This window comes from Solea solea, chromosome 13 (genome assembly GCF_958295425.1).
Source record: "Solea solea chromosome 13, fSolSol10.1, whole genome shotgun sequence".
NCBI classification, from domain to species: Eukaryota; Metazoa; Chordata; class Actinopteri; order Pleuronectiformes; family Soleidae; genus Solea; species Solea solea.
This window is the reverse complement of record NC_081146.1, coordinates 2,214,078-2,500,910: the sequence shown is the minus strand read 5'-3', so window position 1 is coordinate 2,500,910 and position 286,833 is coordinate 2,214,078. Positions and strand designations below refer to the sequence as shown.

Genomic DNA, 286,833 nt, shown 5'->3' with positions numbered 1-286,833 from the left:
TTCCTCTCTTTGTCTCTTCACTGTGTCTCTTTTGTGGTCACCTCTCGTTTCCGACTTTTTTTCCTTTCTCGTCATCGCCACTTGCCGGGGTGGTGGGGTGGGGTGGGGGGGTGCTGTGTGTAGGATTGTGTATAACCTTAGCCTCTCGTGTGCGTTTGCACTTGCAGTGTGTGTGTGTGTGTGTGTGTGTGTTTGTTGCTTTGCTATGCTGTGGGACTGAGAAACTCTCTTTCTTTCAAAGTGCTGCTTTCTGGAATCCCTGTGCTTAAGTCAGGTCTGTATCGCTAACCTTACTGACATGTATATGGTGTACGTCCACAACGTTTAAGTCAGTGTTCGTGTAGTGACTCCTGTGTGCTCACACACACACACATACACACACACACACACAGGGTATTTGTGTGTACCACAGCTGATGTGTTTCTGTTTGTGAACTTGTATTACTGCCCTTGTGAGGACTGTAGGGATATGATCTAAAGCAGAACGTTTTCACTGGTTCACTGTGACATATTCATTTCTGAAAACTGAAAGTAATTTAGACGGAGGGAGTGGTTTCACTGTTTCCTTGAACTGTGTCCAACCCCGAGGGACAATTTTAAAGCAATAATCAGACATTTTCCTGTGGTTTTATTGTTAAGAACCAGAGCTTTTACAGTTAGAGCAGAGAATCATCTAAAACAGAAAACACAGTGGGTCCAGGACCAGGATTGAGAAACCCTACATTATAGCGTTTTAATAATTCAATTAAAGCGGCTGGTACGGGTACGTTAGCATCTTTCTGCTAAGCTAATTTAAGCTAGCCATCTCCTGGCTTCACCTCAGGGTCTCAGACTCTGAGACCCTGATCAGTCTTGGTATTGACGTCCGTCCTGAGTGATCTGATCACATGCTGACAGCTGCAAGCTCAGGCCTGAACGCATCTAATCCATCCTGGATACGCCCCACAACCCGCCCTCAGGACATGTTAAAGACTGACGTCCTCCCGCGTCAGTTTCACCGTGAACTGAAGATTTTCCCACTTCTCAGAGCTCATACATTAATGTACGTGTAGACCATGACGTCATATATGTTATTTAATCGTTAAAATCCTTGTAACAGCCGCGTAAGCAGAGCTTTGAGTCACTGTTTTTCTCTTCATACCTGTCACATGCATCACTGCACAAACACAGATGTTCCTCATGGTTGACCATGAGGAGCATGAGGAGACGTCATTTATGATCAGATCACCCAGGACAAACCCAGTTAATACCACAGTTATCCATATCTAACTTAACCTGTTCACGTTCCAACTTTCAACTGTATTGATTTTCACTTTGAGTCATTTTTTCTTTCACAATAAAAGCAGATTTTCTGATTTTAGCTTCTTAAATTTCAATATTGTCATATTTGTCTTTGGTTTGTAAATAAAACATTTTAAACATTTAAGGAAAATATAGTTTAGAGGTTGGGGAATGGACATGATTAATCAAGAAAATAGCAGACAAGTTAGTCCTAGTCTCTCACAGCCCGAGACTGAATGAATGAGTGTATTTTCAGGAGATCAGTCATCCTGTCAGAAACACTGTCAGTATTCTTCATGGCCATAGAGTTAATCATCAGTATCTATGGCCTTGACGATGGTTGTTTAAAGTTCTGGATTATGTAGAAAACACTGTAGAATGGTCCTCACAAGTGTAGTAATACAAGACTATGTGGACGGGTGAGTATGTGCCGTGTGGTTTCTGGCTGTCTAGTATCATGTGTGAGTGTACAGGCCCCGTTCAGGGTCCCATCACATGTCAATCACTGCATTCAAAAGTTAAACTAACTCCCATCCCGCTCCCCTCCCCTGCCTCTTTTCCTCTCCCCCATCATCCCCTCACCCGTTGCCTTTACCTGTCCTCCCATGGTCCCCCAACTGAAATCAAATCCCTCCCTGTCCTTCCTTCTCTTCCACCCCACGAATCAAACTCTCCATCTGTCTAAACCCCGAACATGATTCCCCTCTCCCCACCACTGCCCCTTCAAAAATCAACAAAATTCTCCTTTTTCCCTCCCTCCACCTCCTTCGTTCTGATCGATCCACCTCCCCCCCCCCCTTGTCCTCCCTCAACTCTCCCACCAACCCTCCATCCCACCATCTGCCCCTCCATCCCTCCCTCCCTCCCTCCCTCCACGTGTCCGTTGTGACACTGTAGCTGAGAAGCAGCAGGGAGGCTCCAGCGGTGTGGTGATAGCTGTGGTGGTGTGTGTTCTGCTGCTGCTGCTGCTGGTGGCCCTGCTCTACTTCCTCAACAAGAAGAACAAGCTGCCCTGCAGCAAGAAGGACAAGAAGGAAGTGTGAGTACAGACAAAGACGACGTATGTTTAACCCCCCGTTTCCAACAAGTGGTACAGTGTGACTTCATACCAGTGTGGAGACCTCCATTAAAGTCCTCATAGAAGACAAACACAACACAATAAACACAAGCACTCAGAGACCACAGATCTCCTGTTAAGATGTCGCTGAGATATTCACATCTGAACTTAAATGTAATCTTTAATCTGACGTCGCGAGTGAGTGGATTCTTACCAATATCTAATAGGAACATACTTTGTTGATCACCTACTCAGCACTGAACAAATCACAATGATCCGTCAAATACTATAGACAGGAAGTTGTTGCAATGGTCCAGACAAATGTACAGATTAAGAGTAACGATGAGGACGTCCATGATTGTGTGATCTTTCATCATGACATGTAGCTATTTATAACTGGAGGAACACAAGCTGGCATTTGGGTGTTTTTCTCTGCTGATCAGTGGACTGTAGTGTGTCTATCACTGTTTGGTCAAAACCAGGAGCAACAGTCAGTTAATGCCTGAAATCCTGGACCACTTGATGGAAATGGGGCTCACTGTATGTGTGCAGCAATGATTTAAAGTGAAGTGTGCTGTGGTGAAGTGTGAGAACAGAGATTGTACTGAAGTGCACTCCTGCAGGAATACAGTTAAGACTGAAAGCTTATTAAGTTTGCTCCGTTCACACAGAGCATATACTCTATGTGATCTGGAAAATGAATTCACAAACAAAAGAAGAAGAGTGCACTTAGATGTCAGAGTTACTTCCTCAGAAATGAAAATACTCTTGGAAGATTAAGATTGGAACTTATTCCCTGACTCACTGTAATGTAGACTTTATTTAACGGTGTGCCAACAGTGGAGTTCTCTCCAGTGTTTCAGCGTTAAAGCATTTTACTGACAAGCATTTGTTCAGTTTTTGAGCAACATTTAGATGCTTAACTTAGTTTGACACTGTAAATTGCTGATGATGAAATAAACATATCTTCCATTCCCTGAGTTCAGTATAAACAACATTTGAAATGCTCAATTAGATAATAGTCCTCCAAAATTAGAATCTCGCCTACACATCTATTTTAAACTGATTTATTTGAAAAAAAAAAAAAATATATATATATATATATATATATTTATATATATATATATATATATATACACATATATGTATATATGTGTATATATATATGTATATATATATACATATATAAACACACACATATAATATAAATAATATAAGTATATGTATATGTATATGTTTATATGTATATATATACATATATGTGTATGTACATACATGTATATATACATATATGTATATATATACATATATACACACATATAAATATATGTATATATATATATACATATATGTATATATATGTATATATATATATATAAATGTATCGTCATTTCACTGCTGTTGTACTTGTAAACTCTACCATGTGACAAATACATCTTTCATCTTAAATATGAGGCAGTTACCTGCATGTGTGTGGCAGTAAAATTGATGATATACTTGATACATTTGGGGAAATGTAGACAAAATATTGTAGGTGCTGTCTTAAAGTAGCTGATTATGATTTATGTCACTTACGAAGAGTAAAGGTCACGTCTAGATCCATTCGTTCCAAGCTCAGTCTCACACCCCCCACCCTCTCTCTCTCTCTCACTCTCTCACTCTCTCTCTCTCTCTCTCTCTCTCTCTCTCTCTCTCCCCCTCTCTCTCTCCCTCTGCAGATCCAGCGGGGACGTGAACAACGACATTGTCGTGGAGATGAAGACAGACAAGGGCAATGAAGAGGCGGGTCTCCTGAACAAGAGAGCGGCCACAGAACAGGTCAGGACAGTGGACACATGTGTGAGACGTTAGTGATGGTGACTGTGATGATCATGATCGTCAAAGTTGGACCCACGATGCTTCAGTGTTTTGCTTTGCAGAGACAGGTCAAGGACGTCTCAGCTGTCAGGGACAACGTGGTCGATGAAAACAAAGCCAGCGCTTCATTCAATGGGATTAAGTCCCTTTTTTAAATGTAATAACTAAATGAAGAGTTTTATTAGAGGAGATAAAAAGTGAGTAGTGAGTTTTTTTAAATGAGTAATTTGGTTTGGAATGAGGTCAACATTGGAACGTTAATGCAGATTCAGAGTGTAAGGCTAAATAAAGCGGCTCTGGAAACATGAACACAAGCTTTATCTCAAGGCGCTTCAGTCACGCTCAGAGACAGCAGCTTTGTGAGAGCTGTTCCTGTCGCTCAGGTGACGGAGGGTGACAGCTGCTCACAGTCGTCTGAAAATGTCAACACAAATGTAATTCATTTCATCAGGAAATTTACAGCGCTGGTATATTTCATGTGAACCTGAAAGCCTTAGTTTATGTGATTTATGTGAGAGCGGCTGACAGGCTGATGCTTTACAATAGCTCCAAGTTTACGGACACATTTTGCTTTGCATTTGAAACTGACGTGAGACTATTCAAGTGAAGTTTCTCTCCAAAGACACAATGAAAGAAAATCACCCGCAAACTGTCCCTTAAAAGCAAAGACAAGGACAGATTTCTCTTCTCTACTCTCCTCTCCTTGATTAGCTCTTGATAAGTTGTTCCATAAGCAGAACTTTTTGCCTTTTTCTCCCTCTTCGCTCGTCGTTTCCTCTTCTTTACTTCCTTCGACATCAGTTTTCTTCTAAAACATCTATTAGGGGGCAGTGGAGCCAGCTCCCAATCTCCCCACGACATTTAAAGGAATACATTGATTTGCATTTAGCTTTGTGTTACTAGAATAGAGGTAGTATTTTTTTTAAATGGTGCTTCCCAAACTCAGTCGAGAAGTGTCTTCATTCTTTTTTTTGTTGCACAGTTCCACTATGATATAAGGACAGTTACAAAGTAGATGAATATTCTTCATTAAGGTTCTTTTGTCATTTTCGTTGTTCTTTATTCATATTTGAATAATCGATACAAAAATGAAAGTTGATGTTAATGATGTTGCCATTTGTTGTGTTTTTTTCTCTGACAGTGATGAACTGAGCTGAGGAAATCAACCGACAGAGGGAGGAAAGGAGAAAGGACGGGGGACAGCGGTTATTGAGACGCAACAGGGCTGATTTTTGTTATTTACTGAAGGGGGAACAACACGTGGTGGAACATGGAAGTGGGTTTTGGGAACTTTGGGAGAAACTGCATGTTTCTAACCTGGGGTAGAACAGTCGGGTGAAGTTACTCTCCTTACTCTCCTGTTCTGTTTTTATTAAGACTTTCTTCCACTCCATCCCTCTGCACTACTACAGGTTAAAAAGAAAAAGAAATCATAATGTTACTCATAATCACTGGATTGTCTTTTAATTTAAACTCATTATTCACCAATCACATCTTTGACTCCACGGCAGAGTAGAGCTGAGCAGTGACACAGTCCAAAGACATGAAGCCAGTGGCAGGATGGTTCTTTATCTAGCCCACAATCAACCACTGTGTTCTTTCAGGAGTGTGTGTTTCAAGCACTACTCTGCACTGGAGTCTGCACTTAAATCATCTGCCAGCTCAATCGTCACAGAGCTGGTCTTTCTTTCTTTATCTCTTTTTGTGTGTCTGTCATCTGAGTAACAAGTGATGATTTATGCTCACGTGTGTAAACCCTCAGCACTGTGTGAGGGCGCTAACCGCTTCCACTCTCAGAAGCTCTGTGTTTGCTTTAGTGCCATTTGTTTCATTGCATTTTCTATTTTTGACTCTTCATACATTTCCCTTTTCCAATCTCCGCTAATTATCTTTCAGTAGAAGCAGCTCTGGCATTTGATCACACTGATTCTGTCTCAGCTGAACTGACACTGAACAAACAAGCTGTTAGGTTGTACAAATTTGTTCTTGCTATTTCCAGCATACTTGTATATTATGTTAGTACACACACACACACACCACTTGTTCACATGTGTTACTTTGCTCTGCTGTGTTTATTATCCTGTGATAGCTGTCATTTCTCTTCTGCTCTGTGACTGACATCAATCTCATGGGCTTTGAAAGCGAGCAGCGGTTCCACTCGCCCTCTGTAGATAAACCTGCCTTTAGTGTCGGAGATTGTCCGGATTGTGTTCTGCGTCATTGTATGAGTGGATTTTTCAACTCAAGTGAATGACACAAAATGCAAATCACTCGTGTGTAAACCTGCACCTGGTGTGGACCACAGCGTCAGAGACCCTTCACTATCATCACTGTACAATCGTTGGACATGTTTGCTTTTTGGGAGAAACCATAAGTTCCATCTACTTTGTTATACGTCGGGATGGTGTGTGTGTGTGTGTGTGTCGGGGGTGGGGCGGGGGTGTTGTGGGGGTGGGGGTTGTTGGTCGGGTCGTCGCTGGAGTATGTGGTGTACTTGTTTCTTTTTTCTTGAGTGTCACACAGCACGAGTGTTTGCAGTACTGGCATTTCCTGTTCCTCCTCCACACTGTTAGCAGGCGTGAGGTTTGATAGCGGGTTGTTGTGGCCTTTTACTTTGTTGTACACTGGAACCAATGGCCTTGATTTTTGTTTTTGATAAAAAGAAAAAAACAAAAAGGTCTCTTCAAACCACTATCTGTGCCCACAAGACTCTTTCTCCCCAGTTACTGTCACCTGGTCTTGTCATATTGACTTTTAGCAAACTTATTATGACAAGCAAAGATGGAAACAGAGCTCAGAGCACCATTTTTTTATTTGAATATTTTATATAAAAATATTGTGATATGCAATTTGTTTTTTTAGAAAGGGGTATTCTTTGATTTGTAACTACTGAGTTTTAATTTTCCCAAGTTTTTCCTCCCCCTGTGAGAAGAAAGGAATGTTTTTTTGTGTTTTTATTTTCTGGATTCTTTTTATGAAATATCTCAGTGCTTTACTACTCTCTGTACTGTATGCTGTATATTTTGTGGTACACTGCTGTGACCTCTGTGGTGTGTTGATGAATCTTTTTCTTTTCCCTCGTTGTTGTTTTTGTTCCAGCTGTGTAGAATTTATAATGAAAAAAAAACTCAAGAAAACCAATCACACCCCTTTATCTTGTGTGTTTTTTTATTCACATCTTCAAAAAAAAAGGCAATTTCCAAAATGTTGTTGTCTGAATGATAAGGCACAACATAGGAGCATCATCTCAAATCATCTCATCACACATCAGATTGCGTTTGATGTAATTCCTCTGTCTATTTTTGACACTTCCTAGAAGACAACATCTAAATTGATTCGCTGTTTGCACAAAGCTTAATCTCTTTGATATGATATGTTATGTAAATTCCTCCTCACATTGATTGGGCCCATGATTTGTTGTGACAGAACAGAAAAGTGGAGGAAGCTCATGTTTTGCATCGATAACTGCGAGAAGGATGGGCTCTCAGTGCTCTCTCTCTCTCTCTCTCCCTCTTTCTCCCTCTCTCTCCACTTCCATGTTGAGAAATGAAGCCATCAGTCATCATTTAATGACTGTGCAGCTTTGTGCATAGATCAGCAGCCGTTAGCGGCATGGCTTTTATCAACAGCAGCCATAATCATTATTGGCGTCATATTTCAAAATCAAATAACAATGAAAAAATGCATGAAAAGAAAAGAAACTTATGTTTAAACTCTCACTGACATTATCTTACACAACAGTGTCCTTGTACCGCTTCATGTGAGACACCATGTGTGGACATCCACACACAGTCAAACCCAAACCTTTAATTATGACTCTGATGAACACACAAGACTACAATCAATAATTCTCATGTACACTGATCAAGTGAATAACACTGATTATGTCCTCATCAGAGAATCGATGAGGCAGCAGAAAAACATTTGATCCTCAAAGTTGATGTTTTATATTTGAGCGAGTTTGACAAGGGACAAACTGTGATGGTCAAACAAGCATCTGTATTTCCATGTGAACATGGAATACAAAGTGTGTAAATATATATATATATATATATATATATATATATATATATATATAAAATTGTGGGATTTGTTAAGATGTGTAAGATATGTAAATATCAGTGTAAGTGTTACTAGTGAAGAGTAAATGAAGATGGCACACAAAAAAATGAAAATAATTCAGGTTCGCCTGGAAAAAAAAAGCAGTTTCAGGATGAATATCTCTTTGGAATGATGGAGAATAATCTCTAAACTCACTCAAATCAAAGTACAATCAAAGTTTAACTTTGATCAAGTGAAGCAGAACAAAATTAAAATAATAAAAAATAAAAAACAGGCGAGGACTCATTTGGCACTTTTTGAAACATCTGTGCCATTTGTATTTAAACCATGTAATAAACTACTTTCTTCACTTTTATATAACTATTAGTGTTCAATAAAACAATTGATGTCCTTGTTTCAAAGTTCCTGCAGACCTTTATATATTTTCCATTCCAAAGCGAACACCAGATGGCTCCATTGAGCCTTGTCTCTCTTTGCTGGCCTGTATCTCAGCGAGGGAATGGTCTATATGAATGCACGACATCTCATTGGCTCCCTTACAGCCAGTAAAAGGACGCTGTCATCTCCGAATTTTGATTGACAGCTTTGTTGGTTAATAAGAAGCAACAGAATGCGTGGACGTGACGCGCCTGGCTGCTCTTTTGAATGTAACACAGGAAGTCTGTCTAACCAGAGAGCACTTTGTTTGCGCTGACAAATCAATTTTTCATGGATAAACATCAAAGGTAAGAGCAATTTTACATTTGTCATTCGGGTGAAATGATTCCGTACACTGTTGGAATCAGCGGAGTCTCAGCTTTCATTTGAGCTGTATGGAGTGTGTTTTGGACAAAATGCCAGTGCGGCGAAATGTCAGGGTCCCCAAATTGGGGGACCCTGACAGAGTCTACGCAGCCTATATATATATATATATATATATATATATGTATATATATATATATACATATATATATGTATATATATATACATATATATTATTTTCAGTATATTCAGGTAGTCAGCTGACCTCATTCTTTGGGCACATAATATTGCTGAACCTGACCAACTGCCAAGTCTACCAACAATAAACAGCTACTGTAAAAAGGTGGTGACTTTTGGTTGTGTATATTACCTGTTACCATGTGCTGCTTTAAAGGTAACTAAACCCCTAATGCCCTAATGATTTTGACAAGTGCTGTGAAGTGGGCTGAGACCTGAGCGGCGAGAGTGGGGAGCGAGGTGGTCTCATCGAGTAAAGACAACAGCCAGTTTTCCCTCAAACACGTTCCAACTATTGTAACTTGTGTTCTGGTTGGCTGACACTTGTGTTACCACTCGGCAATGCTTGACGCCGCTGAGCATTTCAGCTGGGCGTAGGTCAGGGTTTCTCAGTCCTGGTCCTGGACCCACTGCCCTGCAGGGTTTAGATGTTTCCTTGCTCCAACACACCTGATTGAAATGATTGGGTCGTTGTCAGGCTTCAGCAGTGCTGGCTGGTGAGCTGATTATGTAAAAAATATATTTTATTATATATATAAAATATGTGGGATATCCAGGATTGAGAAACTCTGGTGAGTCCAGATTCATGTTGAGACCGAGGGGCCGAGTGAAGAGGGAAGACTAACTCAACCTCCAGATGAAGGTTTTTCAGTTGTTTTCTTCAAACAGACACAAGCTTTCTATTTATGAGCCTATTGTGATCCTTTGTCCTCAGACACACACACACACACACACACACACACACATACACACACTGAGCTGCTGTTTTTCCATTAGGAAATTAGAAGTCTCTCATCAATGTGACCTGGAGAAATCGATCTGTGCTCAGAATACAAAGAGGCAAAGAGAGCCGTGTAAGAGCTTGTGGGTATATGGAGGGAATTTACCAGAGGACATAAATAACAGTGTCAGTGTCGTCCTCCCACTGACGTGATGGACGAGAGGAAACATGTCAGCATCTTTAAACACCTGCAATAAAACCCTGCACACAGGACCAAAGAAAGAAAATCACTTGGATTCACTGAATTCTGATGAGAGGGATTAAAGAAGGTCTTTATCATTAACATTAAGTGATAAAAAATAACTTTGCATTGGTGTTTTGTTGGTTTGAATCTCGGGTGTTGGTCCTGCCCAGGCCTGCCTTTCACCCCATGTCAGAATCAGCCAGCAGTATCAAACCCTGGAACATAGTTATGAATAAACAGGGAGCTCATGTGGTCACTATGAACATGACAGTATTCAATAATCCTTGATTTAAAAAGGGTTTTCGGAAGAGTTACTTTTATAGACCCACCTGTGACCTGCCACAAACACAACATACTTTATTTCATCTCTATAGATGTATTGGTTTTATTAAACAGGGACAGTGTACATTAATAAACAAACATATATATATATATATATATACTCCATGGGCAGATGTATTGATGTCACTGTAAAAACAACAAAGGTCTCATCAAGCATGCAGAGTAATAACAGAATAGACAGATGATTGATGTTAAAAGAAAGATAATTCAGGGCACTCTATATAACATTAACGTCCTGCAGTTATTGAAAACACAAGACACAACAAACTGCTGCATTGTTAAACACTAATTGGAGAAATTCAAATGAGAAGCACGAGAGAGAGAGAGAGAGAGAGAGAGAGAGAGAGAGAGAGAGAGAGAGAGAGCATGCCCAGAATCTAAATGACATGATAAAACAGTGACACGACAGAGCACAAAGGAACCATTGGTTCTGTTTATGTTGACGATAAAAAGTATTTAGTTCTCATTGTCGGTATTATGTGTAGAAACAGAATGGAGACAGAGTTTTAGAAGCAGCAGAGGCAACAGTGTTGAAAGTTCCTTCACATTCTCACGTATACAGTGAGCTTGCTGTCCAATATTATCTTTCTTTTTAGAAATAAACCCAAAACAAGGCTTCTTGAAAAATGATTTTTGCAGTGTGTGTGGGTGTTTTTCTGCCGAGGTGAGAGTATCAGTGTCGATGTTACTGGATCAGAGCAGATAAACAGTAACTGACCTGGCATCCCGTGGGAGTGGAAGAGATTTGTGTAACAATGTAACAAAGATAGATGTGGAAAATGTTTCAGTAAAAGAGTAGAAGTGAAACGTGTAAACCAGTGTATATGTGTATGTTGTTAATGTCATGTGCTGATCCAGTAGCAAATCGTCATAGTTTAGTGTAAAGTATTGCATTTTTGTGTATCTGTATCTAGTGCCTCTTCCTTAGTCCGTGATTGTGTAACTGGTAGAAACTTTTGTTGTCCTCTTGTTGTCCCAGACCCCGCCCCCTTTTTATATATGCCAGATGTGTCGCTTTTTTCACCATTCTCTCTCTCCAACACCATTGAACCCCCCCCCCTCACATTTGCAACAGACCACGCCCCTTTGCCTGCTTCAGCTCTCAGCCCACTTCTTGGCATTTTTTTTCTAAATCAAGCATTGGGTGGAGTTAGCCTCAGCAGAGAGGCTTTAGTTACCATTTAAAATACAGGTAAAAATGATTTGTACTTGCTTATATTTCATCAATGGTTCACTGTGATGGTGAAATATAAACGTGAACACACTTTTCCATTACAGTTCTAGCACTAATCAGAGAGTGTCGTCGCTGGAAGATTCATCAGCACGACGTCCGACACAATATTCAACCCAAACAATGTTGAACAGTGTGTAGATCAGATAAAAAGACTTAAAAATCCTGAAAACATGCGTTAATCTCCAACATTTAACAAAATCTCAAAATTTAGCAGAGGAGTCTGGTGTATGTAGTGACAGCGCTGCTGAAAGCGATTATGTGAACAGATCTTTTTAATGAACTGATTCTAATGATTCAGTTACACAGAAAACAACTGCTTTGCCTGTCACTACTGTACTATGAACGAAAATGACAAGCCTGATACCAAACCCAGTAGAGTCGAGTAGTGCTAGACGTGTATAATGGAAAAGTCGATCTTGTGTGTCTGTGTGAGAGAGAATGAAAGACTGCATCAGTGTGTTTCAGTCTTCCTAACAATGCCAAGGATTCAAATCATTCCTCCCAGTGTCCTTCCCCCCTTATCTCCCTCCTCCACTGTGACTTCCCCCTACTGCTGCCACCACTGGGTTTAGTTACAGTAGCTTTAAACTGATTTAGCCATTTAGTGTCAGCCTAATGAGGGATGACAGTGGCGGCCTGTCCCCCTCTGCCTTCCTCCATCCTCATCTGATGGTTTCTCAGTAGCACTTGGCTCAGGTTCAGTTGTACACACACACACACACACACAGAGAGAAATAGGCTCAGACAGGTTCAGGTGTATCCAGGTTGAACAAGACTCTGGTGACAGCCTTGTTTGACACGCTGTGCTTTGTCATCCTGCATAATCAGCAGTGTTTGTACATGTGACCCCAAGCACAATGAGGCAAGACGAGGATCAGCATCTGCATCAGTGATTAATGTCCCTCCATCGGTCCTAACGGAACAATGGAGAGAGAAAAACTAGACCAAGTGAAGTGAGAATGGTTTTAAAGGCAGGATGTTGAGGGAGGAGATGTCGTAGGAGTGGGAAGACTCGGCAGCCATGATTAGTGATGAGGAGAGAAAGATGCTTTGTTCAGGTGCCATAAATCTGCATTGGTATACACACACAAGAAATGTTCAGGAGATAATGGGAGGGAGGAAGGGAAGAAGGAGGAGGAAGTGAGGGAAGCAGTGAAGGTGTGTTGCAGAGAAGTGGACGGAGATAAAGCATGAAAGAGCGCCTGTGTGATAAATGTGTTTATCTCTTTCAGCTCTGAGCTTTAATATCCTGTGTGGCCTGAATGTGTTTAGTGTTTGGGAGTGATGATGACAGACAGAACACACTGATGTGTTCTCAGTGTGTGTGTGTGTGTGTGTGTGTGTGTGAGTGAGTGTGTGTGTTTGTGTGTGTGAGAGAGAGCCGACATTTAATTTGTGTATTTATGATATCAATCTATAGTGTTTTTCACTGTCTGATGATCCGCCACATTTAAACCAAGCACTTCAGTTCAGGGCACACATGGTGGTGTAGTGGCTAGCAGTGTTGCCTCGCTGCAAGAAAGTCACTGGTTTGAATCCTGGTTTGACTGAGAGTGTATGTTACAGTTATTTACATTTCAATTGTCAACATTTGTCAAGGTACCAAAATAACCACTCCATACCATCTGGATTTGTGTCATCCTTATAGAATAGTGATTACCACTTTAAGTATCTACAAATACCAATATCAGTCTGATATGTAGACTGTATATAAAAAACTCCTGTCCATTCATCAGGTATAGAATTGAGGTCACGTTCTGTTGAAGAAGAGCTGAAACTGGTGATGTTGGTCCTCAGGAAAATGTTAAATGACAGGGTCGCAATGCCAGCAATGCTGTACTTTGATACGGGAATATCCCACAACATAGTCCCTGCTGTTTCTTTTGAATGAAAATGTTCACAAACCTTGTATTACACAGCTGACATGGTGGCAAACACATGTATGACACCAGGGGTGGAAGTGAAGCATTTATATGAGATTTAGAGATTACGGATCACCCATTTTCTATCGCTTTGTCCTCCACAGGAGGGTCGCTGACATAGGGTGATAGGCAGGGTCGCACCCTGGACAGTTTGCCAGTCCATCGCAGGGCCACATATAGAGACACATTCACACCTATGGTCAATTTAGACCTAATCCCCATATTGTATGTTTTTGGACTGTGGGAGGAAGCCGGAGAAAACCCACGCACACACAGGGACAACATGCAAACTCCATGCAGAAAGCACCCTGTTCCAACCGGGGCTCAAACCTGAGCGCTAACCACTACACACACCGTGTGGCCCAGTTACAGATCTTATCACAAGTACATTATGTGTCCTTCAGAGGTCAAAGTCATTTTGACTAGTATCGAATTGAGCACAATGTGTGTCCCTCCCTGTGCTGACACCCTGTAGTCTGTTGATCGGTCGACACGTCTGAGCAGAAATGGGAAAAACACTTTGTTTGTGTTTCTTTTTTGCAGCGTGCACATGTGTTTACCTTATGTAATGTTTTCCTTGTTGAACACTGTGCTGTGTATCTGGAATGATGTCATGCTATTCATAGCTGATGGAGCTATCACCACCGGGCCTACACTCCTATGATGGAAACCCAGATCCGGGTTCAGCATTACAAAGCAACACTGTACTGCTGACTGGAAATACAGCTTTAATGTACTATGATGGCGGGTGACAGTCCTGAGCGTGTGTGTGTGTGTGTGTGTCACTCAGGAGAGTCAGGCCACCTGTGGGATGTTGGTTATTCAGGACCAGCTGGACGTGTTTTAATTTTAATTGCTTTGCCCATTTTGTGTTGTGTCTTTGGGGATTAGAGGAAACTACTATAAAGGGAGATTTTCCAGCATTTTATTAGCTAATGATTTTTAAAAAAGAAAAAAGAATTAATAAAAAAAAAAAACTGTATTTGGAGTCAGATTTATTTGTGCTTTACTCCCTCTGCAAATACTTCAGCTGACAGAATGATGTGGTGTGAATCAGTTTGCAACGGTCAAAGGTCACTTAGATTTTCCATGACAGGCTGAGGTCAACATCAACATTTACTTAAAAACCTAAATCAAAAGGTCACAGCTCTTTTACCGTCCCCCCCAAAAAAGCTATTTTTAGTCTCCACTCGAACACCTTGGCTGATCCTGCCACACTGTGTTAGCTCAATCAGAGAGACAACGTTTGACAGTGGAGCAAATGTTTTGTTGTCATGCACAAGCAGAGAAGTATGTGACATTTAAGTGCGTCTGGCTTTCAGATATCGATGAGATCACAGATCATGTTTGGATGTGCAGAGACTTGGAAACCACACACGGTCTAGACTCTGGCGGTGGTTTGAGAACAAAAACAAACTTCACCGGAATAAAGGTCAAGATGATATTAATGACACACCCAGCAGTTCACACATGAGCAGACATTTGCACTGCATTGATTTCCAAGAAAGTAAAAGAAGACTTGTTTATTGGGAAATTCTTATTTTTTTTGCCTTAAAATTTGTTTACACCAGATGACTAATCTCTAAAACAATGGTTTGCATAAAACTGCGCCTGGTTTGTGTGTTCAATACAGAAGTAACATTCAGTGTCACTGATTAGTGTGTGTGTACATTTAAGACATACTAAGGTATAAATAAAGTCAGATTGGAAGACTTCTGAGGGTTACATTCCATTTAGGTTTAAAAGAGACATGATCCTGCTACTGTTCAACTCTAAGATGGAGGCTGCACTAAATACTTTGAAAGAGACCTTAACTGTTTTTTCTCCTGATAATTTCTGGTTATTTTAATACTGCATTCATGTATCTTGTGCTTTTGAAATACTTTAAATTACTTTAAACGTTGACTTTAGCGCTGCACAGTACTATATCATATAAACTGAATAAATGCAAATGATCTGCTAAGATGTAGGCAGAACACCCAAAGGTGTTATTAAAGGTGTATGATAGAGGGATTTTGACAAAGAGCACAACACTCACCCTGTCACTTACATCTGCTTGTGAACACGTTAACCATCACACAGGATTATGATAGAATACTGTTTGCTCCCATACTTGTGCATTTGTCTTTGCAGACATCACACACCATGAAGCGCTGATGTTAAGGTAGTGCTTAGGGCAAAGAAGGTCCTGAGAGACCGAGAGAGAGAGAGAGAGAGAGGGAGAAAGAGAGAAAAAGAGGGGGTGGGGGGAGCGGGAGGTTGATAGAAAAGTGACTGATAAAAGGAGAGGAAAGAAGGAGAAGGGCCCAGAGGAGCTGAAGAGCAGCTGTTGAGTGTTGCTCCTCTGAGGACGTCTGTACGTTCTACAGGCTCCTCCCACTGGCTAACATTACAGCGCTGCAGCTGTCACACACACACACAATGATTTACACTCAAAAATGCAGCGTCTCACATCATCACACACTCCACATAAGTAAAGTTGCTCTCTTATTCCTCCTGTTTTTTTGAGATGAGGTGGTTTAAGAGACAAATAGTCAGAGAGTGACAGCGCAACAGCGCCCCCTGTGCCAAAAACCACCCAGAAAAGTCAGCGTTCTCTAAAAATATGAATCCACTTAACAACCTGAAAACTGAAGTTGTATAGCACTCACTCCTCACACCAAAGTCCACACAGAAAATCAATCAAGCATGCAGGAGCTGTTGATACACCACACAATTCAAGTGTGTTATGTTATGACTTCAGTCTTTAAATTCCTTTGCTCGGATTCACCTCAGTGACACATACTTACACAATAAGGCAGCAGTAGACCAGCAGCTCCTGTGTCGCTGCTGATTTTCTCTATGGACTTTGGTGCAGAGGAGTGAGTCGTTTAAATACTTCAGGCTGTCTAAGGGTGAGATAAAGTGGCAACCATATTGTGAAGGTAGTGGAGGTAGAAACATGGCATGTCAAGCTGTCTCACTTCACTTCAAAAAAAACAGACTGTATACCTTAAACAAAGGCTCATGTTGAGTTGTGTAGTGTAATGAAAGGGTAGCACATTCTTCACACTTAACCTGGTTGTTCAACTCTCACTATAATAAAAAACTCACTCACACACACACACACACACACACCTGCCTGCCTGAGGCCAAACACACACAGTAAAGAGAAGCAGCTGTGGCATCATCTAACACTAACGCGGCTTATATCTCGTCCTTCTCTGCTGCTCCTGTAGAATTCCATTACATATCGTACATATGCACAAACATGCTGAGAAGCACTGGTGTCCCATGTGTGTTGTAACAGCCAGAGCAGTGACAGTGAGAACAACTTAGGGCATCCCAGGAGTATCACATAATTACTCTCATGTGCGCCATTGGCTTACTAATGGAGCTTTGCCATTGTATCCCATTTTCTCCTCTTTTTTCCCTCACGCTCGCTTCTCTCCTTCCGCCGGAGTAAACAGAATCTGGTGTGTGTCGCGTGTTTGTTTAAGTGTTTGGAGCATTTTCCATTTTCAATCTCCCCCTTTTCACCTCAGCTTCTATTTTGTGGCACGCATTCACTCCCGTGACCTTCACTACTTCCTTTCCCTTAATGGAAAAAAGAACTACTAGCTATCTGGTGATGATGAGAGAGCGTAGTTTATTAACGGAGCAAGACGGGGCCTTATCAAGCTGCTGTGTGTGTGTGTGTGGGGTAATAGAAAACACGACACAGCGTTCAGCCGCTGACAGCTGCTGTGTGTGTGTGTGTGTGTCTACCTGTGTCAGGGTTTCTCCTGCATCACCTCTTTTGTATGTGGAAGTGAAGGAGCCCTGCTGTTTAGTCTCAGCTGCGTTCATATCAGCTTATCAGACCCGTCCACTAAATTTGATGCAGCATCAGGAGGATATAGCTCTGCACAACATCTCACACACAGGTTCAAAAAAGTCACTGTGTGTGTGTGTGTGAGTGTTTATTGAAGTGTATGTAATCTTCCAGGGGCTCCTCTCTCCAGCTTGCACTGCCTGGTTGTGCCTGTCTCTCACCAAACTGCTATTTACATGGAGCACTCTATAGAGCGCACTATAGAGCACACTATAGAGCGCACTATAGAGCACACTATAGAGCGCACTATAGAGCGCACTATAGAGCGCACTATAGAGCGCACTATAGAGCGCACTATAGAGCGCACTATAGAGCGCACTATAGAGCACACTATAGAGCGCACTATAGAGCACACTATAGAGCGCACTATAGAGCACACTATAGAGCGCACTATAGAGCAACATAGCAGTGCAAGTAAGTTTGAATAAAACATAGTATCTTCATCAGGCAAAAACCTTATTTTCTCTACTAAACTTTCTTTTCTTCTACTCTAAACGATCCAATATTGTACTCAAAGTCTCATTTTAGACAGAAACAGTGGCCTGATTATAAAGTGGGCGTTGTCTTTAATCACCAACTTGTAACAGACACAGATGTCTGTGAGAATGTGGAGGATAAAATGCCAAAAATGATTTTTACAAGTTATATTTTCCAGTTTTTCTACTGTTAATAATAATTATTCTGCATCATTTCACTTCTTCTTTGGGCCTAACATATGCTAATAGTTATTTTACGGATATTTACTCTACGAACTTGGCAATTCATTCCAACAGCAGTGTTCTAGTTTTACTTTACATATGTCAGTTACTTGTTAATACTAGCAACACAATCTCTTAATTGTTTTAATAATAAAGGCTCTGTGTTTAGAGTATAAGCAAATCATTTAAAAAACATTTAACAAAAAACCTGATGCTGCCAGTTACTGACCACTGGTGAACATCATGTCACACATGTCACACATGACCCAAAATCCAAGTAAAAGCCTCCTTATGTGGATGAACTGTGGAGGAAATGTCACATGGCTCAAGACTGATGTCTGTTTGCTGTGGTTCTGGTTTCAACTTCAGACATGATCCCAGACTTTGATGGTCTTTCAAAAACAGGTGACCACCACAACTGTTTCCTCGAGGTCAGGGGTCAGAAACCTCAGGCACACATGCTGCCGCTGGCATGCAGCAGCTTCACCAGCTTCCATAGGTCGCTTATTGATGCAGCGTTCCATGTACATCGGAATGTGGAAACATGGAGTGACTTCACCCCTGAGTTCCCTAACAACCCTCTACATCAGGGGTCTCAAACCCAAATGACCTAGGGGCCACGGAGTGTCTAGTTTGGTCAGCAGGGGGCCAGTGGAAAAAAAACTTTTTGTGAAAAAGACATCGAGATAGTAATATTCATGATGATATTTCGCATCATTTTAAAATAAAAGTCTCTGTTTTGATATGGAACGATAAATAGTTCACAATATAAACGTATTTATGATACAAAATTAATCTATCAATTAAAAAAAACATACAGAAATATCTCTCTATAAAGTGGTGGGCCACAAAAAATTGGTTGGGGGGCCACATGTGGCCTGCGGGCCACAAGTTTGAGACCTCTGCTCTACATGGTGTTTTGTGCACGGCTGATACCGATATCATTGCTGATATTATCATACATAACAAGTTATAAACACTCCTTCAGTCCCGCACCACTAAAATCTAATCATTTCACCGACGTGTCCATAAGATTTACCACAGTCCATCACAGTTATGCTGCTCACAGTGGGACAGAGGAACAGACACACATGGAGGAGGTACGTTCACCGTCCACCATCATGTAACTACAGGTTATAGTTAATTACAGTGGTTAAAACACAAGTGCTGTTATAACGACGGCTCAAACTAGAATCAAAGACCAGCTGGAGATTACAAACTCCATGTGTTGTTGTCATTTAATATTTCTTATTTCTGTCAGTAGATGGATGGTCCGTGTTGCCCACCCGTGCTGTGGAGAAACACACTCTGCACTGGAGGACGCTGCCATAACCTAAACATGTTCAGAGAAGCCAATGATCGATATGATCCTGGGGTCACGACCTCTGCTGGATGAAACATTTCTTTTCTGAGCTACACGCTGCAGGGTGAGGGGCGACATGAGGCGGAGTTAGAGGGACTAACATTCCTTACTAATTGTATGCCCCCCCTCCCTGTGTGTGTGTGTGTGTGTGTGTGTGTTTGGTTATGCTTCATGGTGCAGAATAGTTTGGAAAATTGTTGCTGAGACGTGCGTTTGTGTCGTCGACCTTTGCCACAGAGGTCACGTCCAGGGTTAGGGTTTCTGTTTCAAAGGTTTGCTGTCATTCTACTGTAAGTGTCAGGGTCAGAGGTTATTTAGAAGTTCTTCAAATGTATATTTGTAAATACTAAATCAATATGAATCTTCATTTGCTCTGTTAGCAGTGGATGAAGAGTGGAGTTGTTTCCATCTTTGAAGATGATACATGATCTGATTCATTCCTCGAGGGATCTGCTCTTTCCAAGTTGAAATCTGTTTACTCTGGAGGCAACAGCAGTGACTTCAGTCTTATTTACACTAAATAGACGACAGGGACAGTTCTGTCGTCGCAGCAACACATTTGCATCTACAGAAAACTGTAAATTATCAGACTTAGATAATAAAAAGAAAATGGGGTTTTTGTTGCTCTAATGCTTGTTTTCTCTCTATTTATATAGAAAACTTAACATTATAGCATTTTATTTGCCTCTTTCAGCTGTGGATAGGTATGAATATTCAAATCTTAATGTGGCTAATCCCTACGATACATTATTAAGAGACTGACGATTCAATGTGTTTATCCTCCTGGATAAAGAGCTTTGTTTTGAGTCATGGTCTGAACATGACTTTTTAGTCTGTGGTGTGTAGTAGAGTCAAGAGGAGGATTTCATCCCCACGACCGCTCTTACCTGGTCCTTTGTCTTACATTAATTATTCAGGGCAGGCTGTACACTGAGCGATGTGATGCTGCCCTCCACACACCACACATCCACCTGAAGAAGACTCAGATGCAGAGCTTCACTGTCACAAACATAGTTCCAGGTCATTTCCTGCCGGATCTCTTGGTTATTGAACTCTCCTGCACCTCTGCACCCTCCTGTTACTGCACTCTTGTTGCATTCTTACATTTTATTTGTTATACTGAGTACAGCGTTGTATTATGGTCCTATATTTCAGTTACTACACTAGCAGAAAGTGGGTCAGCACTCACAAACAGGTCATGGAAGAATATTTCGGGTCACCAAACAACTTTTCTTTTCCAGCCTCTTCTGTGTTTGTGTTTGAAAAAGAAAGAACAACATGGTGTAATTCATTTCTCACACATTTGTTACAGAAATGTCTACCAAGTGTCCTCACTAACGATGCTATACAAGAATGTGTGTGTGTGTTCTTGTATGTGTATCTTTGTGAGGACCAAAAAACATATATAATATATATCATGTTGCATTCCTTATGCGTTGTATAGCTGTGTTTTATAGTCGTGTATTTCAGTTCTTCCTATGCAGAAACTGGGTCAGCCCTCACTGATGGGTCATGGGAGAATATTTTGGGTCACCAAACTAATTTGTTGGACATTTTTTTTCCAGCCTCTTACTGTCTGTGTTTATGTTTGAAAAAATAAAAACATGCACGACATGTTGTAATTGAACATATAAATGTGTAAGGTGTGTCCTGAGTAAGGACGTTGTACGGGATTGTGTGTGTGTGTGTGTGTGTGTGTATATTTGTGAGGACCAACAAACATGTAAACCACAGTGAGTCTGGTCCTCACTTTCTGAGGGTTAAGACTTAGTTATAAGATTAGGTTTAGGTTAATGATTAGTTAGGCATTTAACTGTGATGGTTAAGGTTAGGGTAATGGGTAATCTGTCTGTGTGTTTGAATCAGTGGCATTTCTGTCTCCAGTTTAAACATAATAAAGCTCTGGTGGTGCCTCACCTCTCTGTGAAAGGTGCCAGTGATTTATTATTGATGGCTCTCAGGCCTGGAGCAGGAGAACTCGGCTACGACATAAGCGGCGAGATGAAATGAAGTGATCGTCCAGCGCGCGGCGCTCACCTTTTTGTTACCTCTCAGGAGAGTATCACTGTCTGAGGCTCTGTCAGTATTCTGTGGCTGATGTTTCTCTGCAGGCCGGGGGTTTCCACCAGCGCAGTGATATATGAGTCCAGTCCTCTCCTCGCTGTGACAGACCTATCTGTGATTCCCGGCTTAGCTCAGGGGAGTCAGGCTTACCTGGTGCTAGGGATGCTGTGTGTGTGTGTGATTGTATTTATATCTTTGTGAGGTCCAAAGATACCATACAAGCCTCTCTTTGTGAGGACATTTCGACCTTGTGGGGACATTTTGTCTGGGCCCCACAACTTTAAAGGCTTTTTCAGGGTTAAGACCAGGTTTAGGTGGTTTATGGTAATAACTAGCATTCTCTCTGTACGAGAATGTGTGTGTTCTTGTATGTGTTCCCTTATGAGGACCCAAAAAACACATCACCCATATAGGGAGTGAGGACATTTTGTTTGGTCCTCACAACTGTAAAGGGCTTTTTGGGGGGTTAAGACTTGGTTTTAGGGTTAGGGTTAGAATTGGGTTTCGGTTAATGGTCGGGCATTCAGCTGTGATGGTTAACGTTAGGGTAAAGAGCTCGGGAGTGTCCTCAGTAAGAATGTGTGTGTCAGTGTGTGTGTGAGCTCCAGCAAATTCACCATAAAACCGAGAAAACATAAACATTTAAGAAATCTTTCAAAAAGTTGTTTAAAACTAAATAACTATTGTTATTTATTTGTGAGCAGGTTCACTGGGCTTCTTCTCTGAGAAGTCAGAAATGAATCAAGCATAACATTCAACCACTAAAACTCATTTTCTCCTCAGGAATGTAAGTAAATAACTATCATTTTACATCTTAATCAAGAAATAATCATGTGTAAAACAGCACATTTGAAAATTCATGAAACATATAATTTCTGTTATAGAGCTTCTAGAGAGTGCTGTATTAACCATTACAGAAACATAACAGATTATTTTGATAATTACTAATGCTGTTCATTTAGAGCAACTGTGGCTTTGGGCGGTGGTCTAATACATTTGTTATTCACATGGTAAATTTTACATTTTAAGATGAAGAGGATGAGGAAGAGGTTAGGGTTAGGCCAGTAGTAGTTATGGCTAAGGTTAGAAAATCTCCAGGAAATGAATGTAAGTCAATGTAATGTCCTCTGATGTCATGGAAACCAGACTGTGTGTGTATTTTTTACCTCTTTAAGGACCTTTTCTGGCATAAACACTGACCTGGTCAGGGACAGTAGTCTCCACACACACGTGCACACGCGCACACACACACACACACACACACACAGTTAATGAGACAGAGAGAAAGAGATGTTTGCTTGCAGGAAACAACATGTCATGGTATGCAGCAGGGATTACAGGTCTTTTCTGGAAAAAAGAAAGACGCATTGGAAAAATGACAGAGAAAGAGGCCGGGAGGAAGCAGCGTGTATCCATGGCAACGAAACCAGTCCATGATGTTTTTAGAAGTGTGTGATAATTGCAAGGGAAGGAAAATGGATTCCCTGTGGGGTTTTACCTCTCTGTGGCTCTGCCACAAACATTACTGGAAATGGACATGCTTTTGTTCATGTGTGTGTGTGTGTGTGTGAGATCGCATCAATACTAATGCATTATCAGAGCGCACACACACGTGTGATCCCCTCTCTCCACCTTTGATGCAGCCAAACATTTCAAGATCAGGTGATGCGGTTCCATTACTGAGTGTGTGTGTGTGTGTGTGTGTGTGTGTGTGTGTACTCACACACACAAGCACAACAAAATGGCTGCTCATCGCTCACGCTGTTCCCGCTGTAACTGTGTTACTTTGTTGTCTTTCTCTTTGTTCTTCACTTCAAAGGTCAGAAGCAGGAAGTGCACTTAAAATCACGGGAAACGGAGTAAAGAGTGAATCAGGTTTTCCTCCAGCATCATTTTTTAACTGTCTTCCTTTGTTTAATCCTATAAAGGACAAAAATGGCTCCCTGGGCAGTTTCATTCTCTCTTTCATGTTGGATGTGTTGTTGGCTTGTGTTCTCTTAAAGCTCGGCTCTGTCATTTCTGTCAACGTTCATCTCATTCGTTGAAATTGACTGAATGATGTAATAAGCCCTAATTATATTTTAATAAACATATCATTCAGGCAGGTATACATGTCACAGACTGACCTGCCCACCAGTGGAGGTTCTAGCATGCATGTGCCCAAGGCACGTGAGCCCTTTAGGTTTTCTTATTTGATTGAAGGTGACATAGACCGGAAGCTCCAATTAACGCTGTGTTTGTGTGTTTATCTGCGTCATTACCTCGTTTATGAAACCCTAAAGTTCCAGAACAAACAGTTCAGCCACTGCTGAGAAAATAGTGTTGTATTGTTTTCCTGGGCTCTGCGAAGTTAGTAGTTTGATGTCGTCATCAGAAATCCTCACCACTCCTCTCACCACTGTAGCGCCTCCTAGTGCAGACACTAGTCCGGGCACATCCGGTTGCGTACATTCAACCGCAGAAGAAGAAGAACTACTCTCGTTGTAGCTGCTGAGATGCAGAGCATCCACCGTGCCAGAGGGGGAGCTGTGTATCTGAGAGCTGGCCTATCTATTACGTCACTTCCAGGTACCTGGCCAATCACAGGACAGTAGGAAAGCTCTCATTGGCTGGCCGATCACAACACAGTCCATGTTCTGGGGGGGTGGTTTTGGTCTGAAACAGCGTGGCTGACGAGAGCGTCGGTGAGGAGATATTTTGATCGGCTCGTTTGCAGCGATTAGGAGGTTTTTAACCATGAAAACAAGTTAATATATGAAAGTAGACCTCCATAACTAACATATATGTGTGATACAAGCATTCTATGTCGCCTTTAAATTAAATTAAAATGTAGCCAAAAGGGTAATTAGTACTTAATAAATGCATGTTGTGCAATCACCAGCAGACCGTTCATGTGTAAAAGGAATTTATTGACATTCAAAAATGATTCAAAATCTGCGATATCTGGACAAATTTAGATTTAGTTTAGATCTCGATCTGACTCCTTAGCTACCATAATGTGACAGTGAATAACAGCACATTTTTGATATGAATGAATAAATAGGAAGTTTAATTTGCAGACCCAGTACCTTCTCATGGTGAGACTGCAGAAGACCCCACGGGGACTACAGTGGTCTTTGCACACCATGAAGGCTCCTGTTTTTAATAACATAACAGTGCAAGATGGTGAACTTAATTTAAGCACAACTCTTTTCTACAGTACAATCTATACTTTAAACTAACAATAAAAATCATGTAAAAAAGTATATTAAAGCAATTAAACTCTTACACAAACACAAACACATGAGATGAGTGGTATTTTCCATTTCTGCCTGCTAATGATACACACTGGAGCTTTTGTTGCTTTGGCTTTACCATGAACAGGAATGAGCTCATACACGGTCCACAGTGTCTGCGTGTGCGTCATGTGCCCTGCAGTCCACTTTATAGCAGCATTTACTAAACAGCTTGTTCACCAAAGTGCATTGGCTCATTTAAATTCATAGCAATTTCAAACATGAATGCATAATTCAGCCCCCGCCACTATCCCTATCTCTCTCTCTCTCTCCCACACTTACACACACACACACACGCACACGCACACACACACACACACGCACACACACACATGCACACGCACGCACACACACACACACACACACACACACACTCAGAGAGAGAGAGGAGTCTCAAGGATTTGTGTGCCAGGAATGGATTGTGCAGCAGATGAGGGTGAACTCACTGCTCTACCTTAATGTAAACAAAGATATAGGGAGTGATGGAAGGGAAGTAATGTAAGCGGTGCCGGCCCAAACCTTGATGGGGCCCTAAGCCTAAGCCCCCCCACACCACCTCAGAGTAGCCTTAGAGGGTTGTCAAATCACAAACGTGGCCCAGTATTCATTTGCACTTTCATGATAAATAAATAAATAAATACAACAGCAGACATTGCATTTGCTGTGAACAAGGAAACCAGTTTAATGGCTTTAGTTTTTAAACCTTAGAACAGTACAAAACCAAACCAAATCATTTAAGATAAACACTATTCCAATATCTGAATTTATCTAAAGATATCTGGATTTATTTAAAATGTTGTTCAGATGTTTTTCCACATGTCTGAGTGCATGGGTGTGGGTGTGGGTGTGGCCTGGACATCCATGGTATTCATTATCCCATCAGCTGCCACATTACAACCACACACTCTCACACTCTCACAGTCTGCTAAACACAAAACATTAACAAAACATAATTGTAATCACTTATTCGCTTACTCCCCAACTCTCAGACACCTCCCACACACACACACACACAGCTGCCTCTCAGTGTGCTCTTGTAGCTATTAGCTCGTATCATTACAGCTCTTCAGAGTAATTATCTCCCCTGATGAGCCACAGGTCTCAATGGGATGACGGGATCCACCATGATTGACTTAGCCTGCGCCAGGGAGAGCTTACTCTCTCACACACACACACACAGGCGTGTGCTAATGCAAGTCAGCTTCCCATATTCATTTACATCACTGTGAAAAGACCTGTCAGTTATCAGGAGAGAAGAAGCGTATGATGGAGGGATGAGTGTGAGCGTGTGCACGTTTGTCACTCTTCCTCCGTCATGAGCGTGCAGGTGCCACAGGGGAATGCTGAGAATGTGAGACCGCGCTGAGTGATGGCAACACTTTGCTGCAGAAAGTCAGCGCTGGAGTGAGATAGAGAGATGTGTGTGTGTGGGGGGGGGGGGGGGTCTAGAGTTTACTCTACATATATTCCAAGTAAACATTAATAAACACTGTCACGCCCCAGGAGAAAGATTCCCTCTTGTGGACCATCACTCATCTTAATTCCCTCATTAATCAGTTTATGCCATGGTGTTTGGGCAATTGAGGATGATACTTGTTTTCACTGTGGGCTGAACATGCATGCCTGAGTTATGAAAGCCATCGAGAGGCACGGGGGAGTTGAGGGGGGGGGGGACGCTTAGAAATTGGGAAATGATTTAGTCAGTATCTTTAAAAACCTGGGAGTGAGGTAGGAAGCGAAGGAGCCATGGGTAACCATTAACAAACGTAAGCATGCTTTTGCTGGTGGTGCTTAGTGGACGCCTGCCAGTCGCAGATATTCATATGTGTGCGTGTTTGTCTGAAGGGGAAAAACAACAGCGATGGGAGTAGAAAGTGGACTTTAATTCATGCTAATAACTCTCACCACCAAGGTTATCTTCACATCTTTACAGCTTCTATTTAAATCTTAGCAGGGGTCAGGATGGTTCATCTGCACCAACAACAAGGTGCTAGTTTGAATGCAGACTGTGTTTTCACAGACAGGAAGCACACACGGAACTCAGGTGTGTCTTTGTTGTTTTATTTTATGAATAAACGTCCAGTGTGTAAGAAGTAGTGACATCTAACCAAAGGAAAGAATCTTCCACTCACTGTCAACAGCATGTCGGGGAACCACAGTGGCCTTGACATACCAGTGAGCATGTGAACTCTCTGTCCACTCTTTCACTGCTTCCTCTCCTGTTTCTCTTGTTGTTTGAATCAATGGTTTATGTTGGTGCAGCCATTCTTCTTCACTGTGTAGTAACTCTTCCACTCTTCAACCGTGAGTGGTTTGTCCCTCGGGGCTGTCGATGGAGCAAGATACAGTAGCTGCATGGCTGAGTACATATAAAATGCTTTTTCAAGATTGAGGCCCTATCCACATGGAAACAGACCTTATTCTCGACTCCTAGTACTGGTCCCAAGCCTGTATAAAAAGGAGTGTTGCACCAGAAAGGTATCCGGCTCAAAAAAAAACCCAAAACTGTCAGGACTCTGTTTTCTGTTATTAATGAACATCCTGTTTTATTTTGAAAGCAGTATTCATTCCTGTGCAAAATCATAATTTCCAGCTCCAGTGTGCATTGCTCTCTGGCAGTTTTCTTGTTGTGTTTTCTAGTGTGGTGTACTTGGTGTTCTGGCTCATGTCGTGCTCCCTGGTTTGTGGATGTTTACCTTGCCTGTCTGTATTTGTCGCCTGAGTGAGTTTTGAACTGTCGTCCTCTCGGCGCCTGAGCATCGCCTGTGTTTCTTGTCGGTTCCATACTGGACCTTCAAATGTTGCGCTAAGGGTGATTGTAATTTCTCCTGGAGTTGCAAATTACGATATATATATATATATATATATATATATATATATAGTGTTGCTCTTTTAAGTCCAGACTGAAACATCTTACAGTTATTGGATGTATTTCCATGAAATGTCTTGAGTATGGCTCAGTGACATCCAAATGTTGATACTGTGAAACCTCTACATTCTTTCTGGGCTATTTGGTTTTATCGCAAATAACAAAAAATTACTCCATAGGCTGAAATTGAAATAATTTAACGTGTTAAAAATTATTAAATTAAATGATTAATTATTAAATTATTAAAAAGTAACAGAGTTAACGTTGTTTGTTTACTTCTGGTGACGACTGACCCATAACCTGTGGTCACGTGTGGACAGTCTACGGCGCAGTGATGGATAAGGACAGACTTTTAGGCGGAAAGTTTTGTTTTAAAAAGTTACCCAACAAAACTAAAGTGTATGTGTGTGTGTGTGTGTGTGCACGCGCTGTTTCTCTCTCTCCATGTGTGTGTGTGTGTGTGCTCTCTTTCAGTGTCCACCAGTGTTTTCTCTGTGTAAAGATTTACTAACATGTTTAAAACATCAAGATGCCTTTTTTGTGCCTAATTTGTACTTCACAGGAGAGAAACTGTGTTTAAAGTGTAAGAAAGCAATTAATACAGTCTTTTTGTGTTGATCTACATCTCATTCCATGATTTTATAGAAATAAATATCCGTTATAAGCTTCAGGTTTATTTTCACGATTAATTAATTAGTTGTTTTGGTTGTTTTTTTTATCAAATGACGGAATTTTAACAGTCCCCCTCTGTCTGATGTCTGAGTTGCTAACAGCTCTCCCTCTTCTCTCAGCTTGTTCCACAAGGTGACTTTTCCTCTTTCTTTCCCTCTCTTCTTCTCTCCTCTCCTCTCTTCTCCTCTCCTCTCCTCTCCTCTCCTCTCCTCTCCTCTCCTCTCTTCTCCTCTCCTCTCCTCTCCTCTCCTCTCCTCTCTTCTCCTCTCCTCTCTTCTCCTCTCCTCTCCTCTCCTCTCCTCTCCTCTCCTCTCTTCTCCTCTCCTGGGGACATATGGTCCATAAACTTTATTAAATGTCATCTCCCCAATTCAACAGTCAAGAAAAAAACGCCGATAGTAAAGTGAAAACTCACTCACACAAGGTATATTAGATGTTATACAAGGCCTACAATGAATGCATGTTGCTCAGCAGATTTATTTATGATGTAATGAAAGTGATAGTGTGGCTTTTTTTAGGTACTCCAGGATACTGTGTCATCATCACCCAACCCTACAGTTCTCAAAGACTGAAGCACAATGAGTGCGATGGAAGTGTCAGACCTCTGTGATATCACTCACTGCTTTATGACTTTTGTAGATGACAACAGCGCCATCTTGGTTTCAGGAGAATGCAGGTGTCAGTCACTTCTGCACAGGCTTCCATACCCAGACACAGTCGGTGGTACTGAGGTCCATTCACTTCATCATCAGGTTAAGATTAAATGTGCGCAGTGTTTTGATTTATGCAAAACAGATGAAAATCACATCCACAGTTGACCTTTTGCCCTGTGTCAGCCTGGACTGGCTCCAGCTCCCTGCAGCCCTCATGTGGAGGATAAAGTGGTAGACAATGAATGAATGAATGGCATAGACTGATTTTATTTGCATGGGATTTAAAGCAGCTTTACATTAACAAAAAAAAAAAAAGTAGGACTGTAATCACAGCAATAGACACACGTTTTATTTCAACCCTCGGAGCTCAGGTAGGGAATATAAAGGCAAGATTACATGTCAACAAAGCAGGCTGGTAAAGCAGGAAAGATGCCACACAGGGAGGTAAGACCACATGCTACACATGCTACAGCAAACTGCAGATTATTTGGGATTAGGCACACAAAGGGAGTGAAAAGTACCCAGGGAGAAATCCCACAGGATTTCAGCCTTGTTGTGTTGGGAGTCTTCACTTGTATGTATCTATTGTGTTTTACGACTGAAGCTAACAATTACCGACACAATAGCTATTACATTAAAGTGATTTTGAGCCAAATGAGAATTATAAACAACGGCTATCAACAAACACAAACAGAAGCTGCGTAAAGCCCGCAGCGATTACTATCACACTGTGGCATCGCAGTTACCAAAAGTCAGCTTCCTCCGCTTGTCGTCAGTCTCCCGCTGAGGTGCGAGAACAGGGGGTGAGGAGTGGGAGAGAAGTGCTGGGAACAGATGGCGGCGTGGCCCCTGTTCTCAACTGCCTGCATGATTATGGACACAGCTGCCAGTCACTTTCAATGTGTGTGTGTACTTGTTTTTGTTACCTCTGTAGGACCGAGCTTTTCTGGCATAAACACTGACCATATCAGGACCAGTAGTCCTCATGGAGACCAAAACCTGGTCCTATTGAGGCAGAACCCTATTTCTGAGGAACTGGTTAAGTGTAGGTTCAGGCATTAGATGGTGACAGTTTAAGGTTGTCCAGACAAAGTCAATGCAGAGTCCTTGAAAGGATACCTTTACAAACCTGTGTGTGTGTGTGTGTGTGTGTGTGTGAGTGACTCCAGCATGTGTGCCGCAGGTCTCTATGTCACATTTAATCCATCTGTTTACTGCTGCGGCATATTTTTGTAAAAAATGTTGATTACTTCCTTGAAAAGGCTCATATTATCACCTGTCCACACACAAAGCTTCTGTCTGTGTCTCCTTCTTTCACTCACTGGGACTTTGGGAAGTGTGTCTCTTTTTAATTGGGCTTTACTGCCATCTAGTGGTGCTTCACGTCACTGCTGCTCCTCTTTTATCGTGACAGAATGACCAAAACTCTCATTGAGTTGTCAGTGTAGTAAACAGAGAATGAATTGTTCATTATATATACTGTACATTAAAGGTACAGTATGTAAAATGTAGGTTCTTTTTTTAATTTGGCAGAAATTGAAGATACAATATTTTTTTTTTTTTACAATCCCCTGATTGAAATGATTGCCTCATACTTTTTTTTTATTTATATCAAGAGTTGGGTCAGCAGAGGTCTCCATGTTTTTAAACATGGGGTGACGGTAGCTCAGTGGTAAAGCGACTCGTCTTTCAACTCGAAGGTTGTGGATCCGATTCCTCGCTCTGCTCGTCTTACATGTCGACTTAACCTCATGTTGCTCCTGACGCTTGTGCCGGCAGCGTGTGCGTGGGTATGACAGATGTGTGATGTTAAAAATGAAAGTGAATGAAAGTGAATGGCTGAGTGTAAAGCAGCAGATTATTAAAGCACAATATCAATACAAAGCATTTAAATACATTTGACACATTTCGGAGTACATATGTATGTTCTCCAACACACTTAGAAGGGAAGTGGACTGGACTAATTGATCTTTTTGGGCATTTGGTCATGAATGAATGAATGAATGAATGAATGAATGAATGAATGAACGAACATGACGGTAGCTAATGTACAACAACATTAACATTAGCCTTCTTTTTTTTGCTCAGTGTGTGCTGCATCCTCCCCTACACACATGAATGAATGAATTAATGAATGCATGAATGAATGAATGAATGATAAACATGACAGCTGCTTCTGTAAGTGCTAAACACTCGACTCGCCTGCTTCAGTGTTGGACGTTTTTCCGGGATTTCTTCTTTTCCTCACCTTTCTTTTTCACTTTCTTTCAGCTTCCAACGTGATTCACACATCATTTTCACTCACCCGTACACTTCTGGCATAATAATATTAATAATAATAATACAGACATAATAATAATAATAATATTAATAATAATAATACAGACATAAAATTTTTTGTTTATATTGCACCAATCCTAACACTGTACAAAGTGCTTAACGCTGCAAAAACAAACTCCAAAACAGAAAAGAAAAAATGATTCAAATCCAACAATTAATAAAACAAACAAATTGAGTTAAGTACAACTGAGAAATTAAACACGAAATCCAGTAAAATACTGATTAAATAAAGCTGTTGCAAGAAAGCAGGCAGCTAAAAATCAGTGGAGCAGGTCTGATTACTCTACTACTTTCATACACACCTTATTCTTTACTCATTTTTATTATTGTTATTATTATTATTATTATTGTTGTTATTACTGTTATTATTATTGTTATTATTATTACTATTGTTATTATTATTATTGTTGTTGTTATTACTGTTATTATTATTGTTATTATTATTACTATTGTTATTATTATTATTATTGGTGTTATTACTGTTATTATTATTGTTATTATTATTACTATTGTTATTATTATTATTATTGTTGTTGTTATTACTGTTATTATTATTACTATTGTTATTATTATTATTGTTGTTGTTGTTATTGCTGTTATTATTATTGTTATTATTATTACTATTGTTATTATTACTATTCATTCAGGTAAAATAAAAGGATTTAATCTGTGTGTGGCCTCACTTTTTATTTACAGCCTTGAGCCTGATTATGGGTTCTTCATGTTAAACAACCCTGGTCATATTAAACATAAACATTTAGCATGTCTAAAAAGATTGATGAGAGCAGCTGTGCAGCCACAAGATTTAGCCATTTCAGTGTTCGTCACATGGAACAAACAGAATATTTCACGTCACACGCGCAGCAGCGAGTGGAGTTATGAGGTCGTGTGAAACAAAAATAAATAAATTAATAAAATTCACTGTCAATTAGCAGCAGCTATTAGCCAGCTGTGGGGAAGGTTTGCTGAGGCAAGTGAGGACAAGAGGGGGATTTACAGAGTAAAGGGGGCACTTAAATCAATGAGTGAAATGAAAACGTTTCATTTTATTAGCCGTTTTCTTTATCTGGAGGTTAACTTTTACTAAGTGTGCAATTTGTGTTTTACTTAATTGTCTGTGAGGCTGGCCATTAAAATATGGGTTCACGCATTAATCCTGTCCTGCAAAGTGGTCAGGATTTATCTTTAGAATAATGTTTACGTTTCATTTATGAATGAATGTGTTAAAGACGCCGTTCAGACATGGTCTTAACATTCCTCCTGAGTGATTCAGTCACATGCACACCACGCTAATCTAAGGTCGGCTAGCTCTGGATTTAAAAAGAAAACAAAAAACAACACATTCAGAGGTGGTTTGAGGACACGTGACCACATTACTTTGGCCTTGTTTAGACTGCAGCCCACATCAGATTTGTAAGCATATCCGATCAGGATCTGATCTTCCTGACCAAACTGTTCACATTATATGTTGCAAGTGATCAGATCCATTCCGCATGTGTCCATACTGACATAGTCTAGTCTTCCACATGGATTTAGTTACAGGCCACGCCCCGGAAAATGTGGGGCCGCAGCTCAAACTTTCTTCAGATTTTAAATACGTTTATTTATAGTACCTTTTACAGATAAAAAAATCAAGGTGTGTTACAATAAAATAAATACAATAAATAATAAAAGAGACCTAAATACACAATGGTCAAAGCCATAAAAACCCTCGTAAAGAAAGAAAGAAACAGTCTTTAGCTGTTTTTCTGTTGTCCTTCACTGTGTTGACCGTTTAACGCTTCTCCAATTACGATGACGTTGGAGTCGCGCAGCGCGGGACACAGAAGACACTTTGGAATCCTATTTAAGCGACTGAGACGTTCATATTGAAACAGATCTGTAAAAATCTGATCAGAAACCACCTCTGGATGAGATGAGATTCAACTTTTTTGTCATTACTCAAATACAAGTTTCGGGTAACGAAATGAGGTTTGCATCTCAACAGAAGTGCAACAAGCAGAAAGTGCAAGAATATGAATATATATGTACAGAAGTAGATTTGTTCTATGGATAAGTATAAATATAAAGAACAAATATGAATATAAATGAGCGCTATAAATACAATTATATTGTGCAGATTATTATATACAGATAAGGTGCAGTGAATACGCTATATTAAGAGACATATGGATAAATGCTAATTTACAGAATATTTTACAGATTATGGACATATTTTACAGGTTGATAGCTTATTGAGGTGGTATGAACATTCTACATAATAAATAAACAACAAGAGAAGACATTCTTCGGTGGGCAGAATTAAAAAGGGGGGGGGTAACTGGTGTAAGGTGTTGTGCAGGGGGGTCAGTGGGGGGCAGAGATCGGAAGGGAGGCAGAGTACAGAGATCAGGGGGCAGAGTTGAGAAGGCAGACATGGGGTTGTTTGTGTTTCTTCTTTCTCTCCTGAAGTCCACGATGAGCTCCTTTGTTTTGCTGATGTTAAGGAGCAGGTTGTTGTCAGCGCATCAAGCGGCCAGATGTTTCACTTCCTCCCTGTAGGCTGTCTCATCGTTGTTACTGATGAGGCCAATCACCGTTGTATCATCCGCAAACTTGACGATGTTGTTGGATCCATGTACAGGCCCGCAGTCGTGGGTGAAGAGGGAGTAGAGGAATGGGCTCAGCACACAGCCCTGTGGTACGCCTGCGTTGAGTATGATGGTGCTGGAGCAGGAGTGTCCTGACCTAACAAATTGAGGTCTGTTGGCCAGAAAGTCCGTAATCAAGTGGAGGAGGGAAGTGTTGAAGCCCAGGTCTCCAAGTTTGGTGTTTAACTTGGAGGGGATGACAGTATTGAAAGCTGAGCTTAAATCAACAAACAGCATTCTTGCGTAGGTGTTATTGTTGTCCAGATGTGTGAGCACAGAGTGCAGCACGGTGGAGACTGCATCTTCTGTGCTCCTATTGCTGTGGTAGGCAAACTGGTAAGGGTCCAGTGTGGGTGGGAGGCAGTTCTTCATGTGTGCCAGGACCAGTCGCTCAAAGCACTTCATAATAATGGGTGTGAGTGCTACAGAGCGATAGTCATTCAGGCACGTTGGGCTGGAGTGTTTCGGCACTGGGACGATGGAGGTAGCTTTGAGGCCTGCTGGCACAGCTGCTTGGGCGAGGGACAGGTTAAATATGTCCGTAAAAACCCCTGTAAGCTGCTCCGCACATGCCCTAAGCACACGCCCGGCGGTGCCATCTGGACCAGCAGCCTTTCGGGTGTTGATGCGGCTCAGTGCAGCATGGACGTCTGTGGGGGTGAGTGAGAGAGGCCGGTCATCTGCAGGGGGTCCTGTCATGGTCTCCCTGTTGTCTCTATTGAAACAAGCATAAAAGTGATTTAGCTCGTTCAGGAAGGAGACATCTGTTGTTATTGGGGTGGAGTTGCTGGGTTTGTAGTCACTGATGGCCTGGATGCCCTGCCACATGCGTCTAGGGTCGGAGTCGGAGAAGTGTTCCTCTACCTTCTGCTTGTAGCAGTTCTTTAAAGTTGTGAAGACCAGACAAAATGTCCCTATGGCTTATTTTTGGTTTTATTTGGTATTTGTTACTCGTACAAGAACACACACACACATGCTGACTTTCTCTTTGTCCCACTTATGAGTAATTGATTGATTAGCAGGTTTAAATCTGATATATTTAAAGTTATTTTTTTATGTCAAAATAATTTAAAAAAATTGTTACATGAATGGAATAATTTACCCGTAAATATCCATTGTGTCATAATTTAGTTTTTCCTATGTCCTAATTTTATGAAAAAAAAGTTTCCATTGCATTCACTAATATATCTTAACATGACACATTTAATTTCAAATGTAATCACTGATTTGTTTCCTCATTTAATCTATATACTTGCTCTGTTCTGAATTGAATCTTCTCTGACCTTGTGTGGCCCTCAACGTGGACACAGTATTTAATTTCGACCCTCTCAGTAATTGAGTTTGGCATCTGTAGGTTGTGGGTTCGCTGTGTCGCTGCAGCCATTTCAGAACCATTATTCTGAAGAGACGGGGTTAAAACAAGCTGCTCTTTTGTGGTTGTTTCTGGAAAGAAGCGTGCAAATGTGTGACTGCAAGTGAAATGAAAATCGAATGACTCATGGAGGAGGGATGAGGAAAGAGAGACGCAACATATTAAAATGTGTGACAGGTGAAAAATACCAATCTGCACTTCCTGTGGGCTGTGTGTGTAAACTCACCGTGCAGTGTAACAGAGCCACAGGTAATATATTCACACAAGTCTGATCATCATAAACAAGCACAGTGATACACTTCAGACATTCCTCTGATTCTTTCCCCCACTGAATTTATAATATAAATACAATTTAGTCCATGTGATATATTCAAAACATCACGCTTCACGCTGACACTCTCTGACAAAGGCTTCCTTCCTTCCCGCTTTCCATTTTCATGCATTTCATGCATCACATCCACCACTTGCACTGGTGAAGCATAAGCTTTCAACCTTAAATAAATGCTATTTTCAAGGTCTCCCACATTTAATTAGTCTAAATCACTGACTTGGCAGTTTGACAGGCAATTAGACACTCCACTGATTAAAGAAAGACATTTTTAGCTCTTGTTAAAATAGTTCAACACTGTTTTTGCCTTGTTGGAGCTGCAGGAAGCGGAATATTGATGAGCATTTTTTTGCGCACCTGCTGTTCAGAATCACACATTAACCAGAACTGTGACTCAAATCTTAAAAGAAGATGGTGGTGCACGCTTCTTGTTCCAAGCCAATGTTATTTCCAAGCCAACATGTAAGATAATATGTGCAGCTGATAAAGAAAGGAAATCTTCAATCAAGAAAGGCTTCAGACTTTTAGTAATAAAGGTTATTGTGTGTAGAAACACTGTAAAAATACAGTTTTTTTTAAACTTTGCTTTATAAATTAGATAAACACGATATACAGTAGCATGCTATTAGTGAGATTTTTTCTATTCCACCTTTAAACTTCATATCACTATGGGGTTGAAACTGATCATACACCATAATGGTGATACCAATTGTGTTTATATTGATCCATTATTAGCATTTTAGGCAAATTGCACTTTTTCTGACGGCGATTGTGATTTGGTTTGCGATGTCATTTTTCCTTCAGTTCAGTATTGATTGTGATTTGAAATGTGACTGACAGAAGGTAGAGGCTGTGTGTGTGTGTGTCTTAAGAATATAACTATCATTTTATTCCACTGCTATACACAGAAGCTAAGATTCTACGTCAGAGCACACAGCAGTTTTTGAGCCACTGTATCCACAAGTAAGTGAAAATGTATCAGTGTATTCAGATTCACCTCAGTGACAACTAAATAACTAAAAGAGGCAGCAGTAAACCCTCAGCTCTCGTGTCCCTGTGAGTTAAAAACATAGATTTTCACTGTGGACTTTGGTACAAGAAAGTGGGGGAATTTATAAAGCAACACAAACTTCAGTTTTCTGCATTAAAGAAGACACGACTGTGTTGCTTGATGCTCTCCACCACAGTCACATCATGCCCTTGAAGGAGTGCAGGATTACATTACATTACATTACATGTCATTCAGCAGACGCTTTTATCCAAAGCGACTTACAAGGGAATTGAGTAATTGAGTTGAACTTGCGACCATGAAGTCTTTGCACACAGGGCATCGGTCTTAACCACTGAGCCACTCCACCCCCTGTGCAAGGACGTGCAAGGAAGAGCGGCTCAGTCAGACGAGAAGAGCTGCCTCATCAATGTTCTTTAATAAGCAGAAACACAAATGAACTGTAAACTGTATCCAGTTCATCTGACACCTAAATACCACCAACACCAAGACTCACAATGTTAATGTGTTCATTGGGCTGATTTAAACATCTTGTTTAATCCCATTAATCGTGTGTTGTATAATGAATTCATCATTTTGTGACTATGAGTCTCACAGATAAGGATGAGACAGTGGGTGTCACCCTTTGATCAAACAGCTAATGATTGTTGTGTATGCTACTAAAGATGCAATGTAACTTGTAAAAATAGTTTGTTCATTGTAAAATAAATGAAAAAAAATGCTGCTTCTCTGTGTCACTATCTGACTAAGTTATTGCACCTTCATGTTCCAGCAGAGCACTGAGGTCTGCAGCTCGGCAGCTTCTGGAATATTCCTAACTCCAGGGGACACAGTCTGTTTCTGTGTCAGGTCACCAACTGTGGAGCAGTCTGCCTGACTGTGTTCCAGCTGCCCAGACCATCAAAGGTTCAAGTATTTTGCTGAAAACCTCCTTATTTGCTCTGGCTTTTAATACCAGTCTTTTTTTAATTCTTATTTATTTACTTTCTATTATTCTTATTGGAATGGGTTCTTATTGTTCCTCCTCTCTTTCGATGTGTTGCTTCCATTGCTGTGTTTTGACCTTGACCATTAAAATTTCTGACGTAGACACTGAGTTATCTCAGGTTTATGGCACTGCTTCAGATATGAAATAATCAAATCAATGTAAAAGTCGAGCTCATAAAGTAACTGTCTCTGCACCCATTTACTTCCCTATCAAGATGCACTGGCCAGAGTCACTTGACTTTGTTAGTATGGACTTTATAAATGCAAAATAATAGAATTTTAAACATGTGATATATGAAATATTGAGGGCAATTTATCGAAATTAAGAACAAATAAATAGTTAGGCAGCCCTGGTTCCCTGACTGACTCCACTGCTGACCCACAGCATATTATTCTGGTTTACATTCCCCCATTGTTGTTCATTAAAATGTATTACAGCGTGTGTGGAGAGCTTTATAAATCACCTGTGAGAGGGAAAATCCTTTTCTTCAATACAATTGTGTGAGACAGCGGAGTAGCTGCAGGCTGAAGGTCACGCTGCAGCCGATGAATTAGTGGTTTAAAAAAAAGAAAGAGAGCTTAAATAATACAGATAAAGAACACAAGCTGATATTTACATTCACAAGTTATTTGAAATTACTCTTAAAACTGTAACTTTCATACAAAAACAAATTATTTTATTTAATTAATTTGACATTTTCATTCTCTACTATGTCCCGCTTGGGTGCACACTGCAATGAGGCTCCACACTGTATACTCCACTGTGCACAGACAAGTATCTTTTTAGTATCTTCATGTCAAGTCAATTTTATTTATATAGCCCAACATCACAATTTGCCTCAAAGGGTTTTACAGTCTGTTCAACAAGTGACACCTTCTGTCCTTAGACCTTCTGTTCTTAGACCTTCTGTCCTTAGACCTTCTGTCCTTAGACCCTCACATCACAAGTTCAGCAGACTACAAACAAAACATCACATTTACATGCCATGGTGATGTCATCCAGGGAGACGAAGTGTTCAAGTAGAGCTTCCCTCAGATGTTGAGGGCCGAGGACCATAACTTCAGTTCCCTCAGCGTTAAGAAGTCAAAAGTTCTGTGTCGTCCTGGTCTTAATGTCTGTGAGACATTCCTGGAGCTTTACAACTCCATTACTGTCATAAGACTTCAGTGGAAATGTATAACTGTGTGTCATCTGTATAACAATGAAAATGTAGGTCGTGCTTTTTGATGTTGAAGGTGAAAAGATCCAAGAACCGAACTTTGTGGAACTCCATGTTTTACTCCAGTGGGTAAAGAAAATCATTAACATGAACAAACTAAGTAAGATTTATGTCCCACCTGCAATGCCCTGCAATGCCAATACCTTAAATCACATGTAAACAGTCACACACCCAAATAATGCAGTTGGAGGTTGAGTAATTATTATTACCGGACCCAAACTGACCAAGGTGCTCTGCACATGTTCCTCAGTTCCAGCCCCTGGCCTTTGACCAAAAAATAATATAAGAAAACGGGATATTTTGAAGTTGGTAGAAGACACTGAATGAATCCCATCATTAAAGTTGTTTTGGTCAATCAGAAACAACAATGAAAACAAACCGACTAAAAGGCCAATCACAGGGATATATAGTATATAATACAGGATGTAAGAATGATGAGACCGGTGTTATATATTTTTAAATCCATAGAAATCCATATTTCTTCCAACATATTTCTCCCTGTAAAGTGCAAATGCCCAGCGAAGCCAAACAAGACAACAATTCCCATGATCCCACGCTGCTCCCCGTCTTTTTTACTGTTTGATTGAGAGACTCCCTCTGCAGAAAGTATGCACTTTTTTGTAAATATCTACCTGTGAAATTCAAAGTAAGCAGAACACTTCCTTTTCCCCTCAGAGAGGAACAATTTTATCCCTGTAACTTTAACTTTTTTAACTTTTTTGCATTTCTAGTGATGCATATGTTGTTTTTATATTGTGAAGATTAACAGACCTGCTGTGCACAGTCTGTTCAGGCTGATAGAGGATTATATTAAAACTGTTTTATGGTTATAAAGTGTGAATCCCTAACAACAATGGACCATATTATAAAAGCCTCTGTATCACTATAGACACAGGAGACTAACAATAAAAGAGATAAGGCTGGAAATATGACTCTCGCTGCTGGAAAGTTAATATTAGGTCAGTATGTTACCACAGTGTTAGGATTTTGCAGTCTGCACTCAAGTCTTCTTCCTCCTCAAGTCTTCATAGAATTACACGAAATCAGGATCTGGGACAAGATTCATCAGAACTGTAACATTGTAGATGAAGTAGATGAAACAAATCAATGGCAACATAAACTGTATTTACCAGCAATAATGATATGTCTCATATCAAGAAATGCAAAGAACACAAGCACAACCGTTCACTCCCTGCACCAAAGTCCATCAGGGAACACAGGGCCACTGCTGCCTCCATCTTACTTACTTACTTAATCCTCCGGGAGCAAGTGTCTCCACTGCTTCGGGCTGCCTCCATCAGAAAGTTTAAATGTTTAATTTTATGGTTCAGGTTTAATTAAGTTGCACAAACTTAACAAAAGGCACAGCAGAAGAGTTTATGAGCGAGGAAACTGGAGAACCTGGAGAAAACCCATGCACACACTGAGCGAACATGCAAACTCCATGCACTTTACTTACAATGACCAAATTCATCAAAATCTATTTTAAATTTAAAAAAAATGTAAGATATTATTTATGTCAAATCAAATATGATGTTTAATTTTGTTGTAGTTGGAAAGGAAACTTGGTCTCCAGCAGATATAAAGACAAAATAAAAGGTCACAAGAATCTGCAAAACATTTTCTAGTGTATTGATTTTTTGTTTTTGTATTGATGTTTGTAAACTGGTCACTCTCCAATAAATCAGGGCTCTGTAACTCAAATCTAGATTGGCCAGTAAAAATAAAATTGTATTGTATTGTATTGTATTGAGTGAATGGTTGTTTGTCCCTGTGTGGCCCTGTGATGGACTGACAGCTGGGTTTGACACCAGCGGCCCGGTGACCCTCATGTGGAGGACGATGAATGAATGAATGTAGGTTGTGTCCTAATCTACAATCCCTGCGAGGGGACACACTCTGTGTAGATGATTTTCCTGTGGCTCAGTCTTTGGTGCAAACAACAGCACACGATGAGACTTGAAAGCAAATGTATCGCTGTTGTTTGTGAGGAGAGTCACATTTTGTCGACTCATGCAACGACTCAGCTGCTCTTCTTGGACCTCTGCCTGTCAGGATCCACAAAACTAACTTCACAGTCTTGGTCTGTCTGTTTATCTATTATTCACTGTACTGCAGGCCTGTGTTTGGTTGCTGACGCTTCATTGCAGATTCATACAGATGTAAACACGAGAGCCTTTGTACCAGTGGGATAAAAGCAAAAACACACAAACACAGGAGAAATTTAAAAAAAATGATAAAAACAAGTGCAATTCATCAACCACACACTGTTTTATTTTGTATAAATATTTTATTTCAAGATACAAATAGTTTAATTTACTCAGAAGTGAGATGACCATGAAGCATGGAACAGAAACACCAGTAGGTGGCGGCACATCATTACATTTCTCTGTCTGACTCACACAGAGACGTTTGTAAAAGTCCCTTGTTTACCAGCAGTTCAGGGTCAAGGGTCACTGCATCATATGGGATGATGCTGTTTGAGGTGTTGATGTTTGTGTGAGGTGACGTGAGGTCAGAGCAAGTCTTCTCTCTGTGAGTCACTGCAGCTAACTCTAACTATCGTGTTTAATGCTGTGAATAAAAGATGTGGTAAATCTGATCTTGCACTATGCCAGCGTAGGTGGTCACAACTGTGGTGGTGTCATCGTACAGATTCCTGTCACAGAAAGAGAAGAGTTAAAAACAAATGTAAAGACCACACTGATGAATTGAACAGATTTCAAATCTCTTACTTTGCCTTCTCCTCTAGCTTCAGGCCCTTGATGTTGTCCAGGTAGTCACTGGCCGTGTCGACAGTGCCTTGATACCAGGTCTTGATTTGATCTGTGATCTTGGTCAGAGTTCCCTGATCCTCCTCCGCGGCCTGTCTCGGCACACGGAAGCTTTCAGCACCTGTGCAGGAAAATCAAAGCATTCATTAAAAAGCTAAGTCGTGTTTATCAGGAAAACATTTCTGAATTTCTTACCGAGAGCGAGGAGTGCAACGAGCAAGGACACGACCAACAGCTTCTTCATCGTGACAAATCTGTGAGGAGAGACGATGAAGAGACTTTTAATATTCACCTCGTCATAGTTTTCAATCTGCTCTCCTTCCATGAAATAAAACATTCCAGTGCTAACGATACAATTCTTGACATCTGAAGGGTTTTCACTCTCCCTGTAAATGAAATGAAAAGTGTCAGTACTCACTGTATCCCTCTCCACAAATGACTGTGATGAAGAAAACAAAGAAGCCCTGTTTGCGGGGCCTATTTATACAATGTGCAGAGTAAATGTGTTGACTTGTCGCTCCTGGAGCCAAAGTGCACTCAGTGGGAGATAAACCCACACTGTTGTCCGCTGAGTGTTTGTGGGATTAAGTGTCACATTGTGTCTTGATGAAAACACACACTGTCGGCCGATAAACACCAGCGTAGTCAATGAAACTTCAAAGTGGGATTTAAACACCCTCACGAGCACATTAGTGGTTTAATCATCAATATTTATTTTATAAAGCGCGTAGGCTGAATGTTTATGGAGTGGGTGGCTGACGACGCCATGTTGGTACATTTCCTACGAATTCTACGATTTTTCCAAGGTTTTCCGATTCCACTGATTCACATACACTCACACATACACCGGTTCACAACCTCCACAGGGAGATTCTTCCTCCTTGCGTAACAGAGGTGATGCTTTCATGTCACACTTCAATAGTCCTAAGTCCTTATAAGATGAAGATTAAGAAGTCTAGAGTGTGACGAACACGTCATCCGGGCTAATTCAGGTTATGAAATATATAGGACAACTAGATTACAGTTAAACAGCAGCTTCCCCCCCGATCTTCCTGTGTAGATATTTGAGTCGAAGCTGAGTTAGAGAAACAGCAGATTTTTTTTGCAAAGATATTTGCATGTCAGATTAAATCCAGAGCACAAACATTATTGACTATTTATTTTCTTTCAGCTTCTCCCGCTCTCGGGAGATGATCTGAATATTTTATTTGGCAGAGATTTTTACGACGGACGCTCTTCCTGATGCAACCATCACATTCATCCAGACTTGGGATCGGCACTAGGGATTGGATATCTTGCACAGGGGCACCCCAGCCCTTGACCTGCCGGGGACTCAAACTGACAACCCTCTAGTTACAACCCAGTTTCCCTTTCAGCTTGGCCGTTTATTGCCCTGTAAGAATTATGAATTATAATAATATTATAATATAGTATAATAATAATAATAATATTTAATATAATAATATTAAATTCTAACCAAAGATATTTTGCTGTGTCAGTCACATTAACGATATCAATATAACAACAACTCTAATTAACCCTTTTACTACCACGGGGATCACCGGTGACACCGTGGCGCATGTGTATTTCAAAGGGCATTTTTTTTTACACAATTATTGACAAAAATAGACAAAAAAGACCAGGCGTTTTAATAAATATATCTATTATTATGGTGCTAAAAGGGTTAAGACCAAATACAGGAACTGAGGTCAGTTAAACAGTTTAAGTGTCAAAGTAAGTGTGGAAGAGTCCAGTTTGAGTCAGGACCAATTACAGAATAAAATCAATCCAATTTCATTTGTGTAGCGCCAAATCACAGCGTACATTATCTCTGATCTCAGAGATGTGCATCGACCGGTTGGGGTGAAAGGAAAAGATGGGGGACAGAGGAGAGGTCGGGGACAGAAAGCGGGAGAGAAAGGACAATGAGGTGGAGACAGAAGAAAGACACAATCCATACGATTGTGTCTTATATGTTATATATGTTATATGTTTAAACAAGTCATTTCTAAACAATCATTTGTTCCATTTTCATAGTCCTGCAATGGTTTTTATGCTAAAAACTGTAATTGATACCAATTTTAATCATAGGATAATAATTAAGGAAATACTTTCACTGCTAATGATAATAATAATAATAGCCTTGAAACTGGATCTGTATCCTGCAGCCAGCGAGATGAGGACACAGAGACAGAGAGAAATGGAACAAAGTCATATTCATACGTGCGTTTCCATGCAGAAACCGCCCCCATTCGATTGTACTACTATCCTTTCCCCACTATATCTGACTCAAGTGTCACACGGTGGAGCATGTGGCTCGCACTGTTGCCGTGCAGCAAAAAAAAAAAAAAGGTTTCTCCAGTTTCCTCCCACAGTCCAAAAATGTGCAGAAGTTTAGTGCACACTCTAAAGAGTGAGCATGGGCATGAATGAGAGAGCGAGGGGCGGTTTGTATCAGCCGGGATCATGTGAAGGATGAAGCAGGAGACGATGAATGAATGAATGAATGAATTAGAGCTGCAACTGACGATTATTTATTAAAAAATGTCGATCAGTGTTTGTCAAAGCTTGAAATGATGATGTTCTTGAACATCTAGTTTGGTCCACAAACCAAAATGATTCAGTGATTTTTGTCATGTGGAGCAAAGAATTGAAGAAAATATTCACATTTAAAAGCTGAAACAATCAGAAATCTTCCTTTAATCGTGAAAATAGCTTCAAACCGATTAATCGATTATCAAAATAGTTGACCATTAATTTAGTAATCGATTAATAATCGATTAGTTGAGTCATTGTGTCAGCTCTAGAATGAATGTCTGACTCAAGTGGGAAGTCAGGATGTCCGTCACAAATTGCCCGACTGTTTTTAACTGCTGCTATTCTGAGTTTTTTGTCCATCTTTGATTTTTGCCATTTTAAGTAATGTGTGTTTGCCTGGGTGTGTGTGTGTGTGTGTGTGTCACAGACTCACACACACTTCTGTTTAAAACAGTGTTTGATAAGATAAGATAGCTTTATTTATCTCACAGTGGAGAGAAAACGGCGTTACAGCAGCTCAACAATAGATAAAAAACAAACAAACAATATACAAGTAAGTAAAAGTAGGAAATTATTTACATATATATATAAATATAAGTATAAATGTAAGTTTAAATATACATATGTAAATATACATATGTAATAAGGTGCAGTAAGAATGTACAATGATTTTAAACATGTTGTTATGGCAGACCAAAAATGAAATGTGGTAACAACAGGGACATAAACATCGTTATAATATCTATACACTGTTGTTGTAGAGTCGTTTGTGGTCAAACACTGAAACTTTCTTGCTACACTTTATCTCTAAACTGTTATTTGCATGTTGACAATAAATATTTGCCTCTAGTTAATAATTTCAAACGTTTCCGTGGTAGAGCATTTCACTAAACCACATTTTGTTATTGCTTTATTTAACCAAACTTGAAACGGCATGTGAATAATATACATGTATTTTGCAGAGAAATCACAGAGAATGTACACAATAACATACATATTGTGACATACTGTGAAACATTCTTTTTTATGTGGGTGTTTAAGTAAGTAAATATAAAGTAGCTACAGAGCAGTGGTCAGCAACTGGTGACCTGTCGGCCAAAAGTGGTGTTCCGACATCACTATTCTAGTATTTAGATTTTAAAAATCAGATTTAAAAAAAAAAAAAAAAAACATTTTTGCTGAACTTTGCTTAAAAACTACAACTTAATCCAGAAGTCCAGAAAAATGTGACCTGACAGAAAACTCTAATTGATTCTGTTGCATTAACTGACATGTGTTAGGTTTGAGAAATATAAAAAAACACTGCTGTTCATCATGGATAGTTCAGGGAGTAAATGTCTATAAAATAACTATCAGATTCAGTAGCAGGAATTCTCGAAATTCAAATGATGCACAATAACTTTTAACTGTATGAAAATATTTTTTATTTAAAATGGTATTATCTGAATCTCACACACATTTGTGTCTTTCTTACAAGTTGATGGTAAAGACAACGTCCACTTTATCACCAGGCCACTCACACATGAGCACGTATGTCTCTGACTGGCAACACAGTCGGTGGTAACTTTTAGTTTAGTTTTTAAACGATACATTTAGTAGACTTTTTTGTACAAGATTGGATGGTTTAGAAGAGTTTGCTTTGTAATGATATGATAATCTGGCCCAAGTCCAAAAGCTTCTTGCCGACCCCTGCCTTAGAGTCCTGAGCAAACAGCTGAGCCGGGTCATGTGATCCAGGTTCACGTGTCATGTTGCTCAGGTCAGTCTGACGACAGCTGTGTGCAGCGGCGGCGAACAAACACACAGAGAGCTTGTGGTTCCGATCAAATCCAGATGATTTTGCACGGTCGTCAACGAGCCTTACAGGCGCTATTATTACACCGAGGAATCATATTTGTGTTTTTAATCAAAATGACAAGAGTGTGTAAAATTAGTGAAAGCTGTTCTGAAGAATCAGAACTGGCTTACTGGGAAAAATGTATCAACATGGGATGAAAGAAATGCCCCAGTGCCCTGTGTTTCATTGAGATAGATAACTGTGACAACAATTTTCAGTCCCTTCATCAAAGAAGAAAATTAGACATCTGGAGGACTTATCTATCTATCTATCTATCTATATATATACATATATATATATATATATATATATATATGTATATGTATATGTATATGTATATATATACATATACATATATAAAATAAGGGTAGACAGTGAGTTTGTAATCCAAAACATGATGAAAATGGACTTTCAAATCTATGACTCACGTCTTATCATCAGTGTGTGATTGACTGGTTCCATCATGTTTGATGCAGTTATGTGACAAGGAGCCAGTGTGCAGCATTGCCACTGAATTAAAAGTATAATTATATTACACAGTAAATCATTTGGCCGTGAATTGTGGGAATAAGCCTTCAGTGTCTTGACGACAAAGCACATTTCAAATAGTTTCCACTTGTCTTTATTGAACACATTCACACGCACACACATTCTGTACATACACAGTCACACACAGACTTTAATGGTTAGTGTACGAAACACAAAATACTGTACATGCACAACTTGCATAGGTGGTGCCATGATGCCCTGCTTTGATTTGGCAAAGATATTGAATAAAAGGAGGCTAAAAAACCAATCCCCCCCCCACCACCACCACACAAAAACTGTATTTCAAATTGTGCATCGCTCTTCTCAGCCCTAAACTGCTGTAGTTTCTATATGAGCTATCATCTATAGCAGGTTGCAGCTGAGTTGAGGCCTGATCCGGATGGTCTCCTTTACTCGGCAGGCATGAGGACGTCCAGGTATCCCTTGATGTAGTCGATGATGTCGTTCAGGTACGGGCCAACATGGGGACGCAGATTTTGCTCGTATGCACCGAGAGCTGAGGCACGGGCAGTATCCACCAGTGGGACGGCCTCCTGACCCAGAGCTCTGCACAGAACAAGGAAGGACAGATTATTTAAAGATATTATCTTCATAAAAATAGACCTTTTTGCCTTTGTATGTTATATTTTCTGAAATAATAATGAAATGGACACCCCTGTAGAGGATAAAGTGGCAGAAAATGGATGGATGGACATTAAAATTTGCAGCTGAGATGATGAACGACCTTCTCGGGGATTGAACACTCACTTGGCAATCTTGACAAAGGCCTGAACCCTCGGGCTGGCATGCAGATCCTCGATGTAGGTCTTGGCGGCCTGTCCGTGCTGGTTACCTTCAACCTTCTCCACCAGAGGGGCGGCAGCTTCCTGCACCTTGTTGTAAGCGTTGATAAACCTACTAAAGAACTTAGATTTCAGTTCTTGGTACTTGTTGGCGAGCTCGTCCGACGGTGTAGGAGCCTCACACAGGCTCATGGAGACTGGAATGGAATAAGAATGGTACAATTATTACGCTAAAAATCAATGTCATTTTAACAAAAACATTTAGGAAAAGTTTTTAACAGCTGGCTTTGTGGAATGAAGTCTTGTATAGCTTACAGGTTTAGTGTGTGTGTGTGTGTGTGTGTGAGTGAATTTCAGGCCAAAAGTAGCAGTTTTGATTAGTATTATTATAATAATAATAATATTGTGGATGTCAAAACATTGCAGATGAGTTAAATGTTAATTTGTCAAGCTTCAGTTAAAAGTGTCATTTATACATTTGTACTAATGTTGTCTTACCCTGCAGGGCGAGGACCAGAGCCAACATGTATTTTGCATTCATCTCTGCAAAAAACAAAAAAAACAACAACAAGCACAAACGTTTAAGCTGAACTCTCAAATATTACTCTCAGGATAAAATTGCAAAATTCAAATATAAATAAATGCAACAAGTGAAAAGTAGCTTCAGGAGAGGAGAGTGCAGTGGCTACCTGCTGTGGTGTTGGACGTACAGATCCAAGAAGTGACAGTCCTCTCTGAAAGCGAGTTGTCTGTAACTCAGACCTCACATCTGGACAGGATGATATAGGGAGGGACGGCAAACATACGTCATCTGATGAGCTGACACCCGCGCACACACACACACCCACACATGTCCACCTAAACAAAGTCCATTGTACACGATATTCGTTTAAAATACTGTATGTGGAAGTGACTTATGCAACACACCTTCAAATGTGGGTTTTATCTGTATCCATGTGCTTCGCGACCTCCTGATACTCTGCACAAGTCCAGTATTTGCACAGCCGTGATTGACACCTCTCTCTGGGCAAATGACTACACAGATAAATGCATTCATTCAAAGTAGCGTGTGTGTGTGTGTGTGTGTGTGTGTGTGTGTGTTATCATCTGCTGTAACAAAAGACACTCTTGATTAGATCAACTAATGAGTGGGCTGTGAAAGCCAGTCAGAGTCGGATGGTCAGCAGGTCAATCAACCAAGCACCTGTCTAGACACACACACACACACACTGTGCTGACCCCAGAGCAATGCATGCTGGGGGTTTTTTTCTGCCTTCACCTTTCACCCGTACTCCCTGACACAGACAGTGATTGATAATCAGACATTTCTTGTTTCTCTTTTTTGCTGAAAATGTCTCCTTCTCCCTTAGTTGTAGATTTTAACCACCAGAAGCTACAAAAACCAAATAAATAAATCACGTCCGGCGTTATACAGCATGTTTGCGTCCGTGATTGTCTGACTTTGCAACTGGAACTGGGGTTGAGTGACATCACTCCCAGTTCCAACGTAAATGGAATGCAGCATTGTTTTCCTTCGTAGACTTAAGCAGGCGTAGATTTTATTAGGTCAGCCGTTTGTGAAGTGTGTCTCTTTTAGCAGCCGTATTCGTTCGTTTCCATGCACAGTTCAGTTGAGCCAAGAACTGAGGAGTCATTGTATTGACTGAAGTGTGTGCCCAGGCTATACTAGGTGAGGGTTAGTACAAGGCGGTTTCCTAATTGTTAGCATGTTGAGTGCCATTCCGTGTCTTTCCACCACCCAATAACTTACGTATTAACTTACTTATGCAGCTTGACTCCAACTCTGATCCAACTTAAGTCATGCAGTACAGTGCATTATCTGGTTGTGTCAGTGTGACTCTAGGAAACTCAATGACTTGAGGTAAACTTTCGGTCACCAAGCAGGAAAAACATTTGGACAACAGAAGACGTAGTCGCCAAGGAAAGTCATCCGAGCCTTGTAGCAGCTGACACCCCGACTCCCCTGCCCGACGACCAGACGTGTCCGAGGGAGCTGTAGCATCGTTCTCTTCTTCGTTGGTAGGAATGCGTCCAGACTTAGTACTGCCACGCGCAGGTGACGTCAGATACTACAGGACGCTGACGCGTGAGTATACCATGCGATGTGGCTTGTGTGTGGAAGTATACCAGGGCCTTAACTGACTAACATGTTTCCATGGATTTTAAAACTCCAAAGTCAGTCAAACTCACACAATAATTCTTTATTATTTTGTGTTAGCATGTGTCTCTGTCTCAGGTTGTTCTGTGAAAGTAGTGTCAGTGTTGACCTCATGCGAGCAAAAACAGCCCAGCTATCAAATCTTTGACTCTGATGGTAAGAACTGCAAATGAGACGTGTGAGAAGACTTTTAGTTTATTGTCAGCTTTCCCTTTAAAAAGACGTTGCCAGGTTTTTGTCATTGTGGTCTAATTCGTCTGTGTTTATAATATCCAGGTATTAATTACCCTGGGGCTGAAACTGTGCAGATTGAGTCTGACTCTGTTCCGACCTAAGTTACACATGCAGTCGCAGCTCGACACCCAATCACAATTAACAAAGAGGGATTCGTCTTTCAACTGGAAGGTTGTGGGTTTGATTCCCTGCTCTGCTTGTCTACATGATGTCTGCGCTGGCAGCGTGTGAATGGGTCAGAATTATGTGTGATAGAAAATGCACTGAACGTGGATGCACTGTATGAGTGTGTGAGTGTGAAGCAGCTTTGAGTGCTCTTCAACGCTCAGTGGTAAGAATTACAAATGAGATGTGTGTCAAGAACATTGGTTTATTGTTAGCTTTTCCAACTATGGCATCTTTTAAGATGCCATAGTTGCGTTGGTTGGTCCAGTTCCCCACATGCTCTCCCACATGGAGTTTCTGATGTCAGAGGCCCACTCAGCATAGCTGTCCTTCACTGGCTGGATGTGATCTTCATAGTAGGCACCAACAAACTCTAGAGCTACAGCCTTGGCCTGCTGGACTTTAGCATTGGCTTCCCTATGAAATGCCACAAGTACACAAATGAACAACAAGATACATAAAACACATCGGTGAGTACACAAGCAAAAACAATTTTTTCAAATAACTAGAGCGACCCTTGCCCCCGAGGTCCGCCACGTTTTCATGAAATACCTGGCCCTGTCCATCAGACTCTGCAGAAGTCCTGAAGAGTACACTTCTGGTTCTGGAGTTGCTGTTTCAGCCCATAGTGTCCCACACACTGAAGAGGAAGACGATCAGTGTCAGTGACGAAGCAAATGGAAGAAAGTAAGGAACACAGAGTGAAGAGGAATCTTACCTTGCATCAATAAGATGACACCAAATACAAAAGCTTTGTCACGCATCTGCCACAGACACAGTCAACGATAATATCATCATACAAATAAACCAAATGTGCGACATGTTTTATAACAGCGGATTCATAAACCACAAATATGCAAAGCGATATTCTACCTTTTCCGTTCCACTCTGGCCACCTGAGATTTTAGAGGGGAAAAACGTGTTATTGAGGCTTTTTATTTGTATTAGGTGACCTCAACAGGGTAAACATTGGTCCTGATCTCGTGACCATAACTTTTTTCTGTTTCTCTCTCCCCCTCTCTGTATCAGCACGCCATTTTATTGATAAAATCTGAACTCTTCCTGATTTCCATGTGATTCTGGTGGCAAAAATCTGTGTTGTGTAATTCGATCGGAATCACATAAGAGCTGCAGGTCACTGGTTTCAACGGTTACATACAGTGTGTGATCACTTTATTTCCCCCTCTTGCTGATTTGCTGTGCCACCTCAATAAAATCTCAGCAAAGACATGTCCTGGAATTTTGATATTGTTTTAAAAATCTACTTAAGCTGAGTTCAAATAATGTCCAACACCCATTGGTCCAGATATCTCAGGCCATTTGGCAGATGCTGATAGGTGTACAAGACAGTCAAAGTCTCTGTTCCAGCAGCAGAGATATGGGATGAGAGGAGACTGGAGAGGAGGAGGAGGAGGGGGAGGAGGGTGACTTAGATAAACATTTTCAGTCAAGCAAAGCACTTCTGTGGGCAGAGTCCACCTCAAGATCAATTTGATCAGTTTACTGCTCAGACTCTGCACTCGCAGCCTGTGCTGAATGAGAACAGATCTGTGCTGGATGCTGATGGGATTAGAGTTCAAAACTGCACTGTGCTCACAAATCTGATCTCACAGCTGTCTAAACAGACTGGGCTGACATTGTTTTCATTGTTTTTAAATTGCGTGTTTAGGATTACGTGTGTGTGTGTGTGTGTGTGTGTGTGTGTGTGTGGGTATGTGTGTGCAAGCATCGCTTCATTAGGTACATGTATTAAAACCTTCTGCAGTCTAAAGCAATAAATGTAACATCAAAGTGTTAAAGGTGTTTTTTTTGGAAGTGTGGCCGTATAATGCTGTGTTTCCATTATGGTATGATTTGGTTTGGCACAGTACAGTACAGTATGGTACAGCTTGGAATGGGTATAGTCCTGGGTCAGGCTTGCATTTGGACTGAGAACAGTACTTTTATTTTATAGGTCGGGTGTGCATTGTGCCCGGTGCGGCGACAACAAACGGACTGCAATGCTCCAGCAGCTCTTTTGTTTCTGCTGTTTGTGGCTGTTTGTCTCAACAAGACGTCAAACTTTGTATGAGAAGAGACTGTGGACGATGAAGAGAGAATGACCTGACTATCAGCTCCATCTTCAATCCAATCCAACTTTATTTGTTAAGCACTTTAAACAAACCACAGTGGACCAAAGTGCTGTACAGAGTAAATAAAAGACAAAATAAGTAAAAGGCTCAAAATGAGATAATACAGCTTCAAATAAATTAAAATTCATAAAAAACACAATAAGAAATAGCAATAAAATCAATAAGGGAAGGATACCAAGGTATGGAACAGTTGGAGCTGGTTATTTTGGTACAATTCCTAATGAAAATACAAATAAAATACATACCATACAGTTCCCCTTGGTGGAAACATGACTTAAAGTACAGGTACTGACAGTGCTGACTAAACAGCCTGCGACAAAGACACTCAAGATCACTGAAAACTAAACCGTGGCTAAAAATGAAACTTTATAAAAAGCTCACCCAATAAGGACTACACTATAGAGACAAACATTGGGACGCCTGACCATTACACAGGGGCGGTAATGACATGTTCAAATACATATACATAACTTTAATATGGAGAGCTTCTACACTTCTTTGAATACTTTGCTCAAGATTTTAAAGGGTTTCTATTCATTCTTTAGAGCAGTTATGAGGTCAGACACTGATGTTGGATGAGAAGGTCTGGCTCACAATCTCTGTTCCAGTTCATCTCTAAGGTGCTGGATGAGTTGAGGGCTCTGTGCGGGCCAGGCAGGTTCTTCCACACCAAACTCGTCAAACCTTGTCTTTGCTTTGTGCACTAGGGCAGAAAACATGTTGGAAGAGAAAAGGCTCTTCCTCAAACTGTTGCCACAAAGTTGGAGGCATCGCATTGTCCAAAATATTTTGGTATGCTCAAGTGTTGAGATTGTCCTTCACTGGAGATAAAGGGCCAAGCCCAAAGCCTGATTGAAACACCTGAATTGAGTAGTTAACAGGTGTGGCCAAATACTTTTGTCCATATAAGTGTATTCTTGTTTGGGTCTATTGTAAAAATATTCCCCCTTTTCTGATTGGAAAATGCAGTTTGTATCATTTTTGTACACCACTCACGCTCTCGCATCAAAGTCGATATAACGATTCGATGTTTCCATCATGACACACAAGAAACACACAAGAGTTTTTGCTCCACTGCTGCCTCTAAATTCAAATGTGTTTTTTGTGACTTCAGTCAGTGCGTTTACGTGCATTTTAAAGATGTTTTTCAGACTTCTGCGCATGCACCATCATTTCCTCCCCGTTCTTTGACCTGGAAGTAGAAGGAGACGACTTATGTTGGCGGAAAAGAACGGACAACACCATGTGCATCAGTGAGAGTGAAAGCTACGGGGAAGAACCACTTCTGGACTGACCATGTCCGGCAGGTACGAAACATACAGAACCACAACACCATCCATCTAACCTCCTCTGTTTGTTTGTCTGTGACGTAAAAGGTCAACAGGAAACAGGAAACTGACTCAATATGCACTAGCTTATAGAGAGATACAGCGCCACCTATGGAGGCGAAGTCAGATGCACATGGTCAATAAATGAAATTGCTATGTTTGTGTTAGGTTTTACCATTGTTTGTTACCATATTATTATTTTTACCATTTTACTATTATTGCTTGCTACTATTTTTACTATTTGTTTTACATTATTACTTATTTTCTTTTTAATGCTAAAATATAATATTATTGTTATCCAATTTATTATTGTTTTCAAAATTACGATCAAATTCTAGTTATTTACTCCTCTCAATTCATATTTTGAAAGATTCCTGATATATTTATGTTTTCTCGATTTTATGACTGATGGTCTGCTAAATTTGTACAGCACTGTATATTCAAAATAAATAAATAGAAATACAAATCTCAGGATGATGTTGTTTTCACTTCACTTCAGCAGTACATACACAATGACGTCTGTTTTTAATTAAAGTGAAGGTGATTTCTGCTGCATTGGGGCCATAACTGGTGCAGTCTGTGACCTTTTGTGAACAGCTGTTGACCTCTACCATCCTGTTCTCTTCACAGGAGCAGATTTCTGTGAATTGGGACACTGCATGGATCATTAACTCAGCATAAACAGTGACTTTAGCCCAGAGGGTTGTGAAATGCCAGAAAAGCAAAGTAGACATGTTGGCACTTGCCCTTTGGTACCAGCTAAAAGATAAAGTATTTGTTCAATGCTGCTGGCATTTCTTCAATTAGGTGATCGGGTTTAGTCCCTGTTTGTTTAATAACTTTCATCAGTGGTGATTTGTGACTTGTGCACATCTTGTGCAATTGTTGCAAACTTATTACTCAAATACCTAAGCTCACCTGGACCTCGAGTCCTGGTCCTCAAGTGGATTTATTTTCTTATAGTCTCAAAATAAATGTATTAATATGGAAAATATTGACAACCTGATTACATACAAGATGCATTCTGATAAGGGATGTCATTAATACTGTAACAGTCACATGTACGTATATGGTTTAATTCTGAAAGAGCAAGAGAAATAATGAATCTCTTTTTTTGGCTTTCAGTGTAGTTTAAAAAAGATTTCTTTTTTATTAAAGGGAAAATGTAAAGTGATGACAAAAAAGAAGCCGTTTTCCATGTGCCATAAAGAGATTGTAGGTCAAAACTATAAACCAACATGTGCAGATTATGTGTCTTGTAAATATTGATCTTTATTACTTACTACAAAAATATGTGTGCAGTGTAAGAACGTCTGCTTTCATGTTACAATAGGTTTCATTCAGTTTTAAATCAGTCATGGTCTGACGAGGGCGGAGGTTTGCCTATGGACGGTGGAGACATGTCACCTGAATTCACTTACTATTATAAAATATTATGTCAACTAGTGTCAAATTATGAGTTGAATTTATTCATAAAGGTGCTATTATTAATTCATTCATTCATTTGTATGCAGAAAACACTGCAGCAGCCGTGCAGCAACAGCTGATGAAGATTGTTTTCATTTTATTTTTTTTAGTTTGCATGATTTATGGTAGATAGATAGATAGATAGATAGATAGATAGATAGATAGATAGATAACACATGGTGGTGACACAGTTTAAGACCAGCAATGTTCATTTATTTCTTGTCAAACATTAAACAGCCTTGTACACAACACGTCTTATTATCTTCACATGATAAATATTCAGTGTAACACAGAATTACAACACAAGAAAATAAAAAAATAATTATTTGTTGTGTGTTTTTATGGCATTTCACTTCACAGAGTCAGTTCATGTGCGCAGAAATGAAACATCTGAGTTCTTTAGTTAAAGCTGTTCTTCACAGCCTCGAACTGCTCAGTGAACCAGTTCCTTAGCAGGGAGAGAAAAATGAAATGAAAATGGAAAAGTTAGTCAAAATCTGCATATCAAGTTTAATAGTTATGTGGATGATTTTGCGTTTTGCGCGCATACTTGGTTTTGGTTGCAAATTCGCTGTTCTGGAACTCCTGCACGTTTGCCTTGGCCTTCTCGGCCAGATTTCTGCTCATTTCAGCCACCTGAGCGGTGAATGCGCTGAACCTATCCTCCAATGGCTCATCCTGAGCCTCTGCCGGGGGAATCATGAAAACATGAGTATTTAAAATATGCCACACGTTTTATTTGTAATGGAATATGACACATCAGACATCAGACGCGCCTCATACCTGTGTATGCGACAAAAGCCAGCATCAGCACGGCAACTGCGAGGTACAGTCTCATCTTGGCTGCAGAGAGAAAGAGAGGGAGGGAGAGAGGGGGAGAGATAGGGAGGGGGTATTTTTGTTTAATTTCATTTTTATGGTTCAGAAATTCAATGTTTTCCTCCCGTGCGTCAGCACCACAGGGAGTGGACAGCTCCATAAAAACACAAGTGTCGTCATTTGAAACCATCGGCTGATTAAATGATTCACCTACATTGATTTAAAAAAAGAAAGAAAAAAAAGTCACATCCAACTTTTTAAACAGCGCCGTGGAGCGCCATCTATTTAGTTGCCTGCGTCTGAATCGCACAGCAACAAACAGCCGTTTTTAGTTCCAGCAATCATGTCATTAGTGTGAATAAAATGCAAAAACATACCTGTTTCTTTTTTCTTTTATCAGGAGGAGAGAAACGAATCGAGTTTCGTGCTAATGTGTGCGGGCGTCTCTGTGTATGCGTGTGTTCCCTCTTTATAAGCCCGGTTCAAATGAAGCGGGGTGACGCAAAACTACTGGGTCTCAAGTCAACACGTAGCACGTGGTAACTCTGCAGCCGACACTGCCCCCTTCATTGATCAGCACTATCATAGCCTGGTACATTGGATCATAATAACAGACATCGTCTTAAAAGAAAACAAGATAACAGAGGTTAACAGCTCTTACCTACAAAGCATCTGGTTTATTACAAAAGTTTTCTAAACTGTGTACAAAAAAGACACTTGTAGGTAAATCATACAGAGAATTAAATGATTTTAAACACATTCATCTGATATAATTGGTTGTGTCTTTTTGTTTTGTTTCTAATTGTTTCTCTTTCTATCATGTTGATTTAAATGTTCCTCTAGAGAGAAAGAAAGAACGAGAAATAAGAATAAAACTGGAAAAGTTTCTCACTTTATCCTACAAACCTTGATTTAATTAACCACGGCAGAGGTTTTTCAGAAAACTTCCAACACCCATATTTGACAAAAAAGAAATAATTTAATCTTCAATCAAATAACTGCATATTTACAGTAAAAACATGTCCAAAATATTGTACTTTAAAAGAGCTAATTCAGACTGAAGTTGGGTGTAATACATTACACTGGAATAGAGTAGAGTAAACAGAGTAGAGTAAAACAGGGACGAGTAGGCTAGAGTAGAGTAAAACATTTTCAAAATATTGTACTTTAAAAGTACACTACAGTAACTCCACATGCCACATATAGCTGTGATTTAGCAATACTGTGAATAGAATAAAATAGAATAGAATAAAATAGAAGATAGCTGACTATAATACAGCAGAACAGTGTAATAGATCACACTAGAGTAGAGTTAAACAAAGTGGAGTAGAGTAGACTAGGTTTTGGGTAAATAAAATCCTTTTATTTCAGTGTCTGAGGCCCAACTGCAATACCCCCAATGCCCACCAGTGGGCCAGTCGACAAGCACTGGCAATAATATCACAAACGTGTCTTCAGTGCACATTTAGAGCTGAGTAATAATAATAAATGATGTCGAACTGAAACTGCTTTCCTCCAGGATCAGAGTCTCAGAAACAGTGGTGACGATAGATAAAGGTGAGATGTGATGTAGAAGGAGCAGAGTTCACACTTTGATCCTGATGTGTTGTCACACACATACAACAGGTTATTATCATGCTTTCCGTCGAATGAAGTGATGAGTCAAACAATTCATGTTTGTCCTCAGCCTCACTGTAATTAATATTCAGGTTTATTATTCTTATTCTTATTCTTATTATTATTATTATTATACAGAATTAGTCAGAATGAGAGAAATAATTGAATGAATTTATTTCACCAGAATGGAATGAAATGAGCAGAAGCTCTTGGAAAACCACACATTTATTGATTTTATTTTAATAATATCAATCATTTTCATTTGAATTAGCTACTGGGGTCAGAGAGTTGGAAAGATAGCCATATGCCTTAGTCTTACAGCAATATTGGACGAATATCAATCAAATGTTTTCACTGTACATTCCTGTTACATTTTCATTAATGAATGAATATTCATCCCTCTCAACAAACCGAAACAAAACAATTAAATAGCTTGTTTCTCTTTTTCTCATTATTATTAGAATCTTGATTTGCTCTTAATGTATAGATTGTTGAATTGCATGTAGAACAGTTACCTTTATTTATGTATTCATTATTCCTTTCTATGTTGTTGTGTTGATAAACCTAAAGAGACAAATATTCAGTTTGTTTGCTCTTTTGTACATATTTATACAAATCATTTATAATATTTGTTTTATTGTAACTGTGGCGTCAGAGTTAAAGTCCTTTATTTAAATACAAAAAAACAATATGACACTGTATTTACTTTTATATTTGACTGAAATAAAATGTATCTAAAGTTTGAAAATGAAAGCGAGTGTTGGTGTCAGTACATGACTAAATGAAATCATTGTTACAGATAAAGTGAAATGTCAGCGTTGGAGCAAATCTCAAATGCTTTTGTGTGATTCCTTTCCTAAAGCAAATATTAAGATGATCATATTATTGATTATAAACTTATAAAAGAAGAAGTGACCTTTAAGAGAAATAAAGAGTGCAACCACATGGGTTAAAATACATCCAAATGTTTTAAAATATAAAATGCTTTTTACAACAAATCTCGTATGCATGAAGTGGAAGGGCTTACGCAGACTGAAACAGGCGGCTTTACTGCAACTTCTCAATTCTTTTTTAATTACTGCTGAATTTAGAATTGGCCGATTTCCTTTGTTTCAACAAAAGTGGAGATTGCGACAGATGTGATCAATCTTGCAACTGAAAGCAATAAAGTGAGTGAACTGCAGTAAACCCTCTTTACAATGTGACCTGAGTAAGAGCCGGGGTGTCTGTCTCTGACAGTTCACACCAGTCTGTCTGTAAAGTAGCTTTGTTGCTGATGAAGTGAGGGACTATTGCTATGTATGAATGACCCACAATTGCCTGAGCTGCTCCCACACTTTCTCTCTGAAAGGCTAATCCTCTTTCACCTTTGTCATGAGGTGGCCAGTGGGTTTATGTATGAGCTTGTGCTTGCGTGCATTTAAGATCCTCTTGAATAGTTGTAGGAGGCACTTGGGCATGAAAGTGCATGTCTTGCATGTTCCCAATTTGCAATAACAAGCTTGTAATAAACGGGCTGTTTTAGTGTTTGGCCATAGGCTCCTGCAGTGACTGGTGCTGTGTGCCAGTTCTGAACAGCAGGGAGAGGATGGAGACAAGAGAAAGGTTGTGATAGAGGCTAAAATCTCTGCAGGAGTTTGTGCGGAGGGGTTATTAGCAGTCATGGGCTAGCCAGCACCTGATCATTTGCTGGAACTCATGTCTCTGTTGCTGGGCAGTGCTCAGACTTCAGACAACGTACAAGAACAGACGGAGCAGAAGTGCTGAACCAGCAGGATGTCTGTGGTTTTCCTGTTTTTACCGGTCGTGTCTGATCCTTGCAACAGTGAACAGTTTAACGTCGGAGTTTCACTTGTCTGGGTTCCAAGTAACCACCAGTTCAGTTTGGGAAATACATTCTGTCATGGAGTTAGTCATTCTTTCACTTTGCATGCACTGCCCTTTCACACAGATACAAGAGGAAAACATGTTTTTATATCACAGTGAAAATCTGAAGACATGCAGCAGTCACCTTCTTCATGACAAGTTTTGCCTGCAAACCAAATAGAGATCAGACACCCCATCTCCTTGGAGATCCATCCACACCAATCATCATCATCATCAACATTACAGTGTAGACAATCACAGAAACATGGATATAATAGACCAAGACTGAGTGACTAAGGAAATAAAAGTGAATAAACTAAGCACTCTCCAAACACAAGAGGAGGAGGATGACAAAGTCTGGGACCCATTTTCCTAAAATAACATTTCAGTTTTCCCAAAACTAAATCTTATAATAAATTAAAGTGTGTAAATCATAATTTTAGTAGTTCATAATGGAAAACAATGTTTTTAGAGGGAGGAGCAGTCGCTGGTTTACTGCTGCCTTTGGTAAATGTGTGTGAAGTAGTTAATGCTGCATTCCATTTACATTGGAACACTGGAGTTGGAACGCGGAGTGACGGCTGAGAAGTCGGCAAACGTATCGTTGAAGTACTAATCCCTAACAACTCACTACATGGTCTTTTGTGCACACATGTGTATGACTGTAGCCGTGTGTGTAAGGTGGCATCTTGAAATCCTGACCTTGATGCATGTGAGGTTTCTCCAAAGTCAATATCATAAATTCCATCAACACACAAAGTCACAAACTACTTTGCATTTAGTGGTTGAGGCAGCAGGGGAGCACTCAACTCAACTCAACTGTTGTGTGAGTGGATTACAAAGTGTTATTTTTTAGACCCAAGCAAGCATAGATTTTATTTGGTGAGCTTTTGGTAAAGATCTGTTTTGCCGTGTGTCCCCATTGACAGCCATGTTGTCAGTTCCCTGTGTTTCTGTCTACAGTGGTTCCTGGAACCAGTTGGTGGGCAGTCAGAGCTGACTATGTGTCAGTAACTCATATAACCACACTTCAAAACGCCTGAACTATCCCTTTAATCCTCCAAAAAAAAGAAAACACAGCTGTACCTTCTACAGCACAGATTCAAGTGAAGGGGGTCATCGGCGAGGAGAGGATGACAACAAGGGACAAATGGTGTCCTCTACTGGTCTCTGCCTCACACTTCAAAGACAAAATCCTGCTGAGAGTGACTTATCTGAGTTTAGGACAATCATGCTCATACGTCTGCTCCAGATGTGTCGCAAACAAACAAACTCACTAACCAAAACATAAATAAATAGAATAAAATAAATGACACTCTTTGTTGGACCTGCTTTACATTTCCTTATGTAAGAGTGTTTCTGCTGGGGCAGATACAGTTAACGTGGGAAAAATGGGAAATTCAAAACTATTATTGTGATAATTCGGGTTTAATAAAAAAAAAAGTGTATGTTCAGCCTGGAAACGTCGTCTGTAAACCGAGAGTTTTACATCACAGCACAGAGGAGCTGTTCAACCATTGCAGCATCTATCCAAAAGTGCTCATTTGGAATTTCAGGGCCTGATTTTCACTCTTTGTTTTATCCTTCATTCAAATTAGTGGCAGCAGAAGAACAGCAGGCCCTGTGTCTCTGCTTGCTAAAAACACACATTGTCTCCATGGCGTTTGGTGTGGTTCCCAGATGAGTCCACGGTAAATAGCAGAAGCCGATGTCAGTGTTGAAAAGGTGGCAATACCTCATACAACTACACTTCATAAAACCTAAATAAGGAGATATTACATACAGGGTATTACATGCATGAAATGGTTCAAACCTTGCATTCAAATGATCTGATAGATACTAGCAGACATGCAGGGACATGTTCATGTCAACACACTTGCCCCAAAACTGTATTTGTGTGCTACTATGTTTGTGAAAATGCATCAACACAAAAATAAAGGTATAAAAGCTAAAGCTGTCACATTAAAGTTGCAGTGTGTAACTTTTACTCTGTTTGGTCTTTGTTCACAGAAACAATGTGACATTATTCACATGCTGCATCCTTCATCTGAAATCAAGCAATACCAGTAGACCTGACTGAGGGAGTAATTGTGTGTATACAGCAGCAGCAGCACACAGACAGCTGGGGCCAAGAAGCTTGTATTTTGTCAAACTGCTGATTGACAAGATTTTTTGAGCAGATTTGAGATTGAGTAGAATTCACTTCAGAAATTCTTCATGGCCACGTCTTTGTGTTTTCTGAGTGTTCCCTGAACTTGGACTTCTTCATGAACAGCACTGTGCTGTGTGGGAATACATGACTGCAGGTGAAACGTCTGAAGGGGTACAGGAGTGTGAAAAGTCTGGGAACCACGGGTCTGCAAAGAGAATTAAAGAATGTCTTCAAAGTTTCAACTGTGAAAGACTTTGGTTGCAGATTTTGATCATAAACGTGGATGATGCACAAAGAGGCTGTTTACATATGAAATATTATAGGACAATGGTAGGATAACTCTAAATGTATACTGTAGGAGACGGTAGTACTTTATAATGTCACGTATTAATACCTGTAATTTTCTTGTGTGGTTCTTTATAATCCTGTGTGGTATGGACCAGAGGGCATAGAAATTAGTCATTAAAAAAACGAATACCCATATTTTTGTGTCAAATTACAAGACAGTTTGATCATCTTTGTTCAGAAAAACAAAACAGTGGCAACAGAGCATCTTTTTCCCAGGTTCTTTATTCACTCAGTACTGTTCAGAGCACCACAGCCACAGGCAGGTTGCTGATCGTGAGCAGCAGGTGGACGTGTGACATGTGACACTGTGTGTTCACACAGAAGAACAGAAGGCAGGCAGCATTACACTTTTTCTCACTAGTTTTTACACTTTCACACTTTTTCTGTGAGCCACAAAAAGAAACACAGTCGCTTCAGTGGTTCAGCATCGACTGAAAATGTATAAAAATGACACAGTACAGTACGGCATGTGCCCTTAACTTTTGATCATCACATATTCAGTGCATTTTTGAAATGTTAGCGACACCTGTGTGTTTGGATCGTTGAGAGGATGATACAGGCTGGAGAACCTGCCTGTGTGGCTCAAACACAGCAGTTATATTTACAACCAGACAAAACGTATAAAGAAACACGATGCTAACTTTTAAGGGAGGCGTGGTCGTCTGACAGCTGAAGCAGTTTAGTAAACAAGCAAAGAATATTTCAAATAGTTGTCTCCTGTTTGTGCTATTAACTGTGGTGCTTGTGTTCAATGAGAAAGGAAATTGATTAGGAACAAACTAGGAGAAAGGCTGTCGCTGTGAAACAAAGCATCCATGCTTCCTCCTTTCACTAATAAAACCCCTTTAGCTTGAACACAAGATGCTTAAATGAAGATATCAGTAACTCTTAACCCCCTCTTAAAAACCCTCAGTCTGTGTTTAGGCAGCAGTTTCCTTGACCTTTTCAACCACAGCGTCAAGCTGTTCGCGGATCTTGGTGGCGTATGGGGACAGCAGATCGGTCAGATCGCCAATCTTGCCCTCCAGGTAGGCGCTCAGCTCCTCAGCAGTGGCCTCCAGCTGGGTCTTGAAGCCCTCGGCTTGGGTCTCCAGCTGCTTGCTCAGAACCTCAGCCTGGCTCTGCAGCATGGTAGAGAGGTCGCTGAGCTTCTTGGAGGCGGTGTCACTGGTCTGCTGGACATAGGGCTCAACATGATCCCTCACGGTGGCGAGGTTCTGGAAAGTGCGGGACTGGAGCTCGTCCATGTAAGTGGCCACGGTGCTGGTGGTGGAGAAGAAGGAGACATTCAGGTTTCAGGAGACACAGATTTGAAGAGAGTTTAGGTCTGAAGCCACCACTCTACTCACTTGCGAATCTCCTCGGTGTCCTTGTCCAGGCGCTTCCTCAGCTTGCTGGTGTAGGCACCGACACGGCCACGGACGTCATCACTGTTCAGCTCCATCATGCTCTTGAGCTCACCCAGATAGTCGGTGGTGCGATCCTTGGCATCCAGCATGTCCTTCTGCAGTTTGTTGGCCAGATGCCGCAGGTTCCAAGCCACCTGACCAGTGGAGATGCTGGTCAAGGGGGTCAGCTTGGTCTGGACGTCATCTCTGTAGGTTTTCAGCTCTGTCATGGTGTCGGTGATCAGGGTGCTGGAAACAGAAGAGCAGGGAATAGTTAGGAATATAGATAAAGGTAAAAGGCCAAATGCATCAAGTTTGAATGGGAGGAAAAAGATCTGGAAAACACACACACAGGTGAAGGTAAGGTAAGGCTTAGAAGGAAGCAAACTTACTCTAGCTCCCTGCTGAGCTGAGAGCTCTTGACGTTTTGCAGGACTCCATCAGCTTGCTTGTTCAGCTCAGAGATGTACTGCCAGAACCGGTCCACAGTGTCCTCCCAGCGACTTACAGAGACATCAGCCTGGGGCAACACATGGGCATTGCAGCCTGGGGTGGACACATATGGAATGGATGGTTGTATAACACACATCTTGTGAAAAATATGCTTATTGTAAAAAACAATTACCAAAAACACTTACCGGTGATGACTGCCAGAGCAAGGACCAGAGCTACAGACTTCATGGTTGTTTTGAGTGATAGACCTGTGAAAGAATGCAGCAATACCATGAAAACACATCCAAGTAGACTTATACAATCATATAACTATGACTACAACAGCACTAACCACAATATAAGCTGTTAAATGCAATAATATAGTTAGAAAGTTTGCTGTAAAAGTGAGACATGTGGTGTCTCTGCATGCTGTGCTGTCCCAACACTCACCTGAGAGTGGGCTTCCTCCGTGCTCCCTGACCGGTGACTTAGGGTTTTTATAATAGTCCTGGGAGGAGACTCCTGCTGCTTCTGCTGGGGGGAGGGCGTGTGTGTGTGAGTAGGATTGGCAGTATGTGAAAGTGACTGCGTGTTTGTGCGATGGTGATTCGTGCACACAGAAATCCAGTTTGCCTGCACACAATGGGTCACCAATGGTTTCACAGGTTTGCAACATGTGAGGAGGTTTGATGGAGTAACCACTTATATAAAAAAAGGTCAACTTCGGCCTTGACAGTTGTTTTTTTATTGTTATGTGCAGATTCCCCACTTGAAATTTGGAAACTGTTGTAGCTGCTCACTTAAAAGCTTGAGGTAGACTTGCCCAAAAACCATTAGCAGGTGACAAAAAGGTAAAAGAACCTGGCTACCTCTACAGTGTCGTGCAGGGACTCCATATGTTTGTGCCAAAAAATGTCAAAGTGTTATCTGATCATTGAACGATTTGTTATAATATTCAGCACGCATCATCTACCATGTGTTTTGAGTGTTTCTACCAATTTTGTCCTAGAGCTTTTGTGCGATCACCTTTAAACTTGGTGAGGTCACTGTGAACAAGTTGAGGAGCTTAAGTTATCAAACGTTTTTTCAAAATGTCGCATGGTGTACAAGATAGGGGGCGCCAAAGTTGGCATCATTCATTTTGCACCAATGGTATGTGAACAAACTTGTCCTAGAGCTTTCATGGGATAACCTTCAAACTTGGTGAGGTCACTGTGGACAAGTTGAGGATCTAAAGTTGTCAAAAACTTTTCAATTAGTATCACAGCGTACTTTTTACAAACTATGGTCAAAGCTTCACCTACTGGTGACACATTGTAAGTGATTTACTGTACATTGAATGTGACGCACTTTCAAACTGATAGATTTGTATGACATGACTTATTCTGCACAACCTATGTAATATATCATATTTTTCTTGGTGACATTGAAGAAAGACTTTGTAACCAATTTAAATTGAATGTGATTTATGACATCAAAGACAAAAACAATGTCCCATACTCTAACAACATAACAAACACATACATAACACACATTTGCACAAAACCACCAACAACACCAATAACTACTCCAAATCACAATATAATGTGACACACTAATTGATGGAGACAAACTATTACAAATACACACATAACTTAGATCACAATGTACCACAAACATTTACATATATAATTAGATCACAACACATTTCTAATAGTACACAGAATACACAATTGATGAAGACAACTACGTTGCTGAAAAAAGTACACTTTGAAAACAACACCCTCTGATGGAGGCAGTAGATACTAAAAACAAAACTGTAACAACTTTGACAATCCAGGAAGTGCCCTCTAACTTTGCACAAAGACGCTGCTGACTCGTGCAGGGGGTCTCCGGGTCTGTGTGGATCTGCGACAGGTCAATAAAGCCATCATTCCGGATAAATATCCTCTACCCACAGCAGAAGAGCTCACCTCTCTGTTCCATGGATCTACAGTTTTCTCAAAGCTGGATTTACGCCAGGGCTACCTGCAGGTTCCCCATCCCACATCCCGGAGGAGTTGAAGGCTTTTGCTCGAGTAAAAGACGAGCTCTCCTGCTGGGCAGAGACGTGTGTTTCGAGGGGGCTCTGCACCGTCATCCCAAGCACTTTGCGTGCACGTGTCCTGTCAATGGCACATGAGGGTCGTCTGGGAATTGTGAAACGAAAAAAGATATAGAGCATCTGGTCCAGGACTGCTCAGCGTGCCTCCTCAGTGGGAAAACTGGATCCCTGTCGACCCCTCCCCTACAACCACTCCCCTGGCCTTCCCGCTCCTGGGAACATGTACAGCTGGACATCTGTGGGGAAATCCATGGCCGTGGTGTTCCCCACCACCAGCGCTTCCTTGACCTTCTCTCCAATTGGCCAGTGGTTGTGCCAGTGGGGACTGTTACGTCGCGCGTCGTGATCCGGGTACTGGATGGCCTCTTATCTCGCTGGGGCGTGCCTCGGGCCATAACAACAGATAATGGCCCTCAGATGACGTCTGCCGAGTTTTCTGACTTTCTCTCCACCAGGGGTGTCAATCTTGCTATCTTGTTATCTTGCGTGACTATGTCACGAGTTAACCATGCTTAGTTAAGCAGTTTTGTGATGGACTCTTGCATAGTACATTTTGCATTCCGACTCTGTCCTGTAATGTTGTTTTGCCATCTTGGTTGTACATTTGGGTGTTTTTTGATGGGGGGGGAGAAATGTAATGTTCTCATAACATGGGTCACACTGTGATACATGGCGTTTTGCTGTATGTTGCTGGATAGTGGGGAATGTACCTTTAAGGGACTGGGTTAATATTATGGGATGGATACAGGTTGAATCTTTGACAATAACGGAAGTAAAGGCAGTGTTGGTTCAGACATCGAAACGTGTGTGCGTGTGAGTTTTGTACACAACAAGTATCGACGTAGAAGCTCAGAGAGGTAGGGCGGGGCAAGACCATTCAGGGATTTAAAAACAAATAAAATCATTTTAAAATTGATCCTGAAGTGTATGTGCAGCCAGTGGAGTGAGGCTAAAATGGGGGAAATGTGCTCAAATTAACGTGTGCCAGTTAAAAGACGTGCGGCAGCGTTTTGTACCATCTGAAGACGGGCAATTGAGGACGCACTAACCCCCACATAAAGTGAATTACAGTAATCCAGCCGAGTGGTGACAAAGGCGGAATTACCATTTCAAAATGTTGCCTCGAGAGAATTGTCTTTATTTTGGCCAGCTGCCTCAATTGAAAAAAGCTTGATTTAAAGGGGACATATTATACCTTATTTCCCCCATTAAAATAGTTCCCTGGTGTCCTAATGAACATGTCAGTGACATGCCTTGGTCAAAATACCATAAGGATGAAGCATCATAGCAGTTCAATAACCCTGCTAAACCCGCCCCTTTCAGAACGCTCGGTTTTCGTGCATGGTCCCTTTATATGCAAATGGGACACAGGCAAACACACACCCACTTCTTCCAGGGTGTTTCTGATTTGTCCTCTTTACAGCGCTCACTCGCTCAGCTGCTACTCGTCTCCCCCTCCCTCCACTAGTTCTCTGACAATATCAACATGGCAGCATGCGCAGAAAACAGCGAGAGTGCCGTCACAGGAAGAGACGTCCTACATAAGGATCGAGCCGAACAGTGCCGAACTGTAAATCAGTTAAAAACACTTAGGGACAGCACCGCTGATCGCCCCAACTGATCGCCAGCTCCGGAGCATACAGTCACCGGTCTGATACAGCCACATACAGCGCCAGTTTATTCAGCTCGCCGCTCGGCGATCAGCTGTGCTGTCCCTAAGTATCCATGTGTCGGAGGTCTGTTCCTGTGACGGCACTCACACATACAGTGCCAGTTTAGGCAGCTCACCGCTCGCGATCAGCGGTGCTGTCTTTTTAACTGATTTTCACAGAGAGTGCAGCACCGCTGCACAGAGAGTGTCTTCACCAGTGGCGAGCGGCATAAACGGCCGCTGTATGTGACTGTATCAGACTGAGTCTGTGCTCCGGTCATGGATGACGTACTGAACAAATATTTTTAATTAGGACGTGTCAGAATGGTCAGTTATGAGCTCTATGTGACCTTTTCTACAAAATGTGTGTGTTTGTACGTCGGTGAAATACGTTCGCTGACTAAATACGGCGACCGTTGGCCGCAGTCTGATGTGAAGTGGTGCGAACACACGAACACACGTTTGCTGACTTTATCCTTCATATATAAAATCCTCTGAGGCTGGAAGTTTGTGCTCCACTGTGCAGCCACCAACAGCACACTCGCGTTGACATTATACCGCTCTTCCTCCCTCGCCTGCACTCTCGCAGGGTGGAGCTAAGGTGGAGCTTTTGAAGTAAACTTACTGGTGGGGCGGTAACATTCGCGGTGAAATGCGCATGCTGCCGTCATAAGCGCAGGGAATTCAACATCGAGTGTTTTATCACCTATACTTACACTAAGGGGAACCCCGAAAACATGACTGAGTATTCTTTTTCCACACTTTGGCGACTGGTAGGGCCTCCAGAGTCCCAAATATAAGTATTCAAATGGTTAAAAAGTTGATTTTGCATAATATGTCCCCTTTAACAACAGACCTGATCTGGTTGTCAATCTTCAGATCAGAGTTGATTTTAACCTCCAGGTTTGTGATAGTTGGTTTTTAAAGCGGTGCCAAGCAGCCCAGATCTACTTGAGGGGTCCCAGTGGTGCCACCAAACACCATCACTTCTGTCTTTTTGTCATTGAAATTTAAAAAGTTCAGAGCCATCCAGGCCTTTATGTTATCAAGACACTCAAGTAGAATTTTAAAAGAGTATGCATCGTTCTTTTTAATAGGCATGTAGATTTGACTGTCATCTGCATAGCAATGGAATGTGATGCCATACTTTCTAAGAATGGAGCCAAGTGGGAGCAGATATAGAGAGAAAAGAAGAGGGCCCAGAACTGAGCCCTGTGGGACCCCGCAGGTGAGAGGAGCCGAGGAGGATGTCGAGTCACCGAGGCTGACACAGAAAGTTCGATCAGCCAAGTATGACCTGAACCACTCCAAAGCTGTGCCGCTGATGCCCACCTGCTCCTCCAGACGCGAGATCAGGATCTTGTGGTCCACTGTATCAAATGCAGCAGTTAAGTCTAAAAGCACAAGAACTACACAGTCACTGGAGTCAGTAGCTAAAAAGATATCATTAAAAACTCTTAAAAGTGCTGATTCGGTGCTGTGCAGTGATTTAAAACCGAACTGGAAAACCTCAAGGATATTATTTTCCTCTAAAAAGGCCATTATAGACCGTGGACTAGCTTCTCAAGGATTTTTGAGATAAACGGCAGTTTGGAGATGGGCCTGAAATTTGCAGGTTTTTTTGATAAGAGGTTGCACTACTGCTACCAGAATAATAGATGGCCCTATAGTGTGGAAAACCTCTTTAAATAGTCGAGGAGGGACAGCATCATTTGGAGAACCTGAGGGCTTCAGCCGACCAACAACCTCCTGTAAAAAAGACAATGTCACAGGTTCAAACTGGTTAAAAACAGCAGTGCAGGGAACAGAGACAGAGGGGTCATATGCAGGAGGTGAGATAAGAGTCCTAACAGGAGAGACTAGTCAATAAAAAACTGCATAAATTCCTCACAAACAGTGGTGGAGGCCTCCGTACAGGCAGTCTGTGGGGCATTAAGAACCAGGTTAATGGTGTCAAACAAAACACGGGGCTTGTGACTGTTTGGCAGGATAATGTCAGACAGTCACTATTCCTCCTCCTCGGCCCGACATCCGTGGGGAGTTAAAATAGCCGCAATCGTTGGGTAAAAGAGCTGCGAAAGCACTGGACTCACCAACACTCAGCCCCATCTCAGTCACACAGAGAAAATCCAAACTTCGGGATGAGAAGAAATCCTTTAAGATAAAAGCCTTGTTCGCTAGCGATCTAGCAATTGCCAGGCCAATCCTGGTGAGACGGGCGGGTCAACGACGTCAGCTGTCCGGGGAGCCGATACAGAGGCCGCAGGTTGTGGAGATTCACCCCGCGCCAGCAGGGACGAGGAGTGCAGCGACCATGGAGCTGAGACACCCGGATCGGTCCAATGACAGGAATCACACTGGCGTCCGTAGGCAAGTGGAGCCGGGGAGAGCGCCGGGAAAAGTTGATCCTACAATCTGACGAAAGACGCAGACAGGCCTTCAGCCTTACCAGCCGACCGCTGCGTTTTCCCCGGCGGCGAGTGCGCTTACACCGCAGAGGTGAAGCCGGTGCGCGGCAGAGGTAAGTTGGGATCCCCGATAGGAGCGGAGGCAAGGTTTTATGACCATGATGATCGAAATTGACTAAATCTTTCGTTTGTGCTCTCACCGTTCCTCTTCTCCCTCTACACCTCAGACTACACCTACACTCCAGCAGCTGTCACCTCCAGAAGTTCTCTGCTGGAGTACAGGTCGGTCATCAAGGACTTCGTGGACTGGTGTGAGAGCAACTTCTTGTGCTTGAACACCGGAAAGATGAGGGAGATGGTGATCGACTTCCGGAAAAAGACCCCACCACACCCACCGGTGAGCATCCAGGGCTCGGACATTGAGCTGGTGGATAACTTTAAGTACCTGGGTGTTCACCTCAATAATAAACTGAACTGGACCACTCATATCGACGCCCTCTACAAAAAGGGTCAAAGTCGCCTCCACCTCCTGAGGAGACTGAGGTCCTTCGGAGTGTGCAGACCTCTACTCCAGACTTTCTATGACTCTGTGGTGGCCTCTGCCATCCACTATGCTGTGGTTTGCTGGGGAGCGGGCAGCATGGACCGGGACAGAAAGAAACTGAACAGGCTGGTCAGGAGGGCCGGCTCTGTCCTGGGCTGCTCGCTGGAATCGGAGGGGGAGGTGGGACAGAGGAGGACGTTATCCAGACTGTCCTCCATCATGGAGAACACACTCCACCCACTGCACCTGACTGTGTAGGGGCTTGGCAGCTCCTTCAGCGGCAGGCTCCGGCACCCTCAGTGTAAGACGGAGCGCTACCGAAAGTCCTTCATCCCCACTGCGGTTCGGATATTTAACTCCTCGTAAATGTCCACTCACTTTCCTACTTACCCCTGATACTACTCTATATTAGAGTGTAATTTTATCTTTTTTACTTTTTATTTTTTGTAATTTTTCTTACTATTGTATTGTATTGTATTGTATTGTATTTTTATTTAATTTTATTTTATTTTATTTTTATTTTTATTTTTATTCTCATTTTCTTAACTGAGCCCCCCCTGGGGGAGGAATAAAGTCATTCAATTCAATTCAATTCAATTCAAAATATTTAGTAGAGTTTGGCGATCGTACACCAGCAGAGAGTTGACATTCAGAGCTAAAAGTGACACAAACAGCACAAACACACACAGCATTGGGAGCGACAGACGGCAGGCCACACACACAGGCGCCATCTTCACCCAGGTTGAACCATTGAATATGAATATGAATATGTACCAGCTTCTTGTATTATTTCCGGCTATTAGCCAGTAGTGGACACTGGTGCTTTGTAGTACTTTTTTACACCACAGTGACACTGTACACAGGACCAAGAGTCGTTTGTGAAGTTTTTATGCAGCAGTAGCTCGGCTCCCAGTCACATTATCTGGGTGTTACTTTGAGGAATTCAATTATGCAGTTATTTAAACTGTGTTAACTTGTTTGTCTGTGGTTTGAAACTGTCTAACAGACATTTATTTCTTTTATACGTTCAGCTCTACAGTTTTAAGATTAATTTAATCTGGAGCGCAGAGTGTTCCCAAATGCCTGCTGGGAACAAAGGGGAATCAGATTTGTTCTAACATGCCCGCTCTAGGAAACCACAAAGCTGAGGATGGGGGAGAAAGAGAGATCTTTGGAAGGAAAAAGACGGTAAATAAACTGTGGTTTTACTTTACTCGGATGTGCTTGGCAAAAACATGAAGGTGTGTTCAGACCTGTGTCAGGGAGTTGGTGATTAAAGGTGCACAAAAGCTTCAGATAAGTCCTCTTATATAATTGCTGCCAGCAGGGACATGTGCTAAAATCATTGGACAAATTTGTAGCTTTGCACAGACACACGTTTGTGTGGGAATACATGGCTGGAGGTGAAACGTCTAAAGGGGTACAGGAGTGTGAAAAGTCTGGGAACCACGGGTCTGCAAAGAGAATTAAAGAATGTCTTCAAAGTTTCAACTGTGAAAGACTTTTGATTTTGATCATAAACGTGGATGATGCACAAAGAGGCTGTTTACATATGAAATATTATAGGACAATGGTAGGATAACTCTAAATGTATACTGTAGAAGATGGTAGTACTTTATAATGTCACGTATTAATACCTGTAATTTTATTGTGTGTTTCTTTATAATCCTGTGTGACCAGAGGGCATATAAATAGTCATTAAAAAATTATTAACCATATTTGTGTCAAATTTCAAGACAGTTTGATCATCTTTGTTCAGAAAAACAAAACAGTGGCAACATCTTTTTCCCAGGTTCTTTATTCACTCAGTACTGTTCTGATAGTGAGCAGCAGGTGGACATGTGACATGTGACAATGTGTTCACACAGAAGAACAGAAGGCAGGCAGCATTACACTTTTTCTCACTAGTTTTTACACTTTCACACTTTTTCTGTGAGCCACAAAAAGAAACACAGTCGCTTCAGTGGTTCAGCATCGACTGAAAATGTATAAAAATGACACAGTACAGTACGGCATGTGCCCTTAACTTTTGATCATCATATATTCAGTGCATTTTGGAAATTTTAGTGACACCTGTGTGTTTGGATCGTTGAGAGGATGATACAGGCTGGAGAACCTGCCTGTGTGGCTCAAACACAGCAGTTATATTTACAACCAGACAAAACGTATAAAGAAACGCGATGCTAACTTTTAAGGGAGGCGTGGTCGTCGGACAGCTGAAGCAGTTTAGTAAACAAGCAAAGCATATTACAAATAGTTGTTACCTGTATGTGCTATTAACTGTGGTGCTTGTGTTCAATGAGAAAGGAAATTGATTAGGAACAAACGAGGAGAAAGGCTGTCGCTGTAAAACAAAGCATCCATGCTTCCTCCTTTCACTAATAAAACCCCTTTAGCTTGAACACAAGACGCTTAAATGAAGATATCAGTAACTCTTAACCCCCTCTTGAAAACCCTCAGTCTGTGTTTAGGCAGCAGTTTCCTTGACCTTTTCAACCACAGCGTCAAGCTGTTCGCGGATCCTGGTGGCGTATGGGGCCAGCAGATCGGTCAGATCGCCAATCTTGCCCTCCAGGGAGGCGCGCAGCTCCTCAGCAGTGGCCTCCAGCTGGGTCTTGAGAGACTCAGCCTGGGTCTTCAGATCATCGGCCTGGGTCTTGAAGCCCTCGGCTTGGGTCTCCAGCTGCTTGCTCAGAACCTCAGCCTGGCTCTGCAGCATGGTAGAGAGGTCGCTGAGCTTCTTGGAGGCGGTGTCACTGGTCTGCTGGACATAGGGCTCAACATGATCCCTCACGGTGCCGAGGTTCTGGGAAGTGCGGGACTGGACCTCGTCCATGTAAGTGGCCACGGTGCTGGTGGTGGAGAAAAAGGAGACCTTCAGGTTTCAGAAGACACAGATTTGAAGAGAGTTTAGGTCTGAAAGCCACCGCTCTACTCACTTGCGAATCTCCTCGGTGTCCTTGTCCAAGCGCTTCCTTAGCTTGCTGGTGTAGGCACCAACACGGCCACGGACGTCATCACTGTTCAGCTCCACCATGCTCTTGAGCTCACCCAGATAGTCGGTGGTGCGATCCTTGGCATCCAGCATGTCCTTCTGCAGTTTGTTGGCCAGAAGCTGCAGGTCCTGAGTCAGCTGACCGGTGGAGGTTTCGGTCAAGGGGGTCAGCTTGGTCTGGACGTCATCTCTATAGGTTTTCAGCTCTGCCATGGTGTCGGTGATCAGGGTGCTGGAAACAGAAGAGCAGGGAAAATAGTTAGGAATATAGATAAAGGTAAAAGGCCAAATGCATCAAGTTTGAATGGGAGGAAAAAGATCTGGAAAACACACACACAGGTGAAGGTAAGGTAAGGCTTAGAAGGAAGCAAACTTACTCTAGCTCCCTGCTGAGCTGAGAGCTCTTGACGTTTTGCAGGACTCCATCGGCTTGCTTGTTCAGCTCAGAGACGTACTGCCAGAACCGGTCCACGGTGTCCTCCCAGCGACTTACAGAGACATCAGCCTGGGGCAGCACACGGGCATTGCAGCCTGGGGTGGACACATATGGAATGGATGGTTGAATAACACACATCTTGTGAAAAATATGCTTATTGTAAAAAAAATTACCAGAAACACTTACCGGTGATGACTGCCAGAGCAAGGACCAAAGCTACAGACTTCATGGTTGTTTTGAGTGATAGACCTGTGAAAGAATGCAGCAATACCATGAAAACACATCCAAGTAGACTTATACAAGCATATAACTATGACTACAACAGCACTAACCACATTATAAGCTGCTAAATGCAATATTATAGTTTGAAAGTTAGCTGTAAAAGTGAGACATGTGGTGTCTCTGCATGCTATGCTGTCCCAACACTCACCTGAGAGAGTGAGCTTCCTCTGTACTCCCTGACTGGTGACTGAGGGTTTTTATATTAGTCCTGGGAGGAGACTCCTGCTGCTTCTGCTGGGGGGAGGGCGTGTGTGTGTAAGTGGGATTGGCAGTATGTGAAAGTGACTGCGTGTTTGTGCGATGGTGATTCGTGCACACAGAAATCCAGTTTGCCTGCACGCAATGTGTCACCAATGGTTTCACCGGTTTGCAACATGTGAGGAGGTTTGATTGAGCAACCACATTATATAAAAAAAGGTCAACGTCGGCCTTGACAGTTGTTTTTTTTTTTTTTGTTATGTGCAGATTCCCCAAATTTGGAAACCGTTGTAGCTGCTCACTTAAAAGCTTGAGGTAGACTTGCCCAAAAAGCATTAGCAGGTGACAAAAAGGTAAAAGAACCTGGCTACCTCTACAGTGTCGTGCAGGGACTCCATATGTTTGTGCCAAAAAATGTCAAACTGTTATCTGATCATTTTAACATTATATATGTTTATACCATACACATTACTATTTATTATTACAGCAATGAGCCATAACTAAGAAGCCAATAAAGAGATTACATAAAGAAAATCAAAAGGCAAAAAAGACAACACAGAAATAAAATGATTCAATAATTCCAATAATAATTATAACCGACATTATATTGTAATACGTTGTAATCAGTGAAGTCGATTAAGCACAGAATTTTGCATTTATCAATAATTCACATTTGTGTTTCTAATGTGTAATTGTCTCTCACATTTCCTCTTGGTGCTGTAAAACATTTTTAGCACGAACATGGCCTGGCTTGTATACTAGAGCATTTAGAGTCATTTTGGGGGTGGGTGAGGGTTAAGCCTTATCACATATGCATTAGCTCTGCCACTGCTGGCCTTTAACACCAATGGTGCCAATGGCCGTCTACTTAACCCAGACAGACACACAACCCCCAATCGTTTTACATGACAATCCCACTCTGATACACTCTGACCAACTGGTGAATGCAGCAAGTGTGAGTTTACTGCATTTGCTCAGATAGTATATAATAATGTGGCATCAGTGACCTTTATGTATTTATTTATTTATTTATTTATATACATGATGTAATTGCATACATGACATACTGTAAATGTATGCACTGAGGCACATGAGGTGTAAGAAAAAAAGAAGTAAAATACCTCCCTCACAAACACAAAACATACACCACATGTGCTTCAGTGTTGTGTCAGCAAAGTTATTCCCAAGGGATTTCCAGGATTTTGAAACATACTTTGGAAAGAGAGTGTTTTTTTCCCAGCCTATTGAACAGCAAATATTTGTTTAATGTCAATATACACTGTTGCCATGTGCACCGGTGCATGCCTCTATTACATAAAACAGACAGTGAAAAAAGATGGTTGACAAACTGAAAAAAATGTCTTACACCTAAAGGAATTAAGTTCATTCAAACCAAAGCAAGTGTCTACAAATGACTTGGTCAGATTTTCATAAATCAACAAAAGATTCAGCATTGAATACAGTAACAAGGAGTAGATTAGAGGAACTTTGGGTGGGTGTTGCATGATTCTCATTAAGAAAGTAGAAGCAAATATCATCATTATGACCTTTATGTTCAGTGAAGGATCCTCATTACATTATGTTCATTTAAAGCAAGAGCCCTGGCCTGGAAGACTCTGCATAAATCATATACTGTTGTTTCTACCACTGACCACGTGGAACGACCAATGCCCTTTAGAATTTGGCCTCTTTGTTGTCAACACACTAGATTCCAATGTGCTGTAGTTTTTCACAGAAACCTGACACAGGAACAAAGTTTGAATAGTCGGGTAATTAGTGTGAGGACACGATAACACTGCTGTGTGATAACTAACACTGTTCAAGTCAGTGATTATAGAGCAGAACGGTGAGGTGTTTTTGTAAAGACTGTAAATGCCTTTTGCCGTCTTCAAAAGATAAAAACACTGAGGTGAGAAAGGGCGTTACTTTTGAAGCGTGGCTGTACTGGGACGCCCCGCGGTGCTGAGAACCAGATTGTGATGCAGATCGTCACTCTCACTACAAACTGGCTGCCAGCAGGGACACAAAACAATGAATGAACCTAACAAAATCTACACCAACTGAAGTCTGCATTATCTTAAGAGCATGTTTGCTACTTTATTCAAATAAGTTTCTCTGCACAAAATAGAGATAATAGAGAAAATCAACTGCTGTCTCCATCAGTAGTTCCATGTCTTTTGTGTACATATTGTGTGACTTTGTGTTTGAAATACTCAGTTTTCACCGGTAATAAAAACAGTGAGTTAAAAATGCTGATAGTTCCTGTGGTTTTTGGTGCAGGAGAGTAGAAAATGATGTGTGATAAAGCAGCAAATACACTCTTAAGATTAATTAGATGAGTATTTTGTTCAATGGCTAAAATCAGTTCTTTGTGCACCCAGTGGCAGCCATGTTTGGACGGAGAACGTGCATCAGTGTCTCCAGGTTGACGAGGGTGAAGTCAGTCAGCGGGGGTGTCAGTACCTCATACAATCAAACATCAAAAACAATAAAACTTGAAGAAGAAAAGACCTTTGACCGTTTGTGCCACTCACAGAGACCGTCTGTATCTTCAGGTTGATAACAACACGCAGTCCAGGTCACACACACAATCAAATCAAATTGAATTCTCTCTGAGTAAAATGATCTCCTGCAGCGACTTCTTTCTCTTCTCTTCTTTCATTTCACGGGATGGTTTGCTTACACTACACATTTTAAGGATCCTAAATGAAGATAACAGACCACATAAACCTGCAATACAGCGAGGACAAAGAGACAGGAGGTGTATGGGGGGGGAGTAAAACTTGAGTCAATCAAGAACTGTGACGTCACACAGGAAAATATCTTACGCGTTCATCTACACTATGCTGCTTCTCCAACACAGGCAATGTCCAATGTTTATCAGGACAGTGTGTGAAAGGGCATCTTTAAACGCTTTGACCCAAAGTAACCCGAGCCTTTGGAAGAGTTGTGTTTTTAGTTGAATCTGAATGATCTCACCCGTCTGAATGTTAAAATATCTGTTTGGATGAGTCAGCAAGGTTACTGCAGTTAACATCTGCGGGTGAGGAGCTGCTGAACTGCATATTTGAGGTCAGAAGACTTGTTGTTTTTCTTGGTGACTTCTCCTCCATCTGAGTCAGACTGGTATCAGCTGATGGAGATTTGTGCTGAAGGGCTGCTGAGGTTATCGCTCCATCTGTCTGTAATGATGGGGTTACAGGGCTGATCAAGGCGAGATGGTAGAAGCTAATGGCTATGGCAACACGGTGTCTGCTGTTGTTAGCTGCACTCTCTCCGACAGAGACACCATCAGAGTTTTACCAGTGCGCCATGTGATTTGAGTCTAAGGGAGTGTCCACACGAAGGGAGTGTCTGTAATGAATGAATCTAGGTGAAAAGCTTTGTATTGTATCAGGGATATATGCATGGAAACAGCATTTCGGGAGCACTGAAATGCTAATTTCAGAAAAGGGGTCCCAGAGTGGTTAAATCTCAAAACGCCACCCTTGCATTTTCATGTAGAAAACCAATATGCTACTTTGAGAAAAAGATGATGTCATAATCCCGCCTCTCTCTTGCTCCGGAACATCACTGTCGCTGATCTTTGTTGTTGTCATTTTCTTCTTGTGTTTGGAGATTGTTTGGCCTGTTCAATGTATCATAACCTTTCTTTTCTTTCCTTAGTCCCCCTCGCTTTCTTCATCCTGTCTCTGTTTCTGTGATTGTATACATTGTAATGTATACTTACTCAAGTAAAGCTTTATTTCAGTCTTTCTTTTTTTTTTAAAGTTTGTTCACAGTGCACATGCCCAAAGTGACCTCTCCTCTGGTTTTGGTGTATTTCTTGAGCAGCTCTACAGTACAGTGCCACGTACAGGCCTGGCATTTCGTGTGGATGAAGACATTTCCTGAAATGGAAAACTTTTTCAAAAAGACAAAGAAAAAGATTGCTAACGTTTTGTTTTCAGTTCACATTTAAAGAAATGTTTGTTCCTATTTTTGGATAGGGCCAAACATTTCTCCACTTCTGCCACACGCAGCTCAAGCAAGGCATAGCAACAGATCCACAAAGCTGATTAGCGCCCTAAGTTGTCAAAAGTAAGGTTTTCTACAAACATTTGCAGCCATTTACGTGCTAACAGCCACAAGCTAACTGCTTGTTTTAACATTACAGTGGAAACCAAAAATAAAGATTTGTATGTCATTTCAAGTTGATAAAGACTCCAGCTTGTTTGGTACTGTAGGTGGAGGTAGAGTTTATTCATTTGGTTCCAATATACAACTTCCTTGAAAGTCACTAAATCAATAGATTATGACTATGTTAAAAAGCAGCCATCCAACTGTTGTATAATAGTGCACTGTGTGGGAAACGTAGCTGATGTGTGTAAGAAAACAACGTTTGATTTATGTATTCAGAAGACAACTTGAAGCCTTCACACAATCAGACAAAAAGACAAACAAATCATGTCAGAGCTGTGTGTTGGGAGGGTTAATGGTAATGTGCTCTGCCGGGAAACAGCTGGGGGGGCGAACACAGGAATGTTGTTTGCCACTGGATAAGGCAGCGTGGGAGCAATCTGACAGCAGGGATGAAGGCATCGAAGAAAAACAAAAAAACAAGGTGGAAGCACAATGTGTTTATGAACTCCCAGACTTGCAGAGACAGACCAGGACACGTCCTTTCTGACATCCGCAACTGAAACCTAATATGGCGTGGTTTTGTCAGTCGACACTGGGGAAAGAAAAAAAGTTTTATTCCTCCATGATATTTTTGTTGTGGAGTTTATATTAAACATCTGTTCTTGTTGTTGATATAAACACGTGGATGTAACTGAGTGACTGTTCACTAGATGGCACTCGTTCTTTTAACAGAATGGTTTTATCTGGTGTTGTATCACAGCGAAGTCCAACATGATGTATTTTCTTTGTGCTTGTTGACCACTGACCACATGTAGGGGTCAACATTACTGCCTGTTGTACCCTCAGTCAACCAAAAGTCATATTACATGGAAAAAATCTATCTCATTTGTTTGACAATAAACAATGTATTTTAATCTTAGGTAGATTAGATTTTCTCCTGAAATATAATATGATATAATGTAATGTAATGTAATGTAATGTAATATAATATAATATAATATAATATAATATAATATGATGTAATGTAATAATATGATATGATATGATATGATATGATATGATATAATATAATATAATATAATATGATGTAATGTAAGTTAATGTAATATAATATAATATTATATAATATAATATAATATGATCTGATATGATATGATATGATATGATATAATGTAATGTAATGGAATGGAATTGGAATCTCCATACCCCAAAATTAAATATTTTTAAATAATTTCTGTGATTAAATTCTAACTACTGATTTATTATTTTTCTTACTTATTCTCACAACAGGATTTCATTCATGGATTTTGTTTTCATTGACAAGGAAACTTCATGATTTGTCTGGTTATTGTCATATTAGTCCTTGAAAATCTAACTTCTGATCAAATATTGTGGTCTATGTCACTTTTTTGTTCAGTTCCCTGTTGTTCTACAGTGTATTCACCTTATGTTCCTTATGGTTTGCATGTTTGAATATTGTTTAAATAAATTAAAAAGGGAAAAGCAACCAATACATCTTATCACCAGAGAATAACAATAATAATCATTTCAACACCACTTAATAAATGATAAAGCAGACGCTGGCACTTAAGTTTGGCTTTCACTTTATTTCCATATTATGGGGAGAGAACACTGTGTGGTCATAGACCGACACTTAATATTTATAATGTATGTGTTTTTAATACGGTGAAAATATCTGTGGACTCTAAATAAGTGAGCTTGTTTTTTCAATGCAGTTCCTTCTGGTGAAACATGGCGTGGAGATGGACTTAGTTGCCGTTGACAATGGTTTCGTAGAGGCTGCTGAGGTGTGCCTGCACCTCCTGGATGTACGGGGACAGCTTTTCCCTCAGGTCATCAACATGAGGGGTGGCCATTTCTTTCACCTGCTGGACTCCCTCGGTCAGCTGACTCTGGACTCTCTCGGTCATGGGGGCCACATGCTCCTTGAAGTCCTGCAGGTGTTGGTCCACCTTCAGCCTGAGGTCCTCGGTGTAGGGACCCAGATGTTCCTGCATGTCGCTCACACTCTGCTCCAGGCTGGCCTTCAGCTCCTCAGTCTTCTGCATCAGTGTGGTCCTCAAGCCTTCAGAGTCCAGGGAGTCTGCGTAAGGGCCCAGCTCGTGCTTGAACTCCTCCACTTTCTGCTGGATCTTGGCCTTCAGGTCCTCAGTGAAGGGCTCCAGCTTTCCCCTGACGGTGCTCAGCTCCTGGGCCATGCGCTCTCTCAGCACGTCGGCCTCAGCAGTGACTTGGATGATCAGGTCCTTGGCTGCAGGGGGAAGCTGCTCCTTGGCGTTGGTTGCGTATGTGGTGGCCATGTTGGCACTTTCCATCAGACGGGCACTGGATAAAAAAGTGAGCAATTATTTGCATTTGTAAGAGAAATGCAAAGTAAAGGTGGTACCATAGACTGTATATCTAAAAAGTGGATCATATAGTCATCCAGTTTGCAGAGTGAATCTAAACCATCAAACTTCCTAAAGAGCCACCAGGGGGTGACTCTACTGGTGACAAAAAGAACTCTGTTTGAAGTCTATGGAGAAATAGTCGTCCCATAGATCCGTCCCATAGATCTGTCCCCCAGAAAAGTCTTTGGGAAACTTAGCTTCTACGTCTCATTTGATTTATAACGTATCCTTCAATGATGGAGCATGATGTTGAATGTGTAGATTTTCCACATTCAGAGGAAATTAGACAACAAAGCATGGCACTTCAGTGGACACGAGTGTGTAATCGAATGTTAGTATCTGCCAATAGGAGCCTGGTTGTGTTAGTCTGACAGAAAATGGACTTTTAAAATACACGTTAACATGTTTGTCTGTCTGGAATTACAACTCCCTGTAATCTGTAATCCTTATCTCGTTATGTAAGATATGGGTGCCAATGTGGCCATTTTCAATTTGGGCTTTGCAACAGTTAAGTATCTACTTTACAGAGGCAATAAAAGCCCCCTATCATGGGCAATTTCAGATATTTCAACAGCATTTTGCCCCATAACCCCACTAATTTCCTACCCTGCGTATCGTTTATCAGCGCTATTCAATCCTGGAATGGACACCCTAAATTTTCAGGTTTCAGGTCCTGAGGACCAGGATTGAGAAACCCTGCTGTATATCACCTCATACGTCATACACCCCTTCTTCACATAACCTAAACTATATCCTTCAATCATGGTGACACATTTTGTAAAAACCTACCTGAGTTCCTGTCCAAAGTCTGATTTCCTGATCATTGCCAGGGTGTCGTCAGCTGTCTTTGTGGATTTGGCAACATAGTCCCAGAAAGTGTCAACCATCGTGTCCATCACTGGCTTGGGTGCATCAGCGAGGAAGAGGTTGGCCTGACAGCCTGTTCAGGGGGAACAAGATTAGTTTTGAGTGAATGTTTTTCAACCACACGTCAAGAAACCCGGCTGATCGTTAAAGAATTTCTCACTATACTCACCGCTGAAAACAGCAAGGACGAGCACAACGAGGACCTTCATGGCTCTGGATCTTGTGAGGAAAAAGAAGAAAAAGTTAGACACGCTAGACACGCAAAACACGGCAAAGCAGCAAATGGCAAGGTCTTCCCTATGAGTTCTCCAGCTTACCTGAGTCTGCGAGTGTACTAGCAAGTCCATTTGGCAGAGCTTATATAGCGAGGAATGATCCCAAAGTCCAGGTGCTGGCTGCCTTGCTGTCATCCTGCCTCACCCTGTTGTCATGAACACTCTGTTCCTGACAGAGTTAATGCATGCACAAGCCCATGCTATGAGACCACTGCACTTACATGCTGTACATACATAACTGGTAGTTAGCTTCATACTGTATGTCATGTGATTGTATGGATACTAGTTATTAAATGTGACACTAAACCTCCCACACTTCATACACTGTCTTTCACGTTGGTGTGAATCATCAGTGCGAAGACAAAATCCATACATTTAACCTCAAACAAACAGACCTGTGGCTGCAATGATCATGATCAGTGGTTACAGAGATATAATCACTGTTTCTCAGTCCCATGATAATGCTTCAGTGTAACACACATGATGTCTGTCTTTCATTTATTTGATGCTTCATGCATTCATTTTCTACTGCTTTATCCTCTCCTGATCTACGGTATCGTCTGTGATTTGTGACTGGTTGGTGAATGTCACAATATTAAATCTGAATTTCCATATGATGGGGCTGCAATTGTTCATTATTTTTTATTATCATTATGTTTGGGGGTTCTTAATCAACAGTGGTGAAATATTTCCTGAAGCAGTGGATGGCATCTCATCTAAAATCTAGAAATGTGGTAATTAGGGCTACTAACTTTTGATCATGATCGACTAATAGATTGGTTGTTATATTCATGTCAGAAAATGGTGAAAAATGTCAGCCCGTTGACACAAAATCATGACTTCCTCAAATCAAGTGTCAAAGGGGAGCAAAGAAACTTAGAACATATCACACTTAAGAAAAACACTTAATCAAAATACTCAAATTTAAATTTAGTAAATTAAGTATTCTATCAATTAATTCCTGCTTTCACAGTCAGTTAATTAAAAAGTGTCAACTCAGTATATACAGAAGTTTGAATTAGGAAATGCGTGTTATTTTTCTTTCTTTTCTTTTTTTTTTAAAGAAAAATGACGATTCAGGCTCATTTGGGCTGTGACTGTTCCCCTGAGTTAATTCTTTATCTCCATATCTCAGCAGCCCAGAGGCAGGAATGCCAGAGGAGGGATCATCTGAGCTGACATAGGGCCATAGGCGGGGTCGCACCCTGGACAGTTCGCCAGTCTATCACAGGGCCACTCTCACCTATGGTCAAATTAGAGTGACCAATTTACCTAATCCCCATATTGCATGTTTTTGGATTATGGAAGGAAACCCGGAGAAAACACACGTGCACACGGGGAGAACATGCAAACTCCTTGTTCTGACCGGGTCACGAACCGGGGTCTTCTTGCTAACCACTACACCAGCCGTGTTGTTTTGATTAAATATATTTTCAGTTACTTTTTAAACGACATCTTACTTGATTGTAGTTACTCATGACCCTACTTTGTGTGTCACGTACTGTATATCAGTCTGGCCAAAGGTTAGCAGACTCAGACACCGTCAGCTCTAGAAGGACAAAGTAGCTGCTGGTTCACATCAGTTCCCTGAAACCACTTTCACATTCAGCAGCAGCAGCAGCAGCAGCATTTTACTGCCCTCCGTCTTTTCATACGTGCAGTGTCTGACATTTGAAAGTTGAACATACTCTGATAGTTCAAAAGCTTGTTACATTAAAAATAATGTCACATCAGTTCATGTAACACTGCACCACTCAGTATTTGACAGGATAGTCGTGTTTAGTTCTTAGAACATTCTGAGCACCAGATTATTATTATTATTTTTTATTATTATTATTATTATTATTATTATTATTATTATTATTATTATTATCTTAAAACTTTAGTGCTTAAAAATACTTTACTGATGTCTCACCATCTGTCAGCTCTATTAGAAAAGCTTGGGGACGGGATATTGAGGATGTGCATCCATAGCTGTTTCATTAAGAGTAGACGCAGGTTAATTCAGGTTAAAGTCCAGAATGCCTTGTCTTTTTGGCATTCGCAGTGTCATAGCCAACCTGATTGGATCTGTTTCTGGATTCTTGATGGCCATTTATTGAATTAGTTTGCCTTGTTAGACTGACTACCTTTTTTGATCCAGTAAACTGGACTCTCTGCTTTTCTATCTCTGCCAGTGTACTTCACATGTAGTGCCTGACTTAAATATGAGCAAATGTTAAGTTAGATTCAAACCATTTTTCTCTTTAGACTTCACACATAAAGCCTATGTGCTACAGTTGCCATACCCACCTAATACCCGTGCATAATAGAAGAAGACAGCAACAAAGACGTGGGAAAATTGAAGCTGTACATTTTCTTATATTCTGCCAGCTGATATAATTTCATATCGTTAATCGATGGTAGGAAGATTCAAAATGGTGCTGGACATGCTACCAACTAGCCACACTCAGACGCAGCAAAACGCAGAAATCAACGGTAAAAACAACGATAGATTATAGATCCGAAATGATCACTCAGAACTCACTCACGAACCTCTGCCACGACTGCTCTGGTTTAGAGTCACATATTGATCATGTGTGGTGTCTAATTCTAAATAAGGCATACAGTAGAAAAGACTGTATCAGACTCATATTGCTATCAGAAGATACTTAAGGCTGTGATTTTGGTATCAGTAAGAATGTATTTACTGATTAAATAATAATTGACCGATCCCAATTATAGCCCTGTTAATAAACCAACTGACTAATATGACTAACTAGTTACTAATTAAGTAAAAAAAAAAAGACACATTTATGTATTACAATCTGGAGCTGACGGCCATGAACCTGAACATTAAATCTATTTTTGTTGCCCCTGTTTTCATGGAGACTGGACCTTTTATTTTCTAAAGGTGGCAAATAGTGGCAAAACAAATTGTGGCAAATTGTGGCAAACAAAAAAAATTGTGGGGAAGATTTTATAAATGAAATATTATGTAGCAATAATTCATATTTTTTTCTTATAGCTCTTCATATTCTCATTCTTTATGCTAGGAGAGAGTGTGCCGTGAGCTTCTAAATGATCCATCTTTTTGTTCCATGAAAAGTAAGGAAAATACAGAGCGACCTTTACAAGCAGCAAGAAAATATTGTACAAAAGGTTAGTCAAAAGTAACTCATTGTACCTGCCGAAGACCCAGAGAATTAACTAGGTTAATCTCATGTTTAGTTGTATTTTTAATGCAATGACAATAAAGGCATTCTATTCTATTCAATAGAAAAATAAAGATGCCATTCAAGGGCCTTGTGCCAATTTATCCGCATCGCCTGACCCTAATACAAAGTCCACTTGTGTGTGGATGCCAAAGTTATCTGGAGTTATCTGAGGACTGTTAGTCCTGAGCTAATTGGTTCGTTTATCGATACTTCCTGTAGCGAGGTCAGAGGAGAACTGCTGCTCGCACATAACGTCTGCCCTCAGATTGTGTCAGCGTGGCTGCATCATAGCCATGGAGGTCATGTGATAGGAGCCCAGAGAAGGCGCAGAAACAGGAGGGAGAGCCTCAGTGACAACATGGCAGGGACTCCTGGACTTTGGGCTCTTGACGACAACAGTCACCATGCTTCAGTATATATACGCGGAAACACTCACTCACAACACACACTCGCAAAAACACTCGCTAATCCCTGAGCAAGCCAGTGACAGGAGGTAAGAGTTACACGACATTACAACAGGAACATCCTTAGAGCAAATAAATAATAGTTACATTTAACTAACTCCATCATTGTTTTTCAGCAAGAAGCAAGACAACAACCATGAGGCTGTTTGTGGTACTGGCCATTGTACTGCTGTCTGGTAGGTTTTTGTTTTAATAGCTAATGCAAAGCTAACATAAACCTAAGCTGATGCTGGATTTATTGTTGTTCAATGAGAATAAAATCTATTATGTTCATTTTCTCTACAGGCTGCCATGCCAACCTTCTCTATGCGGATGCACCAAAGCCGCAGATGGAAGTGCTGATTGACTCTTTCTGGGACTACGTTGCCAAGGCCACACAGACAGCTGACGACACCCTGCAGATGATCAGGAAGTCTCAGTTTGGTCAGGAAGTCAAGTAAGTGACATGATTGATTGATTTGTTGGTATTATACAGCCTTCATCCTGGTCTAACCCTTACTTTTTATTTTCCTCCAGTGCTCGTCTGGAAGATAGTGTTTACTTGGGCAGCACGTACGCAATCTCTCTGAAAGAGCAGCTTCCCCCTGCCGCTCAGGACCTGATGGCTAAGATCCACAAAGAGGCTGACACACTGAGAAAGGTGCTTACCAACGAGCTGGTCGTCGTCAAGGACAGCCTGGAGCCCTATGCTGAGGACATGAAGGCCCAGATCCAGCAGAAAGTGGACCAGTTCAAGCAGGAGCTGGCTCCCTACGCAGACTCCCTGGACTCCGAGGTCCTGAGGACCACGCTGGTGCAGAGGAGCGAGGAGCTGAAGACCAGCTTGCAACAGAGTGTGAGGGACATGCAGGCTCAGCTGGGTCCTTACACCGGTGACCTGAAGGAGAAGGTGGACCAGCACCTGCAGGACTTCCAGGATAGGGTATCCCCCATGACCGAGAAGGTGGAGGTTGAGCTGAGACACAGAGCAAACCTGGTGAAACAAATGGTGGCTCCCTATGCTGAGGACCTGAGAGAAAGGCTGGACCCGTACACCCAGGACATCCAAGCCCAGCTTATGTCCTTCTATGAGTCCTTTGTCAATACTAACTAGTCCTTCATCCTCCTCCATCACCAGCCTTGTTTACCTCTGTTTCAACCATGACATAATTTAAATATATGAATTGTACTGTATCCAAAATGACAACACATATTTATTTCTAAATACAACATGTATATATATACGTTTTATTATATGTTATGAACTGAGTATTTTGTGTAATTTCTATTGGATGTTTAACTAATAAATTCATGAATCTGGAACATATAGTTTGTCATATTTTAATCTTCTTTGTGCTATATTTATACAGAATGTGTCTCACATTAAATCTGAAATGATGGTGTGTGTATTAACACAGTACACAACATACAGTATATTTGAGGATCACTGTGGTCCTGAGTCACAGTTAAAAGGCAACTGGTGTTTTGATATGATCTAAACTGTGTGTAAACGTGCCTCGGCTTGTGTCACTGCTTACTTTATTTCCAGAGCGATGCACTATTGTTCTTATTCTCTGACTTGTCGTTACTTGCAATGAAACTGCACTTTACTGGTGGCACCACTCGAATGGAAAACATGTGTGAGGCCCAGGATTACAGAAAATAACAGAGTTGCATATAAAGATGTCTTCGTTTGCCTCCCTTCAAAGTGATTTGAGCCACGCATAATTATTCTGTAATAAGTAACAAAAATTGTGTAACCTCCTATTATTCCACAGCATGACACAGAGCCTTATCTGTCTCACTCTTTTGACTGTGCCAGCATCCAACATGGAGGGTCAGAGTCTAATGACAATTATAGACACACAATCACACACTTACACACACACACACACACACACACACACACAAACACTAGATCAGCCGAGATTTATGAACATTTTATTTAAGATAAGAGAAGATAATCCTTTACTGGACCCATGGGGACATTTACAGTCACAACAGCAAAGACGATAAAGGTAATACATAGTAAATGCATTTCCACATCTATGAATGTAGACTATAGAGAGATATAGTGTGGGCTTAATATTTACAGTTTATGTTGTTGTTTATGTTTTTGTTTTTTTTCTAATTTACTGGATAAATAAATATAAGTTTGTTCTCCTCAGAACTCAAGGATCGTTACAGCATTTTAAAGTGTTAAATCCTCTGAGATGCAAACTGCTCCAACTCCCGCTGACTTCTCCGAGACTTTACAAATGCAGATGTTGAGCTCACATTTTCACGTGTCAGCCCGCTTTATACCTGATTAGCACTTGTGTGGGTGCCCAGCAAGATGCATTATCAGTCAAAACAGCCAAAAGGCACCGTTAAGGTGGTAATCCTAGTGGCTGCATTCTAAACCGAGGGCCTGCTGCATTCAGACTTTAACAGCACAGACTACTGGGGGGAGGGGTGTTTGAACGAGACACATCTTCAAACATTTCAGTGTTGTTGTGATGTAGATAAGATGCTGATCAGTGGCTATGTGAAGTCTCACATCACACTATCTCACTGATGCCCTCAGGTTTGTTGCCCCCTATGAATGGGGCTGGTTTCAGGGCACAATCACTGTCACGAGATGTACTGCAGTGTTAAGTTATATGCTTTACAATGATTTTATATTTCACTCATTCCCCTAAAAAGTTAAATGATGTTAAAATGAACAGAAGACAACACATTTTACAACATAACCTGAATTGGAGGGCAAAGATGACTTATTTATAGGCTGAAGAACATCCATTTACTGACTTTAGTTCAGTACAGCTGATTGTTTACTTGAGTTCTTGGATTTACTGACCCTCTTATTCCAGAGAGAAGTGCACCATACATTCATTTTATAAAAATGTATCTGAACTGTACGGATTATGTGAATTTTAATTGACATAATTTAAAAAAAAACAAAATTAAAAGAATTTGCCAAAATTCTGAGACAACAGGCAGAATTTAAAAACAACAAAAAACTTTCACACAGATATTCAATTTCCTCTCAAAGCTATAATTTTATGTTTACATATAATATATGTATATTGTGCAAAAATAAAATAAACTACGCTAAACTCTGATGAATAAACTCAAAATTCAGACTTTTCTGAGAATTCTGACTTGAATGTCAGGATTCTGTCTGAGGTGTTCTATTTATTTTTCTATTTAGTGAGAGAAATGTCCTCTTCCATAGTGAGATAAGTAAGGTTTATTACAGCCCAGGAGTTCTCAAACATTCTGGGGCCCAGAGCATTTTCGGGGGCATGAAATTGACCAAAAATCACCAATAAAGCACAGAACCATTGCTACTCCTAGATGTTGAAAAAAACTCTGAATAAAAGTCGACTTTTAAAAATACATGTTAACACAGATATAATGTGTTCTGGAGTCAAATTACTATAATTACTATTGCATGTGTACATTCAGTGGGACACAAACTGGCCTGGGCAGTCGTTGTAACTTAACTTAAGCTAGACATAGTAGTTTGACTGAAATGCATACACTATACTGCAAAAATTAAAGGTGCAGTGTGTATTTTTTGAGAGGATTTGTTGACCGCCATTTTGTGCCATCATGTTCATCATCTGCGACAGGCCAAACAGACATAAAAAAGCTAGAATGCACGTTTTGAAGCTGATGTTTTCTACACAAATGATGAACGTCTCTGGCCACACAAACACAATGGATAAACCATTGAAGAAAGAAGGGTGAGTTTTACTTTCACTCTGCAGATTTACCATGAGCTGTCAGCTTATATGTCACGTGGGCATACAAGGGCATTTGTCTCTTTATCCTGTGTTCTTAATTTATTCTGTTCTGTGTTTGTCTGTCTCTTTTTTAAACTCTGGTTTCTTTTCTTTATCAATTTATTTTGTTTCATATGTTTTTATAGTGAGAGCTTGCATCCGCTTTCCAATGTGGTGTTCTTGTAAACATGACAAATAAACTGCCTCTGCCTGCCTGTAATTAGTAGTAGTACTAGTAGCAGTGGGAGTTGCTGTAGTAGTTGTTGTTGTGGGGCATTGCTGCTTACTTGTGTAAAAGGACACTTGATCAAATGGGATGCAAGTGTTTTCCCAACAGACGGTGCTACACTGCCACCCAGTGGCAGAACTGTATAAATAATGAATCACATGGAGAATTACAGTACTATGTGTAGTATAGGTAGAAGTATTATAGGAGCAGGTGTAAAGGTTTGTTGCCCTTGTCTAAGCACGTCAACAAGTCACGTTATTTTAATTTTTACTAACTTTGTGGTGTTCTGTATCTGACCAATGAACATTCATACTCACTGGAACTGTATTTTGGACACTGCCCATCGCGGATAGCATGTATTTGAATGACAATTAGTTTTTTGTTTTCATTTTCATAATGTCTCAGTGTCTTCAATGAAAGCTTGAATATGATTGAATGTCATTTGTAATACAAATATTGTTTATGAGAAGGAAAGTAAATACAAAAATGAATGAGTTTAAGGAGGGAATCAACAAATGACTGAAATGTTTGAAATGGTAAGAAGAATCTGACAAAACTGGACTGAGGGGTTTCGAGAGAAAAAAACAAAGCGTGTGTGAGAAAGGACTACTTGTGTAACTTGAATTTTAGCACAGTCATTCTTGTGACAACAAGAATGACTGTGCTAAAATTGTGGCATTGTTGATGGCATTGTTGAAGATAAGAAAGAGGAAGGAGAGGTTTTCTGCAGCTGCTTTCAGCGCAGCACAAGTTTCTGTGTTTTGTCTGTTTTGAGTTCAGTTTAAGATCAAGTCTTGCAATAGTCCAGTCTAGAGATGCATGACACCATTTTGTCAGCATCCTTTGAGAGGTGTCGTGCTTGTTATGGTCATGTTTTAGCTAAAGCAGCCATTCTTAAACTTGAAACTTGAAAAATTGCGAGTTGAGTTCAACCAAAACCATAAACCCCAACACTGATCAACACACACGATCAAGCTTTTATTGATACATATTACATATGACTATAACTTTACCATATTGACCATATTACTTCATCCACATGAACCGTTTGTAGATCAGCTTTTAAACATTGATGAGTAACAGTTTATCAGTTTTCTGGGCAGCCCGTAGCTGGGCGGAAAATAATTAGACTTGTAACCAGAGGGTTGCTGATTCGAACCCCCATCAGGTCAAGGGCTGAGCAAGGTACCTAATCTCTACGACTGACCGTAGGCACGGGGGTCCTTTGCCCGAATAAATGTGAGGCTTACATCAGGAATGGCATTAAAGGGGCGTTAAATCTCTGCCAAATGAAATATGCTGATGATTTTCCGTGACAGATAGTACTGTTCCAGTACTGACAGGAACTCGAAACTGGCTCAGGTGAATCTGAACTATAGGCCTATAGGCTGGGGAAACTCCCATACTGAGAGCTTCCTTTTTTCACTCCCCTTTGTTCCTCTCTCTGCAGGTACCTGTAGCTCCGTGCTGCAGGTACACCCTGGACAGGTCGTACATATAGAGATGAATAACCTTTTTCTCTCACAGTCATACTTGTCCACTTAACCTAATCCCGTGGAAGTCATACTACCCTGTAAGTAGTAGTAGTATTGTCATAATATCAATATATATAGTAATCTAATTAAGTTGCCTATTGTATGAAACACATTATAATATGATCAAGACATTAAGACCATCTTTAGTACTTGGACAGTACCCAATACAACCATGATTTTCGCACTTCATCATCATCATCATCATGTACCGCTTTATCCTCCACCAGAGGGTCGCTGTGCCAATCTCAGCTACACCCTGGACAGTTGGCCAGTCCATCGCAGGGCCACACACAGATAGAGACAAACCACCATTCACTCTCACACTCACTCCTATGGTCCAATTTACCTAATCCCCACATTGCATGTTTTTGGACTGTGGGAGGAAGCCGGAGAACCCGGAGAGAACCCACGCACACACAGGGAGAACATGCAAACTCCACGTAGAAAGGCCTTTGTTCCAACCGGTCTTCTCGCTGTAAGGCGAGAGTGCTAACCACTACACCACGATCTGGCCCTGATTTCGCACTTGACAAAAAAAATATGGTTTGATTTGAAATACTGACACAAATTCATATGCATCTCTTTGAGTTAGACATGTTAAAGACTGTAGTTAGATACACTGAAGTGTAGATGTATGGGAGACAAAAGACAGTGTGTTTCATTTAAATAAACACACTGTAGCTGCTGAGTCTTTTGGATAAATCTGTCAGCTGTAAGATCAGGATTCTGTTGCAGGTCCAATGTCCTTGTTTTTACATTTTGCTTTAGAAACTAGTGATCCTGTCTCACAGGTTAGGGTCATTTGCATTTTCAGTTGAACTTCATGTTCATGTGCTGTCAGTTGTCATTGTCTCTTGGTATGATGTGAAGTCTTACATATCTTACCCCAGGCTACAAAGGACATGCCTTTGCCTGGTGAAACTGTCTTGAATGTCTCTTTCTTCCTTTGTTCTTTTTTCCCCAGGTATACATGGTGCACACAATCGTCTACTTTAGTGTGATGAGTGTATTTCACCTGCTCTTACAGTAACATAGATAAAATAAATTAATGATGCACTGCAACATAGGACCATGAAATAATTCATTAAATAGTGAAATAATTATCTATGGGTTTTTTTTCACATTAAATAAATTGGTCAGTCAGTCAGTCATCATCTACCGCTTTATCCTCTGCCAGAGGGTCGCAGGGGGTGCTGTGCCAATCTCAGCTACATCGGGCGATAGGCGGGGTACACCCTGGACAGTTCGCCAGTCCATCGCAGGGCCACACACAGATAGAGACAAACAACCATTCACTCTCACACTCACTCCTATGGTCAATTTAGAGTGTCCAATTACCTAATCCCTAAATAAATTGGTATTTTAATTAATTAATTAATGACACATTTAAGTAATTATTTAATTATTGTATTTATTTATTTAATTTTGGCACTTTCCGTCCTCCACGAATCACAGGTAACGTGGTGAAATGTGAGCTACACCCTGGACAGGTCACCAGTCCATCACAGGACCAACTTATAGAGACGAACAACCATTTACCAATGTACCATATGTAGTGTACCTCCAGAGGTGGTACACTGCGTTACTGTAATTGAGTAGGTTTTTAGTGTACTAGAGTCAAGCCAAATCAATCAAAATTTCCATGAGCTTTTAGTGTTAGTTTTTACAGCACATGTCGACCTTTGTAACTGTTCCCTTTGTTTGCGGCTTGTTAGCATTCATCCTGCCAGTCATGCTTCCAACATCACATGATGAATCGCTCATCTCCTGATTGTTTGCACGTGTCCATAGCCCATTTCATCTCTAAATGAGGCACTGATGGTGATCTGGAATAGACTTAAACAACAGCTTTGTAACTCGTCATAACTGGTACTGTTACTTTTATATGTAAAGTAACTGATTTTGAATTTAGTGCACCACAGTTAATGCAGCTACGAATTCATGTAGTGAATCGTGTCTGAACAGGTAACGTGATATAACAAAAAGATAAACATGTGAAGAAAAAAAAACACAATGTACAAACGAAGGTGCCTGAAAGATTAGCCTTTTCTGAGTCATGGGTGACTGTGACAAAGATTGTGGAAATACCTGTGTTTCAAAACCTGCATGTCCAACAGCACCTCCTCATCTGACAAAGACGTGACATGTGACATCATTTCTTTCATTTTTGAAGTCAGGTGCTTTATTTGTTTGTTTTTTCTTTGCTCCAAAGGTGACTCCTGTATCAATGAGTATTTATTATTTGAATACTTTCACCCTATTTTAACATTGACAGATAAATGTGAAAATGAGATAAAAAAAAATCACAATTTTAATGAGAAGCATGTCTACCGTGCTATAAAGTAAAAGGATTTTATGTTTCAAAATCAGGTGAGACAGATATAAATTATACAGACTGTGCAACGCATCTGCTCTGTCTGACAGAAACACGTGGACCACCTGTTGCGTAACAATAACTCATTCCGTACTTTGCACAAACTCTGTACTTATTGGTTTTACCCACTGGTTCTATGCTAATTTAATGTCATTTTTTTGCACACGTTTGCACAGAATTTCTCATTTGAACTGATTATTTATTGTCGTACATCTGGATATATACAGTATATACATTTTTTAATTCCTTACTTGTACAGCTGAGGCCTTTTTGCCTGAGGCCCCCCAGAATCTAGGATCCTCTCCTGGTGGGTAAAATGGATTGGTTCAATGCAGAGGTTAAATTCATCATCACCTTTTGGTGTGTGTGCAAATAAAAGAAACAATTGTCATTCTTATTCTAGAAGAGGCAGCATACTTGAGTGCCATAAATCTATCTTTTGTTTTGCTACAAAAGATGTACCAAAAAAAATCTGAAAAGCCTGACTAGCCGGTAGGTTACGTGACAGATTTTTGTGTTGACAGCAGCAATGCTTTCAAATGTTGCAAACCTGTTTCTGTTATTAAAATGTGTTGTCGTCACTGCGAATAACTCACCCAGTAACAGACAAACGCGCTCATTTTTGCTCAGAAACCGGACAGCCTCTGTGACAGACGGTAAGCATCAATGTCATTTTCATATCTTCTTCGACATGAAATACAATTCACAATTGAGTGAAAAATCTGTATATAGTATATAAATTGTATATGGTACATTTATTCCATTTTACTTTTAATATTTAGAATCACTTCAATTGTTTGTGATAATATCTCTTGTTTTAAGGTTGGACCACGAGGATGAAAGGCTTCATTTTCCTTGTGATGAACTTGGCAGTTTCATCTACATTCAGCCAAATACAAGTAATGTTTTTTTTTTTCTTTTTTAACTCCAATCTTTCGTCATGTCTTTCAAAACACATTTAGAGTGGACTACAGATCCGTTATAAATAAAAGATTCATTGTTAATGCAAACTTTAAAATGTGGAGTATCTTGCAGAACTATGACCACTTAAATGTTCTAAATTCAAATGTTTAATTTGAGGTTTTTACATGTAAACTAGTGTAGTCACAGTCGTTGTAATGTTCCCCACTGATGACATTTTACAACAATGTGATGTGTCCTGTTTTTCTTTTCTTTTTTTTCCAGAATACACCAACATTCCAGAGTAATATTATTACTGGTTTTCAAAGATTATTTTCACTTGATTAGTTTCAGTTTAACAGGAATCATCTCATCTCACCTCTTTTTCTTTTTTGCAGAATGGACAACCGACGACATTTTAGAAATAAACCATGGTAACATCTAAAAATATCAATCCATGAAATCTGTCAGCTTTATATTTGACATAGCAACTTTTCCACGGCTTCATAGAAATATATTGCCAATATCCATAATTATGCTATTACTGTATGACCACTAATTATTGTTCTGCTTATCTTGTGCTCAGGAAAAGATGATATTATGGTGCCAAAGTTTCAAAGGAGTTCTGTTAGTGATGTCAACAGACTGTGGACCTCCCCTATCGCCTATGTGTTGGATGAAAGCCTTGGTAAATGCTTTTTTTTCTATGTGATCAAATACCTGAGCATGTAGAGAGAATCAGTGAGTGTGAGTGAGCAATATACTGACATTGTCATCTTCTTGTTTTTTTTAATAAAACTATTTAAGAAATCAATGCTAAAGCAGTCATCCTGAAGGCCTTTGAGCAGTTCCGGTTGAAGTCATGCATTGACTTCAAACTCAGAGACTCTGAAGAGGATTACATCATTGTCAAAAAGTTAGATGGGTATGTATTGTTTATGTTTGTGTCTTTTACCCTTACAATTTTTGATTAAAAAAATGTTTTGCTACTCGTAGTCTGTCTGCTCTTCTGGTTTTTGGGTCGTTGAAAACTGAAGTGCGAAAGATAGAAAAGGTTTGATGTTGAAGTTTTTGTTCACTCTTAATCACGATGGGTCTTTGTTACATTTAGACTCTTTCCATCCTGGTCAGTCTCCCATTCTGAGCATGACTGGCCTTGCTTAGGTGTTAAAATGGGTTGTGGTTGTGGACGTCGTTGAGGACAATGAGTGTCAATGGAAAAGTATTTTCCGTATTATTTTAAGCATTTTCAAGACACTATGTGCCAGCCAGGGTCCAACTTGGTTAGCTAATGCACAAAGGGGAAAAAAAGCAGAAGAGAGAAGTACCTCTGCACAGAAGTGTTTTTTTTTTCTCTATAAAGGCTCCCAGCATAATACCAGTCAGCCTCAATGCTGCTCTACAAAATCGGAGAGAGTTCTGATTGATTTATTGAATGTTTTGTACAACGCAGTACAACCCTTAAAACTGTGTGTGGATCTACCTGAAACCTTACATTTTCCAAAATATGAAAGCATCTTCTTTTTCTGTTTTAGATGTTTCTCATACGTTGGGAAGGTGAGTGGTGAGCAGGTGCTCTCCATTGGCCGATTCTGTGATGGGATTTCCACTGTTGAACACGAGTTTCTCCATGCTCTCGGCTTCGATCATGAACACAACCGATTTGACAGAGACAACTTTGTGACCATTGACTTTGACAACATCATAACAGGTTTAATTATTTGCACTATTTTATTATTCCCATAATATAACATACGTATATATATAATTATATAATTTCTTTACCTGGAAAAAGGTGTCATGATCCAAGATTGTCAACCAGTCAAAATGCAACCATGACCCAGGGCTTTACCATTCCAAACCGTAGCCTACCGCACTGTACCAAACCAAACCATACTATGATGGAAACACAGCACATCAGTTCAACTGTTCATATGAACCCCAATTTGAGTGACGATCGGCATATGCCAGCCCTGTCGTTTGGAATGATTTTTTTCCCCAAATGGGCTGGATCGGACCAGAGTTTTTGGATTGGCATGTTTATATGACATATTTTTATTCCAATCAGGCTTTTAAAGTATTTTGATTACTTGAGTCCATGTAAACATAGCTACTATCTAAACTTGCAGGAATACTTTTATAAATGCGATATTTCCCGTCCGAGACCTCGATTATGCAAAAGGTCTACCACAGAAACAGTGCAGCAATAAAAGTATTCTTGCAAGTTCAACTTGTTTCATTTAATATAGCAGATACAATAGCTATAAAATTAGGAATGATGAAAATTTGTCAGTCAAATATGTGATCATTGTGAAAGGTTTGGGTCCAAATAATAGTAATAATAATTAGTGAATGATGTTGATCTCTTGTTTTTTTCACAACAGCATAATTTAATTAATGGTTTGATTTGATGTAATTTACATCACATAGGTTTGGATTTCAACTTTGAAAAAGTGAACAGTGAAGATTATTCTGATATGGGAGTCCCTTACGACTATTGGTCAGTGATGCATTATGGCAAATCTGCATTCAGCAATGGTAATGGGAATACAATTAACAGCAACGACCCAAAGTTCGAGGATGTGATTGGTCAAAGACAGGACATGAGTCCCAGTGATACTCTGGAGCTGAACCGCCGCTACAAATGCAGTAAGTGCTTGGACATAAGTAGTATAATTCCTTTTTAATGAATATTTATTGTTTGATTGAATGAATAATTAATTGGTTTAATACACAAAACACAACATGTTGTTATACACTGAAAATAAATTGTTGGCAATGTTTCACTTACAAGAAACAGGTTTTCTAGACAATATTGTAAAGAAAAAACTGTTATAAAAATGATTCACATGAGACCATTATCAACTGTATGGTTAAACTTTTAAAACTTGGAAAACTTTTATCCATGGTGATGTGTAAAATGTGTACAGCAGCTAATTTAAGCATTTAAAAAGGTCACCACAATCCCAGTTCAAATCGGTGCAACAGACCAAAACACCAAACAGAAATAGAAACAGTTTGCGGCCTGGAAATTATCATTTATTTTATATACTGGCTGCGCCAATATTTCCAGTGAAGCAATTGAACATGTTTCCTTGATTCTGGTTTTTATTTTATGTTTTAATATAATACATTTCTTAGAGATTTCACCTTTAAATTAAAGTTTTTATTTTTTTCAATTATTGAATAAGACTGAGCTCATTAGCAAACCAAATCAAACCAACCATTACATTCATTCATTCAGGTGATTAAACAATTGAACAGAAATGTCTTGATAGGGAAAATAATATAATGCACATCACAAATAAACCACTACCTGCAAAACAGATGTCTGAATTATAGTTACAGCACGCAACTTGTTTACCGTTGATTGACTGAAAATGCACTGATACATGCAATCGTCCTAAATCCCTTCTTCACTCACCTCTACAGAATCATCCCTTGCATTTAAGATGTACTGTGGCTTCTCCAAGATGAATATGTGTCAAATGAAACACTGTTCAAATTCTGAAGTTGAATGGGAATTGGTAACAAATGCAGAGGGCGGTCCATACTCTGACCACACTAGTCTACCCACAGGCCTTGGTCATCATGGTGGTGAGAAACTTCAACTTTTCTGTCATCTACATGTTTAATTTAATAAATACATTTAGATATCTGTGGGGGGATCATTACCCTGTATCAGTTGAGGGACCATAAAAATGGGCCTTTTGTATCAGTTATTGGCTATCAAAGATTAATAACATTAGCAATGAAAATATTAATTTTATAATCATGATTTTACTTAATAAAGGTCATTGGGGCACCACCCTTCGAAAGAAGGGAAAATATAGTTAATTCACTGATTCAGTCTCATGAATTTAGGTGATTAACAATTTAGGTTATGATTAACAATTAACTTCATAGTGCCACAACAATTGTTAGCTTGAAATGAAGGATTGGAGTTCAGTATATCACAAAAGTGAGTACACCCCTCACATTTTTATACATTTTTGAAGAAATGACACTTTGCTACAATGTTAAGTAGTCAGTGTACAACTTGTACAACAGTGAAAATTTGCCGTCCATTCAAAATAACTCGACACACAGCCAATAACGTCTAAACTGCTGGCAACAAAAGTGAGTACACCCCTAAGTGAAAGTGTCCAAATTGGGTTTAGGTCTGGAGACATGCTCGGCCAGTCCATCACCTTTACCCTCAGCTTCTTTAGCAAGGCAGTGGTCGTCTTGGAGGTGTGCTTGGGGTCATTATCATGCTGGAATACTGCCCTGCGGCCCAGTTTCCGAAGAGAGAGGATCATGCTCTGCTTGAGTATTTCACAGTACATGTTAGCATTCATAGTTCCCTCGATGAACTGTAGCTCCCCAGTGCCAGCAGCACTCATGCAGCCCCAGACCATGACACTCCCACCACTATGCTTGACTGTAGGCAAGAGACACTTGTCTTTGTACTCCTCACCTGGTTGCCGCCACACACGCGTGACACCATCTGAACCAAATAAGTTGATCTTGGTCTCATCAGACCACAGGACATGGTTCCAGTAACCCATGTCCTTAGTCTGCTTGTTTTCTGCAAACTGTTTGCGGGCTTTCTTGTGCATCAACTTTAGAAGAGGCTTCTTTCTGGGACGACAGCCATACAGATCAATATGATGCAGTGTGCGACGTATGGTCTGAGCACTGACAAACTGACCCCCCACCCTTTCAACCTCTGCAGCAATGCTGACAGCACTTCTACGTCTATTTTCCGTACACAACCTCTGGATATAACGCTCAGCGCGTACACTCAACTTCTTTGGTCGACCATGGCGAGCCCTGTTCTGAGTGGAACCTCTCCTCTTAAGAAAAGTTAAGTCTTCCCAACTCCCTCAAGTGAGGCACCTGGGCATGAGTGTTTCTGAGAGACTGCACTTTATATTCACAATATCAAAAACGTTTGTTCCTATATTAGACCATGGGTTTTCTGTCCATGTCTGTCCAAGTAATAGCCACAATTACCAGTGGGTAAATCATCATCTCATTTCTTTAGATCTGTCATAAAATAGATTCTGGTCTTTTCTGAAATATCTACTAAAGGTGCACAGTAAGATTTTTATAGATTTGGCTTATTGTAGTTTGTAGAAGAATTGAGTTGTATTGAATTTAATTACATTGAACCAAACAAATCTAATCCCTCCATAGGTAATAGGGCTATTGTGAATTTAATCCAAGCCCATATATGTGGATGCATATAGAGTCATCCTATAAGTGAGAGATGCACACCCCTAAGCATTAGACAAATTAATTTTGGACACCCTCTTAGGTCGAGATGACGGTTACTTCATGCATGCTAGCACAGTAAGTGGAAGAATGGGAGACTCTGCCCTGCTGGAGACCCACAGGATGACCACCACCAGGAAGTGTAATGTCAAGTGTCTCCAGTTCTACTATTACCACAGTGGACATGAGTCTGACGACCTCAACATTTGGATCAGAGAGTTTCAAAGTAAAAGGGACTCAGAAGGAAGTCGCCGCCTCATGGGACAGATCACCGGTAATGTTAGACTCCATGTTGATAAGTATCATCTTCCATAATTGGCATTAAAGACTCAGGTAAATCATGAAAATGTGATATTTCCTTCCTCCAGGTTCACAAACATGTCACTGGCGGCTCCACTATGTTACATTAACTGCCACCAAGGACTTCCAGGTGGAATTTGAGATTGTTAAAGGCGCAGGGATTTCCTCAGGTGGCTTCTCAATCGATGACATCAATCTGTCTGAAACAGAGTGTCCACATGGAGTCATGCAAGTGAATGATGTTGTGAAAACTTTCAACACAACTGATGTACAATTCGTATTCGGCCCAAGGCAATACACCCAAGTGGGCTATGCTTACAGGACAGTAGTAGCAGGATATGACGAGTTTGTGGGAATGGGTATACAACTTGTGTCGGGTAAATATGATGACCAGCTGGAGTGGCCTTGCCCATATAGGCAGGTGGTTCTTCAAATAGTGGATCAGACACCTGATCTCCAGCTGCACATGTCCAAGGTTTTAACCTTCACTACTGACCCAAACGTGAACACTTCTGCAGGTAAATTTAAAAGAACAATTAGCAATTAATTCAAATATACAGTCAGTGTACTTCATGATATGCCACTGTATTTTCTCTGGACAGTGACTGTCTGGTATGATGATCCTCGCAAGACTGGAGATAACATCACCACTGAGAACAATGAGACTTTGTATGTCGGACCAGTGAATGGCTTTTTCATGCTCAGCTTTGAAAACCTGATATCCAGAGACTTCATTAAGGGAGGAAATGCCATGTTTGCCTATCGCTTCCAAGGCAAGCTGATTGAAAATTATTTTCTTTGTTGACCTACTTGTAAAATGTTACGTCACAAAACACTTTAATGTCCAGCATGGTAAGACTGCAACTGTAACAATGGATTCCTACACACATCCCTCCTTTTCCCAAACACATTGGCAAACTCAAGAGGCCTTTGTCTACCAGAGAGAATGTTGTCCATGTGTTTGGAAAGCTTCCTTCATAAATCATGAAGTGTATGCTCTGGCTAGCTTTTCCATTTGGAATGCAAGATGGTGGTGCAAGATCACAGCATCTATAATGTAATGTCCTTGCATAGAATAAATATAAAAGGCTCATTTTATGGCAATGTTTCTCAATCCTGGTCTTCAAGACCCACTGTCCTGCATGTTTTAGATCTTTCTCTACTCCCGCACACCTGATTCAAATGGTCAGCTCATCAACAAGTTCTGCAAAACTCTGGTAACGTCCCATTCATTTCAGTCAGGTTTGTTGGAGCAGGGAAACATGCAGGGCAATGGGTCCCGAGGATCAAGATTTAGAAACACTGTTCTATGGCACACTTACACAAAAATATGCCACCCTCAATGTTACACACTGGACAATTAAAGCACTTTTACTGTGGGTGTAATGGCGCTTTTCCATTATACAGTAGAGCTTGAATTGACTCTATTGACTTTTTTTTTTTGCAGAACCTGGTACCTGGTGCTTTGTTGGTACCTGTTTTGGCGAGGTTCCAAACAATACTAAAATGTGAAGTCAACAGACTGCCAGCCACAGATTGGAAGAGAGTGTCGGAGCGGGAAGAATCATGCGCGTCACACTCATGGATCTTCCAGTTCCGACACAATGACCAAATCAAATGATGCTTAAAAATCCCAAAAAAATGCTTTAATCTCCAACCTTTAGTTATAATGATATTGATATAATGATGATACAATGTGCCTGATACCAAACCATGTAGAGTTGAGTAGAGCCAAGTAGTGCTAGAAATGTATGATGGAAAAGCACCATGAGTTTAGTTGCACAATTATATTGAAACTTTCTTTGTTGTAGATATCACTCCTCTAGTCAATGGAAGCGATCTACCTTGTAATCCTTGGACACCAATGAAAATTACTTATCCTCCTAGGGGTGTGGATTATGGCTCATGCTCATCACGGTAAAACATTATGTCAATTTTACTTAATAGTACTCAGACAACTTCTCATTTTGAAGCAGTTGAAGTTGAAAGACAAATGTCGAATTGTTATATAATGAAATGTCTTTCACAGGATTTTACCCACCAAACAACCAACAACTGATGACAGGTATTTGGATTTACTCGCACATTTTACACTTGTGAAATTGGTTAGAACAGCAGCCTAGTAGTAAAGCTTGAATCTAGCTAGCAATGGCTAAAGTTTGACTAAATGCAACTGATATGTCACAACCTTTCCTGTCAAAGTGTTATCTGTCAATCATCCAGTCCAGGAAATGTCTTCATCCACATGAAGATTTGTGTAAGATTTTCTCACTCTGTGACCCATTAGCGTTTCAGTGCTCCCACAATGTTGTTTCCATGTGGATAAAACACAGATATGCTAACCCGTGTGTCAATTTTTATAAAATGTGTCAATTTTCATAAAATGTCATAAGATGTCACAAGCACTGTAAAAAGTAAGGTTTCCCTACAAACATTTGTAGGTAAAAGCCTATACATACTCCACAAGAACAGAGAAATGAGTTCTCCCTCCCACGGCTGTGAGAAATTAATGATGCCATTATGTTCTTGCAGCCCTTGTTTGGGAGTTCTTGCAGCTTGTTCTTGACACATCATCTGGGCAGAACTCAGATGATGTACTCATTCCCTATGAGGATTGAAGTATGACATTTCCTGGCCAGAACTACTTTGTTCTTGTTCTTGCCACTGTCGTGTTGGTATTTTGAGATATGAGAGGAAACTTCTATATCGTTAAAAGGTTTATTGTTGAAGCCCCTAAGTGAAACTAAAGCCAAGTTAGTTTAAAGCCAAGTTATTTGACCTCATTGGAGTAATTTGTGTGCCAGTTACAGACATTCACACTGGTCAGAAAAAGAAAGCCTTGTCCTATTGAGGCAGAACCTTATTTCTGAGGATCTGGTTAAGTTTAAGGCTGAGATTCCTAGGTTAAATCCTAGGTAAATCCTAGGTTGAGTTTAAAGTTAGGCATTAACTGGTCAGGATAATGCTTTGTTTAGGCTATTCAAATGAATGGAAGTCAATGCAAGTGTTCTTAGAGGAATTTTTTTTATGAATGTCTGTGGTCAAAAGCTCACAAAATAACAATTCAATTGACCAATTGTTTTCCTTTTTGTTGTAGCATTTTTGGCTTTTCTCCCACTGTGGTGGCCTCTCCTGTCCTCACCATCCTGCTAGCACTGATGCTTATGATGAGATGATGTGCTTCACCTCCTATACACGACAGAGGAAAGATACTGGTCTCAGGGATATGTATATGTATATTCATGAAAATGTGTGTATGGTGCAATAATAAGTGGTTGGATCATACTTCTATTATTAATTATGCTAAATAAGACTTTTGGGGGAAATGCTGACATGATATAGGATTTAATGCAATATGGTTATTGTTTTTCTTTTAATTAATAGTAATTGTACACTCTGTATGTGTTATGTTCATATGGAAACTATAATACAATTACATACATTTAAACATTCTGGCCTGGTTATTCATATATACATTATATTTTTTTTAAATTGTATATATATATATATATATAGTGTGTGTGTTTGGGTGTGTTTGAATGGTCACGCTTTTTTTTTTTTTCTTTTTTTTCACCTGTCCTGTCCAGTACCCAGGACATGTAATATGATTGACTGCATGCCTTGTGGTGTCGGACAGATTTGATATGTGCAGGACGAGTCTGGGATACTCGGAACTGCAGTATTTTTATTTATTTGTTTTATGATTATGTAATCGGGCCGCCGGACCGGACAGGGGGACAGGGAGTGGACTGACAAGGGGATGGGGAGTGAGCGGGGAGGAGGAAGGCTGGGGGGGTGGGAGAGAGAGAGAGAGAGAGGGAGAAAAAAGAAGAGAGAAAGAGAGCGAGAGGGAGAGAGAGCGAGAGAGAGAGAGAGCAAGGTGGACAACAGTAAAATGCATGGGTTAGTACCATTGAATTGAAATTATATAAAGTAGACAGAACATACCTGATAAGACAGAACATTGACAACTTTAGGATGACATTAGTGTGTTAGTAACAGGTTAATAACATTAAACAGTTGAAATTATTTAGCGTATACAGAACATACTTTCAGATACAGTTTCTATAGTAATTGTTAACGACCACATCAAGAGAGTATGTCCGGGCTTACAACAGTTATATCAGTTAAATTTAATTTATCTTAGCGTGTTAGTGTGTGTGTGCGTGTGTGTGTGTGTGTGTGTGTGATCGCGCATATCAGTGTATATGTGCAAGGGTTGTCATTAGGTGTGATTGGAATCTGGGTGGGGGACTGTGCCAATGTCCGGCCAGTCCCCAGCGACGGGCCGAAAATCATCCAGGCACCTAGGGCGCCCAGTAGCCGTACAGGGCAGGAGAGGCCCACAGCCACCACCCCCAGGATAGCAATGCATCCATCCCGCAGGGGGCCAGTCGGAGGAATGCGGGGGGGAAGCCCCCCCCACCCAGGGCCGACCCGAGGGAGCCGACGGCGACAAGACCACGGACAGAGGCCAAGCCACCCCACACCCAGGCAGGCCGCAGAGGCCCAGGGTCCCCGCACCCAGAGCCCGAGCAGAGCCCCCCCCAGACCGCCCACCGGGGAGGCACGGCCAGATACCCACCACAGCCACCCCCACTGCCCCCCAGAAGCCAACCACATGCCCCCCAGCCCAGGGAGGGACAGGCGGAGGCCCACATAGGGCCACCAGCCAAGGGGGCCACCAGAGACGGAAGAGAGGCAGACTCCCGAGCCGGTCCAGACCCCCCAGGTAGAGGCGGGGCCAGTGGTCCAAGGACCCGCCGCGCCCAACCCCGTGGTGCCCCGGAGAGGGGTCCCCCAACATCCAGGAGCGTAAGCAGACTGCCGCCCACCACAGCACCTTCAGGGAGGTGCGTCATGATGGGCCACAACCATGCCTCCCGGACACCCCCCAGACCGAGCGCAGGGGACCTGCCCTAGGAAATATAATCAATTAGAGGTGTCCAGGTCAAATCAAATATAGGTAATTGTTTCTTTATGGAAGCAGACATTCTCTCCATAGAGATGTGATCTAAAATGGAGAATGGTCACTCTTACTATTGTGCCATATGAGAGGGGTTGGAAGCGACACTTTTAGTGATATATCTGTTGCATTTCTACCGATATCTTCTCTGTCAAAGCAACCTGTTAGACAGTGATGCGATTTACAGTCAAACAGATTTTACTTTACTTTTTTGTTTTTGTTTCCGTCACTTAAAATAAAAATATATAGTATATTAGATTACAAGACAGTGAACTGTGTAAAGTGACCTCTACCCATATGCGGGTCTCTGTAAAGTCAATCAGCCTGCAGTATTTTGGGAGTGTTGGGTAAAAGCGAGTACTTGCAGCCTCAGACTGCAGACACTCAGGTTTGACTGCCTATATTTGTCACTTTCCACTGGGTGTCACTTTCCCTTTTCGGTGCCATTGTTAACCTTTTAATTGTGATTTACAGTAAAACACAACTATGAGATAGTAACTCATAATTATAAGATTCAAATAGCGTATTTCCACCAGCTCTACTCGCCACGGCACGGCTTAAGTAGCATTTCCACTAGCATAGTACTTGGTACCAAGTAATCCGCCGAGGTTCCAAAAGCGTGCTGAGTAGGTATTATGCGATCATTGGTCAGACTGCCGGCCACTGACTGGCTAGAGTGCCGTCACAGGAAGAGACGTCCGACACAGAAATCAAGCCGAACAGCGCCGAATTGTAGATCAGTTAAAACTACTTAACAATCCTAAAAGCGTGGGTTAATCTCCAGCAATGAACAGGGAAATGTCTATATTTAACAGAGAATTCTGGTGTATTTAGGGACAGCACCGCCAATCGAGAGCGGCATCACAGACCCTGCCGCTGTAGCCTGTGGAGTAGGAGTCTGTGCTCCAGAGACGTCTGACACAGAAATCAAACAAACAGTGCCAAGCTGTAGATCAGTTAAAACTACTTAACAATCCTAAAACCGTGTGTTAATCCCTGACAATTACCGGGGAAATGTCTAAAATCTCAAATTAGTGCAGATGCAACCTAAACCGTGCCACGTAGTGTCGTATCGTGCCGTGCTGAGGCGAGGCGAGTAGAGCCGTTGGAAATATGCCAAAAGTTGCAATTATGAATCATTGAACTAATTATATCTGAAATATAATTTCTATCTTTATTATCTAAAATAACAATACATTTAAAATGTTTGGTTGGTCATTTTGTACCTATCCCTAACCCTCAAACTGTTGGTTTGAGCTTCCAAGATGGTCCACTTCATCCCCATCACGGTTCTGGCAGGAATTCTGCACCCTGCTGGGAGCCTCTGTCAGTCTCTCCTCTGGCTACCACCCCCAATCCCATGGCCAGACGGAGAGGCTGAACCAAAAATTTAAAACCTGCCTGTGCTACCTTGTCACCCAGAACCCAGCAACCTGGAGCGAGCACCTCACCTGGGTAGAGTATGTGCATGCCCACCGGTCTGTCTACTTTTCAAGCAGCCTACGGGTACCAACCTCCGCTGTTCCCAGAGTCTGAGAAGGAGGTGGTAGTGCCGCCACTCATGTTACATGTTAAGTGTCTTTAAGTGTCTGTGTCAATTTGTTTAGTTTATGTGTACTCCTGGTTTTATTTTGGTGAAGGGTTTTTCTGTCTTCCTGTCTGCACGTCATGTCTTTTCTGGTCTTGTTGATTCCCTGATTGTCTGCACCTGGTGTTAATCAGTTTGTGCTCCTTTAAATACGCTCTCCTCTCTTTGTCTTGTGCCAGTGCATGTTGTGCGTATCCTCGTCCTGCACCTCACGATTGCCATGGCAGCATCATTGTGTTACCTGTTCCTGGCTCACTCTCGTCTGACCCTGTCTTGGAATTATAACCTGACCTAGAGTAAGACTTTGATTTGTTTAAATAGGGTTTTGATTGAACAGAGATCTCTATCTCAAGCTTGTGCATTTGGGCCACACAGTGTTTGAGTGCGTTATGGCCTTGTGGTGAAAAAAAAAATCTTCTTTTAACAGGAAGGAAACTGACAGAACCAGACTCAATGAGGACAGAGGATAGGTGAAGGATAGAAGAGTAGCGGTGGTGGTGTGTGTGAGTGAATGGTTGTTCATCTCTGTATGTTGGCCCTGTGATGGACTGACGACCTGTCCAGGGTGTTCTCCACCTTTCGCCTTATGTCAGCTGAGATTGGCACCAGCAGTCTACTGTGGAGGATAAAGTGTTAGACGATGAATGTATATTTTTGCACTCTAATCTTGATAGATCAGCCAACAAGCCTAATGTCACCACTGCCTGTCTTTTTTTATTTGGGGCAATAAAAGTCACTTTTACCAGAATCATCAGTCTCTGCTTTGAGGTCCACACAATATGATGCTGGCAATGTTGTGAACAGAGGAAGAAGTTTTATGAATCCTTTGAGATTTTTTTTTATATTCTGGTCTTGATCGAAGATTTAGTATCCATCCTCACTAACTCGAACACACCAACCAACAAAAATAAAATAATAAAATTTAATAAAAATCAGGCATAGAAGGAGTGACCAACCCTCATGTTGACATTACAAGAAAAAGGTTTAAAGAAGGGTAAGACTATTAGGGCTGCATCTGTTGTCAATTATTTAATTAATTGCAAACTATTTCCATAATCAGTTAATCACTTTGAGAATTGTTTTCTAAATTTATAATTTTTTTTAAATGGGAATATATTCTGGTTTATTTGCTCCTGTATGAAAATTAACTAAATCTATTTGGTTTGGACAAACACGCTACTGAAATGCCCCTCACGCCCACTACTGAAACACAATAACATCGAGTATTAGATTGTACAAAATATGTCTGAAGCTGTCTACAAAGAAACAGATGTAAATGGCGCTTACGATTCCTTTTGCAAATATTTAAAACGCTGTATAATAGACACTGTCCTGTAAAGAAAAGACCATGGGAAACCATGGCTAACAAAAACATTGATAAATGCCTGCAAGAAGAAAAACACCCTGTATAGACAATACATGAGATTGAGGACGGAACAGTCAGAAAAGAGATACAAACGATATAGGAACAAACTAAATAGCATCCTAAATGATTGCAAGAAAGAATACTACAGTAATCTGCTAGCAGAAAACATGAACTATACTAAAAAACTATGGGATATTCTAAACAATGTGATCAAAACCTAGCTATCCTCTCTACTTCAAGGACAATAACACGAAGGAAGATAACAAGGAAATCATAGCAGAAAGATTGAATGAATTCTTAGTCAATGTGGGGCTGAATCTGGCGAAGAACATTCCTGACTCACTCCTTCACTGGGACCACACTGATAAGGACAGAGACAGAAACCCCAGCACAATGTTTCTCACCCCAGTGAAGGACAGAGAGATTAGACACCTGGTCAACAAATGCGTAGCAAAAACATCCACCGATGTAGATGACCTCGACATGAAGCCAAATTAGAAAGTAATAGATGACAGGGACATTTCCCACCAAAATGAAAGTGGCAAAAGTAGTGCCATTGTTCAAGAAAGGGGACATACACAAATTTGAGACTGGTCTGTAATTAGTAAATTTGTGTATGTCCCCTTTCTTGACAACTGTCAAAACTTCTGGAGAAACTATTTAACGATAGGCTAGACAACTTCATTAACAAACACAATCTGCTATATATTGATTGGATCATTTTATGACTCCGAGTGCCACCTGATGCTGAAACATGTTTATGTCAAAATGTCATACGAAAAAGAAAAGAAAAAAAAAAATTTAGTATGATGAAATTATGTATTGTACGATGAATATATGTATTCTGTGGGTAATGGGGGCGGGACTAGATAAGCTTTTGCTTCTCCCGCTTTCCGTTTCGGTTATGTGTATTGTGTGGACGACACTAAGATGATGGGTGATGATGAGTGATCTGACATGACCGAAATAAATAAACATACATACACATACATACTCTCATAATATTGAGGGGAAACAGGAGGAGTCAATTCTATTGTTTTAGTGTAGATGGGGCAGCATACAAATGCACAATAAAATAAATTAATGGTTCTAGTTTTCTTTTGCATTAGGCAATTCAGAGTCAGAGTTGAAAACTAAGGTAAATTCAAAGTGCTTAGCTAAAAGTAAAAAGTAAGAAAACAAATAAATAAAAAATAAAAATAAGCAGCTGACTAAACAGACACGGATACTATAAACTTTAACTACAAAAATGAATGGAAATAAGTTAAAAAAGAGAGTATAAAGTAAACATTTAAAGAATCAAAGAATATTAAAACACATTTGTTGGACACTTATATTAGTTGGTTATAATGGTGTTATTTTGTTTTCTTGAGCCTTTTTCTGCCCACACATTTATTTTGGATTGTCTTTCATGTTTTATATGCGTATACATTATATTTACTGTGTCTTATTAAAAGTAAATACAGACATTACAGGTTTGGTGTACCCTTGGAATGTCATTCAGTTGTAGACTGAACGAAACGAATGTTGAGCCCAATGAAAAACGCGCTACGTCACCAGAAGTGGGTCGTCCCACTTGCATTTCACCCAATAGCAGTCGACCTGACATACACATGAGCCAATCGCAACGCAAAACACTGGAAATGGGCAGGAACTTGTCAACTACGGTCACGGACGCTGTCGTGAACTTTACCGGTGTTCAACGAGACCCCACATCGTTAGCGTGAGTATTTCAACCGTACAATTACTCGAGGGCTTTAATGAAAAGATGATAATTGATGGAAATGACTTGCAAACCACTGGGTTCCCAAAATACCTTGTCTTTCATGTGTTGCTTAAAAGATCTCGTGGTCGACTCCACATGGCTACCTAGCAGTCAGCTAGCTAGCTCACCAGGCAACCAACCATGCTAGCTCGCATTAGCCTTCTCGGGATAAATACCGTTAGCGCTGAAGACTAATCTCTGTATGTGGACTCTGTCGCAGACGCGAAGTTACACTTTCATATTTAGTTACTACCACATGTTTTGCTGTGACATTTATTGACTCACCAGTCAGCACAGTTCGGGCCTTAGCTTTAAGCAGTCAGTGTGCTGTATGTGTTTATGTCTGCTGCCATGTACAGGAGGTCAGGTGATTGACGTTAGCTCAGCAGGTGTCAGGTGTGCCCAGGTGTGAGAACCGAGTCATGTTTCTTCAATTGCACAGTCAGTAGCCTTTAGCTGTGATTTACAGTGCATTTATATAATAAAGACAGTATTAGTGCATTATATGTTTGTAGTGTTTACTCCGAAAAAAACTTGATACTATATTTTGACTGATGTGGGGGTTTTTATGGCAGAGAAAAAAAGAAATCAGGGTATCTCAGTTCAGCTCAGCTCATTATTGTCCCTCAAGGTGAACATTGATTTGCAGTAGGCCAGCAAGACAGCATCAAAGGAATAAATGGAATTTAAAAAAAAAAAAACAGTATTTGTTTAGTCACTGTTCAAGTTGAGACTTAAGTCCATTTATTGCACCAGGGTCAAAGGAGAATTTAAACCTGTTGCTTTTAACCCTGGGGTCCTGATACAAATATAAATGCTCCACTACGCTAGTATTATTCAAGACATGCTTGGGTTATACATACACATGTTGTATAAGCTTGCTTATGTATAAGACTATATTATAATAATATAATAACTAATATTCAGCCACATAATTCCAATGCAATTACAATGATCACAGAACCATGTAGTCCGTGTGCACACTGCTCTGGCAGAATTGATGTTTCTGGACTGTAGTGCACTTGTACTGTAAGAAAAAATAATGCATGGACTAAATATTAAACACATTGATTAGGTAATAACAAAGAAATTAACTTATTAACTAACAGTAATGAGTAAGGTTGATCTTTTTTCAGTTGCATTACTGCCTTGTGCAATTTATTGGTAATTGGATAATTCATTTAATAATAATCGGCCATCACTGATTATTAAAAGTAAGGAAAAACTAAATTTGGTATGAAATAGAAAAAAAAATAGCTAAACTGTTATAATTTCAAAAGGTGAAGGGCTGCAGAATCACTGATTAAAAGCCCATTTAAGATGGTGATTTTTAATGAGGGGGGATTTCATAACTGTATGCAATGGATATGATCAATTAATCTATATTCGGGTAATTATTTGATTAATCAAGAAACAAGCTTTCTGAATTTGTTCAGCTTTTTTAGGCTTCTTTTTCGCTATTTAACAAAGAAATGATTAAAACTGTGTAAAAAACAAGACATTAGCGGGCTTGGTTTATAAGGCACTCTCTATCAAACTCTTTCAAAATCCTTTGATGACTTTCAAAAGGTAGTAGTGAAACATTACAGAATATTCACCCCCTTATGACTTTCTACAAAGCAAAGGTAGTAGCGAAACATGACTGATTTACTACGCCAGTGTGTGTTTGTATGCGTGTAAAATTGCTTTAAAACTTAAATTGCTAGCTTTTGTATGTACCTCGCCATCTTGCCCTGCCATTTTCTACTGCAGCACAGACGTCAAACCAGCCAAATCATATGTTTCTAGTTTTTCCGTTTGCTTGCGGGCTTCAAACATGGCGGTTGGGCACAGTGCCATTATTGACATTGTATAAGAAATACAAAGATGTCAGTAGAATGTGACAGGTGCATCACTTAACTGGCCGCTCCCACATGCCTAAAGACAGTTGTGCTAATGTTAGGAGAGGATACGCAAGGCAATGTGCCATGCACATGATGCATTACTTGAACTAGTTAAATAAATGTATTAATCTTCTATTTTGTTCTTATTGTGTTATTATATCAGAGTATGGGGAGTGTGTTGGCAGCCGCCTCCCCCAGTCCAGCCCCAGCTGCAGCTGGAGGTAGTCCAGGGGTCCCAGGACTGGTGTCGGTCCCTCCAGGGTTCACCATGCCCTCCGTGTCTTCCGTCCCTCCAAAACCTGGATCGGACCAGCAAAAATCAGATGCAGATTCCTCGCTTCCGAACCCAGGAACATATGAGGAGTGCCACCGCAAATGTAAAGGTTAGAAAATCTGCTTTTTTTTATTGTGACATAATAAGTCATTAAAGTATGTATGATTCTTGCTGATATCGTATCAGATCAATATTGGTATCGGCCAATACTCAAGGCTGCAATATCGATATCGTATTGGAAGTGAAAAATTTGTATCGGGACATCCCTAATTTTTTTTCCTCCTGATACAGATTCCGATACTGGTGTGTTATATAAAAAATATATATCATACTCAGAGGTTGCGCTAGACTTTTTCGTTGTCTGTCATTTTGACTGACAGGGTCATAAAAACCCCGTCATAATCAATTTTTACCGGTCACTTTAAATGATAATAATGACATATTCAATTGCATTGTTCATATTGCAGTGGAATATGAACAGTTCACCTGTGGCCTAAACGCACAGTCTCACACCTTCCTCCTGCTCCACATGGACTTGATTCGCGTGCCTGCTTGCGCGTAGTTGCGCGTGGTAGGAAATCCCGCAACATGCGCTCCTTCTGCACCAGTGGATCAGCTGCACCGGTCACAGACGCGCTCCAAAGCCTCCTGTCCATAGCTCTTTAACACGCTGTCAGCACTACAAGGATAGCGAGATGCATTGAGTACGGTGTCCAGGTCAGAAATTATGCTCAGATTCTCCGATGGGAATCTTTATTTTGTCGCACAACATTTTTCTATCCGCCCTCCTCAGCCAGGAGAACTCCCGCTCCCACTGAACTCGCCTAACCTCCTTACTGCCGCTGAGGCCAAGGGCTGAGTTTGTCCTTCATCTGCATCTATCCCTCTTTTTTCACCTCTTTTATCAACATAGTTTTTAGGGGTGTGAATTGCAATCTGTCAAAATGATGGATGGCTCTCAGATTTTTCCGTCACCGTTTTAAATAAACGGTCAATGACGGAAAATATTCGGTTAACGCGACCCCTGATCATACTACACCTGCATGACTGTGATATGATTATCATTGTGGTAAGGCCTGGCTCAGGTTAAAACATGAATGAATACAGCAAATGGAAACCATTTATTTTTACCAGTGATATGTTGTTCTGTTTTTCAGCTTGTACGTTTGTTTTCACTCTGGTGAAGGCACTGGCAAAACTTCATGTTTCCATGACGACTCACCAGGAAAGGATGTGCGTGACATGTTTACACGACTCCAGATTGTTAAAATGAGTCTCTGAAGTAACGCTAAACTTTCAAAACAGAGTCAAACATACGCAGGACACAGGTACGCTGGTTATTTGTAGCGCTGCCTTTTTCGTTTAATAAACGGACCGCTCCAGTTTGACTGTACATGCACTAATGGTGCTAACGCAGCTAGCAACGCCAACAGAGCTAACTGGTAAAAACTGCCAAACCACCAACATGATGAGCTAATGTTAGCTCCTTGTCTACAGGTGTCAGGTGATCGATTCTTCTTCACGCCAGCACATCGCAACTGTTTTAAGAGTATCAAAAAAGAACTGTGTCAGAGTTAGCATAGTTCTAATAAATTACGTGGATCAGTGCCTGGACTCCAGTACTCGCCGATACCGATGCCAACATTTTCGGCAGTATCGGAGGCATTTCCGATACTGGTATCGGAATCAGAACAACTCTACTGTTGAGTAACATGGCTGTTTTTTTTCCTGCTTTAGAGGTGTTCCCTCTGCAGATGGAGGGGGTGAGGCTATTGGTCAACAAGGGCCTCAGTAACCACTTCCAAGTCAGCCATACCATCACCCTCAGTACCCAGGGTGAATCTGGTTATCGATTTGGTTCCACATACGTTGGCAGCAAACAGACTGGACCAGCAGAGGTAATAAATAGTTTTCCAACAACCCCATCCCCAAATACGTCGATATATTTGTATTAAGGTTCATTTTCATCACACATGCCTGTAATCTGAAAAAATAAGCATTGACCACAATAGCACAATAGGAACATAAGTGCAGCTTATATTAAACAAGGAGCTGCACTTTGAGTTGCCCTGTGTATGAATAGTGCTATACAAATAAACTTGCCTTGCAGTGATTACTCAATTAATTGATTACTAAATGAATCGTCAATTGTTTTGATGATCCATTCTTTGGCTTGAAGTTTGGGATTCTTTTGATAATGAAAAGCTTTTTATATGTGAATATTTGCTGCTCCATAAAACAAAGCAAGCATAAAATATTATTTATTTGATTTGTGGACAAATTAAGACATTTGAGAACATCATCATTTCCAGGTTTCGGATTTTTTGACCAAACAATTAATTAAAAAAAATGATCAACAGATGAATCAATTATCAAATTAATCATCAACTATTTTGATGATCAATTAGACAGTTTGTGTGCTTTTAAAACATGTTTTCAGATTATTTTTGTGAATATTTTCTGGTTTCTTTGCTCCATATAACAAAGAAATTTAAAACGGAATAATGTTGGTCTGTGGACTAAACAGGACATTTGAGAACACCATCATTTCAAGCTTGAAGCAATCAATATTTTATGGACTAAAAAACAGCTGCTATCACAGTGGTAATAAAAAAAAACAACCTTGTACATGGTACATTCTAATAGAGCTGCAACTAACGATTATTTTCATAATAGATTAATCAGTCTATTATTTTCTCGATGAATCGTTTGGTCCATAAAATATCAGAAAACCTTAAAAAATGTTGAGCGATGTTCGTCAAACCGTCGTTTTGTCCACAAACCAAAATGATTCACTTTCAATGATTTCTTTGTTATCCAGAGCAAAGAAATGAAGAAAATACTCACATTTAAGAAACTGAAACAATCGGAAATCTTGTTTTACTCATGAAAAAAGCTTTGAACTGATTAATCGATTATCAAAATAGTTGTCGATAATGGTTTCAGCTCTACATTCTAATGCCAGTAATGATGAAATTGTGTCTTTAATTGTGGAAAACCCTGAAGCATACACAATATTTACACTGACACAAAACATGCTATAATCAAACTAAGCCTCAGTACTCTTACAGAGATTTAAATGTAATCCTTCACCTTCAAACTCACAGTGGTGTACTTTCTTCCCTCTAGTCTTTCCCAGTCATGGTCGGAGACATGGACAACACTGGCAGTCTCAATGCCCAGGTCATCCACCAGCTCACCAGTGCTGTGCGCTCCAAAATAGCAATCCAGGTACCACATTTTGTTTTTGAATAGTTGGATGCCTTTGGCAGGGGCGTCAAACTCACATGACCTGGGGGGCCAATGAGCATCATATTCTGGTCAAGAGGGAGCCGATGTAGAGAGAAAAAAAAGGTTCAATGGTGGGCGTTATGAGCTTAGAATTATAACACAATATTCCATCATGATACCGCAATAAAGATATTCATTTTGATATTTTACAAAACTTCTCTGTAAAAGTACAGAGCCCTGAAGGTGACATAGATACATGTTTTGACCCTTTCTATCACCCCATGTCAGCTGAGATTGGCACAGCACCCCCCGCGAAAATGGATTCTATCTATCTATCTATGCCTACATATATATTAATGTATATTGTATATGTATATGGGCCATTTTGCCAACATGATATTAAGTGGTGGGTCACATGCAATCGATTGGGTGGCTGCATGTGGCCCATGGGCCACCTGTTTGACACCTGCCTCCAACTGTTGTTAAATGTTAAAAGCAGGTCAGAGGTCAGATTTAAGCCCCTTTCAAGGTTATTTTAATGCCTTGGGTTAGGGTATTAATATGTATACTGTATATGCAGTACATGCTCAAAAAGATGACTTCACTCTTTTTATCACAATGAATGTAATGGTGGTATGCTATAAACAACCACAATTCTGTATTATAACACACACACACACACACACGTGAGGTCCAGGCCCAGTTTGTATTTGACTTATTTTATTCCTCTATCTAATAATAAGCCAATGAGCTGTTTTTGTTGGGGCGGAAAATGCAGTCGGTATTTCAAACACCTTAAAACACAACATTATAATTCAGGCATTTTCAATGATTTCAAGAACCCGTATGAAACCTGTTAATTAGAGAGATTAGATTTCCAATTTATGAGGATTGTTTTCTTAGCAATGTCAAGGGCAGTGGGGACTATACGTGATTTCTTTCTCTCCTTATTTAGTAAGTGAGGTCACCCAGGTCACAGAACAGGGATGAGATACCTGAAAAAGATGCTGAGACGTCTTCACAAACATACATAGCATGTTGCACATTTTTTTGAATTTAATGAGTTGTAGGTTTAGATGTTTTGCTCATTCAGAATTTAAAAGAAGAACATGTGAATATGTTGGTGGAAGAAAGTTGTAGATGAGATCATCCTCAGACCATTTTCACTAATATTGTAATTTTGATATCTGACGTTTGACTTGTGTTTGTTTTAGACTCAGCAGCACAAGTTTGTTAACTGGCAGTGTGACATGGAATATCGTGGTGCGGACTTCACCTCCACTGTGACGCTGGGAAATCCAGACGTACTGGTTGGATCTGGTATGATGAGTTGAAAAAAGGGGTGGACGATATGGGCATTTTTTTAATTTTTAAGTTTGACGATAATTCGCCAATATCCTTTAAAGGCGACATAGAATGCTTGTATCACACCATACAATGTACATACAATGTTAGTTATGGAGGTCTACTTACATATATTAACTTGTTTTCATGATTAAAAACCTCCTAATCGCTGCAAACGAGCCGATCAAAATATCTCCTCGCTGACGCTCTCGTCAGCCGCGCTGTTTCAGACCAAACAGTTGCTGTGATTGGCCAGCCAACGAGAGCTTTCCCACTGTCCTGTGATTGGCCAGGTACCTGGAAGTGACGTAATAGATAGGCCAGCTCTCAGATACACAGCTCCCCCTCTGGCACGGTGGATGCTCTGCATCTCAGCAGCTACAACGAGAGTAGTTCTTCTTCTTCTTCTGCGGTTGAATGTACGCAACCGGATGTGCCCGGACTAGTGCCCGCACCGGGAGGCGCTACGGTGGTGAGGATTTCTGATGACGACATCAAATTAAGGAAGTGTCGATCCGCTTCGCAGAGCCCAGGAAAACAATACAACACTATTTTCTCAGCAGTGGCTGAACTGTTTGTTCTGAAACTTTAGGGTTTCATAAACGAGGTAATGACGCAGATACACACACAAACGCAGCGTTAATTGGAGCTTCCGGTCTATGTGGCCTTTAACATTCAAGTATAAATGTAAAGACTTATAGCTGAAATACACTGTGGGAAACATTGAACTCTGGGTAAAGCGTTGGGTTAATTGTGCAGCAAACGAGAGCAAATAACTATTTCAAAGATTTAGTTGTGGGGGCTGGTGTCTCCATGTTTTCTTCCTATTTGATCAACCACGCGTGGCTTACCAGTGTGATACGCTAAATCCTGCTCACTGCTGCAGTAAGGAGGGCTTGTTTTCAAAAACAATATTATATTAGATAGCCTTTAATATATACAGTGTATAAATATGCATTTTGTAGTGATAATATATGACAGTTTCATATACCACAAGACTGCTGAAGCTGAAACGATTAATCGATTATTATTATAACTATTTTGATAATCGATTAATCGGTTTGAAGCTTTTTTCATGATTGAAACAAGATTTCCGATTGTTTCAGCTTCTTAAATGTGAATATTTCCTTCATTTCTTTGCTCTGGATAACAAAGAAATCCTTTTTAAAGGTTTCACAACTTTTCCTCCATCAGGCATTCTGGTGACCCACTTTCTCCAGTCTATCACACCAGCGCTGGCTCTGGGCGGTGAACTCGTCTATCACAGGAGACCAGGGGAAGAAGGAACTGTCACCTCCCTTCTAGGCAGATACACGGGTAAAAAAAGCTTATTGAACTGCAAAACTTGATGATGCTTCAGTACATATGTTGCTGTCTGGTGTATTGACTCCTCAAATAATCATCCAAAAAGTCAAATGAGCTTTCTTCTCATTATTTTCTTTTCAGGTGACAACTTTGTTGCAACATTGACATTAGGAGGTGCAGGAGCTCACGCGACATACTATCACAAAGCCAGCGATCAGGTAACAATAATGGGAAACGTGTGCATGGTGTTGCTGTGAAACAACGATGGCATAAACTCTAAAATCAGTGTTGTTTTGGGCAGCCATTCTAGATTTACTTTTAGTTTTAGTCTTTTGGACTAAAACGCTTATTAGTTTTAGTCACACTTCCGTCATTTCTATATGTGATAGTTTTAGTCACACTTCCGTCATTTCTATATGTGATAGTTTTAGTCACACTTCCGTCATTTCTATATGTGATAGTTTTAGTCACACTTCCGTCATTTCTATGTGATAGTTTTAGTCACACTTCCGTCATTTCTATATGTGATAGTTTTAGTCACACTTCCGTCATTTCTATGTGATAGTTTTAGTCACACTTCCGTCATTTCTATATGTGATAGTTTTAGTCACACTTCCGTCATTTCTATATGTGATAGTTTTAGTCACACTTCCGTCATTTCTATGTGATAGTTTTAGTCACACTTCAGTCAATCGTCTTGAAACAAGGACCAAGTCATTTTTAGGTTTTGATTGACAGATTACGCGCACAATAAGCAGAAATGTTGTGCACTCTGAACGTCTGACGAACCACATACTGACGTATACGTCCATTCTCGTCTCGTCAACGAAAACTCACACACGTCTCGTCATGTTTCCTTCGTCAAACATGAGGTGTTCATCTCGTCACTGTCTCGTTATCGTCATGAAAAAAAGGGGCATCAACAAAATTCTTACATTTGCCTACCTTTCTCCTCATACAGCTGCAGGTAGGAGTTGAATTTGAAGCCAACACAAGGATGCAAGACACCACGACATCCTTCGGCTATCAGCTGGACCTTCCAAAAGCTAACCTGCTCTTTAAAGGTACTGAAGGCTACATAGATTCTCCAACACACTTGGAAAGGAAGGGAGAGCAGAAGGATATTCAGCTGCAAAATGAAACTTCACCAATACGTCCTGCGAACACACTTTTACACACTGTACCTTAAGGGTGGTTGTAAATGGTACCGACTCATTGGGGCTTTTCCATTGTGCAGCTCGAGCACTGCTAGAACTGTACTAGGGCTCCATGTCCTATATTATTTGTGACGTGTTTGAAATGATGTCGTGGCAGTTCCGCTCACTTACTATGAAGTCATGGAAAACGATGTCCCTGATACCAAACTGAGATAGAAATGACAAACTTGAACTATCCTTTTGACAAGTGATTTGGACATTATGAAATAATAATTTCCTTAACCTTCGTCTCTCCACAGGTACGGTTGACAGTAATTGGGTGGTAGGTGCTACCCTTGAAAAGAAACTGTTGCCATTGCCACTCACACTGGCCCTCGGCGCGTTCCTTAACCACCGCAAGAACAAGTTCCAGTGTGGTTTTGGTGTCACCATCGGCTAGAGGCGCAGGGGTCTGCGTGGAGTGCATCACTGGCCACAGCTTGGACCGGCACAGAAAATCCCCGGACTGCGTTTTACAAATTGGATTCACAGACTCTCTTTCTTTGAGGCAGACGAGAGAGACAAAGACAAACTTCCAGAGGAGCCAGAACTGGCCAAAGCCATGTCTACATACTGTAGCACAAATGTCTTTTCCTTCATGGCGTATTGGATTTTACCCAGAAGCTAGAGAGATGTACGTCCGTGGACATCAGGTGATGCATGAGAAACATGTGATGTGGAAATCAAAAGTGGTTAGTTATAATATATGGTGATCATGTATGATGATTGAAATAAATGTGATGACTTTTTGTAAAATTGGATGTTGTAATTACTTCGAAGAACAGGCAACTTCACCAATACATTTAACACAATGTACCTCTTAAAACAAGATAGCCTAGTGAAACATATCGGTAAGACCGTTGTGAGTCATCTCCACCCACAACAACAACATATTAAGTCCATCAGTGTTTAGCACTGTGGCATTCCCATGCTGCACACAGGAAGTGATTTGTTTTATGTCAAGACAGATGGAGGCAACAGCAACGTTGTGCTAGTAAAGTGAGATGACTGCAAACAGGTCAGAGTTTGACTGAAAACAAGCTGTGTCCCAATTAATGGTCTGGATCTGAAGTGTGGATTTGATTCCATGGGCGGTCCCAATTGCCACACAAATCCCCGACTCCTTTTCATGCAGTTGACAAATTGAGCTGACATTTGCCCTTTTTTGAAGGATACATTTGTGTGTCCTTCACAATGGAGGCTATCCTAGACATCCTTGCGCACCAGCTGCAGAAGCTGTCCACGTGGCAGTAATGAAGGTTTGCCAACAGCCCAAAAAACCCAAAGAAGAGCAAGCAGAAGAGGCAACTGCATCATCATCATCATCATTGTCACAAATACTATTTCATGTCACAGCATAACCACATTTCTTTTATCTGTTCATGGTTGTCTCTCAACCCCAGATTTGTCACACGCTGGAGTCTGTGTTGATCCGTCTTAATTTATAACATTAAATGTACTAGAAAACTAAACTATGACATTTTTGTCAAATTTTGGACGACATCTAAACTATGACATTTTAGTGACTTTTTGGACGACATACTAAACTATGACATTTTTGTCAAATTTTGGACGACATCTAAACTATGACATTTTAGTGACTTTTTGGTACGACGTACTAAACTGACATTTTTGTCAAATTTTGGACGACATACTTAACTGTGGCTTTTTGGACGACAATAAATTATGACATTTTTGTCAAATTTTGGACGACATCTAAACTACGAAATTTTAGTGACTTTTTGGACGATATACTAAACTATGACATTTTTGTCAAATTTTGGACGACATACTAAACTATGACATTTTTGTCTCATTTTGGACGACATACTAAACTATGACATTTTGGTCAAATTTCGGACGACATACTAAACTATGACATTTTTGTCAAATTTTGGACGACATACTAAACTGTGGCAGGCCACACGGTGGTATAGTGGTTAGCACTCTCGCCTTGCAGCGAGAAGACCCGGGTTCGAGCCCCGGTTGGAACAAGGGCCTTTCTGCATGGAGTTTGCATGTTCTCCCCGTGTGTACGTGGGTTCTCTCCGGGTTCTCCGGCTTCCTCCCACAGTCCAAAAACATGCAATGTGGGGATAGGTAAATTGGACACTCTAAATTGACCATAGGAGTGTGTGTGAGAGTGAATGGTTGTTTGTCTCTATCTGTGTGTGGCCCTGCAATGGACTGGCGAACCGTCCAAGGTGTACCCCGCCTATCGCCCGATGTAGCTGAGATTGGCACAGCACACCCCCGCGACTCTCTGGTGGAGGATAAAGCGGTAGATGATGACTGACTGACTGACTAAACTGTGGCTTTTTGGACGACAATAAAGTATGAACATTTTGTCTCATTTTGGACGATATCTAAACTATGACATTTTGGTGACTTTTTGGACGACAAACTAAACTATGACATCTCATGTCGACAAAAATGTCGACATGCTAAACTATGAAATTTTAGTGACTTTTTGGTACGACATACTAAACTATGACATTTTGGTGTCATTCAGGACATTCGACTGTAAGGCCTGAATAGTGTGGTGGAGTAGTGGTTTGTTGATCTTAACTATGTTACTGTTGCAAGAATGCGCTGGGTTCAATCCCAGATAGTTTAGTATGTCGTCCAAAAATTCACCAAAATGTCACAGTTTAGTATGTCGTCCAAAATGAGACAAAAATGTCATAGTTTAGTATGTCGTCCAAAGTCACTAAAATGTCATAGTTAAATGACATAATAAACTATGACATTTTTGTCAAAGTTTGCATGGGCAACGCAACACACACTTGAGTTTGGTGAGAAATGTCCCAAGTCTTGTGACCCGTTGAAAGTTTCAATCATGTCTCTATGTTAAAGTATGATGACACTGTGAGGCTCCAAAGTGGGCTTGGTTTATCTTCGTCTTTCGACCGTTTCCCATTCATGTGTATGTGGAAATTATTCGCAGTTTTTTTGTCGCCATGGTTACTCGCAATGCTTATAGAAGTCATAGCCACACGTTTTAGCAGGCACTAATAAGAACAAGAAAATGTGGCGGGTCAAACACTAAAGCTAACTGAAAACCCACTAACTAAAGAATACTATTAATTAAATTTTTCTTAAATACCAGCAGCAAATGTGATTATCCGACAAACAATTTACCAGCAGAAGGCAGCCAAGTAAACAAGACAAGCAAGCAAAAACAACCTTGCGTAATAGCTGCTCAAAGGTCAAAGGCCATCCAGCTACTAATTAAAGAGCTTTTAGCCGTACATATTTTCTTAGTGGTGTCCAAAACCAGTGTAAAAACAGTTTAATTTCTAGAAAACAATTATTTTCAGGGTTTATACGTCCGGGCTTTTCAGTATACATAAGACCCTACCTTGTGTACGAAAGACATCATGGTCGCAAGTTCGATTCCACCCCTGGCTAATTGTACTTGATTCCATTGTAAGTCGCTATGGATAAAAAGCGTCTGCTAAATGACATGTAATGTAATCAGACAAATCAAGTGGTACAAGATTTGAATTGACAATGTTGCTGCACTGCAAAAACAGGCCTACTAGGAATAAGCCAAATATCCTTTAATTGATTCAGATTTTCTTGTTCTAAGGGGAAAAAAAGTACTCTTGTAAATCTGCAGCCACTAAAAGACTGTTGTGTTGTGCCTTAAAACTAAAAAAAAGAAGGGACAATAACTAGCCAAAACTGGCCAAATGTTGCACTTATCACAAGCAAAGAAATTCTGTAATGTAAGAAACGTTTACTTTTCTACAAAAGACAAACTAAGAATGAGTACAGTTATCAACACACATGGTTCTCAGACTGTGGTATGTGTACCACCAGTTGTACAGAGGAAAATCATTAATACTGCTCTAATTTTGATTCCAGGGTATGTGATCAGACTATATGAAGTATACAGTATGTGAGGAAGAGGACGATGACGAGGAATAAATCTGCCTCCTGTGAAAAGTCTGCAGCTGACTTTTCTCTGGTGGAACTTGGTATAAAAAGTTTGAGAACCTCTGGTCTAAAGGCTTCGCGTTTTAGCAGCATAACAGTAAACAGTTTCTTTGGCATCATTTGGTTGGGGTTTCCTGTGATTATAACTCTCAAAAAGGTAACTAGCCAGATCACCTTTAATGTTCTACCATCATAAATACTCTGATTGGTTTCACAACACAACAGCTGTCTGTTCAAGAACATATTCCTCCAACTACTGGACTAACTAACCAACAATGGCTCTGTGTTTATAATAAATAATATTTCATAATGCTACAAACCAAGAACAATGAATTTCCCTCACTCTACTACACATTAGACAGAATAAGCACAACAGCATCAAACTACTACAAATACAGCAAGAAACAGAGTCGTGTAACTGATGGTCCGGCTCTGTCTGGGATTACAGAAGGAGACAGAAGACACTGAGACTTTCATGAACTGCTCGGAACAAACTGTCCAATCATTGGAAAAACTAAATTGATAATTAAATAATAAATAAAATCCATAATGGTATACATAATATAAATTCAGTTTTAGTGCCAAAAATAACAGAGGAAGGAAACAGGAAGTGTCAGTCAGTCAGACTTTATTTCATTGAAGGAGCTGGCATTGACATACATTCAAAACAGTCTTGGTTGTCTGTGTTTAACAAAAGAATGATCTGCTCAGTGAGTCGTGAAGGAATTCATTTCTCCAAAAAGTAAAGCCACCATGAAAACGGTCTCAATTGTTTCCCATGTAACAATACATGTGTTGATTCAAGTTCTGCCTGCACATTCAATTATTAATGTCGTTTAAGATCCACTGTGTAACATTTAGGAGGGAACATTGTCAGAAAATTGAAAGGTGTCTGGATAAGTATGAAAGCGATAATGCGGACAGTGTGGATAAGCGTTAACGTCCACCTGCTTTGGCCCCCACTAAAGCGTGTCCATGTCCACTCACAGCAAAACAGACAGACTTGTTCGCTCTGGTGGGGGCGACAAAAGTCCACGGGCTTTGTTGTTCAACAGTGTTTGTACAGGATATTAATGTAAACGTGTCAGTATCAGAACACAACTAACACACATAGAAGCAACACAAAGCTGCTCTCTGTCTCCCTCCTTCTAGATCAGTGGTACTGCAGCCTCACAGCAGGAGTCTGCTCTTCTTTCTGTACTTCTCTACTTCACTTCCTCATCTTATGTAATTTTAAGCAACATGGCAGAGCATTTCAGCACATTTATGCATCAAGGTAAGACGCAGCTAACTACAGGGTTCCCACACCTTGGTTGACAACAAATTCAAAGACTTTCCAGGACCAATTCCCTCAAACTCAAGGACTGAACGTGCTGATGATGGGAGGGGCAACTTTCAAGAGCTGCTTTGCTCATGGCGTCCACTTTTAGCGATTTGCACACTCGAGTTCTTTGTCCTTAATGTTATATGATCATTGTTCCGCAAGAAATCTCACGTCATCGGCGGAGAGAGACAGTGGACAGTGTCCACAACACCGCTAGTAATTACGACTCCAACGGGAGACGTTTACCTGTCAACTTTCAATGACCCATGTCTATTTAGACGATTTTCAAAAACTTTTAAGGTACTTGAGAATCTTTTTTTTTTAATCAAATTCACAAACTTTCAAGGATTTCAAGGACCCGTGGGAACCCTGGGTTGAATTAACCGTTTGACCTACATTACATCATGGGGGCAAAGTAGACGCCTGACACTGGACTAAGGCACTTTGTGGGGAAGCGGGAAACACAAATAATGTTAAGTCCAATTAATACTTCCTCACTCTACTCTTTCAATAAATGTCATTCAACAAAACCTTAACAGTTGTGCCCATAGAATGTATATAATGGAAGTCGTCCACCAGTTTGAAAAGTGAAGCCCAGGAAGTGTTGGTTAGCGACTCCACTGGCTGCAAAAATAACTATTTGAAGGGAAGTCTGTGGGAAAATGAGCTTCTACTTTTCACTTGATTTGTGACATCAGTGCACACATTTTGGTCTCAATTATTAGTTTCAGCTCTTCTTGCCACTGTGTGCCTCAGCTTGTTTCTTTGCATCCATACCCATGCTATTTTTGTTTTGATCATAAATGGATTTGTTTAAGTCGTTGATGAGAAAGATTTTGAATTAATTTGAGGTCAGGTAAGGAGATCACAGAGAACAGGGAAAGTGTTTTGGTCCAATAAAGAGTTAAAGATTAAATGTCTACATGATGGTGTCGACGACACAAGAAAATCCCACAGGGAGCATAAGAGGAAGTGTTGAGCGACAGTTTTTCTACCCACTTTTTGTCGTTGGACAGATTTAAAACTGTTTCGTGACGAAGTATAAATCAAGTTTAACGCAGATCCTCCTGTTTATTACTAATGACCTCAAGACTAAAAAAATATGCTGCCTTGTACTGTGGATTTAAAAGAATCCATGATATTTTTCACAGTTGAATACTGAACACAGTGTCTTTTTACACAACACAATACAGTGTCACTGACATTACACGTATCAATGCCAATGCATAAAAACCTGTACCAGAGTCTTTGAAAGTCTTTTTTTTCATACTAAAGTTGTTCCGCTGATGCCTCTTTAGTGTTGTTCAAAAATATTATTATAAGGTTATTTCTGTCCTCTTCAATCTTTGGTTTCTGTGTAAAGGTTTGTAATCTTAGACATTTTGGTTCAACAAAGGACTTGTGTTCAGCATCTTTAAAGGTGAAATTTGAAAAAATGTTTTTCATTAGCTACAGGAATGAGGATGAGGATTCGATTAAAGATCTAAATGAGAAATATCAAATTTGAAATGACGTTACACACAAAATCCAGAGTGTGTCCATTCAAGCTGATGCAACTGTGTGATACTATCATGTCACCATGAGGTAGAAGCTATTAGGAATGTGTCCAGCACTTTGTTAAAACCACATAAAGAGAGTTGTCGCGTTGCTGACTGATCGAATAAAGTGGCCACTGGGTGTTTACTGTAAGTGCACTTTTCCCTCAAACTATGTCCTAAAGGCGCATTTTAGCCACATGCAGATCTGTACAGCAGGGACGTCACTCGAGGTCGTGCCTTTAAAAGGGATAGTTTGGGTGTTCTGAAATGTGACTACAGTCTGCTGAGACACGGGCACTCACTCTTACAAAAACATCATGGTTGCCAGCAGGGACACAAGCCACTTAACATTATTCTTATTTATACGGCACCTTTGAAAAACAGCTCTGCTAAACAAAGCAATAAACAGGATACTTGGGGATGAGAAGAGAAGATTATTTTCACCGCTTCATCTATTCTGACAAAGTGAAATGTGTCTTGCTTTGTCAACTGCTCTCTCCCTCTCTCTCTCTCTCTCTGCACCAAAGTCCATAGAAAATCAGTGTTTTTATATCAAAGCACACAGGAGTTGATGATCCACATCTGCCTCCATCAGTTTAGTTTAAATGTGTTCAATTGTGACTTCTGCATTTAAACTCTTTTGTCAATTCCCTCAAGTGACGTCACTTTACCAAATGAGGCATCAGTGGACCAGGAGCTCTCCTGTCCTTGTGGGATAAAAACACTGATTTTCTCTATGGACTTTGGTGTGAGAGTGAGGATTTCATAAACTTCAGTTTCCAGTCAGGAAATGCAGCAAACATATTGTTAAGACAGATTTAATTAAGTGTAGATTATTTATATTTGAGCCTTTCGTTAATTGGCTAAAATCCGTTTTACCTTGTGTCCCTGCTGGCAGCCATGTTTTCAGTAGGAGCGAGTAGGAACATGCCGGTACCTCATGCCTAAAAAAAAACGTACTTTCCCTTTAAATCCAGCTTTAGTTTCACATTCTCATTATAAATGTAAGCGGTTTTGTTTGTTTTTGATTTTTAAACAGCACCCATGTATTGTAAGAGTGGCTGTTCAGTCATATGTGCCATGACAATCTTTGGCAGAAAGTTGCAGTGGCAGTTTTCAGAGGGAGACGACTTCACTAACATAAGCACAGACCAAACTAGAGTTCAAACAGGAAATACAAACGAGACTGTTGTGATCAGAGAGTGGAGAATACTGATCTTCACATGGAGTCTTGATGTATGGACGGTGTTGTGCGCCAAATGCCAGGTATCATGTTTCTTCTGAAAGAAAAAAAAAACAAAACAGAGTAAGAATATCTGATAGTAACAATGTCAACGATTCACTGCCTCAGTAAACTTGCACAAGTGACAGCTGCTGCTGAGCAGCTTAAGGACAACGTGAGGCCACTTCACCTTTAAATCCAGTAAAACCTCAGTTAATCCTGTTTAATGGGAGGATTTAATTTATTAGCAAGGCTGCTAGTATTTACTTCTCTTTAATAGTGGACATCTGAAGTGTTTCCTGTCAATAATATGTGGGCTGTGGCCCCCTGGTGGGTCCTGAAGGCACTGCCCTGGTGGGCAGTCAAAGGTGAGTAAAGTAAAACAATTATTATTATTATTAGCAGGGTTGCAACTAAATCATTAACATAATCAAATAATCTGTTGATAATTTCCTTAATTACTAGTATACTTGTCCACAAACCAAAAGCATGAGTTTCAATGATTTCTTTGATATATGGAGCAAAGAATCCAGAAAATTGTGGATTGTGCATTTATGAAGCTGAAAACTCAGAAAACTTGAGGGCGAGCTTTTAGTTAGGTGGCAAAATATTGTTTTTGTTTTAAGCTGGTTTTTGGTGTAGGGAGAAACTGAATATATCACCCATACGCATGTTCTGCCTTGTTTGACAGCAGCCTGAATGTACAAACCAGAGTGTGCGTTTTTCACATTAACAACTGAAAATACAGCTGTAATTTGACCTGTGTCGACAAGTCATTATAAAACGTTAATAAGTGATCAGTGACCAACAAAAAAACAGATTTTTACCAACTAACGATTTATTCAAGGTGCTCCCAGATCCTTGATTTTGGCTTCTGTGTCTCCTCCATCATCGTCCGGATCAACGGAGTGAAACTCTGCCACATACAGGCTCTTATCGATGCTGCCTGGGATGGGTTTTATGTCAGTGATCAGTTGATCCTCGATTGTTTTTAGGTTGAAGCGGTCCTCTGATGTTATCAAGTTGATGGCCAGGCCCAGGTGACCAAAACGCCCTGAGAGAGAAGAGACATTGTACATACAGTGTTAGCACTGGTTTCTTTCAAGTTAAAGATTTTTTTTTTTTTTGTGGAGCGTGTGAGAATTTAGAAATATTTTTATCTTTACCTGATCGGCCAATGCGGTGCAGGTAAGTCTCGGCACTTTTGGGAAAGTCGAAGTTGATGACCACGTTCACTGCCTGGATGTCAATTCCCCGAGTGAAGAGGTCTACAGTGGAAATTTATTTAGTGATTTTAGTCTTCTGTTAACCAACACGTCATTTGAAATGCAGATTTCACTTCACATACCTGTGCAGACCAGGTTTCTGCACATTCCATTCCTGAAGTCGTGGAAGACGCGGTTCCTGTACTCCTGCATCATCTTTGCATGTATGTAGAAGCACGAGTAGCCCAGCTGTGTGATTTTCTTAGCCAGAAGCTCCACTCTTTGGGTGGAGTTACAGAAGATGATGGACTGGTTGATCTGAAGCTGAAAGTCAAACATACAGATGTACAGTTTTGTTAATGAAGGAACAAACTCCTGGATTTACTTAGGCTTTACACTTTCTCAATCTTGTGGCCCTACTAAATCAACAGTTTATGAAAAAAAAAATAATAGGCACAAAACATATTTGATTTGCATGGCTCCAAATGACAACATACCTTATCTCTCACTATCTTTAAATAGTAAAGCAGAGACTTTACAATATTACACAACAAGGGAGAGTAGAAACCCAAGAGCTCGCACAGAGAGGAGAGAAAAGAAAAAGCACCCCGACAGACACAGACTCAAAGATGTGTGCAGCATCTGCCACAGTGGACTGGGGTGAAAGCTCTTGGCTTCCATGTACTGTACGTGGCTCTATTTATAACATTTTCCCCATTTAATTTAGTTATGAATCTAATTCAAATCATGGACAAACTGCTGCTTTTGAATCTAAAAATATATTGCACAACTCATGCATCATTGCCAATCCCAGCTGCCACAGGGTGAAAGGCGGGGTCAGAGGTCACACCCCAGACAGGTCACCCGTCCATCACACAACCATTCCACCTCACACCTATGGTCAATTTAAAGCGTCCAATTAACTATGGCATGTTTTTGGACTGTGGGGGAAAATTGGAGAAAACCCAGACACAGAGGGAGAACATGCAAAATCCACACCCTTGTAGTGTCAAAAAGTATACTATATTTAAGATAAAAATAAAATAAACTAATGGGTAAAATGAGCTTGAAACAGCTAATGCATTTAGCAATGTTCTACAGCCTTTGAGTGGAATAACGACACTACTTTTAATCCAAGTAAGCCATAGTTAATGAAAACAAGTGGCCACTTCTCTCTTCTGGTAAAGTGCTGAAGACTTACCCTGGAAAACAGTGTGTTGAGACAGTGGACCTTTTGTCTCTCAGACACATAGGCGTAGTACTGGGTGATGCCCTTCAAGGTCAGTTCCTCCATCAGGTTGATCTCATACGGCTTCTGCAGGTGTTTACTCTGGACATGGAATGCCAAGGGTATTATGAAGTGTAGACAAACACTTTTTTAACAAGACATTTGTTAAAAAAAAGTTCTCACCATGAATTTTTGCACACTGATGGGGAATGTGGCAGAGTAAAGCAGGATCTGACGATTCTTTGGCAGGAAGCTGATGATATCTTCAATCAGGACAACGAAGTCCTGGGACAGCAGCTTATCTGCCTGAATACAGCGATATATAAATGGTAAGGATTCAATAGCTGTCAGCAACAGGCCAAAATTAAGAACAGTTAATCAGATACAAAAAACAGGTAAACCCACCTCATCCATCACCATCATTTGGGTCCTGTCCACCTTTGCGATACCCTTCTTTATCAGGTCCAGAATCCTGCCTGGTGTAGCAATCACTACATGCACTAATGTGATCGGAGGAGACAAAGAGAACATCACAACAGGTTCAGACAGCAGGTACACAAGGAAAAAACATACCATAAGAATGTGTTTATCTTGCCATTAGACAACCTTTTTCTACTGGAAATGTAAGGTTGTAAATTGTTCAGACTGTACAGAAAGAAAGAAAATCTGCATTTTTAACACAGGAGCTGCTGGTCTACCGCTGTCTCATCTAGTAAGTCTGTGACACTTGTGTATAATTTCTTGACTTGGGGGTTTGAAATCCTTTGTCCGGCTTTACCTATGAATTTACTGATAGAAGCAACAGTAGATCAACAACTCCTGTAGGCTGTAAAATCAATTATTTTTTGTTATCAGTGAGTGGCCGTGTCTCAAGCTGTTACAAGCACAGTGCAATAGTGTCTACCATGCCAGAACCCCATAAAAGCCACACAGCAAAACCAACTGACACTATAAAGATCAATGGCATGATAATTACCTATCTCATCAAGACGCATGATGTCATCTCTCAGGTTGGTGCCACCAGTGGTGGCCATGACCTTGACTCCAAGGTGCTTGCTGATTTGAATGCTGATTTGGCTCACTTGCAGGGCCAACTCTCTGGTCGGAACCATTACCATGGCTGGATTGAGACAGAAATGGCAAGGACTGATGAAATGCAAGGGTTCATGAGATGCACAGAGGATGTTAAAATAAACACTTGATGCTCAAAACATAAATTCACTTTATAAAGGCAGAGTCTTAACATTAAGGGTGCCATGTTTGGATTTTTTCCTCCGCTTTCATATACAGTAATTTGCACATTACATTTGTCTCAAAGCACATGCTGTAATTTTGAAATAATTGTAATTACCATGTGCCCAAGTACTCTGGTTCACTTTTTGCCAGCAAGGATTTTATTGTGAAATATTTACAGTGGTGAGCAGCAAAATTACAAAAAATGTTCATGGACCTTCTGGTCATATCGGTTTCCGATAAAACTGGTTTACTGTATAAATGACTTACCCTGGATGTGATCCTTTTTCAGATCGATCCTCTCCAGCAGAGGAATGAGGTAGGCTCCACTTTTTCCTGTGCCATTCTTTGCTCGAGCCAAAATATCCCTGCCTGATAGTGCAATGGGGATGCTTTCCTCCTTTTTTATGCAAACAGAAAAACCCAACCATTACAATAAGCAAAGGTCATTGGCTAATGAAAAGTAGTAGTAGTAAGAAATGTGCCAATCTCACACCAAGATATTGCATATGGTAATAAAATAGCATCTTTTACAGCTTAAAATAACTGTATTGGGGAAAAAACCAAAAATCACACCTATCTTGGCTATTTTTCAAACACAATTTTAATTAAGTCACAACTGAGTTAGAAATTTGCAGTGTGAAAGATGACAAGTAAAGAATATCATCAAAACATTAACTACACTATTCTATTGAGGATACAAATGTAAAGATAGGATGTTTCATATTATGTGATTAACACTGAAGAATTAAACAATACTATTTTGAAATTGCATTGTTCATAAATCCAGTTACCAATGAGTTTTGCCTTATCAGCACAAAATTAACTGTGAGCCAAATATTCAAAGACGAGGCCTGCAGCGATCTGCCAAAGCCTCAGAGGAATGTCGAAAAGCTGGATATTTTATCAGCATGATTCATGAAAGCATGAAAGCCTCTCAATCACAAGTCAGCTCGTCTTGTAGCGTGCGATGCACAGCGATAACACAACAACTAAAGTCATGAAGTGTGAACTTGGCTTGAGACGAAAAGACTTCATTTACCTGGATAGGGGACGGTTTCTCCCATCCCATCTCAAAGATTCCCATTAGAAGCTCCCGCTTTAGGCAGTAGTCTTCAAACTCATTTCCTTTAGTTGATGTCACATCCTGGGAGAAATGGAGTAAAAAATACCCTCAGTGAAAACACAACAAATCTGACATAATATGAATATTGGCTAACTTCAAGCTTTTAATAATGAACTTACCGAAGTCCTCATCCTGGTGTCTTTTGGAGGAAGCTCCAGGCACTTCTTCCAGTCATCCCCAAACCTAATTGTAAGCATATGTACAATCGTGTCTGCTTTTTGCCCAATTCAAACAATAGCCATGAAGAGAGTTCATAAAACTGAAGTCACAAAAATAACACATTTGAACTTAGTGGAGGAGACAGCAAGGGATTAGGAAGCTGTGAGGTAAAGTTCCTGATTTCCTCTGATTTTTGGTGTTGGAGAGAGTGGTCTACTAAAAAACACTAACTTTGGGTCTCAAGCTCTTCCCCAACACTAAGAGGCAAGCTAGGGGCATGATTACTACAGTAAGTGGGAGATAATATCTGTAGATACTAACTATGACCAAAAATATTTAAGAGTGAAGCTATCAATTCTAATACAGAAGATCTACCTAAAGGATAAGCTGAGACAGAAGTCACAGAATTTGACCATATTTATAGGCAATGACTTTGTTTCTAACAGGCATATATAACCTTAACATAACATTAAAAATCCAAAGAAATGAACAAGGTATTAACAGGGATATAGAATAATAACTGCATTTTAAGCATTAACACAGATCATAAAGAGTAGATATTTTATTTTAGAGTCTATTTACAGTGTATTGTCACTTCCTTTGAGAGGAAAAACATCTCAAAAGAAAACTATTCACACATCGACAGAAACAATTTGTGTGCAGCTTTATATCCTGATCTCCTAAATCAAGATATAAACTAAAAATATTGAGATAGTATTTATAAGCCACGTCACCCAGCCTTATAAGGCGGTACTACAGTCATCTCGATATCCAGTAAACTTTATTTATTTCAACGCATAAGGGACAGCATGTAAAAATGAGTATCTTACTTGATGCCCCCACTGTTCTGAGGAATGCTGCTCATTTTCTGTGGGGCACCGAAGTGTTGGGCAGTTGTAAGGAATCCTGGTTGTCCTGCAGCCTTGCTCTGCCCTCTGAGCTGTCCATTTGCTGCTTTGTTCAATCCAATCATTGGTGCTGGGTTTGCTGTTCTTGCTGTAGCCATGGTTTCACCTCATTAGCAATTTTTCCTTTACAGTGTGTAAAATTTATAATTGCTTCTATTTAACTTGTGTTTTGCACCCGTGTATAAAAAAGTAAAAATGGAGAAAAATAAAAAATACTTTCTCCTAGCTTTTCTTTTCAAAGAGTGTACTGTGTATACAATCCCACAATCAGAACTCTTAAAAAGAAGTCTGCATCTGAATGTCTATTTACAAGACGTCTCCAAAAAGGAGAAGAGAACATTCATGTGAATAAATAAATCAAAGGTTGTGTGACCAAAAAAATTAAACTGCGTACTCTTATCCTTGCTGTGATGAGAATCCCAAGTTTACTTTGTGTATTATTCGTGTGTCTTGGCTTTTCAAGTCCAAATGCTACATTTATACATTCACGATGGCCAATGCGAACATGACCTCAGGGCTGGTGCAATTTTGCTTCTGTGATCAATGAGTCTTGAAAAGCATTTGCTGGAGCTTGAAACTGGCTCAAATGTCACTCCAGGAATCCTTTCTTTAACATGAACAGTCCACTGAGGTTATATTCTTCTCATTCCCTTTTGCTTCTGCAGCAGAACCTGAGAGGGCAGTCTGCAAAGTGCTTTGGGTCTTGCTGATCAATATGTATATCCAGGTTACCTGTCAAAAAACAATAATAAGATGTTAATGATGCACATTAAAAAAATAACAGTGAGCAACATGTATTAATATTATCCCAGAGACTGTGTCCCATGATGGTTTTTGGTCATCAAATAACTTCATTTGCAGTACAAATGTGAGCCATTTCCACCAATTTCATGGTTTCTCCAACAAGAACCCACAATTCAACAGTCAGCAGTCGTCTTACAATTGGAAGATGTAAGAAGTAACACAGGGGATTACGAACAAAACCAGCCTTGATTTAGGGCTGTTGTATTAAAGCCATCGTCACCTAGAGCCGAATCACAACATACATTATCTCAAGGCACTGTACATAGAGATAGCAAGAGCTGAGAAACCCAACAATTCACACAACGGGCAAGCACAATAGCCATCGGTGGAGAGATAAAAAAAAAACAGGAAGAAATCTGTTTCTATAATATGGATAAAATAAAGTTGCGATTTATTTCTCAAATTATTATCATGACAAACAATTACCTATTCAGGTCTGGTAAACAACATTTCTCAACATATTTCGACAATTTACAGAGCAAACAAGTACTTAATTAACCGAGAAAATAATCCACAGATTAATCGATTATTAAAATGTTAGTTGCAACCCTAAACGACTGTGCCCGTCACAATTTATGCTGTGCTGGTTATGAAGATTGGTCATCTTTAAAAAGTGAGTCGTATAAAAGGATTAGCAAACGCGACAGACCAATGTCACACAATGGTATTATTTACAGTCGCTATCTTTAAAGTTTGACTAAATATCAGCAAAAATACTTGCACTATAAAACATTTGTTAGTGTCTTGTTATCTACCCAGGAGTTGTAAGCTGGAACACAAGCTATATGGTGAAATGTGGCAAATAAACTGCTACTACTAGCTTCGATGCTGTGGCTGTATTGTTGTGATGCTAAGGCTATAAGCTAACATCAAGCTAAAGCAATAGTGACGAGCTCTAAATCTAACCGACACGTGAAGTTAAGTTGAAGTTAGTTAACCACTCGATATTTTTTATTCATGTTGCGCACACGCATAAGTAGGGCATCGGGGATTTTGTCCCGACGATCCCACATTCTACAAAAATGTCACTGCTGACACTTGACGAAGCCTGTAAAGAGTTTGCTAGTAGCATTAAAACTTTACGCATTCCAACGTGGCTTTAACCAGCCAGCTAACTAGCTAAACTCGAGCCCCCCCCACATACAAAAGCGCCTGCTTTTTAAACGTCTTCAAAGAAAACCCGTCTGTCCACACGAACTATTTGCTTCGCCTCGGTCCGCACTTGTTGCTTCAAAAGTTAAAAACTAAAACTGGCTAACTAAGTTAGCAGGGTGTTAGCTTAGCATTCACGATGCTGTTATAATAGATATGGTGGAGAAGTACCTCTTTACCCAGTCGGTAAACGATGTTGTCCCAAATTTACCACACAAACCCGAAGTTCTTCGGGCTCCGTCGATGCTCAGCGTTATATCGGCTGTTTAATGAAGTTTATTTAACATCCGCTGCTTCTTCAAATCCACTCTTTTGTCTCTTCTTTCAGAATGTTGACAATTCAACATGGCCGCGCTCGTTATGTGGGCTGGTTGTGTGCGCCACAGGAAACTGCCACTGACCAATCACAGCCCTGCTTTCAAACTGAAGGGCCAGAAAAACTATTATCCTTTTGCACAATATCCACATTTCATCCAGTTTGGTTTTGTATGGAAGCCCATTTCTGCCCGTGAAAAAAAGAAGAACGTTTAGCCTTAAAAAAAACATAATCACGAGATGAAAAATCATAATTATTAGATAAAAAGACGAAATTATGAGATAAAACGTCATAATTGTGTGATAAAAAAAAACCAAAACTCACAATTCTCAATTCTAACTATGCATCCCTTAATTTCTACTAATTATCTCATGTTGTATCTTTATTTGATAAGTTGTCTTCTTTTTTCCACTGGCAGAAATGGGCTTCCATAGTATTGAGAATAGTATTTGTTAATTTCCCCGAGGGAACCTCCCAAAGGGATTAATAAAGTCGTCTGTCTGTCTGAGAGTCTGCAAAAAAGCATGTGAGATGTTGTTTTTTTTCCCCCAAATCCAATTCAACACACATTAAGGGGTTTGCAGGGCTATTTAAATGTGATTTCCACAGAAGTGACTCAGTCTGAATACACTAACTTCTTATCATCATCATCATATTTCAGATTAACAGTATTTTTAGTCACTCTAAACTTTGGACACACTGCCACGACTGTCGCCCAACAGCAGAGAGTGACATGTAACCACAGGTGGCAGGTACACACTGCAGTGTTTGATCATCTTGCTACTCAGTCATCACATAGACAGATAGCTCACTTCAGATGCTACCACGTCTGGGAAAATCTTCAAATTAATTATGGAAGGTAAGGAAGAAGGTGCACAATCAGGGTTGTAGACAGTCATTGACAAATCAAAATCTCGTTTTTTGAGGGCGACCCAATGTACCAATACTAGTCTTTTCACTGATTTTTCTTGTGAGTTAAAGGAGTTCAACACACCTACATTTTCATGCTTGAAAACTGTGCCACAAATTTAGATTTTATCACTTGTAATTGACAGTCTGGATGAAAAGATCTGCTTTCAGGGAAAAACTTGATTTGCCTGCAGTCTGAACATATGCAAAAATCACAAAAACAAAACCACTGATGCCAATGGACAACTTTTATATAAAAAAATATTCACATGTCATTTTCAGTGATAGAACAATGCACACAGATACATAGTGGACAGAGGTTATTTAACATGTCAGTGAACATTGTTAGAAGCTCAGTATACAGGATGTTTTTGGTACTATTGATGCAAAATACCACAATAACCTTTCAGCATAATGTCGGTCAAGTGATCTGCAGTGGCATGCACAGACATTTGGAAGGGCAGGGGTGAAAGTTAAGAGGGCACCTACTGCACACTGGTGGGACAGGCACGCTAGAATATCATTTCCCACATTCTCACACCTGTGTATACCAATAGAGGGACATCTTTTACAGCACAGCATCACTTTCCATCATTGAGATGGACATTTTCTATACAGCACTGAATATCAATTCCTCTAAGGACACCCTTTGGAACACTTTCATGTAGGGGCAGTAGGGAACTTCATTACATTTTTGATTGGAAGGACACCCATAGGAAACAAAGTTGCAAGGGCATCTTATAGAGCACTGCATTCAGATGCCACAAAAGAATGGTGACCAGAGGATACTTTAGCATACATCTTGTGACTTTTTTTTGTCTTTAAGGGCACCAGGGGCAACTGTCCCCTGCCCCCTACCTGGTGATCTGAGAGAGACACTTCTGCTCCTCTGTTTACAGCCTCACAAGTAAATCTGTAGCGTCACAGGCCGATTTGACTAAAAAAACACATTAGAAAAAGAGCGCTCTCATTGGCTGATCCACTACACCTACTCTGCATACAGGGTTAGGGTATGTCCCCACAGTGGATCGCTACTCCAGCAGCGGAAAGTTGGACATTAAACACAATAAAACACATGTCAGTATCAGCAGAAAGTACTGGCGATGAAGAGATTGTCTCAGGTAATTTGTCACATATGAGACAAGTGCTCATCTGATGAGAGGAGCTCAGCATAAACATGAGCACTCATAATCAGTGCATGAAACTATATTTATTCCAGCGTGATATTCCAGCGATCGTTCCTACTGCAGCTTTAAGCCTTACAGTGAAAAGAGTGAAAGAGAATGTCACATAAAAGAAGAACTGAAGCAGCTTGTGGGTGACCAATTTTGCTCATAGTCATGTGGAAAAAGAGCAGCTGGATAAGTGGGATCACTGTCCATCCATCAACGCCAAAGAAGAGCAAAGACTCATAATTGTCTTCTGTCATGAAGTCCAGGAAAATAAGTTTCCCCAGTCTGTAGGGACAGCATCGTTTACTGCTGCTCTGTCACGTCCCTCTGCATCCATCCAAGTCTGAAAGAGACACTGCAGGTGGTACATTTAGATGGTCAGAGCAGCTGCCCTGAGTGTCCATCCACACTTTAATGTCATCATGTCGGGGCTAAGTAGTCACCGATGAGAAACATATATAGTCTTTTTTTTCTATACTCTACTAGTGTGAACACGGACATGAAGCGTAATTTGGATATTTATCCTAATTTCTAACCTCAGTCCCTATCTTGGCCCTAACACTAATTTCAATCCCTATCTTGGCCCTAACGCTAATCTCAATCCCTATCTTGGCCCTAACGCTAATCTCAATCCCTATCTTGGCCCTAACACTAATTTCAGTCCCTATCTTGGCCCTAACACTAATTTCAGTCCCTATCTTGGCCCTAACGTTAATCTCAGTCTCTATCTTGGCCCTAACAATAATTTCAGTCCCTATCTTGGCCCTAACACTAATTTCAGTCCCTATCTTGGCCCTAACACTAATTTCAATCCCTATCTTGGCCCTAACACTAATTTCAGTCCCTATCTTGGTCCTAACACTAATTTCAGTCCCTATCTTGGCCCTAACATTAATCTCAGTCTCTATCTTGGCCCTAACACTAATTTCAGTCCCTATCTTGGCCCTAACGTTAATTTCAGTCCCTATCTTGGTCCTAACGTTAATCTCAGTCTTTATCTTGGCCCTAACGTTAATCTCAGTCTCTATCTTGGCCCTAACACTAATTTCAGTCCCTATCTTGGCCCTAACGTTAATCTCAGTCTCTATCTTGGCCCTAACACTAATTTCAGTCCCTATCTTGGCCCTAACGTTAATCTCAGTCTCTATCTTGGCCCTAACGGTAACCTCAGTCCTTTTCTTGGGCCTAATGCTAACCTCATACTCACACCTTTACTTTACTGCTGCTCTGCTCTCTGCATCTAAATACCCTCCCAGTGGGTTTACATTAGAGTCAATTGAAAGCCTGGTGAATCTGTTTCAGACGCTGAAGTATACCTTCTGTAAGGCGACGCTGAGAGACGTGGCGAGCGTCAGGATATGACGCTGTCGGGATGAGAACAGGTTGGTAGGGAAGTCTGAAATGTGCTGCTGGTCTGTTCTGAACGTTCTTTAGAGCGCTCTCTGAAGGCAGTGGAGTCTTGACTGTCTCTCTGCTGTTTGGCTGTGTCGAGGTAGTTGCTTTGGTGACCTAACCTTAAGCTAGTAAGATGGAAATACAGGCACAGATGGAGTCTTTGGAGAGTGGGATGTGCTACGGTGAGGAGTGTGCGGTGTAGTCAAAGGCGAACATCCGCGACTCTGGCTGGGAGATGAGGACCCTAAAGTAGAGGCAAAGAATACAGATTACATGCTGCAATGTCATCGTCGTCCATGTGTTGGCGCAATTGTATGCATGCCCCCACCATTTTCTGATAAGTTGCTTCCATGTGGTGAGACTGAAACACAGTGTTGATCTTGAAGCCTAATGTATTTGGAGCCTCTCCCTCGCAACACATCCGCGATCTGGAAAATATTGAAGTGTGTTACAAGCTTGTGTGCACTCATTCATTCATTGTCTACCACAGAGGTCGGCAAGTGAGTTTGGCCTTGGATCAATTTTGGTCGAAGCTTTTGAATATCGAGCCAAAGCATTGTATCTTAGTCAACTATCAACTCTTGTACAAAAAAAGACTGATTTAGTAAATGCATCATTTAAAATATGTATCTAAAATTTGCCATCAACTGTTGGTAGTGTCTGTTGTATTTGGACTGTGGGAGGAAACTGGAGCTTGTGTGCCAAGTGGCTCTTAGTAAGGCTGGTGGAATCAGACTGATAACGCTGCACCATTCAGATTTGGCCACTAGAGGGAAGAATACACACATTAACTTCTAGACTACTGGAGATTTTGGATACAACTTTTTTTTTTTCCATCATCTCAAACAGGGCTGAGGCAAGTTGTGGGTTACAGTTGTTGTTGTTGTTTTTGGGGGCTTTCCATTATAAAGTTGCAGTAAGTTTTCAAAGTTTGGAAATTTACAAGGAAGTTGATCATAGTTCATTTGGTAACCTCAGTCTTGACTGAATTGTCCTGATGCACTGATAACTAAAACAAATCCCAACGCCTGCATTGTTACCGCTGCCATACTGAACTGCTCGTGTCTTGGATTTTGATGAAATAAAAATGATCCCCCATGTGATCTATATCCGCATCACCTTTTGAATGTATATACAATGAATATTTTGCAGCGGTTTGCAGTCTCATGGTGTATTATTTTTTCCTTTTAACACAAATGTACATAATTACACAAGAGGAGGTCTTTGCATTTACGTACATAATGACTGGTCAAACAATAGCAAAATCATAGATAAACACTGTTCCCCGGACATAGAATACATGTCAGTTAAATGCAGACCACATTATTTACCCAGAGAGCTAACAGTAGTGATAGTTACAGCTGTATACATACCTCCGGATGCTAACGTTAGCATAGCTCTCGCTAGCCTGCTAAAAACAATAAACACACAGCTGCGCGCGCACCCACACGGAGTTCACATTATAGCTGGGGATTTTAATCAGGCGAACCTTAAGACGGTTCTTCCGAAATTTTTTCAGCACGTTAAGTGTCCAACCAGGGGTGCAAACACACTGGATCATGTCTATTCTAACATCAAGCATGCATACAGAGCCATACCACAACCTCATCTAGGCCAGTCAGATCACCTCTCTCTGCTCCTTACCCCGGCATACACCCCTCTCAGGAGGAGAACTACACCTCTCAAAAAGACTGTTACAACCTGGCCGGACGATGCACTCTCTCAGCTACAGGACTGTTATGCGAACACTCAGTGGGAGGTATTTGAACACCAGGACCTGGCAGAGCACACAGAAGCAGTACTGTCATACATCAGGTACTGCATTGGGAACGTCACTGTGGAAAAGAGCATCAGGGTTTTTCCCAACCAGAAACCCTGGATGACCAGCCAGGTCCGAATGCTGCTCAGGAAGCGTGACGCTGCCTTCAAGTCAGGTGACAGGGAACTGTACAGTGCCTCCAGAGCAGACCTGAAGAGAGGAATCAAGGATGCTAAGTCGGCCTACAAGAAGAGGATAGAGGACCACCTCTCTGATAACAACCCGCGACAGGTGTGGCAAGGCATACAGCATATCACAAACTTCAGGGGCTGTAACATCACACCTGGGAACCCAGACGCCTCGCTGGCAGAGGAGCTGAACTGCTTCTTCGCAAGATTTGAGAAAACTGAGCCCCATACAGCCTCACCACCTCCGCAGCCACCAGCACCCAGCACCGTCACACTGACTGTACAGGATTTTGAAGTGAGACGGGGGCTAAGAGCAGTAAACCCAAGGAAGGCAGCTGGCCCGGACGGGATACCAGGGAAGGTGCTCAAAGCCTGTGCAGACCAGCTCTCACAAGTTTTCACCTGCATCTTCAACCGTTCCCTGTCTCAAGCCACCATCCCATCCTGCCTGAAGACAGCTACAATCATCCCCGTGCCCAAGAAATCATCCACAGACAGCCTCAACGACTACCGCCCAGTCGCCCTAACACCGGTCATCATGAAGTGCTTTGAGAGGCTGGTTCTTCACCACATCAAAGACAGCCTTCCTCAGACCTTCGATCCACATCAGTTTGCTTATAGAGCAAACAGATCCACGGAGGATGCCATAGCCATAGCTCTCCACACTGCGCTGAGCCACCTGGAACACCAGGGGAGCTATGTGAGGCTACTCTTCATCGATTACAGCTCAGCCTTCAACACAATCATCCCGGACATTCTGGTCAGTAAACTTGTGGATTTAGGCCTCCACCCACACACCTGTTCATGGATAAAAGACTTCCTCACGAACCGTCCACAGACTGTTAAACTTGGTAACCACATCTCCTCCACCCGCACACTCAGCACCGGCTCTCCACAGGGGTGTGTGCTGAGCCCACTACTGTACTCCCTCTACACCCATGACTGTAGCCCAACCCACCTTGGTAACACCATCGTCAAGTTTGCAGACGACACCACTGTGGTTGGACTAATCTCAGGAGGAGATGAGTCTGCTTACAGGGATGAGATCCTAAAGTTGACAACGTGGTGTTCAGCGAACAACCTGGCACTGAATGCCACAAAGACAAAGGAAATCGTCATCGACTTCAGGAGGCACCGCGCAGACCCAGCTCCCCTCTACATCAACGGTGTCTGTGTAGAGAGGGTCCAGACCTTCAAGTTCCTGGGCACCGTCATCTCGGCTGACCTCTCCTGGACCCCGAACATCACGGAGATCACCAAGAAGGCCCAACAACGCCTGCACTTCCTGAGAGTGCTCAGGAAAAACAACCTGGATGAGAAGCTGCTGGTGAACTTCTACCGCTCTTCCATAGAGAGCCTGCTGCTGTACTGCATCACAGTGTGGTACGCCAGCTGCACTGAAGCAGACAGGAAGGGTCTTCAGAGAGTCATCAACGCAGCACAGAGGATCATCGGCTGCACTCTCCCCTCCCTAAAGGACATTTACCACTCTCGCTGCCTGAACAGAGCGAGGAACATTGTTAAGGACAGTTCCCACCCCGGCTTTCATCTGTTCGACATGCTGCCCTCTGGCAGACGCTACAGGTGTGTCCGAGCTCGGACAAATAGACTTAAGGACAGCTTCTTCCCCAGAGCCATAACCACACTGAACATGGACATGCACTGACCATCCTACCTCTACCACATACTCTCACACATTCTGGCATGTGCAATACTCTACATTTCATGCTGAAATGCTTATTTATTTAATAATTTACTCCACACTATGCAATACTTATATACTGTGCACTACTTATATTGTATATACAGATTTTTATCCTGCTTAAATTACATTCCAACTGTGCAATATCTGTATTTTTAAATGGTACCCTGCTAAAATCACTTTCATACTGTGTAAATGTTTATATTTCTATTTTTATATACTGCAAAATTACATTTCACTCTGTGATATTTATATTCTATATGCTGCTAAAATCATATCTCACACTGTGATATTTATATTTCTATATTTCATATACTGTTAAAAAAAAAAAAAAAAAAATACACTTCATACTGTGGAAATAGTCTTATTTATTATTTTTATACCCTGCTATGGGTCACGTCTCATAGAAATGCACTTTTTATATTTAAACCCTGCTACAGACCTGCTATTTCATATTGTGCAATAAGAATTTGATGGCTGTATATCCTTTTAATGTAGTACGCTGCAACTGAAAACCCACCTCACGTTAACTAGGGTCACTTTTTCTTTTTAATGTCCTTGACCCATACACTGGTTGTTGTTGTTGTTGTTGTTATTGTTCTTCGTTGTTAGCTGTATGCACTTTCAAGGTGAAGTCAAGTAAATCTCGTTGTACAACTTGTATAATGACAATAAAGGCATTCTATTCTATTCTATTCTAAGACGAATAATGGGAAAAGAAAAAAGCAAGATGATAAACAACAACAATAATAATAATTATTATAAAATACAATACAAATAAAATAAAACAAGACAAAGAAGATATGTTCTAAGCAGTAACTGGTGGGCTGTGGGCAAATCTGTTGTTGTTTTTAAATTATTTGCTGATCATGCTAAAAAATATGAACTAATCTAAACTAGAGATTTGACAATTAACTGACATATGTTCAGTTCTGCATGGAGTTTACATGTTCTCCCCGTGTGTACCTGGGTTTTCTCCGGGTTCTCTGGTTTGCTTCCACAGTCCAAAACATGCAGATTTGGGGATTAGGTAAATTGGACACTCTAAATTCACCGTATGTGTGAGAGTGGATAATTGTTTGTCTCTATATGTGGCCCTGTGATGGACTGGCGATCTGTTCAGGGTGTACCCCGCCTTTCGCCCTATGTCAGCTGGGATTGCGACACTCGTGTGGAGGATAAAGTGGTAGAAGATGGATGGATGTTTGGTTTGAAAAATAAAAATAAATGATGAAATGATGCACAATAAATATCGACTGTTGAGAGCAATTTTTGACATTTTATTCTCCACATCTCACACACCTTGTAGAGTCCTTGTAAAAAGTTAGGGATCAAAGACAACATCCACATTATCACCAGGTGACTATTGTTGGCTTAAGGCAGCTCACGAATGTGTATTTTTGGCTCTGACTGAAGACGTTTTAAGACACTAGCAACAAAATTTAACTTATTTAAAAAAACAATATATTTACTAAATTAGTCTTTTTTGAACAGGATTGGATAGTTTACATTAGAAGAAAAAATCTGTTTTTGCCTGATTTAGATAAAATATTTTGTCCCAATATTCAATTGCATAGAAAAAAGTAGTCCCTGGACCAAACTTTTCTCCTGACCCCTGACCTAGAGGGAGCCTTTGCAATAGGTTTATCTTCAGGGTCCATTAAGATACGATAAAAAAAACTTTCCCAATTTTGAGCCCTGAGATGACACATAAACACATAAAACCTGCACACTTGGAGACCGAGCCTTCTGCTCCTCTGCTCCTCGACTGTGGAACACCCTCCCAGAACATCTGAGGGCCCCACAGACAACTGACAGGGTCTAAAAAACTACCTTTTAAAAAAAAAATCCTTTAATCTGTAATTGCTTTTGATTACTTCTGTAGCACTTTGGGATTTTTTAGAATATAGTGTCTTTCAGGTTGGATGGGTCTCCCTACAAAAGTAAGCCGATACAGAAAAGTCTCACTCACTTTCCTGCTCTTGGCCACCATCACAGGAGTGTCATTGTGGTAGTTCTTGAGGCTGCTGTCTGCTCCACTCTTCAGCAGCAGCCGCACCGTGTCCGCCTGATCTCGGCCACACGCACCATGCAGGGCCGTATTCCCACTGTAGGACTGGCTGTTGACATCAGAGCCATTCTGCCACAGCAAAAAAAAAAAAAGGAGAAGATTGTGGCACAGATGTGATTCATACAGAAAGCAAGCAGCGAAATGAAAGCAAAAGTCTTTAGGGACTAAAGTTACTTTAGGGTTCCCAGGCAAATGTCAGGAGGCACTATATCTTTTTTGACACCTTGAAGCTTTTTTTCGCACTTCATGTTTCATACATATGGAAGACCCAATTTGTTATTCTATATATAGATATGCCGTATTCCATTTATATTGAAAGTCAGAACTGGGAGTGACGTCACCTCTGAGTTCATCACATTCAGGTTGAGAAGTCGGAAAAAAACATGGACGCAAACATATATCGGGCTAGACATTGTTAGCAGTATCAGTCAATAACAACACATGTTTCACAAACAAATCTTGAAATCCCATGTCGTTCAGAAAATTTGGAAATTTCTTAGACTTGTCTTGGAAATTTCTAACACTTTCGAAAAATGGATTTACAAAAGCAACATAACAAGTTTCGTAAGTACGTAAATAAATTATGAAATTTGAAAAATAGCAGTGTTGGTGTTTTTCAGCTGCTCTCAGTGGCTTCCCCTTCACAGCTTGGTGTCCTGGGCAACACCCTGCTTTGCCTGCCTTGTTGCAACGCCCCTGAACAAGAGAACTCCAAGATGGAGAAGAAATTGAAACTAATTGGAATTCTAAAGATATTTCAGGTATTTCATCAGAGAGGCAAATGGAAAAACAGTACTTGCAGCAGATGAGCAGTAAAGAGAAAACCCAACTTGTTAAATAGAGCTGAGTCACAACCCACACCCTGATTACCTCAATGAGGAAGTGGACCATGTCTGCGTTATTGCTCTCAACCGCATGCATGAGAGGACTCTGGCCACTTTTGATGTCCTGATTAAGAAAAACAAATACCATGTGAAAAATCAACCAATGCAAAGACGGTAGATACAATTTGTGATGTTGTGAAACTTAGTCATTCCTGACTCGTGTGGCACAGGAGCTAACCATTGCATTGATGTCAGCTCCTGCATCCAGCAGCATTCTGGCTAAATCCTTATGACCACGCAGCACAGCCAGGTGGAGAGGACTCAGACCTAAGGGTAAAGCAGATTCTGAGTGTCAAACCCTCTGACCATGAAAGCTGGATATGAATCATCAGTTTTTCATGCCATGAAATCAGTGCTTGAAGTTGAAAAAAGAAATAACTGCTAGTACTATCCTTATTTCCAGTGGCTTGTGTATCAGCCAGTGTTAAAAAATAACAATTACTTAAAGGAATACTTCACCAAATTGCATTTAGCTTTGTATTACTAGAATAGGGGTAGTATTTTTGAAAAATTGTGCTTCCCAACCTCAGTTTCCCCTGAGTTGAGAAATATCTTCCTTCTTTTCTTTGTTACGTGCCCACCAGTGACACTTGGTCCAGTTATCGTAACTGTTTGCAAAGATGGAGGACACTGTTTACATTCTGGGAATGAGGTCCCGTCCCCCTACGAGTGGGTCTAGATAAGTGTCACTAGTGGGCACATAACAAAAAGAAGAATGAAGATGTTTCTCAACTCAGGGAAAACTGAGGTTGGGAAGCACAATTTAAAAAAAATACTACCTCTATTCTAGTAATGCAAAGCTAAATGCAAATCGGTGAAGTATTCCTTTAAGAATTTCAACAGTGAATAAAACATTACAGGACATATTAGTTGCGTTAACATGCAATAAAATGAAATGACTATGAGGACACAAGGGAGAGGGCAAGATGGAGGCAGATAATCTGCTGTGAAAGGGAGAAGACCAAAAGAAAAAGAAGAAGAACATCTAAAAATGTCAAGACTATATTTCACATTTTGTTGATTTATGAACACTGAATAGCTCAAATGTATGCAGACTAAAAATAATCTGTGTTCAAAACCCAGTTAAAGAACAGCCTGCAGAAGTGTGAAGTGAGATTTTCTGAAAGCAAGCAGGTGTGAGTAAAATTAATTTGCACAATAAACGATCAGATATCCTATTAACTAACACCTAAATTCATTTATTTGTTAAGTATTTTAACACGTGCATGTTTTTAATAAATCATGCAGTTTTTTCCCAAACGCTATATAACGGGACCCACTTTTTAAAGATGGGAAACTTATTATGACCCAAATCACAATATCAGTCATGACAAGAGTCAATAGAGATCCAGTAGCTGACGTCAAACAACCACGGTAACGCCCTGTGGCAGGAAACAGCGCTGTTCACCTCTGTATATACTAGACTACACATATATCAGGCAATATGTCAGACAGCTCGTCTCTTTGCTGGCTGAAGATGGTGGCTGGACAAATGGGAGAACATTTTACCGGATCCCCACTCATCCAGAGAGATAGCACAGGTGAATTACTGCTATGAAACATGCTCACAGTGAGCAGAATAACACGGAGTGATGGGAACAAACACAGGCAACACATTTTGTGGTTAACTCTGGGTAAATCATGGACTCAGACTAGATTTACCAAGTGCTAGTCTGCACAGCAACTTTATTTACATTACACTGCCTGTCGCTAATGCTAACACTATATTTAGAAGGTAGAATCCAGAGTTGAGTGTTTGTCACAAAGCCAGATTGTATCCATTTGTTTCCCTCCAGGATCTAAACTTTCAGTGACTCTCAGGAGTTAATCAGGACGTTGAAGCTGTTTCCAAAACTCCTTATAACGCTGGAGGCATTATAAGGAGCAGATATATTCAGTTTATCAAGGTATATGCAATATATCTGTTAATCTCTGTGGATTTGAAGTGCGCAGTGAAATCTGACAGGTTGAATCCAGCACCGGTCCCGTTCTTTTATGCTGCCACCATGGCTGTTCATAGAAACCAAATCAAGTGACATCTATTTGTGCACATGTAACTGTTTACAAACTATGTTAAGTGAATTTGTTATAACATCGTTTTATGGATGTTAATTAAAACACGTACACATAAATCTTAAATAAAATCACTGAGTTATTAGACATCTCTTGGTAATTATTTGTCTCGCCATTCAAAAATAATAATGGCAGTCAATTTGAACTTGCCGTGATTTATATTAGAAATTGCCTCATGATGGTTTGTCAAATTAAAAAAGTGGGTCTCCATATAAATAAAAGTAACACTGACTTTAAGAACTTTCAACTTTCAACCACAACCTTGCTGTGCTGAGACAGAATGTACTGTGTTGACTTGGCACTAACAACAAACCACAAGAGAGGGAAATGTCCTCTTTTTTTCCTGCAAACTCATCCAAAGCAAACAACCTGACACTGACCAGAATAAGGGTTTACATTGTGTGTGTGTGTGTGACACAAGGTTGGTTTCTGTTATTCTGTCAGAAAAGAGACGTGTTATGTCACAGTGTTCTAATTATTACATTTATTTGGCCATTTAACTACTGTGAGTCACTCAGTTTGTCTCAAGAAAAAGAGGAAAATCAACAGATATAAACAGGCATATGATGAAAAAGTCACCTGTTTCTGTTTATTATTCTGTCTACTATTATTATTATTAGTAGTAGTAGTAGTAATAATAATAATAATACATTTATCATTACATTACTTACAACTTGAAGAGGAAGTGATGGCAATCACAAGGCTTAATCAGATTACATAATTTAGTGAGAAGAGCTTGTGATTTTATGTACAATACATGCCAAGGAGCTTCTTTAGTAAAAACACAACTTACCCTCATAGTTTCTGATCTCCAAGCATGTGGGGGACGAGGAGCGAGAGAGCACCACAGAAAGACATTCACGCTGGTGGTATTCACAGCAGAGGTGAAGCGCTGTTTGGCCGTGACGGTCCAAGGCAGTAGGGTCGGCTCCTGCTCTCAACAAAACACCCACCATGTCTGGCTGCTGGGTTATTACTGCCAAGTGAAGGGGAGTCTGGGATGACAGCAGAGATAACAGTTTAGATAAAACCAGTGTATTCAGGTCCATAACCATAAAAAGGTAATATGACAGGGTTTCCACTATCACGGAATTCCTGGAAAACGTATTGGAATGCTTTGAATGTTTGGGAAAGATTTCAAATAAGCTGTCAGTATGTTAGGATGACATAAGAAAATTTTTTTTTTTTTAAAGATGGACAGTTAAAATACATGTAAATGTGTTTGTGTGACAGAAATTGTACTGAATGTTGGATTAAAACACAGCCAAATAATGCGATTTGGATACTAGTTATTACTACATGTATACATACTACATATTCCCCACACTCATATCAATTCCCCACTAGATGTATATCCAATATTTAATTTAACTTGATAACTGCACCAAAGGGTGTTTCTTTGTGTAGAGTAGAAATCCCATGCTACATTTTGGCTACGCAGTCTGTCATAGGGCTATTACATAATGTTAGCTCCATATTGCTGCACCTTGTGATTGCTATGCTATGATTGCTACTGATATTAAACTACTTTAGTTAAGTCATGGGAACATGGTAAGATAAACTATTATGAGAAGGTTATGAAAAAGTTTTAAATATTCATTATTAAAATGTGTGCAAACCACAAATATATAAATTCTGGACAATGATCGCACTCTCTGGTATCCTCACAGAAATCACTCCTGTCTCTCTCAATCTAAGATAAAGTGATTTTGTTCCATTACATATGCCACTATTTTGAATAACCTATCACAGCAACTAAAGGTTCTCATAATGGAAATTCCAGCTCAAGGCCTTTTGCTGATCGTGTACAACATACAGTACCAGTCAAAAGTTTTGACACCTTCTCATTCAATGGTTTCTATTTTTAGTGGAGACATCCAAACTATGAAAGAACACATGGCATTATGGCGTAAACAAAAGGGGGGGGGGACTTTTTTTCACTATCTGTAGCAAGGTCATCCAAGAGCTGCAACACTGATGGTAGAAGTATGTAGACCTCAGGGGAAACTATGATGAAAAATCCACTACATGTGGTAAAATTCCACCATTGCATCATCGTCAGCCTATGAGCTTTTCAGCCAACCCTTGTCCATTATGAATGGACAAATGATATGAATCATTACGTGCAATATACACTCACAGCAAATTTTCCATCACACATCTTTCATACCCATTCACACACTGCCGGCACATCCGCCAGGAGCCATGTGGGGTATGTAGACTAGCTGAGCCAGGAAACAAACCCGCAACCTGCGAGTTGAAAGGCGACTCGCTCTACCTCTGAGCTACTGTCACCCCGATAAGTAAAGTAATCCATCCAAACAATCCATGTTTTTATGTGACTGTATATGACTAGCTTGCTAACAGAACCTTTCGAGTGTGTAATTTGATATTACAGAGCAGATACTTGTATTAAAAAGCAGTGTTTTCGTCAACGATGGCGATAACGAAATTATTTTGTTGATGCCCCTTTTTTTCATGACGATAACGAGACGAACATCTCATGTTTGACGACGGAAACATGACGAGACGTGTGTGAGTTCTCGTTGACGAGACGAGAATGGACGTAAATGTCAGTGTGTGGTTTGTCAGACATTCAGAGTGCACGACATTTCTGCTTATTGTGCGCGGATTCTGTCAATCAAAACCTAAAAATGACGTGGTCCGTGTTTCAAGACGATTTACGCTCCTTGCCCTGGTGACGTGGCGCTGTCAGGGCGCACTGAGGATGGCGGGAGAAGCCGCAGCGAGTGCACATGTCCGGGAACATGTGCACCCCGGGAAGCAGCGAGGTCCGGATGGGGGTTAGCTGTAAACCACCTTCGCCCCGAGCCCTTCCAAGCCTTCCGAGTCAGTACAACACTGTTGTATGATGAAGTCAGCATCAATTCATGAAAAAACTGTTGAAAATATGGAGATTAAAGGTTTCTTCCCAACAGTAATCTCCAATACTTATTGACCTAAATGGATTTGTTAAAAGACTATACTTCTTTTTTTTTAAAAAAACTAAAACTAACTTTTTTGAGTTTTCGTCGACTAAAACTATCACATATAGAAATGACTAAAACGTGACTAAAACTATCACATATAGAAACGACTAACGTGACTAAAACTATCACATATAGAAATGACTAAAATGTGACTAAAACTATCACATATAGAAAAGACTAAAAAATGACTAAAACTATCACATATAGAAATGACTAAAACGTGACTAAAACTATCACATATAGAAATGACTAAAACGTGACTAAAACTATCACATATAGAAATGACTAAGAGTGACTAAAACTATCACATATAGAAATGACTAAAACGTGACTAAAATTATCACATATAGAAAAGACTAAAACGTGACTAAAACTATCACATATAGAAAAGACTAAAACGTGACTAAAACTATCACATATAGAAAAGACTAAAACGTGACTAAAACTATCACATATAGAAAAGACTAAAACGTGACTAAAATGATCACATATAGAAAAGACTAAAACGTGACTAAAACTATCACATATAGAAAAGACTAAAACGTGACTAAAACTATCACATATAGAAATGTCTAAAACGTGACTAAAACTATCACATATAGAAACGACTAACGTGACTTAAACAATCACATATAGAAATGACTAAAATGTGACTAAGACTATCACATATAGAAAAGACTAAAACGTGACTAAAACTATCACATATAGAAATGACTAAAATGTGACTAAAACTATCACATATAGAAATGACTAAAACGTGACTAAAACTATCACATATAGAAACGACTAACGTGACTAAAACTATCACATATAGAAACGACTAAAACGTGACTAAAACTATCACATATAGAAATTACTAAAACGTGACTAAAACTATCACATATAGAAAAGACTAAAACGTGACTTAAACTATCACATATAGAAAAGACTAAAACGTGACTTAAACTATCACATATAGAAACGACTAACGTGACTAAAACTATCACATATAGAAAAGACTAAAACGTCACTAAAATTATCACATATAGAAATGACTAAAACGTCACTAAAATTATCACATATAGAAATGACTAAAACATGACTAAAACTATCACATATAGAAAAGACTAAAACGTGACTAAAACAATCACATATAGAAATGACTAAAACGTGACTAAAACTATCACATATAGAAAAGACTAAAATGTGACTACAACTAATAAGCGTTTTAGTCTTAAAAATACCATATTATTTTACGTGAGGGAGGAGGAGGAGTGTTGTTTTAATTTCTGGTAACGAACTTCATCTCAAACCTGTTGTACCAGGTCGAGGTAACAGACTCGATAAAACCCTGCCTGCAAGGACAGACAGTCCCTAAAACAAATAAATAAGGAAACATATCCTGTGATTTTCACACATCAGAAGGTAATGAGATACAGGAATACGAAGTACTTGCCTTTGCCTGCATAAACACACCCAACCCATTCACACACACACATTCATGCCATAGCTGTCAACAATGCATGTCATCGTTCAGCCTTTCACTTTTTCACCACCAGCATGACTTCTTTACTCAACCACACCACAAAACTGGAATGAAACAACACAACACTGTTGCACCATATATCACAGAGCAACAGCAGCCACTGCAAATACTGCAGTGACAGAAATGAATGGATGAATGATGAAGCTCTGGACAAAATCCCTTGAGCAATCTGGGATATTCCTTGACGTGGGGTCAACATGTATCATCCTGGTGATAATTATATCAGCTCTGGTCAGGGACGGAAGCTGACAACTTGAGAAAGACATTGAGTCATAAAGGAAGTTTTATTATAACCTGGACATTTTTTAGCCGAGTTATATATTAACTTGGCCTATGTTTCGTTTTTGCTCTGTGTGTGCATATGTGTGTGTGTGTGTGTGTGTGTGTGTGCATGTGCTGGAGGTTTGTTCCAGTAAAGACAAAAAAAAAAGTTGTCTAGCTGTGGAATTCCTTCTGTGTGTCAGTACTCGTGTTCCTCCCTTCAACTCCCGTTTCCCTGAATTCTGTGAGTCACACACACACACACTCACATGTACATTCTTCGCTGTGAAACAATCATTGTGAAATCAGCCATGATACAACAAAACTCATACGATAGCACCCTCTTGAATCGTTTCCAGGGGCCTTTTTACAGCCTTCCAAAATAGACTTCTGAGAGCTGGCAGTCGTGGCTTCCTGTAAGGAAATTCAAAGTGACGAAAAAAAAAAAGTTCCAGCATAGATAAGAGGAAGGCCGGGAAGAGAGCAAAGGCTGGGTGGCTGGCTGGGTGGAGAAACACAGGAATGAGGAAGAAAACGGAAGCGGCAGAGGGGAGTCCGGGGGAAAAGACAGGATAACAAGGGAAAATCCCTTCGCTTTCCCTCATGCCCGTCCTCGCACACTCACATTCCTGCAAAATGAGCAGACCAATGTGAACGAGGCGAGCAGAGGAGAGGAGAGGAGAGGAGAGGAGAGGAGAGGAAGACTCTAGGTATCAACAGCTGCAGGCAGTGTCAAACACAATGGAAGGTGGAAGGTGATGCTCAGAGACGGAGACCTTTCTTCTTTAGTGAAGCCTCGGGGGTGAAGACACTCCTGTTGCACAAATAAACATCGCGCTCTTACGTCAGCACTGTTGACAGTTAAGCGAATAACACAAGTCAGTTGATCGGTTTACGATTTAAAAAAAACCTAAAATGATCTACAGATATGTGCAGCAACAGCTTTTTATTTTTTTGGAGGGGGGTGGGTGAGAGACTTCAGTGAGCGAGCAAGACAGAGCGCGGACACACAGGATAGAGAGAGAGAGAGAGAGAGAGAGAGAGAGAGAGAGAGAGAGAGAGAGAGAGAGACAAGCAGAAGGGAAAGTCCCGAGAAACTACCCTGTGAACCTCAGCTCAAGGTAGAGCGGGGGGGGGGGGGGGTCATGTGACTTCTCAGAACGAGGATACTAAAGCGTGCACAAACACACACACACACACAGATGTCTCACGCATGCACATCAAACACTAAAAAAAAACAAATTTGCCTGTCACCAGCATGCACACAAACACGTGTCTATATAAATGATCAACAGTACAACAACAATGGCTGACCATTTATAAATATAACAAACAATCTTTTATTGATTCATCACCTTCACAGTGCGCTGCAGTCACATAAAACTGCCTTTAATCTCTACGACTTGACTCTGCGTGCATGTCTAAATGTGGGTGGCCCCTGGGGATTCGGTTCCCACTGCACCATCAGCTGTGGCAACAAAAAAGCACACTGCTACAACTACTGTATGTGTGTGTGTGTGTGTGTGTTCCTGAACTGCTCGGCATGACCAGTGTGGGAGTATCAAACAGCTGTCTCTATCATCATCATCGTAATTCAGGGAGAGGGAGGCAAGTTCAAGCACTGCACCATTTGCTCAGTCACGGTTCTGATACTAACACTCAGAACCACCGAAACTCAGGATTTGTCATCAGCGTTGGCAAAGGTGGTGTTTTTCATTTTAATTTGTGCTTGGGAAGCTGATCGGTCCATGCCAGAAATTGTTTTTCAGATTGAATTTATATATGCTTTGTTTAGAATTTTCAACAAAAAAAAAAAAGAGCAACAACAAAAGTTCCCTGGCCTCATTTAGATAAATGCATGTTTATGCCTGGTAATCACTCAAAAACCACATGATCTGGTAGGCAAATGACTTTGACAGGACCCGTGCCTGAAAATCTCCCTTTTTGGTTACAACTGCGTTACAGCAATTGTGTGAAAAAAGTGTCTGTGAGTGTGTGTGTGTGTGTGTGTGCGTGTGTGTGTGCATACACAGGGCACAGACACAGGATATCACAAAACCCTATGCTGTCAAAGGCTCATGCTATGAGGAAAGACAACAACGGATGATATAACCAGCGATATTTCTGGTAAGTGCACCCATGGCGTCCTGAGTGGTGTGAAACCCCGGCTTTGAGAAACAAAGAACTGCACAGGTCAGGTGTTTTCTCTGTTGGAGGATGAAAGAGAGAAAAGCTGGCAGGCAGGCGACAGAGAGGGGAGGAGGTGAAGGCGACAACAAAGAGGAAAGTGAATGTGGAAGTGTTGGCTTAAGACCAGTGGCCGGGACACAGGCGTTGGAATGGAAAACACTCAAGCTAAACTATAGTGTATAGCTTTTTCACATTAGAGTGAAGGTTCAGGTATTTTAAGTGTGGCTGTATGAGGTACTGACACACGATGCTGACTTCACACAAGACAAAAGCCACTCTTCTGGTCTACTGTTGCCTTTTTTTATGCCACTTAACGTAAATCAAAATACAGGATTTCAATTACTGAAGTCACAAAAACGTGATTTGAATTTACAGATGGAGGCAGCAGTGGATCACCAACTCCTGTGTACCACAATGTAAAATCTTGGTGAAGAGGAGTGAGGGGTTTACAAAACAACACAAAGTTAGGGTTCCAGTTGGAAAAAGGGGCACAGATTTTATTCGGTAAGTTCTGTCACGTGATTAAAATGAGTTCTTCTTAGTGTCCTCACTGGTAGCCATGTTTTAATTCAGAGCAAACAATCTGGTTCTCAGTGCAGGGGGTGCACAATGGAGTCAGGGCTGACTATGTGACAGTATCTCATGAGACCACATTTGAGAAAACTGTCATAAATATAATTATAATATAAACACAAGAAAATGGTTGTTTGCAGGAAAAGAAAGAAAGAAAGAAAGTGTGGGACACTGGGTGTGCAGGTGACATGATCAAAAGTCACTCTTTGCCATCCTTTATCTGACTTTCCGATCACAAACCCTGAAAAATCCCTTCCCATTGTGAAAATGCTCAACAGAGACTCATGTTGATCATAAAACAGCAGACAAAAGAGAACACTGGAAATCACATGAAGTCCTTCCCAGCATTTGAACAGCTCTGGCTTGCGGCAGGTGGAGAAACCAGGAAGGGTGAATTCCACTGCATAACCATAAGCCGCCATGACTGTAAGAGTACACGACAACACGGTGCAAGGCGAGGAGGAAACCAAGGCACTTCCTCTTTCATTCTTTTCCCTGTTACGGTTATCAGAGTGAGGCAGGAGACTGTGCAGCACATGGTGTCAGAGCAGAAGTCCCTCAAATACACTTGCATCATGTTATGGTGACTGTGCAGAGACTTGAATGACAGAGATCTGGTACTTGTATTTGCCTAACCTGACGGAGGTTGTTGTAGACATCAACGCTTTTGGGAGCCAACAGCAGGAGATGGATCAGTGTACAGACCACGGCCAGCTCCCCCTGCACCACAGCTATATGGAGAGCTCTGTAATGAACACAAAAAAACAACACAATCTTTAGGCAAAGGTTGAAACAAAAATGCAGATATTTTAATGCTGCAGATTAAAAAAGGGTCACGGGTGTTTATGTTTGACATTGTGACCCACGGACACACTGTGTTCTGGAGGTAACGTTTAAAGAATGGAATAGAATCTCAATATTCTTTGGGTCGTGCACGTCATGAATGAAATTCCATTGCATTTCTCGCCATCAGACTTATATAAAAAAAGAAAATACGTGTAAAAATATAAAAACAGTATGACATAGCAATGAATAAATAAATAGATAAGCAAAGTAAAGTAGTAAAAAAACAAAACAGCCATAACAGACATAAAGGGGCTTTATGTACAGTGTAGTATATCAAGGTCATCAGGTATTAAGGAAATGTGTTCAACTGACTACAGTGATAACAACATGTCAGGTAGATTATTCACAATCTGTGGGCTGCAAAGGCTGCTGCTCTACCCACGGGTATATTCTATACTGCATGTGCGTTGCATAGCACGATGGCTCTGTTCTGTCCCCACCCCCCAGACATGGCTACTGTCACAATCGCCATTTTCCTGTCAAAATGTTGTGTGTGCTCCTATGGCCTGGTACTAAGGGCTATCTTCAATACTAACTTGTATCATGGCCTACATTTCTAAAGATGTCATTAACGTACGTGATCTCATGCATGCACACACAGTCATTTGTAATGGGATGTTATAATATAACTGTCTGCAGGGTTCAATGAGACCACCCTTAGATTCAATGATCGGATTTGTTACAGGAGCCTGATACAAAATCCCCCACCCATGGCCCCACGCCTCGAGCTGTCTGCCCAGAGCAAAAAATATATTTCACAGCAGCAACTTATCAACCATGAAGTGCTCTTCAAAGAGTCAAGAACAGAAGGATATAAAAAATGGGAACAGTGGTTAGACTTAGTTGAGTAAATTAGTTTTGCCAAGGGGGGAAATAAAAGAATCATTTGAAGATTGGAATGATGTGGTTTGTATCATGTGTTTCTTGGGGGCCGTGAGGGTTTAGTTTGATGTGGGGTCCCCCCGGTCCCTTTTGCCTGGGGTCCCCTTTATTTCTTGAAACATACCCTGCCAACCAATACCTTCAGTGTCCATGTTTGCCTGTATCTTCATGACAAATGGGTTCTAAACAGAGGTTGTGTGCTGAAGTATTATGATTGTGGGCGGGGCCGCAGTCACTTTTTCTTTGAGCTTTTTTTTAATAACCAGTCTAATGTTCCCCCTTCATGTTCTGACCATGATGAAACCGGACCAGGTCACCTCAGTCAATGCGGTCAATGAAAACACCAACAACATGGAGGAAGTTAAGAAATGAACTACGATATATTAATAATGTGTATTTAAATGCTGGACATTTAATGAAGAGCAATTTGCTGTTGTGGAGATCGATCAGCTGAAATAAAAAGTACTGACGTCCGAGCAGGGTAACAACATTTTACCTCATAAAATCTGCACCATATGTTTGTGATTCTTTGTAAACCACTCACTAAAGACCATTGAGTGGTTGATCCACTGCTGCAGTATCAGTAAATTCCAGCTTTATTTTGTGATTTTGGTGTTTGGTTTTAATTAATGAAGCTTTCCCATTATATCGTTCCAGTGCTACTTGGCTCGGTTCGACTCTACTACTCTACTGACTGTGTCTGGTACCTGGTGCTTTCTTTGGTACCTGCGGTGGCGAGTTTCCATGCGAGTTGAGCCACGTCATACACAAGAATCAAACCAAACGATGCCAAACTGTAGAACAGTTAAAAAGACTTACATTTCTATAATTACCAGAGGAGTCTGGTGTATTTACTGACAGCGCTGCTGAAAGTCGACGATCATGAGCCCGATCACAACCTGCTCAGTGGTATTTCAGTCCGTGCTCCGGTCATGCAGGAAGTGCTGAGCGATTCTGTGAACGCATCTTTTTAATCAACTGATTCTATTGATTCAGTTACACTGGTTTCTGTGTACTATAGTAATGGAAAATGACATGCCTGATACCAAAGAGTAGATTAGAGCCGAGTTGTGCCAGAACTGTTCAGTGGAAAAGTGCCATAAGTAACACAAACTCAAACCAGCAGCTCCCATGTCTACGTAACACAGATTTTATCTATGGACTTTGGTACAAGAGAGTGAGTGCCCTAACAATGACGATAACAACATAGTAAGATGTTAAGAAGACCACAATTTCATTAGAAGAGCCTTTTTTTAGGTGGTACCACGTCAAAAAATGCTGAATAGTTGTTATCACATCATGTAAACAGAATTAACCTGTGAAGCACTGAAGTTTGTTTCATACTCAGCAAATGAATCAAAATGATCATTATGACATCTGTACCAAGAAACTCCAAAGATGTCAGGCCTGACTCACAGAGGTTTTATCACAGCCTTATCAGGACTAAAGGGGAAACCACTATCTGCGGTCTGTTCATGAAGTGAAAGAACAAATGCAGGCCAAGGTTTAGGACAGGGAAGAGCAGAAAGCTGGGTAGGGAGAGGACGTGTGATGTAGAAAACAGCAGATCAGGTTTTTTTTCTTTTTCATGCTGTCAGAAGAAGCAGCTTCCAGTAAGAGCCAGACAGCTTTTAAGTCACTTCCTGTTGTCAATAACAATGGCAGCACTCCTTCTCCTCTATCTTTCTTCTATGTGAAATAAAGCCCTTAAACCGCATATGGTTTTTGACAGGGGTTTTTCGACAGGTTTTCTGAATCAGCCTCATCCAGTGATCAGATAAACAGTGCGTTTGTGCAACAGGAAGCAGGGACGTTTCTTGAGAATGAATTAAAAGTACCCTTGTATTTAGAGTTTGAGATTCTCACAATGACAAAAGCACTTGCAGCACTTCCCCTCGGCTCGAGTATGTGCTCCACTGACATGGATTCATTAACAGTCGTGGATTCCAGTCAGAAAACAAATATTACATAAAGACCTAACACTGACGTATGTAACAATTACATGAAAACTGCTGTGTGGTTTTAAGTGCATATGCATTCCTTTAGTTTGTCCGTCTAAACCCAGAAAAACAAGTTGGCTGGTTGGCACGGGAAAAGAAAACGTACATTTTATTGCAGTGTCATATTACTCTAATTGTCTCTCGTAGCCACATAAAAGCATCTTACATAATCTACGTATGCAAATTCTCGAGGAAGGCGTGTGTGAACAGAACTTAACTGGAGGACAAGCTCATGCCAGGGGGAAAAAAAACAAAGGCTAATGATTGTAATTAAACGGCAATAAAAACTGACAATGAAACCAAAAGCAATATGAAAACTGATAACTCTATGTGCAGGTGTACAGCATGTGTAGATAGCTCATATTGCAGTGAAGTGTTAAACTGCCAGACCATTTGCTTTTGACTGAAAAGCAGAACTTAGTGTGTTTTAACGGGGGTTAGTGAGGCGGATAGTACTTGTTCCTGTAACTGAGCTCAACACATTCAAAAAAAAAGGTGCATCAATCAGGATCTTTAGTCATGTTTACTGTACATGCCAACGTCAGTAGATCCTCAAATATAGTTGCAGATATGACTTGACCAGAGTTTTTGTCATTGTGAGACTTGAGGAAAGTGTTGTGAAACATGATATTTACATGCTCTGATGAAACGAGAGTCAAATACCTGCTGTAGTTTGACGATAACTCATAAATTACCAAAGCGTTAAAGCCGTTACGATCAATGTCTATTTCTTCTGTGTTATCTTTTTTCTTTTTTTGAGTCTTTCATCCATCTCTCTCTTTTTCTCTTCAGATGAAACTGTGCTGTTTCTGGTTCCAGGAAGTTGGGCAGACCACAGCCCCAGATAACCCCAGGCACAGCGCACTGACGCAGACATGGAGTCCCGAGCTCGCCACATTAATTCACTCAGCCCTGTTTGTGTGTGAAAGAAAAAGAAACGCTACGGCAAAGACAGAAGGCAGCATGCGTGTGGTATCCTGTTCGGTAGAGCGGTGAAGGCGCAGACAAACTGAATGACAAAGGTTTGTCTAAAACCTGAAACATCCTGTGGTCTGCGACCAGCTGAGCAGTGGAATGACGAGTCCAAGTGTGTGAAAAGTAAACAAAAGATAAGCAAAGCAGTCCTGGTAAAATGAAATGACCACTCGTGCTGTAATGACAAATCATTTGCTGAAGTGGTGGTTTTTGTTGGAGAACGCTGTCCAGATAGGCAAGTATTTATTTTTACACTGCCTTTTTACATTACAAGGGTCTCTATAATTATACAGCTATGTATATGTATATGTATATATATATATATATATGTATATGTATATATATATATATGTATATGTATGTATATACTGTATGTATACATATATGCATATATACAGTACATATTCATATGTTTTACAGTAACACTTGATGTATTCAGTCCATTTAAAGCTCTTGCATGACAGCATGTTTTCATACAGCTGGTGAATTCACTCCTTCACAGGAAAAATAAAAAAATAGGTGTCACACTCGATCCACATTACAGCCTCAAACATCTGCGCACTGTCAGTTTGGACCTGGAAGTGCAGCAATTAAAAGGCTCCCCTGGGAACAAGGTAGACTAAGGGGAACTCATTTGGGGAAAGTTTCCTTTTTTTAAAAATCCATAAAAAAAATCAAACATGAATAAAGAAATATCAACGTAAAAAAACAAAAAACAAATTCAGCTTCAAAAGTAACTATTTGAGTAGCATTTGAGAGACATGCTGCTTCCTTGTCACTGACAAAACAACACAAGGCCTTGCCTTGCCTATTTGCCAGGCATATGATATATAGACATGTTTAAATAAGCGATATCTGCACCTTCATCGCGCCTGGAAACCTTTGTTAAATGGCTAAAGTCTGTTTTTCTTGTGTCGCTGCTGGCAGCCATGTTATCAGTGAGAGTGATAGGCACTTTAGAGAGGAGGAGGAGCATAAGAGATGGTTTTGGTCTTCAAATGAGTTATGATAATGTGTTTGTATGAGAGCACAAACTCTCTCTTTCCCTGTTTGTCCTTTTTCCTTTAGCCTGAGTATGAGTGATGAGGACAGAGACCCCAAACTCAAAATAATTCTGCTGCAATAAACATTTCAAACATCATTTGTCTGACTGGACTGGTCATGTGACTGTTGTGTTTAATGTTTAAAATCTGGTCAAGGGGGAACTTTGTAAGTGTGGTCGCCAGCGTAAACATTAGAGGCAGATCAAAATATGGATTAGGTAATATATCGTCTGCCTTCCTTGTGCAATACGATAATCGATACCACAGAGCAAATATTACAATTTTAATTAATAAATTAAGTCAACAGACCCTGACGTCACTATTTGATGTCTCCTTGCGGTGGCACTGCTCAAATAAATGATGGAAACTTGGGTGGAAGTTACTTGACTGAAGAAGAGGGAGTTTACAGCGGGATAATGGTGGACAAAGCTAGAGATGCTCCATCCACGTTCAATACATAGACTTTATGCAATTGATTCTCTTTGTTGTGAATAAAGAAGAGAAATTTCACATATGTTGTGTTTTCTTCAGTTAGACAGACACCGTGACTTCACCGTGACTTGCAAAATATTGATTATCACAGAATCCTAACTATTTCTGGCTCCTTCAAAGACAGAAATATGACAGGGTGTCATGACCGATGACCAGTTGACCTTTACAGATCATGTTGCTGTCGCCCGGTCATGTCGCTTTGCACTATTCAATATAAGAAAAATCAGACTGTACCTAACTCGACAGGCTCCAGCTCCTAGTACAGGCTCTGGTCATCTCTCGCCTTGACTACTGCAGCGTCCTGCTAACAGGCCTCCCGACCTGTGCTGTGAAACCACTACAGATGGTCCAGAACGTGGCGTCTTCCATCTGCTCCCACCTAAAGGCTTATGTTACCCCTCAACTACTCCGTTCATCCAAGGATTGTCGTCTCACGAGACGATCCAGACTCTTTTCATGGTGAAATGACCTACCGAGCGCTACCAGAACAGGGGCGTCCCAGTCTATCTTCAAGAAGCTCTTGAAAACTCAACTCTTCTAAGAGCATCTTCTGTCCTAGCACTTACTCTACCCCTGCATTGTCTCCTTCTGCACTTGCATCCACCTCGGCACTCTCCCCCTCCTATTGAGTGGAGTTCTTTCCAAGACTTCTTCTATGTAGCTTATTCCTCTCTTGTAAGTCGCTTTGGATAAAAGCATCTGCTAAATGCTTAAATGAAATGAATGAATGAAGGAATGAATGAATGAATGACAGCCCCCCAATCTCTGTGCAACAAGACATTTAACCTTCACAATGATTCTGAAGCTGTGACATTAGGGTCAGAAATCCTGCATAGTCCTGCTTTAAGTGCATGTAAGTATTCCCAAACTGTTTATTGTGGGAGCCGTTAAAAAAAAAACCCACATATGCAGTGATAAACATGGGATATAAGGGAGAGGTGAGTGACACAACTCAGAAAAAGAAAGAGCGAGAGAGAGATGAAAGATAGCAAGAAAGCGGTAAATGAGGAAGTAAGGAGCGGATGTTTGGGTTTTTTGAGCCCATTCATTTAAAAAAAAAAAAAAAAAACACACACGCAGAGGGACTGCGAGAGAGAGAGAGAGAGACAGAGAGAGAGAGAGACACCTGAGAAAAACCACAAGCATTTTTTTTAACTGAGCATTCAATGGTTTTCCCGAAACAAAGCTACTCAGAGGCGCTGAGGACAGACATTGACGTACGAGGTCTCATCACATCACTTGCATTATGCATACGCACACACATGCACACACGCACACACACACTGGTGTATAGATACAGTGAGAAAGGGGACGGGGGACGGGGGGGGGGGCTGAGAATGTTTCTTTCTGTAGAAGAAAAGATTAAGACAACCACAAAATAAGTACCATAGGTGCAACACATACCAACCAAAGCTCTCAGCGTCATGACACACGGGCTGCATCTTTTTGTGAAAGTCGCTCCCCCACTGTGATCTTTTAATGGCAGTTTCTCAGTTTGTTTTTGTGTCTGCAGTGAAAAGTGCGATGCAACTGCAGGTGAAGATGACAGATATACACCAAGCACTCACGCAGCCTGTGTGTCACAGCGATGATGTGACTCTAAAGTACAATTATGTGACAATAAGCTGCCGTGACATGTCACATGACTATCAGAGCCGCTTTACATCGGTCATCACGAGTTTGCTTGTGAATAGATGAAAAGGAGGCAGATTTTTTAGTCACATGATGCCTGTGTGTGTGTGTGTGTGTGTGTGTTCAGTTTGGTGTTTCAGTTAGCGCGTGGGTGGGTGTTGAACCTTTAGACAAAGTAAAGTAACCATGCGTTAAAGTTTAACATTTGCATTCATATGGTCTTAAGAACCTTGGAGAACTCTTGTCCTGTTCTGTGCAGTAATGCAACAACAACATACTGTGTATTGCAATATTAAAAAATAAAAAATGTCCAACATACATGTTTATGCTCATTATATCTATGTGAAATGTGTGTTGTTTTCTGTACATGAAGAATTTGAAAAAACACAAATGAACTGGTTTCTTTGCCTTTAACTTTTTATTATCTGACATTTTACTGCAGTACTAATGGAAATCGCCTGTATTGCAATAGCGTTTTAGGCCGTATAGCACAGCCCTGCATGCGATACCAATTTCATCTAACGACACAAGGTGTGACTCCTCCAGGTTAAAACATACAGTGTGTTTCACCAGAGCATGAATAATCCCACTCTCTTTAGTAAGAAGAGAAAGAATGGTGAATAACTTATAGACGGGGGCGTTGCAACAGGACGGACAAACTGACTTGGGCCCCCTGACATGCACTGAAGAGCAGATATTTTCCTGAAATAGTTTGGAGGGTCTGTGTCCTGGGGACTCGATTTTCTGCAAAAGTTCTTTTAGACTTTTTCATAACTTCTGCTAGTAAAGTGTCTGGTTTTCACACAATCTCCTGCTGCTGTGCACTTGAACTCTAACCCACACAATCTCCTGCTGTCTGTGCTTTTACAGCACGTACTGCAGAAAATGCCCAGACCTAACCATTTTAAAGACATTTTTAGTCCACATAATTGTCATTAAGACCAAATGTATGGCCCCAGGCCTCTGTATGCATATCTGGGTGATTCAGTGAGGTTGTGACAGATAAAGTGAGGTGATAGATACCTCACTATATTATGCATACTATTATTATATATATATATATATATATATATATATATATAGATATTGATACATACTGATATTATATTTTATATTGTCTTGGCGTTGGACACTGGATTTCCTAGATATCTGCTGTGCAGTGGTATTGGTTCATGCAAAGATGAATTAGGGAACATGGAGAGAGACTTTTCCTGTTGGTCTCTGCAGCTGAAGACGGGACCTGTGATTTCAGACCTCTGAATTGTGCGGGGAAGGTTTCAACCAATTTCCCTCCATGTGATGTGATGAGTGTGAAGATACATCAGGCTCCATTCACATTACCAACCACATCGGTTCAATTCTGATTCAATCCAGTCCCCTGAAACAGCATGTGTGTGCACATGCATGGAGGCGAAAAGCTGCGTGAATTGTGAAATGTCACCTACGTCACAGGGATGTACAGATCGACCATATAGGAAACGTTCATATTACCAGCCTGACGTGAGGCTCGATTCGTATCAATAAACATACATTTTCTATGACTTGAGAATGTTCTCCAAAATAAGACATACATCCAATATGTGGCACGTGGCTTTTTGTCAATCGGCATGAACTGAGCGTTGGTGTCAAACAAGAGCACTGAGAGAGTCTGTGTTTTTACACACCTGCACCAGACATTATACATTTAGATCCACAGTATAATACTTACGGTTGTAAGAGACATAGGAATTCCCTGAAAATTTAATAATTATTTGTGACATCATCAGCTTAACCATACAGTGATCACCGACTCATCACAAACGATTCAGATGAATCCATCAAAAACTGTAAACAGGAAGTTGCTAACTGTGAAATTCACTGTGATAGCTTCAGTTTCTGAATCAATAAAAACACTTCCTATCTCACCTTGTCTTATCGCTCCTATACTGCACTGCTGCATCTAGAGCTGAAATGATTAATCGATGAATCGATTATTAATCGATTACTAAATTAATCGACAACTATTTTGATAATCGATTAATCGGTTTGAAGCTTTTTTCATGATTAAAACAAGATTTCTGATTGTTTAAGCTTCTTAAATAGGAATATTTTCTTAATTTCTTTGCTCTGGAGAACAAATTAATCATTAAAAGTCAATCATTTTGGTTTGTGGACAAAACAAGACATTTGAGAACATCATCATTTCCAGGTTTGACGAACACCTGGTTTTCTGATATTTTATGGACCAAACGATTCATCGATTAATCGAGAAAATAATCGACAGATTAATCGATTATGAAAATAATCGTTAGTTGCAGCTCTAGCTGCATCCCTCTGTGCTCAGCCTCCGCTAAATTCTATCATTTGTCGCTAAACACCCTTGGAGTCCAGCTCGTTAATTCATCAGAATGAACTGGAATTAAGAAATGTGGCTGGTCACCTGAACACGGCCATGTTCTTGTATCCATATATCAAAAATAAAAACCAAAAGTCCCTTCAGTCTACAGTAATAATCTATTAAATTGACTGTGTGTGTCAGTGAGTTGTGATATGAGATGAGACAAATATACGTGTTAACATACGTGTCTCCATCCTCATCCTGATGTGTGGCCAGAGCGATACCAGCCAGCAGGTTATCCGTTTGCTGAATCAGAGGGTGATTCATATCTCCCACTGTGGGCAAATAGTACACAGGGTAATGGCCTAAGGGCAGGAAGAAACAAAGTATTAGACGCAGTGAAAAGGGGGGAAAAAAATGTAGTTATTTTTACAATAAGGAAGTGAGCAAATATACTGTATGTGAATGAATGTACAGTACAAGTCAACAACCATTGGTTTTTCTATGGCTGATAACGATTTTTAGAAATCAGGGCAGCCTCATCTGGTATAACCCTAACCCTAATCCCTTACCCTATTAATTAATTAATTCATTCATTAATTAATTTAAGAAGATATTATTATTGAACAAAAGTTAAGGTCTGTCTTTCCAGTCTGGCTTCTGTGGCACTGCAGTGTACTTTATCTGTACATTTATGTCTAAACTAATTATTGAATATAATTAATGGGTTATCAAAAGCTAAACATTCTTATAAACAGCTTGAAGTTTGAACAATATTTAATCAAGATTCCAATAACAAAACGTTTAATCTTGCAGAAATTATTTAATTTCTGCTTTTAATTATAAAATAAATAAATACTGCATCAACTCTCCAACCGCCAACAAACTATGACCACAAATAGCATTGCTTATGAAACAGAGGAGAATCACAACACACATGATGCCACATTCAGTGTTTGAACCCTGAAGGTTTTTCTTGACTTGACTTCGTCACACTCCTCTCAGGTCTCACTTTGGCCATGGCTAACAATTTCCCTTCGAGAAAAATGAAACTAAATGTATGCTGGGGTGCAGCAACGTCATTAAGAATTAGAACAAAATGAATGGATATTATGTTGAGAATGAATGTAGAAGTGTTTACCGTAATTAACTGGGTGCAGGCGGCGTAAGAGGCGTCTGTCTGCGCTCAGCTCCGTCTCCTCAGTCCGCCTGGGAGTCAGCGTTGCTGCACTGAGTCTGTTTTCATCCACCGGTCTTTCCAAACTGTCCCGATGTGTCAAATCCGTGTGTCCCACAATCACAGGAGAGACGCGGTGTCCACTCTCAGATGGAGGCGATGGCTGTGTTTCTGTCTGAGTCTGTGTCCGTGTCTGTGTCTGTGACTGTGTCCGTGTCTCCGGCTCCACGGGGATCCACGGTCGTTTCCTAAAAGGAAGCTTGAGGGAAGAAGTGTCCGCCGGCCGCTTGCGAGCAGCAGCGCCGTGTTCCGAGCCCGGGGCGCTTCTCCTGACGGTGGCGCCGTGTGTTTCCAAACTTTGAGTCCCCGTCGTGTGCGCAGGTGAGCGCTCCTGCTGACGTGACCCCTGCGACCCGCTGCACTCCGGACTCCTACGCTCTCTGTTGGTGGTGCGCAAATCCAGCGGCGCTGTGGCGACCGAGTGCTGCTGCTGGTCACCGTTCATGGTCATGATCCTCGGCATCAACCGGAGAAGTAGAAGGAAGAAGCTTCAGGTCGGTGTGCATTCGCGAGTGGAGACGACAAGTTCTCCACGCGCAGTGGCAGTTATTGGATCAGCTCATCCAAGGAGGCAGAACAGCGCGCGCTCCCCAGCTCCATGAAACCAAACTGTTCAAATCCAGTCACTGCTTCAGTTTCCTTTCACACACATGCTTCGGCATATTGATCGACTGCAGTCAGTGGAAGTTTGGATGCTGCTGCTAGTTTGTGTGTGTGTGATAATCCTGCAGGTACAGAGTGTAGAGCAGCTGCGCAGTCAGTGACGACAGCGCTCTGCGTCTGAACCGAAACAAAGTAGCTCTTTAAGGGCAAAGTGAGGTGAGGGAAGAGAAAGCAGCTCACCGAATTCACAACCTCGCTCTTATCTGTCTGTTTTGATCTGCTGAATTTCTCGAGAATCACGAGGCCAGAGAGAGAAAACAAGTGCAGGTATGTTTTTGCTTCATGTAGATACTCGAGCAGCTGATTTCTAACTTTCTTTCTGCATCTGCATCCTGACACTGATGAAGCACATTATTATACACCTTTATTCGACTTTTTGTCTCACAGTATACATTTCACATTTACACCAATTATTCAGTAACATCAATTATTATTTCGATAGCACATTTCAGGCATCACAATACACTACACCCAAAATACAAATACAATAAGCAATGCAAATTTAAGAATGTATATATATCACAAAATGAATTATGTATGGAAGCGTATTAATGCCACATCAGCAATAAAAAACAATATAGGCTAATAATAACAATATATTTTTCATAAATGCAAAGTCGCTTTACATTAAAAGCATGATACACTGATCACTTTATAACATGATACTGATCTGTTTGTAGTTTGTGGGCATGGCAGTAATATGCTTCCGTACTAATGCGCTAACACACACAACATTAAAATACAAATAGGAGTATAAATGTAGTACATCACCATCATCATAGAGTGAGTTGCCTTTCAACTGGAAGGGTGTGGGTTTGAATCCCGGCTCTGCTAGTCTACATACCGATGTGTCCATGTTGAGTGTGAATGTGTGATAGAAAATGTGCTGCACTATGTGAACGTGTGAGTGAATGGGTGAATGCAAAACTGCAGTGTAAAGCAGCTTTGAGTGGCCAAGACGAGAAAAGTGCTCCATAAATACAGAGCATTTACAGGCAGATGACGTGAGTTAATCATAAATCTGACAGAACAGGTCTATTTTTAACTTGCTTTTAAATGTCAAGTAAAGTCAGCTTTATGTATATGGCACATTTCAAACTACAGTACATGTGTTTCACAATGACCATGAACAGGGGATCTTCATGTGTTTGCTGATATCTGATAATACGCTTTAAAGCCAGAATGGGCCGATTGAAAGATTTAAGTTCACTTTAAAAATGCATGTGTTTTCTGAGATTGAGAGCGCTTCACCACATGCATTTACACCTGTCTCTCTCCTTCCACAAAGATTTCCAGCAGCAGACCACAGCCTCACATCCCATGTGTCACCATATCAACAACAATGTTAGCTGCATGTGAAGTCACGCTGTTGTTTGGACTCTTCTTTCCTTTTTCGAAGCAGGGGAAGAAGTCGTCGTCTTTGACACGTGGAAAACCAAGAAAATACAGAAAATACGGAGCGTTCCTCCACTGCAATTCTCTGTCTCACCTCTAGATGTCACTAGAAATCATAGACTTTACCTTGAACATAACCCATCCATCCGTTTTCTACCGCTTTACCATCCACACGAGGGTCACGGGGGGCTGACACGTGTCACACCCTGGACAGTTTGTCAGTCCATCGCAGGGCCACAGACAAACAGCCATTCACGCCTACGGTCAATTTAGAGTGACCATATATATGGTCACCTAAATTGACCGTAAGAGTGAATGGGAGTATATATGTACATGTATATAAATGTGTGTAAACTGTATATATACAGTATATATATATATATATGTATATGATGCTGCAACTGTGTAATGGATATTCTGCTCCACAGAGAAGAAATAAACCTGAACCTAAACCTTTAAATTTTTACATTTTGTGAAGTAGTTCTGTGAATGTGATTTACAAAAATATATATTCCTTATATTCCAAATCTGATCTGGTTATTGTGACCAGATCACTAACACGACAGTACAATACGTTTTTAAAAATGTGACTAAATGGATAACTGTTTTTAATACATGCCCAATTATGGTTGTGTTCCAGCCGTGCACCTTTCTCACATTTCTTTGCTTTATATGGTACAGTAATGTTAAAACTACAGATAAAAAAACTACAAGATCTGTTATTCTAAGCATAAATTAATTCACACTCTCTCTGTATTTCTCAGTGTAGCTGTGTTTAAATCTTGGGTCATCGTCTCTGTCCATGAAGAGCAAACGGAGGCAGAACAATATCAACATCACGCACCACAGCTCTGTGTCAAACCTGACTTTGTGCTTTGTTATTCTCACACACATGAAGAGCAGTGACAGATAATAGTTTCCAAAGGTGAACGTTTCAGATGACAGTACATTACACATTAATGTGACACGTTACTCTTTGGTTTTCCACTCACAATATGCTGTTTAAATTTAACTTGCCAAGCAAACTCACACGTCCAGATAGCAGTTTCAATTTAAGTCAAGTGGCCTTGACATTATTTCCTTATGTCCTGTAAATTCACTTGTTTGTGCGTCAGGTATTTTTCCACTTGGTCTCCCTCTCTTTTTTTTATATTTTTCTTTAACTTTAAAGGGGACATATTATGCAAAATCTACTTTTTAACCATTTCAATACTTATATTTGGGACTCTGGAGGCCCTACCAGTCGCCAAAGTGTGGAAAAAGAATACTCAGTCCTTTTTTCGTGGTCCCCCTTAGTGTATGTATAGGCGATAAAACACGCCATGTTGAATTCCCTGCGCTTATGACGGCAGCATGCGCATTTCACCGCGAATGTTACCGCCCACCAGTAAGTTTACTTCGAGAGCTCCACCTTAGCTCCACCTTGTCCCTGTGAGAGTGCAGGCGAGGGAGGAAGAGCGGTATTATGTCAACGCGGAGGGACAAGTGTGCTGTTGGTGGCTGCACAGTGGAGCACAGTGTTTTACACAAACTTCCAGCCTCAGAGGATTTTATATATGAAGCTAATGTGCTGGATAAAGTCAGCAAACGTGTGTTCGTGTGTTCGCACCACTTCACATCAGACTGCGGCCAGCGGTCGCCGTATTTAGTCAGTGACCGTATTTCACTGACGTACAAACACACACATTGTTAAGAAAAGGTCAAATAGAGCTCATAACTGACCATTCTGACACGTCCTAATTAAACATATTTGTTCAGTACGTCCTCCATGATCTGCCTAAACTGCTGCTGTATGTGGCGATCAGCGGTGGCGAGGTCTCCGGAGCACAGTCACCGGTCTGATACAGACACATACAGCGGCAGTATTCAGCTCGCCGCGCCTTGCTGGCGATCAGCGGTGGCGATCAGCGGTGCTGTTCCTAAGTGTTTTTAACTGATTAACAGTTCGGCAGTGTTCGGCTCGATCGTTATGTAGGACGTCTCTTCCTGTGACGGCACTCTCGCTGTTTTCTGCGCACGCTGCCATGTTGATATTGTCAGAGAACTAGTTGAGGGAGGGGGAGAGGAATAGAGCTGTAAAGCGCTGTAACGAGGACAAATCAGAAACCCCCTGGAAGAAGTGGGTGTGTGTTTGCCTGTGTCTCATTTGCATATAAAGGGACCATGCACGAAAACCGAGCGTTCTGAAAGGGGCGGGTTTAGCAGGATTATTGAACTGCTATGATGCTTCATCCTTATGGTATTTTGACCAAAGCATGTCACTGACATGTTCATTAGGACACCAGGGAACTATTTTTAATGGGGGAAACAGGGTATAATATGTCCACTTTAAATCTTACAAATCAGACAATTTAGTCGAGTTTCACTTATGAAAACTCAATCATTTCTCAATAAGTGATTTTAAAGATATTCAATTATTTCAAATAACTTAATTGGGGTATCACATTTTATACTGTACACATTTTTGTTTTGGATAATAGCACTCATTAAGTTACAAAATATCTGAAATTATACAATATTGTTTAAAGAATACTGATTTTTACTCCCCTCTTTTCCTAAATCAATCAGTGTTAAACAAGTAGACCAGATGTGTTTGGCAGGTTATTATTATGAATTATGAAGTATAACATAGTCATTGATATGGAAATCTTCCAGATTTATGCCTGATGAGCTGATGACAAAGTCACTGGTGCCCTGCATGCTTTACACCAATACAAAGAGAGGTAGAGAGATGCAGTCTCATAACTCACACCCAATGTTATCCTACTCCACCCTCAGATCAGGTTCTGATTACAAGGGTCAATTTGGGACTTTCCTCTTTCCACTGAAGTGTGGAGCTGGCAACGGAAAGTCAAGCTTGTTGTCTAAAGTCCCCCAAACACCCAGAGTCTACAACACAAAAATGCTCAGACGTGTCAAAGCTGATCAACCATTTTGGTCTAAGGTATCACTTGTGTAGGAAAAACACACACACAACAGCCACTCCCCCTCTGTTATTTGCTGAATGGCTGAGACGTTGGCTGAGGTTCAGTGAACTCTACCAGCCTGTGAACAGAAAACAACATTCTCCACATCAGTGTTTTAAAGCACTGCTGCTGCAGAGTGAATACGGAGAAGACGTGAGGGCACAAATGAGGCAATACATCCACACACACAAAACAGAGAAGTGAGGCCCCCCTGTGTCAAAAGAGCAAAGGTGCATCTCTGAGAAACTTTATATTTGCTCTCTGAGTTAATGGTTGCTACAGCCATACTTAATATAAAGAGTAAGGCAAATCGATGAGATATCATATATATAATAAACATTATACAGAGAGGTAAATCAATAAAATAAATGGTCTGTATTTATTCTAGTCTTGACGACCACTCAAAGCTGCTTTACACTTCAGTTTTGCCATTCGCCCATTCATACAGCGCAGCTATGTGCAGTGCCTTTTGAAATATTTCATACCCATTCACACAGCGTCACAGGGTCAAGTGACTTGCACAAGGACACATAGGCATTTAGACTATAGTGGAGCCAGGAAACCATCCCATAACCTTCGAGTTGAAAGACCACTCCCGCTGCCACTGAGCCGCCGGTGTACCCAAAGCAGACAGGACTAAAGGAGCACAGAAAAAAAACTGCAGGAGAGATTCAGAAAACCCCAGGGGCTTATGAGGAGAACTTCCCCTTAAATCAATCATATATTAGCAAACACAAGGGATTCGTAAAAGTAGACAGGCAAGCAGCAATAACATGGCAGTTTAAGTAATGTAAATGTAATATATATATATATATATATATATATATATATATATATATATATGTATACACATGACCTTGCTCACTGTGGACTGGCCATCACTGACTGTTGGGCTGAAATACTTCAAAAACTGTCATTAAAAGCCTTTAGAAAATTGTGTTCTTCACTAAACACTCAGATAATAATCTGGTGTAAGTTAGTGTCTCCCTCTCATGGGTGCTGAAGCAGATATTTAAGCCATATTTACTCCTGAAAATGTATCCACATATAGGCTATAACTTATTACTACAGTTGTATTCAATCATTATACATCTTACGTTCATTTCAAATGCCACTGTCATTCATTCATTGAGTGAATTCTTAATTTTTTAAAACCCAACCAATAATTACCAAACCCATACTTACCTCTATGCGATAAGAAAAAAAAAACCCAAAAGAAAGTTGCACTGGGTCACAAAAGAAAAAAAATATTCCATTAAAAAAATTGCATGCAAAAACTGGAGAACTGTAGCAAAACTACACACAAGGTACACAGGAAAGATAAATTCAAAATAAAACAGGGAAACAGAAACACAACTGAAAACTCAAGGTAAAGAAAACCAAAGTCTAAACGGTATAAACATAAATATTCTTTACTGATGCATCAGTTTTCAGTTTTATCCTTTTTCCTTCATTGTTTTTTGTTGTTTTCTGATTTTCTTTTTAACTGATTTACAGTTCGGCACTGTTCGGCTTGATCCTTGTGTCGGAGGTCTCCGGAGCACAGACTCAGTCTGATACAGTCACATACAGCGGCAGTTTATGCAGCTTCGCCGCTGGTGATCAGCGGTGCTGTCCCTAAGTGTTTTTAACTGATTTACAGTTCGGCACTGCTCAGCTGATCCTTGTGTCGGGCGTCTCCAGGAAGAAGTGGGTGTGTGTTTGCCTGTGTCTCATTTGCATATAAAGGGACCATGCACAAAACCGAGCATTCTGAAAGGGGCGGTTTTGGCAGGGTTATTGAACTGCTATGATGCTTCATCCTTATGGTATTTTATGGTATTTTGACCAAAGCATGTCACAGACATGTTCATTAGGACACCAGGGAACTATTTTAACTTGGGGAATAGTGTATAATATGTCTCCTTAAATAAAATTGTTATGAAACTATGATTATCATCGTAATGTTGAAACTATGATTATCATCGTAATGTTTTCTGCTTATTAACTAAACAGAAAACAACAAAAACTGATGTATCAGTAAATGTGGTGACTATCCAAAAACAAAAACTTAGTTGTCACCTTATGGTGGTTGGAGGAAGAACTACTCGAGTTCAGAGGAAAAGACAAAAAGGTTTTGCAAGGTTGGTCTCTTTGGGTGATGTTCCCATTTATTGCAGCAAAAAAGTTATTAACAAACAGAAACATTGTAGTTGTAGATGTGGATTGTGGCATACAAAAGATTCCTGGCTTTCCTCTGGCTGTCGGTAAGAACTGTGTGCCCACCACCATCCAGCTCAAACTAATTACACTCATTTCAGGCAGCTGGGCTGCTGCTGTGTCAAGCAAACGGTCCTGTACCCTTGTGGTCAAAAATAATACTCCAATCTTTATTAACAGTCCTTAATTACATGTCTCCAATAACATGCAGAGCTTTGTGACATGTCTCTCCAGAAAGCCTGTCTTGGTCCTAAGCTGGACTGACCATACAACTCCTCTCCTGTCTGGAAAGATTTTGGTCACTTTGCCCATCAGCCATGAACTTCGTGGAGCAGAAGGGTCCATGATAATAACAATATCATTAACAACGAAGTTCCTGCGTGGTTTTGTCCATTTTTGTCTTTCTTGCAGAAGTGGAAGATACTCCCTTACCCACCGCTTCCAAAATAAATCTGACAGGTACTGCACCTGTCTCCATCTTCGTTTGATGTATAAGTCATTCTCATCAAAAAGTCCAGGACGAAGAAGTGGTTTGGCCTTCAACAGCAGAATGTGATTTGGTGTCAGTGTTTCCAGGTTCATTAGGGTCATCAGACAGTTTAGTGATTGGGCGACTGTTGAGAATGGCTTCAACTTCACAGATAACAGTACAAAAACTCTCATCATCCATGTTTTGTTGTTTAACGATGGCGTACAACACCTTTCTTATGAGGCGAATGATTCACTCCCATGCTCCACCGTGATGAGATCCAGCCGGAGGGTTAAATGTCCATTCAATTCCTCTTTTTGCCAAAGCACTCTGTATTTTATTGTGATCCAGGTTTCTGAGAGCTTCCCTCAGTTCTCTTTCCGCTCCCACAAAATTTGTACCATTGTCTGACCTGAGGTTGGTGACTTGTCCACGTCGACGCATAAACCCGTCGAATGGCATTTATGCATGAATCTGTAGTGATTGAGTGGGCTACTTCAAGATGTACTGCTCGACTAGTCATGCATGTGAAGACCACTCTGTATCTTTTGACCAGGCTGTGACCTCTTTTGATTTCAAATGGTCCAAAATAATCCACACCCATGTTAGTAAATGGTGGCAAGTCTGGCAAGATTCTTTCCACTGGAAGGTCAGACATTTTCTGTTCTCCAACTCTCCCCTGAAGACGACGACAAATAACACAGTCAGCAAGGATTTTTCTGCAGGCAGAGTTTGCATTCGTAATCCAGTAGGTTTTTCGAAGAGCAGATATCATGTGATTACGTCCAGCATGATCCACTTGCTTGTGAATGTGTTGTAAAATGAGTTTAGATATTGGCTGATCCTTAGATAGAATTATGGGATGTTTCATTGTCTCAGGCATGGATGCCTTCCTAAGTCAGCCTCCTACTCTTTCCCTTTTCCCCTTTGAAATCTTTGCTGTTGGCAGAGGCGAACAATTTCCAGTTCTGCAACATTGTCTTTGCTTTGTGTTTCTGATGTCCTTTGTTTTTATTGCATGAGTGTTCATGAGGTGATTTACCTTGTTTCCTTCGTTCTTGAAGCAGATCTTTAAACTTCAAAAACAAGGCGAGTTTTCAGTTTTTCCCAATCTGAAAAATAGTTGAGAAGCATGTTCGTAGCATTGGATGCATCATCAACAACACAAGCATTAATCATGATGTCTCGTTTGACCTCAGGTTTGTTCACCTCCTGTTTTGGCCAGTTTCTTTCATCAGACAGCAGAAACTCTGGTCCTTTGATCCATCGCTCACGTTTTAGAAAATCATCTGCTGACAGTCCTCTTGCGACCTCTTCTTAGATCCTATGTATCTCCATTGGGTCACTTCTGTAGCTTCACGTATAACAGCCACTCTGTTTGCTACAAATGTGTGGAATCTCTTTGTTTCACTTGAAATGTAATTAAGCACAGTTGTGCTATCGGTCCAGAAAATTGACTGGTCCAATTCCAGTTGAAGCTCCTTTGTAATCATCTTGTCCAGTCTGATAGCTAATACAGCAGCTGTAAGTTCAAGTCTGGGTATTGTGGTTTGTTTCATGGGAGCAACTCTGGACTTTCCAACCATACCAACTTACTTCTTTAGAGATGCCTTTCAGTCTCAGATAAGAAACAGTATCCATTTTCACTAGCATCTGAGAAGTGATGCATCTGTGCATTGCTTTCCTTTCCAAAGTCCTTCGGCTTGATACACCGTTCCACCTTTAACAGTGACAGTTTATGAAGATTTGTCAGCCACTGTGTCCACTTCCGTAAACAGGTTTGTGATATTTTGTCATCCCAACCAATTTTTCTGTTGCACAGCTCTTGTAGCATCAGCTTGGGAGGCAGTGTGAATGGTGACAAGAATCCAAGAGGATCGTAGATAGAATTAACCACTGACAAGATTCCACGGTGTGTACACGGACGACTTTCAAGTGCAATCTTGAACATGAACATGAACATGTGTGATTCTGCACACCAGTGCAACCCAAGAGCTCTTTCCACAGGTAAGATGTCTTTATCCAAATTGAGCTCTTTGGATGCTTTAGAACGATCTTCTTCAGGGATGCTTGCTATAACTGCTCGACTATTGCTCATCCACTTTGAGAGCCGAAAGCCTCCCTTTGCACATGCAGAAGTGAGATCTTGCACCATCTGCAAAGCTTCTTGTTCTGAGGACACAGACTTTAAACAATTGTCCACGTAGAAGTTATTTTTCATGGTCTGTAACACTTTGTCACTGTAATGAGCCATGTTGTCATCAGCAACTCTCTTTAGTGCATAATTGGCGCAGCTTGGCGAAGATGTTGCCCCAAAAATATGAACCTTCATTCTGAAATCCACCAGAGGTTGTGTCACTTCTCCATTATGCCACCACAAAAAACGAAGAAAGTCAACATGTTTCTGGGATACTCTCACCTGGTGAAACATAGCTTGAACATCGGTCATTATGACAACTGGTTCCTGTCTGAATCTCAGAAGAACACCAAAAAGGGAATTTGTGAGATCCGGGCCTTGTAACACCTGGCTGTTCAAGGAGGTGCCTTTGTAACTTGCTCCACAGTCGAATACAACTCTTAATGTTTTCTTTTTAGGATGATACACCCCATGATGTGGTATGAACCAGATTTTGCCTTCAGTTCCTTTCAGTTGTTGTTGAGGCACCTGCTCCGCGTAACCAGTTTTAATGACATCATCAAGGAAGTGCACATACTCCTGATGATATTCTTTGTTCCTCTGAAACTTTCTTTTCAAGCTCATTACACGTTGTTCAACAATGCACCGATTGTTTGGCATTATGACATCATCATCCTTAAAAGGGCAAGTCAACACAGTAGTGGTTGTGTTCAAGACAAGTTGTTTTTTCCATGATCTGGAGAAATCGCATATCCTCTCTTGACATTAAGATGTCATCACATGACCTTTCATTGAAGTCTTGATTGTATTGTGTAATCAACAACTGTTCCACTTTATCAATGGAGATCCTATTGACAGTGACAGTAGGGCAGCCATTCTTCCCCGTATCACTTCCACTTCCTCTAAGTGGGCCGTTCACCACCCATCCCAGTAGGGTTCAAACAGCGTAGGGTCCATCGCTACAGCTGTTAATGATTTCCCAAGGTTCCAAAAGCTTTGGGGCATTTGTGCCAATCAACAAATCCACTACAACATCAAGCTTGGGAACTTTAATCCTTTGCAGATGAGGCCATTTTCTGATATCCTTTTCTGTTACGATATTGTGTCTCGTAACGGCATGGTTTGCTGAGTGTAAACCTCAGGTAAGTCTAGAAAACTGTTGTCATCATAACCAGCTACTTCCAGTCCAGTCAGAACATGAGTCTGTATAGTATGTGCCTGTCCCATAGTTCGCAGGAAGATGTGTGTTTGGATGCTGTCCATGTTCAGCTGTCTCATCAAGCGTTCTGTACTAAAGGTAGCCGAGCTTCCTGGATCAAGGAAAGCGTAAGTTGTCAAAATTTTATTTCCATTCTTAACCTTTACTTGTGCAGGTACAGTTGAGAGAACACTTTCCTGTTTACCGGCCCCAGTACGAGCACAGGTCTGCTGAGGGACAACAGCGTTGTTTGGTTGTTCGGATGTTGTGAATTTAGCAGCAATGTGAAGAATTGTGGGATGCGTGGAGTTGCATACATTACATGTTAGACGATTTTTAAAAGTCTTGCTGATATGACCTGGTTTTAAACAGCTAAAACAAACATTACTCTGCCTTAAAAGATCAATTTTCTCATGATGCATCTTTCTCTTAAGATATACACAATCTTCTATTGTGTGATCCTCTTTACATATGCAACATGATGTAGTCTTGCTTTTTGATTTGGTAAAGGCATGGGAGATTGGTGTTTCTGTAGACTTTATATCTGCTGAAGTGTTGACAGCTGCCACAGTTGCAGGATATTTACTTCTGGTTCCAGATCTTATGAGAGTTTTTCCTTTAGATGTAGCAGTCTGTGTGTCTTGTATGTTACCAAAGACAGGATTGGAGAGAATTTTGATCTGATGTTCTAGAAAATGGACCAAATCAGATAACAAGACTCTGCTTCCATGTCTCTCACAAGTTTCATCACAAGTTGTTTCAAGTGTGAGGGTACATTCATCTCTACTGTAGACTTTCCATCATATTACAGCATCCTCTCAAAAAAACATGTATGTTTGAAGAGAACCAACATATTCAGCTTTTATTGGTTGCCAACGTAAGGCTTTCTCCATGTAAGCTGCTCCAATTTTCATTTCATTGCCAAAGTGTTCCTTTAACAAATACCTGGCTCTGTCATAGCCTTGATCATTTGGCATGTGATAGCAGCTTCTGATCAGTTCTCTTGGCTGCCCCCTGGTGTACTGTTCTAGGTAGTACAATCAGTCCTGGAGATTACTGACCTTTCTTTCAACTCCCTGTTCAAATGCCATGATAAAAGATCCATACTGTAGAGGGTCACCATCAAATATGTATATTGCTCAAGGTGGAAGAGATGCTGAGTGCTGCTGTTGAACTAACTGAGCAGTGATTTCTGTCTGTCGCTGCATAATGTTGCCAATGTCCTGAATTTCGTTTTCATTTGTGATCATTTGTTGTGTGTTAGTCTTGTAGTGAATTGAAGACAGGTGTATTGCCTCCTAGTGGCCTTTGTAAGGATTGCATTGGTTGTACTGAAGTGAGTTTTTCCCATAGTTGTGTCTGGGCAGGTTTTCTTTCCTTAGGACGTGCATCACGCAGGTGTGAGGGTTGTTGTTGTTGTTGTTGTTGTTGTAATGGTGGCTCTGTCGTTGGATTTTTCTGTTTTTGATTTTGTAGCTTTATTGAAATATGAGTTAATTCCATCGGCTGGTGCAGAGCCACTTCCCACCACGCTGTTTTCCAGTATGCATATTTCAGCTGTAGCAGCAGCCAATTGTGTTTCCATTTCCAATTGCTCCTTCAGTCTTTTCAATTTTTCCTGTTCAGCATGCAGTTTTTCCTCCTGAGCCTCCAGTGCATGTTTCTTCTCCAGAGCAGCAATGTGTTGGATTAGTGCTGCCTTTTCAGTTTTTGCTCGTAAGCATGCAGAACTTGTGATAGAAGATTTGGACTTAGATGAGACCCGAGTTTTTCCAGGGGGGGAAACATTTGAAATACTGTCATTGGGTTGAATATCACCCTCCTGGTCAGCATGTGGTTGAATCTCATCCTGAATTACAGACTCTTTGTCACAGTCTTGTGAGCATCCTTCAACCATTTGTTCACATCACACATGAAATTTTTATTTGCTTGCATATTCTGTTTAAACCATGTTTGCTGCATTTCATACTCTTCTTCAGGCAGTGGCATTTCCAATAATGCATCATGAATTTCAGCAGCAGCATCACATAGCTTATTAAACTCCTTAAAAGGTTCTCAACACTGCACAAAGTATCAGTTGTTATTTTGACAAATAGCAGATTATCGATCTGCAGCTTAATTTTGGATGCTTGCTTCAAGGTTAACATCCGGTTCTTTTGTAGGTTTTCCATTAGAAGTGAAACACCTTTCACAGTTAATTTTCTCTCTCTTTTTTCAACATCACTTTTTGCAGTGCACTCCTCCGAAATAACAATTTCAACATCAGCGCTTTCTTCCATTTTCAAACTGTCAATATGTCAACATGTGACGTCAGCAGCAGAACAATATCAGTCATTCACAGGTGGTAATTAGTTCCTCCAGTTTCCAATTAACTTTGCATTTCATATATATTTTCCATCCCATCAACATCCATGAAATCATGAAATCCAGTTCCAACAACACGGTCCAGTTTCCTTAAATCACTCAAACAGGCTCAGTTTTTATTATCTGCTGTGTCTCATTTTACCTTCATCATCTGCAGCACTGTCTGGAGAAGAGAGGAGGTGTTTGCGAGATCCATGGCTCCCAGCAGCCTCCTTCCAATAATGTCCTTTTTCTCCACAGGGCTGGTGAGTTCTAACTTGTGTGGTAACTTTCCAAAAACAAAAACTTGGTTGTCACCTGATGGTGGTTGGAGGAAGAACTTTACTGGAGTTCAGAGGAAAAACAAAAAGGAAAAAAGGTTGTGCAAGGTTGGTCTCTTTGGGTGATGATCCCATTTATTGCAGCAAAAAAGTTATTAACAAACAGAAAATTGTAGTTGTAGATGTGGATTGTGGCAAACGATTCCTGGCTTTCCTCTGGCTGTCGGTAAGAACTGTGTGCCCACCACCATCCAACTCAAACTAATTACACTCATTTAGTGTAATTAGGTAGCTGGGCTGTCAAGCAAACAAAAAGAAAACGGTACTGCACCCTTGTGGTCAAAAATAAAACTTGCACAAGACACTAACTCAAAAATGGCTCCTACAGTAAAGAAATTTATAATTTATGTCATGACCCCTGGGTTTTCCGTTTAGACTTTTGATGATTATCTGGCTTCTCATCATAATTTAAAACAGATCAATCTGAGTGATGAGTTAATTTCAGAAACGTCACATAATGTGTGTGGAACACTTGTCATTAGTGATTCATTCATATTGTATATCCACGTATCCATTTTCTCCAGCTTTATCTTCCACATGACGGTCGCAGGCGGTGCCGTGCCAATCCCCTGGTACGAGGTCCTTTTTTAGTACCTGCTCGGCGAGGTTCCAAGCATGCTTACTGGTGCGAGTGCTGTCACAGTTCTGGTCATGGAGGAAGTACTGAACAAATGCTTTTAATGAACTGATTCTAGTGATTCAGTTACACCGAAAACAACTGCTTTACAAGTCACTAGTCACTCGTTTGTGTGTATGTGTGTCTTGTGTAAAACAAAGTCACTGTAGTTTCATGCAGCTGTGCAGTGATGACTCCGCCCACGTTGAGTAGGTACATTTTTATAGTGGAGATAAACCGTGTCGTGCTGAGGCGAGCCAAGGTGAGCTGGGAACATAGTGGAAAAGGGCCATTAGAGTGTACAATTGACCTAATCCCCATATTGCATGTTTTTGGATTGTGGAAGGAAGTCGTGTGTGCGTGGAAAACACACAGACACACAGGGAGTCATACTGTATATATATATATAATGATGAATATTTACTGGTTTCACTTTCTTAAATGTGACATGTTGCTACTTTCAGTAGAGACAGTATACTGTCTCTTTGGGTTTTGTTAGCATGTTAATATTTATCCAAAACTACATTTCAGGCTGAAAAAAACAACAATCATCTTAGTTTTTCCAGCTGTTCAATTGTTAATCCCAATATTGGCCCCTTTTGTCCAGATGATGGCGCTAAAAGAGAAACATTTCTACCATCACCAAAGTTATAACTGAATTGTTCATTTTAAATACAGTAGGTTTATGATTTACATTTGTATTTGCACTGATGTTTTATACATACCGTGTATGTAATTGTGTCATGTGTGTTTTTACAACATACTGTATGTGCAGTAAACTTTAGAGGTTTGAGGATAGTAAAAATGATACACATCTTCTGAGGTCCACAACACTGAAATGAAAATAACTCATCACTTATGTACCAGCAGAGTAATCATCATAAACAATCACAATTATGATTGTAATTAAAGCTGCAGTGTGTAACTTGTGAGTAAAACTTGTGTAACTTGTGTAAACGGGTGAGTTTTTGTTCATGTTGTTATTCTGCCTCTGTTTGGTCTTTGTGACTTAGAATGATGTTATTATTATTTGATTGATTATTGATTACTTGTAACTGAAAACAGGCTCTGTCAAGCAACACTGTCAGACCTGACTGAGGGAGCGTTTGTGTGTACACAGCAGCAGTGCAGGGCCGGGTGGTGACAAGACAGTTTTAGTCCATCAAACTGTGGTACAACCGGGTTTCTGAGCAGTAGATTTTACCTTGTGGACACGTCTTTGCGTTTTCTTGTTTGCAGTTGTCTCGCTTTACTTGTGCAATGTTGCTGCTGCCTCCATCTGTCTTGACATGAAATACATCACTTCCTGCGTACAGTGCAGTCTTCTTTGTTGTCTCTTTTGACCAAAAAGAGACATTTGTTCACACTTAAAGGTTCGACATTACAGTCCTGACTTAGAAGCCACATGTGGGGCGACAGAGGGCCGGTCCTCATGAGGCTTGAATGTAGTCTTTCAACTGGGTGGTTGCGGTTCGATTCCCGCCTGTGCTAGTTGATGTGTCCTTGGGCAAGACGTGTGAAGTGGGAAAGGTAATAGAAAATGTGTGCTGCAGATACTGTAGATGCACTGTATGAATGGGTGTCTATGGGTGTGAATGGGTGAACGGCAAAACTGTAGTGTAAAGCAGCTTTCAGTGGCCATCAAGTCTAGAAAAGTCTTGCTATATCAATGTACCCTGGGGCCAACCTGCAATACCTCCAAGGTCCACTAGTGGGCCAGGAAGCAGTGACATAAAGGAAGGGACATTGTGTTTCAATTCATTTGGAAGGATTTTACACTGTGGCCATTGGGGCAGCCCATGAAGGGTCGCCGGGTCAAATCCCGGGACAGGCCAAGTTAACAGCTCAGTATCAGGTTGTTGCAGTCACTGAATCTTTACCTTTGCTCTCATTTCCCAAGACATCCTGTCTGTTAGTAGCCAACCGCTCAACCTGGCTGGATACTAACACAACACCCTGAGGCTTTCTTTCATTCTGAGTCAATGTTTAGTTGAGTCCACACCTCTTTTTTTCACCCTCCCACCTCTCTCTCTCTCTCTCTCTCTCTCTCTAGCAGAGCATAGAAACAAACCTGTTTTTCTGCATGAAACCAGGAAACCAATCAAGGCTTTGCACCAAGCAGAAGAAGAGACACAGAGGAGGTGACATCAAGACAGAGAGTGAGAGAAGAAAGACAGAGAGCAGCAGCAGTTGAGGCCGTGACAGAGAGCAGGTTTCCTGTGCTGTGAGTACGTGTCTCAGCTCTGTTGACCTTGATAATACAGGACTGCGAGGCTGCGAGCATGAATGTGGAGTGAAAGGCTGAATGTGTGGAGAGTTAGAGGTTGGAGACAAAAGAGTGTGATGATGATTGTTGTTCTTCCGTTGTCAGAGTTGACCTGTTGTGTGTTAGTTACTGAAGCACAGCAGTGGAAGTTTTGGACAGAATTTTCTTAAATGCTGTCGGTCGCACACGTCCATTGCTGGTTAATGTAAAGCCGTTGTATGAGCACTTCTATATGTTCATTCACACTAACAGACTGACATTTAAAGAAGGTTTTTGCGTCACTTCGACACACACTGCAGTGAAATGATGGCGGCAGCAGGTCCAGGAGCCTCAAGTTCTGAGCCCCCGATGAGTGGAGTCCGGCGGCTGGTGGATAAGGCCCTCAGAAGACTGGCCAAGCTCCATGAGCTGTGCGCAAACCCCCGCCTGGGCCTGAGGAACAGTCCACCATACCTGCCAGACCTGGTATCTGAGACCACAGCGTTGCTCCTGCAGGTTTGGGAGCCCTACAGAGGATCTAAGGCTGCAGGAGGACACGTGCCCCGCGGGGACGAGGCTGTCTACCTGAGAGTCCACATCAGGAACCTGCTGGATAAGACAGAAAGAGCTGTGCTGCTGTTTAAAGAGGGACGGGAGAAGATATTCGAGGAGGCATCAAACTGCAGGTGAGACAAAAAAAAAAAACTGAACATTCTACGAAGAAACCACATCATAACTTCACCTTTTTTTCCCCAGATTTCTCTTAATCGACATTATTACCAAGATACAAAGTCACAGAGTGCATTTGTTTTCTCTATCATATAAAATCGAAAAAAAAAGCTAAAAACAGCTAAAAATAAACAAATGAATATATTAACTATAATATTATAGTTAATATATTAACTATGCTGTTGTTGTATTAACAGCAACAACAATTCTCTAAATTTTAAATTAAATTGGCTATCGGAGTCCAGGCAAAGCTGGAATAAAATTGAACAGAACATAATATAATATAATATAATATAATATAATATAATATAATATAATATAATATAATATAATATAATATAATATAATAGAAAAGAAAAACAGGCAAACAAAAGAATTTAACAGCAAAGGGGGCATCATTTTGGTAACTATATCAGGGAACACATATTCACCATTAACTACGTGCTTACTAACTTATATATGTAGCATACTAGCCCTTTATTAGTAATTATTAAGCACATACTAACACCTTATTCTACATAACCTTATTCTATTACGACATGAATTACGATTCAAGATAAAGTGTTAATATGTGCTTAATATTTACTAATAAAGGGCCAGTGTGCTACTTTTACGCATGTTAGTAAGTGTTACCATTATTTCCAGCCGCTAAAATGTGGACGTGAAACCATTCTTCACTCAGAATTTAATTATTTTTATAATTTATTGTTTAGTTGATACAGAAAAAAAGTAAATCAATCTTCTGTCCTTTAATCAATTTTTTTAAGTTTAGGACTGACACCATCACACTGGCTTTATCAACCATATAAGCCATAAAAAAATTAAAGCATGAAAGTAATTATCCGCAGCTTGACAAATGATGTGTCTTGTGTAAAAAAAAGGAAGCACAGCAATGAGAGTGAAATTTGAGGGGTTTAATTAAAGGCAGTGAATTTGTGACGCACATGAAAACGTAACGCTTCCAAAGCAACATGTCTCTGACAGATCACGATGTTTTCATAATTATTTTTCTAAGTTGTGTACATTATATTTTATTTTAAAGACTAATAAAATTCATGACCTCACATACGACCTGAGCAGATGAAAAATACTGAAAAATACTCTATATTTGAGTGACCATTTAAAGATGAAATAATACATTTATCCTCTCAGCATATGAACCTTCCAAATTGACTGTAAGGAATAGTAGAAAGACACCTCATACACGTTTATCCAATGACCTGGGCTATTCAGAAAATTTGCAAAATGTGAAATAAAAATGACCACGTTCTTTTCAGTTTGGTTTTCCAGTTATATGGAGTCACTTTTTCCTCTGAGGTCAAACCCACATCATCGTGACGCTAATGTGACAAAAGTGGAAAGAAGAACAGTAACTTCTGAGTGTGAGCAGCTCGATATAGACTTTCTCAGTTTATGTCAACGCAGCTGGTTATGATACCTTATCAACACTGAACTCTAATGAGGACAGACTGGAATCAAGCTTTGACTGTATCAATGTGCATCATGTCGTCATTACAGACATTAAAATAGCAATTATTTAGGTTAAATTTGTTGGCTGGAAAAATTCCGGGATCCACCGCCACGTACATTTTCTCTAATTTACATTTAAATGGTGATATAACGTGTATTTGAGAAGTAAGACTTAAAGTTTTGTATATAAATAAAACACAAGTGGCATCTCGCACGTTTCTGCTCATGACACCGTTCTATTCTTCGGGGCCGGCTGTAGCTCAGCAGTAGAGCAAGTCGTCTTTTAACTTGAAGGTTGTAGGTTCGTTTCCCGGCTCGTCGAGTCTACATGTCGGTGTGTCCTTGGGCCAGACACTTTACCCCCAGTTGCTCCTGCGGCGTGTGAGTGAATGGCAAACTGTAGTGTAAATGAATGGTCATCACGATGAGAAAAGTTCTCTGTAAATACAGATCATTGACCATAACTGTCCAACATGTTACATGACAGGCTTAAATAGAGAAACAAATAGAGAGGCAACTAATTAGGGAGTCACTTCACACACTTCTATGTTCTCTGTTGAAAGAACACACCAGTGTGTGCCGTGTCCACTTTAAATACCTGTTGAACACTTGACAGGCTTCTAACTTGGCACACTGCACACACTGGTGTAAAATAAATAATGCGAGAGGAACAGGTACGGGTGCTGTTTTTATCGGTAATAATAATTACAAATAAGACATTTAACCCACATGAGCCACAACATTTGTGATGAATGGTGATGTCAGAGCTGTGATGGGAAAATTCTGCTGTAAAAGTCAGATCAGCCATACGTGAAGATTTTTTGCATCATCTTCAGTAATTTTACACACACACACTGTGGTCTTCTTGCCACAGCTGTGTCTGCATGGGCAGTCATGTGGACAAATAAAATGTGACTCTGACATCACAGCCCGTTCTACAAAGTCTTTTTTTAAGTGTCTTGTTCTAAGCTGTTCTCTCAGACTCACAGCAGGAGCCGCAGCCTACTTCTGTTAAATAGGTAACAAAAGAGTTCATAATCACCCTTAAGTGAGATTTCTGTAGGGCTGTAAACGGCCTAAAAGCAGAAGTGAGAATAAACAGACAAGACAGTACAGACCGTAACACCTGGACCACACACACACACATACATGCACATATTGAATAATAATTGCTTAGTGAGAAGGTGCAGTATCCACACAGATAAACAAAGCAATACCACTGAAAAACTAAATAATTAAAACTTCACTCAATATTTGTTGTTGATATTATTCTGTTTCTGTTTGATCTTCTTAAACGGAAACAATATAACGTGTGTATAAATATGTATATATATATATATATATATATATATATATATATATATATATATATATGTACTGAACAAAAATGTGTCAGCCTTGTGTGAATTCATTTGAATGTATGTTTACATGACATCAGAAAAAAAGTTTATTGTTAGTTAAACTAAAATTTAAGCACATGTAAACAAGTCAGTCTGACTGAAATTGTACTAAATTAAATTCAAACGTCAGACTAACACACACCCAGATAATGCGACTGGGAGTAGAGCTAATGCTGCATGTTCCGTTGAGGAAAGGCTGAGCCACAGTTCCCAGCCATGGCTAATACAGATGAATAAGAAATTCAGGCTGATATGTATTTGGACTGACAAGGAGGCCAAATTTTATGTCCTATCAGCTTAAAGAACTGGATATTTTTAAGGTGATGAACACTAACATCCCTCTGCATGATATACTGGAAACTGCCTTATTCTAACAAGCTGAAAGCAGGCGCTTCGTTCCCGAGCAGAGCGGAGGCAGAAACACTTAAGTCAATAAATAGACATGTTTGGGACAAGGACAGTCGTCCAATTGATGGAATTGTAGTGAATGGTTTAGACATAACAGACATTTGTTTACATTTGTATTGTATTGTAAGTTAGACACTACAGCTTTTAAGGAGCTGTAATTATTTGTAGTATTAGTATTATTACATGTTTATCATATTATTGCCTCTTACATGCCATGAAGTAGAAATAGAATGTTGTGAAATTATCCTACAAACACTTAACGTTCATCCATCCATCTTCCACCACTTCATCCTCCGCACGAGGGTCTCGGGTGGGGGGGTAGGTGAGGTGGACAGAGCCACTTCAAATTTGTGCTTGAATGAGCCACATGTGGGATTTAGTGGCATCTATGGGTGAAGTTGCATTGTCGAGTTTCTTCTGGTCTTCACACCAATGCCTGCCTAAACTCGGCCAGGCATAGAGGGCAACAGAGGACACTTTACTGACATCATTGAATACAGTACGTGTAGATTGATCATCTAGATAGAAACAAAATTAGGTTTGTCAGTTAGTAAGTTAATCAAATAAATGCATAATCACATCACAATCTATGATCATTACTTAAGTTAAATCATACTGTAAATCTAAAGAGTGAAAATAAATTTAGACCATTTAATAATACAGTGTAAATGAAATAAACACATCTCTTTAGGATCTATTTTTAAACCGATTTATTTTCAAGAGAAATTACAAATCATAACCTTTGAATCTTTAGTATATTTAATGCATCCAATGATTTTACCTCCCTCGCTTCTATTTACAAACAAAGTGAATGAATCAAATCAGATTCAAATAAAGAAAAATAAATATATAAAAAAATTATTATTAATAGTTATATCAACCATTCCAACTAAAATAAATAACTCCCCACAAACTCATCACATTGCCAATCCAGTCTAAACCATCTGGTTTATCAGTAGTTAATAATCCCCTCAATTCACAGACATAATTCAGATAAAAAGCCAAATGAAATAAACTGTCATCGCCAGACTGATGACAAATTTAACAGCACAGACCTGCATCACAAATGTCATTAAACTAAAATAAAATGTACATACCAATAGCGTCTGAGTCACACACACATCTCTCCAGCTTGACTCTGGCAGACAAAAGAGCTTCCCCTGCCCCAGAGATCCTCCTCATCCAAACTTCCTCAGGTGCTCTGACTCTCCTGATTAGCCCATCTTACTCTATCTGGATGCCACACCGAGTTGCCACACCTACCCCCTGATACTGCCCTTCTGTGCTACACAAACGAGTCAAAATTTACCCAAAAAATAAAGTCTGTCAACTAATGACTTCACATGCATTTTGCAATCCAAAATACAGAAAGCCTGTCCTCCAGCCAGGGTGTGATTTTGTCCATCCTGAGCTACTGTACAAACACGGTGGTACAACCATGGAGCTATACTGTACTGTACATTAACTACATACAGTAGATGCCACGTTGGTCATATTGATGCAACATCCCCCATTTGCTTCTATTTGATTCTACTCTAGATTTATCTATTTGTCGTGTGGCTCAGGAGCTTCTACATAGACTACGGCTGAATGATGGAAATATGAAGATAAAAGATAACAGTTCTTGATTTTCAGTGTCTCTTAACACATCCCCCCCTAAATTCTACACACTGTATCTTGACTGAATGAACTCAGTTCTAAGCATTTCATCAAAGATCAACAGGGTCAGATCATGCTAGTGCTAGTGAATATACATTTTGACAAATGTTCAGCATTAAACTCTCATCTTCAGGGAGTGGCTAAGTGGAAATTGCGGTTAGAACTTTTGCAAATAAATAAAAAAATTAAATGCAAGGTGCTAAGACTCAAGAATAGCCTGAGGTGACAAACTGGCCCATGGAACATTTTGTGGTATTTGCTGACAGAGACAGAGCATCCTGTTTGTGAGCTGGACTACCTTTTATGTGTGCACATGTATGGAACGTACTGACAGAGTCACACCTGTGCTGCAAGCTGGAGTTCACACTGTATTGATACCATATTGTATGTAACAGTAAAACAAAAACAACACATTTTAAATATTCACACACAAATAATAAAAATAATTAAATTGGTTTTGGTTGAGATACGTAATTAGTGTTAATTGTGTAGTGGCACCCCTGGCTCACACTTAAGAAAGTAATTGCTGCTTTATCTCATTGACTTGTGTGTTGATTTGTAAACCGCTCACTCTCCCACACCAAGAGAAAACCAGCGTTTTTGTAATCACAACACACTGGAGCCTCTGTTTCACCATTAAGTTAAAACGTGTTATTTCAGCCTTTGAAATCCTTCATTCAGATTTACTTAAGTGGCACAAACTTAACAAATAAGGCAGCACTAGACCAGCAGCTCCTGTGTTGTTCCTATTTTCTTTATGTGTGTGGTTTCAAAACAGTTTCCAGTCAGAAAATTGCTGTTTAATGATGAGATAAAGTGGTAAACATATTCTTAAGATATTGTATTAACATTAGTTTTTACCTGTGGACCTTTTTCTATTCCTTGCAACACAACTGACTGTCTGCTGCATCTTGTGTTCTCAGGAGAAACCTGACCAAACTGTCCTTGCTGTTCAGTCACATGCTCTGGGAGATGAAGGCCATGTTCCCTGATGGATCTTTTCAGGGCGACACCTACAAGTTAACATCAAAAGAGGCTAAGAAGTTTTGGTGGAAATTGTTTGGCAACAAGTGAGTGTGTGTGTAAATCTTGTGACTTTTACACGTGCGTTGTGTGCCCATTCACCACATATCACTGATGTGTGCTGGCAGGTGCATAGTCCAGTGGAATAGTTTTAAACAGCAGCTTCAGCGTGTCCATGCATTTGAGGAAGGGATGGAGTCCATGGCCCTGAAATCGACCATCGATCTCACCTGTAATGACCACATATCTGTGTTTGAGTTTGATGTCTTCACCAGACTCTTTCAGGTGAGGTGAACATTAGCCACTCATTTTTTATAATGAAAAAGTGTGACTTATTGGGAAATATGCTTACATTTGTTTTCTTGGTGACAAGGGCGGTTCTACGGGGGTTCTACACTACTAAACATTCATTTTTATATATTTTTTTCCTCATGCGGATCACATTATATATTGATTGGGACAGGGACCAAAGACTGTTGTTGTTGTTTTCTTCATCCTCTGACTTGCTTAGTTTCTAGCATAAAACTACACGTCGCGACACATGGTCCACGATATCAATATCACCATAGACCGATTCTGTGCAAGACAATCATATAACTTTTGAACTGAGGAAAACTTTATTCATAACATGGAGAACAAAGTACCTCACGTCTCTGTATTGAATGTGGATGGAGAGTCTCTTAATAACGTAGGTTTCTCCACCTTTATCCCACTGTGAACTCACTTATTTTTAAGTGCTTACTTTAGAGCGCCTTCATTTATTAATGAACATATTGATATTTGCCCTGGCGTATTGATTATGGTATTGCACAAGGAAGGATGATGATAGATCACCCTTTATCTTTAGTTTGACCCTGTGGTGCACTGGTGTAAATGTTTTTAACTGTTTCAGGTATACCTGCTAAGTTTAGTGTGAAGGCTTTATAATGGTTAACTTATAGAGAGGTCTTCAACTTTATATCAACCTCATTCCTATGGCCCATAATACCTTGCTTGAATTATGGGTGTGACTTCAGCTGCTGCAGAACTGGCCTTTGTCACAGTGAGAAAGTAACAATTTAACACCAATTCTGATTGCGTTAAACTCAAAACTCACTTAGTATGTAATACTAAGTAATACATAGTAACGTAATACTAAGAGTTAAATATAATTTGACTCTTTTACCGCTACTTTAAAACTGTTAAATGTACAGAATTACATTTATTTTGTTGCTACAGACGGAAAAGCTCTGAGATCAGAATTTACACAGCAATAAAGTTGGTTGCGCTTTGTTAAAGGGAGTTGGGAAACAATTTTATTTAGTCAAAGGCAAACCAAGAGCCAAGCGAGAACCCCAGTGTCCCACATCACCATGCCTGGGTTTTCATTTCAACATGGGGTGATTTACAAACTTATCTTATCTTATCTTACCTTATCTTATCTTATCTTATCTTATCTTATCTTATCTTATCTTATCTTATCTTATCTTATCTTACCTTATCTTATCTCACCAACAGGGATAAACAGCATGAATTTGTGAACACCCTCACTGTTCATATTAAGCATGAAGTGATCAAGCAAATTAGGAATAAGGACCAGCGAAATGCTGTCACTGATGTGAAAGCTGGAAACAGCCTCAAAATGTTTTTTTTTTGTTTTTTTTTTAAGTGAGTTAAAGGAACTTTGAAAACCTCTCTTCTCCTTTAGCCCTGGAGGTCACTTTTAAGGAACTGGAACCAGTTGGCAGTAACCCATCCAGGCTACATGGCCTTCCTCACCTATGACCAGGTCGTAGCTCGTCTGCAAAACTACCTGCATCGACCAGGAAGGTGAGGACACACACAGCAACAAGCTCCAAAGCAGTGATGTTCTAACTCTTATCTCTAAACTGTAAACACCACAGAAAAGTGCTTGATACATAAATGTGGAGAAAGTGGCTGATTTCAAATTAGACCCTTGAAGCACAGAACTACAACCAAACTTTAAATCCAATTATTGGCTTTTATTAACATAACTTTAAATATTCATTAGGGTATGATGATTCATTTATAACTTTCTTATTTCTCCTTTACACTTACATCATATTGTCTTTTGATTTTGAGTTTTTGGCACCTTTTCCTTGTGATGCAGTGAGTATAAGAATATTCTTGCATCAGTGGTGTAGATGTTTCTAGAATGAGAGGATTTATATGGGAATGACGAGGAAAACTAAACTAAATGCTGATCAGAGTCAAAGTAGCACAATGACTTAGGGTTGATTTCCTGCTATAATCACTGTGATTTACAAGGATCTTTTTCTCAAACAGCTACATCTTCCGACTAAGCTGCACACGCATGGGTCAGTGGGCTATAGGTCATGTGACCATTGATGGTGACGTCATCCAGACCATCCCTGAAAATACACCTCTCTACGTGGCACTCATTGAAGGCTTCAGTGAGGGCAGGTAAGGACAGCAAATACACACTGCTCTCTGATTCTTTATCCCCTTGTGTGTGAGTTTTTCCCCACTGAGTGTGTGAGTGTGTGTGTGTGTGTGTGTGTGCCTGCAGCTACCTGTACCCAGATGGCCGTGATGTGAACCCCGACCTGACGAGCTTGTGTGAACCATCCCAGAGGGGAAAGGTCAGAGTTACAGAAGTAAGTGGATGCACTTCATTTATCACACCACAGATCCTAAGCTCGGAAATCATATCTTGGTTCTTGATATTGACATCTGACACCCAACAGGAGCAGTATGAGCTCTACTGTGAGATCGGCAGCACTTTCCAGCAGTGTAAGATCTGTGCAGAGAGGGATAAGGACACTCGGATCCAACCTTGTGGGCATCTCCTGTGCCAACCCTGCCTCACAGGCTGGCAGGTATGAACCTTCATCCACTTCATTATCGAAGCGTGTGGTCAGCCTTGACATTTGGTGGAGCCCTGTTTTCAAGTAGCGCTGCTGCTAAACATGCGCACACACATGGAACTGTGTGGCAGTGTGTGTCTCTCACACACACATCATATTACTCTCCTGCCATGTCCCTACTCTCTCACAACCACAACAAGCGAGAAGACACCGTCTATTTTTTATTCAAATATAGCGGCACTGCACCAACTCGGGGAAGAGGAGTTCAGTGCAGTGCCGCCACACATGAGTGGCAACAGTAGGAATAGCTTTTAGGTTTATTAAACTGAGTGGAATGGTTTGGTTCGGTACAGCACTTTTTGGCATTTTCCATTAAGAATAGTACAAAAATAAACAGCCCCAGCTGTTTTATTCTATGATACCCTTCCCTTAGGGTACCAGAGATGTTCTAAAGTGAATGTCCTCCAATGCTGTCTGTTGTGTTGCGTTCAATGTCGTTGTTCGTTGTCATTGCGCTACACGGCAGTCGGGTATGGCCCTCACCCCGTCTACCAAGTAAAGGTACTGTTTTGAGTTGAAGCGCAAGCCTGACCCCGGGCTTTATCCTTCAAACACCATACCACAGCATTAGTGGAGACATTAGCTGAACTTACTGTACCATTTTACTCTGGTAACTAAAAGGGAAGGGTGCCAAAGAATGGAACGGTATTGGGCTGGTTATTGTGGCACTATTCCTACTGGAAACACAAAAAAAACTACATACTGTCCAGTACACAACCGTTCCACTCAATGAATCAAAGCCTGATCTGAATAAAAATATGTCTTGTAAACATACCAATCTATAATAAGAGGGCTGGTATATACCAATCATCATTCTGATCGATGTTCATACAAACAGTCGATCCGATCATGACTTCATTTCTGTTTTGTTACTGCTGTTTACAAAACCGAATAATGAACAGACGTGGAAGAGGTAACGGACAGCAACGGGACGAGCATGTGCAGCATTTGTTTACTACGGCAGCGGAAGTTAAACTACTTCTGGAGAATGAGACGACACTGCACATGTCAAAAAAGTCTGTTCCGACTGAACACTTATGACTTATGATGTGACCACCATCACATTATTTCCTTGTAAATTGTAAATTCATTGTAAATGTAAACAAAGCTACTGTCATAACTGTCTGAAGTAGGTGTTCAGTGGAGCCAAGCTCCCCTGTAATCCCAGCCATCCATGTTGTGTAGTCGTGGCCACGTCCGACCATCGTCACAGTATACAAACACGGTATAAAGTCAAATGCTCACGCTCTCACGATATTACAGTAACAATGCCCCGATTGTTACTGTAATAGTTTGTTTTAGATCAGTGGAGTGAAACAGTCTGGGCCGACAGGATTAGATTTACGATTATAGTTTGGCTGATCATTGTGGTGATGTGGTTAGACGACTACTGTGAGAACTATGCTCTGTTTAACACAGCAGCCGGGGAGAACATGCAAACTCAGTGCAGAGAGACCCTTGTCTCAACCGGGTCGCTAGCCCGGGTCTTTTTAATTTCACAAAGATCACTTTTTAACAAGTGAAATGTCTCTAAATGTGCCTCACTATGCAACAATATTTAGTTAGAATGTGTAGAAACAACCTGAACATGAATGGCGTGAACTACTGCCCTGTCTGTGTTTCAAAACACAGACAGGGCAGTAGTTCAAATGCCACCTTGGGTTTTTTTTTTTTTTTTTTTCACTATGAATTAGTCATCATTGGAGAGAACACACCAACTCCTGCTCCCCCCTTTTTCTGCATGATCAGTTTTAGCATGAAGTGGAAATAAACGCTAATGATTCAACAAGAAAGGGACTGTGAAATGATGCTGTAATTATAGATGGTGTCAAGATGAAAAGTGACATCTGTATAATTAAAGAAGCAAACACAATGGAACTTTTTAGCACACATCGTCACATTAACGTACCCAAGAAATTATCAAATTGAGGCTTTTTAATTAAATCAATTACATAAGATAACACCCAGTAGTCTCATAAACACATTTCAGACATCATGTGGGCTTCTCCAATGACCTACTTCCTCTTTTAATGGCACAGTGACATTTAAGACATCCACTCCAGAAATCTGCTGGCAAATGACAGCTTGATGCTCCACTACCTCTTTCACTCAGGCAAGCTATAGTCTGCAATTTATTCAGGAGGTGATGATGTATTTGCAGAGGTGCAGAGCAGTAAGTCCTGGCATTTGCCACAGGACTTCCTGTGTGAGCTCAGGCCCACATCCTCCTTACATCACGTTGGTCACATTTACTTTGATTAAAAAAAGCGCATGTGTAAGAGCGAGTGAGTTAGTGGGTGTCATAAAAAGAAAATTAGATATGCTTCATGGATGTCCAAAAGCTAATGTTCAGTGAAGCGAAAACAAAAGGGAGTTCAATTGTAAAGTCATTTAATCACATTAAGGGAATTGCAGCTGAATACTGATGAAAGGAACAAGAGGCAGGATCAGCACACTGAATGTTTCTCATTCAGCCGTTCCTAATTATGCAACATGCGTCGTAACATTTCTAACATTTTTAAATGCAAATAAGCTAGAATTAACAGGCAGAGATGTGAATACGGAGCAGTCAAACTGAAATGTTTGCTTTTCACTCTACAGCAGGGCCGGCCCAAACCTTTATGAGGCTTTATGATACTGAACTTGGATTAAACAAGTAAACCAGTTTTATGACTTTGGTTTTTAAAACTTAGAAAAGGTTGTGTAGATGTTTAGTGAATGAACAATATTTAACTCAAGATAAAACCAAATCATTTAAGCTCAACAATATTTAGATATCTAAATCTAAAGATATCCAGATTTCTAGATGTGTCAAAATGTAATTGTTATTTCTCCACACACTACTGGGGGCAGCTGCTTAGTTTGCTTATGCCTTGGGCCGACTCTGCTCAAGCATAATTTCATTTTTATGTCGGGTGAATGGTCAAACTTGTTAGGCATGTTAATTGATTGGACAGATTTTTGGTGGATGTTTTAAAGATACCACAGGCTGAATTAAGCTGGTCTGTAGTTTGTAATCCAGATCTGAGGCCATATGTTGCCCATGTGTGACGGGACATTGTCATAATGAAATCAGTGGGATCACAGGGCCTCTGACCAACCAAATTATATTAGCACTTCTACTACACCTACTCTGCATACAGGCCTCTTCTGGAGCTGGATCAATGAAAAAAAAAGGAAGTCAGATAATAAAAACACATTTAAAAAAAGTATAAATTTCAATCATTCCAGGATTTCAGAGATGGAGAGATTGTCTCAGGTCATCTGTCACATTCGAAACAAGCATGTCTGTTTGTGCTCAGGATAGAGACTTGTGATCCCTAAATGTTTAGTTATTGAGTTTTATCAAGCAAGTGTTGCTGCAGGTATATCAGGTACTGACTGAATCATTTGAACTGAGCAGAAAAAGGCAAAATAGTCAATTTGTGCAAAACCACAATGTGCACTGTCTGTTCAACATAGTATATCCCATAATATGCATATTTCTCTTTAAAGACACTCCTATAAATAAAAAGAAATGAAGCTTTAGAAGTGGCCACAGCGAAAAATCTGCCTCCATCTTGTCCTGTCCCTTGTGTTGTCTTCTGTTACACCAACTATCCTCATGTCCACCTTCACAACATACATGAACCTTCTCTGTGGTCTTCCTCTTTTCCTCCTGCTGCCAGCTCCATCTTCAGCATCCTTTGTCAATTGGTGTAAATGGGTCAACAAGTGTTTGCATGCTGCTTTCATTCATATTCAGCAGAAGTCATCCGGCAACACATGCCCGTACTGTCGCTGTGACATCAAAGGGACGGAGTCCATACTCGTTGAGCCCTACCCATCAGCCAGTGGTCACTGGGAGGAAGAGGAGGGGGAGAATGTAGACGAGGATGATCATGAAGACATTGAACTTGTGCTAAAGGAAATGGCTGCCTTGAAGGTTTGTGAATGCATTGTTTTTATGTGTGTTTGGACGACCATGGCTGTGTGATCATCTTTGAATCCTTTTAGTCTACTGTGCAAACTGTAGTGAGTAGCTTTTAAATATTAAAAGCACAGTTTACACCAGTGTTTCCCAAACTTTCTATTTGGGGGACCCAATTTTGAAGATTTCAAACAATCGTGACCCAAATTACAATATAAAAATAAAATTGAATTAAAACTTTTTATGCATGATATTTAAAACATATATACATGAATCGGTGTGAAAATTCAGCATCTCATTTGGGGACCCAAAATAAATCTTCCACAACCCATATGTGGGTCCCGACCCTGTCTTTGGGAACCTCTGGTTTACACAGCTTTCTCTATGTTGCTATCGTGTGTCGCCTGGGGACATTCCTATGCACACAGGAAGTGACGTGTTTTATGACAAGACAGACTGAGGCAACAGCAAATCAAACAGTATGATTGACAACATAAAGAGTGTCCACAGAACATTTAACACGATAATTCTACTGCTCAAAAAACTGCTCTTTCAGCAGTTTGACAGTATGCTTGCCCATGTGCTGCTACTTTATACACAGATGCTTCCTCAGTCAAGTCTGATATTTTTGAAAAATTGTGCTTCCCAACCTCAGTTTCCCCTGAGTCGAGAAATATCTTCATTCTTTTTTTGTTGCGTGTCCACCAGTGACACTTGGTCCGAGCCTTGAAACTGCAACGCTAATTCCGCACTTTTTAGACCCACTCGTAGGGGGACGGGACCTCATTCCCAGAATGTAAACAGTGTCCGGCATCGTTGCTAACAGTTACGCTAACAGGACCAAGTGTCTCTGGTGGGTAACAAAGAACAGAATGAAGCTACTTCTCAACTCAGGGGAAACTGAGGTTGGGAAGATTTTTTTTTCACAAATACGACCTCTAGTCCAGTAATACAAAGCTAAATACAAATCGGTGAAGTATTCCTTTTAATAGACACCATGTTTAGAATGTGCATGCTCATACAACCTCCTAGTCTCCCTCTGTTTATCTGAGGACGTCCTGTTCTTTAACAAGGAAGAAATAAAGTCAAAACAAATGTCACCTCTGGCTGTCTTCTGCTTTTTGTCTCCCTCATACCAACAGTTCTCGAGTTACGATTACCAGGTGCCCAGCTCCTACCTCTGCATGCCACCTCTGCCCCCTAAAAACAGCACAAGCTCTTCAAGTCCTGCCAACCAACCGCAGACGAAAGAAAGCAAGACGGTGGACAAACACTCCAGTTCAGTAAGTTTCACAGACACCTCACATAGTGACATATTGTTGCTGTACACAGTATGACGCTTTGGCAGCTTGGTTATATGATAATAATTCTCTCCAGTTCCTGAACACACTGCTGTAGTGTGAATGTTTGTAGAAGTAGCTGGTGCCTGCACAATCTTTGAGATGTGTTTCCTCTCATAAACAGGCTCACGGCGTCAAAGAAGGATGTACGAACTTGATTAGGTGAGACATTACACTTTTTGTCTAAGAAAACCAGAAGTAGTGCTCAAGCTTTCACAGAGCTATGTTTTTGAGTAGAACATGATGTAAAATTAATTTGTACAGTCTTTAAGGAAACTAGGAGACAGCCTTGAAATAAAAGGGACAGTTACGTTTTTTGAAGTGTGCTTGTATGAGGTACTGATATACAGTCTGTGCTGACTAAACTTACACAGCATGTTCACACAGCAATGCACATGTACATAGACACACGTGAATCACATCAGGGTGGGGCAGACAATCAACAGGGGAGACAGGAGTGGAAGTAAAACTTAACTTGGGAAATACTACAAAATAAATCAGGAAACAAGGAACAATGCAGATGTGAAATATGAATACGACCAGTGCTGGATTCAACCTCAGAGTTCACCGCGCACTTTAAATCCAGAGATTGACCAATATATAGCAAAACTTGACAGACTGAATATATCTGCAACTTATAACAAGTTAGGAAACAGCCAGAGAGGACATTATTCCAGACCTGTCGTATCCTGACATCTTCAACTTTGTTTACAAAGCCTGGAGAGAAAAAAAAGGACGCAATCTACCTTTGTGAGGAACATTCCACTCCAGACTCTATGGCACAAAGTTAGCGTTGGCATTAGCAACAGGCAGAGTTATGTAAATAATTGCTGTGTTAACATTGCTCTGCAGAGAGCAATAGATTGGTAAATCTAGTCTGAGTCCATGATTTACCAAGAGCTAACCATGGAATCTGTTGCTTGTGGATTCCCATCGCTCCGTCTTCGTCTGCTCACTGTGAGCACGTTTCATAGCAGTGATTCCCCTCCACACTCTCTGGATCTGTGGGGATCCAGCTTCACATTTATGATGAAAATAGCCGAAAGAAGAGATGAGTTGTCTAACGTATTGCAACAGCTGATTAAGTGTTGTCTTCTCAAACTGTGGTACGTGTACCACCAGTGGTATGCAAGTTTCCTCTGGTGGTACTGTGATCAGAGTGGAGTGTGTAGAAAATTAAACAATTAATAAATAATAACAATAATAATAAAAATAATAACAACAATAATAATAAAAATAATAATAATAATGATTAGAGTCACCTTATCTTTCACTCCACCATAATCTAATTTCACTAAACCAGTGTGTAAAGTATAGGGTCTGTATTATTTATATAGCGCTTTTTAGTCTTAATGACCACTCAAAACTGATTTAAACTACAGTTTTGCCATTCACTCACATTTTCATACAGCGCAACTATGTGCAGCACACACTCATCTTTCATAACCATCCACACGCTGCTGGAACAGCCGTCAGGAGCAACATGGGGTTAAGTGTCTTGCCCAAGGACACATTGGCATGTAGACTAGCAGAACTGGGAATCAAACCTACAACCTTCGAGTTGAAAGATGACTCTGAGCTACCATCGCCCGTACATGTGAGGAATAGGAGAATGATGACAGAGCAAATTATCTTAAATCTGCCTCCTGTGAAAAGTCTGGAGCTGACTTTGCTCGGACTATTTGCACCACTGTATTTTAACGTTGGTGTTATGCAATATTTTCTCAGGTGGTATTGGTCTAGTATATACGTCTATAGAGGTGAGCAGCATTGTTTCCTGCCAGAGGATGTTACCTTGGTTGTGTGATGTCAGTTATTGGAGCTCTATAACCATGACACAAAGAATTAAAAGCCCAAGAAAACAGGACAACAAAAGCACCTGGAGTAATCCTAAGGCCTTTAACTTTGAGAACCATTCATGTATACAACAGTTCTTGAAGAACTGCATACACGTGTGACTTTAAAATGTTGTTTCCTGTAGGCATCAGATAGAGGCATCACACAGCAGTGAGGAGGAAGATTACACTCGTGTGCTGAGGGAGCCTTTGTCAAACACATTCTCTCACAGGTAACTGACAGTGGTCTCCACTGAGGCTCACTCTAATAAACCTGTATTTTCCACCTGACTCTGCACATTTTCACTGTTAGTAATCATCATAAAAGGCTGTCATGCGTCAAAATGTAGAGTAGGAATGCTGATGAGGTGGTTTAATTCAACTTCCTTTTGCATTGTTGCAGTGCTGAATACCTGCCAGAAGCAAAGTTACCTTCTTCATCCCAGCAAGGTGCTGACAGTAAGTTCTGGAATGTTGTAACCTTGTATCCCGAACTGTGCACATACAGCGTTGAAATTAATTGATGTGTGTGGGTACAAAAACTGTCTCTTGTGCTCCTCTATAGAAACCAATACAAGCAAGGTTTCAAAGTACTGGGAGAACTCATAACAAGACAAAGATAAATATTCATGAAGACCACAGACACAGAATCTATATCCACCTAACTTCTATAACTCTTGTTATGTTGCTTTATTGAATCTAAAATATTTTATTTTATCGAAACATATATGTGTGTGTTTTCCTTTTGATTGCACAACAAATCTCATTGTTTTATTGAGGTGCAATGACAACAAAGTTTCAATTCTATTGTATTTTACTCTATTCTAGGAGATCTTGAGATGTTTTATCTATTCTATTCTATTCTAACTTGAAATTTTAGTTTGCTTATTCCCCTTCATGTCCTAATGCTGCCTCATTTGGTACTTTTGCTTCTTTAATAAAGTTGAAACAACTTCAAACACTGAAGTTACAAAACAACTCATGTGAACTTACTGAAAGAGGCAGCAGTGAATCAACAACTACTGTATGCTGTGATGTAAAATCTGGGCATTTTTCTATGGAGTTTGGTCTAGAGTGTGAACACAAACTCCAGTTTCCACCCAGAAATTATGATATAATATATCTTAAATATAAATTATAGACTTAAGTAGGTATACATTTAATTAGGTCAGACTTTTGTTAGCGCTGATTTGTGATGTGTCACTACCTGATGTAACCATAATGAAACCAGAATGAGCCCTTTAATTCAATATCACTTTGAACACAGTCATTGGGACTATAGATTAGTGTTTTTTATTTGCTTCAATTTATTTTAAACAGGCTTTAAAGTGAAATTTAATATATTTTATATATATATATAATATATTTTTTTATAATGGTATGCAATTAAGTAACGTGTTAGTAGTCTATACATGTGATTCTTACATTTGTGGATGATGTCTTTTGTGTTTGCACACAGGTGGCTTCACACCCTCGCACCCAGCCAACGAAAGAAGAAGACACAAAGGCAAGGATGAAAGGAGAACTGGACCCAGAAAAGACAGACTAAGTCTGGGTGAGATAACAAGAACAATGTCATCGTGACAAAAAAAGACAAAAAAAGACTCTTTAAATAAAAAGAAAGATAGATGTGAGGAGATACTGTATGCTGTTGCAAGAATTCAGCCCTAAAATGCTTTGGGGCGTCATATTGATATTGATATTAGGACAGTGTGGGTGAGACAGAAATCTTGACCACTGAGGCCCGCTACTGTTTAATAATCACACTGCCATTCTCTCCACGTTAGATCAACCACTCATTATTAAATTAAAGCTGCGTTCCTTTTACAGCGTGAGGTTGCTCCGAGAAATTCCGACTACATATGGAACGCACTTTCTTCTCCTTCCCTCAATTACAGAAATCAATGAAATAAATCAAACACCTTGGTCTGGTGCTACCTCATCATTTCATGTTGTTCTCTTATTGTATTGAGATTATCGTATTTCATATGTGGATCATGTTTGTATTCTATATGAGATGAGATGAGATTAGATGAGATGAGATTCAACTTTATTGTCATTACTCAAATACAAGTTTCGGGTAACGAAATGAGGTTTGCATCTCACCAGAAGTGCAACAAGCAGAATGTGAATATATATGTACAGAAGTAGATTTGTTCTATGGATAAGTATAAATATAAAGAACAAATGTGAATATAAATGAGCGTTATAAATACAAGTATATTGTGCAGATTATTATATACAGATAAGGTGCAGTGAATACACTATATTAAGAGACATATGGATAAATGCTAATTTACAGAATATTTGACAGATTATGGACATATTTTACAGGTGGATAGCTTATTGAGGTGGTATGAACATTCTACATAATAAATAAACAACAAGAGAATACATTCTTCATATGTGTGGCTAATTTCCTAACACATATAGAATAGACACATGTGGCTGGATAGAGGTATAGTCTCTACTTTGAGAAAAACAGTAACCTACTGTTGTTGTATGTATGCGTAGGTAAATAGAGTCCTAAATATCAATTCAAAACTAAACTATTTTGTAACTGACAAATACTTGTTATTATTATCAACCTGAAAACATGCACAGACGAATAAAAAGTGAGTACACAACCGAATGGTTTTATTGTGCTTTTGTGCACATGTGTGTTGAGACTGGATGAATATGAGAGAAAGATTACAAAGAAGAAGAGGCACCAGAGAGCGATACAGGTGATACGTGGTAATTGACAGGGAACCAAATGGAAGAAGTGAGGAGGGGAGACTTTCTTCAGGGATTGGCTGCCTGAACGTCTTCAATCCAGTAGAGGAACTCGCAGACTTTGACGTAGACGCCGGGGTAGTTGGGTAGAGCACATCCCTGACCCCATGACACAAGGCCGTAGACTTCTCCGAGACACACCAGAGGGCTGCCGGAGTCACCCTGACAAAAAAGAGCAGCTCTCTCTTCATTCACAGATGTTGCATTACTTACAGTAAATTACTGTGAGTGTATAAGCACAGCAAATTGGTGTCTGTAAATTGTGCCATAGGCTATTGTGATTTAGCAGTATTTTTCCTGTATAATTACTTTATTATACTGTAATATGTCTAATTGTTCATATAGTAATCATGCCATACATTACATAAATGTGATTTACTGTTACTTCAGTTGTGCCATATTGCTGTGATTTGGCAGTATTTCCTATACAAATACTATCTTATACTGTTGCTTAATACTTCTGTAAAGTATATAACAATGATTTAGCAATATTTTCTGAATCTTGTGTAAATACTTTTTTTTACTGTAACTTCAGTTATGAAACATGTGACTGAGCAGAACTTTCCGACATAAATATTGCATTTTACTGAAACTATGGTATTATGTCATACTAATGTTACACTGTATATAACTGTACAATTGCCTTTATAAATATTGTTTTGTTACTGTAACTTAACAGTTATACCAGACACTGACACTGTGATTTAGCAGTATTTTGTATATATACTTTTTAACTGTAACTTCGCAGTTCTACCATATTATTGTAATTTAGCAGTGTTTCCTATATTAATACTGCGTTGTACTGTAAATGCACAGTAATTATATTATACAGTATATAAAAGGGATTTAGTATTGTTTCTTTTTTCATTTTTTTTACTGTAAGTGCACAGTTATGGAAAGTAAATAAGTCAAACTCACATTGCAGGCATCTCTGCCTCCGTCCATGGTTCCAGCACACATCATCCTCCTGGTGATCATGCCCGGATAGGCCTCTTCACACACTTCATCATCAATTACAGGCACGTCCAGACACTGCAGACGACGGGGCATGTCCACTGTAACCCGGCACAGCAGAGACTTTTTACAAAATATATAGTGCTATACATTTTTGTATTTGTCACCAAAAAAAAAATCTATTCTTCTGTAATGATTCTAAACTGATTGTGAAACATTAAATATCTGAAAAATAACCAAAAAACAAAAAATATAGTATAGTAATCTCAGTGTTAAATAGCATTCACGGCCTACAACTGATTGTCTGTTATCCCCTCACTCTCCACACTCAAGTCCATAATAGGTAAGTAAGTAAAATTGATTTCTATAGCATATTTTAAAACGAACTCAGTAGAGAAATCCATTTTTAGCGTGATTCAACACAACCTGTGAGTTGAAATGTGCTATTTTTGTGTACAATTGCTGATTTTCTCCATGGACTTTGGTGTGGGGAGTGACACAGATGTCAGTTTCCAGGTAAAAAAGCCTGTCACATGGCAAGATTAAGTGGTAAAAGTACTCTTAAAACATTTTAGACTTAAGCAGACACCAGTTTCAACAAGTGAGCCGTTTGTTGTTGCAAAAATCTGTTTTTCAATGTGTTTTCCTATGGTTTCATTGAGAGCTGGTGCCAATGCAGGGAAAAAATTATTTAGTAATGATATTAGTACTTTAACTTTATGTGTGGTGATGGCTCAGTGGTACTGCGAGTCATCTTTCAATGGGAAGGATGTGGGGTCGATTCCCGGTTCCGCTGGTCTACATGTCAGTGTGTCTTTGGGCAAGACACTTAACAGCTGTACTGGTAACGTGTGAATGGGTACGAAAGATGTGTGATAGAGAATGTGCTGCACATAGATGCACAGCACGAATGGGTGACAAGCAATATCTGTAGTTTAAAGCAGCTTTGAGCAGTCATCAAGACTCGAGAAGCACTTAATAAATACAAACCATTTACCATTCACTTTTTGAAAAAAAAAAAAATCTCTGTTAAAACCCACCCTGGTCGCCCATGGCAGTATTTCCCCAGCCAGACACAGAGCAGGGGAGCCCTCCCATGGGGCAGCCTGTGGGTAACGGTATGGGAGCGACTGCCTCAGTCACCTCCACAGGGTGGAAGAGCTTGATCAGCATGATGTCATAATCCAGAGTCTGATAGTTATAACTGCTCATATTCAAAGGAGACAAATGGTCAATAAAGAATGGAAATGATTCTCAGAGATGGTTGGGTTTGTTTTTTTCTACTCACTCAGGGTGCCAGATGATGTTCTCCGTCTTCATGAGCTGCTCAGTACCTTCAAATACTCGCAAATCATGTTCTCCCAGTAGGATCTGCATGGCATAGGGACTGAGACGAGAGGTTAAATATGCAAGAGAAGCAGAGCGTCCTGTACATTTTGCAGCTGTGCTTCATGCATTACACTGTATTCAGGCACACACATACAGTACATAACTGCCATATTGTATAAACAGTGAGTCTAAAGGGTTAATTTTCATTGTTCTATAACAGGGTTAGCATTTTCTGCAATCTCTAATACGCTCCCTAATTAAAAAAAAAAAAATCCTGTGTTTTTGGTTTAAGATGATTTTGAGAGGGGTAGTGGGGTGTTTTAGTTTTGGTAATGTTTGTCATTTACAACTCAAAGCTTCACTTTGCTGTGTTTGTGTAACTCTTCTTGTAACCACCGTGTCAAAGTGCTACGATCTGTGTTATTGGGTGAAGCAACAGACCAAAACATGAACAGAGTTTGCATTACATTTGAATTATAATTTATACTGCATGAATTAACTAGTTGTATGAAGCATTTTTATCCTCCATTGGTCACTTTATTTTATTTTATTTTTATTATATTTTATTTAATTTACTTGATTTTTTTTTGTGTGTGGATGATCAGCATTTTTGATATGGCAAAGATTTTACGCCAGATGTCCTTCCTGACGGAACCCTCCCATTTATCCAGGGCTTGGGACCGGCACTAGGAGTACACTGGATTATGTCTTAATATAATAAATGTCTTACACAGTGTACCTATTAGTGTATAGTGTTACGCTATAAATATAGATAAATAAAGGAATTAGGGTTGTAACCGGAGGGTACAAGTTCAATTCCCGAAAGGGTCAAGTCCTGGGGGGCCCCTGAGCAAGGCACATACTCCACTATTCCTTCCCAGGAGCAGATAAGTGCTGCCCACTGCTCCTGCCCCTGGTTTGTGTGTGTTCACTACTGGTGATTCACAGGTGAGTAAAAAGCCAGAATGTCCATGTGGGTCCCTTCTACCACTTTATCCTCCACATGAGGGTCATAGGGGCGGGGGCACTGGAGCCAATTCCAGCTGACACAGGGCAAAAGGCAGGGTACACTCAGACAGATCGCATGTCCATCACAGGGCCACTTGGAGACAAACAACCATCCACTCACGGTCAATTAATGTGTCCAATTTGCTCAAATCTGCTTGTTTTTGAAGAGGAAACTGGGGAACGTGGAGAAAACCCACGCACACACGGAGAGAACATGCAAATTCCATGCAGAAAAGCCCTTGTTCCAACCGGGTCGCTAACTCTTGCTTCAAAGGCAAGAGTGTTAACCGCTACACCAACCATGTGGCCCCATGTGGGCCCCCATAAAGGTTATATTTAGGTTGACAATATGGGTCATTAGTTTGCCCATGTGAAGCCCATGCCCACTTAATACCCTTACCAGGGCTTCATATGATCTCAGGAACATGGTGGGCCCCACCTAGGAAGCCTGTGTGGGCAAACACAGGTTGGCCCACCATGGAAACCACGGACAAACCTGCTTGGGACCCATATGTGAACCCAAATATCACACATGGACATGCTGGCTGCTAGAGTTTAAATTCACTGTTACTAATCGGTGTGTGCCAATAAAACTAATTCTAATTCTAATACACACTTACTTGTACCAGCAGTGGGCGACAGAGAGCACCCACTGCTTGCCGATGAGTACTCCACCACAGAAGTGGTAGCCATAGTTGAGGGAGGCCATGTATGGACGAGAGTGAGGCTCACAATCCTGCCCACCGATGATGCGTCCATCCTCACGGGGAACTGCCACTGTCTCACAAACACACATACACACACACATTAGAATACTTAGACGTTATCCTCAATTTGGCATTGGTTGTATGTGTTCTCATATGTGTAATCATCTTTGTAAAAGTGTGTCTTTGTGCGACTTTACCGGCAGCTCCGATCATCAGCAGCAGAGCCAGCAGTGTCATGGTGTCTGGTGAATGATCAGAAGACACCTGAACTTTTCCCAGCTCATATTTATATCCCACCAGGACTCGACCTAACCCACTCGCCCCCACTGCCAGCCTCCTTTTCTGTTGACCCCATCTGTGTCCACTTGGCAACAAGCATGAACTCAGATATACTCTCTTATCAAGCTTATCAAGCCAATTCTACCCCATCGTGGTGAGACTTCGCCTGTGGAAGTGTTTTTAACAGCTGTCTGAGTTTCTCTTATTGGTCACTCATTGTTGGCCACAACATAAAATTGTGGGCACAGTTATATAACTCCCGATTGATAAAGCAATCAGGTCAGTTTGTTAAAGATCAAATTGATGTTGTTCATGGCTCTGCCCTCGGCTTTGCGTTTGCCCTTGAATGAGAGTTATGATAAGAGAGGTGAGAAAGAACTCATCTGTGGTCTGAGAAGAAGAAAATTAACCATTTTTCTTCTTTTATCTTTCTTTCATACGGAAGCCTTGTAGCTCTAATATGTAAAGTTGGAGTCATTCTGTTGTGTTGTTTGTAATGACAGTATTACTGAGAGGAGATTTGCAGACATCAAATAAATATAGACACTTTTATTTAGGTGCCCAAACTCAACAGATGGATTTTATGCTACAACAAATGCTCTATTTAAGTCTAAAGAATATTTTAGAAGTTGCTCATTTATCAACTGGGTGAATGCAGCGCAGAGGGATCATTTTCCAGAGCAGGAATACAGAATACAGGAGGAGTAAACAAATATTCAGCAGTGGGTGGAGGAAACGAGGTTGAGGAGAGGTTTGGGGAGGGGAGCTCAGGAAAACACAGAGGCGTCCGAGTATAAATGCTGTGATCGATTGATCACTCATGTCCAATCTGTTCGTAGGAAGGCTTGAAGCAGCCACAAGATGATTGGCCTGATTGTTTTCACTCTCCTGGGTGCTGCAGGTAAAGCACATCTAAAGTGTATATATGAATATGTATATGTATATATTTATATATATATAGACATATATATATACATATATATATGTATATGTATATATACATATATACTGTATATATGAAGGTTTTGAGAATAAAAAGCATTCTTTTTCCTTTTTATTCCTTTCACACATCAGCTGCAGCCCCGACAGATGACAGGATTGTAGGGGGCTTCCAGTGTAAAGCCCACTCTCAGCCCTGGCAGGTGTCTATCAATATCGGCTACCATTACTGTGGCGGCTCCCTGATCAACGACCGGTGGATCGTCTCTGCCGCTCACTGCTGGCAAAAGTTTGTGCACAGAACCTTCTATGCTGACATTATGGCTTTAAGAGTCTGATCATTTAAAATTGTTGCTTCTTCTTCAGCCCCTATTCACAGCTTGCAATCTTGGGTGACCACCACATCTGGGAGAACGAGGGCACGGAGCAGTTCATGTCTGTAGATGCCATCTACTGGCATCAGAGTTACGACTACAGGACCCTCGACTACGACATCATGCTGATGAAGTTGGCTCACCCAGTGACGGTGAACGAGTACGTTAAGCCCGTGGCCCTGCCCAAAGCCTGCCCCACAGCTGGGGACATGTGCATGGTGTCAGGATGGGGAAACATCTACAGTGATCAAGGTGAGGTACACTTTAAATACCGAATACTGAAACTGAAAGAAAACGACAATGTTATCAATATACTGTTATCATTACCAATATTTATTCAGGGTGTTTGTCAACCTAACCACAGAAAACAAGGCTTCCAGCAGGGACCTTTTTTAGCTACTAAACAAGTTTATTAGCTTTATATAGCTTATTCAAGTCTACAATATGTCAAAAAATATATCAGCCACTTTTTCAAGTGTCATTTTTTAAGCAACTCATGCTACTGTACTAAAGTCCATAGAAAAAATCTGCTTTTTTTGCCCACAAGGACAAGGGAGCTGCTGGTCTAATGTGGCCTCATTTGTAAACTTTGTGTCACTTAACATAAATTAAGGATTTCAAACGATTAAATCACAAAATAACACATTCAATTTACTGATGGATGGAGGCAGGAAAGAATCAACAACTCTTATGTGCTGTCATGTAAACATCAATGATTTTGTGTAAGGACTTTGGTGTATAAGGAGAGACAAAAAAATGGCAAAAATGTAGTAAAATAACCATAAGTATGTTTATATAAGTGTGTAAAAAAATCTCCAAAGCACCACCTTGCTTTAAAGAGGATGGCTCACAAATCTGATACAAAATACAATTAAGAAGAAGGAGGACACAGGAAGAATTTTTGTAATATTGCGACTTTCTTCCTGAAAGCTTAAACTTATGGCCTTAATACTCAATATAGTTTTGTTAAATGGCTTAAATCTTTTCTTTTCTTGTGGTCCTGTTGGCAACCATGTGAGTGATCATCTACTCCATGTCTCAAACTGGTCCTCAGCACAGGGGCATGTACAGTGCAGTGAGTGCTGACGATGCATCACTACACAGCCACACTTGAACTGAAAACTGAAATATCCCTAACACATACCACCTCTGCCACAACCGTCGCAATCAATAAATAATCACCCTTTATGAAGCATTAACTTTAAGGGAAAGAGAGAGGAGGTACTGTTGCTGTACTTCAAACTTTAACTTTAACCACATAAATGGATAAATGGCTTTCTCTGAAATGTATCTGTGTGTTTTTAATTACAGTGTTCAACCCATTTCACCTCCAGTGCGTGGAAATCCCCATTTTGTCAGACAAGGACTGTGAGAACTCCTATCCCGGCGGGATCACTGAGCGCATGGTGTGCGCTGGATACCTGGAGGGAGGCAAGGATTCTTGTCAGGTATGTTTCACACAGTTACACAGTACATCGTATACAAGAAGAAATGATGAGGGCAATAAACTTTTGTTTCTTCCTCTCACCTGCTCAGGGTGACTCTGGTGGCCCTCTGGTGTGTAATGGGGAGCTGCAGGGTATTGTCTCCTGGGGCCGGGGTTGTGCTCAGCCTGATTCCCCAGGCGTTTACACCAAAGTCTGCTCTCTGATGCCCTGGATCAACGACATTCTCACCTCATACAGCTAGACTGTGATCTTCCATCACAGAACTAGACTAGAGAGAGAGAGAGAGAGAGACTGAAACTGAAGGCGGCAGAGACATGAGGTGGTGGGTGGTGTCAGAGGAAAAAGCAGCAGGAGAGCAGCTGAGAGAGAGAGAGAGAGAGAGAGAGCGAGAGAGATGGTTTACTCATGGCACAATCAATAAAATCTTCCATTTTGTGATGCATCATTGTGTTTATGGTACTTCACTGCTCCTACTACATATGTTCTCCAAATTGTAATCCTGTAAAACTAATACACTTGCTCGCTCACTCACTCACTCCGTATGTCAGGACTATCCTAGGATAGTACTGTTTTTTTGTAAGCGCACTGAACCAGCATGAGACACTTAGGATTGCACTCACTTGAAAATGTCAGCCATTTTAAATATATAATTTATACTGTAGACACAAAGGTGTAGCTTTTGTTTGGTGAACCTTCTGTGAAGTAGATTCATTCAGTGTCACAACATCACAACATCCTCACGACACGGTACGAACAAGGGTCTTTCTGCGTGAGTTTGCATGTTCTCCTCATGTGTGCGTGGGTTCTCTAAATTGACCAAAGGTGTGAATGTGAGAGTGAATGGTTGTTGATCTCGGTGTGTTGGCCCTGCAATGGACTCATGTGGAGGATAAAGCGGTAGAAAATGGATGGATGGATGCTTCAGTCATGGAAGGAAGGAAGGGATGCAGAAGTATTTTGCTTTTATGTATCGCTTGATTAAAACTCCAGTTTTAACTTCTAGAAGTTCTAAATCGCAGTTCAAAGTTCTCCCTCATTCTCATCCTCATTCCTCAATCCTTCACCGATAAAATCTAACATTTAAAATATGACAAATGTTAGATAATTACAATTATTTAGTTGGATGTCAACGGGGCTGTTGCTCAGTAGCCAATTAGCAGGCAGCTTCCTAAGGCCCGTCCACAAACAAAAAACCAAGGCGCAAAGAACAAATTTATTTTCAAATAATAAAATACAATGTTTTTGAGTGATTATATATTTTTTGTTGGTTCTGAAAAAGGGTTTGTTAAAAGTGTTGTTTGAAAAATATTGACACAAATCTAATTCATATTTCGATACCTCCTCTGCTTTACTCATCCCCCAACTGTCAAGTGCTGCCCTTCAAAATTATATTACCTAAAAAAAAGTAAATCCAATATTAGTTTTTCCTTTCTCCTTTCTTTAATTTATTTTTTTACTAAACATATCTAGAACAGTTTTAAAAATGAAACAAAAGTGAGATCATATTCGGAAGGTACCAAACTGCCAAACTATGTATAATACATCATATCTTAATACACAAACCACATTTTTGAATTCTAAATGACTAATTTCTCGCCTTAAATGATCTGAGCCAGGGGATCATTTCATCAGGACAGGCCGAGGTAACGCTGCTCTCCTTCGGACACTAAGCAGCCAGCGTTCGCTGAGGCGAAGCTGATCACCTCCGATACCGTCGCTGCCAAACTGTATATAATACATCACATCTTAATACACAAACCACATTTTTGAATTCTAAATGACTATTTTCTCACCTCAAATGATCTTAAAACTGCGCTCGGGGACTCAGAAAAATATTTATTTCAGGTTTATATTTTATACATGGCAGCCATGCCATTTTAGAGCAAAGCAATGAATCAGACTTGATCAGTGTTAGCCCCGCCCTCTGACTTTGATTGGAGAGTTTGACAGATAAAATAAATTAATGATCCACTGCAACACAGACCATGAAATAATTTAATGTGTCATGAAATAATTAAATGTGTCATTAATTAATTAAAAGTGTAATTAATTAATTAAATACATGTAATTATTTCATGACACATTTAATTATTTAATGACACATTTAATTAATTAATGGCACATTTAATGAATGATTTAATGGTGTATTTATTTATTTATTTAATTTAATTTTGGCCCTTTTGGTACTCCATAGTTTTCATGGTCAAAAACCTCCTAGTCGCTGCAGATCGAAATATCTCCTCACAGACGCTCTCGTCAGCCGTGCTGTTTTAGACCAAAATCTCCCCCCCAGAACATGGACTGTGTTGTGATTGGCCAGCCAACAAGAGCTTTCCCACTGTCCTGGGATTGGCCAGGTACCCGGAAGTGACATAATTAGCACATCAGCTCTCAGATACGCAGCTCCCCCTCTGGCACGATGGATGCTCTGCATCTCAGAAGCTACAACAAGAGTAATTCTTCTTCTTCTGCGGTTGAATGCATGGAACCGGACGTGCCCGCACCAGGAGGAGCTACGGTGGTGAGAGGAGTGGTGAGGTTTACTGATGACATCATCAGCAAACGGAAGTGTCTTTCTGCTTTGCAGAGCCCAGGAAAACAATAAAACCCTATTTTCTCAGCAGTGGCTAAACTGTTTGTTCTGAAACTTTAGGGTTTCATAAACGAGGTAATGACGCAGATACACACACACAAACGCAGCGTTAATTGGAGCTTCCTGGTCTATGTTAAATTAAAGCAATAATCAGTAAAGAAGGTGAACTTTAAAACAATCATTAATGAACAAAGAACTATAATAAATGTAAAGAACTTACTAAGATGCATGAAATTCTTCTTTTTCTTCTTCACGTGGTGTGTGGTTGTGAGAAGACAGTAGCAAGGAGAGTTGTAAGGTGTATAGATATCTATAAACATAAATATCTTTCTTCTTATTTTCTAATTGTTTGTGTATCTTATGGTCATTGTTAGTATTGTGTGTTAGTTGTTTGTAGTTTAGTGTTTAGTGTGTTTCCATGTTTTCACGGCAGGTCATGCCCTGTCCCTGAAACATGGCATGCGCATCGTTCCTCCCCCTCCTGTGACGGTGGAACAGGTGTTGTTGGCGATGGGAGATCAAGTTGGACTCAGCTATGCTTCCCGCATGAACAAAACGGTGGTCGTGTTTCTGAAACTCAGTGAAGAATATCTACAGGTGTCTCTGTTGGCGGTTCCTTCCAGAAGGATCACGGTGTCCGGGGTTTTTGCTGGTTTTGTCTTGTGCCCTCTTGGTGTCCACACTCTCACTCTCTTCTATGCATGGTTTAAAGGTGGCCTCTTTAAATATCAATTGGGGCAGAAACGCATAGAAGAGAGCGGTAATATCTGATATTCTAAACCAGAAGAAACTTGATATAGTTTTCCTTCAAGAAACACACAGTGATAGTGTGAATGAGACAGATTGGAAGTTATGGTGGGGGGGGCAGATTGTGCTCAGTCACAGCTCTAGCATCAGTCGCTGTTTTATTCTCTTTATCCTTAAATGTAAATGTTTTAGGTATCACAGAGGTTGTAAAGTGGAGAATCCTCACAGTTAAAGCCGAGATTCAAGGCTTTTGTTTTATTTTTATTAATGTTTATGCCAGGTCCAGGCTGGGGGGTCTCTCTCTTCCAGGGCTGACTGACTGTCCCCCTGTGGTCATATCCGCTTATGCAGACGATTTAAATGTTTTTGTTCGGCACTGGGGGGACTCAGAGAATTAGGCTTCCGGACAACCTCAGTTGGCAACTGGAGGGTTTAAAGTATTAGGGATCTACCTAGGCAATGAGGACATGAAAAACAAAATACTGAGAGGGAGTGCTGGTAAAAGTTGAAGCCAGGTTGTCTGGAAATGGCTGCTCCCTCAGCTGCCCTACAGGGGAAGAGTCCTGATCATTAACAACCTTGTTGCCTCTGCGTTGTGGCACAAGCTTCAAGTATTGGTTCCACCACCAGGTCTTGTGGAAGCACTGCAGAGACTGCTGGTAAACCTTTTCTGGACGGGTCGTCGTTGGCTACGGGCAGCTGTGCCATACCTCCCTGTGGCAGAGGGAGGACAGGGCCTCATTGATATCAGGTCCAGGATTGCGGCCTTCAGGTTACAGGCCGCTCAGAAGCTGCTGTATGGCTGCTCTCAATGTTGGCTAGCTCCTGCCCAGCTCATCCTCAGTGTAGTGGTATGAGGCACTGATTTAGTTTGGTTGACTGCACCCCGGTCCCTCTGACTTATTAGCCAATCACTGCACTTACCGAGGGGAGAAAAGTAGGCTGTGTCCCTCCTCCTGATCTCTCGCTTCCGGGTCGTTGTATGTGCCGCTAGCATCCGAGCACAGGTAAGCACATATGGCCGTGCTGTGTTGTGTTGTGTCACAGCAATAGTCCAGTCTGTTCTCTGCACCTCCATCATCGTTTGGTTTGCATCAGCCACCAAACAGGACAGAAACAGACTGAATCGCACCATCAGGACTGCAGAGAGAATCATTGGTGTTAAACTGCCCACCATCCAGGACTTGAACACATCCAGAGTCAAGAAACGGGCAGGTAGTATCTCTGCAGATCCATCACATCCCGGAAATAACCTGTTTGTTCTTCTTCCCTCTGGCAGGCGTTACAGAACACTGTACACCAAAACTGCTAGACACAAGAACAGTTTCTTCCCCCAGGCCGTCGCACTACAGAACACTTGACCAGTTTATTTGGTTATTTGTTTATTTGTTTATTTATTCACTATCTGCACCTTATCGTTTATATATACTGTATATATTTAAAAAATAAACCGGACCTCTGGTCACCTTTTTTATTCACTGTTGTCAAATATATGTTAAGTTATGTTAATGTCTACGTTTCATGTACAGCGTGTGTTTGAAAAACCGGAGTCGAATTCCTTGTATGTGTTACATACTTGGCCAATAAAGCTGATTCTGATTCTGATTCTGATTCTGTATATTCGTCCGTATTTCATTCAATTAAAACCGGCGTCTTCACCGCGGTCGAGCCGATCAGTCGGGGCGGTGTTTATTGCCGCAACCAGAGCATTGGTGAGTGATGACATGCTTCTGTTGTTTGCTGCTATAGCCAGGGGCTAAGCTCCTCTTTCGCTCCTCTCCCTCTAACAGTCTGCTGGTTGTGTGCTGCATGGTGGCTGTTTTCCCTGCCACGCCTGAATTCTTCACCCCTCTCCCTCTTTGGACGGGATGCCAATGCACCCGGACTTATAACTGGAACTTTAAAGCTAACGCTAGCGCTAACGCTAAGGTTAACGTCAACGCACAATGTAAATACAGCTGATTTACCACGGCTATTTGGCCGCTGCTTCGCCGCTGTTCTGCCACTGTCCTGTTGCTGTCCTGTTGCTTGGTGACTGTTGCTCTGACGGCCTGGTTCCGATCCGGTCGGCCGCCTGTGGTCAGCCTGTTTACCGCTGCTACGTGTGATTGCATTGTGTGTGTGTGTGTGTGTACCTGTGGGAAAAAACAGCTGTACCTCAGCTGTGTGAAAGTGCTGAACTTTGGTTCTCCGGCAGGCCTCAGATAATCCAAATGGACTGAGGTTCTTGATTCGGAGACTTCCCCTAAAGGCTGCTGAAAAACGGATGGCTTACCTCCAGTGGAGGATCATACACGGAGCTATAGCTACAAAGAGATACAGAGATTGCCTAGATCCTAGCACTGGGGAGGGATGTCCCTTTTGTGACAGAGACAGACAGAGACTCTAGAACACTTGGGGGTTTCATGTCCTCGTTTGGCAGACTTGTTTAAGTTTTTGCACAGGTGGGTAGAGGCTCTGGGAGAGGTGTTTTTTGCTTCCATTTTTATTTTTGGTTTGATGTACACTGTTAAAAAAAGACAATGGTTCTTATCAATTTCTTGTTGGCATCTGCTAAGCTTGCAATCTGGAAGAGCCAGGCTCAGGATAGAGCACTCGTTCTAAAGACTAACATGTAACCTGGTAGAAGTATGGGGCATTGGACAGGTCCTATTTTCAGTAGTGGAGGATGGGTCAATGCAGCTTAAAAATTAAGCTGCATTGACCCATCCTCCACTGTTGTGTGTGTGTGTGGGTGAGTAAGTTGGTTATTGATTATTGACTATTATTAATGAATTGTTGACATGGAAAATTGTTTTCCTAATGAAAGTTTTCTTAAAGTCAAAGTCTTCTCCCTCTTTAATAACCGATAATAACCACTTTCTGGATTGGAGATTATCTACCTTCTTCTTATACTTCTCCTTCTTCTTCTTTCGGCTTCTCCATTGAGGGGTCACCACAGCAGATCATCTGCCCTCCATCTTGTCTTCTCCCTTGTGTTGTCCTCTGTTACACCAACTGTCCTCATTCACAACATCCATGAACCTTCTCTGTGGTCTTCCTCTTTTCTTCCTGACAGTGCCACTGTCTCAAAGACATGCATCATAGCAGGTCTCACGACCGTCATGTAGACCTTTCCTTTCCACCCACTCCACCCTGCCCGCACTCTCTTCTTCAGCTCTCTTGTGCACTGTCCATTGCTTTGGATGGTTGACCCCAGGTCTTTGAACTTTCTCTACACCTATACTCCTTGCACAGAGATAATCTGTCTTCTAATAAACTTCATTCCTCTTCTCTCTAGTGTAGACCTCCACCTCTCCAGGCTCTCTTCCACCTGTCCCCTATTCGCACTACAGATAACAATATCATCTGCAAACAACATATTCCACAGAGAATCATGGACTGCCTGATAAACCTTAATGCCACGGTTCTCTGTGGTATGTGAGCTTCCTCTGCTGGTAATCAGAAATACTTTTCTGCTGTATATACCAGGGTATGTGATCGGAATAGAGCTGAGGAATTTTGACCAGTAGAAAATTAAACAAATGACACAAGAAATAGTAATAATTATTGTCACTTAACAAATGATACCAGTTTGTTAAGTACATGTGAGGAAGAAGAGGATGAAGAGAGTATAGGGCTGTAATCAACCAAAGAAATTCATAGTCGACTGAAGCCCTGAAGTTTCGACTCAAAATCGACTAGTGGGGGGGGGGGGGGGGCTCTGAAAAGCGTTTTATATCTTGTGCATCGGCTGATCTGTGGAACGGGTTGCTCTGAAAACAACCCCATTAGCACTTGGTACGTTCCTCCAGATGAAATCAAATTAACCACAGGCTGTATGAAATTAACACGGCAAAAAGTCGAATTATCAACATTTGAGTCGGACAAGAACGTATCGACTCATAAATCGACCAGTCGACCGGGACTTTACAGCCCAAGAAGAGAGAGCATCTTCTTAGCTGACTTTGCTCGGCCTTTTTACGCCACTGTATTTTAACGTAGGTGATAATGGTGTTACTTTGAGGGTTTAATATTTTCTCAGGTTGTACTTGGTGTAAAAAGTTTGAGAACCACTCCCTTAATGAGTGTAGAATGTACTTGTAGGATTGTGAGCAGGAAGTTTTGATGGCTAGATTGTAATGACCTCAGTATGTATGTTTACATGTAAGTGCGTTGTCACTTATTTTTCTTTATTTACTTCTGGGCCAAGAGCACTATCTCCATTGTGCACACTCCCTGATGCCTGGGATTAATTTTTACTGTGGATTATTTCCTAACTGAACACAAAAAGATCCCTGGTTAATTGGTGTTCTTTATCTTGTGACAGGCCTTTTATTAATTCAGGTGTGGCCTTATAGGTACAGATGCTAAGCATCGCCATTACCAACCATAAATTGATCTACACAAAAAAAAAGATAAAAGATAAAGAAAACATGATTTTTTGTGATGAAAAAAATCACGATGAAAAGCAATCACTCTTGCTGCTGCAAGAGTGGAGATACTTACAAAGTTGCAAAGATGCATCAAGGGATCCAAAAAAAAGTGGGTTTTAATTTCCAGAATAAAATATTTAAAGTTAGTTTACTGCACTGCACAACATTTATTATTGCTTGTAAAATCAGTTTCACTCTGAAGTGTTTATGTAATGACAATGTTGTTGGCTGGTTTTCCTTCACTCGATCCAGCTCATCCCAATGGGTTGATGGGTTTAGGTCAGGCGATTGCAGAGGCCAGGTCATCTGACACAGCACTGAATCACTCTCTTTCTTGGTCAAATAGCCCTTACATAGCCTGGAGGTGTGTTTAAAGTTACTGTCCTGAAAAACAAATGATGGTCACACTAAGCACAAACCAGATGGGATGACATGTCGCTGCAGAATGCTGTAATAGCCAAGTACACCCCCATACCATCGCACCTCCTCCATGCTTCACAGTGGGAACCACACATGTAGAGGACATCCGCTCACTTTTTCTGCATCTCATAAAGACATGGCGGGTGTCCACAGTGTCCTTGTGTTTTTTGGCCCAAGCAGTTCTCTTCTTCTTGTTCTTCCTCAGAAGTGGCTTCTTTGCAGCAATTTCAAACCATAAAGGCCTGATTCACACAGTCTCCTCTGAACAGTTGATGTTGGGATGTGTCTGCTACTAGAACTCTGTGAACCATTCATGTGGGCTGTAATCGGAGGGCGGTTTCTGAGGCTGGTAACTCTGATGAACGTATCCTCTGCAGCAGACGTAACTCTTGGTCTTCCTTTCCTGGGACGGTCCTCGCGAGAGCCAGTGTCATTATTGCGTTTGATGATCTTTGCGACCACACTTGAGGGTACATTATGTTTGACTGACCTTCATGTTTTAAAGTAATGATGGACCGTCGTTTCGCTTCATTTTGTGTAATATGGATAAGAATAGTAGTCAAATATGGCTATTCACTATAGACCTTTATACCAATCCTACCTCTGCAATACTCAACTGATGGTCTCAAATATGAAGGAAAGCTCTGGGAACTCCTTCAAGACTGTTTAAAACCATTCCAGGTGACTACTTCATGAAGCTGATTGAGAGGCTGTCAAGTATGCCAAGATAATACATTAATTTACAATGTATACAAGGAAAAAATAAAGAAAACCATTGAATAAGAAGGTGTATCCAAACTTTTGACTGGTGTATGTACAGTAAAGATGAAAAAGTAAAGAGATGAAGTGGAACATGATTTGAAAGTCAAGGTGTAAGACTTTATTGGTTCTGATGTTAAATGCACATTCTTCAAAACTTTACAACAACATTGGAGCTAGAATGATGGACAAATGGCGGTAGAACAAGACGGTGGTCACAGGATCAGATTTAATAACTGGCCATGGTCCTCTCCAGCCAGTCGTTGAAGAGGCAGACCTGTGAATAAGAGACAGAGAGAAAGTCAACAGCAAATATATGACTGATTTAACTGGACACGTACAAACTGTGAAATAAAGATATACCTTGGCGTAGACACCAGGATGGTCCCTCTCAGCACATCCATAGCCCCAGGACACAACACCCTGAAGCTCACCGTTGCACACAACAGGGCCACCAGAGTCACCCTGACGAAGAAAAAAAAGAGCGTAAAACTCACACTGAAGATTCATAACAAGTATTTCATGCCTTTGTTTCTGTTTTTTCTCATTGAATGCTGATTTACATACCTGGCAAGAGTCCTTGCCTCCCTCCAGGTATCCAGCGCAGAACATGGCGTCAGTGATCATGCCAGGGTAGGAGTTGTCACAGTCTCTTTCAGACAGGATGGGGATGTTCAGGCACTGCAGCTTGTTACCGTCAGCACCTACAAGGTGGGATACAAAAGTACGTGAGAAAAGTGTTTAACACAGAGGAAAACAGCATTTCTTACACATAAATAATCAGATTTCACTCACTGGAGCTCATGGTGTTTCCCCAGCCAGAGACTTTGCACATGGTGCCAGCAGGGGCACAGCTGGAGGGCAGAGCCACAGTCTTCACATACTGGTTGAGGGTGGCGGGCTTGCTCAGCTTGATCAGCATGATGTCATTGTTAATGTTGTAGGAGCTGTAGTTGGGGTGACGGATGACACGGGAGGAGGAGATGAACTGCTCATTTCCCTCGTTGACCCTGATGTTGTGCTCGCCCAGACGCACCTCCACACGGCTGGAGTGGACAGAGAGAGAGAGAGAGAGAGAGAGAGAGAGAGAGAGAGAGAGGGAGGATAGTTTGCAGCTGAATGTCATGATGCTGCTCAAAATCATATTCATTCCTTCATTTATTTTATTCCCTCATACGATCAAAGAGTGACATACGACTTGTAGCAGTGAGCAGCAGACACAACCCAGTCCTTGCTGACCAGGGAGCCTCCACAGAAGTGGTAGCCAGAGTTCAGAGACACCGTATGGGCCTGGGAGTAGGGCTGGCACTCATACCCTCCGACGATCTTGTCGTCCTCGGTGGCAACTGAGAAACGCACAGAAAACCAACCAGTCAGTGAACAAGTGAATGAATGTATGTGTTGATTCACTTATTCAAAAGTCAACAAGCACAAAGACAAATGCTTACAGGCAGCTCCGATGAGCAGAACAAAGACCAGAGACCTCATGGTTGCTGTGTGATCCTGTCGATGAGAGGACTTCACCTGGAGCCCTGGTTTATATAGAAATGAACCCCTCCCCCTTCTCTACTCAACACACCTCCTACTTTAGATTTTGACCAATCAGGGTCCTGGAAAAGTCTGGGTTTATGTGTTAATTACTGGTGTGTATTAAGGAAGTGTAATACAGTAAGAGTCACTATCACAGATGTGTAAACATATAGAAATTCTCAGCTAAAAATTTACAAATTCTGCTTAATCAGGAAAGGAAAGGAAAAATGTGACAGATACATGACAGATAACTACAACTTTATTAAATTAAGCCCGTTTTTTTCTCATTTAAGGCACATTACAGAAAGTTGCTGTAGATTTACAAGGTCATTTTAAGTATTGTTTTAAGTATTTACTTACCCCATTGGCAGATCACTTTTCTTAAAACAAGATCATTTCAATCTGTTACAGAATGTTTGGCTTATTTGTCGACAGACTGTTTTTGCAGATAAGCAATTTCCATTGGTTACAGTTATTGTTTTTTTTTTTTTTCATATTTGGGGCTTTTGATTTAAAGTACACTCACTATATATGTGTTTTGTGACAGTTAACCTTGACGTGTGTGGAGTGGTGCTGTGAAGACCTGTGTGCAGCTCTGCAGATGGCCCAGTTCCCATCCACCGTCACACAGGAGAGACCCACGTGTCATTGTGTAGAACAGTCAACAGTCAAATAACACCAAGGAATGCTAGCAATTACACTGTTGCTGCCACTTTACTTGTTTTATGAACAACCATATTGAGTTTGACTGTGACTGTTTTTTTACAGTGAGCTTATAGAGTTAGATATTATATATATACATATATATATATATATACATATATAATAAGAGTGAAACTGATTGTAAAGGATAAAAATCAGCAAGAATTATAAATGAAAAAAAGCCATGAAAGATACATTTCCCAGAAACAAGACTTACTTCACTTTCTCAAACATCGATTTTTGCAGTGCTATCATGCAGAAATTTGACACAATTAATACACTAAAATGCTTTAAAGGTGATTAAAATTTAATTTTAATCAAATTATGTAAGCTTAAGTCTTTGAAGATAATGAAAGAGTCTGCTGCAGTCAAATAACATATTTGCTTTTCTGGTATACAGGTTTTTCTTTTCCAGGACCCTGATCCTTATTGGTCCAAAACTAAAGAAGGAGGTGTGTTAAGTAGAGAAGGGGGAGAGGTTCTTTCCTTTATAAACCAGGGCTTCAGGTGAAGGTCTCTGGCAGTAACATAACATAGTAATGATGGGTCCCTGTACATGCAAGTTACTAATAATGACCACACACACTGTAAATGGTATATATTAAACAACAATGTGGATTTTACTGCAGCTATTGCATTGGAAAGTAGAGAGGAGAGGTCAAACGGGAAGCGATCAGAACCAGGGAAAGCACAGATAGCTGAGAGGAGCAGAGAAGCTGTTCAGTGTCACAATGGTTCTGAAATAACCACTGACTGTGACAAAAAACAACTTCACAACAGCATGATTTCACTGCAGAGAACCACCTTATTCTTACCATACTATACTGTACACTTTATGTCATAGACAAACAATCAACTCCCTTCAACAATAATAACAATGAATAAAAATGCATTTTATTTATAGGCGCCTTTCAAGACTCTCAAGGTCACCTTAAAAAAAAATAATTACAGAAAGACAACAATTAAGTGAGGTATGAAGGTGCAAGGTTATGGAGAGCCTTGAATGTGAGAAGCAGAATCTTATATTCGATGCAGAGATGGACCGGAAGCCAGTGAAGCTGTATGAGGACAGGAGTGATATGCTGTGTGAATGGGGTTCTGGAAATGACGCGTGCATTTCTGTGGTCGAACAATGTAGAAGAGCATTACAGTAATCAAGGCACGATGTGACAAGGGGGTTGACCAATATGGAAGTGCTATTACGGGAGAGTGATGGACGAAGGCGATTGATATTGCAAAGATGAAAGTATGCAGACCGAGTGATGTTCTTAATATGGGTGGTGAAGGAGAGGGTGGAGTCCGGGATGACACCCAGACTCTTGACCTGAGGGGAGGGATAAACAGCAGTGTTGTCAATGAGGAGTGAGAAACTAGTGTTAGATTTAGACAGTGTGGATTTTGTGCCAACCAAAAGGAATTCTGGTTTATTTCCGTGGATTTTGTGAAAATTGTGCGAGAACCAGGTTTTAACATCTTGCAGACAGTCAAGGAGGCTGGGTGGAGGAAGTGAGGAAGTGGGTTTACAGGAGAGATATAGCTGGGTGTCGTCTGCATAGCAATGAAAGTTGAGTCCATAATGATTCCTGAAGATGTTACCGAGAGGAGGTAGATGATAAATAGAAGAGGGCCAAGGACAGAGCCCTGCGGCACACCACAATTTACTGGGGAAGGAAGGAAGGGATTGATGGTTCTTCAGCTGTACCAATTGTGTGCGACCGGAGAGGTAGGAGGTGAACCAGGACAGAGTAGTGTGATTTAGTCCAATGGAGATTAGGCGGTTAAGGAGGATGTTATGGGAGATGGTGTCGAAAGCTGCAGGAAGGTCAAGGAGGATGAGTATGGTGAGATGTCTGTAGTCAGCTGCCATGAGAAGGTTGTTGGTGATCTTTGCCAGAGCTGTATCGGTGCTGTGATGAGGAAACTGTTCATAGAGGGTATTGTGAGTGAGATGATTATGGACCTACGCAGCAACCACTTTTTCCAGGATTTTGGACAGAAAAGGAAGGTTTGAAATTGGTCAGAAATTATTGAGATCATTGGGGTCCAAGCCAGTATTGGGGTGATTATTGCTGTTTTGAGGGGGGCTGAATTGAGCCAGAGGAGAGGAAGGAGTATATGATGTTGGTGATGAGTGGGAAAAGAGAAGGGAGAAGGAGTACCAAGATTTGTAGGATTAGATGTAGCGTCTGATGGTGGATATTTCAGTAGTGGTTGGGAGATCAAAATTAGCGAATGGGGATATAAAAGGTGGAGCAGAATTAGTACAGTATTTACAGTCATTACTCTTGCATGGAGGAGGTAGTTGTGGCGTAGTATTCTATTTTGGCCGTGGCTATGGCATCTTTATATTTCAGCAGGTGGTTGTGGTACATGTTATTGTGAATAGTGAAACCGTTTTTTCTTGAGAGGCTTTCCAGACAGCGTCCTTCGGTTTTGAGCCCATGGAGCAGACGCTTTTATCCAAAGCGACTTACAAGGGAATTGAGTACAACCTGCCAGGGGTGGAGTTGAACCATGAAGTATTTTGCACACAGGGTACCGGTCTTAACCACTGAGCTACCCCGGAGTTCCGGCGACCAGGCTGAGAGAAGCTATGGAGCAGGTCATCCGCCGGGACCAGACCTACTGTGTACCTGGAGAGGTCTCCAGCTCATTAGGTGTAGTTACTGGTCTCATTTCGCTAGATCAGGAAAAGGCATTTGACCGTGTTGAACACAACTTCCTCTGGAAAACAATGGAGAAGTTTGGGTTCAGCACTAGTTTTATTGCCAAGGTCCAGGTGCTATACAGTGACATTGAGAGTATGCTGTTCAATGGTAATCTGTGTGCTCCTTTCAGGGTGCGTAGAGGCATCCGGCAGGGCTGCGCACTATCTGGTATGCTCTATGCACTCTCTCTGGAACCTCTTCTCTCTAAAATTCGCACAAGCATTGACGGCCTGATTTTACCTGGTTTTAGTGAAAGCATTGTTTTATGTCACGATCACACTCTCCTCCACCTTTATTATTGTTGTGGGGTTCCTCCGTGCTGCTCTCTCCCCTCTCTGCAGGAGATGTGGCTAAACTCCTTCCACTGAGGACACTGGTGATCAGCAACACCTGCCGCGGCTCCTCCTCACCTGCTTATGATGAGAAATCAGGAGGCATCTTAAGCCTTTGCCGTCCCAGTCATCAGCATCAGATTGTTTTTGCTCTACCAGTGGTAACGTCAATGACTTTATTTGTGATAGCTCAAACTCTGACTTCCGGACTACTCACTCGTGTTGTTCTGCCTCAGGTCGCCACATCTCCTGCTTCCCTGAGAGCTGCTGATTTACCACCATCCTTCTCCGCCGTTGGAACTTCCCCCCTTCTCCTCTGCATTTTCGGGTCCTAGTAGTAATTAAATCGCTCTTCTCTCAAGAGAGTAATGTTTTATCTGCTTATGCGGATGATGTCATTGTTTTTATTAAAAACCAAAGAGTTGTTGATATTTTAACTAATTTAACTAAATATTTTAATCTTCTATCTGCAGATCGGGTGAACTGGAACAAAAGTGAAGCCCTTGCTGTTGGTAGATGGCGTGACCGTCTCCCAGTTCTTCCCCAAAACCTGGCCTGGAAAGATGGCCTCAAGTACCTTGGTGTGTTCCTTGGGAACCGTTGGAAGAAACTGGGAGGACGTCACTGAAATAATTTAAAGTAAACTAAATAAATGGAAATGGCTGCTCGCTCACATGTCATACAAAGGTAGAGTTCTTGTGCTTAATAATCTGGTAGCCTCCCTGCTTTGGCACCGCCTAGCCTGTATGGATCCACCATCAGGTTTACTAGCCCAGATCCAGACTAAACTAGTCAATTTCTTCTGGGATGACTTACATTGGGTGCCACAGGGGGTGCTATTTTTCCCCAGAGAGGAGGGGGGACAGGGCCTCATCCACTTGGCCAGTAGAACTGCCACCTTCAAAATACAGTTTATCCAAAGGTTCCTGACTGGACAAGCAGATTTGGTATGGAGAGAAGTGGCCAGCAGACGTGTAAGTAACTTGGGACAGGATAATGCACTGTGTTTAACTGATTCAAATTTTTTAAAATGTTTTAAACTAAATGGGTTACCTGTGTTTTTAAGTCATGGGCCCTTTTTAAATGGAATTCAGGTCAAAGCTCTAACTCTCTGTTCTGGTTACTGAAGGAGCCACTGGTATGACAACGCTGTGCAAAACTGGGACTCTGGTGTTTGAATAACTTATAGACATCGCAGGTCCAGTGCTGGTGGGCTCCCTACTAGGCATCCAGTCTGGCAGGATTTCTGACAGGATCCTGGATCTATGGAGACAGAGGCTCTCAGGGAGGGAGAAAAGCCTCCTCATGGACTACACAGAAGGAACTGCAAAACCCAACCACAGAGATCCGTTTCCAGAGGTCCACATGAGTCCCCAGTTAGGGGAGTTAAGCAGACCTCTCCTCAAAGCCAAAAAACTTAGCCTGCACACAGCTGACAAAAAACTCTCTATCACACCTGCATAAAAGTCATCAATAAGAAGGGACTGTGTGACAGAGCACCCACTGTGTGGACCAACCAACTGAGTGGAGATGTGGAGAATTTTACACGGTGCCATAGCCTCAAATGCTTTTATCTCTGTGATTAATCCTGCTGTTTCAAACCAGTGCCCTTTCTGTCTCCTTCATGAGACAGTGTTTCATGTTTTTAGCGAGTGTAAGAGACTCACAGCACTCTTCACTCTTTTAACCAATGTTTTTCATTTGTTTGATGAAACTTTTACTATTGCTAGTTTTATTTATGGTAAGGGTACAAGAAAAATAATCCAAAAAAGTGGCAGCTATTAAATTTTATTTCTGTTGAAGCCAAGATGGCAATTTACGTCACCTGGAAAAATAAAATGGTGCAGGTCAAAAAGCATCCTTGGTGTGGTGCTGTAGCATCAAATGCAGACTGAGGCTGGAATTCAGTTTTTATAAAATGATGGGAGATGTGGAAACCTTTAAAAATATATGGTGCTGTAAAAACATCCTTCGGTTCGGTTGTTAAAGAAAAACTTTAATTTGAACATTTTCTTTGTGACTGATCTGTTTATTTTAATATTTATAATGATGTCTGCACTTTTTTTAACACCAGCACTTTAACACACTCATTACATGTTGTAATGTAAATGTATGTAAAACGTAAATAAAAAAAAATATTTGTCTTGTTCTTTTCTTTCTTTAATAACCACTTTCTGGATTGGAGATTATCTACCTTCTTCTTATACTTCTCCTTCTTCTTCTTTTGGCTTCTCCATTGAGGGGTGACCCCTCAAAGCAGAAGCCAAAAGAAGAAGAGCCAGGCTCAGGATAGAGCACTCGTTCTAAAGACTAACATGTAACCTGGTAAAAGTATGGGGCATTGGACAGGTCCTATTTTCAGTAGTGGAGGATGGGTCAATGCAGCTTAATTTTTAGTTGTGTGTGTGGGTGAGTGAGTTGGTTATTGATTATTGACTATTATTAATGAATTGTTGACATGGAAAATTGTTTTCCTAATAAAAATTTTCTTAAAGTCAAAGTCTTCTCCCTCTTTAATAACCGATAATAACCACTTTCTGGATTGGAGATGATCTACCTTCTTCTTACACTTCTCCTTCTTCTTCTTTCGGCTTCTCCATCTTCTCTTCTCCCTTGTGTCCTCCTCCATTACACACACTCCATGAACCTTTTCTGTGGTCTTCCTCTTTTCTTCCTGAAGTGCCACTGTCTCATAGACCCCAGGTCTTTGAACTCATCCACTTTCTCTACACCTATACTCCTTGCACAGAGATAATCTGTCTTCTACTAAACTTCATTCCTCTTCTCTCTGGTGTAGACCTCCACCTCTCCAGACTCTCTTCCACCTTTCCCCTATTCACACTATAGATTACAATATCATCTACTAACAACATATTCCACTATTATTAGCGAGTAAGAAAGCAATTACGAGGAAATGGTTGGTAAAAGATTCTCCTACAGTCGGGGACTGGATCAAAGTGGTTCAGGATATTTTTATAATGGAGAAGCTAACATTCATTCTCAGGCTTGAACAAGATCAGTTTGGGAGATACTGGAAAACCCGGATAAACTTTATATCTTTAAGGCAAGATACTGGGTAATGTGATAAATCCCCCTCGTTTTTAACTCCACTCATCTGGTTGTATTTTCATTTGTTGTTTTAGTAAATAGAGAGTTATACATGTATACAGCAGATTGTCTTATTTAATCTACAATTATTACCGTTTGTGTTGTTGTTTTTGCCATTGCAGTTATTATAACTCTATTATAAGATGTTGTTTGCAGCAAAGGTTGTGAATGAGGACAGGTAAATGTTGAGCAGCTATTATTGTCTATTTTATTTACTGCTGTATATTTACCCATTTTATTTATACTATTTTTATTTTTTTTAGTCATCAGTACCACTTCTTTTTTTGGATTCTTAAGTTCCCTGCCAGTCCAGAACTGGTATAGTAGTAGTAGAGTACTGTGATGGAAAAGAATGTGGGTGTTTTTGTAATGAAGTACATTTTTATTTCTTGACTAAATAAACTGTAAACAAACTTAAGAGCATGTATGAAAAATGTTTTTCTTTAAATAAAAAAGTTTAATAACAGAAAAATAGTAATAATAATGACGAATGGAATACTAATAATTATTGTCACTTAACAAATTCCACTATACCAGTGTGTGAAGTACATGTGAGGAAGAAGAAGATGAAGAGAGAGCATCTTCTTCATCCTGTGAAATGTCCGTAGCTGACTTTCTCGGCCTTTTTACACCACTGTGTTTTAACGTTGGTGAAAATGGTGTTACTTTGAGAGTTTAATATTTTCTCAGGTTGTACTTGGTGTAAAAAGTTTGAGAACCACTGCCTTAATAATCACCAGACAGAATCAGCCATCAGTGCGTAATTGCTGGGCAGTGCCGCCCACTGTTATATACTCTATATGGGCAGGTGACTGCGCCTCTGATGTGCGTCACACCCTCCTTCCGGAATCAGCGTTATGCTGTGATCTGTGATATGTGTGTTTGGCGTGGCTGAGACCGATAAATCTCTGACCATACTCCCTAATTGTACAGTAGGTTATGCTTGTAGGATTGTTGTGTCCGGTTGTGAAGTCACGGCGAGTGGTAGTCGCGTTACACTTGCTTCCACTCTATTGTTTTGCAGAGTATTTTTGCTCTCCGCTAGTGATGTGTCGTTCGTGAATGATTTGTTCAATATGAACTAATATTTTATATGACTCGGGAGTAATGAGTCGTCTCAGTGAGTGATTTGTTCATTTTCATGCAGTACCTTCATTCGCCACATGGCAGGCAGCTGCATAAGCTCAGTCAGAAGGACAGGAAACAGAAATTATTAGTTCACGACTGACTCAACTGTTAGTCCGTCCTCAGGTCCTCGTTCATTTGTCACATGACAGCTACCTAGGACACAAGTCACTTTACTGTGATGTGTATTTGCTTTCCTAGGTTTTCATATGGTTTGAATTGCTTGTGGCATTTTGTTTATTATACTTTGTCAGCTGAAGCAAACGCCCACAAGAGGGCTACAGCGCCACCCGCTGTAAAAATGAATGAAATGACTCAAAAAAAGATTTGTTCAATTTACTGTCCGAGAGTAAAAGATCCGAGTCAGTAAAAAGAGTCAAACTTCCCAAACTTCTCCACTCGCTTGGCAGCCTGTGAATCATGGTGCCGCGGTCCTGTATCAGCCTCAGCCTCCAAGCCTCTCTTTTTATTGTTCGAATTCATGTTGCCGGTAACACTTCTACTACCGCTATCGTGACTAGTGCATGTTTGTGTGATGGTTTAAATAATAGTATGATTATTGTATTTGCTTGTTAGTTTGCCTTATTTTTGTTTGGTTGTTTGTGTGTCGTGTTTTTGACTAAGTTGTTTGATTTGAACAAAAGCATGTTCTTTTCGTTTGATTAATTTGGTTTGATTATTTTGTTTTGTTCTTTAGTTTGCCTTGTCGAATTATTTAGATTGTGTTTGTGCATGTTATTGTTTTGTTTCTTTGTAACCTGTTTATTTGAATGTTTATTTTGATTTATTCTATTCCATTTTGTTATAGTGAGTTTGGGTTTGTGGGTGTAGTTATGGGCTGCTCGAGTTGACTACACTGACCATTTATGTGTCTCCTTGCAGGGCAGGAGCTGTGGGGCAGATAGCGGCTGGTCCCCTGGTGGTGGTGTCCATCATTGGTCCCTCAACTATACAGCACTTGGGTGTCATCCGGATGGTTAACGGTAATCACTGTGCTGTACATTAGGATCCCTTTATCTTCTGAGACTTTCTCCAGCCGCACTAGGCTCCTAGCCCTGGCCCAGGCTTCATGTTTTGTTAAGCTGAGCTTTGCGGGCAGGTAGAGTCATCTGTGTAAATACAGTGTCCCACATTAATATTTTTATTGATGGTTATAATAATTGGGAATAAAATATTTGCTTATTTTTGGAATTACGTTTCATCTCAAGTGCTTTTTGAATCTATGTCCTTAGTCTAGGGTAAGCCCTTACGTGGGCTGAATTACTGATTTTTTTTAGTCATTTACTTGGGGTGAAATTCCCTGAGGTGGCGTTGTCAGTTTGCTCTCCCCTACCACCAGTCTGCCACATATGCACGTAAGTGTGTTATGACTTATGTTCCTTTATTTACTTATGGGCCAAGAGCACTATCTCCATTGTACACACTGCCTGATGCCTGGGATTCATTTTTACTGTGGATTATTTCCTAACTGAACACAAAAAGATACCCTAGTTAATTGGTGTTCTTTATCTTGTGACAGGCCTTTTATTAATTCAGGTTTGGCCTTATAGGTACAGATGCTAAGCATCGCCATTCCCAAACCATAAATTGATCTGCACAAGCTGAAAAAGATAAAGAAAACGTGATTTTTTTTTTGTGATGACTGCTGCTGCAAGAGTGGAGATACTTACTTACAAAGTCGCAAAGATGCATCAAGTGATCCGGAAAAAAAAAGTGGGAAAGAGGTTTTCAGAGTTTTAATTTCCAGAATAAAATATTTAAAGAACTAGTTTACTGCACTGCACAACATTTATTACTGCTAGTAAAATCAATTTCACTCTGAAGTATTGTGTAATGAGTACTCTGTATTATGCAGTATTTATGTTAATGTCAACGTTGTTGGCTGGTTTTCCTTCACTCGATCCAGCTTATCCCAATAGGTTAATGGGTTTAGGTCAGGCGATTGCAGAGGCCAGGTCATCTGACACAGCACTGCATCACTCTCTTTCTTGGTCAAATAGCCCTTACATAGCCTGGAGGTGTGTTTAAAGTTGCTGTCCTGTTGAAAAACAAATGATTGTCACACTAAGCACAAACCAGATGGGATGTCATGTCGCTGCAGAATGCTGTGGTAGCCATGCTGGTTAAGTGTGCCTTGGATTTTGAATAAATTACCAGCAATAGCCAAGTACACCCCCATACCATCCCACCTCCTCCTCCATGCTTCACAGTGGGAACCACACATGTAGAGGACATCCGCTCACTTTTTCTGCGTCTCATAAAGACATGGCGGGTTGAACCAAAAATTTCAAATTTTGACTCATCAGACCAAAGGACAGATTTCCACTGGTCTAGTGTCCATAGTGTCCTTGTGTTTTTTGGCCAAAGCAGTTCTCTTCTTCTTGTTCTTCCTCAGAAGTGGCTTCTTTGCAGCAATTTCAAACCATAAAGGCCTGATTCACACAGTCTCCCCTGAACAGTTGATGTTGAGATGTGTCTGCTACTAGAACTCTGTGAACCATTCATGTGGGCTGTAATCTGAGGGGCGGTTTCTGAGGCTGGTAACTCTGATGAACGTATCCTCTGCAGCAGAAGTAACTCTTGGTCTTCCTTTCCTGGGACGGTCCTCGTGAGAGCCAGTGTCATTATTGCGTTTGATGATCTTTGCAACCACACTTGAGGATACATTATGTTCGACTGACCATGTTTTAAAGTAATGATGGACCGTTGTTTCGCTTCATTTTGTGTAATATGGATAAGAATAGTAGTCAAATATGGCTATTCACTATAGACCTTTATACCAATCCTACCTCTGCAATACTCAACTGATGGTCTCAAATATGAAGGAAAGCTCTGGGAACTCCTTCAAGACTGTTTAAAACCATTCCAGGTGACTACTTCATGAAGCTGATTGAGAGACTGTCAAGAGTATGCAAAGATAATACATTAATTTACAATGTATACAAGGAAAACATAAAGAAAACCATTGAATAAGAAGGTGTATCCAAACCTTTGACTGGTGTATGTACAGTAAAGATGAAAAAGCAAAGAGATGAAGTGGAACATGACTTGAAAGTCAAGGTGTAAGACTTTATTGGTTCTGATGTTAAATGCACATTCTTCAAAACTTTACAACAACATTGGAGCTAGAATGATGGACAAATGGCGTTAGAACAAGACGGTGGTCACAGGATCAGATTTAATAACTAGCCATGGTCCTCTCCAGCCAGTCGTTGAAGAGGCAGACCTGTGAATAAGGCACAGAGAGAAAGTCAACAGCAAATATATGACTGATTTAACTGGACACGTACAAACTGTGAAATAAAGATATACCTTGGCGTAGACACCAGGATGGTCCCTCTCAGCACATCCATAGCCCCAGGACACAACACCCTGCAGCTCACCGTTGCAAACAACGGGGCCACCTGAGTCACCCTGACAAAGAAAAAAAAGAGCGTAAACTCACACTGAAGATTCATAACAAGTATTTTATGCCTTTCTTTCTGTATTTTCTCATTGAATGCTGATTTACGTACCTGGCAAGAGTCCTTGCCTCCCTCCAGGTATCCAGCACAGAACATGGCATTAGTGATCATGCCAGGATAGGAGTTGTCACAGTCTCTTTCAGACAGGATGGGGATGTTCAGGCACTGCAGCTTGTTACCGTCAGCACCTACAAGGTGGGATACAAAAGTACGTGAGAAAAGTGTCTAACACAGAGTAAAACAGCATTTCTTACACATAAATAATCAGATTTCACTCACTGGAGCTCATGGTGTTTCCCCAGCCAGAGACTTTGCACATGGTGCCAGCAGGGGCACAGCTGGAGGGCAGAGCCACAGTCTTCACATACTGGTTGAGGGTGGCGGGCTTGCTCAGCTTGATCAGCATGATGTCATTGTTAATGTTGTAGGAGCTGTAGTTGGGGTGACGGATGACACGGGAGGAGGAGATGAACTGCTCATTTCCCTCGTTGACCCTGATGTTGTGCTCGCCCAGACGCACCTCCACACGACTGGAGTGGACAGAGAGAGAGAGAGAGAGAGGGAGCGAGAGAGGGAGGATAGTTTGCAGCTGAATCTCATGATGCTGCTCAAAATCATATTCATTCCTGCATTTATTTTATTCCCTCATATGATCAAAGAGTGACATACGACTTGTAGCAGTGAGCAGCAGACACAACCCAGTCCTTGCTGACCAGGGAACCTCCACAGAAGTGGTAGCCAGAGTTCAGAGACACCGTATGGGCCTGGGAGTAGGGCTGGCACTCATACCCTCCGACGATCTTGTCGTCCTCAGTGGCAACTGAGAAACGCACAGAAAACCAACCAGTCAGTGAACAAGTGAATGAATGTACGTGTTGATTCACTTATTCAAAAGTCAACAAGCACAAAGACAAATGCTTACAGGCAGCTCCGATGAGCAGAACAAAGACCAGAGACCTCATGGTTGCTGTGTGATGCTGTCGATGAGAGGACTTCACCTGGAGCCCTGGTTTATATAGAAATTAACCCCTCCCCCTTCTCTACTCAACACACCTCCTACTTCAGATTTTGCCCAATCAGGGTCCTGGAAAAGTCCGGGTTTATGTGTTAATTACTGGTGTGTATTAAGGAAGTGTAATACAGTAAGAGTCAATACCACAGATGTGTATACGTATAGAAATTCTCAGCAAAAAATTTACAAATTCTGCTTAATCAGGAAAGGAAAGGAAAAATGTGAAAGATAACTACAACTTTATAAAAAACAGTTTTTTTCTCATTTAAGGCACAGTACAGTCTGAAAGTGGCTCTAGATTTACAAGCTCATTTTAAGTATTGTTTTAAGTATTTACTTACCCCATTGGCAGATCACTTTTCTTAAAACAAGATCATTTTTATCTGTTTCAGAATGTTTGGCTTATTTGTCGACGGACTGTTTTTGCAGATAAGAAATTTCCATTGGTTACAGTTATTGTTCCTCTTCTTCATATTTGGGACTTTTGATTTAAAGTACACTCACTATATCTGTGTTTTGTGACAGTTAACCTTGACATGTGTGGAGTGGTGCTGTGAAGACCTGTGTGCAGCTCTGCAGATGGCCCAGTTCCCATCCACCGTCACACAGGAGAGAACCACGTGTCATTGTGTAGAACAGTCAACAGACAAATAACACCAAGGAATGCTTGCAATTACACTGTTGCTGCCACTTTTCTTGTTTTATGAACAACCATATTGAGTTTGACTGTGACTGTTTTTTACAGTCGGCTTATAGTTAGATATTATATATGTATTTATATATATATATAAAGAGTGAAACTGATTGTGAAGTATAAAAATCAGCAAGAATTATAAATGAAAAAAAGACATGAAAGATACATTTCTCAGAAACAAGCCTTACTTCACTTTCTCAACCATCGATTTTTGCAGTGCTATAAATTTGACACTAAAATGCTTTTAAAAGATGATTAAAACTTTCTTCAAAAGAAGTTGAAATTATGTAAGTTTAAGTCTTTGAAAATAATGAAAGAGTCCGCTGCAGTCAAATAACATATTTGCTTTTCTGGTATACAGGTTTTTCTTTTCCAGGACCCTGATCCTGATTGGTCCAAAACTAAAGAAGGAGGTGTGTTGAGTAGAGAAGTGGGAGAGGTTCTTTCCTTTATAAACCAGGGCTCCAGGTGAAGGTCTCTGGCAGTAACATAACATAGTAATGATGGGTCCTTGTACATGCGAGTTACTAATAATGAACACACACACTGTAAACGGCATTTGTTAAACAACAATGTGGATTTTACTGCAGCTATTACATTGGAAAAGTAGAGAGGAGAGGTCAAATGGGAAGCGATCAGAACCAGGGAAAGCACAGATAGCTGAGAGGAGCAGAGGAGCTGCTCAGTGTCACAGTGGTGCTGAAATGACCACTGACTGTGACAAAAACAACTTCACAACACCACTCCTACTTGATAAATAGGCAAATAATTGTATAATATGAAGTCTATAGAGCACAATGAGACTGAAGCGGGCAGCGACAATTAAAAAAAAAAAACACACTACCACACTAAACTGATCAGATAGACAATCTGCATAAACCACACCAAATGACAATTTCAATGCAGAGAACAGCCTTATTCTTACCATACTATACTGTACACTGTATGTCATAGACAAACAATCAACTCCCTTCAACAATAATAATAATGAATAAAAATGCATTTTATTTATAGGCGCCTTTCAAGACTCTCAAGGTCACCTTAAAAAAAATAATTACAGAAAGACAACAATAAAGTGAGGCATGAAGGTGCAAGGTTATGAAGAGCCTTGAATGTGAGAAGCAGAATCTTATATTCGATGGAGAGATGGACTGGAAGCCAGTGAACCTGTTTGAGGACACGGTGATATGCTGTGTGGATGGGGTGCTGGAAATGACGCGTGCATTTCTGTGGTAGACCATGTAGAAGAGCATTACAGTAATCAAGGCGCGATGTGACAAGGGTGTTGACCAATATGGAAGTGCTATTATGGGAGAGTGATGGACGAAGGCGATTGATATTGCAAAGACGAAAGTATGCAGACCGAGTGATGTTGTGGGTGTGATGGGTGGTGAAGGAGAGGGTGGAGTCCAGGATGACACCCAGACTCTTGACTTGAGGGGAGGGATAAACAGCAGTGTTATTAATGAGGAGTGAGAAGCTAGTGTTGGATTTAGACAGTGTGGATTTTGTGCCAACCAAAAGGAATTCTGGTTTATTTCTGTGGATTATGTGAAAATTGTGCAAGAACTGCAGAATCAGTCCAAACCTGAAATGGTTGGGAGGCTCCCTCCAGCCAGTGTCTCCACTCCTCCAGGGCCACCTTGACTGCCAGCAGTTCGCGGTCTCCAATGTCGTAATTGCGTTTGGCCGAGGAGAGTTTCTCAGAAAGATAGGCACAAGGGTGAAGTTTGCCGTCTTTGGGGCTGAATTGGGAGAGGATTGCTCCGATGCCAACGTCCGAAGCGTCTACCTCTACCACGAACTGCTGACTGGGGTCCGGGAGGATGAGGACAGGGGCGGAGGTGAAGCTTCTTTTAAGGCTCTTAAAGGCAGTTTCGCACTCTTGGCTCCAGACAAATGGTCTGTGTGGAGAAGTGAGATTGTGCAGGGGTGAGGCAATGGTGCTGAAATTGCGAATGAATTTTCTGTAAAAGTTAGCAAAACCCAGAAACCTCTGAACCTCTTTACGTGAAGTGGGAGTGGCCCAATCCGCCACAGCCGAAACCTTTTCAGGGTCCATCCTGACCTCCCCCTCAGCAAGCACAAACCCAAGGAACGAGACCGAGGGCTTGTGGAACTCACACTTTTCTGCTTTCACGAACAGCTGGTTCTGGAGTAACCGCTGAAGCACAGCGTGGACGTGGTGGGTGTGAGTCTCCACATCGGGGGAAAAGATCAGGATGTCGTCTAAATACACAAAGACAAAAACATTAAGCATATCTCGAAGTACATCGTTAACCAGATTTTAAAAACAGCTGGTGCATTAGTTAAACCAAAAGGCATGACCAGATACTCATAATGTCCTGTTGGGGTTTTGAAAGCGGTCTTCCACTCGTCGCCCTCTCTGATCCTGACGAGGTGGTAAGCATTGCGTAGGTCTAACTTGGTGAAGATCTTAGCCCCCTCCAACAGTTCAAAGGCCGTGGAGATGAGGGGAAGGGGGTACCTGTTCTTGACAGTTATGGCATTGAGACCACGGTAGTCTATGCAGGGCCGGAGGGTCTTGTCCTTCTTCTCCACAAAGAAGAATCCAGCTCCAGAATCCGGCGGCGAGGGACTCCCTAACATATTCCTCCATGGCCCTACGCTCAGGGGCCGAAAGGGAATAAAGTTTACCCCTAGGAGGGGTGCTGCCTGGTAACAGGTCTATGGCACAGTCATAAGGGCGATGAGGTGGCAAGGAGGTGGCTTTTGCCTTACTGAAGACCTCGGCTAGGTCGTGGTAGCATGGCGGTACGTTGGTGAGGTCAGGGTTAGTGGGAAGGGAGCTGTGGGCTTTTGGCAGACAGATGTTGGCACATTTCGGGCCCCAGCCAGTTATTTTTCCACTAACCCAGTCAAAATTAGGATTGTGGGTGACCAGCCACGGGTGCCCTAAAATAATCTGGTGAGCCATTGAGTCAAGGACGTGGAAGCTTAGCCTTTCCGTGTGAGAGTCCGGGAAGACTAAGGTCACTGACTGGGTGTGGTGGGTAATCTTACCCAGAGGGCTGCCATCTACGGCTCTCACCTCAAGGGGGCATGGGAGTGCGAAAACTCTCAGTCCGAGTCTTCTGACCAGGGAAAAATTCATTATGCTAGCATCTGCACCAGAGTCAATGAATACAGGCAAGAACATAGAACCAGAGTCAGAAATAATCTTTACCTGAGGCTGGTGCAGGGCTGGGTTACTGATCACCAGGCTTCGACTCACTGTGAGCAGTTATTTTGGCTTTGCTCCGCCCCCCTTGATGTGGCAGGCACTCACTAAGTGTCCCAGTTGACCACAGTAAAAGCATCTTCCCTCTCTATGTCGACGATGGCGCTCTTCAGCGGAAAGATGAGCGCGTCCCAGATGCATTGGTTCCTGTGGGGGAGGGGGAGAGGGAGGCAGACTGACTGCTGGTTGGCGGACGTGGCTTGGCCGATCCTCAGAGCTGCTCCTCCATCCTCAGTGAGGCGACGAACGAGCCCGAAGTCGTCCCCGCTCCTGGTCCCGCTCGGTGAGGCGCTTGTCGATCTTAACTGCCAGCATGATGAGGGAATCTAGGTCCTCCGGAAGATCGACACTGATCAGCTGATCCTTCACAGACTCTGAGAGTCCTTGAAAAAATGAGGGCGACAGGGTTCCACCCACTCTCAATGGCGAGGGTGCGAAAGTCTATAGCATAGTCTGTTGCCTTGCGCCTTCCTTGCCTTAGCACGAGCAGAGATCTAGCAGCTTCCCTGCCTGGCGCAGTGTACTGAAAAGTCTGCTCAAGTGCCTGTGTGAACCTGACGAGGGAAGAGCAGGCTGTTGAACGACGGCTCCATTCGGCAGTAGCCCACGCCTCTTCGCGTCCTGTGAGGTGGGAGATTATGAATGCCACCTTGGACCGGTCAGTCGGGAAGGCTGATGGTTGTAGCTCAAAGTGCAGCTCGCACTGTGTCAAGAAGGGCCTCACGTCCCCTGACTCCCCGGAGAAGCGCTCAGGACGGGAGAGCTGTAGACAAGGCTGAGCAGTACTGGCAGGGAGCAGCGCGTCCGCGTGTGGACCCGGAACTGGGGCTGGGTCAGACGTAGCTTCAGCAGGTGTCTCTCGTGGCAGATGAGAGTAGTTCTTGAAACTGTGAGCCCAACGATGACATCATCGAGTCCTGGCGTGTCGCCAGTTCTCTCAGCGTGACGCACAGGGACGTGAGCTGCTCCTGCTGTAGAGCCAGCTTTTGCCCCTGTGCACGAAGGGCTTGGTGAAACGAGTTAGAATCCGCTGAGTCCATGTCTGGCCAGTTCGTTCTGTCGTGAACTATGGCTGAGCAGAACAAGGGACTCAAATGCAGGACTCAGAACACGAATCAGTCAGTAACAGAGTTTAATTCCAGGCAGAGGTTCGGTACACGGGAGGTCAACAAGAGATCAGGCAGAGGTACAAAAGCGTCAGGCAAAAAGGCAAGGTCAAAAAAGGCAGGCAAGGTTCAAAAACACGAGAAGGCAAGACTATGGCTGTGAAAAAGAGTGCTGGAACGTGAACTATGAACTACAACGAACTGGCAACGAGACAAGACACAGAGGGGAATATAAGCAGTGCTTGATTAGGGAGTGATAGGATGCAGGTGTGGTAGACACATCAGGGATCAGGTGCACGCAGACAAGGAAGGGGGCGGGGTAGACAGGAACCTGAAACAGAGACAAGGGTGAGTGATTTCAAAATAAAACAGGAAGACAAGACATGGAACATGAAGGGAGAAGCAAAACCAGATACTTAATGGAAGTGACAGATCATGACAAGAACCAGGTTTTAACATCTTGCAGACAGTCAAGGAGGGAGGGTGGAGGAAGTGAGGAAGTGGGTTTACAGGATAGATATAGCTGGGTGTCGTCTGCATAGCAATGAAAGTTGAGTCCTGAATGATTCCTGAAGATGTTACTGAGAGGAGGTAGATGATAAATAGAAGAGGGCCAAGGACAGAATGTAGCTGAATATGTACTGTATTTACAGTCATTACTCTTGCATGGAGGAGGTAGTTGTTTATGAATACTAACAATTTTGCTGGTGAAGAAGTCCATGAAATTATTGCAAAGGCTTGTAGAGTGCATGTGGGGGCCAAGAGTGTCGGGGGCTGTAACATATTGTTGAGTGTGGTGAACAGAGTGCGTGTGTTTCCTTGAGCAGTCCCGATAACAGTGGCTTAATATTCTATTTTGGCCTTGGCTATGGCATCTTTATATTTCAGCAGGTGGTTGTGGTACATGTTATTGTGAATAGTGAGACCGTTTTTTCTTGAGAGGCGTCCTTCAGTTTTGAGCCCATGGAGTTACATTAAATGTCATTTAGCAGGCGCTTTTATCCAAAGCGACTTACAAGGGAATTGAGTACAACCTGCCAGGGGTGGAGTTGAACCATGAAGTCTTTTGCACACAGGGTCCGGTCTTAACCACTGAGCTACCCCAGAGTTCAAGCTACCAGGCTGAGAGAAGCTATGGAGCAGGTCATCCGCGGTACCAGACCTACTGTGTGCCCGGAGAGGTCTCTAGCTCATTAGGTGTAGATACTGGTCTCATTTTGCTAGATCAGGAAAAGGAATTTGACCGTGTTGAACACAACTTCCTCTGGAAAACAATGGAGAAGTTTGGGTTCAGCACTAGTTTTATTGCCAAGGTCCAGGTGCTATACAGCGACATTGAGAGTATGCTGTTCAATGGTAATCTGTGTGCTCCTTTCAGGGTGCATAGAGGCATTGGGCAAGGCTGCGCACTGTCTGGTATGCTCTATGCACTCTCCCTGGAACCTCTTCTCTCTAAAATTCGCACAAGCATTGACGGCCTGATTTTACCTGGTCTTAGTGAAAGCATTGTTTTATGTCACGATCACACTCTCCTCCACCTTTATTATTGTTGTGGGGTTCCTCCGTGCTGCTCTCTCTGTCTCTCTCCCTCTCTCTCTCCCCTCTCTGCAGGAGGTGTGGCTGACCTACTTCCGTTGGAACTTCCCCTGTCTCCATTCACCGTTGTGAGTTTGTTCCATTCTGGGCTTCCCTGGTCACCAACTCTTGCCCGACTCTCACCGAGCCCCCCTCCCTTTCTCATTCCCCGTGCCATCATTAGTTATATAGTATATTGCTGCAATAAACCTTGTTAACTCCAGATCTGTCTCCTCTGCATTTTCGGTTCCTACTAGTAGTTAAACTGCTCTTCTCTCAAGAGCGTAATGTTTTATATGCTTATGCGGATGATGTCATTGTTTTTATTAAAAACCAAAGAGATGTTGATATTTTAACTAATTTAACTAAATATTTTAATCTTCTATCTGCAGATCGGGTGAACTGGAACAAAAGTGAAGCCCTTGCTGTTGGTAGATGGCGTGACAGTCTCCTAGTTCTTCCCCAAAACCTGGCCTGGGAAAAAGATGGCCTCAAGTACCTTGGTAACTAAATAAATGGAAAAGGCTGCTCCCTCACATGTCATACAGAGGTAGAGTTCTTGTGCTTAATAATCTGGTAGCCTCCCTGCTTTGGCACCGCCTAGCCTGTATGGATCCACCATCAGGTTTACTAGCCCAGATCCAGACTAAACTAGTCAATTTCTTCTGGGATGACTTGCATTGGGTGCCACAGGGGGTGCTATTTTTAACCAGAGAGGAGGGGGGACAGGGCCTCATCCACTTGGCCAGTAGAACTGCCACCCTCAGAATACAGTTTATCCAAAGGTTCCTGACTGGACCAGCAGATTTGGTATGGAGAGAAGTGGCCAGCAGACATGTGAGTAACTTGGGACAGGATAATGCACTGTTTTTAACTGATTCTAAATTTTTTAAATGTTTTAAACTAAATGGGTTACCTCTGTTTTATCAGGGTGTTTTTAAGTCATGGGCCCTTTTTAAATGCAATTCAGGTCAAAGCTCTAACTCTGTTCTGATTACCGAAGGAGCCACTGGTATGACAGCGCTGTGCAGAACTGGGACTCTGGTGTTGGAACAACTTATAGACATCGCAGGTCCAGTGCTGATGGACTCCAAAGGCTGTGGGCTCCCTACTAGGCATCCAGTCTGCCAGGATTGCTGACAGGATCCTGGATCTATGGAGACAGAGAATCTCAGGGAGGGAGAAAAGCCTCCTCATGGACTACACAGAAGGAACTGCAAAACCCAACCACAGAGATCCGTTTCCAGAGGTCCACATGAGTCCCCAGTTAGAGGAGTTAAGCAGACCTCTCCTCAAAGCCAAAAAACTTAGCCTGCACACAGCTGACAGAAAAACTCTCTCACACCTGCATACAAGTCATCAATAAGAAGGGACTGTGTGACAGAGCACCCACTGTGGGAACCAACCAACTGAGCGGAGATGTGGAGAATTTTACATGGTGCCATCGCCTCAAATGCTTTTATCTCTGTGATTAATCCTGCTGTTTCAAACCAGTGCTCTTTCTGTCTCCTTCATGAGACAGTGTTTCATGTTTTTAGCAAGTGTAAGAGACTCACAGCACTCTTCACTTTTTTAACCAATGTTTTTCATTTGTTTGAAACTTTTACTATTGCTAGTTTTATTTATGGTGAGGGTACAAGAAAAATAATCCAAAAAAGTGGCAGCTATAAAATTTTATTTCTGTTGAAGCCAAGATGGCAATTTACATCACCAGGAAAGAACAATGGAAAATGTCAAAAAGGTCAAAAAGCAGCCTTAGTGTGGTGCTGTAACATCAAATGCTGGCATTTTTATAGTTTTTATAAAATGATGGGAGATGTGGAAACCTTTAAAAATATATGGTGCTATAAAAACATCCTTTGTTCTGTTGTTAAAGAAAAACTTAAATTTGCATTTTCTTTGTGACTGATCTGTTTATTTTAATATTTATAACAATGTCTGCACTTTTTTTAACACACCCATTAAATGTTGTAATGTAAATGTATGTAAAACGTAAATAAAAATGTTTTTGTAAAAATCAAAAATTCTTCTTGTACTTCTTCCTTTCTTTCTTTAATAACTGATAATAACCACTTTCTGGATTGGAGATGATCTACCTTCTTCTTATACTTCTCCTTCTTCTTTCAGCTTCTCCATTGAGGGGTCACCACAGCAGATCATCTGCCCTCCATCTTCTCTTCTCCCTTGTGTCCTTCTCTGTTGCACCAACTGTCCTCATTCACACACTCCATGAACCCTTTCTGTGGTCTTCCTCTTTTCTTGACAGTGCCACTGTCTCATAGACCCCAGGTCTTTGAACTCATCCACTTTCTCTACACCTATACTCCCAGCACAGAGATAATCTGTCTTCTCCTAAACTTCATTCCTCTTCTCTCTAGTGTAGACCTCCACCTCTCCAGGCTCTCTTCCACCTTTCCCCTATTCACACTATAGATTACAATATCATCTGCAAACAACATAGTCCACAGAGAATTATGGACTGCCTGATAAACCTTAATGCCACGGTTCTCTGTGGTATGTGAGCTTCCTCTGCTGGTACTTTGAGGAAAATCAGAAATACTCTTCTGCTGTATATACCAGGGTATGTGATCGGAGTGGAGCTGAGGAAGTTTGACCTGTAGAAAATAAAACAAATGACACAAAAAATAGTAATAGTTTTTAGAGTTCCAGCTCAAAGGATTTATCTGGGAGCAAGTACATCCTGTTGGAGATCCTGTGGTGAGAATAAGGCGACACATTTTTATGTGTTTTGGGACTGCCTGGTCATTTCAAAATATTGGAAAGAAATTAAATTGACCATGGAAAAAATTATGAAAATAGTTATTCCATCAGCGTTTATGTCTTTATGTCTGGGATTAAGACCGGACACTGTGAAGGGGTCTGAAGACCAATATTGGTATAATATTCTATTATTAGCCAGTAAGAAAGCAATTATGAGGAAATGGTTGGTAAAAGATTCTCATACAGTCAAGGACTGGATAAAAGTGGTTCAGGATATTATTATTTTTTTTTTTAACCTGTCCTGTCCAGTACCCAGGACATGTAATATGGTTGACTGCATGCCTTGTGGTGTCGGACAGATTTGTTATGTGCAGGACGAGTCTGTGATACTCGGAACTGCAGTATTTTTATTTATTTGTTTTATGATTATGTGTTGCGGGCAGCCGGACCGGACAGGGGGACAGGGAGTGGACTGACAAGGGGAGGGGGAGTGAGCGGGGAGGGGGAAGGGAGGGAGGGTGAGATAGAGGGAGAAGAAAGAAGAGAAAATAAGAGCGAGAGGGAGAGAGAGAGAGAGAGAGAGAGCAAGGTGGACAACAGTATAATGCATGGGTTATAGAATAGAATAGAATAGAATAGAAATACTTTATTCATCCCCAAGGGAAAATTGTTTTAACAAAGCAGCAATACAAACAAATATTATAAACATAAAATGGAATGTAAACATAAAATGTAAAATGTGCAACAGTGGGGAAAAAAAATAGTGCAATAGTAAAGGAATGGCATAAAGGAGTGCAATGGCATACCGTATGTCACAAAGAGAAAAATGTGCATTGTGCAAATGAGCAGGTTTTTTTTTAGTTTTTTTTATTACAGAGAGTTATTGTAAGTCTTGATGGCTGATGGCAGGAATGATTTCCTGAATCTGTCCTTGTGACAGCGGAGCTTTCTGAATCTTTTGGAGAATGTGCTCTCCTGGGCCTGGAGGATGTGGTGGAGAGGATGATCAGGGTTATCCATGATGGAAAAAAGTTTATTAAGCATCCTCCTTTCCACCACCATTTCCACGGTGTCCTGTTTGCAGCCGATGATGGAGCCGGCCTTATTTATAAGTTTGTTGAGTTTTTTAGTTTCATCGGCTCCAATGCTGCTCCCCCAGCACACCACAGCAAAGAACAGTGTGCTGGCCACAACAGACTGGTAAAACAACTCCAACATCTCGCTGCATACATCAAAGGATCGCAGCCTCCTCAGAAAGAAGAGCCTGCTCATCCCCTTCCTGTACACAGCACTGGTGTTAGCCTTCCAGTCCAGTCTGTTGTTCAGCCTCACACCAAGGAATTTGTAATCCTCCACCATGTCAATGTCCTCCCCCAGTACCCTCAAAGGTTGTGGAGCTGTCCTCTTCCTCCTGAAGTCCACCACCATCTCCTTGGTCTTGGTCACATTCAGAATCAGGTGGTTCTCACTGGCCCACTTCACAAAGTCAGCTACTACTGTCCTGTACTCCCCCTCCTGTCCATCCCTTATACACCCCACCACCGCAGAGTCCTCGGAGAACTTCTGCAAGTGGCATGACTCAGAGTCATATTTAAAGTCTGAGGTGTATATGGTGAACAGGAAGGGTGAGAGCACAGTTCCCTGTGGGGCTCCTACATCACTAACCACCACATCGGACAAACCACAACCCAGTCGGACAAACTGTGGTCTGCCTGTCAGGTAGTCAGTGATCCAGGAGATGGTGGACAGGTCCACCCCCACCATCTGCAACTTCTCTCCCAGTAACAGTGGCTGGATGGTGTTGAAAGCACTGGAGAAATCAAAGAAAGGGATTCTCACAGTGCCTCCAGCACCATCCAGGTGAGACTGAGCTCGATGCAGCAGATAGATGAGGGCGTTATCCCCAGGTTGGGCTGATAAGCAAATTGAAGCGGGTCCAGTGAGGACTTTACCTGCGGTCTGAGGTGGGCCAAGACCAGCCGCTCCAGCACTTTCATCACATGGGACGTCAGAGCCACTGGGCGGTAGTCCTTGGGTTCACGAGATGCTGATGACTTTTTCTTGGGGACAGGAACCAGGTATGATCTCTTCCACAGCGCTGGGACCATCCCCTGTTGGAGGCTCAGGTTGAAGAGGTGCTGCAGGATCACAGCCAGCTGGGTAGCACAAGCCCTCAGTAGCCTGGGGCTAAGACCGTCTGGGCCTGCAGCCTTGTTCTGCTGCAGTCTCTCCAGCTGTCTTATGACCTGGATGGTTGTCACGGAGAGGGGGGGGGAGAAGGTGGTGGGGGAGAGGTGGAGAGGTGGGGGGGAGGTGATACAGTGTCCAAGCAGTTCTCCAGGGGGGGCAGAGGGTGGAGGGGTAGAGGCATGGGGGGAGGGAGGGAGGTGTGATGTGTGGGGAAGCAGCAGGGGGCTCAGTTGAAGACTGTGAGCTGAACCTGTTGAAGAAGAGGTTCAGCTGATTAGCCCTCTTGACAGAGCCCTCTGTCGGTTTCTCCTCCCGTTGAATCCAGTGATGGTCTTCATTCCGGACCACACCTCCCTCATGTCATTCTGCTGGAGTTTGGACTCCAGCTTCCTCCTGTAGGTGTCTTTGCTCTGCCTCAGCTTCTCCTTAAGGTCACGCTGTACCTTCCTCAGCTCCTCCTGGTCCCCATGTCTGAAGGCCTCTTTCTTTTTGTTGAGGAGAGTCTTCAGATCCCTGGTATTCCAAGGTTTGTTGTTGGGAAAGCAATGGACAGTGCGGGCAGGGAGAACCGTGTGTTCACAGAACCTGATGTAATCTGTGATGCAGTCTGTCATGGAGTTGATGTCCTCCCCATGTGGCAAGCAGAGTGCATCCCAATAAGTAGACTCAAAGCAGTCCTGCAGAGCCATGTCAGCCTCCTGTGTACTCCTTCTCACTGAGCGGGTGGCAACAGGAAGCCTCTTCACTACAGGGACATACCTGGGAGTCAGCTGGACCAAGATATGATTAGACAAGCCAAGGGGGGGAAGGGCAGTGGCTGTGTATGCATCCCTATCATTTGCATACAAAAGGTCAATTGTTTTATTGTCTCTGGTGGGGCAGTCGACATATTGGTGGAAGGTTGGTAAAACAGAGTTTTAAAAGTAGCAGAGTACATGGCGCAACTGTTCCGGAAAGTGTCACTCCATAAGTATCAACTCCAGATGCGCCCAGTAGTACAGGGCAGGAGAGGCCCACAGCCACCACCGCCAGGATAGCCACTCATCCACCCCGCATGGGGCCAGTCGGAGGAGTGCGGGGGGGAAGCCCACCCAGGGCCGACCCGAGGGAGCCGGTGGCGACAGGACCACGAACAGAGGCCGAGCCACCCCGCACCCGGGCAGGCCGCAGAGGCCCAGGGTCCCCGCACCCAGAGCCCGCCAGCGCCCGAGGGCAGGGCCAGCCCACCACCGGGGGGAGCAGAGCCCCCCCCAGACCGCCCCCCGGGGAGGCACGGCCAGATACCCACCACAGTCACCCCCAGCGCCCCCCAGAAGCCGACCGCACGCCCCCCAGCCCAGGGAGGGACAGGCGGAGGCCCACGTAGGGCCACCAGCCGAGGGGACCTCCAGAGACGGAAGAGAGGCAGACCCCTGAGCCCCCGAGGCGGGGCCTCTACCTGGCGCCCAACCCCACAGTGCCCCGGAGAGGGGTTCCTCACATTCCAGGAGTGTCTGCGCCCGCCGACGACCCCCTGCCGGGTAAGCAGACTGCCGCCCACCACAGCACCTTCAGGGAGGTGCGTCATGATGGGCCACAGCCATGCCTCCCGACACCTCCCAGACATCCGCTCACTTTTTCTGCGTCTCATAAAGACATGGCGGGTTGAACCAAAAATTTAAAATTTTGACTCATCAGACCAAAGGACATTTCCACTGGTCTAGTGTCCATAGTGTCCTTGTGTTTTTTGGCCAAAGCAGTTCTGTTCTTCTTGTTCTTCCTCAGAAGTGGCTTCTTTGCAGCAATTTCAAACCATAAAGGCATGATTCACACAGTCTCCTCTGAACAGTTGATGTTGAGATGTGTCTGCTACTAGAACTCTGTGAACCATTCATGTGGGCTGTAATCTGAGGGGCGGTTTCTGAGGCTGGTAACTCTGATGAACGTATCCTCTGCAGCAGACGTAACTCTTGGTCTTCCTTTCCTGGGACAGTCCTCGTGAGAGCCAGTGTCATTATTGCGTTTGATGATCTTTGCAACCACACTTGAGGATACATTATGTTCGACTGACCTTCATGTTTTAAAGTAATGATGGACCGTCGTTTCGCTTCATTTTGTGTAATATGGATAAGAATAGTAGTCAAATATGGCTATTCACTATAGACCTTTATACCAATCCTACCTCTGCAATACTCAACTGATTGTCTCAAATATGAAGGAAAGCTCTGGGAACTCCTTCAAGACTGTTAAAAATCATTCCTGGTGACTACTTCATGAAGCTGATTGAGAGACTGTCAAGAGTATGCTAAGATAATACATTCATTTACAATGTATACAAGGAAAAAATAAAGAAAACCATTGAATAAGAAGGTGTATCCAAACCTTTGACTGGTGTATGTACAGTAAAGATGAAAAAGCAAAGAGATGAAGTGGAACATGAAAGTCAAGGTGTAAGACTTTATTGGTTCTGATGTTAAATGCACATTCTTCAAAACTTTACAACAACATTGGAGCTAGAATGATGGACAAATGGCAGTACAACAAGATGGTGGTCGCAGGATCAGATTTAATAACTGGCCATGGTCCTCTCCAGCCAGTCGTTGAAGAGGCAGACCTGTGAATAAGACACAGAGAGAAAGTCAACAGCAAATATATGACTGATTTAACTGGACACGTACAAACTGTGAAATAAAGATATACCTTGGCGTAGACACCAGGATGGTCCCTCTCAGCACATCCATAGCCCCAGGACACAACGCCCTGCAGCTCACCGTTGCACACAACGGGGCCACCAGAGTCACCCTGATGAAGAAAAAAAAGACCGTAAACTCACACTGAAGATTCATAACAAGTATTTCATGCCTTTGTTTCTGTATTTTCTCATTGAATGCTGATTTACGTACCTGGCAAGAGTCCTTGCCTCCCTCCAGGTATCCAGCACAGAACATGGCATTAGTGATCATACCAGGGTAGGAGTTGTCACAGTCTCTTTCAGACAGGATGGGGATGTTCAGGCACTGCAGCTTGTTACCGTCAGCACCTACAAGGTGGGATACAAAAGTACGTGAGAAAAGTGTCTAACACAGAGTAAAACAGCATTTCTTACACATAAATAATCAGATTTAACTCACTGGAGCTCATGGTGTTTCCCCAGCCAGAGACTTTGCACATGGTGCCAGCAGGGGCACAGCTGGAGGGCAGAGCCACAGTCTTCACATACTGGTTGAGGGTGGCGGGCTTGCTCAGCTTGATCAGCATGATGTCATTGTTAATGTTGTAGGAGCTGTAGTTGGGGTGACGGATGACACGGGAGGAGGAGATGAACTGCTCATTTCCCTCGTTGACCCTGATGTTGTGCTCGCCCAGACGCACCTCCACACGGCTAGAGTGGACAGAGAGTGAGAGAGAGAGAGGATAGTCTGCAGCTGAATTTCATGATGCTGCTCAAAATCATATTCATTCCTGCATGTATTTTATTCCCTCATACGATCAAAGAGTGACATACGACTTGTAGCAGTGAGCAGCAGACACAACCCAGTCCTTGCTGACCAGGGAGCCTCCACAGAAGTGGTAGCCAGAGTTCAGAGACACCGTATGGGCCTGGGAGTAGGGCTGGCACTCATACCCTCCGACGATCTTGTCGTCCTCGGTGGCAACTGAGAAACGCACAGAAAACCAACCAGTCAGTGAACAAGTGAATGAATGTACGTGTTGATTCACTTATTCAAAAGTCAACAAGCACAAAGACAAATGCTTACAGGCAGCTCCGATGAGCAGAACAAAGACCAGAGACCTCATGGTTGCTGTGTGATCCTGTCGATGAGAGGACTTCACCTGGACCCCTGGTTTATATAGAAAATAACCCCTCCTCCTTCTCTACTCAACACACCTCCTACTTTAGATTTTGACCAATCAGGGTCCTTAAAGGCCGGGTTTATGTGTTAATTACTGGTGTGTATTAAGAAAGTGTTTAATACAGTAAGAATCACTATCACAGATGTGTATACATATAGAAATTCTAAGTTAAAAATTTACAAATACAAAGGAAAGGAAAGGAAAAGAAAAACAAATTTTAAGTCAACATTTTATATATGACAGATAACTACAATTTTATTAAATTAAGCCAGTTTTTTTTCTCATTTAAGGCACATTACATTCTGAAAGTGGCTGTAGATTTACAAGCTCATTTTAAGTATTGTTTTAAGTATTTACTTACCCCACTGGCAGATCCCTTTTCTTAAAACAAGATCATTTTAATCTGTTTCAGAATGTTTGGCTTATTTGTTGTAGGACTGTTTTTGCAGATAAGAAATTTCCATTGGTTACAGTTATTGTTTCTCTTCTTCATATTTGGGACTTTTGATTTAAAGTACACTCACTATTTCCGTGTTTTGTGACAGTTAACCTTGACATGTGTGGAGTGGTGCGGTGAAGACCTGTGTGCAGCTCTGCAGATGGCCCGGTTCCCATCCACCGTCACACAGGAGAGACCCACGTGTCATTGTGTAGAACAGTCAACAGACAAATAACACCAAGGAATGCTTGCAATTACACTGTTGCTGCCACTTTTCTTGTTTCATGAACAACCATATTGAGTTTGACTGTAACTGTTTTTTACAGTGAGCTTATAGAGTTAGATGTTTTATATATATATAAAAAAGAGTGTGATTGTGAAGGATAAAAATCAGCAAGAGTTATAACTGAAAAAAAGACATGAACACTCTCACAGTTTACTAACACAAAGCAAATGTACAGTCTGTGAAGTCTGAGTTAACCTGTGGTGTTTCTGATTTGCTATCCAATGACACGTGGGTTGGTCTCTCCTGTGTGACTGTGGTTGTGAACCTGGCCATCTGCAGAGCTGCACACAGGTCTTCACAGCACCATTCCATACATGCCAAGGTTAAATGTCCCTAAAAAACATCTCTACTTTAAAACAAAAGTCTGAAATATGAAGAAGAGAAAAACTAAGAAAATGTGTCTTCAAAAACAGCCCTACGAGAAATAAGCCAAATATTGTTAAATACATTGTAATTTTCTAGTTATCAGCCAATGTTGTAGTGATCACTAGCAAATAAATGTTGACTTTAAATGGGTTTTCCATTTACTTGATTAAGCTGAAGATAAAATTGTTTAGAATGTCTTATATTTACACACACACCAATCTGTGATAGTGATTTTTACTGTATTGAATACATCTTTAATACACACCAATAATAAACACACAAATCAGGAGCAGTTGGGTTGCAGACCATTGTTTAAGCTTGTTACTGGTAATTAAAGCTTAATGTAAACTGGAATATCTTGTGAAGACAAAGTTAGATTTGTTTTTCTTGGAATTAGATTATATTTTAACTGCAGAACTTTCTTGCCAAGTTTTTTTTCTTTCTTTTTAGGCAAAAAAGAAGATACATTTCCCAGAAACAAGACTTACTTCACTTTCTCAAAAATCTATTTTTGCTTGGTGGAGAGGTTTGAGTGTCCCTGTGATCCTGAGAGCTGTGTTGTCTGGAGCCTAGTGCTCCTGGTAGGGTTGGTCAAATTGGTCTCAGAGGATGGGGCCTGACAAAGAATGGTTCACAAAGATCTCATGAAACAATGAAAGATGAAGAGAATGTGACCCTGCCCGGAGGAAGCCCGGGGCCCCCGCCTGGAACCAGGCCCAGACAGAGGGCCCGTGAGTGAGCGCCTGGTGGCCGGGTCTACCATAGGGTCCGGCCGGGCACAGCCCGAAAAAGTCCCATGGCCTCTTCGTCATCCTCCTGTGGACCCACCACCTGCAGGGAGACCGACCGGGGTCGGGTACACGGCCATATGGGTGGCAGTGAAGGTCGGGGGTCTCGCCGTACTGGAGCTGGGCGGCAGAAGCTGGCTCTGGGGACGTGGAACATCACCTCGCTGTGGGGGAAAGAGCCGGAGCTTGTGATGGAGATGGAGTGCTACCAGTTAGATCTGAAGGGGCTTACCTCCACGCACAGCCTTGTCTCTGGAACCACACCTCGGGATAGGGGTTGGAAGTTGTTCTTCTCCGGAGTTGCCCAGGGTGTAAGGTGCCGGGCGGGTGTGGGGATACTTACGAGCCCCCGGCTGAGCGCCGTTGGAGTTTACCCCGGTGGACGAGAGGGTCACCTCCCTGCGCCTTACAGTTGTGACGGGGAAAGCCCTGACTGTTGTTTGTGCCTATGCGCCGAGCGGCATCTCAGAGTATCCGGCCTTCTTGGATGCCTTAGATGGAGTCCTGCAAGGGGCTCCATCGGGGGACTCCATAGTTCTGCTGGGAGATTTCAACGCGCACATGGGCAACGATGGGGAAACCTGGAGAGGCGTGATTGGGAGGAGTGGCCTACCTGATCTGAAACAGAGTGGTCGTTTGTTGTTGGATTACTGTGCAAGTCATGGACTATCCATAACAAACACCAATTTCGAATATAAGGACGCTCATAAGTGTACTTGGTACCAGAGTGTCCTTGGCCGAAGGTCGATGATCGATTTTGTGATCGTTTCATCGGGTCTGAGGCCGCATGTTCTGGAGACTCGGGTGAAGAGAGGGGCAGAGCTGTCAACTGATCACCATCTGGTGGTGAGTTGGGTCAGAGGATGGGGGAGGACTCTGGACAGACCTGGTAAACCCAAACGTGTAGTGCGGATGAATTGGGAACGTTTGGAGGATGCCCCTGTCCGAGAGGCCTTCGACTCTCCCCTCCAGCGAAGCTTTTTCTGTATCCCTGTGGAGGCTGGGGACATTGAACCTGAATGGCAGTGTTCAAAGCCTATATTGTGAAAGCTGTAGCAGAGAGCTGTGGCTTAGGTGCATCAAGACGCGGTAACCCTCGAACCACCCTTGACCACCGGTGGACCCCGGTGGTCAGGGAAGCTGTTCGACTGAAGACGGAATGAAAAAACCCTTTATTATTATTATTATCCCCTTTCGTGAAACGTAAGATGATGCCGCTACGTCATCACATTGCGCCGCTACGTCATCACACTGCGCCTCTACGTAACATAACTCCATTAGGGCTCGCTGCTTGCAGCAGCGAGAGGAGCACGCCGGGGAGATGTTTGCTGCAGGTACGTTGTAGTACACCGCCTAATATCGTAATCAAAACACTCTGGAACTAAATGCAATGCAGTAACATAATGTTGAAACATAGGAGCCGACTACCGGAGCCGCTGATCGTACGATTCGGAGATCTAGGCTGATTGAATCACGGAATTGGTGGGTTGCGCTAACGCTAGTCATATGATATTGGCTTAGCCTAGCCGCTACCTATTGCTTGGTGCGGTATAAGTCTGGGTCTTTGAATATGTCCTTCCACAGGAAACGTGAAGCATGCTAAGGTTGTTTGGTGATACTGGAATGATTGATAAATATTTTAATATAACAAATATTGTTATTTATTTATATTGATTTAATTATATTGTACAATGTTGAAGTTGATTGATATACTGATATGTATTGTGATAATTCTGTGCATATGAGATATTTAATAGGACCTTTTTCTCATACAGGCCAGGTGATGGCGAGCTAGAAGTATAGTCAAGTTTGATGATCGTTGGAAACCTCCACTGCTCTGATCGGGCTGGTAGGAGGCTCCTTGGCGCAGCTGCCCCTCTCTCTGCCCTTGCAATCAATTAACAGCCCACATCTACATTTCACACATTCACCCATTAATACAGACTGTTTCCCTAAATTTATTTACTGTCAATATGTGTATATATGATTTGAACTGTACATATTGTGTTGTATATGAATGGCCATTTGTATTTCGTTGTTAAATATTTTCTTGGTTATGGTTCACAATTATACGGTGTCACCAAACTTAAACTGCGTTCTGTGTCTTTCTCTCCACTCCTAGAGTCAGACTTGGTCTTCTGAACCTAGCCCAAACTTAGTCTTTTGAACATATAACAGCTAATTGTACTTTACTAGGGTAGCGTACATGTTACAATATGCTATCACAGAGGACTCCTGAGGCAGTTGCAGGCTATCGACGGGCCCGAAGGGCAGCAGCCTCTGCTGTGGCAGACGCAAAGCAGCGGGTATGGGACAAGTTCGGCGAGGACATGGAGAAGGACTATCGGTCGGCACCAAGATGTTTCTGGAAAACCATTCGGGGCCTCAGGAGGGGAAAGCGGCGGACCATTCAAGCTGTATACAGTAAGGATTGGGCACAGTTGACCTCGACTGAGGAGGTAACTGAACGGTGGAAGGAACACTTTGAGGAACTCCTGAATCCGACATCTGTGCCCTCTGTGGTGGAGGCAGAGAGGGAAGCTGATGGGGGATCATCGTCAATCTCCCTGAGGGAGGTCACTGAGGTGGTTAAACAACCCCGCAGTGGCAAGGCTCCGGGGGTTAATGAGATCCGCCCAGAAATGCTGGAGGCTCTGGGTGTGGAGGGGCTGTCTTGGATGACACGTCTCTTCAACATTGCGTGGAGGTCGGGGTCAGTACCAAAGGAGTGGCAAACTGGGGTGGTGGTCCCCCTTTTCAAAAAGGGTGACCTGAGAGTGTGTGCCAATTACCGGGGCATCACACTTCTCAGCCTCCCTGGTAGGGTTTACTCAAAGGTGCTGGAAAGGAGGGTTCGACCATTAGTCGAACCTCAGATTCAAGAGGAACAATGCGGATTACGTCCTGGTCGTGGAACAAGGGCAGGGATCCTGGAGGAGGCCCTGGGAGTACTCCCATCCAGTCTACATTTGTTTTGTGGACCTGGAGAAGGCGTATGATCGGGTTCCCCGGGAGATACTATGGGAGGTGCTGCGGGAGTATGGGGTGAGGGGGGCACTACTTAGGGCCATCCAATCCCTATACGCCCAAAGTATGAGCTGTGTCCAGGTTCTCGGCACTAAATCAAGCCTAAATCAAGTTTCCTGCGGGTGTTGGCCTTCGCTAGGGCTGCGCTTTATCACCAATCCTGTTTGTGATTTTCATGGACAGGATATCAAGGTGTAGTCATGGGGGGTTATGGTTTGGCGGGCTTGAGATCTCTTTGCTGCTTTTTGCAGATGATGTGGTCCTCATGGCTTTGTCGGCCTGTGACCTTCAGCGCTCACTGGATTGGTTTGTGGCTGAGTGTGAAGCTGTCGGGATGAAGATCAGCACCTCTTAGTCTGAGGCCATGGCTCTTAGCAGGAAACCGGTGGATTGTACATATCCACCAAATCCATCAGCCCAGTCATTCTCTCCACCATCACACACTGCCTCGCTGACATTAAAAACCTGGATGGACCACAATTTCCTCAAACTCAACAGCAACAAAACAGAACTCATCCTCACCGGACCCAACTCTCTCTTCCCATTGGCCCAGAACATCTCTCTCACCATCGACGGCCACTCAGTCACTCCCTCCCCCTCTGTATGCAATCTCTGCCGCACAGCCACCCTCTCATTCAAACCCCACATAAACCATATTACCAAAACATCATTTTTCCACCTCCGCAATTTTGCCCGTCTCTGTCCCTGCCTTTCACAATCCACTGCAGAAATCCTCATCCACACCTTCATTACCTCCAGACTCGACTACTGCAATACCCTCCTCTACGGTCTCCCCTCCACTCACCTTCAAAAACTACAATATATCCAGAACTCTGCTGCCCATCTGCTCACCCACACCCGCTCCAGTGACCACATCACCCCCATCCTCAAAAAACTCCACTGGCTCCCTGTTCCTTACCGCATACAATACAAGGTTCTCCTCATCACTTACAAGTCCCTCCATAACCTGGCTCCCTCATATCTCACCGACCTCCTCCACCTACACTGTCCCATCCGCCGCCTCAGATCCGCTGACTCCAACCTCACTCCCCTCAGGACAAAGCGCCGAACCCCGGGGGACCGAGCCTTTGCTGCAGCTGCCCCCACTCTCTGGAATTCACTCCCACAACTCATCAGAAACTCAGACTCACTACAGACATTCAAATCATTACTCAAAACCCACCTGTTCAAAACTGCTTACACTTAACTGTCTATTTCCCATTGTTTTATTTCAGTCCTGTCCTTTGTTTTGATTTTGTTTTGTGTTTGTACAGCGTCTTTGAGTGTCGAGAAAAGCGCTATATAAATGTGATGTATTATTATTATTATTATTATTATTATTATTGCCTTCTCCGGCTAGGGAATGACTCCTTGCCCCAGGTGAAGGAGTTTAAGTATCTCGGGGTCTTGTTTATGAGTGAGGGGATGAGGGAGCGGGAGATGGGCCGGAGAATCGGAGTGGCTGGTGCGGTGTTGCATTCGCTTTACCGTACGGTTGTGACAAAAAGAGAGCTGAGCCGGAAGGCAAAGCTCTCGATCTACCGGTCAATCTTCGTTTCTACCCTCACCTATGGTCATGAAGGTTGGGTCATGACCGAAAGAACGAGATTGCTGGTACAAGCAGCCAAAATGGGATTCCTCAGGAGGGTGGTTGGCTTTTCCCTTAGGGATTGGGTGAGAAGCTCAGTCATCCGGGAGGAGCTCGGAGTAGAGCCGCTGCTCCTTCACGTTGAAAGGAGCCAGTTGAGGTGGTTCGGGCATCTGGTGAGGATGCCTCCTGGACGCCTCCCAAGGGAGGTGCACCAGGCACGTCCAGCTCGGAGGAGGCCTCGGGGTAGACCTAGGACAAGGTGGAGAGATTACATCTCCACTCTGGCCTGGGAACGCCTCAGGATCCCTCAGTCGGAGCTGGTCAATGTGGCTCGGGAAAGGGAAGTTTGGGGTCCCTTGCTGAAACTGCTGCCCCTGGCCCCGGCCACGGATAAGCGGAGGATGATGATGATGATGATTGTACAAAAGATTACATCTTTTTGTGCTTCTCTAATCATCGCACATGGGAATTCCCACCCTGCTGAGGTCCTTGAACGCACCGTTCTCGAACGATCTCTGTGGTGTGTGCATCCATGAAGCCGTGAGTTGCGATGTTTTGCTTGTGTGTTGCATTTTGTTAGTGTTTGGCAGTTGTTTTTTCTATCTTGTTCGTGGTGTGATGACTAATTAGTCACTAATGAGTGACGTGGAGCTAGCTGCAGAGGCTAGCTGCTAGCTGCTAGCAATAACCAGAGAAGTCCATGTTGCTGAATTGTTAATCCCTGTTTGTGTTGATAATTGATTAGTTGTACTTTTATTTTCTAATAAGTCAATATTGTGTTGTGCTTGTATTGCAGCAACCACACAACCTCACACAAATCTTGATAAACAGCTTGAACTGTAATGAAGGACTCTACCTCTTCTTAATGCACTCGTCAAAACAGTATAACAGTGTCCTGACCCAACACACTGAAGTGATTGCTGCCACCTGAGATCCCTATAGTCTGTCATACAATGATCATGCAGAAATTTGACACAACTAATTTTAAAGTACATTAAAATGCTTTAAAAGATGATTAAAAATTTCTTCAAAAGAAGTTGAAATGATGTAAGTTTAAGTCTTTGAAGATAATGAAAGAGTCTGCTGCAGTCAAATAACATATTTGCTTTTCTGGTATACAGGTTTTTCTTTTCCAGGACCCTGATCCTGATTAGTCCAAAACTAAAGAAGGAGGTGTGTTGAGAAGAGAAGGGGAAGAGGGTTCTTTCCTTTATAAACCAGGGCTCCAGGTGAAGGTCTCTGGCAGTAACATAACATAGTAATGATGGGCCCTTGCGGAACATGCATGTTACTAATAATGAACACACACACTGTAAATGGCATATATTAAACAACAATGTGGATTTTACTGCAGCTATTGCATTGGGAAAGTAGAGAGGAGCGATCAGAAACATGGAAAGCACAGATAGAGCAGCAGAGGAGCTGTTCAGTGTCACAGTGGTGCTGAAATGACCACAGACTGTGAAAAAAAACAAATTCACAACAGCACTACTTGATAAATAGGCAAACAATTGTATAATATTAAGTCTTTAGAGCACAATGAGACTGAAGCGAGCAGCGACAATTAAAAAAAAAATCACACTGCCATACTAAACTGATCAGATCAGACAATCTGCATAAACCACAACAAATGATGATTTTACTGCAGAGAACAGCCTTATTCTTACCATATACTGTACACTATATGTCATACACACACAATCAAGTCCCTTCAATGACACCGCACAACGAATTATAAGATCGGCAGTGACTTGAAAAGGTAGCATGTCACACAAGGAACAGCAGCCCACCACCATAGTCCATAATCTATTATCACTGAAAAAAGGATGCTTGGTTTATATCAGCTGTGATGTCCTGCTGAACACGCTGTGACAATGTGTATGAGAGCTCGTTCTGGAAGCTGGGGCTGAGGTATTTAACTGACCCCTAAAGGCCATTTGATCAGCTCTTGCAGCACAGGGTCAACAACACATTTTACACTGTTTAGTTGTCCAAATATTTCCCTGTGTCCCTGATAGGACAGATTACAGGTAGCCAGGGTTCATGTTACATTCACTCACTAATAGCGCAGCTTTATGCACGTCCTTCTAAGTTTCCACTGCTCATACACCACACAGACTCCAAAATGTAACTGAGAGGACTCATGGAGTTCAGTTTTCATTGATAGGTGCCCGCAATCTCTCACTTTCTTCACCCATGCATTATTATTGAGGGGTCATCATCATATCTTGTTGTGCCATTGCTGCAACCAGTTCAGGGCTTCTTGGTTGGTTTCATGTAGGTTGTGATTGGTGATATGTGGACACACTTCGCACTCGCGGAGAATGTGTTCCATAGTTTGTTTAGGATGACCACAACGACACTCAGCTGAGTTTGTCCGTCCCCATTTCAGTAGGTTGTCCCTAGTTCTGCCTACTCCGCTCCTGGCTCTGTTCAGGGCAACCTATTCCCTTCTGGGCAGGTGAGTACCATGAGGGACAGTCTAGTCTGTATTTGGTAGAGTCCTTATGGTTTATGTTCTGTACATCCATGAAACTCTTTCTGGACTTGAGTCTTTTTCGTATATCTTGGTAATGGTGTAGAGGATGGGTCTTGCTCTTGTAGAAACTGCTGAGTTCTGGTGTGAGTTTCTTGACGGATAGGAGGTGGTGCAATAACAGCTAGTCGGTATAGTGCTGATAGGGGTGTAGGTTTCAGCACTCCTTTTATGATATGGCAAGAGGTATTAAGTTCAGCATCCACTTTTCCAGCATGGCATGGCCTTCCCCATAATGGAGAGCAGTATTTTTCTGTAGAGTAGCATAGCGCCAGAGCAGTAGATTGCAAGGTCTACTGCTCTGGTGCTATGCTACTATATTGAGTGGTGGAACAGCATAAACAAAAAATCCCTGGCCTGCCATTCCTAACAGGCCCCCATCCACGTGGTCCTGTTGGCTGTGCCACCTATAGTTACGCCATTGGTCTCTGGTCTTTGTTCTGCTCATCAGAGCTGCCTGTAAGCATCTGTCTTTCTGCTTGTTGAGTTTTGAACGGTCACCAGCCAACCACACTATTCATTTTGATAGACATTTGTGCCAAATGTCATATGGAGAGTTGAAACCAGCTGTAGGGGCTGCTGATTTAAAGTTTTAATAATTTTCACAAACATTTGACTTGGCACCGTTTCCATGGTAACACAAGTTTTAAATTGAGTCATGATATTTACTACTAATAAATAATCTACAATGTGTTTTGACCTCTGCCGCTCAAATTGGCAAGTGTGGCAAGTGCTGAAACACAAACAAACAAACAGACACACAGAGCCACCAAAAACAATACTTCACTCCCACTCTGCGGGATGAAGTAATAATTCAACATGGGCGTCTTCAGGGCAAGACGGTAATCAATCATAGCAAATTTGCTTCAGATCGGACCTTGTATGGTGCCGCCATAACAGTAAATAACACAAATGAAAAAAACTAAAACATAAAGAAGTGAAGTCATTATGGTCAAAAATTATCAATACTAATTCTCAGACTGGTGGTTTACTGCAGTGCGCAAACATGTATTAGTGGTAATAAAATCAGAGTCACGCTGTGCATTCTGTATTATGCAGTATATATGAAGATTATCACTTCAACATTTTAAATCAATGCAAGATCTTTGTTTCAACTGTAACTACTGCACAGTTCAAGACCTTGGTAAAAAAGCAAAGTACATCCATATTGTGTTCATGATATGTAAAAATGAAACAAAACCATTATGATTTGAAAGTCAAAGTGTAAGACTTTATTGGTTCTGATGTTAAATGGCTGCACATTCTTCAAAACTCTATGGAGTTAGAATGATGGACAAAAGGCAGTAGAACAAGATGGCGGTCGCAGGATCAGATTTAATAACTGGCCATGGTCCTCTCCAGCCAGTCGTTGAAGAGGCAGACCTGTGAATAAGAGACAGAGAGAAAAGTCAACAGCAAATATATGACTGATTTAACTGGACACAAACAAACTGTGAGTAAAAACCCAAACAGGTTTATTGATAAATGTTGAAAATAAAGATATACCTTGGCGTAGACACCAGGATGGTCCCTCTCAGCACATCCATAGCCCCAGGACACAACGCCCTGCAGCTCACCGTTGCACACAACGGGGCCACCAGAGTCACCCTGATGAAGAAAATAAAGAGTGTAAACTCACACTGAAGATTCATAACAAGTATTTCATGCCTTTGTTTCTGTATTTTCTCATTGAATGCTGATTTACATACCTGGCAAGAGTCCTTGCCTCCCTCCAGGTATCCAGCGCAGAACATGGCATTAGTGATCATGCCAGGGTAGGAGTTGTCACAGTCTCTTTCAGACAGGATGGGGATGTTCAGGCACTGCAGCTTGTTACCGTCAGCACCTACAAGGTGTGATACAAAAGTACGTGAGAAAAGTGTTCAACACAGAGGAAAACAGCATTTCTTACACATAAATAATCCGATTTCACTCACTGGAGCTCATGGTGTTTCCCCAGCCAGAGACTTTGCACATGGTGCCAGCAGGGGCACAGCTGGAGGGCAGAGCCACAGTCTTCACATACTGGTTGAGGGTGGCGGGCTTGCTCAGCTTGATCAGCATGATGTCATTGTTAATGTTGTAGGAGCTGTAGTTGGGGTGACGGATGACACGGGAGGAGGAGATGAACTGCTCATTTCCCTCGTTGGTCCTGATGTTGTGCTCGCCCAGACGCACCTCCACACGGCTGGAGTGGACAGACAGACAGACAGACAGACAGACAGACGACTTTATTAATCCCTTTGGGAGGTTCCCTCGGGGAAATTAACAGCTCCAGCATCCATACACAGCACTGTTAAAAATAGAGAATAGAATAAAATAAGATAAGAATAAGAATAAAAATATAAAAATAAAAATGAAAGTGACCCATGCTATATATATGTATGTATACCTACATACACACAACCAATGTATATATATATATATACATACATGACAGAGAGAGAGAGAGAGAGAGAGAGAGAGAGGGAGAGGGAGAGAGAGGGGAGGATAGTTTGCAGCTGAATGTCATGATGCTGCTCAAAATCATATTCATTCCTGCATGTATTTTATTCCCTCATACGATCAAAGAGTGACATACGACTTGTAGCAGTGAGCAGCAGACACAACCCAGTCCTTGCTGACCAGGGAGCCTCCACAGAAGTGGTAGCCAGAGTTCAGAGACACCGTATGGGCCTGGGAGTAGGGCTGGCACTCATACCCTCCGACGATCTTGTCGTCCTCGGTGGCAACTGAGAAACACACAGAAAACCAACCAGTCAGTGAACAAGTGAATGAATGTACGTGTTGATTCACTTATTCAAAAGTCAACAAGCATAAAGACAAATGCTTACAGGCAGCTCCGATGAGCAGAACAAAGACCAGAGACCTCATGGTTGCTGTGTGATGCTGTCGATGAGAGGACTTCACCTGGAGTCCTGGTTTATATAGAAATTAACTCCTCCCCCTTCTCTACTCAACACACCTCCTACTTTAGATTTTGACCTATCAGGATGCTGGAAATTAAAAAACCTGTGTATCAGAAAAGCAAATCTTTTTTGGACTGCAGCGGACTCTTTCATTATCTTGAAAGACTTAAACTTAGATAATTTAAACTACTTTTAAAGAAAGCTTTTAAAGCATCTTTTTAAAGCATTTAAATGAATTTTTGAAATAATTGTATCAAATTTCTGCATGATATCACTGCAAAAATGTGATTTTTAAAAAAGTAAAATAAGTCTTTTTTTCTGGGAAGAAAACATTTGGAAAGAAAGTTTTGCAGAATATTATCTCATTCCAAGAAAAAAAAATAAAACTTTGTCTTGATGAGATACATTAAGCTTTATTTACTAGTAACAAGCTGAAACAATGATCTGCATAAAAACCCAACTGCTTCTGGTTTGTGTGTTTATTACTGGTGTGTTTTAAATATGTGTTCAATACAGTAAAAGTCACTATCACAGATTGGTGTGTGTGTAAATATAAGAAATGATGCGTGCAGCTCTGCAGATGGCCTGGTTCACAACCACAGTCACACAGGAGAGACCAACCCACGTGTCATTGGATAGCAAATCAGAAACACCACAGGTTAACTCAGACTTCACAGACTGTACGTTTGCTTTGTGTGTTAGTAAACTGTGAGAGTGTTCATGTCTTTTTTTCAGTTATAATTCTTGCTGATTTTTATCCTTCACAATCACACTCTTTTTTTACATATATATAAAACATCTAACTCTATAAGCTATCTGTAAAAAACAGTCACAGTCAAACTCAATATGGTTGTTCATAAAACAAGAAAAGTGGCAGCAACAGTGTAATTGCAAGCATTCCTTGGTGTTATTTGTCTGTTGACTGTTCTACACATTGACACGTGGGTCTCTCCTGTGTGACTGTGGATGGGAACCGGGCCATCTGCAGAGCTGCACACAGTTCTTCACCGCACCACTCCACACATGTCAAGGTTAACTGTCACAAAACACAGATATAGTGAGTGTACTTTAGATCAAAAGTCCTAAATATGAAGAAGAGAAACAATAACTGTAACCAATGGAAATTTCTTATCTGCAAAAACATTCCTACGACATATAAGCCAAACATTCTGAAACAGATTGAAACAGATGGGCTAATTTAAGAAAGTTGCAGTTATCACAAGCAAAGATTTGTTGACTTTATATTAGTTTTCCTTTTACTTGATTAAGCTGAATTTAAAATTTTATTTACACACACATCAATCTGTGATAGTGATTTTTACTGTATTAAATCTTTAATACACACCAGTAATAAACACACAAATCAAGAGCAGTTGGGTTGTAGACCATTGTTAAGGTTCGAGCAACAAGGTTGCAAGAACCCTATTGAAATGCAAAATATTCTTCTTATTATTATTTTTCTCTCAAATGAATCGAGTTTTTGAGGCCTTTCCCATACTCCAAAACTCGCAAACTTTTTGCGACCGCATCAATCCTGGTGGAAATTTACGTGTGAAAGTCGTTTGTCGAAAAAGCGTTGAAAATTGGATGTGGGAGGGGCTTACGAAAACACAAATCAGCTTTTACCAGGTGACTTTTTGTCGTTTTTCACGTACATAAACGAAACTTGGTACGCATATTAATCATGTCAGGACAGTCCAAAAAGTCTATGAGGACTTTGCCGTAAGTCCTACAGGAAGGCCGCCATCTGGGGTTGAACAGCCATTTTTTGGGCGATTTTGGCGAATTCGCACCAATGGTATTTGAATGAACTTGTCGTAGAGTTTTCGTGCGATCACCTTCAAACTTGATGAGGTTACTGTAGATCAGTTAAGGAGCTTAAGGTATGGAAAGTTTTTTAAAATGTTGCATGGCGCACGAGATGGGGGCAGCAAAGTTCACAAAAATTCTGATGTTTCGCATCAAACAAACTTTTATAACTTCGCGATGGAAGGTCCGATCTTAACCAAACTTGCTGTGATTGATGATGGGCCATGGCTGAAGACGTCTATGCAAAGACTGTCAAGTTTGAAAACAGTGCCTCCTTGTAGTGAAAGAAAATACACAAAAAAAAGTTTATTTACGAATTTGGGAATAACTTTTACACAGATCATCGTATCATTGTTTAACAGTGTTGCCATGGCAACGATACAATTTCTGTTTTTTGCGACAAAAAAACAAACTGCTACAACTTTGCCAATCCTGGTCCAATCTGAACCAAACTTGCTAGGATTGATGATAGTCCGGCCCTGAACACGTCTATATGAAAATATTAATTTTCAAATACAGTGCCCCCTGGTGATAGCAGACAGAATTACATTTATAGTTTTTGATTCCGTTCCAACAAGGATTGTTGTATCCAGCTGAAATTGGTATCTTTGACGATAATGAAAGAGTCCACTGCAGTCCAAAAATATTTGCTTTTCTGCTACACAGGTTTTTTAATTTCTAGGATCCTGATTTGTCCAAAACTAAAGTAGGAGGTGTGTTGAGTAGAGAAGGGGGAGGGGTTAATTTCTATATCAACCAGGGGTCCAGGTGAAGTCCTCTCATCAACAGGATCACACAGCAACCATGAGGTCTCTGGTCTTTGTTCTGCTCATCGGAGCTGCCTGTAAGCATTTGTCTTTGTGCTTGTTGACTTTTGAATAAGTGAATCAACACGTACATTCATTCACTTGTTCACTGACTGGTTGGTTTTCTGTGCGTTTCTCAGTTGCCACCGAGGACGACAAGATCGTCGGAGGGTATGAGTGCCAGCCCTACTCCCAGGCCCATACGGTGTCTCTGAACTCTGGCTACCACTTCTGTGGAGGCTCCCTGGTCAGCAAGGACTGGGTTGTGTCTGCTGCTCACTGCTACAAGTCGTATGTCACTCTTTGATCGTATGAGGGAATAAAATACATGCAGGAATGAATATGATTTTGAGCAGCATCATGACATTCAGCTGCAAACTATCCTCCCTCTCTCGCTCCCTCTCTCTCTCTTTCTCTCTGTCCACTCCAGCCGTGTGGAGGTGCGTCTGGGCGAGCACAACATCAGGACCAACGAGGGAAATGAGCAGTTCATCTCCTCCTCCCGTGTCATCCGTCACCCCAACTACAGCTCCTACAACATTAACAATGACATCATGCTGATCAAGCTGAGCAAGCCCGCCACCCTCAACCAGTATGTGAAGACTGTGGCTCTGCCCTCCAGCTGTGCCCCTGCTGGCACCATGTGCAAAGTCTCTGGCTGGGGAAACACCATGAGCTCCAGTGAGTGAAATCGGATTATTTATGTGTAAGAAATGCTGTTTTCCTCTGTGTTGAACACTTTTCTCACGTACTTTTGTATCACACCTTGTAGGTGCTGACGGTAACAAGCTGCAGTGCCTGAACATCCCCATCCTGTCTGAAAGAGACTGTGACAACTCCTACCCTGGCATGATCACTAATGCCATGTTCTGCGCTGGATACCTGGAGGGAGGCAAGGACTCTTGCCAGGTACGTAAATCAGCATTCAATGAGAAAATACAGAAACAAAGGCATGAAATACTTGTTATGAATCTTCAGTGTGAGTTTACGCTCTTTATTTTCTTCATCAGGGTGACTCTGGTGGCCCTGTTGTGTGCAACGGTGAGCTGCAGGGCGTTGTGTCCTGGGGCTATGGATGTGCTGAGAGGGACCATCCTGGTGTCTACGCCAAGGTATATCTTTATTTTCAACATTTATCAATAAACCTGTTTGGGTTTTTACTCACAGTTTGTACGTGGTCAGTTAAATCAGTCATATATTTGCTGTTGACTTTTCTCTCTGTCTCTTATTCACAGGTCTGCCTCTTCAACGACTGGCTGGAGAGGACCATGGCCAGTTATTAAATCTGATCCTGCGACCACCATCTTGTTCTACTGCCTGTTGTCCATCATTCTAACTCCATAGAGTTTTGAAGAATGTGCAGCCATATAACATCAGAACCAATAAAGTCTTACACCTTGACTTTCAAATCATAATTGTTTTGTTTCATTTTTACATAACATGAACACAATATGGATGAACTTTGCTTTTTTACCAAGGTCTTGAACTGTAAAGTAGCTACAGTTAAAACAAAGATCTTGCATTGATGTTGAAGTGATAAACATATATATAGCATAATATGAAATACACAGCATGGAATACTTCAGAATGAATCGGATTTAGTTATTTAAGCATAATGTTTGCGCAGTCCAGCAAACAACCAGTCTGAGAATTAGCAAAGATCAATTTTTACCACAATGACTTTTATCCTGTTTTTCATTTGCATTATTTTTTTTTGGATAACTTGATGCATCTTTGTACATTTATAAGTAAGATCTCCACTCTTGCAGCAGCAGTCATCAATTTCTGACAAAATCACCTGTTTTCCTTCTCTTTATTCAGTTTGTGCAGATCAACTTAGGGTTGGGATGTTAGCCTCAGCATCACCTTATAGCATCTGAACTCATTAGGCCACACATGAATAAGAGGCCTAGGTCACAAGCTCAAAAACACCAGTTCCCTAACCAAAATTTGGTTACCTCATTGGCCTCATACACTGCAAAAAAAACCAAAACAGATTGGTGTGTATAAATATAAAAACAACTCTACGGTATAAATTCAAAAGTCAGCATGATCAAGTAAAGCAAGACTAGTTTAAGTCAACATTTCTTACGTGACTTTGTTTGCTTGTGAAATTTTGGCCAGTTTTCCCAAGTTGTATTGACCGCTCTGAAAGTGTTTTGCATCACGTGTATCTGTGCAATATCATAACGTATGATTTCCAAAAATATACTTTACTATACTACGTTGATATCAGCGCAATATTAACTGTTATATTTTAATTGAAATATTTAGATTATTTGACTCTGTGCATGTCACACTGAACATAGGAGCTTAGCTTCGAAGCTAAGACACAAATAGATTGCTGCCGTTGTTGCAGGTGAGTGCGCCTGCAGTTATAAAACAAATCAATGATTATTAGACTAAAACATTGAAATATGCCAATTCTGATATGATCATGTACTCAAAACCGACGGAGCAACCTAACGCAACATTAGCTTGCCGTTTTATATAATATGTTTGTAGTCGAGCTGTGATATGCAAACTGTTGCTGGCAAACTTTGTATTTGACTTTTTTATCGCCATCTATTTTTGTAAAATGCTGCCACACTGCTGTTGTCTCTGACATGGATGTTAGAGGACGACTGACTGTAGCTTAACATTAAATAAAACCACTCTTTAATCTTTCTGTTTCCTGTGTGTTGGGCTAATCCAAAATACTGAAAACAAGGGGGGTGTTCTCTGAAGACACACTATTACCTGTGGAACAGGGGTGCTCTGAAAACACCCCCATTAGCACTTGGTACATTCTTGCAGATATGAAATTAGCACAGCAAAAAGTCAGAATTTGAGTCAAACCAGAACGTATCGACTGATTAATCGACCAGTCGACTGGGACTTTACAGCCCTAAATATTTTGCTTATTTCTATAGTGCTGTTTTTGCAGTGATATATTCCCTCACCAGCCGAGAGAGAAGAAAAGGCAAGCACAGTTTGTCAAGGACCCATACAGCTTCATAAAAAGGCTCTTCTTGGTCAACAAACATCTGGCACACTCTCCAGCTCAAAGTTGGAGGTAGAGGGGTTCCCTTGGGAAGCTCACAGCAACCCCAGGAGGGTTCAGGGACTGGGAGCCAACCACAATATCTCCAAGCCTGGAAAACCAACAACTAAGCTTGGTGTGAAGGAACCCACATAGCAGGAAACCCAAGACATCGTCCATAAAGCTAAAGCATCAGCTTCCCCCACCCCCCTAGTGGTATACCATATAAGGTGTACAAGCAATGCCCAAAACTACTTCAGAGGTTGTGGAAGATCATGAGGAAGATCTGAGCCAAAGGCACAATTCCATCAAGCTGGAAGCTGGCAGGGGGATGTTTCATTCCTAAAGAGGAGGGATCCTCCACAATCACCCAGTCAATACTGACTTGAACTGGATGTCCAATCATTTTAGAGCAGACTGTCACTGTGTTATGCAGAAAGTTTCTGTGCTGTAGGCTGATGGAGTGATACCAGCAAATGATGGAGAAGGTGAGGAGACTCTCAATGAAAGAGTAATAAAGAGTCCTGAGGATGTCCTTGTTGACCCCAAAGGTGTTGAGCTTCCTCAGGAGATACTGCTGCTGCTGGCATCTCCGTAGGATGTCCTCGTGCAGTCAAAGATTGTGTCCAGGTATTTGTACTCTTTCACCAGCTCTACAGTCTGCCCGTGAATTGTGCTTACAGCTCCTATCACCAGCCTCCTCTGCTTGCTGGAGAAGGTTACCACCATGCCCTTGGTCTTCACCACATTTAGCACAAGGGAAGCATCATCCCACTACTGCACAAACTCATTGAGCAAAGAGCAGTGGTGGTGTGAGGAGCTAGAGAGCAGAGAAAGGAGGACAGTGCCATCTGCATATTTAACCACATAACAATCTGGTGGGTGGACATGCAGTCATCGATGTACAGAATGAACAGCAGAGGTGACAAGATGCAGCCTTGAGAGGAGCTAGTGGAGGCAAAGGAGAGGTCAGAAAAGGTGTTGTTGACCAGTACTCTCTGGGTCCTGTTGGTCAGGAAGTCAGTGATCCACAGAGTGAGCTGGTCGTCAAGCTGGAATCAGGTGGAGTTTCTCTGCCAAGATGTGTGGTTGCAGAGTATTAATTGCAGAGTCTAGCTGAGGTGTTTGGGTGTTTAATATGCTTGATGTGGTTCTCTATGACCCTCTCCATGGCTTTCATTTGGAGTGAGGTGAGAGCCCAAGGTCTTCTCAGGGATGGGGACCACAGTGGAGTGCTTACACAGCTGGGGAACTGTGCTACTATCGATAGATCTCTGAAACCGATGCTTAATTTATTTGGTGATCCAGGGCTTATTGTTGGGGAAGATGGTGACCTTCTTGGTGGGGATGATGCTGTCCACACAGAACAACACTGTGTCCACCTGATTGTTGGTGTTGCTGCAGGTGGAAAGGAGGTTGTCCCAATCAGTGGATTCAAAACATCCCTGCAGTGTTGCAATGCTGTCACTGTACCACTGCTGGATGGTTTTGACAACAAACTTCTTTGTATGACCGGGGTGTGGGCAGATGCAAGCAGGATGGTGTGATGATCAGCAGAGGGGAGGGCGATGGATCTGTATGCACCTGGAACTGATCCATAGAACTCATCCAGCATCTTCCCCTGAAGGGTGGTGCAGGTGACATACTGCTGGTATCCTTCGAGCCACCTGTCCAGTGAGCAGTGATTGAGGTCTCCAAGAACAAATTTAGGAGAGTGATAGGTGTTGGGGCCGAGATGTCTACTGTAATCCACTATTCTATTGTTCTCCATGGGTAAGGCCTACATGCAGTTTCAAAAGCCTGATTTGAGTTTTCAACAAAGTCTCAGTCCACCATTTGGGACATTTTTGGTTTTACGACTGGTCAGCATTCCATAGGGTCAGTGAATCTCATTGGCCGTTCTCAGTTTTGAGGACAGACGTTTCTCGCTCTCTTCCTATTTTTGCTCTTCTTGTTTTTGCCGCCAGCTGCCATCCTCCGACCCGCGATGTCCGCACCTGGGCCGACATCTCTCTCCGAACCTGACGCACAAACTGCCGTCCTGCACCGAAGCATAGAATCATCAGCTGTCCGCTGTGATCCACACCACGGCCCGTTCACACTCCGCGACTCCAACGAACTGGACCGGACCCGACGGACCGCAAAACATGTTATCTGCTCACAGTTAGAGGCAAAGTGTTCTGGGCAGTTAGGTTAAGGTTCTGTGTTTTATAAACTTTTCTTGTGTTGAACGTGTTGGATTGCGCACCCACACATTCGTATTTCTTTAACTGTTGTTAACTGTTTGTATTGGTGTAGTTTGTTAATTCCCTTCTCATGCCAGGCGATCATGCAGTGAGATAGTTTTCTTTGATCGCGGTGAGAGAATGTCGGCATAAACGTTAAGATTCACAGACTGGCCTGGCTTTGCCTGTGACAAGTCTGTGTGGTTTAAACTGACATAAACTCTCAAGTACACGATCCTTTTGTTTCATTTACTGAACACACTGTGCTTTGGAACACACCTTTGATCTGCCGCTATTCAAGCGCGACTCTCACTCACTCTCTCTCTTTCTCACTCACTCACTCACTCTCTCTCTTTCATTCATGAATGAGAGTCTCCTCATAGGCGCCATCTTGTGTCAAACATGTGTCTCTGCAGCCATGCTATCACATGTTCGACCCAAGATCTTCTCCACTTTGGTGTTGGAAGTGGGAGTGGCTTGACTCGGCCAACCGCGTCACTCCCCTGTCTTATCTTTGTCTCATGTTACACACCCCCCCACACACACACACACACACACAATGGTGTTTATGTTGTATATAGCCTGTGTTGTTGTAGCTTAGCAAGTGATATTTGTTGATTCAACCAATAGATTTTCGTTCTACATTAATGTTCACTTTTAGTGAACATGATTGTTTAATAAATTACATTGTTTGATTTAATAAATTGTTACTTTTATTAACCTGAAGGAATGCTCTATGTCTTTTGTACATGAATACTGTGACAAATGGGGGTTGAGAGGGTCTGTGCTCGGATTCATACCTTCAATACTGTTAAATTGGGATATCTTTGATATCATAGTCAATTACAGTGATTATTTAAGACTGATTTTTTTTTTTTGATTGTCTTTTCCCTGTTTTCAGGGTGGTGCCCCGTGCTAGAATTAATTTACATTTAATTAATTTTCCAAAATATTTAATTAAAAATAGGGCCACACGGTGGTGTACTGGTTAGCACTCTCGCCTTGCAGCGAGAAGACCCGGGTTCGAGCCCTGGTTGGAACAAGGGCCTTTCTGCATGGAGTTTGCATGTTCTCCCCGTGTGTGCGTGGGTTCTCTCTGGGTTCTCCGGCTTCCTCCCACAGTCCAAAAACATGCAATGTGGGGATTAGGTAAATTGGACACTCTAAATTGACCATAGGAGTGAGTGTGAGAGTGAATGGTTGTTTGTTTCTATCTGTGTGTGGCCCTGTGATGGACTGGCGAACTGTCCAGGGTGTACCCCGCCTATCGCCCGATGTAGCTGAGATTGGCACAGCACCCCCCGCGACCCTCTGGCAGAGGATAAAGCGATAGATACTGAATGACTGATTTAATTAAAATATTTTATTACTTTAATTTTTATTACTTTATTTTTATCAATCAAATTATTGCCACTATAGTTGATCCCCAACATATTGTTGCCAAATTGTGAGGATTTGACTCAACTTTTTATAAGAAATTAATTATTCCATAATTAATTAATTATTAATATTCTAAATTCATAACCAATTACGCTCCTAATCCCAACATAGGAGATGAGTTCCAGATTTTCCAGGGATTTTTTGATGTGGCTCAAACGTCCATTTATTTAATCACCACGACAGGATGCACATAACAACACTGGGTTTCTCAACAGGCGTCTACGTTTCCGAGACTCCACCCACAGCTCATTCTGGACCTCTGTGATTGGTTACATCGGATGTCAGTTACCTATAACCCAATACCTTGACATCTCCCCCTTAATTCTTATTACCCTTTTAGTAATACAGTTATAACAAACAATTTAACTTTAGCTCAGAACCTAAACATACAAAGAATGAGAGTTTTCTGTGCAACTCACAATATACTCAATGTTATCAACTTACATTGACAGTCACATAACAACTTATTTCCTGTTTTTTTTCACACATGAACAAACACTCTATTCTTTATTCCACTCTTCAGAACACAGTTTGATAGTTCTCACCTTAATCATTTAACAAGATGTTACATTACAGTTACATGTTCATTCTTATGACCGCTTTACAAACTCTGCCAAACCTAGTCATAACCTGACCCTCAGGTGTGTTTGTAGTAACTCTCTTTCAGTCACTTTGTGTATGGCACAGTGTCTGGTGTTTTGTTTCAGTTCCATTTAACTCAGAGTCCACTTTCTCAGTGTCTGAGCTAAGGGACACTGCTCTTGGTGGTACAAGTTGAAGGTGTCCTCTGTTCCTTCTCACCACTCCTCCCCATGGCGAGTTCACGTGGTACGAGCGCTGTGTACCACTCTCCTGCATGACAGACACTGGACCTCTCCACGTCTTATCCTCATCCAGTTTCTGCAAGACCTGATCACCTTGATGTAACAGTGGCAAGTCTCTAACCCCATCTCTTTTGTTAAAGTAATATGCCTACTGTTGCTTGGCCTCTGCATCTCTAGATGTGAAAACTGTAGAGCCTGACAGCTGAGCCAGAGTCTCTTCTGTTGTGGGCAGCTGATATCGCTCTCTTTTAATGTTCTCATTTAGCTTTTGGAGCCCTACGCAGATTCTCACTGCACCTGTTGGTTTCATTACCGGCACCATTGGGGCGCACCAGTCTGTAGGTTGTGTGACTCTCTCTATCACACCTTGCTCTACCATGCTTTTTAGCTCTGCTTTGACTTTAGGAAGAAGTGGTAGGGGAACTCTCCTAGCGCTATATACTGCATATGGTACTGCACATATGGTACTGCACAAAATACAAGATATAAATACATACTCCACTGTCCCCTTTCAAAATTAAAAATAAAAAAAATAAAATTTTAAAAAGATAAATAATAAAAATAAAATAACCAAACAACATTGTGTGCCTTATACTTACGTTTAACATTTGACCTCTCCTTCCACCACATAAACGTTACTTTCGGTTAGATCAGATCCACAGACAACCCCTCTATTGACATCAAGAAGGAGCCCCAAACTTGATTAAAGATATCCTCTCTCCCCAAAGTGACTCGCTCGTAAGTAGCCATTCTTGTCATTTGTTCAGTCCATTCCTTAAAACAGCACAGAGTAGATGACTTCCAGTGTCTCAGAATTATTCTACATCCTATTGTAGTAGCCAAACGTACCCATAATCTCTGTCTTCCAGTAAAGGTGAAGACAGACCCAGAATACACAGAGCTGGGGTTTTGATGAGTTGTAATCCAAATAAATCATTTAAGAGGGTCACAACCCTTACCCACAAAAGTGCATTTTTTTCACAAGAATACAACATGTGTACAAGCGTACCCTCTTCCTTCTCACACCTCCAACACGTGTCATTGTCCTTGAGTTTTAGTTTTGCCATTTTACTGGGGGTCCAGTGGTTCCTGTTCAACAATTTGTACTGAATAAGATGTGATTGTGCTTCACAAGAACATTTATACCAGGATGCCACCAACTCCACCCATCTATCATCGGAAATCTGTTCGCCCACATCCTTCTCCCAGCAAAGTCTCAACCCTTCCAGGAGGGGTGATCGTGGGGACAGGTCTTCCCATCTGAGTAAAAAATGCCTCAAGGGAGGTTGGAGCCACCAGCTCCTCTTCTATTTTAACCCATGAAGGCACCTGCTCCCGTGGATTGTTAATCTTAGCTGGGAGAGTGAAAAGGTATAATGATACCACTGCACTTTAGTCAATGATAAGCCTCCACTTTCTTTAGCCTCATACAATTTTGACCGGTTAAAGCTTGTTTTTTTACCTGCCCATATATAAGTCTCTATGACAGTATTGTATAGTTTCAAGAGGGTAGGAGGACAACCTAACGGTAGCATGTACAGAATATATTGGATTTTAGGGGAGACGATCATCTTGATCAAGTTAATCCTTCCTTACAAAGATACATTCAATTTAGCCCAGTTTTGCACTAGAGGCTGAATAGCTTGAATAACCGGAGAAATGTTAGACTGCATTATTTTGTCCAATCCTGGAGTCAGCTTAATCCCTAGATAGGTCAGGCCTGCTGGCATCCACTTGTACTGCCAAGATTCCCTAACGGCCGGAGGACATATTGTAGATTTTGGCATGGCCTCTGACTCTGTCCAATCAATCGTGTAGCCAGATATTTCTGAAAATAAGTCAATAATGGAAGAGATCTTGGATACTGCTGCGTTTGGGTCGTGCGTAATCAAAAGAATGTCATCAGCATATAAAAAAAGCTTATGTACTACATGGCCCATTTGAACCCTTTTAATGTCTTTACTTTCCAGCAATGCAATAGCCAGTGGTTCCAGAAACAAGGCAAATATCAGTGGCAACAGGGGCGAACCCTGTCTGGTGCCACGACTAAGCTTGAATGAAGATGATATCACACCATTAGTAAGTACTGTAGCCATCAGTTCTGTATATATTAATTTTAACCACTGCATGAAGGATGGGCCGAACCCGAATTTCCCCAGTGCATGAAAGAGGAAAGCAAATTCAACTTTATCAAAAGCCTTCTCCGCATATAGGGAGAAGGCAACTATGGGGTCTATATCATTCCTGTTTTTCCACATTATGTGCAATATTCTGCGGAGACTGTCAGCTGAGCACCTGTGTTTTACAAACCCAACCTGATCAGCATTTACCAGGTTGGGAAGCACCCTTTCTAGCCTGGCAGCAAGCACCATGGAGATGATTTTTTCATCAACATTAATTAACGAGATTGGACGATAGTTTCCACAACATTGTGGGTCTTTCCCTTTTTTATGGAGTAAAGTGATAACAGCAGATCTCATACTAGCTGGGAGTTTACTCTTCCGCAAAGCATCCTGGTAAACAGCTTACAATCTTGGGGCAAGATTTTCAACACATTTCTTATAAAAATCAGATGGAAATCCATCATTGCCAGGAGCTTTGCCTAACCGGAGCTCGTGAAGTTTCATTTCTAACGTAATTTCTCCTTCTAATATATTTCTTTGTTCCTCTGTTAGAGTTGGAATTTTAATGGATGAAAAGAAATCCGTCATTTTCTGTTCATCAATGTTTCCTTGAGACATATATAATTTTTAATAAAATATTTGAAATACTTAATTAATCGCCTTTTTATCTGTTACCAGCTTGTTATTGTGATCAAGTATGGATGGAATTATATTAGAGGTTTGCATCTGTTTTACCCTATGTGCTAATACCTTACCTGCTCTCTCACCTTGTTCAAAGTACTTTTGATTGGAACAGAACAGCGCATATTCAACTTTTTTCTGTAGATTATTATTCAGCTCATATTTTAACTGAATTAATTTATTCCATATTTCCCTCTCAGGGTGCTGCATATGTTGCTTCTCAAGTTCCTTGATGTCTTGCTCAAGCTTCTGTAATTTATCTCTGTCCGCTTTTTTAATTCGAGAACTATATTGAATAATTCGCCCCCTTACGTAGGCTTTAAAAGCATCCCAAGTTATGCCAATATCATCAATTGAACCCTCATTAAACTCCCAAAATTTCTTTATTACATTTCTTATGTACTCACAACATTCCTCACTATTTAGTAATAGATTATTCAAGCGCCACCTCATCGCAGATTTTGTATTTTCTGTAAGAGATAAAGCTATATCGACTGGGGCATGGTCCGATAAAACCATGTTGCCAATTGTGGCACTAAGAGTCTGACTCACCAGCGAGCGGGAGATCAGGAAATAATCTATCCTGGAATAGGTAGAGTGTGGGTTAGAGAAAAACGTATAATCTTTTTCTTGGGGATAGAGTCTTCTCCACACATCGACCAATCCCAGATCTTCCATCATCACATCTACCGCAGCACGTGCTGGGTCATTAACTGGCCTAGGTTGAGAGGATTTATCCAAATACACGTCCCTAACCTGGTTAAAGTCTCCTCCAATTATGATGTTATCATTCCCTATACTCCGTACTATATTGCAGAGTACGTGAAAAAACTCTGTTTGTGAAGTGTTAGGCGCATAAACATTTACAAAAGTTATTTTCTGACCCTCCAACACAGCATCCAAAATTACCCATCTACCTGATGAGAGTAACGTTTCAGTACTTGAAAATCTATGTTCCTCCTAACCAGTATGATCACCCCTCTTTTCCTATTGGAATAAGTGCTAAAGTAAACTTGACCCACCCAATCCCTTTTTAATTTTAGAGATTCATCATCATTTAAATGGGTCTCCTGAATAAAAGCGAGGTCTGTTTTCTTCTGTTTCAAATATGTGAGGATCTTTTTCCTTTTCACAACATTATGGCAACCTGCTATATTCCATGATACTATTTTAAACATCCGGCAGAGTTTTATTATATTTGTCTAATCAGGTCGCAACACCCACAGAGCACTGTCTGTCCAATCTAGTATAGTTACAACTAATTCCCTGGTAAGAATCATTGGTCAAAATAAGCACAATTGCACAACATTGTAGGCACAACAAAATGAACAGAAAAAAAAGAACAGCATGAACAGCTGGAACCTTTGGGCTAAACAAAAACCCAATAAACAAGATTTCTGCAGGTCAGCAGTACTCAAGGATCCCATATATGGCACCCCTCCTAACTCGCCCACTCCCATCCCCTACTCACACACATCACACATGTTATTCAAGTCGTTGCATTTACTTAGATCACCCTCAAACAGCGGTGAAACTATATGTCTATGTCCGAAATCAAACCATCCCATAACACACATTAACACCTTCACAAATACAATATACTAATGTTGGAGTTATGTGTACGTAGAAAGTAAATTAAATCATCTTACCCATTCAGTGAAAAACAAACACAAAAGAGAAGGGGGGGAAATCCTTAAAACAAAAACGAGCGCATTGTCCACAATTAACTTCAGACTTAAATGTTCAATACTAGCTCAGCAGGCAGTGAGTGTAACCCGACAGCGAGATAGAGATAAAAGAAAAAAGGCGCTCATCCAAAATCAGACCCCCATCTGAGTCCAGTTGTCCTCCCCATCGTAAGCGGTGATCAAATTTCGTTATTAGTCCATACATTTAGATTAATCAATGCCAGACATAATCGTCCTGTTTCGCCCATGTTAAGTGGCATCTGTCCCCCGCTGTCCTCCACCGGACAATCCGTCGCTTCACGGCTGCTGAAAAAACTCTTCACCTCCACGGGGCTCGAAGAATGGTGTCGCCGGTTGTCCAACATGAAAGTCATGACCGCAGGGTAACGCGATGAGTATTCGCTTTTGCGTTGTTGGAGTATATTTCATATTTCTTGCGTTTTTCCTGTATTTCTTGGGCGTAATCTTGGAAAAAGCGGACCCTCATGTCCCTCCAGGTGATCAGTTTCTTTTTCCTTGCAGCTGTGAGAACCGCAGCCTTGGCTTTGTCCCGTACAAAGCGGAACGATGATGTGCCTCGGTCTTAAGTCGTTAGCAGGTGCAGGGCCGACGCGGTGGATTCTGTCAATCTCATACCATGCATCCGCTTCAATGTCTAGCGCCTCACTCAACAAAGTTTTAAAACATCCTTCCAAATCCCGGCCCCCCGTTCCTTCTCTAATACCAGAGATTCTGATATTCTGGCGTCGGGAAAATCTCTCTAGCGCCGTCACTTTCTCCCGCAGCTGTTGGTTCTGTCTCACCAAGTTTTTCATGATTGGGCTAGCCTTAGCTTCTTCATCCTCTAACTGGGAGATTCTCTCTTCGGCTTCCGTGATCCTACCGCCGAGGTTGTTAACAGTTTTGTTCAAAGACCGAACACCTTTTTTCACCTCATTCATGTCTTTAGCCAGGATCTCGAGGATAGCTCGGATGTTGGTTAATTCAGCCGCCACGTTCTCTGTATGAGGACTCTTCGATGTAACCGGTGTCTCCGCCATTTTAGGCTGTAGCTTTACCTGAGGGTCCGCCGCAGACTTCCCCCTGGAATTAAGAGGGTGATTGCGAGTGAAATAGTGACTTTTCTGACTCATGTCCGAAAACCAAGTAAAATTAGAACAACGACTTAAATTAAAGTTTTTAGTGGGATTTGGGGCATAGGCGAGCTCCGGTCTCCCCTAGGCTGCCATCTTGGGCGGGCGTACCACGTGACTCCCCAAACTGGCTCTGTTTTAAGAATCCCCTGGTGCTCTGTTCTCTTAACCTGCTGTACTCTTTTCACTTACCCCATCTCTACAGCCGTCTCTCTACCTAGTAGTTTGCTAACTGTATGCCCTTGTGCTACATATATGGTGAAGATATACCTTTTCTGTTTATGTAGGCTACTAGCTGTGAACTGTCCCACAATGTTAAATGTGCCTCCGGGGCTGTCTAAGGGGCCACTACTGCGAACTAGTTTTTGTTTTGGCTTGAGCGTCCTGAATGTCTTCAAGTTCATTACAGTAACATTTGCTCCTGTATCAATTCTGAACCTTACAGGGGTGTTTCCTACGTTTATTTGTTCTATTCAATGCTCAGCACTGCCCTGATTTACTTTACTTACTGCCCCAAGATAAAAGCTTTCCTCCCCATCTTCACAGTAACTAACCTCTCTTACTGACTTGGAGAAGCATTTCCTCTCCCAGTGGCCCTTTTTCCCACACTTTCTGCATTCTGAGTCCACCGCTTGGTGGACCATCTGTACCGCTGTAAAAATCTGGTGCAAAAAAGACATATTTACTTTTTGATTTTTACTTTTATGGCTCATTAGTTGATATTGTGAATTTATATAGGATTACATTAACCCATTTTATGTATATAAGCAAATGTATTAGACAAAATATACAATTATCAAATGTTATGTGAAATACCAGAACCAATATAACGTTTTCTGTCTTGCTTTGTTTTCAAATTTGTTTGGTTTTATCACTGTTTTTTTTTCTTATTTACTCTGTGTGTACCGACACACATGCTTACATAAATATAAAGATTCAATTCAATTCAGTTTTATTTGTATAGCGCCAAATCATAACATACATTATCTCAAGATACTGAACATAGACAACATCATGGAGAGCAGAGAACCACAACAGTTCACACAATGAGCAAACACTAGGCATCAGTGGAGAGAAAAAACTCCCTTTTAACAGAAGAAGAAATCTCTGACAGAACCAGGCTCAGAGATGTGCAGCATCTGCCTCGACCGATTGGGGTGAAAGGAAAATGGGGGACAGAGGAGAGGTTGGGGACAGAAATGGGGAAGAGAAAGGACAAGAGGGAGATGAGGTAGAGACAGAAGAGAGAGAGAGACCAGAAGCAGATACAACACAGAAACACAACAACTGTATTAAGTTATAAGTTTACACATTCAATGATTACATGTTTATAGCAATACTATGTAATTTATATAAGCAGCAGCAGAGAGTGTTGATAAAAATTATACTGATATCGACTTTTAATTATAGCATAATAATAATGGTAATGATACGTATGATAGTAATAGCCTCGAAAAATATATATATGTAAATTGGTATGGAAACATACTCATATGTTTACTTACATTTCATTTCTTTTTTGCCCTCTTTTAAAATAAAATCAGTTTTTGTAAAGTGCTGTATTTTACATGGGTGAATAAAATGTCAAATTGTGTATAATTAAATGTACTCAAGATATGGAAATGGATCAGTAAAATTAGTATTGTATTGATGATTATTACAATTGTGCAACTGTAACCAACTACTTGGGACCTTTTGAGCCAATTTAAGTTCTGCCTTTCTTGGCCAGGTCACCCTTGTGAAAGAGATCTTGATCTCAATGGGTCTTTTATCTGGTTAAATAAAGGATAAAGAAAAAAGTTAATTTTACCTTTTTACATTTTACCGGTGATACACTCAAGCAGCAGATTTACATTTTTAAACAATATTCCTAGGCTTCATGACTGTGAGCCTTTGCTCAGATTAAAAAAATACCGTGTGAAAAATTACGTGTTTTTTTTCTTTAAACATATAGACTCAGACTCATATCAAAACTTTGTTTTCAGATCCTGAGAAACATACAGCTGTGAAACACTGTGTCCACACACACATCTAAATATAGAGATGGCCCTGTACTATCTGCCCAACACGAAACATGAGGCAACTTTCAAATGTGGGTAGTAGATTTAAAGTTAATAAAAAAATATTTAAAAGATTTGAAAAAATTAAAAAATTAAAAAAATGCATGTTATTATTCATTCAGAAAATTGCCGTAGTACGTCGTAACATGTAATATTTAATAAAAAAAATATCTGATAACATAAAGAAAGGCTAAGAGATTGTTTAAAAAATTGTGTAATAAATATACACACGAAACTTGCATGATAAAGTGACAGACTGTCTATATTGTCATAGTTTCACACAAATCAAAATAAATTACAGTGCATACTTTTAGATTTAAAACGAAAATTGTTGATTAAAAGTGGGTGTTAAGAAGAATTTTGGTGTCTGTGGCTCAATGAAATGCTTTTACTTTCCATTTTACTCAATACGTCCTAATATGTAATACTCCTATAGCATATTAAGGAAAAGCTCATAGTACCATGTGATAAATGTATACATGAAAATGAGAAGATTTGTTTTCATAGTTTCCCATTTGATTTACTGAGTAGAAATTGAACTTCTACAGAGAAAAATATTATTCTGCAAATCAATCACTTGACCTCAACATCCCGCTGCAGAGATTGGCTCCTCACCGACCAACCAGGACTGTGAGAGAGCAGGGCAGCTCAGCTGATTGTGGATATAAACCAGGGCTCCAGGTGAAGTCCTCTCATCGACAGCATCACATAGCAACCATGAGGTCTCTGGTCTTTGTTCTGCTCATCGGAGCTGCCTGTAAGCATTTGTCTTTGTGCTTGTTGACTTTTGAATAAGTGAATTAACACATTCATTCACTTGTTCACTGACTGGTTGGTTTTCTGTGCGTTTCTCAGTTGCCACCGAGGACGACAAGATCGTCGGAGGGTATGAGTGCCAGCCCTACTCCCAGGCCCATACGGTGTCTCTGAACTCTGGCTACCACTTCTGTGGAGGCTCCCTGGTCAGCAAGGACTGGGTTGTGTCTGCTGCTCACTGCTACAAGTCGTATGTCACTCTTTGATCGTATGAGGGAATAAAATACATGCAGGAATGAATATGATTTTGAGCAGCATCATGACATTCAGCTGCAAACTATCCTCCCTCTCTCTCTCTCTCTCTCTCTCTCTCTCTCTCTCTCTCTCTCTGTCCACTCCAGCCGTGTGGAGGTGCGTCTGGGCGAGCACAACATCAGGACCAACGAGGGAAATGAGCAGTTCATCTCCTCCTCCCGTGTCATCCGTCACCCCAACTACAGCTCCTACAACATTAACAATGACATCATGCTGATCAAGCTGAGCAAGCCCGCCACCCTCAACCAGTATGTGAAGACTGTGGCTCTGCCCTCCAGCTGTGCCCCTGCTGGCACCATGTGCAAAGTCTCTGGCTGGGGAAACACCATGAGCTCTAGTGAGTGAAATCTGATTATTTATGTGTAAGAAATGCTGCTTTCCTCTGTGTTGAACACTTTTCTCACATACTTTTGTATCCCACCTTGTAGGTGCTGACGGTAACAAGCTGCAGTGCCTGAACATCCCCATCCTGTCTGAAAGAGACTGTGACAACTCCTACCCTGGCATGATCACTAATGCCATGTTCTGCGCTGGATACCTGGAGGGAGGCAAGGACTCTTGCCAGGTATGTAAATCAGCATTCAATGAAAAAATACAGAAACAAAGGCATGAAATACTTGTTATGAATCTTCAGTGTGAGTTTACGCTCTTTATTTTCTTCGTCAGGGTGACTCTGGTGGCCCCGTTGTGTGCAACGGTGAGCTGCAGGGTGTTGTGTCCTGGGGCTATGGATGTGCTGAGAGGGACCATCCTGGTGTCTACGCCAAGGTATATCTTTATTTTCAACATTTATCAATAAACCTGTTTGGGTTTTTACTCACAGTATGTCCAGTTAAATCAGTCATATATTTGCTGCTGACCTTTCTCTCTGTCTCTTATTCACAGGTCTGCCTCTTCAACGACTGGCTGGAGAGGACCATGGCCAGTTATTAAATCTGATCCTGCGACCACCAACTTGTTCTACTGCCTTTTGTCCATCATTCTAACTCCAACATTGTTGTAGAATTTTGAAGAATGTGCAGCCATTTAACATCAGAAACAATAAAGTCGTACACCTCAAATTAGTTTGCTTCCCTTTTTGCCATATAAAAAGAACTGAGTGTGACACCCTAAAAATAAGTTGGGACAGTTTGCAAAAATTTAAATAATATACAATAAATGCTCTTCTGTGAAAATTGAGAATAAAAAGGTGCAAGGATTCTTCTAGCAAGCAACAGAGGACATGGCTCAGTTCAATGAAGATGTTTCTCAGCACAAGATTGAAAAATGATTTAGATCCTTTACCAAACTTTGTTACATAATATTAAAGGCTAAAGGTGTGAGAACATCAGGCAGTCAGGTGCTATTATATGAGAAACCGTTCTGCTACTGTGATAGACATAGCCACGGGCTCAGGAGTACTTTTGGCATACTTAACTTGACCTGTATATCAGCTTTGTGCAAAAAAGCTACTGAGTTCTCTGGACCCGAAGTTATCTGGGAAAAAAATAAGTGTGGGAACATGTTCTGTGGTCAGCCAGGTCCACATTTCAGCTTGTTTTGGGGTAACATCTTGGTGTTGACACTGGGCAGAGAACGGTTTCCATACTAAATGATTTTTGTTGTTAATAATGCCAGTTAAAATGCTCAATCAATATTATAGCCGTTACAACAACAACAGAGGCCTGATAGGAAGTCTGCAAAACAGCATTGGTTAAGAAACAGGGCTGGGGGTTACCACAACAGCAGGAAACCAAACGGGAAGGAAGGAAGGAATCACACCAATGATAGAGCACACCAATTCAAAAAGAAAAACACATATGACGGGCCAATACTGGTTTAAACACAACTTAGATGTCCATCCATACATCCATTGTTTACCACTTTATCCTCCACACCAGGGTTGCAGGACTGCTGGTGCCAATCTCAGCTGACATATGACATCCTGGGCGGGTCACCAGTCCACCACAGGTCCACATGTAGAGACAAACAACCATTCACTCTCACATTCACACAGTCACCAACCCAGGTCTTTCTGACCTAAATGTAGTGAAATCAATTTTAAAATGAAAACAAAATCAAATTGAATTTCCCAAAAATCTGCCAAATACACTAATACAATTTCAAGGGTAACTAAACCCCCTCTTTTGAGGCTAACTCCACCCAATGGCTGATGTGTCAAGAAGTGGACTAAGAGATGAGTGAGGGAGAGTAGTCTGGTAGTGAAATCTGACACCAATTTGTAGCTGTGTGTGTAAACTTTCAATTAATCAGATAAACCAATCAGGTTAATTAACTTCAATGAAAGGGGGCAGCCAAGGATAGAGAACTTGGCATGTGACTGATGGGTTGCCGGTTTGAGTCCCTGCCAGGTCAAGGCCTGGAGTACCACTATGCAAGGTGCCCAGTCCCTATTGCTCATTGTTAATTGGACACTCTAAATTGACCCCATCCACAGGTGTCAATTGTACTCCTTGTGCTGGTCCCAATTGATGCGTGTGTGTGTGTGTGCTGTCCCTCTTCTCTTTACTATTCACTGTGCTCTCTGTTCACCTTTTCCTAAATGTTCTTGTCCTCTCTCTCTCACTCACACACACATACACGTGGTGGCGCTGGTAATGGCGACACGCAGCAGCAGCAGCAGCTCCCTTGTGTGTGTGGTTTTTTAACCTGTTTCGTCGTTTTTATGTCGCTACTAACGCTCACTTTAAGTCGATTCGCAAGTGATAATCTGCAACTATGCCTCACCTTAGTTTGACGGGCCTCGCTGTCCTATGGATACTTTTATTCCACTTTATGTGCGGACTCTGTGAAAAGAGGGAGCCGCTCCAGTATGGCCGGGAGTTTCTCCTACGCTTCCGCAGCTCCGGAGAAGGAGTTGTGGACTCATCGGCAGTCCCCCCCGCGGAGATCATCCGGCGGGATCACACGGGAGGCCAGGGGTGGTCATCCAAGCCGACAGGCGTGAGGAAAAGGGGCAGACGTGGTGGAGTTCGCCAGCGCCTTAAAAGGCTGGGACACCGCCGTATCCCCCTGCCGACCATCATGCTTGCCAACGTCCAGTCTCTCCGCAACAAGGTGGATGAGCTCCAAGCTAACGTCAAGTTTCTGGAGGAGTATAAAAATGCTTGCCTACTCGCGATCACAGAAACCTGGCTCAAGGATCACGACTCACAGTCCGACCTGAGGATCGACGGTTTTGGAGAGCCTGTTCGCCTGGACAGGGACCCCACAGTGACCGGCAAGTCCCTGGGAGGGGGACTGGCTCTCTATGTCAATCGGAGCTGGTGTGGAAATGTGATTGTCAGGGAGAGTCTTTGTGCTCCGGACATCGAACTTCTCTCTGTTTCGCTTAGGCCCTTTTATCTACCAAGGGAATTCACTCAGCTATTTGTCACACTGGTATATATTCACCCTAAAGCTAATGTGGACAATGCTGTTCGGGCTATCACTCGCACAGTGCTACAGCTACAAGCTTTATCGCCAGACGCTCCTAACTTTATTATGGGTGATTTTAATAACTGTAAACCTGGGGAACTTTCACCAGTATGTGACATGTGCAACGAGACTTAATAAATGTTTGGATCTGTGCTATGGTTCCATAAAAGGAGCTTACAAGTCCCTCCGGAGAGCTTCACTGGGTGCGTCAGATCATAACACTGTCTATTTGGTTCCGTCCTACAAATCCGTCCTGAAGAGACACAAGCCGGAACGAAGATTAGTTCCGGTCTGGACGGAGGAGTCTATCGGGCGGCTCCAGGATTGCTACGCTTGCACGGACTGGGACTTGTTTAAAAATTCGTGCAAGACTGTGGATGAAATTACAGAGACGGTTTCTGACTATGTTAAATTTTGTGAGGAGTTATGTATCCATAAAAAATCTATCTCCATTTTTCCTAACAATAAGCCATGGGTCTCAAAATCAGTCAAAAACACTATTAACAAGAGAAACATAAGTTTTAACATAGGTGATATGGATACATACAAGGAGCTACAGAAGCAGGTCAGGAAAGAAATAAAACTTGCCAAGCAGCAATATAAGGATAGGGTGGAGAACCTGTTCAGCACTGGCAGTGCACGCCCTGCGTGGGAGGGGGTGAAATCCTTGCTGGGGACGCAGCCCCATAAGAGTAATATCTCCCTAAATGTGATGTCTGATCACCACCTGGCAAATGAATTAAATATTTATTCAGACCGTTTTAATGTCCACGATTTTAGCAATGAACTGTCTGCGTTCATGAGCGCTACGCCAGTGCCGGACAGTGACGGTGCATGTTGACCAGGAGAGGGTACAGCGAGTGTTCCAGAGGGTAAAGGAGAGGAAAAGTCCAGGTCCTGATGGGATTGGAGGTCGGGTCTTGAGGAACTGCGCCGAACAGCTGGCAGGAATCTTCAGCTTTATTTTCTCCTGGTCACTCCAGACTCACAGTGTCCCCCGCCTGTGGAAGGACTCAATTATTGTCCCAGTGCCCAAAAATAAATGCACAAAGACACTGAATGACTTTAGACCCGTTGCTCTTACCTCCTTGGTAATGAAGTCTTTTGAGAGGATTGTGAAAGACGAGCTCATGAACACTGTGCAGGCAAACTTGGACCCTCTCCAGTTTGCGTACCGGGCAGGGAGGGGGGTCGATGATGCAATAATCACTCTTATTAATATGATTGTGGCGCATTTAGAAGAGGCCAAAAGCTTTGTTCGTCTGCTTTTTATTGATTTTACATCTGCCTTTAACTGTATCCAGCCCCATATTTTAGCCGAGCGTCTCTTAAATTATAATATCGACAGGAGTCTTATTTACTGGCTGATGGATTTTTTAACTGTCAGATCACAACGGGTCAGGGCCAATGACGTTCTGTCTGATGTTCTCTTCTCCTCCACCGGCTCTCCTCAGGGATGCGTCCTCTCCCCTCTCTTATTCGTCCTATACACGAATGCATGCTGGAGCTCACACGAGAAACGCCACATTGTAAAGTTCGCTGATGATTCAGTGATCGTGTCCCTCCTCAGCCATGATGACCCGGTGCCCGGCCCTGTAGTGGAGGATTTTATCCAGTGGTGTAAATCGTCTTTTCTCACCATCAATGTCTCAAAAATGAAGGAAATGACCATTGATTTTAGGAAGTCCCGCCCAGCCACTGTCCCCCTGTCGATCAACGACCAAGCTGTAGAATCTGTCCAGCAGTATAAATATTTGGGGACAGTAATTGATGACAGGCTGTCCTTTGAGCATCAGATTGATGCAGTGTGTAAAAAGGCCAACCAGCGCATGTACTTTCTCCGCAAGCTCAGGAACATAAACATGGACTCTAAATTCATGGAAATGTTTTATTCTTGTTTTATCGAATCTGTCCTGACTTTTGCTTTTATTTGCTGGTTTGGGTCAATTAACCTGAAGAACCGCAACAGACTTCAGGGCATAGTCAGAGTGTGCAGTAAAATTGTTGGTGCTCCACTGAAAGACATTTCCTTGCTGTACAAAACTAGGGCCCTGAATAAAGCCAGACTCGTCCTGACCGACCCTAGCCATCCCTTGGCACCTGAATTTAAACTGCTCCCATCCAGACGCAGATTTCATGTGCCAAGATGCAGGACCAACAGATTTAAAAATACCTGGGTTCCAGTGGCCATTGGCCTTCTTAACAATTGACAGCACTGTGGTCACTTTAAATCCTGTTTCTTCCAGGATGGCATGGTTGCACTTTATTGGTTGTTTTATCTATTTTATTAACTATTGTTAATTGTTGTCCTGTGTATGTATTTTATTGCTATCTCTATTATTAGCGTATGTTGTGTCACTGTTGTACTTGGTTTTTACTGTTGTCTTATGCTGCTGGCTGCACTACAAATTGCCCTCCGGGGACAATAAAGATCTCTTGACTTGACTTGACTTGACCAAGCCCAGATGAAGGTCGATGTCAGGAAGGGCTTCTGGCGTAAAAATCTCCAACTCAAACATGTAGGGGTAACCCCTAGGCAGGGGGAAGCTGAAAGCAAAACATTTGTTTACATCAATAAAGAAAACAAACAAATCAAAGGAAATATGTAGAAAGAAAGAACAAAATACGTTCTACATAGACAACATCATGGAGAGCAGAGAACCACAACAGTTCACACAATGAGCAAACACTAGGCATCAGTGGAGAGAAAAAACTCCCTCTTAACAGCAGAAGAAATCTCTGACAGAACCAGGCTCAGAGATGTGCAGTCATCTGCCTCGACCGGTTGGGGTGAAAGGAAAATGGGGGACAGAGGAGAGGTGGGGGATAGAAAGGGGGGAGAGAAAGGACAAGAGAGAGATGAGGTAGAGACAGAAGAGAGAGAGAGAGACCAGGCGCAGATACACAACAACTGTATCAAGTTACAAGTTTATACAGTCAATGATGACACGTTTATAGCAATACAATGTAATTTATAAAGCAGCAACAGAGAGTGTTGATAAAAATTATACTAATATCGACTTTTAATTATAGCTCAATAATAATGGTGATAATAGGTATGATATGGATAGCCTCGAAAACTGGATCTTGATCCTGCAACCTGCAAGATGAGAATACAGAGAGAGAGAGGGAAGGGACTAAGTTTAGAATTAAAAACTCCATAAATACACTAAGGAATCAGACAAACAAGACACACGTAAAACAGATTGGGTAATCACGGAAGGGAAAAGTAAAGTGCACGCAGACGAGGACAAAAACAAGTTCAAAATAAGAGGGAATTTCACAATAAGATGACATGGACGACAGAACATGACAGAGCCCTACCCCCAAGAGTCGCCACCTGGCACTAAACATAAAACACAGACCCCAAACATAAAGCACCAACGGTCAGCTGCCCTCTTGAAGACATCACACAAAGAGAGCGGATTCCGCCGTGCTCGGGCCCAGACACGGCAACACTACCAGAACCTGCGCAGAGGGGACACAAACATCACGATTAAGTGAGGGGAACAGAGGAGGTTGGTAACCATAACAGCATTCAAAGGGGGAGTACCCAGTAGATGAACAGACCAGTGAGTTGTGTGCATACCCAGGCAGAGTGTTGACCCAAGATGCTGGAATGTCGGACACCAGGCAACGAAGAGAAGTCTCTAGTTCATTGTTGTGCCTTTCAGACTGACCGTTGGACTTTGGATGCTAACCAGACGAGAGACTGGACCGGGCCCCGATGAGTTGGCAGAATTCGGCCCAGAACCGAGAGATGAATTGGGGGCCACGGTCCGACACGATGTCCAACGGCAGCCCATAGAGCCTAAACACCTCCCTGAGGATCACCTCTGCCGTCTGTTTGGCGGACAGGAGCTTGGCCAGGGGAATGATGTGCGCTACCTTAGAGAATCGATCGACCACAGTCAGAATGCAGGTCTTACCCTCCGATGGCGGCAATCCGGTGACGAAATCCAGGGAGATGTGGGACCAGGGCCGAGATGGTACGGCCGAGGAAGGAGCGTCCCATGAGGCTGGGCATGGGAAGGATTACAGGACAGGCCCCCACAAACTCCCCGATGTCACGGCGCATCCCCCACCACCAGAAGCCGGGGATGCGGGTCAACGCTCTGCCTGGGTAGAGTATGCACACAACTCACTGGTCTGTTCAGGAAGGACAGAGGCAAAAGTACAAAAGACGAGGATCCTCAAATAAACGTCAGGAAGCCGTCGGCGCGAGATCCACAGGAAAAACAAAGTCCCACTGAAACAGGTAAGCACAGAGATAAATCAACAGAAACACGGAGGTGCAAAAGTCCACAGAATAGTAATCCAAAGGATAGGATAGTGGGAGAGGATTTAGTCACGAAGCGTCAGCTCTGTTAGTGTTTTTGTCTTGTTTAGTTCAGTTCTTGTGTTAGTTTAGATTTAAAGTCACGTTAAGGGGTGGGTTTGATTTTCACTTCCCCTTTTATTTTGGTAAACGTTCATGTCTTCCATGGTTTCTTCAGTTGTTTTGACACATCTCCCCTAATTCCCTCATGCACTTCACCTGGTGATCCTTTAGTAATCACTCGCACCTGCCCTTGATTCCCTCTTCCCTATATAGTGTCCCCAGTTCCTTTGTCATTTGCCAGTGCGTCGTTTATTTGTTTTGCCTTAGCTCAAGTGCCATGTCTAAGTCTTGTTCATTCTCCTTTTGTGAAGAAGTGATTTTGTTTTCGTCAAGTATAGTCTAGTTTAGTTTTCTCCTTCTGTAAAGAAGTGATTTTGATTTTGCCTGCCTTCTCAAGAGGAAAATTAAGACTCTTGATTCTTTCATCGCTTCTCCTGTCTTGTGCATTTGGATCCAAGCAGTGTAGTTGGCTTCCTAACAGAACGCACTGGCCAAACATGACTGGGCGACAGCAGATCTCTTCATCTCAGCGTTCCGGCAGGTCTTCGACAGCTCGACACCCTCCAGAAAAGCGAGACGCACTCTGGAAACGATCCGGCAGGATCACGGTGGCACAATACACTATTTGCTTCCGGTCAGCCATGGCAGGTTGTGACTGGAATGCTCAGAGATCCACTCAAGGTTCTCCTTGCACCCATGGATGTGCCCTCCAGCCTCGATGCTCTCCTCCCCTGCTACACCTCCAGTCGACACCGATGAACCCATGCAAATTGGCAGGACG

At 41.3% G+C, this 286,833-nt stretch overlaps 20 protein-coding genes, 1 long non-coding RNA gene and 2 pseudogenes across 24 annotated transcripts in view; 9 read left to right on the top strand and 14 right to left on the bottom strand.

Annotated features, from left to right (window-relative positions):
* The window catches only part of bcam (basal cell adhesion molecule (Lutheran blood group)), a 69,557-nt gene extending 64,167 nt beyond the window's left edge, over window positions 1-5,390 (top strand). For 2 of the 3 annotated variants that reach the window (XM_058647358.1, XM_058647357.1), the window contains 3 exons: window positions 2,178-2,319; window positions 4,056-4,155; window positions 5,336-5,390. In XM_058647358.1, the coding sequence (XP_058503341.1) occupies window positions 2,178-2,319; window positions 4,056-4,155; window positions 5,336-5,338 (245 nt within the window). In that variant the 3' untranslated portion in view covers window positions 5,339-5,390. Of the gene's footprint in view, window positions 1-241; window positions 275-2,177; window positions 2,320-4,055; window positions 4,156-5,335 lie in introns of all 3 variants that reach the window. The other variant, XM_058647356.1, reaches the window with a different exon arrangement.
* A 35,910-nt stretch (window positions 5,391-41,300) lies between these two features.
* On the bottom strand, window positions 41,301-42,303 carry apoc2 (apolipoprotein C-II). Its single transcript, XM_058648115.1, has 4 exons — window positions 42,223-42,303; window positions 42,000-42,058; window positions 41,766-41,925; window positions 41,301-41,689 (listed from the first exon to the last, which is right to left on the bottom strand). The coding sequence occupies exons 2-4, from the start codon at window positions 42,046-42,048 to the stop codon at window positions 41,599-41,601; spliced, it is 300 nt and encodes a 99-aa protein (XP_058504098.1). The 5' UTR covers window positions 42,049-42,058; window positions 42,223-42,303; the 3' UTR covers window positions 41,301-41,598.
* A 4,482-nt stretch (window positions 42,304-46,785) lies between these two features.
* On the bottom strand, window positions 46,786-48,324 carry apoa2 (apolipoprotein A-II). Its single transcript, XM_058647898.1, has 4 exons — window positions 48,200-48,324; window positions 48,009-48,053; window positions 47,476-47,707; window positions 46,786-47,274 (listed from the first exon to the last, which is right to left on the bottom strand). The coding sequence occupies exons 2-4, from the start codon at window positions 48,049-48,051 to the stop codon at window positions 47,118-47,120; spliced, it is 432 nt and encodes a 143-aa protein (XP_058503881.1). The 5' UTR covers window positions 48,052-48,053; window positions 48,200-48,324; the 3' UTR covers window positions 46,786-47,117.
* Window positions 48,325-50,273: 1,949 nt separating this feature from the next.
* On the bottom strand, window positions 50,274-51,261 carry apoc4 (apolipoprotein C-IV). Its single transcript, XM_058648183.1, has 4 exons — window positions 50,962-51,261; window positions 50,807-50,852; window positions 50,641-50,728; window positions 50,274-50,505 (listed from the first exon to the last, which is right to left on the bottom strand). Exons 2-4 carry the CDS (start codon window positions 50,850-50,852, stop codon window positions 50,325-50,327), a joined length of 315 nt encoding a protein of 104 aa, XP_058504166.1. The 5' UTR covers window positions 50,962-51,261; the 3' UTR covers window positions 50,274-50,324.
* A 3,945-nt stretch (window positions 51,262-55,206) lies between these two features.
* Window positions 55,207-56,322, bottom strand: apoc1 (apolipoprotein C-I). Its single transcript, XM_058648099.1, has 4 exons — window positions 56,212-56,322; window positions 55,799-55,858; window positions 55,566-55,701; window positions 55,207-55,463 (listed from the first exon to the last, which is right to left on the bottom strand). The coding sequence occupies exons 2-4, from the start codon at window positions 55,851-55,853 to the stop codon at window positions 55,415-55,417; spliced, it is 240 nt and encodes a 79-aa protein (XP_058504082.1). The 5' UTR covers window positions 55,854-55,858; window positions 56,212-56,322; the 3' UTR covers window positions 55,207-55,414.
* Window positions 56,323-62,020: 5,698 nt separating this feature from the next.
* On the bottom strand, window positions 62,021-63,952 carry LOC131471976 (apolipoprotein Eb-like). Its single transcript, XM_058648814.1, has 4 exons — window positions 63,844-63,952; window positions 63,598-63,751; window positions 63,167-63,454; window positions 62,021-63,080 (listed from the first exon to the last, which is right to left on the bottom strand). Exons 1-4 carry the CDS (start codon window positions 63,929-63,931, stop codon window positions 62,738-62,740), a joined length of 873 nt encoding a protein of 290 aa, XP_058504797.1. The 5' UTR covers window positions 63,932-63,952; the 3' UTR covers window positions 62,021-62,737.
* Window positions 63,953-72,103: 8,151 nt separating this feature from the next.
* Window positions 72,104-74,048, bottom strand: apoeb (apolipoprotein Eb). Its single transcript, XM_058648752.1, has 4 exons — window positions 73,941-74,048; window positions 73,696-73,849; window positions 73,263-73,550; window positions 72,104-73,175 (listed from the first exon to the last, which is right to left on the bottom strand). Exons 1-4 carry the CDS (start codon window positions 74,026-74,028, stop codon window positions 72,791-72,793), a joined length of 915 nt encoding a protein of 304 aa, XP_058504735.1. The 5' UTR covers window positions 74,029-74,048; the 3' UTR covers window positions 72,104-72,790.
* A 5,895-nt stretch (window positions 74,049-79,943) lies between these two features.
* On the bottom strand, window positions 79,944-81,912 carry LOC131471277 (apolipoprotein A-IV-like). The gene is made up of 3 exons (XM_058647759.1): window positions 81,804-81,912; window positions 81,557-81,707; window positions 79,944-80,702 (listed from the first exon to the last, which is right to left on the bottom strand). The coding sequence occupies exons 1-3, from the start codon at window positions 81,841-81,843 to the stop codon at window positions 80,126-80,128; spliced, it is 768 nt and encodes a 255-aa protein (XP_058503742.1). The 5' UTR covers window positions 81,844-81,912; the 3' UTR covers window positions 79,944-80,125.
* A 3,581-nt stretch (window positions 81,913-85,493) lies between these two features.
* LOC131471382 (apolipoprotein A-IV-like) lies at window positions 85,494-86,872 on the top strand. The gene is made up of 4 exons (XM_058647902.1): window positions 85,494-85,599; window positions 85,687-85,746; window positions 85,856-86,006; window positions 86,087-86,872. The coding sequence occupies exons 2-4, from the start codon at window positions 85,707-85,709 to the stop codon at window positions 86,661-86,663; spliced, it is 768 nt and encodes a 255-aa protein (XP_058503885.1). The 5' UTR covers window positions 85,494-85,599; window positions 85,687-85,706; the 3' UTR covers window positions 86,664-86,872.
* A 7,159-nt stretch (window positions 86,873-94,031) lies between these two features.
* On the top strand, window positions 94,032-103,368 carry LOC131470771 (meprin A subunit beta-like). The gene is made up of 15 exons (XM_058646719.1): window positions 94,032-94,113; window positions 94,280-94,356; window positions 94,643-94,661; window positions 94,756-94,791; window positions 94,944-95,045; window positions 95,165-95,282; window positions 95,893-96,068; window positions 96,788-97,006; window positions 97,790-97,954; window positions 99,660-99,890; window positions 99,985-100,434; window positions 100,519-100,689; window positions 101,728-101,833; window positions 101,946-101,981; window positions 103,014-103,368. The coding sequence occupies exons 2-15, from the start codon at window positions 94,294-94,296 to the stop codon at window positions 103,090-103,092; spliced, it is 1,971 nt and encodes a 656-aa protein (XP_058502702.1). The 5' UTR covers window positions 94,032-94,113; window positions 94,280-94,293; the 3' UTR covers window positions 103,093-103,368.
* Window positions 103,369-109,480: 6,112 nt separating this feature from the next.
* tomm40 (translocase of outer mitochondrial membrane 40 homolog (yeast)) lies at window positions 109,481-119,590 on the top strand. Its single transcript, XM_058648822.1, has 9 exons — window positions 109,481-109,559; window positions 111,648-111,867; window positions 113,496-113,656; window positions 114,888-114,989; window positions 116,204-116,309; window positions 117,528-117,650; window positions 117,780-117,856; window positions 118,600-118,702; window positions 119,095-119,590. Exons 2-9 carry the CDS (start codon window positions 111,651-111,653, stop codon window positions 119,232-119,234), a joined length of 1,029 nt encoding a protein of 342 aa, XP_058504805.1. The 5' UTR covers window positions 109,481-109,559; window positions 111,648-111,650; the 3' UTR covers window positions 119,235-119,590.
* An 8,097-nt stretch (window positions 119,591-127,687) lies between these two features.
* ddx61 (DEAD (Asp-Glu-Ala-Asp) box helicase 61) lies at window positions 127,688-135,037 on the bottom strand. Its single transcript, XM_058647594.1, has 12 exons — window positions 134,847-135,037; window positions 132,642-133,451; window positions 131,772-131,835; window positions 131,569-131,673; window positions 130,797-130,926; window positions 130,270-130,413; window positions 129,699-129,793; window positions 129,477-129,599; window positions 129,267-129,395; window positions 128,209-128,389; window positions 128,027-128,128; window positions 127,688-127,914 (listed from the first exon to the last, which is right to left on the bottom strand). Exons 2-12 carry the CDS (start codon window positions 132,815-132,817, stop codon window positions 127,703-127,705), a joined length of 1,461 nt encoding a protein of 486 aa, XP_058503577.1. The 5' UTR covers window positions 132,818-133,451; window positions 134,847-135,037; the 3' UTR covers window positions 127,688-127,702.
* A 2,091-nt stretch (window positions 135,038-137,128) lies between these two features.
* Window positions 137,129-166,802, bottom strand: bcl3 (BCL3 transcription coactivator). Its single transcript, XM_058648649.1, has 9 exons — window positions 166,012-166,802; window positions 165,115-165,235; window positions 155,320-155,428; window positions 147,938-148,139; window positions 145,250-145,338; window positions 145,058-145,135; window positions 144,089-144,256; window positions 138,796-138,895; window positions 137,129-138,711 (listed from the first exon to the last, which is right to left on the bottom strand). The coding sequence occupies exons 1-9, from the start codon at window positions 166,568-166,570 to the stop codon at window positions 138,593-138,595; spliced, it is 1,545 nt and encodes a 514-aa protein (XP_058504632.1). The 5' UTR covers window positions 166,571-166,802; the 3' UTR covers window positions 137,129-138,592.
* Window positions 166,803-176,961: 10,159 nt separating this feature from the next.
* On the top strand, window positions 176,962-197,672 carry cblc (Cbl proto-oncogene C, E3 ubiquitin protein ligase). Its single transcript, XM_058647758.1, has 13 exons — window positions 176,962-177,078; window positions 177,166-177,262; window positions 182,491-182,658; window positions 183,000-183,365; window positions 189,269-189,415; window positions 189,497-189,653; window positions 191,056-191,177; window positions 191,655-191,792; window positions 191,899-191,986; window positions 192,077-192,208; window positions 196,002-196,181; window positions 197,309-197,449; window positions 197,631-197,672. The coding sequence occupies exons 4-13, from the start codon at window positions 183,004-183,006 to the stop codon at window positions 197,670-197,672; spliced, it is 1,509 nt and encodes a 502-aa protein (XP_058503741.1). The 5' UTR covers window positions 176,962-177,078; window positions 177,166-177,262; window positions 182,491-182,658; window positions 183,000-183,003.
* A 1,529-nt stretch (window positions 197,673-199,201) lies between these two features.
* On the top strand, window positions 199,202-201,922 carry LOC131471203 (uncharacterized). 2 transcript variants are annotated; one of them, XR_009241986.1, is made up of 4 exons: window positions 199,202-199,574; window positions 199,745-199,800; window positions 200,801-200,896; window positions 201,172-201,922. It is a non-coding gene; the product is annotated as an uncharacterized LOC131471203 (long non-coding RNA). The 2 variants fall into 2 exon arrangements; XR_009241985.1 differs by having other exon boundaries at window positions 199,216-199,574; window positions 200,801-201,922.
* A 13-nt stretch (window positions 201,923-201,935) lies between these two features.
* LOC131471201 (trypsin-like) lies at window positions 201,936-206,377 on the bottom strand. The gene is made up of 6 exons (XM_058647592.1): window positions 206,312-206,377; window positions 206,028-206,184; window positions 204,359-204,457; window positions 204,111-204,274; window positions 203,035-203,171; window positions 201,936-202,278 (listed from the first exon to the last, which is right to left on the bottom strand). The coding sequence occupies exons 1-6, from the start codon at window positions 206,349-206,351 to the stop codon at window positions 202,126-202,128; spliced, it is 750 nt and encodes a 249-aa protein (XP_058503575.1). The 5' UTR covers window positions 206,352-206,377; the 3' UTR covers window positions 201,936-202,125.
* An 866-nt stretch (window positions 206,378-207,243) lies between these two features.
* LOC131471202 (trypsin-2-like) lies at window positions 207,244-209,534 on the top strand. Its single transcript, XM_058647593.1, has 5 exons — window positions 207,244-207,294; window positions 207,468-207,621; window positions 207,699-207,958; window positions 209,018-209,154; window positions 209,243-209,534. Exons 1-5 carry the CDS (start codon window positions 207,255-207,257, stop codon window positions 209,393-209,395), a joined length of 744 nt encoding a protein of 247 aa, XP_058503576.1. The 5' UTR covers window positions 207,244-207,254; the 3' UTR covers window positions 209,396-209,534.
* An 8,783-nt stretch (window positions 209,535-218,317) lies between these two features.
* Window positions 218,318-219,606, bottom strand: LOC131471275 (trypsin-1-like; annotated as a pseudogene).
* An 11,019-nt stretch (window positions 219,607-230,625) lies between these two features.
* Window positions 230,626-232,029, bottom strand: LOC131471200 (trypsin-1). The gene is made up of 6 exons (XM_058647591.1): window positions 231,980-232,029; window positions 231,727-231,877; window positions 231,337-231,587; window positions 231,109-231,245; window positions 230,906-231,007; window positions 230,626-230,819 (listed from the first exon to the last, which is right to left on the bottom strand). Exons 1-6 carry the CDS (start codon window positions 232,017-232,019, stop codon window positions 230,772-230,774), a joined length of 729 nt encoding a protein of 242 aa, XP_058503574.1. The 5' UTR covers window positions 232,020-232,029; the 3' UTR covers window positions 230,626-230,771.
* A 14,112-nt stretch (window positions 232,030-246,141) lies between these two features.
* On the bottom strand, window positions 246,142-247,403 carry LOC131471272 (trypsin-1-like; annotated as a pseudogene).
* A 10,269-nt stretch (window positions 247,404-257,672) lies between these two features.
* On the bottom strand, window positions 257,673-259,356 carry LOC131471198 (trypsin-1-like). Its single transcript, XM_058647588.1, has 6 exons — window positions 259,298-259,356; window positions 259,045-259,195; window positions 258,401-258,651; window positions 258,173-258,309; window positions 257,970-258,071; window positions 257,673-257,846 (listed from the first exon to the last, which is right to left on the bottom strand). Exons 1-6 carry the CDS (start codon window positions 259,335-259,337, stop codon window positions 257,799-257,801), a joined length of 729 nt encoding a protein of 242 aa, XP_058503571.1. The 5' UTR covers window positions 259,338-259,356; the 3' UTR covers window positions 257,673-257,798.
* Window positions 259,357-261,966: 2,610 nt separating this feature from the next.
* LOC131471199 (trypsin-1-like) lies at window positions 261,967-263,402 on the top strand. The gene is made up of 6 exons (XM_058647590.1): window positions 261,967-262,025; window positions 262,128-262,278; window positions 262,418-262,668; window positions 262,760-262,896; window positions 262,998-263,099; window positions 263,223-263,402. The coding sequence occupies exons 1-6, from the start codon at window positions 261,986-261,988 to the stop codon at window positions 263,268-263,270; spliced, it is 729 nt and encodes a 242-aa protein (XP_058503573.1). The 5' UTR covers window positions 261,967-261,985; the 3' UTR covers window positions 263,271-263,402.
* Window positions 263,403-277,832: 14,430 nt separating this feature from the next.
* On the top strand, window positions 277,833-279,315 carry LOC131471986 (trypsin-1-like). The gene is made up of 6 exons (XM_058648823.1): window positions 277,833-277,940; window positions 278,039-278,189; window positions 278,341-278,591; window positions 278,683-278,819; window positions 278,921-279,022; window positions 279,140-279,315. The coding sequence occupies exons 1-6, from the start codon at window positions 277,901-277,903 to the stop codon at window positions 279,185-279,187; spliced, it is 729 nt and encodes a 242-aa protein (XP_058504806.1). The 5' UTR covers window positions 277,833-277,900; the 3' UTR covers window positions 279,188-279,315.
* The last annotated feature ends 7,518 nt before the right edge of the window (window positions 279,316-286,833 follow it).

Coding starts and splice junctions, on each gene's coding strand:
- LOC131471202 (XM_058647593.1), top strand. CDS start 207,255: ATGATTGGCCTGATTGTTTTCACTCTCCTGGGTGCTGCAG. Junction 207,295..207,467: donor CACTCTCCTGGGTGCTGCAG/GTAAAGCACATC, acceptor TTCACACATCAG/CTGCAGCCCCGACAGATGAC. Junction 207,959..209,017: donor AAACATCTACAGTGATCAAG/GTGAGGTACACT, acceptor TTTTAATTACAG/TGTTCAACCCATTTCACCTC.
- LOC131471382 (XM_058647902.1), top strand. CDS start 85,707: ATGAGGCTGTTTGTGGTACTGGCCATTGTACTGCTGTCTG. Junction 85,747..85,855: donor GGCCATTGTACTGCTGTCTG/GTAGGTTTTTGT, acceptor TTTTCTCTACAG/GCTGCCATGCCAACCTTCTC. Junction 86,007..86,086: donor CAGTTTGGTCAGGAAGTCAA/GTAAGTGACATG, acceptor ATTTTCCTCCAG/TGCTCGTCTGGAAGATAGTG.
- tomm40 (XM_058648822.1), top strand. CDS start 111,651: ATGGGGAGTGTGTTGGCAGCCGCCTCCCCCAGTCCAGCCCCAGCTGCA. Junction 111,868..113,495: donor GTGCCACCGCAAATGTAAAG/GTTAGAAAATCT, acceptor TTCCTGCTTTAG/AGGTGTTCCCTCTGCAGATG. Junction 116,310..117,527: donor AGACGTACTGGTTGGATCTG/GTATGATGAGTT, acceptor TTCCTCCATCAG/GCATTCTGGTGACCCACTTT.
- apoc1 (XM_058648099.1), bottom strand. CDS start 55,853: ATGAGACTGTACCTCGCAGTTGCCGTGCTGATGCTGGCTTTTGTCGCA. Junction 55,702..55,798: donor GGCTTTTGTCGCATACACAG/GTATGAGGCGCG, acceptor TTCCCCCGGCAG/AGGCTCAGGATGAGCCATTG. Junction 55,464..55,565: donor GAATTTGCAACCAAAACCAA/GTATGCGCGCAA, acceptor CTCCCTGCTAAG/GAACTGGTTCACTGAGCAGT.
- LOC131471277 (XM_058647759.1), bottom strand. CDS start 81,843: ATGAAGGTCCTCGTTGTGCTCGTCCTTGCTGTTTTCAGCG. Junction 81,708..81,803: donor CGTCCTTGCTGTTTTCAGCG/GTGAGTATAGTG, acceptor CCCCCTGAACAG/GCTGTCAGGCCAACCTCTTC. Junction 80,703..81,556: donor GACTTTGGACAGGAACTCAG/GTAGGTTTTTAC, acceptor TTTTTTATCCAG/TGCCCGTCTGATGGAAAGTG.
- apoc4 (XM_058648183.1), bottom strand. CDS start 50,852: ATGCGTGACAAAGCTTTTGTATTTGGTGTCATCTTATTGATGCAAG. Junction 50,729..50,806: donor TGTCATCTTATTGATGCAAG/GTAAGATTCCTC, acceptor CTTCCTCTTCAG/TGTGTGGGACACTATGGGCT. Junction 50,506..50,640: donor AGTCTGATGGACAGGGCCAG/GTATTTCATGAA, acceptor GGCATTTCATAG/GGAAGCCAATGCTAAAGTCC.
- apoeb (XM_058648752.1), bottom strand. CDS start 74,028: ATGGTATTGCTGCATTCTTTCACAGGTCTATCACTCAAAACAACCATG. Junction 73,850..73,940: donor TGCTCTGGCAGTCATCACCG/GTAAGTGTTTCT, acceptor TGTCCACCCCAG/GCTGCAATGCCCGTGTGCTG. Junction 73,551..73,695: donor CAGCTCAGCAGGGAGCTAGA/GTAAGTTTGCTT, acceptor TTCTGTTTCCAG/CACCCTGATCACCGACACCA.
- LOC131471986 (XM_058648823.1), top strand. CDS start 277,901: ATGAGGTCTCTGGTCTTTGTTCTGCTCATCGGAGCTGCCT. Junction 278,592..278,682: donor GGGAAACACCATGAGCTCTA/GTGAGTGAAATC, acceptor CCCACCTTGTAG/GTGCTGACGGTAACAAGCTG. Junction 278,820..278,920: donor GAGGCAAGGACTCTTGCCAG/GTATGTAAATCA, acceptor TTTCTTCGTCAG/GGTGACTCTGGTGGCCCCGT.
- LOC131471976 (XM_058648814.1), bottom strand. CDS start 63,931: ATGGTATTGCTGCATTCTTTCACAGGTCTATCACTCAAAACAACCATG. Junction 63,752..63,843: donor TGCTCTGGCAGTCATCACCG/GTAAGTGTTTTT, acceptor TGTCCACCCCAG/GCTGCAATGCCCATGTGTTG. Junction 63,455..63,597: donor CAGCTCAGCAGGGAGCTAGA/GTAAGTTTGCTT, acceptor TTCTGTTTCCAG/CACCCTGATCACCGACACCA.
- LOC131470771 (XM_058646719.1), top strand. CDS start 94,294: ATGAAAGGCTTCATTTTCCTTGTGATGAACTTGGCAGTTTCATCTACA. Junction 97,007..97,789: donor GAACCGCCGCTACAAATGCA/GTAAGTGCTTGG, acceptor TCACCTCTACAG/AATCATCCCTTGCATTTAAG. Junction 101,982..103,013: donor CAACCAACAACTGATGACAG/GTATTTGGATTT, acceptor TTTTTGTTGTAG/CATTTTTGGCTTTTCTCCCA.
- apoc2 (XM_058648115.1), bottom strand. CDS start 42,048: ATGAAGAAGCTGTTGGTCGTGTCCTTGCTCGTTGCACTCCTCGCTCTC. Junction 41,926..41,999: donor CGTTGCACTCCTCGCTCTCG/GTAAGAAATTCA, acceptor TTTCCTGCACAG/GTGCTGAAAGCTTCCGTGTG. Junction 41,690..41,765: donor AAGCTAGAGGAGAAGGCAAA/GTAAGAGATTTG, acceptor TTTCTGTGACAG/GAATCTGTACGATGACACCA.
- LOC131471201 (XM_058647592.1), bottom strand. CDS start 206,351: ATGACACTGCTGGCTCTGCTGCTGATGATCGGAGCTGCCG. Junction 206,185..206,311: donor GCTGATGATCGGAGCTGCCG/GTAAAGTCGCAC, acceptor TTTGTGAGACAG/TGGCAGTTCCCCGTGAGGAT. Junction 203,172..204,110: donor TACTGCCATGGGCGACCAGG/GTGGGTTTTAAC, acceptor GCCGGGTTACAG/TGGACATGCCCCGTCGTCTG.
- LOC131471199 (XM_058647590.1), top strand. CDS start 261,986: ATGAGGTCTCTGGTCTTTGTTCTGCTCATCGGAGCTGCCT. Junction 262,669..262,759: donor GGGAAACACCATGAGCTCCA/GTGAGTGAAATC, acceptor CACACCTTGTAG/GTGCTGACGGTAACAAGCTG. Junction 263,100..263,222: donor ATCCTGGTGTCTACGCCAAG/GTATATCTTTAT, acceptor TCTTATTCACAG/GTCTGCCTCTTCAACGACTG.
- LOC131471200 (XM_058647591.1), bottom strand. CDS start 232,019: ATGAGGTCTCTGGTCTTTGTTCTGCTCATCGGAGCTGCCT. Junction 231,878..231,979: donor TCTGCTCATCGGAGCTGCCT/GTAAGCATTTGT, acceptor TGCGTTTCTCAG/TTGCCACTGAGGACGACAAG. Junction 230,820..230,905: donor ATCCTGGTGTCTACGCCAAG/GTATATCTTTAT, acceptor CCTTATTCACAG/GTCTGCCTCTTCAACGACTG.
- cblc (XM_058647758.1), top strand. CDS start 183,004: ATGATGGCGGCAGCAGGTCCAGGAGCCTCAAGTTCTGAGCCCCCGATG. Junction 191,178..191,654: donor TACCTGCATCGACCAGGAAG/GTGAGGACACAC, acceptor TTTCTCAAACAG/CTACATCTTCCGACTAAGCT. Junction 192,209..196,001: donor CCTGCCTCACAGGCTGGCAG/GTATGAACCTTC, acceptor ATTCATATTCAG/CAGAAGTCATCCGGCAACAC.
- apoa2 (XM_058647898.1), bottom strand. CDS start 48,051: ATGAATGCAAAATACATGTTGGCTCTGGTCCTCGCCCTGCAGG. Junction 47,708..48,008: donor TCTGGTCCTCGCCCTGCAGG/GTAAGACAACAT, acceptor ATTCCATTCCAG/TCTCCATGAGCCTGTGTGAG. Junction 47,275..47,475: donor GCCTTTGTCAAGATTGCCAA/GTGAGTGTTCAA, acceptor TGTTCTGTGCAG/AGCTCTGGGTCAGGAGGCCG.
- bcl3 (XM_058648649.1), bottom strand. CDS start 166,570: ATGCCGAGGATCATGACCATGAACGGTGACCAGCAGCAGCACTCGGTC. Junction 148,140..155,319: donor TCTACAACAACCTCCGTCAG/GTTAGGCAAATA, acceptor CTGTCATCCCAG/ACTCCCCTTCACTTGGCAGT. Junction 145,136..145,249: donor GAGCTGACATCAATGCAATG/GTTAGCTCCTGT, acceptor TTTCTTAATCAG/GACATCAAAAGTGGCCAGAG.
- ddx61 (XM_058647594.1), bottom strand. CDS start 132,817: ATGGCTACAGCAAGAACAGCAAACCCAGCACCAATGATTGGATTGAAC. Junction 131,674..131,771: donor ACACCAGGATGAGGACTTCG/GTAAGTTCATTA, acceptor CATTTCTCCCAG/GATGTGACATCAACTAAAGG. Junction 128,129..128,208: donor CAGAAACCTGGTCTGCACAG/GTATGTGAAGTG, acceptor TTTCCACTGTAG/ACCTCTTCACTCGGGGAATT.
- LOC131471198 (XM_058647588.1), bottom strand. CDS start 259,337: ATGAGGTCTCTGGTCTTTGTTCTGCTCATCGGAGCTGCCT. Junction 258,072..258,172: donor GAGGCAAGGACTCTTGCCAG/GTATGTAAATCA, acceptor TTTCTTCATCAG/GGTGACTCTGGTGGCCCCGT. Junction 257,847..257,969: donor ATCCTGGTGTCTACGCCAAG/GTATATCTTTAT, acceptor TCTTATTCACAG/GTCTGCCTCTTCAACGACTG.